Source organism: Dromiciops gliroides, chromosome 5, assembly GCF_019393635.1.
Source record: "Dromiciops gliroides isolate mDroGli1 chromosome 5, mDroGli1.pri, whole genome shotgun sequence".
Taxonomy (NCBI): Eukaryota; Metazoa; Chordata; class Mammalia; order Microbiotheria; family Microbiotheriidae; genus Dromiciops; species Dromiciops gliroides.
Genome location: NC_057865.1, coordinates 61,280,637 through 61,568,994, shown reverse-complemented (window position 1 = coordinate 61,568,994; position 288,358 = coordinate 61,280,637). Strand labels below are relative to the sequence as shown.

Here is a 288,358-nt window from a genome sequence, read left to right as displayed (position 1 = left end):
GTGATGATCTCATGAGCTCCCATGGATTCAACTAGCATCTCTGTACAACGTTCTCAAATTTATTTATCCCCCGACCTCTCTCAGGACCAATCACACATCTCCAGCTGCCTGTTGCACAGCTCAAACCATCCTGTTACCCCCCTGAACCCCCATTAAGTTGTGAGCTACTCAAGATCAGTAACTCATTTGTCTTGTTTGGTTTTCCTTTCTTTCTATCCCTGGCACTTAGCATGGTGCCTGACACAGTAGGTGCTTAATAAATGCTTGTTGACATGACATGTAGGAGGTGGCAGATGGTCTGTCAATGGCTTGGGTTATGAGAATCCATACAAACATGAGAGCTTCTAGAATTTGGTCCTACAGGCTCTACCATCTGCCCCACTTCTATCCACTGGCATCTGGCCTGCTGATACAACCTAAGGATCCTGGGACCTTGCCATCCACCCCTCTGAAGAACCCTTTGGATTTCTGGACCCTTCCATTTGCTCTGCACCTGAGTTTTATGTTTTGTCTCCCCTGATTCTATCTAGTGTGAGCTCCTTGGAAACAGGAACTGGCTCCCTTTTTCTATTTGTATTCCCAGTGCTTGGAACAGAACACACACTTCATAAAAGCTTTTCCATTCATCCATTCTCTTCTTCTCCACCTTTCCTTAGTGTCATCTTTTATTCCTTTTAGTTCTCTGGGCTAACACACAAGGGAGGTTATGCCCAAGTAAAGGCATTCCCTCTCCTTCCTGCTTTCTCTTGTTGGGGAACATTACCTTGACTTGGCACCAAACAATCATTTCCTCCTCCTATCCCTATCACAAGCTTATTCCAAGTTCTCTAGGTGGGGAGAAACAAAGGAAGCTGAAGGTCAGAGGACAAAAATTACTGGTTATGGGAAAAATTCTGAAACAGAGTATAAGCTAAGAGACTCCTGTTCATGGAAAAGTAAGAATCATATCATCAGAAAAAGAGAAACTGACTCTAGATAAGAAGGTTCTAACCTTTAAAGAATATTTGTCAAGGAATTTATAGGATAAGCCATAAACATGCTTGTGGAAGACTAAAGTGTCATTTAAATTTGAAGCCAGATTTAAGGGAAAATATCTAAACAAATTCAAAAAGTATGAATTGTCCTTTTCCTCCTTAAAAGATTTATGTAGACAACAAAGGCAGGACACTTTAAGATAATCCTTTTAGCCTTGTTCTATGATCTCATGATCAGAATTAAAGAGGAAAATCACTGTCTAATAAAATCTATCACTTGAAACTGTTTATTTTCTTATTTTGCTTCTAAGAGCACACAAATGTCATTTTATTGTACTTATCATCTAATTTAGCTTCTATTTATTAACGTTACTAGTCAACCAAATGTTTTCTCAAAGACAGATGAAAGATGGACTGCAGTCTTGTTTGCTAAAGGTCTTTACCCTTGGCTGGAGTGGACCAAAGTGCTTGACATTTACAAATATTTTAACATAATTAGAAAAAGTTCATTTCATTTCTTACAAAGTTAACTTTACAATACAATCAAACAACTTCTTCTTTTATAAAATCTGAATCAGGTGACCACTCATGCATTACCAAAAAAAAGAGAAAGCATCATAATAAGACAAATTTGCATTAATACTTTTTATTGAATCAACTGAGAGTCACAAGACTTTGAGATCCCAAGAAAACTAGTGTAGGCAGCCAATTCAGAGAACAAATTCAAAGGAGATTTTAGATGTCAGAGTTAGTTCATAGATGTCTTTGCAGATGGCTCATTTTCAAAACTTGTTTTAACTGACCAAAAATAATGTTATACTCTAAAGAGAATTTTTAAAAGTGATCACTACCATATGGTGAGTAAAGCATTAATGCAAGATATTAAAATATGAATCAAATAGAGAAAGTGCATTGACTGGTATTCTAAGATATAGCCTAGGGAGTCAGGAGATGAGTTATAGGCACAGGAATACAGTTATTAACTGGATCAGATACATGCCAATATCGTCTTGTAATGAGGTCCTGGATTCAAGGTTTACTTCTGACTCTATCCATGTGGTCTTGAACGATTCATTTAATATCTTTCCTTTTCAGTTTCCTCACCTGTAAAATGAGAAATTAGGACTAAATTCTGTCTGGGGTCCATTCTAGCTATAAATTTATGATCTTATTAACTGTACCAAATTAATCTAATATAAAATCAAATGCTAAATGTTTTTGCAACTTAACCACAAATGAAGGATCACCTGAAAGATACTTCTCCCTCAAATAATACTCTCATTGAATCAAAAGGTCCATCATTACATAGCTTTAGTAGTAGGGAGACTATTCACTTGTTAATTATAATATCCCAATGTCTGCTTCTTCCATTGTTGTCCTTAAACTATAAACAATGATAAGTTTTAGAGGAAAATCTATCAGGAAATAAAGTGATTTGCAAGAAAAAAGTACCACCAACTCCCACTCATTTAAAGCGAATATATATTTTTTTAAATCCAGGACAAAATTATTTGCCATGTTAACAGATACCTTAGACAAAACTATTTTTACTTGAATCAAGATCCATAATGGAACCCTTTATTTTTAATAAGCATAAGTGGTTTTGTTTGTTTGTTTGTTTTGTTTTTTGGGGTTTTTTTTGTTTTTTGTGGGGCAATGGGGGTTAAGTGACTTGCCCAGGGTCACACGGCTAGTAAGTGTCAAGTGTCCGAGGCCCCTCAGAGATTTTTTAAAATACTTATGGGGGCAGCTAGGTGGCACAGTGGATAGAGTACTGGCCCTAGGGTCAGGAGGACCTGAGTTCAAATCTGGCCTCAGACACTTAACACTAACTAGCTGTGTGACCTTGGACAAGTCACTTAACCCCAACTGCCTCACTAACAAAATAAAAAGTCTCTGAGTATTAAATTCTAGACAGTGGAACTCCAAGGACTCATTAAAATCACACGAGAGTAGCTGCAGCAAAATAAATATCTACACTATAGCCTCTTATCCATTATCAATCTAGTTATTATTTCTTTAGCCCCTCCAACTTTTGCTGTACTTATATAGCACGACCAGTATATGAAGCTCACTCAGATATATAGACATTCTCTACTTCCCCTGGGGAACCTTAGAGAAGTTTGTTCACTTGCAGATATCCTCAGTTGGCTTTTCTATGTGACTTATCATGAACTGAAATACCACCACCATCACCACCCCTGCCCTGACCATTGATTACTGAGCTGGCAGAGCTGATGACACAAAACACTAAACATGATAGAAAAAAAAGTGAAGATTCTGGATGGTGGGTCTCTTGGAGGCAGTTCTCAAACAGAAATGATGTGACCTCATTGGAGATTAGAGGGATAGAGAGGAAGGAAGAGCCTTTTCCTATCCCAACATAATGATGAGGCTGGGCCCTCTGAGCCATGATCTCCATGGTGAAATACAAATTCAACTAGCTGGACTTGCATCTGAGGCTCCTAACCCCAATGTTTCTCTTTTTGTATTTCCTTTTCTTGTAAACATTGAAAGGTGGGGGTAGTAGCAAGAGCATTAGCTACTAAAGTAGTTGTAATTACAGCAATGGCAACAGGATTGGGGTTGTGACAAGGAAAGTTGTTTGTCCTTCATTCTTGAAGAGGACCATGACTACAGGGTGATGTCATGACTTTCACTGAATTGGATTTAAGTGAGGGAGGGCTGTGCAAGATCACCAACCTCACTCTCTCCTCCAGGGCCATCTGGGTCCAGTGGTGAGATATATATCAGAACAACTGGAGATGGTCCTGGATGTTTGAGGCAATTGGGGTTAAATGACCTTCCCAGGGTCACACAGCTAGTAAGTGTCTGAGACCATATTTGACTCGAGGACCAGTGTCCTATCCACATTTCTATCATTAGCAAGTCTATAAACAACATTTTTTTGCAGCATAACTGGAGTAAGGATGTGAGAACTGGGATCCTTATTTCCCCTATTGAGAAATAAGAAAACCACAATGCACTGAACCTGGAGTAAACCTCAATGACAAGTAAAGTATAGGGATTAGCACAGGTTCCCAGTTCCTGTGGCCTATTTGATTATGTTATTAAGATAGAAGCTAGGGGGTAGCTAGGTGGTGCAGTGGATGAAGCACTGGCCCTGGATTCAGGAGGACCTGAGTTCAAGTCCAGCCTCAGACACTTGACACTTACTAGCTGTGTGACCCTGGGCAAGTCACTTAACCCTCATTGCCCAGCCAAAAACAAAAAGATAGAAGCTATTGGATAATAAACTCTCTCTCTCTTTCTCTCTCACTCACTCACTCACACACACACACACCCCTTTTTCCCTATAATGCAGCATCACCAACATTGGTCTTCTGTAGCCACTGTTTCCATTCTACTAGGTGTTCCATCCCAAACCACAACTGGGGCAACAATTCATGTAGCTTGCCTCTATCACAAAAATTCCTAGTTATTGTTCTGACATTGATTTAGGGGTGAAGGCAGAAGTTAGTATCCTGGGTGGAACACATGAATTAAAAAAAAAAATCCTGGGTGGGGTCCTTGAACTTAAAACTTTTTTTTATAACTATCATTCAATATAATTAGTTTCCTTTATAATCCTCTGTACTTTATTTTATACATTTAAAAAAATTATTCTGAGAAGGGGTCCATGACACCAAAAGGTTACCAACACCTGTGTTTAAAGCAAAAGACAAGATCTAAGATGCATTGTGCTCATGGTCAATAGGATGATAACTGACCATAGAAGGGTGAGCATTCTAAAATATAATTGTGAACAAAATTCAATGCATGTATTCCTCAATTAATGCCATCGTGGCTCTTGCAAATGCTTTAATTTTCCCTCAATATTTTAAGGATTATCATTTGTTCCTTCTTATGAGAAAACTAGGTTATCCATACTAAATCCTTCCTGAATAATGCATGCTTGTGGAGATCTAGCCACACTACAATGATATTTTTGTTCCTTCATTTCAGAGATGGAGCACTGATACTCAATTTAATGGTCTTTAGTAAATTAGTTAAAGCACAGACCTAGACACCAATCTTAAATATTATTAATTTTTAATCTTTTTTAAACTTCAAACTATAATTAGCCCTCATTTCTCAACTCTTGGAGCACTCACATTGTAATATACTTAAAATAACAAGTACAACAACAGGGTTCAACATTAGGCTATTCTAATTGTTTCATGTGCTAACCCTAGATTTGACTAACAATACAGAATATAAATTCCTTCTGGGCAAGAGTCCATATCTTATATTTCTCTTGTATTTTTGTATCGCTCACTATTAGTTTTTTTGTTTGGTTTTTTTTTTTTTCGTTTTTTTGCGGGGCAGTGGGGGTTAAGTGACTTGGCCAGGGTCACACAGCTAGTAAGTGTCAAGTGTCTGAGGCCGGATTTGAACTCAGGTACTCCTGAATCCAGGGCAGGTGCTTTATCCACTGCGCCACCTAGCTGCCCCTCACCATTAGTTTTTAAAAATAAATTTATTAATTAAATTGACCAATTAAAACAAATTTGCAAAGTTAAAACTATTTACTAAGTCTAGGTTCCAATGACTTGTTTCCAAAGTCTTGTAATCTTAGAAAAGTGATAACTGCTCAAACTACAACACTGGAAAATGACATAAAATATCAGTTGCACTGATGCTTAACCATTTTTAGGCTCTATGCTTTGCAGGGAGTTTTCCAAAATGCATAACTGCTCAAAATTATTATGCATCCAATAAAACAAAAACTATGCCAACTTTTCTGTTGCAAAATTTACTGGAACAATTTCAGTATAGGGAGATCAAGCTATGTATCTTTTTTTAATGTAATCTGTTAAGGAAGAAAAAAGAGAGGAAATAGATCACCTCATACTCATTTACAAGGAATCATAGATTCACAAAGTGAAGATGAAGGAACAAATGTGTAAGTTTAAAGTATTTCTTTCTGATCTGTTCACTCCAATAAAAAGAAATGTAATCTCAAATGCTGTTTTCTACCAGGAAAACATGGAACACACTCTATGTTGTGCAAAACCATACTAAAAGACAAACCTGAGCCATTCATGGAGCTGAAAGAATGATTTTTTTTAATGAAGTAGAAGCTGGTTCTGCAGTACAGTGTGTACTATCTTATTTCCTTTTCCTATTTTTCCTCTCCTTTTCAGTCTTTCCTTCCATACACTCTCTAACTAGACAAACAATAAAGGTCGAATTGCTTCAAGCACAGCAGTAGTAATACATGGAACAAAATCTACAGAGAAAAAAGGTAAAACAGAGCACATACATGAGAAGCCAAGGCAATTCAAAGGAATGAACAGGAAAAGATGTAAGGAATACAACAGTTGGTGTCTAAAAAGAAGAGAGACTTTTTATTAACTTAAGAACTGTTCGTGTTTAGTGTTTTTTTTTTATTAAATTGGAACAAAATGACATTTTCATTGGAGGCTAGTATGAAGAGTCACATGCTTTCATAAAGGTATTGGACTATATTGACCTTTTCAAAGAATAGGGAGGATTAAAAGGAGACAAAAGCTGCTTGACAGATCTGTAAAAAATAACTTTCTTTGCAAGTACGTTTATTGTATGTGATTCCATGATCTATGAGCCACCCTTTCATCACTGGAGATCTTATTCATATATCAAAGCAACGGAATCCATATGCATTCTCATTTACTTTTTTCAAAAGATTTCACTGCTTAAAAGTAATTTCTACACAGACATTACAGATCATTTGTGATCTAGTCACATTTTTTTTTTCATTGCTGGTATATTCAATGGTACCGATTGCCCCTGATGCTGGTCACAATCATACAGATTCTACAATAATGAGAAACCTGGCAGAGAAGTTCTCTGCATAGAAATGTCCCACATCCAAGAGAATTCTTTGCATTTTCCCTACTACAGTAAACCCATTTACTGGAACTCGTTCTATAAGGAATCTGCAGGGATCAGCTCTTGAGCCACAAGCCTTGTTTCTTTTCTTTAAAAAGTTAACTGCTATTTCCTCTGTTAGGCTTTTTTCTCTATGGTGGCAAAAGCTATGAATTGACAGCTAACGCCAAACTGCCTGCCTGTATTCTTCCATTTAACCGGTGGCATTTCCTTCTTTTTTTATTCCTGTTACATCATCAGCATAGCTCATATTTCACTGTAAGAGCTAGCTGAAACAAATAGCATGAATGTTTCCTGTTTGTCATTAGAACTGAAAGCCTCATTTGAGTTTATTTTACAAACTGGCAGTCCTGGTGTTATGTGACACATTGGTATAAATTCCCTTCACGATTGTTTGTTTTCGGCACCACCTTTTCTGTCCCCCTGATAAGAGAAGAAACACAACTGCCCTGTCAATCTCTGAAATTACTCAAACTGAGAACTAACTGAAACAGAGGGGTGGTTTTGAATCAGTTGTTACTCCCCAACAATGTCATCATGGTTACACCTTTATAAACACACTTGGCATCAGCAGGTGCTTAAATCTGGTGTGGCAAGAGGCAGGTCTTAGTTCAGTTTCAACTGACTTAAGATGCTTGAGTATGAGAAAATTGATTATTAATAACCAATATCTTGGGGAGATTCAAAGCTCTCCCCTTCTTCCAAACTCCTTTTTAAAAGTTCAGTTTCTTGAAGGACATGACTGAGAATGAGACTGCATGAACTCTCCACCATCTTGTTCAGAATCCACACAACCTTACAAGGATTTTAATCTAAGGTGGGGAAGTCCATTGTGTTCTACTCAAGCTTGGAGGGGGGGAGGAGGGGAAAGAGACAGATCCTTTAGTCTAGATGGCCCAAGGGTGGGGATGGTCTGAGTGGAGATAATTCTCTGTCCAAGGGTCACTCTCAGCCCCATCACTGATCACCTACTCTTTCGAAGGATATTTAAACTGTGAGTCCTCTGCCATGATTGTCTTTGGTCTAAGAGAGATGGCCAAATGATCATCCTTTTATTAATAATCTGCTGGCCTTATTAATAAAATTATTAAATTACCCAGAAACTATGTCTCTCAAACCTTTTTAAATGCCACAAGTGTTAGCCATTGAACTTAGTATATTTTTCCTCAAATGTTTAACTTAAGCTCTATATAAAAGTAAATCAATGTATCAGTGCCTCTTTTGGGTCCCATGCCATCAAACTAGGCAGTATCAAAAGAGAACCTGGGGCAGCTAGGTGGCGCAACGGATAAAGCACCGGCCCTGGATTCAGGATGACCTAAGTTCAAATCCTGCCTCAGACACTTGACACTTACTAGATGTGTGATCCTGGGCAAGTCACTTAACCCTCATTGCCCCACCAAAAAAACAAACAACAACAACAAAAACAAAAAGGAGGAGAACCTGGAAAGTCCATATGGTTTTAAGGCATAAGAAAGGAAGAGATGTTAACAAGTAGGAAAGTATATATTACCAGAAAAAGAAAGGCAACTATAAAAAGAGAGAAAATTCACATGACCATCAATCTTATATCTTATCAAAGCATTTTCACTTGAATTTGAAAAGGTTTCTTGCAAGAAATTGGAATAGACTAATAACAGGCATTCTAATTAATCTAATGGTGAAAAAGAAACATGTAGGATATTCTAGTGCAAAAACTAATAGGCTAAAGGAGCCTAGGTGGGAATAGAAAGCAAGTTGGCACAATGCTGAAAGAACATGCTCATAGAAAAGGGGAGCAGAAAGGTAGTGACTGGACAATGGCAGATGCACCTAAACTTTGAAGGGAAATGATCATGAAGAGCTGGAAGGAACCTTGGAATCCATCTAATCCAATCCCCCTCCTTTTACAGCTGAGAAAACAGAGTCCCAGAGAAGTTGTGACTTGTCCAAGGTCCCACAGGTACAAAGTGACAAGCAGGACAAGAATCCAGATCCCTTAACCTCAACATCAGTGCTCTTTCCACCACACCATGAACTTAAAGGATTATAGGAAGTAGCTATACATTTGTATCTTAAGGGAAACACTATCTTTAAAACTTTGAATACCTCACTTAACAACTTCAACTACTTAAAACAGTAAAGAACATGGAAGTTACAAAGGCCTCTGAGGAGCAAAAACAAAATGCTAGACACCACAGAATACATGTACTAAACTCCAGCTGCTTTGTTCATTGAAAAGTCCCTCAAGCCCTCACTTTGAGACGACTCTTTCTTCATTATAACAAGCTTGGTTTTCCAATTATTGGCAGACTAGAAGCAGTGATTTATTTATAATGTGGAGAGGGAAGATACCCTAAGAATAGATGTGTGGAGAGCTGCAAAAAAGTGATATCTATCCCCATGAGAATAAAAGGAAAACACAGAAAGGGGGCACAACTCAAAAAAGTAGCCAGAGGTCATAAAGTCCAAGGGTAAATAGGCCATCATACCTCAATAAACCCTGAAGACAGCAACCTATTACAGCAAAGCATAAAAATGTTCATAATAACACCCCTGAGAGGGAAAAAAAAAGCTGTTAAGTATAGAGAAGCCTGTAATATGATCAGAAAGATCTCCATCAAAATGGTTAGATTTTCCTGCATTCTGAAATTTAAAGAGAGCTCATGTTCATCCCCAATGATACTAGATCAATCAATAAAAATTTATTAAGCACTTTCTACGTGTTAGACACTGGGCTAAGCACTAGAGACAAAAATAAACAAAAGGAGACAAAAGTAAAATAATGCCTGCCATTAGGAACCTTAAATATAACCACAAATGAGTGAGTAGCTATTCTAATGTTGATGATGACTAAGGACAAGCTATATGCTCTCATATTTGTTAAATAATATTGTGCCTTTTACATGTGGAAATGCCACTGTATTAGTTGTTCCATTAGTGGGGACAGCTTAGCATTAATTTGTTTTTGCATGCCTTCCCATCCGATCATGATCCGTGACATATTTACAGTAAGACTGGCCAGGTTTAAGGAGTTGGTATTGAACACAGTAAGCCCACAATAAGACTCACAATTTCATTGGTGTATCTATCACCTGTGGATCACAACCTTCTATGCCTTCTAATTCTGTGATTTTTACCCAGATTTCCGCATAGATGACATAGTAGAGGTTCTTCTTTGGTATTTCAGGAATTACCAAAGTGCCACCTGAGTTGACCATATGTGGGTTTTTCCCCTCTTTTTTTTCGGGGGAGGGGGGGAGGGTGGTGGGGGGGAGGAGGAGAGGAAGTGGGGGTAGGCTGGCAATGCAGCAGCCGCTCATAGTTGGATCCCACTGGTGATAATAAAACAAAAAGAAACCTGATATAAATCATCATTGAAGCTTTGACCTGGTCCATTTTTGATCTGGGTCATTTTAGCCCTTCTTAGCTAACCTGACGCACCCTGACCCACAACCATAGCAGGGCTTTTCATACTAGAGTCAGATTTAATGCATTTTCCTGTTAGGCTTTAGGTCCACTGCGGTTCTGAAGTCCCAAGTCCAATTAATGCACCAGCTTTGGCCTCCTCCCCACCCCAGCAGGGATTACAAGCTTTTGCCACCACACCCAGACAAATCTCTCTTTTTTTTTAACATGCCTGTTTCACCCCTTTGTCCACTTATATGCAACCTTTTCAATCATCTACTTTATAGAACACAAGAAATTGGTCCATAAACAGAGTTCGACTTATAACCTAAGCATACCACCAGGCCCCGAACAACTAAGTAAAGAAAATGTACAAAAGCATGCTTGAAAATACAAACAATTCCTTCCCAACTAGGCCATGGGGAAGAGAATAAATGAACTTGGGATGGGTGTAGTTTTCCCAACAAGTCACAGCAAGTCCTTGTGACCTAGACAAAGTACTTTCAAAATCACTTTAAGTTACTGGAAGAGTCACTTTAAAATAAATTGCCTTAATTCTGAAAAGTGATTCACCCCAACTAATCAAGATCACCCCTTTAGATGATAACACGAGGGTAAAATACACGGCAAGAGGAGATTCCTAACCATCCCCGACTTGAAAAAGGCCCTACGACATTTTCGAAAGAGCATTCTTCCATTTATAATCTCCAGGATTATTCTGCCAGAAGTTTCCAACATTCTTGAGGTTACAACACCCTCTCATATGTTTGATTTCACAACATTCTCCACCTAAAAGTCCTATATGTCTTAATGCTCTGAAAAATAGAGTTGCTTTTTTTTTTTTTTGGAGAATTCCAAATATTTTATTTTTAGCAAACTGGAAGCACCCAGAAGTAGCAGAAAACCAAGGCTGGGAATCATGGCTTAACATAATAGGGGAAAAAAGTTCCTTTAAAAGGTGATCTACGGTCGTTCTCAGCCAGTTCACTTATCTACATTACTGAATAGCTTAAAAAAATAATTCAATAATCTGTGAGCAGATCAGCATACTCTAGAAGAGCTTTCAGGGTTCGGCAATGAATTAACACTTAAATTTAAGTATAGTAACAGGATTATTTGAAGAGCCATTTTTCAATGCAACAATCATTAAGAAAACACTTCAATATTGCAATATTCCCAAAATGAAGAGGTTAACTAGTTCTAGGTGTTTATCAAGAGCATAGGTCCCCTTTATATAATGCCTTACATTTGCCAAAGCACTTGTCTCACAACGATCATGTTAGGCAGGCTCAGAGAGGCTTGTCTACTGCTTGCACTACACAATACAGACATACCTCCTTCCGTTGCACTTCATTTTATTGCACTTTGCAGATATTGTTTTTGTTTTTCTATAAATTAAAGGCTTGTGACAACCCTGTGTCAAGCAAGTCGATCAGAGCCATTTTTAAAACAGTATTGTAGGTGGTGCAGTGGATAAAGCACCAGCCCTGGATTCAGGAGTACCTGAGTTCAAATCTGGTCTCATATACTTACTTGACACTTACTAGCTGTGTGACCCTGGGCAAGTCACTTAACTCCAATTGCCTTACCAAAAAAAAAACCCCAAAAAACCAGTATCATGTCTCTCTGTCACATTTTGCTAACTCTGGCAATATTTCTAACTTTTTAATTATTGTTATATCATCTGTTACAGTGATTTGTGATGAGTGATCTTGGACTTTACTACTGTAATTGTTTTGGGGTGCCATGAAGCAGGCCCATATAAGACAGTAAACTTAATTGATAAATGTGTGTGTTCTGTCTACTCCACAGACTCCCCATCTCTCTCCCTCTCCTTGGGACTCCCTATTCCCTAATACACAACAATATTGAAAATAGTCCAATTAATAACCCTACAATGGTCTCTAAATGCTCCACTGAAAGGAAGTCAATCAATACTCAAACTTAAGAAACTGCCACAGCTACCCCAACCTTCACCAACCAACACCCTGATCAGTCAGCACCCATCAACATCAAGGCAAGAACCCTAAACCAGAAAAAATATTAGGACTCACTGAAGGCTGAAATGATGGTTAACATTTTTTAGCAATAAAGTATTTTTAAATTAAGGTATATACATTGGGGAGGGGTTTTTTGGACATAATACTATTGTCCACTTACTAGACTGCAGTATAGTGTAAACGTAACTTTTATATACATTGGGAAACCAAAAAATTCATGTGACTCATTTTATTGCAATATTTGCCTTTATTAAGGTGATCTAGAACTGAAACCACAGTATCTCAGAGGTATGTTTGTATTGTCTACTGGTTTTCCCCTCATGGCTTGTCATTGTGCATATACTTATTGCAATTCACAAAAATATAATTCATATTTTGAAATTTTTTAGTTAAAAGCATGGACGTTCACAGAAGATAGCCAAAGGAAGGAAACAAAGCATTTTATTAAGTTCCTATCTCATTGGATCTTCACAACAATCCTGGGAGGTAGGGCTATTATTATCCCCTCTACAGTTAAGGAAACTGAGGCAGAGATTAAATGATTTGCCCAGGGTCACAGAGCTAAAATGTCCTGGTCTACATTTGAACTCATCTCCTTGAGTCCAATTAGTGCTCCAGCCACTGTGCCAACTAGCTGGCATTTAATTTAAAAAAAAATTTGGCAGAACCAGGGCAGGTAGGTGGCACAGTAGAAAAAGCATTGGCCTTGGATTCAGGAGGACCTGAGTTCAAGTGCAGGAGACCCTGGGCAAGTCACTTAACCCTCATTGCCCCACAAAAAAAAAAATTTAAAAAGGTTGGCAGAAACAAGAGAACGTTGAATACAGTAACAGTGATATTATTTAAAGAATAACTGTGAACTACTAAACTATTCTGAGCATTATAAATATTCAAATGAACTACAAAGGACCTACAAAGGAAGATAATATCTACCTCCAGAGAAAGAAATGATCAACAGAAGTATACACAGTATGATTTTTACATACACACATATATATAGTTTTACATTTTACATATATATTAGTAGCAGTCTGATTTGAATTAATTTTTGTTTTTTACATTTATATTTTTACATATATGACTATATATACATATATATGTGCACACACGTCAAATGGTGGCCTTCTCTAACGTAGGGTGAGGAGGGAAACAGTTTGAAACTTAAACTGTAACAAAAAATAAATTAAATTTTTAAAAAATCAATTTTTTTAAAAAGGAAAAAACAAATAGGATAATACATGTTCCTTTGTTCCATATCACTAGTTTCTCTTATCCATGAGACTACATTAAAGACAAAATGTTAATTCCCTGCTGGAAGAGAAAACACAACCAGGTCATGTTTTTATGCTATCGATGTAATTTTTGGTCACTACACAATACCAAAAATTGGAAAATAAAAAAGATTGTGGGTAATGTATTACTCTTTATTATCTCCATCATACTTTTTGAAAAGCATTGTGACATAGTGGATAAAAGAAGTATCCTCTGAGCTAGGAAGGCTGGATTCAAGACCAGCCTGTTATGTTACATGGTGGCTGTAGCCATCAGCAAGTGATGTTAAGTTGCAGAAGGTGCTGATATTCTCTGCTAGCGGGAGTTTACTCTTCTTTCTACAAACGCTGTCAATTTCAAAATAGAGAAAGATCACTGCAGGAGAAAACCACAAATCAGCATTATATCGTATTGTCTTTTTACTAAACGTTTCCCAGTTACATTTTAATAAGGCTCTAGTACACTGGGAGCAGCCTGCTGACCCTGAATTTGACATTTCTGCATACAAATGAAATGACAGGTCCTATCCCGATCATACTTTTTATGAGAACAGATTTCCAAACAATTCAAATTTAGGGCTGAAAAGGATGTTAAAGGACATCTAGTCCCACACCCTCACTTTACAGATTTGAAACCGAGGGTCAGAGGTTACTGATTTGTCCAAGGTCAAACTGGTAAGTACTCAGAGCTGGCACTTGAACCTAGCTGGCTCAATTATTCATCAAGCCTTCAGAAGTTCAGGATTTCTACCACAGGTAACTGTTAACTAACCGATGCAGATTTTTTTTAAAGCTTAATTTCCTCCTTAGAGTTGTCTCCCATATCCTATTGCTGTGCAAACACCTATCCCTCCAGTAGAACTTAAGGTGCCAGTCTTTTTTTTTTTTTATTTGTACCCCTAGTGCATGCCTCTCTTAGCAGATACTTAATGTTTGTTGTTTGACAGAACAGGGAAGGGGCTTTTATTTTAAGGAGAGTGAAGGAAAGATATAGGTAAATGACTAAGATTCAAATCAGACAACTACAAGGGATCAATCTAGTGTGCTACTATACCATATCGTAAAATGTGTTGGTCTTGGAGTCCCATTACATGATTTTAAATCCTGTTTTAACTTGAAGCATGGATAAGACACTTAACCTGCACTAAGGCTTAGTTTCCTCTTCTGTAAAATGGCTAAGTAATTAACTTACAGAATTGTGAGTCTCAGATGAGATAATCTTCACTTTAAGGTACAAAGTTCCATAAATGTCAGCATAGATTCCACTTGTAGAAAGTCAGTAATGAGAAAAAGGTAAGCAACTTCCCTAAAACTTGTTGGAAGGAGGTAGAAATAGGGATATTAATATTAGATTACAACTTCTCAGACTCCATGTAGAATTTAACAAGAAATGATCTGGGAGAATAAGACACAAATCTAGCTTTCAATATCCAAGTGATCTATGCAAAAGCCACCAGTGCATACTACATGCATCCTTTTTTCCTCCCAAATTACCTGAGTAAATTATTCTTGACCTACTTCTTGAGGTAAAAGACCAGAGACCTAATTCTAAAACCAAAGAGAAATAAAATCTTTACTTGACAATAATTACCAATTCATGAAGGAATTTACTCAAATTCCAGTCTGTGACTATGTACACTGCAAAAACAAGTAAAAAAATATAGATTGCTTTGTCTGTGAAAACTAGGTTTGATTTCTTTAAAAGGAAGTGAGGGCTAGGGGTTAAAGAGATGTGAGGAAAAACTAATAACCAGTTATTTCTGCAAAGCATTGTTTTTATGTGTAGGTCAACCATGAATGAAACATTTCTAAACTCTTAAGATTAAAGGGCTTGATTATGAGAGCCTGAAATGAATCAAAACCAGAAATTCCTTTAACTAAAATTTAGAAAGTGAAAAATTTGCACTGAAAACCAAACCATGACACCAATTAACCCAATGCTTCTGTACTTTCTCCATTGCTCTGCAGTGCCAAAGAATTAATGTTCATATCTAGAATTTGCTAGGTAAAAACTTCTATGTAAATAATGGCAGCAATTTATTAGTCTACTTTTAAATCATTTCCTCGAAAAAAACTTGAGTAATGTCTTAATAGTTGCTCAATCTAGGTTACTATTAAGGAATGCAGTATTATTACCAAAGCTGAGAAAAATGTGATTTCTAAAAGAGAAATATGTCCACCTACAAGAAGTCATTTCAGAGGAGAGCAGGCCCAGAGTGGTGGATCCGAAGTCAGCCACAGAATCTGGCTGACTTGAATTAAAGCCCCTCCTCTAACATACAAAGGCTTTGTCCCATGATGTGGACAAGTAACTTAACCTCAGTGCCCCAAAGCAACTAACTCCAAAGGCTATAAATTGCAGAGCAGATGTGAACTGCATTGGTGGAAGGCTTTTCTTCAAAGAGAACTTATACCAATTAAATCACATACCAGTCCAAAAGAAAGAAACCATTTTGAAATTTGCTACTAGGAGACAATAAAATTAAAAGTATGCATTTATTCATTCCATTAGCTGAGAATAGTCCTATTATACAAATACAGTAAAAAGTCAAAAAAATCACAAAATATTACAAAATAAAAAAGTACAAACTGCATTACTTAATAAATATGACTAAAAGTAGTTAAAATTGGAAACAAGATAGCTTTTAAGTTGGAAACGTTTGACCCAGCAAACCATACAAGCTCTTTTCAAATAGCTTTACATAATACAGGACAATTCCGTTTTACCCTTGAAAGTACTTCAAAGGAACAAAGTACAAAGATAATATTCTCCTGCCACAATTTAATTGCTGTCAGGGACATTTATACTGTTAATTTTAAAATCCCCAAGGTGAATCAAAGACACTTATTACAAAAGCAGAAGACTATTATCTTGTTACCACATTTTATCCTATGTTAAAATCCTATTGTAACAAATGAAAAATAAATAAAACCGAGAGCACCAGACAATCAAGAGGCCACTTTACACAGGAACCAAAATACAGGAATCACACCACCAATGAATATGAGAACTCAGTCAGTCAGAACAAACTTGTTCTGTCCTTCAGACAAAATGTTTTTCCTCTACCTCATTTCCTTCCCCAAAATTTTTTAAAGCTTTTCCTTTTTTTTTTTTTTTTTGGAAAGAATCCAACGGTTTCCAATCAAGAAATGCTTTTCATCAAGATGGAATGGATCAATTATCTGGTAACATCAATGACATCAATTTCATTTGAAAGAATAAATGTAAAGTTCAAACCCCAAAGAGCATAAAAGAACACAAACTCTGTACAAAATAAGCTTTATACAAAGTACTTCTCTGGGTCTATGCCCAAAAGCCATTTGCCAAAATGAGACATCATAAATGGAGGTACACCAATCTTAAAAAATATTGTGCAAAAATACATTTTTATAGAAAATAGATTACCGGGAATAAACAAATATACACTATGAGAAAATCAGCTTGCAAATAAAGTGGTGCTAACTTTATACAACACATTATAAATAGCATTCAGACTACTCCAGGCTGTCGTAAAACATCATTCAGGTGCGCTGCAACCTTCAGCTTGGGGGGGGTGGGGGCTCCAACAAGATGATTAAGGCATCGCCATTACAGTCAGTCTAGCGAGGGTCCGAGCTCGGGGCCCGGGCCGGGCCCTCAGGAGCAGGCGTTCTGCTCGATGTACATCTTGGACAGGGAGACGGCCATGGAGCGGGCCAGCTCCTCGTCCCGCCGGCGCTGCACCTGGGTCTGCTGGCACCAGCTGTCGTACTCCGGGTTGGGGTACGAGTGGTCGAACACGGCGTCGTAGTGGCCGTTGCTGAGCCAGCTCAGCCAGATGCTGGGCCGGCGCGCGTCCTCGGGGCCCAGGTAGTGGACCATGGTGGCCACGGTGGGGCTCTCGAGCCGCCCGCCCGTGGTGAGGTGGACGTTGACGTTGAGCATCCGCCCCATGGCCAGCAGCTCGGGGTAGCCGGCCCAGGCGCCGTCCTGCGCGGCGGCGATGAGGAACTCGCCCACGTCGCCCTCGATGAGCGGCCCGAAGTGGTCCAGGTGGTCGGCGATGTAGTGCACGGTCTGCTCGCGCAGCTCGCGGTGCTGGCTCTGGTCTCCGGACACGGCCTTGCTCACGGCCCGGTAGAGGCAGTTGCCGTCGGGAATGATGTGGAAGCGGAACTTGCTCCGCTGCCGCAGGTACTTGTCCTGCCGCTCCACCTCGGCCAGGTACAGGGCCAGCTTCTCGTCCTTGGGGCCGGCGGCGGCGGCGGCGGCAGCGGGGGGTTCGGGGGTTCCGGGGGCCGGCTCGCCGCGGGCGCGGGGCACGGGCGCGGCCGCCTCCCAGCGCCGGGGGCTGGGCTCGCGGGGCCGGCGGGCGCGGGGCGCGGCGGCGGCGGCCGGGGCCTGCGGGGGCTCGCTCGAGCGGAAGCCGCGCTCGGGCCCGTCCTCGGGGCCGGCCTGCAGCAGCTCCTCCAACAGCCAGGCGGACGAGGAGCAGCGGCGGGGCGGTTCAGGCGGCCGGGCGCGGGGCTCGGGGCCCGGGCCGCGCGCGCTCGGCGGCGCCGCGGGCGCGTAGTGCGGCGGCGGCGGCGGCGGCGGCGGCGGGGGCAGCGGCGGCTTGCACGGCCCGGCGGCCGCGGCGGCTGCGGGGGCGCCCGGCGCCGCCCTCTCGAAGCACGAGGAGAAGGCGGGCATCGCGGCTGCGGCTTCGCGGGACTCGGCGGCCGGGGCGGCGGCGGCGGGGAGGCAGTCAGCGCCGGCGGCCTCGGCGGCGTCCGGAGCCTGCAGGGAGACCTTGAAGGGGGCGGCGGCCGCCGAGGGCGGGGAAGAGGCGGCGGGGCCCCCCGAGGGGTAGTGGCTGAAGCCGGGGCTGTAGAGCTGCATGTCCGCCCCGCGGCCGCTCCGGCCCCTTATAGGCGCGCCGAGCCCCCGGCGGGGGGACACGCCCTCCGGGCTCCAGGGGGCCGCGGCCCGGGCGGGTGAGCCGCCGCCACTAGAATAGAAATGACCCCACCACCATCCCGGGCCGCCCGCCCGCCGCTCGTCAGCGGCCGCAAATAGCGCCCGGGCCGGGCCCGCCAATTCCTACTGCGCCACAGGGCGGGGGGCGGGGGCGGGGGCGCGCGCGCCGGGGGGCGCGGGTCACGGGCGCCGCGGCGGCGGCGGCTGCTGCCGCCGCAGCCTCTCACCCTTCCCCTGGATGCGCCGGCCGCTGCTCCGGGAGCCGGAGGACTCCCCGAGGAAGCCGCCCGCCCCGCTGGACTGAGTCCCGGAGGCCGGAGAGAGTGTGTGAAGGCACCGGGGAGGCGGGCTCCCCGCCCCCTCCCTCCGCCCAGAGCTTGTTTACCTCAGGCCGCGAGGCCCGGTCACGTGGGCACGCTGGAATGTGCGGATCGTTGCCGCGTCTCATTCACCCGCCCCGGAGGTGGCCCCGCCCACCGCCTCCTCCCGGATCCCGGCGCTAGGCGCGCGTCAGCTGAGCTCGTTCCCACTTCTCCCCTCACCCGCCTCTCCCAGTCTCCAGCGGGAGGGGAGGTGGGGGGGGGGAAGGGGGGAGAGAACGTGTGTGTCGGCTTCGTTCTTAATGGACTCTCGGGTCCCGGGATTCCAGGCGGCCACCCACGTGACTTGTACTCATCCTCCCCTCCCCCTCCACAGTCCCTAGGCTCTCTGTGGAGGTGCAGGCACCTGCGGCTGCTGCGGGGCGGCTCTGAAAGCGCCGAGTAAATGCTCGCTGCCACAATGTCTATTGCAACCTTCCTAAATTGTATTAAAGCGGCGGAGATTTTAAAATTATCATTAAAAAATCATCCTTGAAGCCTTCCGTTATTTTAAAATTTTAAGTTACTAAGTGTTGTTACTAAATTATTTAAATGCATGTCACTGTTAATTTAAATTATTGCATATTAAATTTTGAAAAGCTTACTTTATTATTTTTAAAGCTTCATTAAAGACTTCCGTTATTATCTGTAGTAGTATTAAAGGCTTTCCTCCAGTCTTTCAGTGGCTTTCAGAAAGGAGAGTGCCTGATAGGACCCCTTATAATTTGTGCCCATACACTAATTTCTTTTGTATTCTCCTTCCAAAGATGCATTTTCCCAAGCGCACGTTTGGCTAACCAGTTCTAACTCCTGGGCCAAAAGCTTGCTGTCCTAAATTAAGAATGGCAACGAGCTTCGATCCTCATCCAGTTCTATTGGTCTGTGAGACCCAGCACTCACTTTGCATCGTGTACTCCATCTACACGGTGTTTGCATTTTCAGGGTCAGTCTACCTTATAAAGCCAGCCTCCTTGACTGTTACTGTTGCTCTGTAGAAGGCCTCAAAGGTTGTATGAAAAGATCTGCTAAACTTCTTAAGGGCAGGAGCTGTCTTTTGCCTCATTTGTTATCCCCAGCACTTAGCACTGCGCCTGGTCCACAACAGACACTTAGGAAATTTTTATTGGCTGATTAATAAAGATGCACCAGAAATCTAATTGCTTGGTGAGCAGAGGAGAGCTTCCTCTTTCCTCTCATGATTCTCAGAGCTGGTAATGATTGAGGACCTTTGTTTGGAAAGATGCAAATGGTTATGGAGTCAGGTTTAAAACCGGTTTTCTACCACAGGTCATTTCAACTCTCTGGACTTCAGTTTTCTCATCTGTAAAATGAGGCAGCTAGGTGGCTTGATGGATAGAGCAGTGGGCCTGGAATCAGGAAGACCTGAGTTCAAATCAGACACTTACTAGCTAGATGTATGACCCTGCAAGTAACTTAACCTCTTTTCACCTTCATCCACTAGAAAAGGAAATGGCAAACCACTTCAGTAATCTTTGCCAAGAAAACCCATGGACTGTATGGCTCACAGGGTCCCAAAGAGTCAGACACAACTGAACAAAAACAAAATGAGGGAGTTAGCCTACAAAGCTTCCTTACCCACTACAAATCTGTGATCCATAAATTGTACCCTACGCTCAGCCCATCTCCTCAATCGTTTTTGATAAAGGGAGATAAATTGCTATATTAAACCCCAAGCAGCTTATACCACTCTTTCAATTCAGCTCAAAAACATTAGGCCTCCTTGGGCAAAATCTGCCTCTTCAGTACTTACTAAGAAGTGCTTGCTGGGGGGCAGCTAGGTGGCACAGTGGATAAAGGACTGGCCCTGGATTCAGGAGTTCCTGAGTTCAAATCCGGCCTCAGACACTTGATACTTACTGGCTGTGTGACCTTGGGCAAGTCACTTAACCCCCATTGCCCGACAAAAAAAAAAAAAAAAAAGAAGAAGTGCTTGCTATTTAGATCCCACCTGCTCATTTATGCATTGTTTTTATGCCCCCATCCCAGGTTTAAAGGCCTTCACAGTTTGGCTCCAGCCTACCTTTGCAGGCTGACTACTCTTTACTCCCATTCATGCACAGATTTCAGCAGAGCTGGCCCACTTGGATGTTTTACAAGCCAGTACTTTATCTGTGTCCTTTGTGTCTTTTCTCAGTCTTATCCAAACCCTCTGACACCCAATTCATATAAATGTGAATTATAGATTTGGTAGCAACTATATATTATAGCAGGTAACTCGATATATATTCCTTGAGTAGCCCAAACCTTAACTTGGCCCCAAACTGCAGAGAAGACACCAAGTTAAAAGGTCTTTGTGGGTAAATTATGGGTTTTAAGCTTAAAAAAAATTTTTAAAAAGACAAATTGGGAGGGGCGGCTAGGTGGCGCAGTAGATAAAGCGGTGGCCCTGGATTCAGGAGGACCCGAGTTCAAATATGGCTTCAGACACTTGACACTTACTAGCTGTGTGACCCTGGGCAAGTCACTTAACCCCCATTGCCCCACAAAAAACAAAACAAAACAAAAAGACACATTGGGCCTCAACTGTAGTCCTTAGGGATTGTTTTAGGAGGTTGAGACCAACTGTTTTCATAACCCATGGGTCTGCAAAATTTTCTCCAGATATCTAATGTAGTAATATATGCAGTCTTTAAGAATATGAAGAGAATCGACTTAAGATTCCTTCCACATCAAAAATGAAAAGTTTTATTAAATACCCTTTGCTATTATTTATTTCTGCTTTGGAATGCAGCTGCCCAAAGCCTGCAATGGAACTCAGTATAAGCTTTTCAAGGCCACTGACACTACCACATAGCAAATAATCCTAGCTAAGAGACCCAGGAGACAAAAGCAATCCCCTGCCCTCAAGGAGGACCTATTCTAATGGCAAAGACGATGTGAAAACCACTAGCCAGACATATGCAGGACACACCGAAGGTCATCTGATAGAAGACAGCAGCTGAAGGAATGGGGAAGGCCTCCTGTGGGACATAAGTGGAGCTTTGATAGAAGGCAAAGGACCCAAGTGGTGAACGAGAGGGGAAGCTGCATTCCAGGCATAGGGAACAGTGAGTCCAAAGGTACAGTGACAGGTCTTGCACTGTCACATAGGAAGAACAGCAGCCTGGCTGTGTAGTGGAAGAGAGGAAGCATTTCTACAGCACCTGCCACGGGCCAGGCCCTGTGCTAATGTTTCAGAGAGATTCTCTCATCTAATCTCACAACAACCCTTCCAAGTAGGTGCTGCTGTTTTCCCCATCTTACAGTGGGAAAACTGAGGCAAGCAAAGGTTAAGTGACTTGCTCAGGGTCCCATAGCTAAAAAGTGTTTGAGGCCAGTTTTGAACTGTGCCACCAGCTGCCTGCATAAGGTGTGGAGTTTGAGATGGAAGGCTGGAAACATAAGTGATGAAGAATTGTAAATGACAGACTTACTTGATCCTATAAGTAACAGGGAGCTACTGAAACTCACTTTGCTGGGATGGGGAGGCAGGGGTGACTTGGTCAAACTTCTATTTTAGAAAATTCTCTTCAGCTATTGTGCTATAAGAAATGACTAGCAGGATGTTTTTAGAAAAACCTTGAGGGGGGCAGCTAGTAAATAGAGCACTAGCCCTAGAGTCTGGAGGACCTGAGCTCAAATGTGACCTTAGACATTTGACACTTATTAGCTGTGTGACCCTGGGCAAGTCACTTAACCCCAATTGCCTTGCCACAAAAAAAAAAAAAAAAAAAACCCTTGGAAGACACGTGAATTGATGCAGAATGAGGTGAACAGAACTAGGAGAACACTGTACACAGTTAACAGTGATCAACTGTGGAAGACTTAGGTACTCTGATCAATACAATGATCCAAAACAATTTCAAAGAACCTGAGGAAAAATGCTATACACCTCCAGAGAGAGAACTAATGAACTCTGAGTGCATATTGAAGCATGCACTTTTAAATTTTATTTTTCTTGCCTTTTTTTTTTAACAACATGGCTAATGTGTAAATGTTCTCCATGACTTCGCATATGTAATGAGTTGATATTGTGTTACTTATATTGCTTGCCTTCTCAATGGGTAGGGGAAGGACAGTAGGGAGGGAGAAAGGTAATTAAAAAATTAAAATAACTTTTACATTTAAGAAATAAATGTTAAAAATAATCTTTTTTTAAAGAAAGAAAGAAAAAAAAACACTCAACAGTACCTATGGCAAGGCAATCTGGAGTTACTAAGACAAAAATGAACCAGTCCCTGCCCTCAAGGAATTCCTGTTTCCAAAGGAGGAATTATTAGGTCTAACTTAATCCTATTGAAGTAGAATTTGTGTTATAGTGTTATTAACCATTTTGTAACGTGGATCAACATTATCTGTGGAAAAAGTATTACTGTGTTGCTGAGAAATAGATAAAATCTCAAGTTAGGTCAAAAGCACAGGATACACATTAAGTGTATATAACCCCCACTCTCTCCTTTTCGCTCCCCTAGAGTACTGATGGTATATTTATGAACTATGTCAAGTCAACAAGCATTGATTAAGCACCCACTATGTGGCAGGCACTGAACTAAGTGCCGGGGATACAAAGAATAGGAAAAAACTATTCCTGCTCCCAGGGAACTTACAGTCTACTATGGGTACCTGGCCTGGCCCTTCTAAGCACGCACATACATGAGGACATGTAATAGAATAATCTGGAGAGACTTTAAAGCATTCATGAACATGCCTCAAGGAGGCCCTGCTTCTCTTTGTTTGAGTCAATTGAAAAATATTCTTACCTAACGAAGATAATTACTGTTAAGTTGGGTGAGATAATCAATGGAGCCTCACCCTCATGGTGGCTGAGACCCATTGCTCTAGGATCACACAAGCCCACGTCAGTATTGGGGGCTGAAAGGGGAGGGAGTAAGGGGTGAGAATCATGGATTCAGGGCTGTAAAGGACCTTAAAAGTCATGTGGTCTAACCCCCTCAAATAGATGAAGAAACTGAGGCTCAGAAAAATTAAATGACTTGCAAGTGAAATGGCCAAAATTTTTACCCAAGTCCTTTGACCTCAAATCCAGTGTGCACTATACAGTGCCTGACATTCCCCATATTAAGAGCCATCCCCCCACTCAGAGCTTCTGGTGCCCCCTCTTTTACAACTTCTCTCTGTTCCTCTATTTCACTTCCTTTGACTCCATGACAGCAGCTCATGATGCTCTTTGTGGGACACACTGGAGCACACAACACATAATGACTGAGGTACGTGTACATATATGACCAGTTTGGTCAGTTAGCATTCATTAAGAACCTACTAATATATACCACCTACCCTGTGCCAAGCACAGGGAGGTAGGTGTTATTATTATCCCCATTTTACAGATGAGGAAACTGAGGCAGGCAGAGGTTAAATGACTTGCCCAAAGTCATACTGTAGTGTCACAAATCTATTAAGTGTCTAGATAGGGATAGGAACTCAGGTTTTCCTGACTCCAGGCCCAGGGCTTCATCCACTGCACCACCCAGCTGCCCGGCAGTCTGCCAAGTGAATGAGGAAAAAGTCTGCTGTCTGAAAGGTCCTGGTCTAATAGGGGAGACAAGATTCAAACAACTGTATAAATAGATACACTGATATATAGATATATAAACTGGGAGTCATTTCAAAGGGAAGGCAAGAAGATCAAAGAAGACTGGGAGGGGCAGCTAGGTGGTGAAGTGGATAGAGCACCAGCCCTGGAGTCAGGAGTACCTGAGTTCAAATCCGGCCTCAGACAATTAACACTTACTAGCTGTGTGACCCTGGGCAACTCACTTAACCCCAATTGCCTCACTAAAAAAAAAAAAAAAAAAGAAAGGATTCTTACAGAAAGTATATATCTTACATATGTCTATGTCTATAGTATATGCATGTATATGCATAAATACACATATATTATGTATATATATATACACACACATCCTACATACATATGTATATCTTACACACATGCACATATATATCCTATATACATATATATCCTAAAGCATATGTGTGTATATGTTAGAATTAATGAATTATCTAAGATTATTGCTCGGATAATCTTTGAAAAATCAGTTTGTACTAATCACTTCATCCTCTGATCTCTGGTATGTTTGGTAACATTGCCCAAATGGAAGTGAGATAAGATATCTCAGAGAAGCCAAGTGATTTGACCCAGTTCACCCAGGTTTTAATGGCAGAACTGACATTCAAAACCCAGTCCTCTGATGCCAATTCCAACCAGCTGCTCTATTAACTTTACGTAGAACGAAACTGCATGAATAAGTCATTCTGTCTCTGTGAGGAATATGCCTCATTTTCTCATCTATAAAATAGAATTAGAGAAGCTGGCTTGTCTCACAAGACATTAATAATCACATCATTTCTATCCATTATTTACAAAAGGAATTTTGAAGCATCTTTCTGTGCCTGAACTTAAGGTGCCGTACTTTCTAGTCCTTACTCTTTCCTTGCAGCATTTTTTTTTGTAGGGAGTTTATGTATATTGTATGTGTGTTGCCCATATAGGTTACATGTATGTCCACAAACGTTTATCTAAATGCAGCTCGAAGGGAAGCTTGAATAGGTATTTCAGGTATTTGTCCAACACTCTCCAAGAGAGTCTTTGATTCCTGCCCTGTGGGAAGCAAGAGAAGAAGCTACTGGGCTAGGTACTCCATTCTTGTCAGAGAAGGCCATACTTGTCTAGTATGAAATGATGATAGATAGATAAATAGATAGATGATAAACTATAACCTCTACACATTTAATATTACTCATCTAGGGGAATGATTTTTTCTTAAATTCAAGTCTTAAGTCTTAAGTTTCTTAAGTTCTTGGTCACTGGCCCTTAAAGAGGAAAAGGGCACCCCAAGCTTATATCCAAAGGCCTGACCCATTCTTTTTTTTTTTGGTGGGACAATGAGGGTTAAGTGACTTGCCCAGGGTCACACAGCTAGTATGTGTCAAGTGTCTGAGGCTGGATTTGAACTCAGGTCCTCCTGAATGCAGGGCCGGTGCTTTATCTACTATGCCACCTAGCTGCCCCTGGCCTGACCCATTCTTACCAAATACCAGTTTCATGAAAGATCATCACAAAACAGAGTAGCAAATAAAATAATTTATTCAAGCAACTAGCAAATGGAAATCTAAGAAGTTCCATAGATAGAATATGTTGTATTGGACAATACATAGATTGCATTAGGTCTCCATTTTGAGCAAGAGATCTCAGCTCGAACAAAAGAAAGGCCTCCATCTCACCCAAGGGGATATCCTCTGAAGGCTCTAGAGAGAGATGAGCTCAAAATCAGAGACCTATTAGGTAGGATACAGATTTTCCCAGGTGTCTGCCTTCTCTCTTCCCATCAATCCTCCCCTGAAGAAAAGTCTGGAACCACCTGTGACCTCTCTTAAAGCAGAAGGTCTTCTCTCCAAAGCTCTCAAGCCAACTCTGCCCTTCACCTAGGTGCGAAGTCTCAAGTTATCATTCTCTCGGCCAATGAAAAGAGTCTTCCACGAATGATCCAAACTTGAGGCCTGGGTTACATCTTACACCAAAACCACTAATTATTATAACATTTTACACAAGCAAGCTATCTGCTGACTATTTAGTTAGTACATATGTTGATTGAGGCTTCACATCACAGTAAACTTCCACTCAAGTCTTACCCCCAATCCCAGGTGACCCTTTGCTCTCAAAGGCAATGAGGGTAGAATACAAACTCTGACAGGTTCTAACAAGATGGGAAGAAGACTTTGAATACAAATCTAGAAATAAGCTTAGCTTCTGCCATCTGAGGATAAGCCTACTTAATTTTAGAGACTTCTTAGTGCAACTAAAAATGTTAAGGAAGAAATATTCCTGACATCTAAAGCTTTTTCCAGACCTTTGCCCCTTCTCTTAGACCTAACTCTTTTCTTTTAGGAAAGTATATTTTAAAAATGAGCCAGGCATGGTGTCAAAGTCTACACTTAATCCTACAGTTCACATAGGGAGCCATGAGAATCTTGTGAGCTGGGGAATGACATGGACAGGCCTGTGTTGTAAAAATCTCATTTTAACAGCTATGTGGAATACCAATAGGAGGTGGGAAATACTGGAAGCAGAGCAGCCAATTAGGGACTGCTGAGACCATGGGAGTGGAGAGGCCTGAATTTGGATTTTGGCTTGAAAAGACTGTTGAGAGAGCAGATGGACACTTAGCAAAGACAGTGTGTTACAGTAGAAAGAGTACTGACTTTGGAGTCTGTTATGACCTAGCACACCCCAGAAGTTCTCTGGGGTAAATCAAAGAACCTTCTCCTTGAGAAACTAAACCAAAGGACAGACACACCTAACCAGTCTCCCCTACCCCTCGAGGAGATAAGATTAGGTGTGGCTGCTGCTTTTGTGGCATGAGGGGGAGAGAGATGGCTTGAGAGATCCAAAGCTGCCCCTCACCCAACTTCCCCCAGCCACCACCAGTAGGGGATGGTCCTCCCCCAATAAGGGAACTTTCCACAGTCAGATGATCACCTCACCAAACCACTTTGCTCCTCTATAAAAGGATTTCCCTGTCTCCTGCTCAGGGGGATAGGTATCTCAGAGCCACGCCTCTGTGCCATGCCTTCTCCCCATGAGAAGTCCGAGGATTTCTCTCTTGGTTTCCTTTCCCTAGCACCTAAATAAACTCTTATTTTATTCTAATTGGATTTGTGTGCAAGAGGGTGTAATTCTTTAAAGAACAAGGCTTTTCCCCATCTCTAAAATGGGATTGAGAATCCTTACATTACCTTACCTAATTGTGAGGGAGGAGAGGGGCTTTTGCAAACCGTAAAATGTGATATAAAGAAAAGACAGAAATTTTCTTTTTTCTCTTTATAAATCTTAGCCCTGGTAAATGAGTTATTGTATACGGGCCCCCTCTAGTTTATCAGGACAAGGGAATCTGTCCCAGCCTGAGCCTATTGGATTACCCATTGAGCCCAAAGGAAATGTGTACAGTTGTGTAGGCCCTGGAGATAGAAGAATGAATGAAGCAGAGAAGAGGCAATGCTAGCTCATACTACTGTATTGTTCCTGTGAGTAAGCATAGTCTAATAAGTCTGGAACCAAAATAACAGCTTAGTTACTCATGGTGCATGTAAGGATTTCCTGCCCTTCCAGAGGATAATTCAAATGTCTACATATTTAGATCCATATCTGATCTAAAAATCTGTTCTTTCCAGTGGACACTCTACCAAAGTGTCACTTCCTCTGAATGGATCTCCCTGAAAGTTAATAAAACTAAGGTCTTTAATTGGGGCAGAGGAGTTCTAACTCAAGATACCTTCATAGCAAGTGTCAGGAGTACCCAAAGATGGGAACTAGGGGTGGGGTTTATAAGGGGTACTGGAACCTAGTGAGGGAACAGATTGCCTCTGGGAAGAGTAACTTTCCCCATAGGTTCTTTTGCGTTAGATAGTTTCTTTTGCATAATAAGCTAAAGTCCAGGAGGAAAGCTGGGGAACCTTTGAAAGGGAGAACTTGGGAGATCTACAAAATAATCAGGAGGTGAAATTGACAAAGTCTGACCAGCCCCAGGCAATTCATTGGCCTGAGAACAAAACTAGAAGTATAGTCAGTTCTCAGTCGATTGTGTTTGTATGCTGATAAGCAATACCAGGGTCTGCAAGATATGTAGGATATGTATGGATGCTGCATATCCTACTGTTACCCCATTATTCAAAGATCCCCTCACCTTATCTCGCCCCTCCCTCCCCTTTGTTTTGTAAACATACAAAAGACTAGGTTTTCTCTCACTCAAGTGGGACAGTTTTCCAGGTGATCTGTTCCCCAGCCATGTATTCTTCTAACCTAATATTTCTTTTTTTTTTTTTTTAATTTTGCAGGATTCGTGATGAGCCTCCAATACTTTGGGTGAGCTAGCCCTCCCCCCATCCCCATGTCATGGCCCTCTTCAGGAACGAAGGACAAACAATAATATATCCAACCTTTCATGACCCTTTCTTGGAAAAGATACTTGGAGTGGTTTGCCATTTCCTTCTCCTGCTCATTTTACAGATGAAGAAACTGAGGCAAACAGGGTTAAGTGACTTACCTAGGGTCACACAGCTAGTAAGTAACTGAGGCCAGATTTGAACTCATGAAAGTGAGTCTTCTTGACTACTGGCCTGGCACTCTATCCACTTTATCAGCTGGCTTCCCTGAGCCCTCCTACTTCCAGTCTGTCTGGGCTAAAAGTCTGACACTGAAATGTAAAAGAAAAGTCTTCATATACAAAATAGACATTCCCCACCCTGGAAAAGGTAGGAGACTTGAATACCTTAATTACACATGAAGAGGGGGCAGCTAGGTGGTACAGTAGATAGAACACTGGCCTTTAAATCAAGAGGACCTGAGTTAAAATCTCACCTCAGACACTTACTAGCTGTGTGACTCTGGGTAAGTCACCTAAACCCCAATTGCATTAAACATCCCGGGCCATCTCCAATCATTCTGATGTATATCTTGCCACTGGACCCACATGGCTCTGGAGGAGAGAGTGAGGCTGGTGACCTTGCACAGCCCTCTCACTTAAATCCAATTCAGTGCAAGTCATGACATCACCCCGATGTCATGGTTCTCTTCTAGAAGGAAGGACAAACAACAACATATGAAGAAGCCAGATAGTCAATGAACTTGTCTCCAGGGTCCTGGCCTCATTACTGTCCCTAGCTACTTATCTACAAAGGATTATGGGAGGGGAAAAGGATTGCATTTTTACTAACCACAGAAAGGCAACCTGGATTGGCCTACTGAGGGAAGGGGCTTTCAAGTCCCAAAGAATTACTTTAATGAGAGAGGTAAGCCTTTTTCCAGCTTCTGACAGTAAGCCACAAACAACTTTAGAGCTGAGGCTAAGACAGAGTCCAAGGAAAGAAACTTCCCTGCCCTAATATTATATGATTTAGAATATTGGTTTTTCTAGATTCATTATACATACTTTCCTTTAAAAAAAAATCTCACTGAATGCCCTCCTTTACATTAGTTTATGTAGTGAGTTCCTTCTGACAGTTTTATGCCTTGATTATGTTAGTAGCCAAAACCTCGACACTGAAGCCAAGCTGTATCCACTTTGAGGTAAATGGAAAACTTTGAAAGTTGTTCTGCATCCTGGCACCGTTCTTGGGTGCTGACTCATTTTCTTCAGCTCATGAATCTATTTTGAGGGAGATGAATTGCTGAATTAATTAAAGAGCTTTCAAGCAGAGCACTCTCTAATGACATTTTTCCTGTAGCTTTATACATATGCCCACCACCTTGCCATTTTTAACCACCCCTTTCCTGTTGGCATTCAAAATGGAAGCCTGGAGAAATTTAAAGGCATCAAATCATAGCGTGTGATTTGCAAAAGTGAGTTTTATGACTATTTCCACAGCAAACCCTTTTCAACTCTATCTTTCTTGGAGACTGTCAGATAATATGTTTGCCCTACTTTGGACATCATCCAAGTTTCTATGAAGATACCCACGTTTTCACCAGTGATGCAGGCTGTCATCTCCATGAAGACATGCATTAGCTGAACAGCTTCTGTTTCTATTCATTTTAGCAATTAATATAACTGAGCTAACTTGAATACTCACAGAAACATGAGGCAGGAAAGAAAATTTAACATTTAGCAACTGTAATTTGCTGCCTAATATTTTTCTTTTCTTTTTTGTTTTTTGTTTTTTGTGAGGCAATTAGGGTTAAGTGACTTGCCCAGGGTCACACAGCTAGTAAGTGTTAAGTGTCTGAGGCCAGATTTGAACTCAGGTACTCCTGACTCCAGGGCTGGTGCTCTATCTACTGCACCACCTAGCTGCCCCCTAATATTTTTCTAACAACCTAGCCAAATACTTTGGGCTCCTAGGGCAGGGAGTGGATGCCTACTCATTTGCACTTGAGTATGACTTGAACTCCAGATGCAACATTTTCAGCTGATTAAAAGCAGCTTGAAAGTGGAAGCCTTGCTTAAGAGAGCCTAGACATCTTTTTATTGTTCATTTTTACTAAATGTTAAAGTGATGGCTTTAAATTAGTGTTTTATCACTGAAGTGAAAAAAAAAAAAGCCCCTCAGTTTGAAGTCTTGGGACCTTGGTTCAAACTCCAGATTTGTCATTTACTTCCTGTGTGACCTTAGGCAAGTCAGTTAACCTCTTGGGTTTCCGTGATCTCATCTGCAAAATGAAAAGGTTGGAATCAATGACCTCTAAGTTGACTTCCATCTTTAAATCTAAGATCTTATGAAAAAAGACGATAAAGAAGCTACAAACAGAGAAGTGACAAGTGTTTTCCTTATAAGAACAATGATTTGGGGGAGAGCTGTACATATCTATTTTTGTCAAAACCAAAATGGAAATGTATCCATATTTAATAACTGTGTATAAATCTGTGCATGCAGTCCCTAATTTTAGGATGTTTGTGATTAGGTTTTACAGTCTTAAGACCGGGAATAAAAATATTTGTTAATTTGTATTGGCCTCTGAGGTCCTTGGATCAAAGGAATATATAAATATAAGACATTATAATTAATGTTTTACTTATAAGCCAGCAGGTTATAGTTAGGTGACTTCATTATCCTTTCTCTATGTAGAACTCATTGGGCACAGATAAAGGCAATTAGTACAAATTGACTGGACCACACGGTATATGGAGAACAGATGGTACACAGCTCAGGTATAACCAGATTGGTCCAGGTATGATCATGCCCTACCAAGCTAGTCAGGTACCCCCGATTTGAAATCTGAACAAAATGAGACAAAATTAACAAAAAGAGGTTTACTAGGTGTACAAGGGAAAGGAAATTTAGAAGAGTTATGGGATATTAATCCAGAATATAGTTCAATTCATCCAAGCAAAACTTTCCTTTGCCAGAATTGGTTAAACCACTGGTCTGTGGTTAGAAACCTCATGTTGAAGCCATTTTTAAACTTATGTAATCAGGAAGCTACATCAAAGGCTAGAACCTTAATCTAGCAAGGCAATTAAATCTAAAGGACAGCATCATTTTTTTTTAAGGAAAAACTAGCCTAATCTGAACATAGTGGGGCCTTAGGATGTTGTTCCCACCACAGGATTGGCAGGCATTAACTGAAAAGATGGGGTAATGCCAGATTGTAGAGAGCCTTAATTGTCAGGCTAAGAGGTCTAAACTCAGTAGGCAGTGGAGCTTCATTGGATGCCTTTGAATGGAGGAATGAAGTGACTACACCCATGTCCAGGGAAGATGAGTCTGACATCTGTGGGAAGAAATGACTTTAAAAGGTAAAGAGCTGTTGGGCATGTTATAGAGGGGATCCCTTTTCAATATAGCTTGGACCAGATGGCTGCTGGGATCCTTCCAACTCTCAAATCCTTTGATTCTACAGATATCTTGAGGGTTTTGTTTTTTTTTTAATAGACAGAATGTGACTAAATTGCTTCGATATAAAAAAAATTAATATATAGTTTAAATATATTGTTTAAATGGCTTAAATGTCTTGGTCATGCTGTCCTTGATTAATTTTGGCGTGTGTATCAACCAACAGATTTTGAGAAATAGTCACTGAATATGATGTTATTGAACTTTGCAAATGTTCTTGTGTATATTTAGATCAAATACTGACAAGCACATATTAATTTCTAAAACAACTGACATGTATTAATAGCTCTGAATAAATAGTTGAGTCTACTTATAATGAAGTTAAATATGCCTAATTATACTTGAGCTTTTCACTTGTGATTAGTTTATCATATCCTGGAGAAATATTATATATAAACAAAAATAGTTTTATATTAGTGATTTATTGCAAAATCAGTGTCACCAAAGGTCTAACTCAGAAGGGAAACTCCAACCCATACCACAGCTTCATTGCATCTGTTCTTTAGCACATTTTCTAAAAATCAAATGCTTGTCTGGTACCCTGATAAAAAATCAACAAATTAAACTATAAATATAAATATAAACTATAAATACATGAAAAAAATTGTCGTTCAGTCATTTTCCGTCGTGTCCAATTCTTCGTGACCCCATCTGGGGTTTTCTTGGCAAGGATACTGGAGTGGTTTGCCCTTTCCTTCTCCAGCTCATTTTACAAATGAGGAACTGAGGCAAACAGGGTGAAGTGACTTGCCCAGGGTCACACAGCTAGCAAGTATCTGAGGCCAGATTTGAAAGCAGAAAGATGAGTTTTCTTAATGTCAGGCCCGGCTCTGGATCCACTGTTTTACCCAGCTGCCCTTCACAGAAGCATACCATCCCCTAATTGCTAAGAACCTTAAAGATCATCTAGTCCAACCTCTACTTAAAGAATGAATCTCTGCTGTAGCATCCCCAACAAGTACTCAACCAGCTATGGTGTAATTGCTGAATTCTAAGGCATTGAATTTCATTTCTAGATAGCTATAATCATTACTAAGTTCTTCCTTATATTTTTTCTTTTTTTTTTTTTGTGGGGCAATTGGGGTTAAGTGACTTGCCCAGGGTCACACAGCTAGTAAGTGTTAAGTGTCTGAGACCATATGTGAACTCAGGTCCTCCTGAATCCAGGCTGAATCCAGGGCGGGTGCTCTATCCACTGTGCACCTAGCTGCCCCAGTTCTTCCTTATATTGATCTGAAATCTGCCTAATTTTCACCCACTGGTTCTTGTTCTACCTCTGTGGCCAAGCATAACAAGTCTAGTCACTCTTTCACATGACAACCCTTCAAATATTTCAGGACTGCAATTGTCTCCCCTGAGTGTTTGCTGAGTTGTTGAATTGAGTGTGTGCAGAAGTACTTACTGACCATTATTACACCAAACATACTTTTCTTCTTAAACAAATAATGCCAGTTTCCTTAGGGCCTGTACCAATGGTATCAAACTGAAATAGAAACAAGGGCCATTAATCTAGACACGAGGAGCTGTATATTGCTGGACGTATGTTGTTTTGTTTTTAAAATGTGGCATCATCTGGTTTTTATTGTATTTTAATTTATTTTGTTAAGTATTTCCCAATTACATTTTTTCTGGTTCTGCCACACTCAAGAGTGTTGCAGCCCATGGGGTGCATGCATATTGACACCTCTGGTCTCACAGCATTAGTATTCTTCAGAGGCAACAGAGGAAGCCTACATATGTGTCTGGTGTGGAGAAGGAGTCATTCATCGTATACATGCCATTGCTTATCAAAAAAACAAAAACAAAACAAAACAAAATCACAAAGGAGAAACCACATAAATAAGAAAAATTCACAAAATTCTTTTCTCACAGCTTCAGTCTTTTATATTCCTCAGTGAATCAGCACAAAGGAGAAACTCTTTAAATATGAAATTTGTAAGAAAAACTTCAGCCAAAGCCCACAACTAGTACTCTAGGTGTGAAATCCTCTAAATACCCTGCTTGACAATAAGCAATCCACAAGCATTAACTGAGTACCGACTGTGTGCCAGGTACTCTTGTTAGTTTCTGAGGTTACAAATACAAAAGTGAGATTGTCCACACTCTCATTCAGCTTACATATTTATAGCAAGCATCTACTCAGAGGTGGAAATTTCACTTTGTTTTCCATAATTGTTTTAGAAACTCCATTTTTGAAGTTTCCCTCCTGTAAACTCTTTGGAAAACATCTTGTTTTTCCCAATGCTTGAATCTTCTGCTTCCTCTAATTTCGACCGCATACATCATCTCTAGTTGGAGGGTACAGAAATTAATGTAATAATGTGATAATAGTTTTAATAATATAAGAAAACCAAGATTTCCTACTTTGGGCACTTTTTAATGTCTAGTACCGTGCTGCTTAAAAAAAAATTACTGTTACAATGAATGAAAGGAGTATTTTTGATACACACAGAAAAAGCAAGATAGTCCTTCCTTGTTCTCAAGGAGGTCACACTATATTTGGAGGAGCTTGCACAGATAAGAAAGTTCAGTAATATGTCAGTTAGCAAGGTTCAGGGCCTTTAGTTTATGTGTCAGTAATTCAAATGACAGCGCCTACTGTCTGGAAGGTATAGAGGCAATACAGAGGGTAAGGAGCTGAGGGCCTTAGGAAACAGGGCAGGGCAGATGTTAAGGTTGGATGGTCCTCCAACTCACTAGCAGAAGTTGGGTTGGTGCCTCCTTTCTCATTCAAGCAATCCGAGGAGTCAAATGGTGGAAGGGGCAAACAGGGAAAGCAAGGGGGAAAAGGAAGTCCCCTGGTGGTGGTGGTGAGTCTTCTCATAGTCCAGCCATCCCGGAGGGCTTCTACAAAAACAAGGGACTAGAGAGGGGGAAGGGGAGAAGAGAAGGGAAGTGCTTCTTGTGATGATGGCAGAGATTGTTATCCACTAAGACTCCAAGCTCTTCTTCTGTTTAATTGATACACAGTCTTCTTACATTTGTTCAGTTTGTGTATTCTCCCACAATTTTTTAAAAACCAAGTTCCATTCTATTTCTTTTTGACCATGCCTATAAATACCTGGTATTGACTTTTAATCCTTGTGTCATTTCTAAGATGCCTGTTATCCCCATGTTGTCATCTGCTAACAATGAATATACTTGCTATTCAACTATTCCATAATCTAGAACATTATTTAAAATATAAAAAACTATGGACCTAGGACTCACCCTTTCTGATACTAATTGTTATGCCCTTCCCAGGTCTAGAGATAGAGGCTCTCTAGCCAACTGTGCATACTCCCTATGGTCAAGTGATTTTTTTACTACCTCATATGGGAACGATTTATTTGCAACAATTAAAAAAAAAAAGCTATGCTTGACAAACTAGAACATAATTTCCACAATTGCATCCTCAGTTTAAACAACCTATCCCTATCGTATGAGATTATAATCCAATATAAACAGAAACAAAAACACATGATAGCTAGCAACTTGCACTTGCATGCCCTCATCTTGATCCTATGATCTCCTATATCATATATGCCTCTTCTTCCTAGGCCTGAACTGACATTCCCAGAAAAGGAAGAGTAGATATTATAGAACCGGAGATTTAGAGCCAGAAAGGAGTGGGTGAGATTTTCTGGTTCAGTTGCCTCATTTTACTTGAAGAGGAAACTGAGGCACAGAAAAGAAACATGCTTTGACTAAGTTCATGCTCTTCCCAGTGTCAGAATGAATTCTGGCTCTTGGGAAATTTGAAGGAGTTGAGAGTGGACTGAGTGTCAGAGAAGGTGACCAAAAGATGGGATCTCAGGCAGTACCATATATAAAGGGGGTTGCCTTTTAGCACCCTAAAATCACTCTGCCTGGGCATCTCAAGGCCAGCTCTGTTGACCATTTATCTCCCTCTTCCTATGTTTTCATCTCTTTCTCTTTGATGGTTTCCTTGCTTTCTACACATTTTTGTCTCCATGTATCCTTACCTTTTCCCTGAAACACACAAACATGCCTATCACATGGCATTTATTAAGTACAGCAGTGGGTCTTAATCTGGTATCTGTGATTTTTAAAAAAAAATTAAGATAACTATTTCAATATAATTGGCTTCCTTTGTAATCCTATGTATTTTGTTTTGTTTTGTTTTTATATTTTTATTTTAAAATTTATTTATTTTAATTATTTTTCCAATTACATGTAAAGATATTTTTTTGAGTTCCAGATTTTTCTCCCACCCTCTCTTCCCTCCCCCCTCCTCAGGACAACAAGCAATTTGATATAGGTTATACATTACAATCACGTTCAACATATTTTCATATTAGTCATGTTGTAAGAGAAAAATCAGAACAAAAGGGAAAAAACTCAAGAAAGTATAAACAGGGACAATAACAAAAGTGAAAATAGTATGCTTTGGTCTGCATTCAGATTTCATAGTTCTTTTTCTGGATGTGAAGAGCATTTCCCACCATAAGTCTTTTGGAATAGTCTTGGATCATTGCATTGCTGAGAAGAGTCAAGTCTATCACAGTTGATCATCAATATGTATTTTATTTTCATAGGTGTGTACATATTTGTGTATGCATGTGTATTGTATGTGTAACACTGGAAATGGACAATAAGCTGGGCCTGAAAGAGGGCTTTGGGTTAGAATGCTATTGGGAAATTGTAGGGTTCTTTTAATGACACCAAACTTCTCCCTGAAATTGAATGCAATCCAAAAAATATTCTGCTAGACACTGAAAATACATAGACAAGGGGAAAAAATGCCAGCCTTCAATAAGCTTATATTCTCCTGGAGATACGCATATAGAAATAAATAAATACCAAGTATATACCATGTTATTTCAGAGCCAGAGAAGAGCACTTACCAAAGGCCCATCCATTTAATGCTAATATTCTTCCAGTGCTGTTGGATAGCTGGGATCCATTAAATAGCACAGACTCTGAAGAAGCGAATTGACAAATCACCCAAAGAATGAACAATGGAGAGGGACAGGTAGGTCTAAACCAACCACATACAGTATCTTACAAATAAGGAATTATGTGGGAGAAGCATCATAAAGGTTTTATCAGAGGAAGGTATTATGGGGGGAAAAATAGTTTGGTCACATAGCAAGAAGAAAGGAAAGCCAGGAGATTGCCTGGTATCCACACACTGTCAAAAGACAATGGAGGGGGGCGGCTAGGTGGCGCAGTGGATAAAGAACCGGCCTTGGATTCAGGAGTACCTGAGTTCAAATCCGGCCTCAGACACTTGACTTACTAGCTGTGTGACCCTGGGCAAGTCACTTAACCCCCATTGCCCAGCAAAAAAAAAAAAAAAAAAGACAATGGAGGAGGCAGCTAGGTGGCGCAATGGATAAAGTACTGGTCCTGGATTCAGGAGGACCAGAGTTCAAATCCGGCCTCAGACACTTGACACTTACTAGCTATGTGACCCTGGGCAAGTCACTTAACCCCCATTGCCCCTCAAAAAACAAAAAAAAAAGAAAAGAAAGATAATGGAGGGCAGCTAGGTGGCGTAGTGAATAAAGCACCAGCCCTGGATTTAGGAGGACCTAAGTTCAAATCCAGCCTCAGACACTTGACACTTACTAGCTGTGTGACCCTGGGCAAGTCACTTAACCCAAATTGCCACATACACACACACACACACACACACAAAGATAATGAAACACTTCAGTGAAACCTTGGCTGTGATTTTTATTTTATTTTACTTTTTGAAAGTTTATTTTATCAATAACACTCATTGATTTTTAAAAAGATTTTAAATTTTGTTGACATATTTTGTCTGTGTATCACCTTCATTTCCAAATCTATTCCTCTTCCCTACCTTATCCAATATACCATCTCTTGTAGCAAAGGGGCGGGGGAGAAGAGTAGGTGGGCAAAAGTAATCTAAAGATCAGCTGTATCTAACAGTATATGCAATGTCCACACCCACAGTCCTCCACCTCTGCAAAGTAAAGGAATAAGTGCATCTTTCCATCTCCTTATTGGGGATGAGTACAGTTATTATAATGATGCAGCATTCATTTTGAGGTTGTATTTGTTCTTTCCATTGGACAAGTGTCACACAGGATAGGGCACCTGAAAAACAGGCTCTCTTACCTCAGGAACCTTCTGGAAAAGTCATCCCCACCCCAGCATCCCTGACAGGTGGCCATTCAGCCTCTGCTTGAAGGCCTCCAATGAAGAGAATGCACTACCCCATTCTACTTTGGGACAGCTCTAATTGTTAGGAAGGTTCCCTGAAATCAAGTCTAAATGGGTCTCTGCAGCATCCTCCCACCCACCAACACTGGGCCTGCCCATCAGGCCAAGCAGAACAGAGCTAATCTCTTTTCCACACAAGCCTTTCAAACACTATAGAGGCAACTCTCATGCCCCTCCCTAATAACACACACACACACACACACACACACACACACACACCCCTCTCAATCAGTCTTCTCTTCTCCAGGTTAAACATGAACTGGTCTCCATATGACACCAACTGGAGGATCTTCACGATCTCATGGTTGTTGTCTATCTGGAGGATCACCAGCTTATCCAAGTCCTTTCTGAATAGTGGCAGCTAGAACTGAACACAAGACCCCAGGTGGGGTTTGACCAGGACACAGTACAGAGGGACTATCACCTCCTTATTCCAGGAGATGATGGCTCCCTTCATACAGCCCAAGATCACGTGGGTCTGTCATGATCAGCAGCGTTAAAGGGAGTGCCCATGTCCTTGAGATAGATTTCAGACCCATCAAAGAAGAAACAGTTGCTATGCTGTAAGTCTTAGTAATGTAAACATTTATCATTAATTAAGATATCTCTGGATGACTTGATTCTACCTTTAAAGTCTATTCCTAGAACATTAGAGCTGAAAGAGAATTTAGAAAGTATCTAATCTAAGACTGAGGTTGAGACTTACCCAAGGTCACCCATACTAGTAATCGCTGGTGTCAGAACTAAAACACAGATAATGCGACCTCCCTAGAACAGCGCTCTCTTTTCTAGCTGGTCATGCTGCTTCCTTAAGCCTAACAGAAGGGCTCGTCTTCCTCTTTCAGCCATTAACATTCCACTAGAGCTAAGAAAATGAAAGAACGCACCACCAGGGAAAAGGAACAACCTCAAAATAGTTTGTGGAAAACAGCAACTTCTCTTTTTCTATTGGGGATTTGAATGCTTTTCTACAGAGAAGTTTCCTTTATCTCCAGCTTCTTCAAGTGAAGTCAGAGGCTCAGAAATAGCATAGTGAGTGCACCATTTACTTGGGCAGTTCTACCGCAGGGGATTAAGTCTGGAAACAGATCATGTTGTTACACATGACTCACAGAAAGATAAAAAGATGAGTCAGAGAGCCCCACTGAAAACTGGAATACCTTAGAATCAGTAGTTGGAGACTTTGAGTGATATCATTCTGCTTTTCAACCTGGAAATCATTAATGTGTGCTGATTAATTTAATGGACTATTGAGATAAGTGATTTTGATTCAGTATGTACTTGGCATAATCATATGCTTCACCGGTCATTCTTTGATGTTTGAATATACTCTTCAGAAGTATGGTTATACTTTTGACTGCTTTGAGCATCCCTGACTTGCTAAGCGGCCCCATGAAAGAAGGAAATCTTTTTCCATTGCATATGTCTAGTTTGCTATTCACACAGTCAAATGGGCCTTTTCTAAGACTTATGAATGTAGGTAAGGGCTAATATTTACATTAATACTCAGAGGACTTATTAGATTAATATGTTGACACTGGTAAATACACTTTTTTGGTGGGGCACCTTGGGGAAATGAAAACAGGGATTCTTGTTTAAAATGTTTTATTGATGGTCTTGTTGTTTTTTTAAACATCATGGTGATTTCCACATGAAAACAGTGCTTCTTGAATGCATTATGAGGTCCTTGAAATTTACCAGGGTAAATCACAACATTTACTTCCAATTCCTTCAGTATCTTTGAATACACTATTTTTTAAATCCAATAACTTTGAATATAACTAACAACAACTAACATGTTCTATTAGTAGCAGTAGGAGTAGTAGCAAAAGTAGTAGCAGTAGTAATAGTACTAGCAACAGTAGTAGTAGCAATAGTGATAGTAGCAATAGTGATAGTAGTGTTAAGGGTTAAAATTCTAGCTAGTCTGTCTAAAATATTTAATGAGTGGTCGCCAATAAATTATAAGCTTTAGCAAGAGTTAGACTTTTAAGCATTTATTAAGGAGAATAAGAATTTGATAAAGAGAGAGAGAAAGGTCTAGATTCCTATCTATTAAAGGGAGAGCGCATTTCTAGCTCCCTTCTCCGCCAGAGTCCAGAGGAAAGACCCCGAGCCTGAGCGCCAGTCTCTTCCTTCCTCCTCCCACTAGCCCGCGTCACTTCCTGAAGCCTGGTCTTGCCCTCAAAGACCTTTGCTTCATGGGCAGAACTCTTCTACAGTAAGTATCCAGCAGGTGGCGTCATTCCAATCGTTACAGTCCCCCCTGTTGTTCCTCAAGAAACAAAATGTTTCCTTGACGGAACAGTAAAAACAATATAATAACTATTGCTAACTAATAATATGTGAACAACAATATAGAAAAGGAAGAGAGGAAAGTTTTGTCCAGAGGGGCGATTTTTTTTTTGTCCTCATGAACCGACGCTTTGACATTAGTCTTGCAAAGGGAGGGCCTCTGCAGAGAATACATGTTACAGATGGTGTATATTATAACAGAAAGAGAAAAAAAAACAACAAAAACAACAAATCAAAACTGTTCATTTAAAGTCTCTGAAAGTCTTTTCTCAGATGTCCTCTAGGTGTAGTCGTGGAATGGAAGTCTTTTCAGGGGTTGATGTGTGGATGCTGGTAATTAGCCAGGAAATTTCCTACAAAATTGAGCTTAACACAACTTTAAAATAGCTTTGTCAATAATCAAATCAAACAATGAAAGTTTTCAAAAACATGTCTAAGGGAATTCAGAATCTTAGTTGTTACACATGAAACATATAATAAAACAAAAATTGAACCATTCTTTAAAATTATAATATTACTATAGTCCCCCCCCTTATGGAGGGTAATTGAGAAGACAATTGCTGCGATATTAATTATTAAAAATAATTTTTTTATCTTTGTTTCATCACTTTTTGCATCATCTGCCTAATTATCCTCATGCCATTATGAGAAATTAAAAAATCTAATATAATTGGTAACAGGTGTCAAGGCCAAATTCAACACTGTATTTATCATGACACCTGAGATAATTATGGGGGTTACCATAAAAGAACAGAGAAATGATGGGATATGAGCATTCCCACACTTGAGCAATATGTACTGCTCATACAGTATGCCAGGCTTAAAATAGGTGGATGGAATATATGTCCAAGCCACCGAACATATTGGAGGAAACTGAGTCAGACTTAATCAGATGCATGGGATTGACATGGTCCATGGCATCAGGCATATAGGAGGGAGCATAGAAGCCAGGTGTAGAAGTGAGATGGGTGGGATCAATACTTCCAGCCATCTGTACAATATTGTGGGGAAAAATAAAATAAAATATTAAACCAAGAGAATCCAACCTCAACATTTGTCAAAAGCCGTTCCCTTGGCCATACCTTGACTTCATGCATGTCTCCCCTCATGTGACAGTTCAGTGTCTGCTCTTGCATGTATTCCTCTTGTGATTGGATGGCATCTTGGCCAACTGGCATCTGATAACTCAGAATAAAGGCAATTAATGTCTTAAATGATAAGTTCCCATAATCCAAGTCTCATATGGATTTAAAAATTGAGGATAATAAATGATTGCAAAAAATGTGAATACATCTTGACTCAGAACACAATATATAATTATGCAACAATTTCAAATAATACCCCTTTTTTTGCACTTAGTATACAATTACTTTTGTGAAAAATCAGAACATATTTAAATACAAGTTAAAGTACAACAGAATATCAAAGAAAACTTTTTTCTGAAAAAAGAAAACTTTTACAAATGTTCCCCTCTTTTTTTTTTTTGGAATATGCTTATCAAAAATAATACTTCTAGAATCAATTTACACTTGCCATGGCAACCAATTTGCCAAGGAAATGCTTTAAAGAGTTTGATCAAATAATCAGTTGAGAAAAAATAACAAAAACAAACAACTCAGAATATGGGAGCACAATACTCCTAGAATTAACATTGTATTATGAAATCAAAACCATCTTGCAATGTTTCAAAATTAGAGATGAATAAATAGAAAAAAATACACATGGAACAATAAAAGACAATGAAATTCAAACTAGGGAAATCTAAATGAATATGAACTTAATATTAATAAGAGTATTATAAAATATAAACTTGATCACATGACTATAAAAAAGCTTTTACAAATATTCTCCTTGTTTTAGAAACTAAGTATAAGACACAATCTCAAAAGCATTAAAATCTCTATGAAAATAAACCCATACCATTAATTTCAAAATGTATATGTAATAGCATAGAAATCCTATGTAACCTCTGAACTGATACTATTAATAATCTGAGTGAATTTAGAACACTTTTGATTCCGATATCTAAAATCCCCAATACTCATATCAATACCTTGCTGCTTACTTCTACATTTCTGTAAAATATATACCCTTCCATGGCAAAAGAAGCGGAGTCTTGAACTATGTTGATGATTGTCATTCTTATTCAGCTTAAGTTTTTCTTCTTTAACCCCTCTATATTGTCTGTCAGTCTTTTCACCATACAAATGCTTTATAAGATTACTAATTAAAGACAAAAGCAGGTTAGCAAAATTATGAGCAAAACGAGCATATCTGGAATTTAAAGAGTTTTCTAAGATTGTCTCAAAAGCACAGCCAGGCTGGGGAAGGGCTGAGCCTGAAACTGCAAATGTAGTTAGAGAAAGTTGCGCATGAGCATTAGATCTCTGGACTTCCCAGGCAGGGGAAGCAATGGGCTTGGCCATGGGAGGAGTAGAGGGTGGGGTCTGGAGAGGAGGGGAGGGACCAGAGCAATTTGAATCAGACTTGATTTTGAACTCAGGCCTGGATTCCTCTTCCCCCACTTTGCCTCCAGGTGCTAGGGGATTAAAAGCTTCTAGAGGGTGGGTCATTGCCTCCAGGCATGCAAAATTAGAGCAACAATTAGTGTTAGAACTGGGAAAAGCTGCGGGAATCTCTTCAGGTTTCTCTGAAAAAGCATGGTTGGGAGAGGGAGAGATATTTCCTTGTGTGAGTAAGTTGCTGGCTCTTTTAACAAAAATAAAAAGAAAAATAGAAAATCCACAAAAACAAAGCATTAACATGATCTTATCTCCCATTTGTCTGGTTAAACAGACCAAAATCAAAAATAGGATAATTAGGGAGTTTAAAAGGTCCATTCGAAAAAATTCAAAGGAAAAACACAGCCAGTACACCAGTACTTAGCAGTTAAAGGGAGAGGGAGGGGAAATTTCTTACCCAACCAGCAGATCAGAAGAAGACTGAGGGTTAGCTTATCCCTTCGTGGTCGCCATCTGTTAAGGGTTAAAATTCTAGCTAGTCTGTCTAAAATATTTAATGAGTGGTCGCCAATAAATTATAAGCTTTAGCAAGAGTTAGACTTTTAAGCATTTATTAAGGAGAATAAGAATTTGGTAAAGAGAGAGAGAAAGGTCTAGATTCCTATCTATTAAAGGGAGAGCGCATTTCTAGCTCCCTTCTCCGCCAGAGTCCAGAGGAAAGACCCCGAGCCTGAGCGCCAGTCTCTTCCTTCCTCCTCCCACTAGCCCGCGTCACTTCCTGAAGCCTGGTCTTGCCCTCAAAGACCTTTGCTTCATGGGCAGAACTCTTCTACAGTAAGTATCCAGCAGGTGGCGTCATTCCAATCGTTACAGTAGCAATAGTGATAGTAGCAATAGTGATAGTAGCAATAGTGATAGTAGCAATAGTGATAGTAGCAATAGTGATAGTAGCAATAGTGATAGTAGCAATAGTGATAGTAGCAATAGTGATAGTAGCAATAGTGATAGTAGCAATAGTGATAGTAGCAATAGTGATAGTAGCCGTAGTATTACTAGCAGTAATTATAGCAGTAGTAGCAGCAGTAGTAATAGTACTAGCAGTAGTAGTAGCACTTTAAAGTTTGCAAAGTGTTTTACTTATCTCATTTGATCCAGACAAAAACCCTGTGAAGTAGGTGCTATTATTATCTCCATTTTGCAGGTGAGAAAACTGAGGCAGAGAGAAGTTAAATGGCTTGCCTAGGGTCACATAGCTAAGGAAATGTCTGAGATGAGATTTGAACTACTCAGGTCGTCCTGACTCCAAGTCTAACAGAGTATCATCTACTATGCCACTTATTATTGCCTAAATGCCTAAATTAGATCCATTCAGTCAGCTGGACTACAGGACAGAGACAAACTACATGTTATTTAATCTCTTGGATAAAGTTTTATACTAAAAAAGAGTCTATTAATAGGGCCACAAAAATCCTCATTTTTTGTAATGGGGGGGAATATGTGCGTATATGTATACATACACACATATACATACTTATAGACATACAAACTTTAAACTGCACTAAGACTTTTGGGACACCTCTATATACTGAGCCCATTTTTTTCCAAGAATTCTATGAAAACTATGTGCAAATGCAAATATGTTTTTCCTTACTTGAATCAGAACCACCAGGAATAGAAACCTCAGTGGATGGATATGTGTCATAAATAGAAAATGAGCTAAAGTTCTTAGATGTTCTCTTCAGTTACTTTAGACTTCACCATGTGACGTATGAATGCATATCACAGACAGAAAAAGAAAAAAGAAAAACACATGCTAACGTTTTCCTTAGTCATAAATTGAACATGGTACTGATTTAAAGAATCTTAGAATCGGACAAATTGGGATATACATGTTTGTGACCACAATGGAAACTGCTACATAGTAAGCGATGATGAAAACAAGGCACAGGAGAAGACTTAAATGAATGAATATAAAGTGAAAGTAACCTCTATTCAAGGAGGGACCTTGGCTCAGGACCTCTCATTTCTCATTGGGACTTCCCTGACTTTTCCAACACATCCCTGCCCTCCCTTACCTTCACTCCTACCCTCCAACTCCTGCTTTTCAGCCTTCTTTTCCCTCTTGTGTGTTGCCCCCCCCCATTAGACTGTAAGCTCCTTGAGGACATGCACTGTCTTTTGCCTCTTTTTGTATCCCCAGGACTTAGCACATAGTAGGCTCCTAATAAATGTTTACTGACTGACTAAGCAGAACTAGAAAATAGAGAGTAAATACAAAGAATTATAGCCAATAATGAAACTAGACTGATTCTAATGACCAAGTTTAGCCCTGAAAAAGAGGTGAGAAAATGTACCCTCCTTCAATGGAAAGGTAGGGGACTATAGTAATCAATCAACCAGCAAGCATTTATGAAACACCTACTATGTATCATGAATTGTGGTAGGTGCTGATTAACTTGATGCTAAAACATGAAATAGTTCTTTCTGGAATAGAAGAGGCTCTCTTCCTTCCTACCACCACCACCACCCCAGCCTCCAGGTAGGTTAGACTAATTCTTTCCCTAAAACCCATAAAAGTTTATCCTTGTTCCAAGACTTTTATGGCTTGGGGAACTAAGCCTGGTAGCCTCAAACCTTCTATGATTTCTTGTTCAACTAAGAGCATCTTAAAAGGTCTTCCATGGAGGCATCAGCTCTTTAGACCCTAGCTTCTTTTTTGTTTTGTTTTGTTTTGTTTTTTGCGAGGTGAGGCAATTTGGGATTAAGTGACTTGCCTAGGGTCACACAGCTAGTACATGTCAAGTGTCTGAGGCTGGATTTGAACTCAGGTCTTCCTGACTCCAGGGCCAGTGCTTTATCCACTGTGCCACCTAGCTGTCCCTAGACCCCAGCTTCTTAAACTGTGGGTTGCCGCCCCATATGGGATCATGTAACTAAATGTGGGGGTTGTGAAAAATCTGGCAACAGTAAATGGTTATGTTATACCTATTAATATACCTATATACCTGGAATTGAGTAATAATATCTCAGGGGAAAAGGGGTCATGAGTGGAAAAACTTTAAGCGCTACTTTAGACCAACGCAAGAGTTCAGGACACAAAAAAGATTAAGAACTGCTCTATACTTTCACTTGGTGATGTGGTTATCTCTCATGGACTCAATTCTTATCCCTCTGTAAATGATTCCCAGATTTTTCCAGCCCTAACCTCTTTGCTGACCTCCAGCTTCTCATCACCAATACCTCTTAGACTTCTCAAACTGAATGTCCTACAAACATCTCAACATCAGCATGTCCAAAACAGAACTCATCACCTTTCCCCACACCCAGCTCCTCTTCTTGACTGGTCCAGGGCACCACTGTCTTCCCAAGTCACCCAGGCTTACAATCTAAGGCTCAGTTTTGACTTAGCATTTCTACCCACAACACATATCCAATCTTTTGCCAAGTCTTGCCATTTCTACCTCCCTAATATTTCTCATATATGTCCCCTTCTCTCCACTCATACAACTGACACTTTGGTTCACTAAGCCTGCCCTGCTGACCACACTGACCATGCAGAGGCAAGGAGGCCTGTATCTAACCAAACCAATGGAATAGGGGATTTTCAAAAACATTTTTATGAAAAGACCAAAACTGGATAGGAACTTTGAAATACAGACACAACAGTCAAGAGCAACTGGAAGGGGGTATATGATGATTAAAGCCTAGAATTCTAATGGGGGAGGAGAAACAAGTGTCCCTTTGGAACCATTATGTCTTAAAAGGGTATTGTAGAAATTAATTAAGAAAAATTGAGGACCTCAGGTAAATTGGTTTTGTTCTAAAGCTATTAATAAGAGAAAGAGAAGGAAGAGCATAAGGAATATACTAATGTAGAAAAGAGGAAGAAGAGTGGATCTGTGTGAGAAGAGTATACCAACATGGTGAAAGGGATTGTTTAAGTGGGCATCAAGTGAAGCCCACTCATTCCTATGTGAACACCTTTAAATACAAATAGTTATGTACAGAAATATACCAATATTTTTCAGTAAGGAAATAGGCATGGGGATGGGGGTAGGGAAGAGGTGTTAAGAGAGAGAATAATACCAGGGAGGGAATAGTTGTAAACAAAACAAACTTAATGATCCTGAGAGGGGAAAGAAAGGAAGGAAGCAAGGAAATATATAAAAGCTACAAAGTACCCATCAAATTTCAGTGCATGAATGTTACGAAATATTATTACACTATAAGAAATGATGGAAAAGACATTTCAAGAGAATTCCTCAATATGTCTCTCTGGCTCCACTTTTTTAGTGCCAAGGAAGGCTACAATTCTCCTCAGGGTGCTTAGATAACTTGAGGATGTGGATTATCTTTTCTCTACTGCTATAGATAGGCTCAAGCTCCCACTGACTGTGTTCCATCACTACCATCACCGTTTCCCCCCCCCCCCCCCGCGTTGTTAGGGGCCTGACACTAGCTCTTCAGTTCCATTTAGCAACTTAACATCCATTAGTTTTCACATGGGAATATTTACCTGAAAGATATAGCAAGAACAAACATGCAATTATTGTCCTCCATCCAACACGAAGGAGGCATATTCTCTCCTAGCATGCCTTTGTCTCTGGGGGAAGAGGTTGGAAACAGCTCAGTTCTTACACAGCATTACTCCCACCAATGTTCACGTACAGAGACAGCATGACTGCTGATGAGCCTACATCTCAGGTATGGCTGGTCTGCATCCCCAAAGGTAACTCCCAAAAGTCACTCTTTGATCCTCAGTGTATGGGTGCTGAGCTGGCAGTGAGAATGCTGGGGTGCTGAGTGTGACTTCCTATCACATCTCAGGAGCGTTGATGCTGCTATGGTTACAAGCCTCAGCTCCACTGAGGAGCCTTCTGAACCTTTTGCACTTGTAAAGTGCTGGGTTTCATTTCCTTCACTGGTTCCTGAGTTCTCTCTCAAGAGCACTGAAACAGAGAGACATTGAAGCTGCTGGGCCTTTTTTGGTTGCTTCCACAGCCAATCAAAGAGTCTTCTCTTCACCATGTGATTAATCAACCAGAAACAGTTGCTGAATGCTTGCACGTGCTGCAGTCTCTCCATTCCATTTCATCACACCTCACCTGGAAGTAGGAAACAAGCTCCCCAGCATCTCCACAGGGGTGACATCATTAGAGGCATTTTGAGCATGTGCCACACCTTCATTGTACAGTGAACTGATGAAGAGGAAATTGAGCAGAAGCAAGAGAATCATCTATATAATGGCAATGTTGTAAAGAAAAAGAACTCTGAAAGCCATAAGAATTCTCATCAAAGCCATGAGCATCTACGAGAGAACAGGTTAACCCACTTCCTGACAGAGATGATGGACTCAAAATATGGATGGCGACATATTTTTGCACTTGTTTGTTTTGTTACCAGGTGTTGGGTTTTTTTTTCCCATGGCTTTTAATTGGGGCAGGTGGGTTAGGGGGGATGAAGGGTAACAATGGTGGTACCAAAGGGAAAAAAAAAGAAAGTCATTGAAACATTTTTTAAAATGCACAGGGAGAAGAAGGAAGTTCAGAAGGAAAAAGAGATAAAAAGGATGGCTTTGAAAGTAACACATTCAATTTATTATATACTTTTTAAAAAGAAGCAGTCATCATGAAAAGAGATGAATGGCTTCATATATTCATGTTCAATCCTCTTTGTATGTTCTACTTTACATACAGAAATATTCTTTGGGGGTGGTTGTTAAATTCAGAATTTTAAAAATTAAATTAAAAAGAAAAAACCGGTTCCACAATTGGAGGACCCAAAACTATGTGCTAAGTGAGATCTGGTAGACAGAAGAACAGTTACATTATGTTCCTTTCCTTTCTAGGGCTTTTAAATATATACAACGGAATCTCTTTATACCACTGTGGTTATGGAGCGGGTCTAATACCCAGCACCATAGGCAAGCTGTTTGCTTCTAGGATTTTCATTTCGCATTTTCTAGGTTTTAAGAGTTGATTTGATCTATGCTAAATCTAATAGGCATAATAAGCTGTTTATTCATGAAATGCTACTCTAACTCCTGAAAATGCTACTCTAACTCAGAAAGACCTTAAATCAGACCATGACAAGTCTATTTTCAACAAATATATGCTTACTAATCGTGTTGCTAAAATACATCCTACATAGTACTGGACATGTCAATTCAGGTATCTTTATCTAACTAAGCTCTAGGATATGGTGTGGGAATTCATGGTAGCATTCTCCACTACATGTCCTTCATTACTATATCATGTATTTTAAAGCCAGGTCATCAGCAATAAATAGAAAACGTGTCATGCCACCCCTGGTTAAAATTAGCTCCAATCACTGATTACCCTGCACATTCTTGAAGGTTTTCAGATAGTCATAGAAATAGCTGGGGGACTTATGTGGTATGCAGTGATGTGGGTAATGCTGGCATAGGAGCTATTATTAGACAAAGCAAGTCCTAGATGTATGACTGTTGTGTAAACAAATCATTAAATAATCAACTTGGAAAAGGAGGAGAGGTAGGGAAAGCTGACAGGAGGAACTGCACTTTGAATACCAGTGCAAATGACCACATCCCTATTCTTGTTTTTTGTTTGTTTGTTTGTTTTTTGTGAGGCAGTTGGGGTTAAGTGACTTGCCCAGGGTCACACAGCTAGTAAGTGTCAAGTGTTTGAAGCCAGATTTGAACTCAGGTTCTCCTGAATCCAGGGCTGGTTCTCCACTGTGCCACCTAGCTGCTCCTTACATCCATATTCCTAATATAATGCCCATCCAAAATTTTAACCATTATTCACCCAGGGCTAGATTCTCCTGTTATGACTTCCGATGCATGTATAGAATTTAAACTGAAGTTACTGAGCTAGTTGTTTAGTTTCTCTGACCCCTTTGAACTCACTCAGGTGCATCTCCTCTCCCCAACATGTTTCACTTGCAATTTGCAATCTGTGTGTTCATCAAAGAAAACCTGAATTGACTCCAGTGCCATAAGGAAGTTTTCCTGGAAAATCTGACTTGAAAATCTCCATTTCATAGAACTGTCCATTTTTATTATCTCTCAGATATAAGTAAAGTCAACTGGACTCCAAAGTATAACAGCATCCACAAAGTAATTACAACATTTTGTTTGGGTAAATATTTAACATTCTAAACTGATTTGACCCGCTGACAAAAGATGACTATCTGTCGGTTGCAGAAATCCAAAGAAAACTTGTGGCAACCACAGGAAAACAGCCGCTCATACACCTATCCAAGCAATTCAGAATCAACCTCACAAGTCAGTAATAATAAAAGCAACCAGCATTTATATAACATTTTAAGTTTTGAAAGGAGCTGTACATGTTATCTCATTTAATGCAACCCTGTGAGGTAGATGCTATTACTATGTCTATGTTATAAATGAGAAAACTAAGGCTGAAGAGGTTATCAATAATAATAATAATAATAATAATAGCCAACATTTATATGGTGCTTACTTTGCCAGGCATCGTGCTAAGAGCTTTACAATTATCATAGTATGTGATCCTCATGACAACCCTAAGAGGTAAATGCTATTATTTTCTCTATTTTGTAACTGAGAAAACTGAGGCAAACAGAGTTAGTATCTATGTGAAGCTGGATTTGAATTTAGGCCTTTCTGATTCCAAACCTAGTGTTTATACCCAATAGCATAAAAGGAGATTTTGTTTATTTTTTTTGGCAGGAATTCCAAAGCTCACTGAATAATTGCCTTACTTATTAGATGCCCTGGACACCCTAAAATATTTGGATAAATTAGATAAGTAGCTGGAGTCATAGTGAAGTTTCCTAGGGGCCAGTTTGGAGTAATTTATTTGGGGAAGAATATATAACAAGTGCTTTAAACTAGTGTCCACTGTGTGCTGCAGAATACATAATGTTGATTTAAGCACAGTCCCTGTTGTCACGGAGTTTGCAGTTTAGTGAGAGATAAAACACGAACCCAAACGACTAGAATGCAGGAGATGTAGGTGATAATCCATTAAACAGGCGTGTAACAGGAGGCTCTGCTGAAGCACCAAGCAAGGCACATTCATTCCTCTGGATCAGTCTCCATGGGGAAGCTACAGTAACCTAACTCACTAATTCACTCTCCACACGTACCAGGCCCTCTTTACGGAGGAAGAAACACTGTTGTGATTGAGGCCTAAGGGCTGGAATCAGAGACCAAGGGAGGAAAGAAAGGAGGACATCCCAGTCATAGGTAACTGTGTGACCTTGAGGACTGATTCCACATCTCTGAGCCTCAGTGTCTCATCTGTTAAACAAGACAATAGGGCAAAGTGACCTTCAAGGGCCCTTTCAGTCCCAGATCTATGATCTCTCACATCCTTTCCAGCTTCCACGATTCTGTGGTCTATGATAGAGAACGGCTAGCTAAGTGCAAATACAATAGAAAAAGGGACAAGGTTACAGATAGAGCAAACAAATCAGTAGGACAGAGATCTAATTGGGAGGAAATTTTCTTAAAAGCAAATGTAATTCAGGAATGGATAAACAGGAATAGAATAGCTGTAGGAAAGAATATTGACCACCCCCCCCCACCCACAAACACCACCTTGACTGGGACCTAAAATAAAGCAAATGCTTCTAAGAGAGGCAGACATACCTCAAGCAAAGGAATCATTAAATTCTCTACATACAAAAAAGTCTAGAAATTGAAGTTCAGAATTAAATAATTTATGAAATTAAGTACCTATCTAACGAATCATTTTTACAGTAGTATACACCAAAGTGGGCATGTAATAGATGGGTTTTTTTTGTTGTTGTTGTTGTTGTTTTTTTTAAGTGAGGCAATTGGGGTTAAGTGAGTTGCCCAGGGTCACACAGCTAGTAAGTGTTAAGTGTCTGAGGCCGGATTTGAACTCAGGTACTACTGACTCCAGGGCGAGTGCTCTATCCACTGCACCACCTAGCTGCCCCAATAGATGTTTATTGATAGAATTAACTGTTAGGACTTTGAAGTGATGACCTGGTGTAGTGGAGACTGCTAGACTAGGAATCAAGAGAGAGAGACAAAGGCTTGAATCCTGCCTCTAACGTTTAATTGGCCAGTGTGTCCATATGCAAGTCACTTAATAATAGTTAATTAAAGAGAGGCAGAATGGTGTAGTGGATAATCCGGATCCAGTTCCTGGGCCAGGAAAACCTGGGTTCAAACCCCATCTCTGACACATATGGGCTGTGTGACCCTAGGAATCTCTCAGTGGCCCAAGAAACAATTTGAAACTATAAATTGCAGAGTAAGTGCTGCCCATCCACACCAGTAGAGAGCTTCTTCAATGAGTCCTCTCTGCCTATGATTTCACAGATCCAGTCCAAAATACAACAAAATACAACAAAAATCACAAAGAACATAAGCCTACTGAGAGAGCTAGAACCCATGTTTGCTTTAGCAGTGATAGTGGGAGGGGTGCACAAAAGAGTAAACTACCCATCAGCATTTATTTAACTGTTTCTACTCTAAAATATGAAATCATTGGCTAACAACCAAGGAGTTGATACACTATTAGAGGAACTAAAGCACATTAACATTGACATTCTCACTATAAATGAACCCAAGAGACAAAAGGAAGTTGGAGCTAAGTGGAAGGACGGCTCACCTTCTTAACAGAGGTCAATAAAGGAATGGGTAGAATTGGTGTGACCTAGTGAAAACCAATAGCAGCAAGACACATCATTTCATGGTTTACTTGATTATCTTGCCTTGTGGCCCTCAGAATGAGCATAAAGCAAAAAGATCATCATAAATGTACTGGCAGCTTATGCCACAATGATCAGTTACAGAGGGTAAAAAATAAAGAAATTCTACAAAGGACATAATAAACCAAACTAACCTTGTTACTCAGTAACTTTAATGGGATGGGGAGGGGGGAAGAGGGTAGGTGGAGAACAGGAAAGAATGACCAAAAAGTAATTGGAAAACAGATTAAGAGAGAGCTGAGGATTGTAGACTTCCCAGAAGTCTCATGTCTGTCATGAAAACTCTCTTTAAAATCAGTCAGGAAGGGCAGCTAGGTGAAACAGCAGATAGAGCACTGGCCCTGGATTCAGGAGGACCTGAGTTCAAATCCGGCCTCAGACACTTGACACTTACTAGTTGTGTGACCCTGGGCAAGTCACTTAGCCCTCATTGCCCTGAAAAAAAAAATCAGTCAGAAGGCAATGGGCATGATAAGCACTGAGCAACTTTGCAAAAAGTGAAACTGAATCTATTTTTACAGGAAATGATTAATAACTAAGGTGGGAATACTTATGGGGAATAGGTCTATTTAGATCAAAGGTCAAAATGAACACAAGTTTAGAAGAAAGGATAAAAATGAAAAAAGATACTGTGAGTAACTTACAATAGTTCTAACCTAACCTATTTAAATAAACTCTGAAAAATAGGAAATGGATTAAGGGGGAAAAACACTGACTCAGTGTAATTTCTCAAAGAAGCTTATCTGAGGTAAAAGTTGCCACAGTGAAGAGGCCAAAAGAACCCCGAACTTTATTAAATTTTCTAATAAAATGCTGATTTTCTCCTGGTGATTCTACATAACTAGGATTCATGGCACATCATAATCTATGGAGAATAAAAATGATAGGTGATACAATAGAGAATGGAAAGATCCAGTGGGTTTCATTTGGCCTCAGCATAATGCCCACAATGATTTTGGGTACAAAAAGTATGGCAAAAATATCATCAAGGGAATCTTTGATTGGAAAAGAATTTGGGCCATTCAGATAGCACAAGTGAGGCACAGAAGGTAGGCACACCTAGAACTGCCCTAACATCCATGAGATGTCAACCCCTTGAGTAGATCTGCTCTGAGTATGTATGGTAGGACATGAATGAGAGGTCACACCTAGAACTGCCCTAACATCCATGAGATGTCAACCCCTTGAGTAGATCTGCTCTGAGTATGTATGGTAGGACATGAATGAGAGGTCCAGGAGATGAGAAAGGCTGTAATCTGCACCAGGGAGGGAAAGTGTACCCACACATCAATTGAAGCTCATTTGAAGCGTAAGTAAAAGAATAAGCCTGGGTACCTTACATCATTACTTTGTATATTTGTTAGTATTAATACTTAATCTGAAAACTATAATTTTCCTCCATGTAATTTTTAAAAGTCTATTGCATTGGGGCGGCTAGGTGGCGCAGTGGATAAAGCACCGGCCCTGGATTCAGGAGTTACCTGAGTTCAAATCCTGCCTCAGACACTTGACACTTACTAGCTGTGTGACCCTGGGCAAGTCACTTAACCCCCATTGCCCTGCAAAAAAAACAAAACCAAAACCAAAACCAAAACCAAAACAAAAGTCTATTGCATTCATTAAGGGTGTTTTGTCATTTTGTGATACCATTACTCCACCCCAGAGAGCCTCCCTGATTTTATTTTGAAAGTAAATGTAAAAATAGGATTAACAAATAGATTTCTATTGATAGCTCCCTTCTCCATACTTTTGGACTAGTCATCCCATATGCCTGGAATGTACTTCCTCCTCACCTCCACCTGAGTTCTCTTCCTTTAAGATGTAGCACAGGTACCATATTCTGAATGAAGGTTTTCCTATTCTCCCAATGGCTAGTGCTCTCCCTACCAAAGCGCATTGTAAGCTATATATTTTTATGTTTATTCATTTTATCTTTATATGTATCGTGCACCAATACCAGGCAGGTAGGGTGGTTCCCTGGAGGACAGTCCTGTGACATTCACGATATGTTATGTACATAGAGGGAGACATAGATTCTTCATTGGCTTAGAGACCTCTGAGCCTATTGTGCTACAATTGTGTGGACAGACTTCAGAGAAAGGAGGAAAAGTGAAATTGAAGAAGGGAGACTTATGTGGAGTTACAGACATGCAGAGAAGCTAGCTCCCCAACATATCCCTTGATTCCAAACCCTTAGAACATATACTGCTAAGAGCAGACTTCTTTGATAATAAGGTTGTTTTTCTTCGTAGTTGAGCTGAGATTTTATCTTTCTCTTGAGTTGAGGAACTCATTTACTCCTTTTTTTTTCATTTACTCTTACCAGAGAAAGTGACTTTTATTTCTGGACCTCCTAAAAGAGCACAGCACTCCTAGACTGGACAGGTAGGTGAGAAGTGGATAGAGGACCTGGACTGGAGGCAGAAAGACTCATTTTCCTGAGTTCAAATCTGGCCTCAGACACTTACCAGCTGTGTGACCCTGGGTGAATCGCTTAATCTTGATTGCCTCAGTCTCTTCATTTGTAAAATGAGCTAGAGAAGGAAATGACAAACTACTCCAGTATCTTTGCCAAGAAAACACCAAATGGGGCCACAAAGAGTCTCACAAAACTCAACAACAATAAATCTATCTATCCATCTATCTATCTATCATCTATCTATCTATCTATCTATCTATCTATCTATCTATCTATCTATCTATCCATCTATCTATCTATCATCTATCTATCTATCTATCTATCTATCCATCTATCTATCTATCATCTATCTATCTATCTATCTATCTATCTATCTATCTATCTATCTATCTATCTATCTATCCATCTATCTATCTATCTATCATCTATCTGTACTTATTGCCTTCCTCATTAGAATATAAGCAGGCATTGTTTCATTCTTTGTACTTGGATTCTCAATGCCTCTAACAATTCCTGGCACATAGTAGGTGCTTATTAAATGCTTGAAGATAAATACCTTGTTAATTTTTCTATTTCTCTATTTCCCCCTGAATTATTGCTCTTCTCCTTTTTAGAGAGCTATGTCTCATAACAAAGAATTTCTGAAAGATGAAGAAGGAAAACATTTAGCAAAATCAATCAACACATTAAGAAAAAAAACACCTCATGTTTTTAGATGCAGTGTTCCACACCTCTGCAGAACAGGAATGAAGAAATGTTTCTTTTCCTATTTCCTGAATGGGGCCAAGTCTGGTTATTATAATTTCACAACATTCAACTGTAATTGTTTTGAAGGTGTTTTTCTTTCCGTTTTCATTGTTGTGGTCTTTGTTTATGTTGTTTTCCTGGCTCTACTTACTTAACTTTACCTCAATTTATACAAGTCTTTCCAAGCTCTTCCATATTCATCATATTCATCACTTCCTACAGCATAGTATTATTTACATTATGCCATTATATTTGTGTACCACAGTTTGTTTAGCCATTTCCCTTAATGGACAAGTCCTTTGTTTCCAGTTCTTTGCTACCACATAAAATGCTGCTATAAAATTTTGGATTAGAGGGAACCTTTTCTCTTTTTTTCTCAGTGACCCCTTGAGGTCTAGCAGTGCAATCTCTGAGTCAAAGGGTATGGACACTTTTCATCACTTTAGGTGCATAATTCTCAATTGCTTTTCAGAACATTTGTACCAATTCACACCTACACCAACAATGCCTTAATGTGACTGTCTTCCCACAATCTCTCCAGAGAGGAAAATAGGATTTTATAATCAAGAATCTGTTTTATAGACACTATTTTTTAATGAGAAAATTCTTAGTATTTATGGGAATCTGTGTTTGGGGGATGTAAGGTATTTTGGTCTTGTGTTCTTTGAGCTTGTTGATATGGGATAGGAAGGGGAGGAATTTGCACTGGTCAAGGTGGAAAGGAACACATACAAAAATTTTTAAGCCTAATCCTTAAGCATTTAAAAATGAAAAATTAGAAAACCTACTTGTTAACTACTTGAGGGCAGGAGCTGTTTTTGTGTTCGTAAAATATCTTCTAGATGAGATGATCTTCCTTTAAAATGTAGCAGCAGAGGGGCAGCTAGGTGGCGCAGTGGATAGAGCACCGGCCCTGGAGTCAGGAGGACCTGAGTTCAAATCTGGCCTCAGACACTTAACACTTACTAGCTGTGTGACCCTGGGCAAGTCACTTAACCCCAATTGCCTCACTAAAAATAAATAAACAAACAAACAAACAAACAAACAAACAAACAAACAAACAAATAAATAAATAAATAAATAAATAAATAAATAAATAAATAAAGAGGGGCAGCTAGGTGGCGCAGTGGATAGAGCACCGGCCCTGGAGTCAGGAGGACCTGAGTTCAAATCCGGCCTCAGACACTTAACAATTACTAGCTGTGTGACCCTGGGCAAGTCACTTAACCCCCATTGCCTCACCCCCCAGTAATAAAATCCTCACAAAATACCGGCTGACCTTTAGGTAGGTGATGAGCTTGGGTGACTTGGGAGGATGGATAGTGCCCTTGACAGTAATAATAGGAGAGTTGTGAAGAGGAAGAGTTGTGAAAATGATGAGCTCTGCTTTGAACATATTGAGTTTGTCTAATGAGATGTCTAATAAGCAGTTGGTGATGAGCGAATGGAGATTAGGAAAGTAGTTGGGGTGGTAAAAATCTGAGAAGCATCTACACAAGAGACAATAATTGAGACCTCAGGAAGTGATGACATCACCAAGTGAAATAGGATAGAGCAGGGTTCGTTAACCTTTTTTGAGTCAGTGACCCCTTTGGCGATCTGGTGAAACCTACATACTCCTCGAAATGTTTTTAAATGCATAAAATACATAGGATTACAAAGGAAATCCATTCTATTGAAACGTGGTTACTGGAATAGATTTTTAAAAAAGAAACTCAAGTGCACAGAGTTCAGGTTAAGAACTTTTCCTTAGAGGAGAATAGGACCAAAGACAGGCCCTTAGGGCACATACCCAAAGTGCTTCACTTGGAGGAAGATCCAGCAAAGGAGACCAAGGAGTGGTCAGACAGGTAGGAGGAGCAATGTCTCACAAAAACCTAGAGGGACAAAAGGGAAGAGGGTGATTCTTACTGTCTAAGGCTCTAGGTGAAGAGGATGAGGACTGAGAACCACATGTAAAAGCTGAAAATTAAGAAATCATTGCTAGGGGCAGCTAGATGGCACAATGGATAAAGCACTGGCCCTGGATTCAGGAGGACCTGAGTTCAAATCCGGCCTCAGACACTTGACACTAGCTGTGTGACCCTGGGCAAGTCACTTAACCCTCATTGCCCCACAAAAAAAAAAAAACCACAACAAAAAAAGAAATCACTGCTAACTCTGAAGAGAGCAATTTTAGTCCAATGATGAGGTCAGAAGCCTGGCTATAGAGGGTCATTTGGATAAACATAACTGTAATTATATACATGTATAATACATACCCACACCTATGTACACATGCACACACATATGTAGACATGTGTGTGCATAGATGTACATGATCACACGTGCGCGAATATTTAGACATGTGTATGTGTGCACGCACATATATGTACACACACATATATAGACATGTATATACATATATAGATGGATTTAAAAGAAGTGAAAAGTACTATGCACTCAGTAGTAATCCCATAAAGTTTTGCTGCTTGTTTGCTGTTACTGGTAAGGAAGAACTGGGTCTAGCCCTTTGGTACTCAGATCAGTACACTAATTACTACAGCATAGCTCCTCTCAGATTCTGCCTTGATTCATCTGAGCAACCAGAGACAGAGCCTTTTGACCTCTCATGGGTCAATCTTACTTCAGAGGTAGAAGTGCAAGAAAACCTTTTCATTCAAGCATACCTCAAAGCCGTATGAATATCTCAGATAAAAGGTTGAGTAAATATGTAATGCTATGAACAGGCATGTCCTTTCATCTAAATGTTCCCATCTATGATATTTTTTTTTTACAAGATCCACTCCTTTCCTTCATCTCCTTGAAGTACAAAGAGAGCTTAGCCTGCTTGGACAGCAAAGGCAAGTAGAGAGTCTATTTTGTCTTCATAGTATGAAGGAATTCCAAAGAATTAAAAGGCAAGGTCCCTCCCCTTGAGGGGTTTATAGTTTAGCTCTGGGGAAACAAACAAACAAACCCAAACCCCACAAGTAAGGACTTGAATGCATTTAACCAAGCTGCCTATGAATAAGAACTCTATAATGTTTATTTTTTGGTAGTCTTTTTTCTGAGAGAGAGAGAGAGAGAGAGAGAGAGAGAGAGAGAGAGAGAGAGAGTCAGTCTAACTTTTCTGTGCAGCAGCATACCTGAAAGACTTTTTTCATGAGACTAACTGCTTAGCTTTATATCATGTATTTAGAATTGGTCTTTGAGGTCATCTGGTCCATCCAGTTCCTGCATTTTACACATGAGGAAACTAAGGGCAAGAGAGAGAGAAAGATGCTTGCCCAACATCACAGATAGCAAGTGGGAGACCACTTTAAACCAGGCCCTTTTAAAAATTATGGTAGGGGCAGCTAGGTGGCGCAGTGGATAGAGCACCAGCCCTGAATTCAGAAGTACCTGAGTTCAAATCCGGCCTCAGACACTTAACACTTACTAGCTGTGTGACCCTGGGCAAGTCACTTAACCCCAATTGCCTCACTAAAAAAAACAAACAAAAAAAATTATGGTAAAAAATGACTAATATGACAATGTTTTACATAATTGCACATGTATAACAGATATCAGATTGCTCACCACCTCAGGGAAGGGTCAGAGGAGGGAGAGGAGGAGGGATAAAATTTGGAACTCAAAACTTTAAATTAAAATGTTTGTTATTATCATTTTTTAAATTTACAGTAAAATTTGAAGGTAGAAGGACCCAGTGAACATTATGGAAATACTATACTTTGAAATAACAAGATCTTAGCAGCACATGATTGTATCATAGTATCACAGGATTTCAAGCTGGAAGTGGACCTCCTTTATTTTGGGGGGGGCAGGGCAATGAGGGTTAAGGGACTTGCCCAGGGTCACACAGCTAGTAAGTGTCAAGTATCTGAGGCCGAATTTGAACTCAGGTCCTCCTGAATCCAGGGCCAGTGCTTTATCCACTGCGCCACCTAGCTGCCCCCTATTGGACCCCCTTTATTTTACAGATAATGAAACCGAGGCCCCAGAGAGGTCAGTGATCTTCCCTGAGGCCACACAGCTAATAGGTGGCAAAGCAGCAGTGAAGACCTTCCTTTCCTGGGCATTATTTCCCTATATCGACTAGGTACTCTTCTCCCCAGATTTAATTTGTTTTAACAAGGTATTTAAGAAAAATCAAGTATGAAAATGACATGGGAATAAGGACATATTAAGGAGTCAAGGGGCTATTAAAGCTAAGCTTAGCCAAGTAGATAGCAGGACAAACATACCTAAGAAGTAATGGAAGATAAAATTCTATAGTAGGAAGATCAGTTGGTTGTGAGCAGAGATAACTCCAGAGGTGAGGACTATCATTCCAAAAGAAAAATCCCCCAGACTCTCAGGAATCTTTGCCCACCCCACCCCCAAAAGGAACTTTCCATTGTTAGGTGAATACCCCATCTATCCTTTATAAAAGCTTTGGCCTTTCTTCTGTTCTCAGAGGAGAAAGAAGTCCCTAAGCCATCTCTTCCCCTTGAGGCTAAATCTTTGACTTTCCTCTCTGTCACTTTTCTAATAAAGCCCAGTAAAGGACCATTTTAGTTCTAAATGGACAGTGAGAGTGTAATTCTTTACAGAGGAATACCTAAGGACCCCCACCACCCATTTCCCTCATGACAAAAATCCAAATTCATAATTATTAAAATGAGGGTGGAAACTTTGCCCATTTATTATCTCTTAGAATCCTTAACCTTCCTTCAAGCCTTGGTTCAAATGCCACCTTCCCCATGAAACCTTTTCTAATCCTGTCAGTGATTAGTGCCTGCTCTATCCCTTTCAAACAACTCATATCTATCTTGTACATATTTCCCCCTAATTGGCTTCCCAGCCTTAAGCTGCACCCTGCTCCAAGTCATCTTCCACCTAGCTGCCCACATATTTTTACTCAAGTACAAACCTGATCATCTATCTCCCTTTCCCAATAAACTCCTGTGGTGCCCTATTGCCTCTGGAACAAATATAAATGCTTTTTATTTGGTATTTAAAGCCCTTTGCACCTGAACTCAACCTACCTTTCCTTACTGGTAAAACATGATTCTTCTTCATGTACTCTATGGTCTAGTCAAACTAGCCTATTTCTCACTATCTGTGCCTTTGCACCCCATGGCTCCCATGAATGGGATGTACTCCCTCCTCACCTCTTCCTCTTATGATTCCTAGTATCCTTCAAGATTCAGCTCCTGATATCCCTAGCTTCTAGTACTATTTCCCCCAGATCACCTATCTATTTTGTATGTAGCTAAAAATGTACATGTTATTTCTTTGAATAAAATGGAAGCTCCTTGGGTTGAAGGACTACTCATTGACTTTTTTTTTCAGGGTAATAGGGGTTAAGTGACTTGCCCAGGGTCACACAGCTAGTAAGTGTCAAGTGTCTGAGGCCGGATTTGAACTCAGATACTCCTGAATCCAGGGCCAATGCTCTATCCACTGCACCACCTAGCTGCCCCCTACTCATTGACTTTTAATATCCTTAGGGCTGAATACAGTCTTCAAAATAGAGTAGGAACTCAATAAATATTTACTGAATAATAATTCTGCAAGGTACTTGTTTTAAGAACATTGGGTCATAGATCCAGACTAATGTTGTGATTTATTCTTTTCAGTCATGTCCAACTCTTTGTGACCCCATTTGGGGTTTTTGTGGTATGCCATTTCCTTCTCTAGCTAGCTCATTTTACACATAAGGAAACAGTAAGTGACTTGCCCCCGGGGTCATACAGCTAGTAAATGTCTGAGGCCAGATTTGAACTCAGGAAGAGGAGTCTCCCTGACTCCAGGCCCAGCGCTCAATGCGCTATGGTGCATTATAGTACCAAAGGATCTAAAACTAAAAGGTATTCTTCTAAGAGTTCATTTAAGCCAATACACTCTTTTTACAAATAAGGAAACAGACCCTAAAGGATGAAGTTATTATGCCCATGGTCATCTAGCTAGTAAATAACAGAGCCAATATTTAAACTCAGGTTCTCTGATTCTAAATTCAGTGCTGTTTATACCATTCCATGCTGCCTCTCTATCTATCTAAAACTTCAGTTTCCTAATTTGTATATAAGCCTGTCCTTTTTTTAAACTCTAAGGAGAGAATTTTAATATGGACATGTGGGTTAATGTAGTTCTAGTGTAGTTAATGTAGTTCTATAGGTCCATGGGTTCTTCCCCCGTGTTTTCTCTCTCTCTCTTTTTTTCTTTCCTCTCTCTTTTTCTCTTTCCTCTCTCTTTCTCTCTTTCCTCTCTTTCTTTCTTTCTTTCTTTCTTTCTTTTTTCTTATTTTCCTCTCTCTCTTTCCCTCTCCCTCTTTCTTCTTCTCTCCCTCTCCCCCCACCCCAAATGCAAAAAGAAATTTGTCTTTACAAAGACAAAACCCATCATAAAAGTATATACATTGCGGGGCAGCTAGATGGCGCAGTGGATAGAGCACCGGCCCTGGAGTCAGGAGTACCTGAGTTCAAATCTGGCCTCAGACACTTAACACTTACTAGTTGTGTGACCCTAGGCAAGTCACTTAACCCCAATTGCCTCACTAAAAAAAAAAAAAAAGTATATACATTGTTAAAGCTAAAATTCTAGCTATTCTGTCTAAAATATCTAATGAGTGGTCGCCAATAAATTATAAGCTTTAGCAAGAGTTAGACTTTTAAGCATTTATTAAGGAGAATAAGAATTTGGTAAAGAGAGAAGGAAAGGCCTACATTCATCTATCTATTAAAGGGAGAGAGCATTCCTAGCTCCGCTCTCCTCCAGAGTCCCCAGGCAAAGAGCCCCAGTCAGAGCGCCAGGATCTTCCTTCTTCCTCCCACTAGCCAACCTCACTTCCTCACGCCAAAGAAAAGAGGCATGTTCTTGCTCTCAAAGACCTTCGCCTCATGGGTGGAGCTCTTCTACAGTAAGTCTCCAGCAGGTGGCGTCATTCCAATCGTTACAACATCAAATTAATAAAGTTTAAAGAGGGCAAGGAATTACTAGAGGAAGTGATGACAGTTTGCCAGAAGGAGACAAGGTAGGGGAAGGGAGGAAGTGGAGAGGGGATAAATTCCCCAGGTCCCAGTAGCAGCAACAGTAAGGGGAATCATAAAATTCTATCTGGGCAGATCATTACTTAAGTGATTCAGTGAACTAGATATGGTTCCATGTTGCTATGACTATATTTAGTTTGGGATGGCAATGCCCTTTATTTGCAATCATGTGACCAGTGGAAAATGAGGTTCAAAAGTTCCTGGGCTTTCCCTATCCCTGGTAGATTCTGCCTCACATGTCTTTTCAGTTCCTTCTTTCAGCTGGAAAAAACTACACTTCCCATCAGCTCCCTGGCCAAGAAAAAGGTACATCTATAAAAACCCATGACCTAGGAAACAGGTACTCATCTTCCCAGCAAAGGGTTAAGTCCTGAGGGAACTTGATGCCAAATAGAGGAGAGGAGGCTTTTGGTGCACTCTATGGCTATCCCCATCCCAGAGGAGAATGCTTCAGAAAAGCTCTAAAATAAAATTTAGGGATGGCTCACGTCCAAAAGAGATAACAGAGCAGAATATCTTCTTAAAAAGGTAATCATTGGGGAAGCTAGATGGCACAGTGGATAAAGCACTGGCCCTGAATTTAGGAGGACCTGAGTTCAAATCTGGCCTCAGACACTTGACACTAGCTGTGTGACCTTGGGCAAGTCACTTAACCCCAACTGCCTCAAAAAAAAAGGTAATCATACAAAACGATTGAGCTCAAAGACAGCTACTATTTCTTCCATCATAAAAGAAAGACTAAAATGACGAAAATCTCATAAATACACATTGACAAATGTTTGAAAGCCAATAGAGCAACCCATCATACAGTTATCCTCTCCTCAGGAAACTGATACTTAAAACATGAGGACATAAAAGTTGGTGGGACTGCTGAACACGTAATTCACTTCTGCCTCAAAGATCTACTATCTGAAGATCTCAGATATGCACATTCCATGAGCATGCATGGGGACAGCACTGTGCCCTGGCCACTTCCACTGATGCGTTCTGGCCTCTTGTTGAAGGATAGTGCATCCAGAGTCTCCTTTAGGGACTTTTGGTCCTTGTGATGGGGACAAAGGAAGAGAGCTGTGACAAGATAGGCTACTGAGCAAGAAAAGACCACTCATTCAATAATCTTGGAAAGAAGTGACTCTGCCTTCTCATATTCTCCGTCTCTTCCCATACGTTGAACATGTATGAACTCTTCGAGGGGATCTCCTTCCACTTTCAGCAGCAATGGTGGCTCCTCACACAAGGCAGCAAACTTATATACTTGCCTAAGTGACTCTGAGTTTGGATCAAATGATAACATACACGAAGAAACTTCTATATAAATGTTAGCTCATTATTATCATCTCAAGTCCACAACTGCCTCTTCTGCTTGGTGTTTCTATCCCTAAGTGCAAGTGACTAAATAGCAATCCTGAGATAGATGTTCCCAGCCCTGGTTCCCTGCCTCATGCATTTGAAAAGTACAGAGTTCCTGGGTATTGAATAATAGTACAGGTACTTTCACCAACTACGGACTACTAGAGGAGATGACCACTACCAAGAGGATGAGTCATGCCACCCAAAAGATTTGAATCTTGAGTGATTTGCTTAGGCAGTACAGACCCAAGCAAAATATCTGTTTAACAGTCCTGCAAAGCATTTCTTGTTTTGATATTTTAAGTATCAACCTCCTGAGAAGAATATAATGTATAATAGGTTTCTATATCATGTTTTAAGTATGTAATCTCTTGACATTGCATGAGCACCATTGGAGAACACATACCATCTATCCATTATTCAGTTATGGCAACTCATAAAATTATCAGGCTGATACCTTATAAAAATGCCTTGTGTGCCTATCATCAGCGCAGTGGACTAAAGATTGTGTTTTACAACATATTTATTTTTATTTAGGCAGATTTCTCCATGAGATTATCACATCTAATTAATCATAGTTTAAACATCTGTCTTGCTTTGGCTTTATCCTGAAAGTTACTGATATAATCACATTGAATTCAATCTAATTTTAGTTTGCCAGGATTCTACTGAATTTTGGTTTGGTCTCATCAAACAACCTTGATTGTGGGCATAATCATTTGAGAAGTGCCAGATTGGTTATAACTTGCATATTCTATACATTGATTAGGAAATCCACCTGGAACGTTACAGACTTGTTTTGCTTTGTTGACTATGAATTCTTTGTTACGTGTTTTGCAGAAAGGATTCATTTGGATTGTAGAAGGGCTACACCCAGCAAATGCTTCAGAAATGTAGGTTAGAAAGAACGTTTGTGCTTTTCTCCTCGGCAACTGCATGACTCACGAAAGTGACTTGTTTAGTCTTGAGAGCTGTCTCTAGGAGAACAGACTAGCACCCCCATATCAAAGCAACAGTCTATGCTGTAATATACACATTTAAATAATACAGAATTGAATTCATTTTTCAGGAAACTTCCCCTTTAGCTTTTTTTTTTTTTCCAGGGGAGGGGGGTGTCTGTTCTATACTTTTATTTGTTGCATAGTTATCAGGTCCTATTTGTTAAGCTTTCACTATTAAAACCTAATTTGGAGACTTTACCATTGACTAGATATAAAAAAATCATTTGGGAAAGTTGGTGACATTTAGACTATTTCGGGAAACATTCAACACATTCTACAACAAGAGGCATGACAAATATGTCATGGCATGGGAATATTCCTCTAAGTTTTATGGAAGGAAAATCTATGAATGCTAGGAGAACCATGACTAGAGAGGCCCATGGATTTAGAACTGGAAGATATCTTAGAGTCCATCAAGTATGCCCCCCACCCCTCTTTTTACAGATAGGGAAACTGAGACCCAGAGAAGTTACTTGCTTATTTTCAAACCCAGGTGCTCTGATTCCAAACCCAAAGCTTTTTTCCTTTCATCCTTCCCCTCCTGCACATGGCACTCATGGAGACTTCAGTCTAGAAGCCCATTAAATCAATCAGTCTTTTCCTTTGGGAGTCAAAATGACCCTAATTCCTTTTTGCCAGGCCCTGTGAATGAGAGAGAGACTGAATTCTAAAGAGAAGGGAATTAAAATACTCTCAGTGGTTCTCAAACTTTTTGGTCTTGGGATCCCTTTGCACACTTAAAAATCATTGGTGGGGGGCGGCTAGGTGGCGCTAGGTGGATAGAGCACTGGCCCTGGATTCAGGAGTACCTGAGTTCAAATCCGGCCTCAGACACTTGACACTTACTAGCTGTGTGACCTTGGGCAAGTCAATTAACCCCCACTGCCCCGCAAAACAAAAACAAACAAACAAACAAAAAATCATTGGTGGACCCTTCAAAGAGCTTCTTTTTATGTGAGCTATGTCTATTGATATTTAACATATTAGAAATTAAAACATCAGTATTACTATGAAAATAGTTTTGACCTTGTAGACCCTTTGAAAGAGTCTCAGGGTCCCTGGATCACTCTTTGGAAACTGAGGCTCTAAAGAATTGATTCAGTAGCTTAGGAAGAGGTGAGAAAACAACTAGGGTGAGCTGAGAAAGTTGCAGGCAAATCTTAAATCATGAGCTCTTTTTAAGTCACTCTTTATATACCATAAGAGATAGATTACATTTCTCTCTATAAAGGAGGGGGTGTGGGTGTGGGTGTGGGTGTGGGTGTGGGTGTGGGTGTGTATGTGTGAAATTAAGGTTAAAATAACATAATCCTAAAAATTTTTTTTAAAAATAACATAGTCCTAAAATATGCATCAAAAACAAGATTCTTTGGGCAGTTAGGTGGCATTGTGGACAGAGCACTGGCCCTGAAGTTTGGAGGACCTGAGTTCAAATCTCACTTCAGACACTTACTAGCTATGTGACCCTGGGCAAGTCACTTAACCCCAATTGCCTTAAACATCCGGGGGTCGTCTCCAGTTGTCCTGATATATATCTTGTCAATGGACCCAGATGGCTCTGGAGAAGAGAGTGAAGTTGATGACCTTTCCCAGTCCTTCCTCATTTAAACCCAATTCACTGCCAGTGTTGACATCACCTCCCAATGTCATGGTCCTCTTTGAGAACAAAGGACAGACAACAACAATAATCTTTACAATGTTTTGTTATTTAAAAAGGACTTCTATTTTTATAAAGAGAAAAAAAAGTCAACATTGAATTTTAAAAATTCAAATAATTGACTGTAACTCAGGTCTCAAGTCGATTTGCATAAGGCTTTCCTCTTTGGTAGAGCATGATTATTTAATGTTTAACATCTACATGAGTGTTGGAGCTGGTGAGAACTGGGTAAAAGGGAAAGGAGGGGAATAAGCATTTATATAGTATCTGCTATATGAGAGGCACTGTGTGAAGCACTTGCACAAATATTATCTCATTTGATTCTCAAAATGACCCTGGGAGGTAGGTGGTATTATTATCCCCATTTTACAGTTGAAGAAACTGAGACAAACAGAAGTCAAGTGACTTGCTCAGCGTAACACAGTATCTGAGGCTGGATTTGAACTCAGATCTTTCTGACCAGGCCCAGTGCTCTATCTCTCCTACCACTGTCTACCTCTAAAGGAGAGATCCAAGCCTTTATGGTTTTTAGCTTAAAGAGAGGACGCACATGGTTCTAGCTCCTTTTCAAGGAGAAGTTTCTGGTGAGAGAGAAAAACTCTAGAAAGAAACTAACATGTGTCTAATCCCTTGGTTACCATACTGGGAACTTCAGGGGATTTCTCCTTATGGGAAATTGGAATCTCTTTTTCCCTTGGTTGAGTTATCTAGATGCCAGTGGGAGAGCTCATTCACTCTTCATATTGTCTGGCATATTCTCATCTGGATAACTTCTCTGATTCCTGTTTAGTCTCAACTTGGATAAACATCTACATTGGCTATGTACTATGTGTCTTTGTTTAATTGGTCTTTTGTGGGAAGGGATTCAAACTTTTAGCTATATAGATTAGGGAGCACCTTCTCCATTAAGGCCTAACAATCAGGAAAGTGAGTTGAACTTTAAAAATTATTTCTCCTAGACTAGCAATATTTGGAGAAGCAGATAGATATAATTCTATCCTGTGGTAAAATATGAAAGTTTTTAACAGTCGGTTAGGATAACTGAAAGACGCCAGTTTTTCAAGGACCACCCTTTTGGGGAGGAGATGAACAGTCCGCCTGCTGCGCATGTCAGACTGCCTGCCGGGTACAGTCCGCCTGCTGCGCATGTCAGACTGCCTGCCAGGTACAGTGCGCCTGCTGCGCATGTCAGACTGCCTGCCGGGTTTTTTTTTTGACTTCCGGGGTGGAGAAAAGGAGAGAGGCCTTTTTGCCTGCTTGGCGGGACTCCTGACGGCGCGGCACGGACTCTCTCTCTCCAAAGGTGGCCTTGTCGGTTGGTGGCCTTGTCGGTTGGTGGCCTTGTCGGTTTGGTGAGTTGTTATAAGGAATATAGACTAAGCTTAGACTTAAGACGATTTGTATTGTGTTTCTACTTTCCTATCCTTCTAACCAACATCACCTTGTGACTATCATAACTATAAATAAAAAGGTCTATCTAGAAAACCAAAACCTGCTTCCATTTACTAGTTTGGGAGATAAATTAAGGGAAAGGTTAAGTAGGGGAGATTTATGATCTAATATCCAATTTTAAATCTCACAGTTTTGGCGACCACGAAGGGACCTTAAGGACCCTCCCACCCTCCCTAGTTTGGCCATAAGCCGGCCAATTCGGTGGATTTTCCAAATTACCCCCCCCCCACGGACTTTCCCTTTGTCTAATCTCCCTTAAAGACTTTAAGCCTCTAAGAGTCTTGCTTTAAACAGAAAAGCCAGCCCAGTTTAAAGGGCAAGATGCTCGAATATTCTACTATCCCTTTGATTTTTCTCATCGGAATGTATTGGGACAGCATAACATCCCGACTTAGAGGAATAGTTTACTCAATGGTCCTTCATAACATTATTGGTTTTTTCCTCATTCAGGCAGCAAAAAGTTTTTTGTATAATAGTATACGTGAGAATCTTTGGGAAAATACGTTTAATATAAGTAGAAATTTTATGCCTGCAATTGAAATACCTTTTAATACCACATCCATAGTTCATACGACTAAGGATTTTATTTTTTTTTGGTTTTTTTTTGTTTTTGTTATTATCATTGTTTTTGTTATTATCATTGTTATGATATGGGGGAAATTCTCACATATGGAGAGAGACCTCGAAATGAAATTCTCACATATGGAGAGAGACCTCAAAATGGCTGTTTCTACTAGAGATGATCCAAGTTCAGAATCAGATCAGCAGAAACTACTCCCTCTGCAGGAAGCTATAGAACATAGTAAGAAGGGAGTGCCAATTCAAGTCAGAAAATATAGCCCCTTTAGACCAAGTGACTTGAGCGCATGGAAATCAATCATCCCTAGTTTTGAGAAAAATCCTAACACTGTAATTTCACAGTTAAGGACTATATTTAATGCATATCAACCCAGTTGGGCTGATGTTACTTGCCTTTTGGAAACTTTACTGTCCCCAACTGAGATTACAGATGTTATCTCAGCAGGAAATGCCCTTGTTGCGAAAGGTAAGGCCGATGTGGAATGGCCTCTAAAGGATCCAGAGTGGAATTATAATGATGATAGGGATTTCCAAAGATTAAAAGATGCTAGAGAAACACTTCTGAAGGGAATGGAATCTTGCTCTAGAAAACCAGAAAACTGGCAGAAATTTTTAAGCCTACCTCAGGAGGCTAATGAAAGACCAAACAGATTTTATGATAGACTTTGTGAGGCCGCTAGACAGTACACCAGATTGGATCCAGTAGATTTAAGAGATTCCTGTATCATTCTGAACACATTTGTTTATAATTCACTGCCAGAAATACGCAGATACTTTCTGAAACAATGTCCAGACTGGAGAAATCTCTCAGTAGATAGAATTAAGGAACTTGCAAATTATGTCTTTGACTCACGTGAGGAAGATCCAGATCACCCTAAACAGAGCATTCTGGCACCAGCGATTACTAGTCAGCCATGTGGATACCGGAGCAAGGACACTAAGGTGTGTTGTTACTGTCGTAAGGAGGGGCATGAATTGAGAGAATGTAGGACTTGGAGAAGAAATTCTAATTCTAATTACAGGCGAAATCAAAATAGAAATAGATCTTTTTGGAGGAATACAGAAAGGCAGTACCAGAATAATGGTAACCAAGACCCCCCTCAGAAGAGGACACAGGAATGATGGTGTCTTGGGGAGGAATGGAACATAGATAATGAAAGCCATATATTCCCAGATCCGGATTTTTTGAATGCACTTGTGCCAGTCCATTCACCTCCCCAGAGTAATGAACCACATGTCACCTTAAAAGTGGGGGAGACTTATTATGATTGTCTGCTAGACACAGGAGCCTCTAAATCAGTATTAGTAAGCAAACCAGATGCTGGGTGTAGACCTGTAGGATATTTGAATGTAGTGGGAGTCTCAGGAAAGAGCCAGAGAGTGGCAAAATTGAATCCTCGCATGGTATCTATGGGGCCCTTAACAGTAGAACATTCATTTTTACTCATGCCTGATGCCCCTGTAAATTTATTAGGTCGTGATCTCCTTTGCAAGCTTAGAGCAACCATATCTTGTGCTCCAGATGGGGCTGTCTCCTTACAATTGCCAGAGGATACTGTTCATTTATTACCAATTTTACTTACAGAAGCTCAAGGAACAGCAGGGGAGGTATCCAAAATCCCCTCTGACATTCCTGAGTCTTTATGGGCCTCATCCCCTAATGAGGTGGGGCTCCTTAAGTCTGCCATGCCTGTTACCTTTAAAGTTAAGGGGGGACCACCCCCCTCCATTCCACAGTATCCATTGTCTAGGGAAGCAATAGAAGGGATCACCCCTATAATTGAGGCTTTGAAAAACCAGGGTATTATTATTCCATGTCATCACTCTCCATGCAATACTCCCATTTTGCCAGTTAAAAAACCCAAGCCTGGGCCAGATGGTAAACCTGTTTATCGCTTTGTGCAAGATCTTAGAGCGATTAATAATTATGTTATTCCTAGACATTCTATAGTCGCAAATCCGGCTATGATAATTTCCTCAATTCCCTATGAATCTACATGTTTCACAGTGGTAGACCTTTGCTCTGCCTTTTTCTCCATACCAGTACATGAGGACTTCCAATATTTATTTGCTTTTACCTGGAAAAATAGACAGTGGACCTGGACTAGACTCCCACAGGGATTTGTAGACAGTCCCACATTATTTTCCCAAATTTTACAGCAGGATCTGGCCTCTATTACCTTTAAAGCCTCCACACTAGTACAATATGTTGATGACTTACTTTTGGCCTCTCCTAATGCTGAAATTTGTCAGGAAGATAGCCGTCACTTACTGCTGGAGCTGCACAAGAGAGGACACAAGGTTTCTAAGACAAAGGTACAATGGTGTTTGCCCCAGGTAGAATATTTAGGATTTATTTTGGCTGCTGGAACTCGCTCTGTCTCTTCTAAGCGAGTCCAGGCCATTCAACAACTCTCTGCCCCCACTACTAAGAGGCAGTTGAGAGCCATTCTGGGAGCAGCTGGGTACTGTAGACAATGGATACCCTCTTTTGGTGAAATTACTAAACCCCTCATAGCTCTTACAAAAAGTTCTGTTCCAGACATTTTACAGTTGGATCCCCAGCATCTCTCAGCCATAAAAGAATTAAAACGGGCCTTGTTATCAGCACCTGCCCTAGGACTGCCAGATTATAGTAAGCCTTTCACTCTCTTTGTGCATGAACAAAGGGGGGTGGCTTCTGGAGTCCTGACTCAGTCACTGGGGCCTAACCAGCGTCCTATAGCCTACTATTCAATTCAGCTGGACCCTGTAGCGGCTGGAGTGCCACCTTGCCTTAGAGCAGTGGCGGCCACAGCGCTTTTGGTAGAAAAAGCCTCTGATTTGGTCCTAGGTAACCCTCTAACTGTGCAATGCCCTCACGAAGTGGAGGCTCTCTTACTACGTCACAGGACACAAGCCTTTTCAGATCAAAGGCTGGCTAAGTATGAAATAACCCTGTTAGGTAATGAGAATATCACTTTAAAACGCTGCACAGTTCTTAATCCAGCAACACTACTCCCTAATTTACCATTCTCGGGGGAACCGTTGCATGACTGTGCTTCTTTAGTTGATATGGCTGAAAAACCCCGTGATGATCTTTTTGATACACCTTTAGAAAATCCTGATCTTGTCCTCTATACAGATGGTTCCTCATTTATGAGAGAGGGAACCCGTTTTACTGGAGCTGCTGTAGTTTCTGATTATGACACCCTCTGGGCAGCTTCTCTGCCTTCCCATTTTAGTGCACAGGCTGCTGAACTTGTGGCTCTTACACAGGCCTGTAATATAGCTAAAGATAAGAGTGCCACCATTTTTACTGACTCGAAATATGGCTTTGGCATATGCCACTTTATTGGTATGATTTGGCGTCAACGAGGCTTTCTAACATCCTCGGGCAAGGCTATTGCCAATGGGGACCTTATCAAGGACCTCTTAGATGCCCTAAAACTGCCTTCTTCCCTAGCCGTTGTACATTGCCCTGCCCACACAGGGAATAGTGACCCTGTTTCAAAGGGAAATGCACGAGCCGATTCTGCAGCCAAGCTTGCTGCATTAGAAGCTCCTGAACATGTATTTAACCTTTCACCTTCTGAGGATATTCCTTCCAACCTAACCTATGACGATTCTGAAGTAGAAAAGTGGAAAAAGAAATTTAAGGCGAAACAGATCAATGGCATCTGGGTGTCTCCGGAAGGTAAGCCATTTCTTCCCCGGAAATTCTACCACCAGGTATGCCTCTCTGTTCACAGAAAAGGCCATTTTGGTACACAAGGCATTGTAGACTCTATTAAGAGAACCTGGATAGCACCAGGTGTGACTAATACAGCATCTCGAATCTGCTCGGGCTGCTCCACATGTCAGTCTTATAATCAGTATGCTTTTAAGGCCAAAGCTTATGGAGGGCGTCCTCTAGCATATACACCTTTTGAGCACTTACAAATTGATTATATTACTATGCCAAAAGCAGGACATTATAAATTTTGCCTTGTTATAGTTGATCAGCTCACTCGGTGGGTGGAGGCCTTTCCCAGCCCCCGAGCCACAGCTGCCTTTGTTGCCAAAATTCTTCTTAAAGAGATAGTACCTCGTTTTGGCCCACCAGCCCGCATCGATTCTGACAAAGGCACACATTTCACTGATTCGATTTTATCCCAAATCTACTCTTTCTTGGGAGTGACTCCAAAATTCCACACGCCCTACCATCCACAAAGTTCAGGCCAAGTCGAACGTATGAATAAAGAGCTTAAGAGTATGATTGGCAAATTATGTACTGAAACCCATTTGAAATGGCCTGATGTTCTACCATTGGCATTATTCTATCTACGAAGTAGACCAAGAGGAGAACTTCATATATCTCCTTATGAAATGCTTTTTGGTCACCCTCCTATCCAAGCTAAAACTTTTTCCCCAGTTTATACATCACTGGTGGGAGGTGATACTTCTGTTGCTTCCTATATACAGGAATTACAGACCAGGCTACGTGAACTCCATGAGGCAGGAGCTGTGGTCCAGGCAGGACCATTAGACTTTTCATTGCATAACTTCAACCCAGGAGATAAAATATATGTAAAGAATTTTCAGAGAACCAGTGGAACTCAACCTGCCTGGGAAGGACCTTTTCAGGTATTATTGACAACTCCTACCGCCATTAAAATTGGTGAAAAAGACTCATGGATTCATTGCTCTCATATAAAGCCTGCACCATTCATAGGTGAAGAGATTTCAGATAGACCTGAGGTAGACACTAAAGAGGTAAAAACCCTAACGATAGCAACTGTTAAAGAGCAAAGAAAGTTCAGAGGAAACAGGAAGTTCCCATTTAAGAATCCCACTGATCAGTTAAATGCTTTGGGACTCAGTCTTCGTAAAGTATCAGGAGACGGAAATTGCCTTTTTAGGGCTTTAGCAGACCAGCTAGAAGGTCACTGTAGAAATCATCTCAGACACAGACAAGAAGCTGCTTCTTATATGATTAACCATAGACAAGAGTTTGAGTCTTTTATAGTAAATGACTCCCCTTTTGAAGAATATGTTGATGAATTAAAGAAATTTGGAAAGTGGGGAGGAAATGATACAATTGTAGCATTTGCTAAGCAGCATCAGCTGAATGTTGTGGTTCATCAATTAAATCAGCCTTTATTGAAAATCAGTGGCACAGACAAAACTGATGCTACAGAACTCCACATTTTCTACCATAAAGAACATTATGACAGCATTAGAAAGATCAATGACAATTCAGAAACCCCTGCCACTTTGGCATGCAGAGAATTGGGGAACCAGTTAAAACAATGTGGCATACCCCAAACTCTAGCAGCTTAAATACCTTATAATTTAACAAGCATTTCCTTCTACAGGCAAAAGCACTGAAGTACATGGCCTAGTTTTCTGGCCTACCTCAACTATTTTTTTTTTTTTTATTAATTTTTGGGTTTTTTTGTTTTTGTTTTGACTTTTGAAAGGCACTGAAAAGACCTGGAATTGACTGCACCTTTAAGTTCTTTAAGAGCACAAAAGGGTGCTTAGCGAATCTTTTGCTTTTTATTTTTTATTTTTGGTTTTGCTTTGGTTTTTTTTTTACTTTTGTTTCTTTTGCTTTTCTTTAAAACTAAATTTTGTAAACTAAGTGATTATTCAAAGACATTTTAAGTATATGCTGTGGGTGAGGCTATCGGGCCTCAGAAGCTACCAGAATTCTTCTTTTTTTTTATTTACTCTTTCTTTTTGAGAGAACCATGAGTTCTAATGAGTTTTGTTTTATTTATTTATTTTTCTCCTTTCTCTTGTATGTTGTTCTGTTTAACTAAAAAGTACCAGAAATTGCTTGATACCTCACTGAAAACATTGAATATTGAATCTTGCTAATTGAAGTCTTATTTCTTTTTGATGAATTAATCACCACTTTAAGTATCTGCTACTGTTATACCAGAGAATTCATGTATAAGATGATGTGGTCTACTTGCTAAAAGAAGATTATGTAATAATGTCTAAAAGAAGATTATGTAACAATGTCTAATATAATCAGCTATTTACATTCGTTTATTATTTATATGTCATTATACTCTGGGTATGGTTTGGAATTATTGTATATATCACTAATATATTCTCAGTTATGCAGCATAGCACACATTTTTACCATCATATTGTCTTTGGTGAAATTAATGAGATTTCAGAAATATGGAAACTTATCATTTCAGAGACTAACTTGCTGTGAACTCTGACGCAGGCCCTGGAGAGAATATATGTGCAACAAAAGGAGAGACAGGTATACGTAAGTCCATGGTTTGCTTATGATGGTGACTATGTAGAGCACAATTACTAGGCACAGTCCAGTATTCATCCTCTCTCCCTCCTAATTTAACCTAATTTAACTGAACTTATTTATCTTTTTATCTCACTCAGTTGAATTCACCTGTGGCCTAGCACAATCACTGGCTGTCTCAGAACCATGAGATATGGTATGATAACCTTTCCATAACATTTTCAGGTGTCATGAACACATACTAAATTTGGCTTTGATCCAGACACATGGTGGTAAAAAGTGTTACACATTGCATAACTACCTCAACCCTCTATTACAAGTCTAACCATATAAAGGAGGGAATGTAATGGAATTTATTAATTTGATCATTGACAATGCTATGCTAAGGTTTTAAAAATACAGCAATTCAAACAGTTAAAGAAGATAATCCAGCTTTCCAGACCAGAGTCCAGAATCCAGTTTTCCAGACCAGAATCCAGTTTCCTCCTGATGACATCTTACCACTTCAAGAAGACAAGAGAACTCAGAGACTTTATATGAACTGTTTTGCTTTATTAGCTTTTACTATCTCCTTTCTGTTATATACTATCTGTAACATGTACTCTCTGCAGAGGCTCTCCCTTTGCAAGACTAATGTCAAAGCGTCGGTTCATGAGGAAAAAAAAAAAATCGCCCCTCTGGACAAAACTTTCCTCTCTTCCTTTTCTGTATTGTTGTTCGCATATTATTAGTCAGCAAAAGTTATTATATTCTTTTTACTGTTCCATCAAGGAAACATTCCGTTTCTTGAGGAAGCAAAGGGGGGAAATGTGGTAAAATATGAAAGTTTTTAACAGTCGGTTAGGATAACTGAAAGACGCCAGTTTTTCAAGGACCACCCTTTTGGGGAGGAGATGAACAGTCCGCCTGCTGCGCATGTCAGACTGCCTGCCGGGTACAGTCCGCCTGCTGCGCATGTCAGACTGCCTGCCAGGTACAGTGCGCCTGCTGCGCATGTCAGACTGCCTGCCGGGTTTTTTTTTGACTTCCGGGGTGGAGAAAAGGAGAGAGGCCTTTTTGCCTGCTTGGCGGGACTCCTGACGGCGCGGCACGGACTCTCTCTCTCCAAAGGTGGCCTTGTCGGTTGGTGGCCTTGTCGGTTGGTGGCCTTGTCGGTTTGGTGAGTTGTTATAAGGAATATAGACTAAGCTTAGACTTAAGACGATTTGTATTGTGTTTCTACTTTCCTATCCTTCTAACCAACATCACCTTGTGACTATCATAACTATAAATAAAAAGGTCTATCTAGAAAACCAAAACCTGCTTCCATTTACTAGTTTGGGAGATAAATTAAGGGAAAGGTTAAGTAGGGGAGATTTATGATCTAATATCCAATTTTAAATCTCACAATCCCAATAGCCCTTTCTGAGAACAGCAGAATGGCAGGCCTCCTACTTCCCCTCCTAGAAGGGACAAAGTATCCCTTAAAGAAGGGTAGGCAGAGAAGACTCTAGAGAGATCCATTCATGCCTCCCTGTGAGCCACAACTAGACAGAGCCATGTGGACACATGTAACATACTTCAAGAAGCCAGGCTATTTGAACTTCAAGGCAATCACCTAGATACCATCATTCACCTGGTGATAACATAGCTATATTTCAGGCATAATAATAACTATCATTTTTAGAATACTATGAAATTTACAAAGCACTTTACCTCACTTGGCCTTTGCATCAGCCCTGCAAAGTAGGTAATACAGGTATTATTATCCTCATTTTGCAGGTTAAGTAACTGAGGCTCAGCAAAGCTTAAGTGATTTACCCATGGTCACATAGCTAGTATTAGGGTCCTAATTCAAACACGAGTCCTGACTCCAGAGAGGCCCAGAGATATAAGGAAGTTTGTGGATACTAGGCCTTGTGCCAAACGTTAATAGTGATGACAGTAACTTGTCTGGTTGAAGGTGAGGTCAATGCTAGGGATGGCTCTCAGGTTTGTCATGTGGCAGACCTAGCTCCCACCTTCCACCATAAACTTCCAATGAAGACTAATTCTTGAATGCTCTCATTAGCGCCTTCTGATTCTTTTTATCTTATGGAAAAATACAAGTGTATTGCCCAAAGCAGCTGATTTATTGACATAGATCAAAAGATGATAAAACAGTGTTTGATTGGTCTACATGGAAAACAAATGGAAGAAATAAACATCCCTCCAGCACTGACCTAGAGTTGAAAGGACACTCACAAGTCATTCAAAACAACCCTTTATTTCACATGTAAGGAAATTTAGGTCTAGTGAGAGCAAATCAATTCTCTTTAAGGTAGGCTTAAAACCTGTCTTCTTGTTCCAGAGATGAGTTTTTTCTCTACTATGCTACATTGCTTCCTGCAACCCAATCGTTTAAGTGTGTCTTCATAAAGAAGTCCACGCAGTTGTTTTTCACTGTCTTTTTTTTTTTTTTTGCAGGGCAATGGGGGTTAAGTGACTTGCCCAGGGTCACACAGCTAGTAAGTGTCAAGTGTCTGAGGCTGGATTTGAACTCAGGTACTCCTGAATCCAGGGCCTGTGCTTTATCCTCTGTGCCACCTAGCTGCCCCTCAATAAGTCATTTTGGTTGCACTTGGAAGGAACTACCCAACACCATTTTGTTTTTCTCCGGATTTTTCAGGTAGCCAGGATAGTAGATAATTTTTGGCAAACATACATACATACATGCATGCATACATATATACACACATACATACATGTTTTTTGACAATAAAAGATAAATGTGTTCAAGAACTGTTATGGATTGGTTTTTTTAGTGAGGCGATTGGGGTTAAGTGACTTGCCCAAAGTCACACAACTAGTCAGTGTCAAGTGTCTGAGGCTGGATTTGAACTCAGGTCCTCCTGAATCCAGGGCTGGTGCTTTATCCACTGTGCCACCTAGCTGCCCTGTTATTGATTGTTAGAACTATTTGCCCAAGCACTTCCTGCCTGTTCCTTTTAATGGACAAGGTGAAGAATTTTCCCTTTTCATTCCTGAGTTTGCCTTTTAGACTGTGATCATCAAAAGTTCCTCCTCATTCTTCACTTGGTTTCCTACTTCTGACATATTTAAGAACTTCCGAGAGTCAGCTTCAGAGATGGGAAGACCCAGGTTCAAGACCCACCCGTGACCCATCCTTGGTTGTGTGACCCTGGGTTAGACACAGAACCCCTCCGTGCCCCAGGCAACTCTCTTAAGAGCCTAAATCGAAGTCTACTTACTAGTCCGCATTAATAGAAGATCATTCAGGAGGGAATTCCCCAAACCAATGACATCATAGATCAACAAATCAAACAAATAAATAGAAGACTCTCCTTTGTCCTGGAATTCTTTATGAAGTGCTCTTCCAAGGCCCTTTTTTGCCGTCTAATTTATAATTTAAACTAAATCTGTTGCCTATTATGGGTTCCCTGTTCTTGCTTGGTTAATCTTTGCATTAAAAAAAAAGGTGCCTTTTGCCCTACAATAATAGTCTCTTTTATTCTACTAGGGTCAAAGTCCCCATGCAGGCCAATTAGTTTCTCTCTTCTGTGACCTGCTGTTCTGGAAATATGAGCTGGTCAAATGGGGAGAGACATGAGATAAATCAGTACAGACATATACCACCACTACCACCCCCAAAAGCTCATACCTCATTGGTCAGTACCATCCTCTGCCTGGAGGAAAGACATCTTTCCTGTATCTGTGCTGGGAAGTTAATGAACAAGCAGTGAGTGATCAGATGCATTGTAGCTTTTCTTATATGGTGGGATAGATGTTTTTTACAAATTGTTTTTGGTATCAGGAAATAAAACAAGGCGATAACTGCTTGATTTCCCTTGAAGTTACGCAAGATATAAATTATAAAGCACAACTAGGAAATGTTAGGGAGAAGCCAATTCCTCTTGGATGATGGTCATAGCCAAGGAAGCTTGGTCGTTCACTGGAGCTCAGATATATATATGGTAACATATTAGTGTCTGGTTACTAGTGATAGGAGGGAGGGAAGGAGGAAGGGAGAAGAAAGGGAGAGAGGGAAAGAGAGAGAAGAGAGAGGGACACAGGGAGAGAAAGTTATCTTAGAAGCATTTGAGAAAGGGGGATTCATGTTAGTGAGTTCAGCAAGTGTTCTGAAGACTTAGCACTTCTGAGGAGGGGGTGGACGCAGGGTTGTTTGCAGGTGTAAGCTTTCATTAGCATAGGGGAATCCTGAAGTTTCCAAATACTGTTGCACATGTCTTTGAGAACTCTGTGAGAAGTTAAGTGATTTGCCCATGATTACTCAGCTAGTAAGCATCTAAGGTAGGATCTGAACCCAGGTCTCCTTACTCCTTACTCTTTCCACTATACCATGGAGTTGTAGATTTAACGTTATATTTAGGGTTATTTTATTACCACAAAACAAACTAAAACTTCATAATGTCTGGACAAAACATTCAAGGGTAACAACTCTACTAGTCATTATTCCATGCAGGGAGAATTTGAAAAGTAGAAATCACTACAATGAGTAAATGTCTAATTTTTTTCTAAGTTGGTCAAATCTAAATCCTACCAGTATCGATGATGAAAGATAACATTCATAAATCACTTTATGGTTTGCAAAGCTCTTTACATTTATTATCTTAGTAGATCTTCCTAACAATCCTGAGAAGTAGGGACAGTATATTATTATTTTTTTTTTTTTAGTGAGGCAATTGGGGTTAAGTGACTTGCCCAGGGTCACACAGCTAGTAAGTGTTAAGTGGCTGAGGCCGGATTTGAACTTAGGTCCTCCTTTATCCACTGCACCACCTAGCTGCCCTATTATCTCTATTTTACAGATAAGGAAACTGAGGTATTGAGCTGTTAAGTGACTTTTCCCTAGGTCACACAGCCATTAAGGGTCTGAGGCTAGATTTGAATTCAGGATTTTCTGACTTTGGGATTCCTGACGGGCTTTCCCATTCACAGGTGTCTACCCATTGTGACACCTAGCTGCTTCTAATTATAGTTAGGGTTTGTTTCATTCTTTATATTTGTATTCCCATCACCCAGCACAATGTGCCCAGCACATTGTAGAACCTGAATAAATGCTATTTGACCAACTGTTTGTTTGTATAATCTTGAACACCGCATAGAACACTTTAAAAAAAATGGGGTGGGGGAGGGGAGAGGATCAGACTTGTGATTTGGCATTTCCTGGGGACACTGGGAAGCTAAATGACTTAGCCACAGTCACAGAGCTATATTCCAGCTTGGACCCAAGTCTTCCTGACTTCAGGGCCAGCCTCTATCATTTTTTCCAAATATTTAATATGAAGCTCCCTCATCTGATGTATCAATGGAAAAATGAGCCTAATGAAAGTAGCATCACTGCCCTGCAGCACCTAGGAACTAACCTTCATGGTGAGATAACAGCTGGGCTTCTCTGCAAAGGTAGCTTAGCTCCTACAAGTGCCATTGTGAGTTATGGGCAAGAGGAAAACTGATAAGATCTAATGCAAACTCTCATTGTACAGATAAGAAACCTAAAGCAAATTCATTTGCTCAAGGTAACATAAATAGTAAACAGCAGGGGCAGCTAGGTAGCACAGTGGATAGAGCACCGGCCCTGGAGTCAGGAGGACCTGAGTTCAAATTCGGCCTCAGACACTTAACACTTACTAGCTGTGTGATCCTGGGCAAGTCACTTAACCCCAATTGCCTCACCAAAAAAAAAAAAAAAATAGTAGACAGCAGAGTTGCAATTGAACTCCAGGTCCTCAGACACAAAATTAATTTCTTTCTACATACCCATGGAAGTTTGGGACCAGTTGCAGTTTCTTTGGTAGAGAGAGTGGCCCTAGTAAAGAAACACCATCAACCAATGAAAACTACACCTGTTCTGCAATTCAAGTACTAAATGATTTGTTCCGGGTTGCACAGCCCGGATTTGTCAAAGGCAGGATTTGAACTCAGATCTTCCTGTTTCAGAGACCAACTCTCCATTATCTCTTAAACCTGTTCCATGAAATAAGAATCTCTTTAACAAGCTGATCTGTGATGCAGATGACAGGTCATACCATCATGCTACCAATCACATCCAGCTAAACTCAATGACACTAATTTGAAACAAACTGATCATAGTATTTAATAAAAAATGAGCAGAAGCCAACCAAATTAATATATAAACATAGAATACAAATGAATATGACACTAATGGAATTTTAATGGAAAAACCATAGCTGGGGATGTGTCAATTACTTGGGAGAAAGCAATAAATTTGACCGGGGTTTCATTGGGTAACAATAATGATCATGCATGGATGCTTCCAGGGCTTCTAGTTTGACTCAGAATGCATATCCCTTGAGGTCTGCTCTGTCTAGCAGGACTAAGTTTTTCTTCAGTAATCTTACTTCCCCGTTCTATACCTTCCACTCTTCTTCACCCCTACTTTTGATCCCTTTTACAATCTCTCAATTTGCCCTCAGTCATTTTACTACCTCAATCATGCCTATCAAAAAGAGGCCTGATTAAGAAAATTTCCACCATGATGTTAGTAACTTAATGTGTTTCCCTCCCCTCCCCCTTAAGAATATCTGCATTTTTTTTTAGTGAGGCAATTGGGGTTAAGTGACTTGCCCAGGGTCACGGGGCTAGTAAGTGTCACGTGCCTGAGGCTACATTTGAACTCAGGTTCTTCTGACTCCAGGGCCGGTGCTCTATCCACTTCGCCACCTAGCCACCCCCTTCCCCACTCCTTTCTAATCAAACATGCTAGTGATTGAATGTCATGCTGTTTTTGGTCTCTGCATACCGCACTATGGTCAACATTCAGTGTCACTAATTTTAAATGAGTGGTTCTCTAAATATTTGAGAGTATGGTACCAGAACAGACAGAACCAAAGTCTGAGCTCTGATTAAGTGGATGGTCTTTAAAGAATTTTATGATTTTTGACACTATTGTTATTCAGTTGCTTTCAGTCATGTCCAACTCTTTGTGGCCCATTTGGGGTTTTCTTGGCAAAGATATCGGAGTGGTTTGACATTTCTTTCTCCAGCTCATTTTACAAATGAGGAAACTGAGATAAACAGGATTAAATAATTTGTCCAGGGTTATACAACTAGTAAGTGTCTAAGGTAATTTCTAAACTCAGGTCTTCCTGACATCCGCTGTGCCACCTTGCTGCCTAATAACTTTTAGAAACTATCGGGTTATTATTTTAGTAGAGTTCTTTCTGCATGCTTTAAAAAAAAATCCTGATTATGAACTTAATCACCAAGAAACACAAACATTTCTATATACAAACAAGAATAAAAAAGATTTATGTGAAACTTTGAACTTTATTAAATACAGTATAGAAATTTAGTATGTGTGTAGATAGATATGTACACACATACACACTATATATAGGCATACACATGTGTATATATTTGTATGCAAAACACACATATATGTATATATGTACATATATTTGCGTGCATCAAATTTAAAATGGTAGTTACAAAACCACTATGTTTGTATTCTTTTCTTTGGTTCTCTTCTGAATACTTTTTTTGTACCTATACAAGCTTATTTTATTGGTGTTCTTTTTGTTTTGTTTTGGGTCTCTCCATCACTCTTCCCCTTGCCTTCCACTTCCAAATAAAAGCTGCCTCATCTCTTCTAACAAATATGTATAGCCGACCAAACTCCATTGGCCGCGTTTGAAAACCTGCGTCTTATCGTACACCTTTTGTCCATCGCTTCCCTGCCAAGGTCTATGGCTGTATTTTTCCTCAGAGGCATAATCCGTATTTTGATAGTCTGGCCAGATCGGATGTGTGTGGGATGAATGGAAAATTTATACTCCTGTGAATAAATGAGTTTCTTTAAGAAAAAAAAAAATGTATGCACAATCCAACCCACTGCACTCTGGCTTGTCATTGCTTCCTCCCGTTCAGAACAAAGGAAAGGCTGGCTTTGTCTTCTAAAACCTTAAGGCGAATCAGTTAGCCAGCTGTTCTGGATGTGGTTGTGCTGGTTTGTTTAGGACTCAGGAATGAACTAAGACTTTCTTTTTTAACGTACGGGGAGGGGATATGATTTTACTTAATGGCTACAAAAACATCAAATGAATTTAATTCATACTTAGCAACTCTGGATGGTAGTAGATCTTGCCAGGTGATGTACCCTGCTCTCTCTTTTTTCACATTAAGAAAGAAAGAAAGAAAGAAAGAAAGAAAGAAAGAAAGAAAGAAAGAAAGAAAGAAAGGAAGGAAGGAAGGAAGGAAGGAAGGAAGGAAGGAAGGAAGGAAGGAAGGAAGGAAGAAAGAAAGAAAGAAAGAAAGAAAGAAAGAAAGAAAGAAAGAAAGAAAGAAAGAAAGAAAGAAAGAGAAAGAAGAAGAAAGAAAGGAAGGAAGGAAGGAAGGAAGGAAGAAAGAAAGAAAGAAAGAAAGAAAGAAAGAAAGAAAGAAAGAAAGAAAGAAAGAAAGAAAGAAAGAAAGAAAGAAAGGAAGGAAGGAAGGAAGGAAGAAAGAAAGAAAGAAAGAAAGAAAGAAAGAAAGAAAGAAAGAAAGAAAGAAAGAAAGAAAGAAAAAGAAGAAGAAAGAAAGGAAGGAAGAAAGGAAGGAAGGAAGGAAGGAAGAAAGAAAGAAAGAAAGAAAGAAAGAAAGAAAGAAAGAAAGAAAGAAAGAAAGAGAAAGAAGAAAGAAAGGAAGGAAGAAAGGAAGGAAGGAAGGAAGGAAGGAAAGAAGGAAGAAAGAAAGAAAGAAAGAAAGAAAGAAAGAAAGAAAGAAAGAAAGAAAGAAAATATTTTTCTAAGTTTTTTTTACTTCAAGAATCAAAACATCTAATCACAGCTTACCCCCTACCTAACAAGCTGTTCTGTAGATTGTACTCAGCCCATTTTCTCACATAGATTTAATAACAAAAGCTGTATTCATGTATCCTGTTGCAAGGCCTTTCCCTCTTGTAAAAGAGGAACCAGGGGATTATCCCAGAGCTTAACCTACTGCTTGAGAGAAAATTAAACATTTTTAGAAAATGTGTGAATTCTTTTAGGCCACTAGGATGTTGGAGAGTAGAGCAAAATAAAAATTTGCTAAATATCCTGCATTCTACTATATACAATAACTTCTGGAACCATTCACTTCTCTGATTACTCTTTGTGTGGTTTGTTCATGCAAGAATTAAAGACTTTTTAGATCCATTGGTAGCATTCAGAGGCTTATGATACAGTAGGCGCTTGGACTAGTTAGTGCCTTCTGCTAGCAAAGCAATGCTGGGGTGTATCGAACTTTGGAACCTGCTGGGGAAATCTCAGGGATAACTATCTTCTGACCAATTTTCCCAGAAACAGATCAAGAAGTTATAAGCGTTAAGGCCTCTAGCCAGTCAACAAAAGATTACTTCGTTATAGACTATATAGTATGCTTCAGTGAAATCCTTAAAACTGTAGCTTTTGACTACAGCTTGAAAAATGCTGGTGTTGTGAAATGCAAGGAGCTCTCTTCAAAAGACAGAGGCATTTTGCTGTGGTGGAAAAATCACTGGTTTTGGAGTTGGTGGACCTGGGTTCAAATCTTGTTTTTGAGGCTTGGTAGCCCTGAGATCTTGGGAATTTAATCTCCCTGGCTCCTAGTTTTCTCATATCTAAAATCAAAGGATTAGACTAGATGGTTTCTGACATCTCTTCCAAATCTGTGATGTTTGTGGTTGTAATGGTGATTGTTTTCCTTCAGGGGTCTAGGCATAGCTGAGGTTTCAATACTAACTGATTTCTTTCCTTTACCACTGAATCTGCAATTCATAGAATTAGTTCACTATTTTCCAAATCTGCTGGAGTTACAATCCTCATTTACGGAGCAACTGCAGTAAGTGGTAGGCTCTAGAGATGTAAAGATGCTATTCCCAACCTGGAGATATATAGCAATCTTGTTAGTGAGAAAGAACTTTGACAAGAAGCTGATAAATAGCAATGCAAGATTGCACATTCTTAATAATTGCACATTCAAATAAGTAGGGGCAGCTAGGTGGCACAGTGGATAAAGCACCATCCCTGGATTCAGGAGGACCAGACTTCAAATCCAGCTTCAGACCCTTGACACTTTCTAGCTGTGTGACCCTGGGCAAGTCACTTAACCCTCATTGCCCTGCAAAAAAAAAAAAAAAGTATTACAAGTAATTCAAAGGAAGGGATATTTTCTTTTCTTTCTTTCTTTTTTTTTTTTTTTAGTGAGGCAATTGGGGCTAAGTGACTTGCCCAGGGTCACAGAGCTAGTAAGTGTTAAGTGTCTGAGGCTGGATTTGAACTCAGGTACTCCTGACTCCAGGGCCAGTGCTCTATCCACTGCGCCACCTAGCTGCCCCAAGGGATATTTTCAATATGAGAAAAGTCTGCTCTCTGTGGCATGAAGATAAGCAACTTACATGCTTTACTGTAAAAATTCAAAGCTTCCAGTGGACAAAGGGGGCAAATGATGTTACCCAGTCTAATTTTAGGTCAAGTGTTTTAGGCCAAGTAACCCCTGGTCCCAATTTTAGGGTCAAGATCTAAAGAAACTAAGTCTATGAAACACGATAGTGGTGGTGGTGGTTGTAGAGGTGATGTTGATGCTGATGAAAATGATGATAATGATGACTTTTTTTTTTTACTAAATATATACAACAAGGGTTTATGTCGATACGAGCAGATCATCAGGTTATCTCCCCCAGATTCTCACAACAACAACCCATGGGGAAATAAAAAGCAAACCAACAAGCAGATAGAAAGAACTAAGCCTCCTTCTTGATGGTAGTTCAATAGGATTCTCCACAAAGAAGACCTTTAGTGCATTTAATCAATCCCCATTCTTCTTCTTCATGATTAAAGGCTACCCATGCATTGTCAATCATTAATGCAATGTGGTCTGGTTAGTCTTTGGGGCCCAACACCTGGAAAGAACAAACAAGTAACATCCAAATCACAAACATTTTAGAATTGGGAAAAACCTAGGCAGCCATCTTATCCAACCCATACTTGAAAAAGGAATTTCCACTACAATAGAAAAGAGATCACTTTTCCTAACTATGGCGAGCATTCCCAGAAGATGGGGTTAAAAATGAGATGGTATAGGGCAACTAGGTGGCACAGTGGATAAAGCACTGGCCTTGGATTCAGGAGGACCTGAGTTCAAATCTGGCCTCAGACATTTGACACTCACTAACTGTGTGACCCTGGGCAAGTCACTTAACCCCCATTGCCCCGCAAAAAAAAAACCAACCCAAAAAACAAAAAAAAATGAGATGGTATAGAGATTTTACTGACTCATATTTTTGATAACTTTCCAAAATCAGAGAAAATTCCAGTGAATCCAGACCAAAAGAAACCTAGGCACATCTGAATTTATAGTAAGTCCTGTTGGGGATAAGGGCTGGAATTAGATCTGTTGAGGCAAGTGCTTCAAGCACTTTTGGTCGATTTTTGGAAAAGAAACAACCCATCCTTTGAGGTTAGGGAAATGAAGTTATGATGAAAAAGAAAGGGAGCAGGGTGGAGCCAAGATGGTGGAGGAAAGGCAGTGACTTGCCTGAGCTCTCCCCAAGATCCCTCCAAATAATGCCATAAGACAATTTCTGGAGCAGCAGAACCCACAAAAGGACAGGGTGAAATAATTTTTCAGTCAAAGATAACTCAGAAGGTGAACAGGAAAGTGAAGCACAGGACAGGCCATGCCAGCACAGACCCAGCCCTGGCAAGCCAGGCCTAGCCAGCCAGGCCTAGGGAGCCTCTGAAGTTGAGGCAGTAGCTGCTTCTGGAACTCAGCCCATAGATGGTGAGGGGGTAGAGCGGTTGGCCAGGGGGAGATGACAGGGATCTCTTTGCTGGTGCTGAGGTGGGACTCTGTTGTTTTGCCTGTGCTTGGATCCAGGTCGCAGTCTTTGGTGGTTGTTCCAGGCAGGGGAGGAGCACAAGCACACCAGAGGTTGCATTCACAGTGGAGCAGGACTCTGTTCTGCGTTCCAAGGCAGAGAAGCTGACCTGTGGTTGCTTGCAGACCAGAGCACAGGCCAGGAGAGTGGTGAACATTACTCTCCTTAAATCATACCACCTTGGAAGAACTAAGGACTTACAAATTCCTAAAAGTATCATGGAGAACAGCTGCTCAAACCCCCTGAAATTTGGGACAGTGTGCCTTCCACCCTGGAAGCAGCACCCTACTTTAACAAAGACTTAAAAGTCAAGAAATAGGGTGGGAAAATGAGCAAACAGAAAAAAAAATGCTGACCCTAGAAAGTTTCTATGATGACAAGGAAGATCAAAATACACCCTCAGAAGAAGATAACAAAGTCAAAGCTCCTACATCCAAAGTTTCCAAGAAAAATGTGAATTGGTCTCAGACCACAGAAGGGCTCAAAAAGGACTTTGAAAATAAAGTAAAAGAGGTAGAGGAAAAATGGAAAGAGAAATGAGAGTGATGCAAGAAAATCATGGAAAAAAGTCAACAGCTTGAAAAGCCGAATTGGCCAAATGGAAAATGAGGTACAAAAGTTCTCTGAAGAAAATAATTCCTTAAAAATTAGGATTGGGCAAATGGAAGCTAATGAGTTTATGAGAAATCAAGAAACAATTAATAAAACCAAAAGAATGAAAAAATAGAAGGCAGTGTGAAATATTTCATTGGAAAAACAACTGACCTGGAAAATAGATCCAGGAAAGATCATTTGAAAATTATTGGACTACCTGAAAGCCATGAGGAAAAAAAGAGCCTAGACATAATCTTCTAAGTAATTGTCAGGGAAAATTGTCCTGATATTCTAGAACTAGAAGGTAAAATAGAAATCGGAAGAATCCACCCATCACCTCCTAAAAGAGATCCAAAAATGAAAAAGAAAGGGAGGAATTGGGTCATAAGTGACCCTGACATTTTGGAGGGAGTAACCAGTTCTTCTACTTATAATCCATTTGCCTTCTGCCCGCCCCCCTACCCAGTTTGAAACACATATACCCACTATTAAGATGTTTTAGGTTAGCATGTAGTTTCATTTTTATTAGATGCTTCACAAAACTCTAATAATTATGGTATACCAGAGGTAGCAGAGGTGTCAAACTCAAAGGCAGAAGGGCAAAAGAGAACTACCACCCTCTTTCTTCCCCACTTTGAAACAGATTAAAAATGTAATTGGGAAATGTTTGACAAAATTTAAAAAATACAATGCAATATAGATAATGTTAATTTGTGGTTTTCTAAGTCAATATTCAGCATTTCAATTATATCAAAGAGACAGAGAAATATTTTTTGATCAAACAGAAATCTCATGCATCTTGTTAGGCCATAAAAGTCAAACATATTTATTAAATAGTATCATAATCTTATGTATCCTCTAAGAAAATAGACTTAGTTTTAGAGTCTACATGTAAACTAAGGCAAATTTCATATTAAAGCCAATTTTGTAAAATGTAGAGTCTACAATGAGCTAATTGAAAGGGGGGGATTTTAACCACAGGGTTGGAGCCAGTTGGGATCCTTCCACAAATAAAGCAAGTTAAATTACTGTGGGAAGACTTGATTTCCTTTTGGCTTCTTATTTCAGAAATGTCTGAGGCCTTCACTAAATTTTAACCTCCCAGGGGACAGATTTCAGCCAGCTCACTTAGTATTAACATCCCATGAGATGAGACAGACTTTTAGCCAGCCAAATAACCTCCTAAGAGAAATGGCCCTGAATTCCAAACAATAAAGGCTAATGAAAGGAAATTAAAAATTCTTATGATTCTGTAAGGGGCTAAAATTCTAGCTATACTATCTAAAATCTAATGAGTGGTCGCCAATAAATTATAAGCTTTAGCAAGAGTATTTAAATGTTTAAGTATTTATTAACGAGCATTAGGATCAGAGAGAAAGGTAAAAATCTATTTCTAAGAGACCCTATCATTTGACCCACCATGGCGAGGTCAGGAACCAAAAAGAGCCAGAACCCCTTCACCCTCGTCCACTTTGACTTCGTGTCCTCCTCCCAGAAATGGGAGGCTCCTCAAGTTGTTTGGCTGGTAGCCTTGATAGACAGTATCCACGAGTAAACGTCACTTCCTGACGCTAAGGACCTTGCCCTCAGAAACCTTCTCCTCCTGGCAGAGCTTTCTTACAGTAAGTCTCCAGCAGGTGGTGTCATTCCAATCATTCCAATCATTCCAATTCTTAATCTCATTTTATTTATCTGTAAAATGAGGTAGCTGGATTCAATGATTTTGATTCTTCTTTGTAGCTAATTTCTTTCCATGGTCTGTTTCCAAGGTCTAAGTCAATATCTTGTCTCTGGCCATTTCTAATAATCTGTACTTGTTCTCCTAATATGCGGAGGCAGCTGGTGAGGAGACGGTTGAGGGCTGGACCTAGAGTCTGAAAGAGCTGAGTGCAAATATAGTCTCGGACACTAGCTGTGTGCATGCTGAACTTCATCTGTTTGTCTCAGTTTCCTCAACTGTAAAATAGGAATAATGGTAGCACCCATCTCACAAAGCACTTAGCACAGTGCCTGGCACATGGTAGTCACTATACAAATTCTTATTCTCTCCTTCCCTCCTAAATAACTAGACTGGTCAGCTGAATCTTGCCTCTGGCTTCCAGATCTCTGAGTGTTCTGCTGTGGACTTCTGTCCTGCCCAATACAGGCTCTGTGACCCCCACACATTGAGGGCCCTTAGCCTGAGCAATACCAGGCTAATTGTTCCCCAGTCCCAGAGAAAAACAGGACAGAAAGTCAACTTTCTGTCTTCTGTTCCACTGGGATTCTGGAGGAAGAGGAAGTCCAGTACAGGCAATTAAGTGTTAGAAATACCTCATGGAGGCAATTAGGTGGTACAGTGGATAAAGCACTGGCCCTGGATTCAGGAGGACCTGAGTTTAAATCCAGCCTCAGACACTTGTCACTTAACCCTCATTGCCCTGCAAAAAATAAAACAATTTTTAAAATTAAAAAAAAGAAATAAATAAAAAAAGAAATACCTCCTTCCCCACCTCTTCAACAGGGCGACTAAGCATTCCATCAATTAGCGAGTGATTTAAATAAACAGTGCCTATTTCAAAAGGTAAATACTTCCTAGGAAAGTTGAGCCCATGAGTTTTTTTTGTTTTGTTTTTTTAAACCAGACCTATGATTTTATCAGTGTGAGGAATATCCTAGGCCAAAAATCTGCACCTTCCCTTCAATTTAATTGCTTATGGGCATTTCCTGAGGGGTTTAAGTGATTTGCAAAAGGTCACATGGATGATACAATCTGCCCTTGGCAGCAGATCAGGAGATAACTCAATTATGCTTCCACATTCCAAATAATGAGTCCAGTAATAAGTCACAGTAGATAGAGCCCAGCCCTGGGGTCAGGAGGACCTGAGTTCAAATAGGGCCTCAGACACTAGCTGTGTGACCCTGGGCAGGCTGCTTAACCTTGTTTGCCTCAGTTTCCTCATCTGTCAAATGAGCTGGGGAAAGAAATGGCAAATCCCTCAAGTATCTTTGCCAAGAACACCCCAAATGGGGGCCATGGAGAGTTGGACACTACTGAACAACAATGACAATACTCATATTAACACCCCCATTGCCACCCCCAGCAAAGAAGGGTTGGGACTTTCTTTTATTTCTTCTTTGGATGGGAGCCAAGCATGGCATTATAATTGCATGGAATTGGGGCAGCTAGGTGGCGCAGTGGATAGAGCACCGCTCTGGAGTCAGGAGGACCCGAGTTCAAATCCAGCCTCAGACACTTAACACTTAACTAGCTGTGTGACCCTAGGCAAGTCACTTAACCCCAATTGCCTCACCAAAAAAAAAAAAAAAGAAAAAGAAAAAAAAGAATTGCATGGAATTACATTTCAAATATTTAATTCTTATTGTTCTTTCCCTTTACATTATTGTTTACATTATGCATGCTGTGCTGCTGGTTCTGGTTTCTTCACTTTCTATTAGTTCATAAAAAGTCTTCTCATACTTCTTTGTATTCATGATACTGTTTCTTATATCAAAGGGATATTCCATTATAGTCATGTGCCACAGTTTGTTTAGCCCTTTCACATTCTAGGGAATCCACTTTGTTTCCAATTCTTTTAAACTTCCACAAATATTTTGGTGTACTTGCCTTTATTTCTGTAACTGAGCTTCTTGGGTGCATATGCCCAGCACTGGAATCTCTGAGTCAAATGGTATTTAAATCGCCCTTTCCTCTCATAATTCCAAGTTACTTTCCAGAATGGTTGGACCCATTTATAGATCCACCAGTAAGGCATCAGTGTGTTTATTTGGGGGTTCACTTTGAAGATTGGTGAAAGAACAAACAAAAGCTTTTCTTTTCTTTTCTTTCCTTTTCTTTCTTTCTTTCTTTCTTTCTTTCTTTCTTTCTTTCTTTCTTTCTTTCTTTCTTTCTTTCTTTCTTTTTATAGAGAGCTCATGGACTACTTAACAAATCCAGCATCCTGTCAAGGTCCATTACTCATCTCCCTTGTCAGAGATTCAGAAGAAAGTAGGTGCTGACCTAAGTGTTTGTGAACTAGTGTCCTAGTTCAGAAGCCACACGTATGAAGAGCCCTTGTTATAGGGAAAGCAGAGATAATATGGAGTTCATTTGGTCAGGGCTTCAGGTCCTTGCTCCCAAGGCACCACCAGTTAGGACTACCAGTGTGCCTTGGATGGATGGGGCTAATAATGGGAGAAATATACCTGTGATGTTTTGGTGAGCTGGCTGCAAGAGCTCAGACAGAGACCTCCAATCTCAAAGCAGTAGTACTAGGTTATGTTTCCTTGGGGGTATTTTTAATGTAGGATCCTGAAGCACTGGGCCTATGAGAGCTAGCAAGACTGAACCTACCTACGTGAGAACTCCAAGCATGTTCCTCACCCAGACAAAACTCAAAGCGGGAGAATTAGGGAATCCCCTGTGATTCTTCAGCAACAATAATGCATTTCAGTGGCTCCCTATAACTTTCAGGACCTAATTAAAATCCTCTTTTTGGAGTTCAAAGCCTTTTATAACCTGGTCCAATCTTCTTACAGGCTCCTCCTTTACTCTTCAATCTAATGACAAAGGCCTCCATGCTGTAATTCATACATGCCTCTCCCATCTCCCGAGTCAGGGCATTTTTACTGGCTGTTCCCAATGCCTAGAACCTTCTACAGACAGTAAGTGGACCATTCTGTAGACCTTCACGGAAAGAACTATGTAATGCGAATTTGCCAGCAGAAGGAGAAAGGAGGGATGGAGGCTGAAAGGGGCCGAACAGCGGTGAAGGGAGGGGACTGGCACACAGAGAACTGGGGACAGAGAATGGAAAGGAGGAACACACAGGGGCCTGTCACATGGGGGCGGGGAGACACATGAGGGCCTGACACAAATAAAGACAAGAGAGGAGGGGCAAAGATGAGAGAGGATTGGAGAAATACAAGGCCTGGACACATAAGAGGATGGGCAGAGTGGGCAAAGGTCTCCTCTCTAAGCACTGGAGGTCTCAAGCTAAGTCCCCATCAGGCAGCAGTGATAGTGGTCTCTCCCAGACTCTGTTCTGCTTTCACTTGGAGGGGTCTTTTTCAGTTTAGTTTAGGGGCTTTTGTTGTTGTTGTTGTTGTTTGGGTTTTTTTTTGGGGGGGGGCTGAGAGGCAGAAGACGAGAGAGAGTATAATACCATACAGTAACTTTAACAGATTGTTTTTTTTTTTTGGAATGCAACTTTTGTGTAACCATAAAGCAAGAATTGTCTGTATTTCCTTATTTCTTCTTCTTGGCTTCCCTGGCTTTCTTCAAGTCTCAGCTAGAGTCCCACCTTCTGCAAAAAGCATTCCCAGTCCTCCTTCATCTTAATGCCTCTTAGGTTTTCTCCAATTTCTCCTATTTTTATCTGCTTTTTACATTGTTATTTGCATGCTGTCTGTCCCATTTGACTGAGAGCTCTTTCAGGGCAGGGGCTGGTTTTTGTCTTCCTTTGTATCCCTTGCACCGCACATAGTAAGTACATAATAAATGCTTGTTCCCTTGACGCGGAGGTCACTGGAGAGGAGATAATGGTAACAACTGGCATTTATGTGGGGATTTAAAGTTGGCAGATTGATTTTCAAATGTTACTTCATTTTATCTTCACAGCAGAGTAAGAAAATCCCCTCAAAAATCTAGAGCGTACTGTCTCACATGCCATGAGTAGGAGGGGTGAACATACATTGGGATTGCACAGGAGAGGTACATGTGTGTGGGTCAGGGTACTCATGGGGAGGGATAATTTGCACACCTTACACTGCAGAGCCACCAGTGTCTTCTGGTAATGACATCATGATGCCTTGGCTAGGTCCGCTCCCCACTGACCCACCCAACAGTCTCTGCAGGCTTCTGGGGACAGCTCTTGAGGGCTACCCAAGACATTTCAGCTCCAGCCTAAGAGGGTTTAAGTAGCTCAAACCTCTGCTTGAAAAGGGAAGGATAACAGTTTTGTTTGTTTGTTTTTATCATAACCACCACACTTAGCTCACAAAGCCTAGAGGACTGTCTGAATGCTCAGATCAAGAGGTTCCGACCTGAGGTCTGGGTGAAAATCAAAGTCCTCTATTACAGATGATTATCTAAGATAGGGTTAGATGTTCCAAATCCTCTCTGGGTTGCCATGCAAATGAATTTAAGCCACCACCACAACAAAATAATAGCTGGCATCTACTAAATGCTATGTATTGATCTAAGAGCTTGACAAATATTATCTCATTTAAGCTGCACAACAACCCTGGGAATTGGTTGTTGTTCAGTCTTGTCCCATGGACAAAGAGGGTGTTCTTTGGCAAAGATACTGGAGTGGTTTGCCATTTCCATCTCCAGTGTGTCCCCAGTTTACAGATGAGAAGCTGAGGCAATCAGGGGCTACCTAGGAGGTAGGTGTTAAAATTATCACCAATTTACAGTTGAAGAAACTTAGGCAAACAGAAGTTAAGTGACTTGCCCAAGATCATATAGCTAGCAAAGGTCTGAAACCTGGTTAAAACTCTGGTCTTGTTCACTGCAGTTCACTTAAGTAAAGGAAGGAGGCAAGTCATTACTCAAGACCTACCAAACCAGCATTCTTTTCTTTGTTATGCATATCTGTCAGCAGTTAAGCCTGATTGCTTTGTGGCTCGGCAGTGAAAGATCAGTTTGCCGGCCTAAGAAATCTTAGGAATGAGTCAGTCTTTTATGGTAAACAATGAATCAAGGAAATAGCAGATTGAAATGAAGTGGGGGGGGGGGGGTAGGAAATGCCCCGGGAGGAATGTAAAGGGAATTGGAGGGGAAGGGAGAGAAGCTAAGGTCCTAGAAAAAGGGGAGGGAGGCCAGAGTTTTAGCCTGAAGGGGAAGAACGGAGGCACAGGGAACAGCTAGGGAAAGGCAGCAGGTGGCTGAAGCCCTGGAAAAAGAATATGCTGTAAGGAAGAAATCTTCTAGTGAGAAAACGATACTGTGTCAGAGGCAGCTACTTGGCTCAGTGGATAGAGTGCCTGGCCTGAAGTTAGGAAGACCTGAGGTCAAATCCTACCCATGGTGCTTATTACTTCCACTATCATGCCTCCTTTCTCCATAGTACAGAAATTCTCAAGGGCTGTTTTAATTTTTCCTCCTCATGCCCAGGGCCTAGCACAGTGCTTTGCAATTACTAGATGCTTATTGGGTTGGACTGGGCAAAATGAGAAGAAAAGAAGGAATGTGACAAAAATCTAAAGGTGATGGCAAATCGAGAGCAGCTGTCCATCTGAGACTGGGGGTGTGGGGGTGGCTGCACACGGGTGTTCACAGATGTCAGTCTGTCCAAGGTTCATGCAGGGCTGGTAAATGTTTAACAACCAGCTCTGCAGGGAAGAGGGGACAGGGGAAACACACACAGATTAATCTGCATTATTATCATTTTCCTATCACTCTCAAGCCCTGATTTGTAGCATTTGCCAATCCAAGGTGCTCATACTGAATATTTAACCATCTGATCCAGTAGGGCCATTCTAGTCACTCTCAGGCATACCTGGAGAAACTAATCCCTAGGTGTGTGGAATAATGGAGCAGGGAGTCTGCAATGAAAGTGACTGAAGAGGGGGGAGAACAGAAGGAAGCCAGTTTACTGTGGGTTAATACCATGTCTTAACCATGAGGTTAGGCTCTCAAGCAACAGAACTGGAATCACTGATTCTGTCCCTGGTACTAACCAGAATAATGGTGAAAAAGAGGGGGAAAAATTGTAGTAACAAATGAGGTAATACTGATGTTAGGGTAGTGAATGATGCAACTAAAATGCACTGAGCTGGCTTAAGAAATCTGCGTCTGGGCTTGTCGAGGTGCAAAGGGTTTGCCAATGAATTATTGGGTGAGGAACGAGCCAGATGAGGGCATCCTGTTCTGGTTTGGCAATGGCTGCAACTTTCCTAGTAAATATTCTCCATGGATAATAAATACCATAAAAGTAAGCAACAAGAGAAGCGTGTTTGTTTACTACGGATGTCACAGAAGGTACAAAGTTATCAGTATGACCCTTCCTCTTTAACCCGACTGTGTAGTTTGAACTCACGAAGGGAAAATGTTGCTTATGAATGGAGGTTTCTACCATGTATTCTTCAACTCTAATAGATCATTAGCAAGACATACACTCTTCCTTAATTGGGTAACCTAGATGAAGTCTGTTTTAGCCCTGGAGTAGTGGTATATGTGCTTGTAACTTCTGTTACTGTGGAAACTGAGGCTGGTGGGTTGCTCAGACTCAGGATCTCTGATCTGCAGGAGGGTTAAAACTGATCAGGTGACTACATTACATCCAGCACCAATATGGCGAGCCCCTGGTTGCTGGGGGAGAGAGGGGCTTAGATATACCAGACTACCAAAGTAGTGGGATTCAGCCCATGAAGAGCTGCTGCTCTTCTAAGTAGATGGCTTGCATTTAGAGGCTGAACAGTGCGAAACATATGTAATTGGGCACTGGCCAATAGAGGACCAGCTCTTCAAGCATGCTCAGCATGTTCCATCTGCTGCCAAACCACCCTGGGTCTTGCTGAACCCGCCTCTGGGTATATGTAATAGAGGTTCCAGCCTCTACTTCAGACTATGCACAGGTCTGTATTCTGGGACTACTTCCTGTCTGCTTGCTGTGTGGTCATTGGCAGATGAGCGAGAGCTGATTCTGCTTACAAAAAGCCCCAACATGGATCCTCTGCTTGGCTGTGACTGTCTGGCTCAGGGGATGATGCAGAATGTTCTAAGGACTCCAGTGCCTGAACCTCTCTTGGCTCTTCCAACCTTTCAGAGCTTACAAGGTCATAGCCTAATCCAAATTGTCTCCTATACTAGTTCACCTAATAACAGGAAAGACTGAAACATAAAACAGACAGAAATATCCGTGCCAAGCACCGGTGCCCTGAGGCCCTCACCCCATGAGGCAGCCCAGAGCAATTGTCTTCCTCACTTGAGAGCTGCCAGGGAGAGATCAAGGTCAAATTCCTTGTTGGAGCCTTTTCTATGGACATTCAGTTCCAACTTAGCAGTCAATTAAAATGTTTTCTTTTTTTTCTTTACCACTCAGTAAGCAGACAGGAAAGAATCACATTAAATACCTGTCCATGCTTGGAAGTAGAAGCAAAGCCCTCCATTATACATGCCTAGAAAAAGGCTCCCAAGCCCCTACATAGGATGACAGCAGGCACATCACACCATGTATGTTTGAAGGGATCAAGTTCCTACTGACCAGTCCTGTTATACACACTAATATCAAAATACCTATATTCTGAGAGACAAGCAAAAACTGGCACTGACTCAGAGATCAGCAGATTCATGTTTCACCCAGGAGAAAACGCAGAGTGGCTTCATTGTCCCCTCTTGCTGGCCCCTCTTCCAGCCCCTTGTGAAGGAAGAGTAGCTGCAGGCTGAAGCTGACCCAAACCTAGCAGCCTTTGCCAGCTGGGATGCAGCACTGCCCACCCCCACTGCCCCACGTGATGAGCAGGTTAAGTTGACCATGGAGCTATATAGGTCTCTAGTTCCTGCCCAGCCAAAACACCCCATAGAGATTAAGAGCCTTATTTTTCATCTGCCACCCACTACTGCTCCCATGGCTAACAATCTCATGCCATCTGTTTCTCTTCCCATCCCTTTATTACTGAATCATTGGCCATGTAGGAGCAAACTATCACTCTCCACCTCTTTTTTTCTCATTGCTCAGCTCCTCAACCCTACCCCATTCATGTCTCATTCAGAATCTACCAACCCTTTTCGCTGTGTCCTCTGAAATTCCTGTTCCAAGTGAAGAAACTTCTTCATCTGGGATCTCACACTCCATCTACTTGGCCCTCACTGAGACCTTTCCTCGTGATATTACATCTCTGTTCTTCCTTTCTACCATGGATTGTGTCTTCTCTTCCTACCCTCTTTCCCACACACACTTCCTGGAGGAGGAGTTAGATACCACAGCCTCCCCCTGCTACTTTCAGACTCTTAGCATCATCACTTAGCAATCTCTTCTCCCTTGAAATTTGCAGTATTAAACACTTCCACACAACCGAGATTATGGTGCCCTCCTTCTAAGATTACCTATCTATTTATTTATTTATTTATTTATTTATTCCCCCCCCCCCCCATCTAATATATACATAGCTGTTTACATGCTGTCTCCGCCATTAGAATATAAATTCCTTGAAGGCAGAGACTATTTTTGCTTCTCCTTAGAGCCCGGTGCTTGGCACAATGCCTGGCACATAGTAAGTACCTACTAAATGTTTGCTGATTTGACTGGATGATTACTATTGTATACCAGCCTCTAGGCCATTCTCTCTGCTTTCTCAAGGAGTTCAGCACCTAGCTCACAATTTTCTCCTCCTCCCTAATTCCTGCCCTTGTACTAGGAGCCTTCAACTTCCATGTTGATGTTACTTCCAACTTTCTCTATCCTTCTGATTTCTTTCTTTTTTTTAGTGAGGCAGTTGGGGTTAAGTGACTTGCTCAGGGTCACACAGCTAGTAAGTGGCAAGTGTCTGAGGCTGGATTTGAACTCAGGTCCTCCTGAATCCAGGGCCGGTGTTTTATCCACTGTGCCATCTAGCCGCCCCCTTCTGATTTCTTAATCTCTTCAAATTCCATGACCTAACTTCTTCCTTTACTCCAGTTTAGCCATGTATAGGAATGAACCCACACCGGAGCTCACCCACAGGTGTTTTACTTCTCTAACTCAAAACTGAGATATTCCACTCTCTATAACCTTTATTTCACCTCTTCCTTTGCCTCAGTCCTAAACTCACCTCATGGAGACCTCCATTCCCTCCTCATTTTAGTACTTCTTCCAGGTCCTTATGATCCAGAGGAAGGTCTTTACTTCTCCTCCCTCTCTAATTTAAACCCTATATTTTGCCATCTTAAGTCTACACCATCCCATTCTCTTGAATGCCTTGCCTCCTTGTCATTCTGTTGCTTGTCTTTGACTAAACCTCAGCAATGGATGACTGCCAACACTGATTTCCTCTGGTCCTCCTCACATGCTATTGAATGGAGTTGGAGGAAGTCATACAACTGTGATAACTAGGTATAATATAAATCCATGTTGTCCATCTTCAATTGGGCCCACATGACTGCAAGGCAATCTTTTTGCTCTGCCCTAATTGATTTACTATTATACTTCCCATAAAAAACTTTTCCAAACATTCTCTTCTCTCTTAAAGCTTCCTACTTCTCACTCTTCCCCACCTGCCCCATCTTTTCTCTCAACTTAGGACCTAGTTTCTTATTTTATAGGGGGAAAAATGAAGTCATTCAAAGCAAGCTCCCTCTTTCTATATCATCTTTGAGATACAGATCTAGTAGTGGTATTGCTGGGTCAAGGGGTATGCATACTTTTATAGCCCTTTGGTAATAGTTCCAAATTGCTCTCTAGAATTGTTGGATGAAGAAGTCATTATTTTCCTCCCAAAACTACTCTTGCAAATATTCCTATTACTGTTGAAAACGCCACCATTCTTTCAGGCTCTCAGGTTTGGAACCTTGTTGTTATCCTTGACCCCTCACTCCCACTCATTCCACATATCCAATCTATTCCCAAATATTGTCATTTCTACATGCACCTTCACATCTCTCTTCTCTGTAGCACTGTACATGTCTTGTGAGTATATAGTTGTTTGAATGTTGTTCCTCTCCCTCATATTAGAATGGGAGCTCTGTTAGCAGAGACCATCTTTATATCCCTGGTGCTCAGCACTGAAATGCTTGCTGGAATGAATAAACTATTCATGCAGTTGGCACCTTAGTTCATACCATCATCATGTCTCACCTAAAATATTCCAATGGCCTCCTAAAAGGTCTCCCTGACTCAACAATCTCCCTACTTCATTGGATCTTCCATACTGTTGCCCAAGTGATTTTCTTTAAGTGCAGATGTGGCTATATCACTCACCTGCTCAATAAACTACAGTGGTTCCCTATTGCCTACAGGATCAAAAATTAACTTCTGGGGCAGCTAGGTGGTGCAGTGGATAGAGCACTGGCCCTGGATTCAGGAGGACCTGAGTTCAAATCTGGCCTCAGACACTTGATACTTACTAGCTGTGTGACCCTAGGCAAGTCACTTAACCCCAATTGCATTACATAAATAAATGAATGAATGAATGAATGAATGAATGAATGAATAATTTCTGTTTCTTTAATAGCCCTTCATTACTTTCCCTAACATATTTTTCCAGCTTAATTATACATTTTTCCCCTTCTCACAACTTGGAATCCAGTCAAACAGGCTCTCTCCCCCCGCCCCTGCCCATCTCCGTTGCTTTTATACAATACTCCATCTTCTGTCTTCATGAATTTGCACTGGCCATTCCCACATACTGCTTCTTCACCTCCACCTAAGGGAATTCCTCTCTTCCTTCAAGATGAAATTGAAGAGTCACTTTCTGTGTGAAGCCTTTCCTGAGTCCCCCAATGGCTACTTTCCTTTGTTATTGTTGAGTCATTTTTCAGTTGTGTCTGGCTCTTTATCTGGGGTTTTCTTGGAAAAGGTACTGGAGTGGTTTGCCATTTCCTTCTCCAGATCATTTTAATATGAGGAAACCGAAGCAAGCAGGGTCAAGTGTCTTGCCCAGGGTCACATAGCTACTAAGTATGTGAGGCCAGATTTGAATTTAGGAAAGTGAGTCTTCCTGACGAATTTAGTATCTTTATATCTGTTCTCTATGTGTGTGGGTGGGGGTTAGAATGTGGACTCTGAAAGTAGGGATTATTTAAGTCCTTAAGTTTATACCCCCAATGCCTAGCACAGTGCCTGGTGCATAGTAGATACTTCAAAATGCTTGTTGAGTAATTGATGTTCCTCATTTTACCCTCTCTGTTCACCCTGGGGGCATATTCCAAGTGTGTGAAATGATGGATATTATCACCTTCATTTCTCTCTCTCTCTCTCTCTCTCTCTCACACACACACACACACACACACACACACACTATGACAATAATCTAGTCCAAAGGTAACAATGGCTTGAACTACGATGGTCGCTATGTGACTGGAGATGTGGAGAGAGAATCATAGTCTCAAGCTAGGATGGAATTAAAAAACCACCTGATTCAATTTCATTTTGTGATGGAAACTTCCTGGCAAAGAGGTGCCTTGTTCAGGGTCACATGGAGGGTGAGTGTTGGAGCTAGGATTGGAACCCAAGTCCCCTGCCTCTAAGCCAATGCTCTTTCCACTGCACCATTCGACCAGGAGGACTAGGTGGGTATGGGAAAAATCTCAGGATGACACTGAAGTTTCAAACTTGCTTAACTGAAATCTTACTCCAATGCCTCTTGTGGTATGGAAGTGATCCTAAAAAGCTTTAGCAGTTCTGCCAAGCCGGAAGGGTGTCAGATACAACCCAACAACAGGCCCCCTGACTATCATTCAGGAACCAGTCTGGCTAAATTTGGTGGTGCTCATTGCCTGATTGGCTGAAGGATGATGGATTTCCCAGCCAATTTGCATGAATTTTTCAGACAATTCTCAAATGTCACCTACTAAGTTGGGACTGCATGTTCTATATGTGGAGAGATTAATCTCCATGATGAAATCTGAGACCTTTGAAGTGGTGTTTTGCTTCCTTTATACCTTCTCTTTCCATTTGTTTCCATCATTGACCAAACTTTCCCTTTTATTTTATTTTTTTTATTTTTGGTGAGGCAGTTGGGGTTAAGTGACTTGCCTAGGGTCACACAGCTAGTAAGTGTTAACTTTCTGAGGGCAGATTTGAACTCAGGTCCTCCTGACTCCAGGGCCAGTGCTTTATCCACTGTGCCACCTAGCTGCCCCCCAAACTTTCCTAAACCCAACCTCACTTTACCTGTCTAAACTGATTTTCTCTTGCTGCTCAATAAGCATCCTCTGTTTTAGTGAGGCCAGTGTCCTTGTTGTCCTAGGGATGTGCCATGACTTAGTCTCATCTCTCTATTCTTTCTCTGTCCTAAAATAATACACTCCCTACCCTTCTCAAGCAATAAAAGTTGTGCCCATTCTTCATGGTCTAACTCAAGTACAGTGCTCTTATGGATCTCCATTTCCTGAAGTTTGGCAGCATTCATGGTCCATCCCATACCATCTCAGAAGCTGCATATCATGGAGAGAGTACTGGCCCTGGGTTCAAATTCAGTCTCTGCCATTTATTCTCTGTGTAATTTGGGCAAGCCAATTAATCTCTCTGAGACTCAGACAGCTCTAATATGATCTACTAAGGTTGACACTTTGCTATATGAGAAGAAATTTCCTGCCCTGACAGATGCTTCCTTGACCTATCCCATTATATAAATTAGCACCAAATCCTACACTGTGATAGTGTACTTTAGTCTTATCTCCCCAACTCCTTGTGGGCAGGTCCCCAAACTTCTCTACATGTCCCTGGGCAAGTTGCCTAACCTCTCTCAGCCTCAGCTTCTTATCTGTAAAATGGGGTTAACCATACCTGTAGTACTTAGCACATGGAGTATTTATGAAGTTCAAATGAGATATTGTACACAAAGTGTTTTGCAAACCTTAAAGTGCTTTACATACATCAGCTCTTATTATTAGTCCCTAGAATGTGGAAATACCAGCAAGAGACTGTGATTTCCATCTTACATGTTCACCCCCAGCAATATCTAATGTAGTGATGAACACACAGTAGGTACTCAGCTGCTGATTGATTTGTCCATCAAAACCTGGCTGCCTTTGCCTTTTTTTTTCTTTTTTTTTTTTTTAGTGAGGCAATTGGGGTTAAGTGACTTGCCCAGGGTCACACGGCTAGTAAGTGTTAAGTGTCTGAGGCTGGATTTGAACTCAGGTACTCCTGACTCCAGGGCTGGTGCTCTATCCACTGTGCCACCTAGCTACCCCTTGCCTTTGCCTTTCAAAAGTCTAGTTTCTGTTCAACCAATTTTTCATAGAAACCCCAACAGCTGATCAATTTTGCAATCGGGATCTCTGTGTAAAGACTAAGATTCCTTTTCTTGTTGCCTTTACCTCGCTTTACATTTAAAGACCAGCCATGATCTTTCTAAACTAAGACTTCAGCTGTTTTACATTTATAGTAGCCTGCTAACAAGGGCCTGTGACATTAAAATAAACATCAGAAATTCATATATTTTTTTTTTGATGTGCAGCGTTGTGGGTGGCAGTGACAACCTGAGAATTCGTTCCACCCTATTTTTTCTCTTTATTCCCATCTTTGTTTTAGATCATTTGTTGCTGCCATTTGGAGAGAAATTCTATTCAGAGTCTTATGAATCATAGTCATAGAATGTTACAATTAGAGAGACCTTCAGAGAAGTGAGCCCAATCGCTGACTCTACACATGATGGAGCTGAGACCCACAGTGGTAAAATGATTTGCTGACGGCTCCACAAGCTGGCAGGGCAGAGACCTAATCCTGGTCTCCTGACTCCCAGTCTGGTGCTTTTTCTACTGTAACATGTTGGTTCCTATGACTGGACTGAGATCTCCCACTACTTTGTCTTTACTCATTTTCTTTAGTTCTTTATGGATGGTTTATAAAAAGAGAAGGGAAAAAAATATTTGACCAAATAATAACTGTTTCCTCATAAGCCAAGAAAACCCCAAATGGGGTCACAAAGAGGCAGGCATGACTGAAATGACTAAACAACAAAGAAATAGGGAAAATAATGGCACCTACTTCCCAGGATTGTTGTGAGGATCAAATGATACAATATTTGTAAAGTGCCTGGCACATAGTAGGTGCTATATAAATGTTTATTATTTTCCTTTCCCTACCCCCTTTATGTTTTCTACATTAAGTCTAGGTTCATTATGAGATGGTAAAGATGCAATCTAATGTTGAACAGTACTTGAGAGAACTTGCTTCTTCTTGACTAAGACTCTTGTTAAGTATATGCTTGTTAAGTGTATAGATTTTTAAAGAGTTTATATAGGTAGGTAATTATTGATATTCTCTAGGTTACCTATTCATATATATACTTTTCTTTCCTTTGCTCTCTTTAGCTCCCTGGAGTACCATTTTTACCTCTTTTCTAAGTGTCTGGGGGGCTGTAAATGTTAAGGTCTGAAAGTGGGGGTTCCACTACTATTGACTGTAAAAAGTTTGCTAAAATGGCTTTAGTAAATACTTTTCATTTTCTTCTGTTTGCAGGCCTCCTTCCATTTTCCTCTTTGAATGCACCCAGAATGACTGTTTCGTTGGCTACTTTGCCACGCTTTCTTTAAGCTGCTTTTATCTTCCACTGCTTCTCTCTACTGTATGAAATAATGCTGCTTATTATCATCTATCATCCTTCTTCATATGATTTTACAAATGAATTTATAGTATAAGGCAGAATTGACTTTAGCATCCATCTCTCTCCCTTTAGGTAAATGTCACACGTTTGTTGAGTAATGTACTTTCTGGCCTCCTTTGGCCTCCTTGATGTGGAAATTATTTTACATGGCTTAAACTTCTGGTTGACATCATTACAGTATATATCAGTTTTAGTTCTGTTGTCCCTTTCCCATTTTTAAATCATCGATTTCTTATTGAAATAAGTCAGAGTTCAATAATTTTAATTTCTCTTTATATCTTTTTATTATCATTCTTTTAAATCTTTTTTTTTAAATTCTGAATTTATCTTTGATGGTCTGAAAAGTCAAACAGATACACAGATATCTAACTCAGGGACTGGGTGACTTCCAAATTAACAACAAATGTTTTCCTGTCAAAATAGAATTTATTTCATTCCTTACGTTGTTATTTGGTGCTCACCATGTCCCCACTCTATTAGTTTAGTTTTGTTTTTTTTTAAGAAAACATTCAAGATATACAGGCATGCGGCTTCTGTGAAAACTACAAGTCTTAAACTTCTCTCATTTCTTCTTTCCACATATTTCCTTACCTCCTCCCACCTTTGCACTGAAGTCATCAAATATGCTGATTTCATTTGGAAGTTCTTTTAAGTTCTTTGTAGAAGTTTTCTTCCACTTTGTCCCCCGCATGTATTATTGATACATTTGCCGCAACTATGTCACTAGTGGTCTTTCTGCAAATACTTATCATTAGTACTGGGATATATGATGACCAAGGACCTCAGTTCAAATCTCATCTTAAATACTTACTAGCTGGGTGACCCTGGGCAAGTCACTTAACCCCAATTGCCTTCATCAGGGGTCATCTTCAGTCATGCTGATGTATATCTTGCCAATGGACCCAGATGGCTTTAGAGGAGAAAATGAGGTTGGTAACCTTGCACAGCCCTCCCTCACTTAAATCCAATTCATTGCAAGTCGTGACATGTCATGATCCTCTTCAAGACCGAAGGACAAAATACGGTAAAGCCCAGCCCACCAACTCCTTTCTCTGACATAGCAGGAAATTATCCTTTCCTTTAGCTTCCTCTTCCTTTTTATTTTTTCTTCTGGTTTCATTTATAGCCAGAATATAAAGGTTGGTATGATTCAGCTCCTCTAGCAATATGTTCCCTCAGTCACTGCACAAGGATCTCATATCTAGGGTACTGAAGTTTGCTGATGGTCTAAATTTTGTGTGATTCTTGGAACTCCCTGCTCTGTTTTCTGCTCCTCTGCCATCATGACTGCAGAGAAGCAGAGGAGAGTCACACAGGACTGGGCACCATCTTTTATTTATCCCTTGTTTCATGTGTTGCCAGGGACAACAACAAATGGGCAAACCTGTCTAAGGTTCTGCCACCTCTGGTCTAGCTTTTTCTTCTTTTTCTTTTGCCTCTTTTTCTTTATCTCCTAATATAGTGATGTTGTTTTTTTTGAAGGGCAATGAGGATTAAGTGACTTGCCCAGGGTCACACAGCTAGTAAGTGTCAAGTGTCTGAGGCCGGCTTTGAACTCAGGTACTCCTGAATCCAGGGCCAGTGCTTTATCCACTGCACTCTCCTAATATAGTTTTAGTCATTATGGTCATTCATTTATCCAGTGTGTGTGTGTGTGTATGTACATGTATATTGTAGTGTATGTATATGTGTATATGTATTCATATATATATATATACACATATATATATGTATATATATACATACACTACAATATACATGTACATACACACACATATATATATACATACACACACATATATATATATATATATACATAGAGAGAGACAGAGAGAGAGAGAGAAAATTGGGCTTAAGGGACTTATCCAGGGTCACACAGCCAATCAGTACATATCTGAGACTGCACTTGAACTCAGGTCCTCCTGACTCTAGGGTCAGTGATCTATACATTGTACCACCTAGCTGACCCCCACATATATTCATATATATTTTGTTCTTTGGATTTCCTTCTGCACCATCTCATATATGTCTTTCCACATCTCCTGCTGTGTTTCGTGTTTACCATTTTTAATAGCACTATAATATCAATTTATATTAATGTGCCACAATTTACAAATTCAATTGTTGAAGAGGTTGTCATTATTAAGAAGAGAACGGGGGGGGGGGGGGAGGGGCAGCGAGGTGGCTCAGTGGATAAAGCACTAGCCTTGGATTCAGCAGTACCTGAGTTCAAATCCAGCCTCAGACACTTGACACTTAACCCTCATTACCCCTCCAAAAACAAAACAAAACAACAATAACAACAAAAAGAGAACACTGGATATATTTAATTCTTTTTGATGACTTGAGGACATTTTGAATATCAATTACCATGCTGTAAACAGAGGCCTCATGGCCTATTTAGGCACATAGGTTTTTTCGTCCCTACAATAACTGACCCCCAAACTAATTTTTTAAAAAGTATTTTTGGCTATTTTTTCCCTTCTCTTCTTTTGTTAGCGATAACTGTGTTTTTTGAAAAACCTATTGAATCTCGGTTTCCTCATCTGGAAAGTGGTAATAATAATGCTTGCACAGCTACCTTTTAGTATTTATTTTGAAGATCAAATAAGATGTTTGTAAGAATGTCATTTAAAGTCGTGTTATATAAATAAGATTTGTCACAATTTAACCACCAGGTGGCACTGATGGCCACTTGCTTAGGGGTCCCACATTAACTTAGGTTCAAATCAGTTCATGTGTAAAGTGTCTTGCAAACTATAAAGTGCTATATAAAGCTAGCTCTCATTATTATTTGCACCAGCCTTTCAAGGTAGAGATGCTGAGTGAGGTCCCTGCTCTCTGGGGTTTCCAGAGAGCCCCAGACCCTCTATTCATTAGTTCTTCCTCTCACTACGGGAAGTTGCTGTCTAATCTAGGGGTGTGTGGGTTGGTTCATGCATCTAACCAAGTCAGAACTGAACTCTGAGCTTCCACCCACTGGCTAATCCCATCTTCTTTGGAACATGCTGTCTTTCAGAGTGCCAGTCACATGACTTTGGCCTAATGGTGCTGGTTCCCCATGGAACTTGCTGTACCCCAAGGTCCATGCTAGGACCCTATATGTAGAAAGTTTACTCTTAGTGTAGAATCAATAAGTAAATAAAAACTACTTGATAACAAGGAGACAATGAATTATAATAAACAAAAAACTCTACTGAGCTATTTAAGTCCATTATTTTCCTAGGCCCTGAAAGTTCTTCCATTTAAAGAACAGAGCTAGACTTAGGAGTTCTTGGGAATGTATAAACTTAAATCCTCTCTTGGACAAGCAAGAGGGTGAAACAATACAGTTCCCACAGGACATATGACTCACACTTCCCACAGAATTGGTCATTAGGTGCAGCTCAGAAATTAAAGTCTTGGCTCACTCATGGCACAAGAGAATGGAATGTGGGAGTCAATGTGAACTGGGACTCAGGATGGTGGCTGCTATGTCTGCTTGGTGGCAGAGGTCCGGGATGGGTTGACCTCACCTGGTAGGAGCTAACAGAGGGCAGAGTGAGTAGTCTACAGAATGGCTGCAGCCAATGGAGGATGGATTGACCTCACCTGGTAGGAGCTAACAGAGATTAGAGTGAAGAGTCTACAGATTGGCTGCAGCAAATCTGGGCAAGTGGTGGTGCTGACATTATCCTTATTTTCCTTCCCTTTCAACAAGGCCTCACCTGTCTTTGATACTACATTAATCACTTCATTCCTTGATTCCTATGGCTTTCATCCCAGTACTCTGAGCTCAGGGAGAGAAGGTGACAGTAAGAAGGGCACAATTATCATTATTTAACAAAGCTGTCAGTACATTTACATTGAGACCCCTTCCTTCCAACTTATTACTTCAAATCTTCTGTGGGCAAGTCAAATTTACTAAAATATTGTAGAATGCAGGCATCAACTGGACCTGAGCCTAGGACCAAGAGTTTCTTTAGTGAGAGGAATGGACACAGACTCTCAAGCATGGGCTTTTTTGGTTGCTCAGAGGTCAGCCTGTTTTATTTACTTCTGAAGTGCTCCACATAGTTAAGGTTGTCTGACATCTGAATTCCAGGTTTCTTAGGTCATATTTTGCATTGATCCTTGGCTGCAGTTCCAGCAATAGACATTACCTACTATATAAGATGTTAATAAGTGCCTTCTACTTTAGAGATGTTTCCTGGGCTGGTGCCTAAGCTAACAGTGAGGAGGGAGTATAATAATAAGTCCTTTAATTAAGTTCTCTTGGTTGCCTGGGATAAATAAGTGGGTAATGATCACTTTACTCACTACTTGAAATGCAATTTGCTACAGCTGATGAAAAAGCACAATAATATTGCAGTTCATTTGTCAGTTTTCTGCTATTTGTAACATCCTCCCTGCACCCTTTTTCCTATTTGAAAGATAGTGCCTTTAAGCAAGGTACATGGAATTCTATATGTAGAAGGTTTACTCTTGGTGTAGCATCAATAAGTAAATAATAAATACTTGATAACAAGGAGATAATGAATTATAATCAACAAAAACAGAAAAACTCTACTGAGCTACTGTAAGCCCATCATTCTCCTAGACACTCAAAGGACTGAGCTAGACCTAAGAGTTATTGGCAATGTACAAACTGAACGGGAGGAAGGGAGGGAGGAGTTTTAAACAATACAGTTCCCACAGGCAATGTGGAAAGACCCATATGAGATGGTGCAGAATGAAGACAGAAGCACCGAAAATATATGTTAATGGATAAATGAATGAATGACCATATTGAATAAAACTATATTGGAAGATGAATGAAAAAAGTCTTATAAGAGTTATTAGTTATAACGTTATTAGTGCTATTCAAGGTTTAAACAGAATGAAGGTTTTCAGAATACCCTGTAAAGTAATTGGCAGTGCCCGAATCTTACATCAGACCTGACACCTATTTAAGGAGCAAAGACCAGAATCCCTTGTGGACTCTCTGTTCCTTCCCTTTTCTGCCATGTGGCAAACCATCACCGCTGTGCTTTTTAGGAAGGTGAGGGCGTTCTCTTCGTGGCAGCATGAACAATGATCTCATTCTGGATACTTTTCATAAAGGATTTAGTGACATTTATGCAATACAGGCATTTATACCTCCCTGGTTTCTGAGCCTCACTATTTCCATCCCAAACCCCTTATTTTGAGAAAATTGGCATATGGATGGAGCATGACATAACACAGATTCACGTAACTCAGCCAACCCCACATAACCAAAGATTATAGCTGGAGATAAAAGAAAAACAAACACTTTTCATGTAATGACTATCCTGAAGGAATTTAAATGATAAACCTAGCCTGAATTCTCAGGGCTTTTATTAGGCCACAGAACTGATCATACCCAAATAAAATATTTAAATGACGGGTTTTTAGAGTCAGCACTTAAATTTTAATCAAATCCTCATGCTACTTAATTTCTTTCTATTAATAATCATCGCACGATATTCCCATGCAAGTATGCATAATACATTATGAAGAGTTGCTTCAGAGAAGTAGATGCAAGTTTTTTTTAAACTATGTCCTATGGATTTGAAATATAAAGGTCATTTAGCCTCCTGTGATTTTTATTATTTAGAGAATTAAAGACTGATAAAGTTGTTTTTTAATGGAGTAGGTCACTAACTTTAATACGGGATTGGATATTCAGATTTAATAGCAACACTTGCTGTTTCAATCAAAACGATGCCCTTTAAAAAAAGTTTCCAATTTGTTGCATTTTATACTTATTCTTGTAATGATTGGAATGACGCTACCTGCTGGAGACTTACTGTAGAAGAGTTCCGCCCATGAAGCGAAGGTCTTTGAGGGCAAGACCAGGAGTCTTTTCTTTGGCATCAGGAAATGACTCGGGCTAGTGGGAGGAGGAAGGAAGAGACTGGCGCTCAGTCTCATGCTCTTTTCTGAGGACGCTGGTGGAGAGGGGAGCTAGAAATGTGCTCTCCCTTTAATAGATAGGAATCTAGGGCTTTCTCTCTCTCTTTACCAAATTCTTATTCTCCTTAATAAATGCTTAAAAGTCTAACTCTTGATAAAGCTTATAATTTATTGGCGACCACTCATTAGATATTTTGAACAGTTTAGCTAGCATTTTAGCCCTTAACATTCTACAACAAGTAGAGCACAGTGTATAGAATACTGGACCTAGAATCAGGAAGACTCATCTTCCTGAGTTCAAATCTGACCTTGCACACTTATTTGTATGATACTGGGTAAGTCATTTAACCCTGTTGGCCTCAGTTTCCTCATCTGTAAGTCTTCAAAGAAAACCCCAAATGGGGACACGAAGAGTAGGACACTGTTGAAAAGATTGAACAGCAACAATACTTGTTCCAACTAGACAACAAGCCAACTCACTCGCCAAGTCTGGTTCTTTACAAACACGAAAACTAGTCTGATGGGAATACCTTTAACAATCTTAGGATCAGAAAACTGGACATGGCCTTCAAAGTCATCTATCAATCAAGTCTTAAAAACAAACAATGTTGCAGGCACTGTGTCTAACCTCCTCCTTTTATAAAGAAACTGAGGCCCATTAAGGTTGAGTGACTTGTCCCAGCTCTTGAAGGTATGAACAGCATGTGTATGAACTCAGTTCCTGATTTTTATAAGAGCTTAACATGCATATGTGTCTGTGAAAATTAAGAATTTTTATGAGGAAAACCATCTTTCATCTTTACTGATGACAACTAATTGTAGTTTGGGTTTAAGTTCTGTCTTTACTCTTACTTCAAAGAAATGGCAGCTATCATGTTAGTAGGAATTACAATAACACTTTTATTTGTGCACTGATATTTTTCTAAAGTACTTCCAGTTTACACAATTAGAATCATTAGCCCTGGAAGTGACCTCATAAATCATCTAATCCAACCCTCCGATTTTATAAATGAAGAAAAGGAGACCTAGAGAGAGAAAGTCCAAGATCACCCAAGGAGAAATTGGTAGAATTAGGATCCCAATGTAGGTTCTCAGACTCCAAATCCAGTGCTTTTCTTAAGACACAAAACAAAACAAAATGCAGGTGGGACTCAGGTCCTACAGCTAAGTAAATTTCTGAGGCTGAATTTGAACCCAGTTCTTCCTGATTCCAGGTCCATCCACTGCTAGCTGCCTCTAGTAGGAGAGAGTGAGGCTGGTGACTTTGCCCAGCCCTGCCTCACTTAAATCCAATTCACTGCAGCTCATGACATCACTTCCCAATGTCATGGTCCCCTTCTAGAACAAACATTCTGTAAAGGAGGTCATTCTTTGCCTCATTTCTCACCTAGCCTTAATCACTGAATGGATGTTGCCTCAGGCAAACTGAGACCTGGAAAGACCTTAGCTTCAAAAGGCCAAAGTCTCTCACTGTATCCAGGACCATCTGCAGTTGTCCTGATCTGGTCGCAAATGGCTCTGGAGAGAAGAGTGAGGTTGGTGACCTTGCACAACCCTCCCTCACTTAAATCAAATTCATGCAAGTCACATCACCTCCCGATGTTACTGTCCTCTTCCAGAAAGAAGGACAAACAATAACAGGGAGTGATAATTAATATGTAAATTCTACTTTCAAAGTTATCTGCAGATCCGAGGCTTAAGTACAACTCTATTCTATTCTGCAAAGGTGATGTGGTGAAACATTACTCCCAAGTCTTCTGAACATCTCAGTTACACAGGTGTAAGTCTCATCAATCACTGCATAGAAAACATTCCCCAAACACCCACTAATTTGGAAATTCTTCAGGCGGTGTGTGGTTTGTGGCCTCTTATTTTAACACTGTCAGGTCAAGCCCAAACCCTAATAAGGGATGAGAAACACTACGGAATGGGTACAATGGATTTCTTCATCTGCTCCATAAGGGTTACGTTTAGTGTGAGACATGCTAGGAATGTACCTGAGGAGGTGATTGTGGGAAGAGAGTAGGTTGAAGCTGGATTGGTTGGGCAGGGCAGGGATGTGCTTTGAGAGTCGGAAAGCTGAGTTCTGTTTTGTTCCTGGAAATGGGAATATTTTTAAGAGGGGAGGCTGAATCTGGGAGGGAGGCTGGGCTTAGGAAAAGGACATTTTGATCAGTGGGGCATATTTTTATGCCACAAAATCTAAGGGGAGTAGAATTCATGAGGCATCTTGGGGTAGTAGAAGATCCATAGCTTTTGGAGTCCCGAGAACCAGGGTTCAAATTCTACTTCTTGGGACACGCCATTATTTTCTGTGGCTCAGTTTCCCCATCTGTAAAAATAAGAGTATGAGAGTAGATACTCACTAAAGTACCTTGGAGCTGGTGAGATGGGGGAAGAAGGTTGCATAGGGCATACCCTGTAGGATAGGAGGAACAAGGGCCTGTGGAGTGTCATGGGCGTGCTAGGCTAAGCCCATTCTTCAGTTTTCAATGTGAGCATTTTCACCTCAGAAATCTACAAGCAATCCCTACAGATCAGGGTTTAATGTCCCTTTTTGTTGATTGTGTTGGTGACACAGGGGATAGAGCATGGGACAAGGTTCAGAAAGACCCAAGTTCAAATATAGCCTCTGACACTAGCTGTGCAGCCCTCTTCGAGGCACTTAACCTTAATTTGCCTCAGTTTCTTCAACTGTTAAACAGGGATAATAATAGCACCTCCCTTTCCCAGGGTTGTTGTGAAGATCCAATGAGATAATCATTGTAAAGCCCTTGGAATAGCGTCTGGAACATAAATGGTGCTATATTATTATTATTATTATGAAAGTACTAATAATGTGGATTAAATTTAAATTTAATTTTAAATATAAATTTAAATTTAAAAGTGTATATACTTTTCTCATACCAGTCCACCTCTGTATTGCTATAAATTGTTTCGGAAAAAGGTGTTCCACCTTCAGAGAGAACTGATAAACAGTGCATATTGAAGCATACTTTTTTTTACTGTATTTACCTTGCCCCCCCTTTTTTTTTTGCAATATGACAAATATGGAAATGTTTTGCATGACTTTACATGTATAACTGATATATTGCTTGCCTTCTCAAGGAGTCTGGAGGGAAGGGAGAGAGGGGGAGAATTAGGAATTCAAAAAAATTTAAATGAATGTTAAAAATAAATCATTTTTTATTATTATTAATTATTATTTTAAAAACCATTGTTTGAGCTCAGCAGGAGTGCATTAGAAGACTCAGGAATAAAGTCACCGACTGGGTGACTGAAGACTAACAAGGAAAATCACAAACATAAATTAATAACAACAATAACAATAAGTGGCATTTATGCAGTGTTTCCAAAAAGTGCTTTGCTTCCATTATTGCACTTGGGTCCCAGGGCACACCAGAGGGTGGGTGCCCAACCCCTAATAATAGCTTTGATGGATGGAGTGCTCTGGGTATGCAAAGGGTGTGATCTCATTTGAGTTTCAGAACAACCCGGAAGTAGGCTGCATTTCTTTTTTCATTTTTTTTTGGGGGGTGGGGGAGAACTGAAGCAATTGGGATTAAGTGACTTGCTCCAGGGTCACATAGCTATTAAGTATCAAGTGTCTGAGAACACAGCTGAACTCGGGTCTTCCAGGCTCCAGGGTCGGTGCTCTAGCCACTGCGCCACCGAGCTGCCCCTAGGTGGTATTTCTCTTGCCCTTTTTGCAGATATGGAAACTGAACCCCAGAGAAGGTCAGTGCCTGGCACAGAATCACAGCTGTCAAGTGGCAATGGCAGAATTCGAACTCTGCTCTGCGCGGTGCGCGACAGAGTAAGGAATCCCGGGCTGCTTTGGGGCTCGGGGCTGGGAAGCTCCCACGTGAACGAACGGAGAGGCGCGGCGGGAGGGAGAGGAGGGGGAGGATGCACGCCCCACCCCGCCCCCCTTGGTAATGTTTACGAAAACGACGAGGATTTGCTCCTCTTCCCTCCCGCCCTCCTCTCCCTCTCCTCCAATCAGAACACAGCCTCGCTTCCGGGCCCTGGAGCGGTCGCTATGACAACGGATGCCTGGCTCGGCGTCCCTGCTACACCCGGGCAGAGGGCTGCCCGGTGAAGACGCAAATGGCCGAGTCGGAAATGGTCCGGTCCGAGAGCGTCGAGCTATTCAGGGCGCAAATGGAGGCGTCCAAGAGAGCCGAGCCACCCAGGAAGGAGACGTGGGGCCCGCCGCCCGTGGTGGAGCGATGGAAGAAGTTCCACTCCCAGCCCCTGGAGGACCAGTTGGAATACTGCGGTCTCGACCCTCGGTAACTAGGGGCTCCCGAGCGCCCCGCGGCGTACGCCTTTCCTGTAAACTCATCTTCGGCCTCTGGGCAGCGCCCCCAGTCTGGGCTTTGACCTTCACCCGAAAAGCACCCCAGGAACACCTTAGACCTCCCAGCTCCCAGCCCAGACTGTGCCTTCCATCCTCCGTCCTCCATCCCTGCCCCTCCCAGATGCCATCGGCTAGTACACCTGCTAGGGACCTTCCGAGGTCATCGGGTCCGACCCTCTCCTCTTACAGATGAGAAAGCTGAGTCCAGAGTCACACAATGTCAGAATCCGGACTAGAACTGAGGGTTCCCTGACTGCAAAGCCCGATCTTGATTTCTACCATCCCACGTTCTATAACCCTTGATGTTCTCCACTCCCTCAATTTCATGACCAAGAACAGACAGCTCCAGCTGGAGCTAGAACAGGAGAATCAGCTGAGTTCTTGTTGTCCAGGTGCTCTAGGCAGGGGTTCGTAAATCTTGCTTGTCTCATGGAACATTTTAGCTGTCAGGTGAACCTTATGGGACCCCTTCTCGGAATAATGTTTTTTAAACGAATAAAACAAAATCCGTAGGAGTACAAAGGAAGCGAATTATGTTTAAATAGTTACCCAAATATTTAAAAAGACAAGTTCACTGGCAGATTGAGAACCCCTGCTCTAGAGAAGGGTTATCAGTCCATAACTGCTCATTAATGACCGTTTTCTGAAGCTGGAGCCCCTTGATTCTATTTCAGGGGCAATTATTCAATGATGGGAAGAGGAAAGTTGATAAAAAACCCTTTTTTTTACATCATCTTCACTTCTAACTATATCTCTTCCTTCTTCCCTTCCCAGCAAAACCTTGTAGCTAAGATTAAAAAAGAAAAATTTAAAAAGTGATTTAGCACACACCAACTCAATATATACAATAAGGAGAAAACACTCTTGATGCAAGGTACTAGAAGACAGAGTGGTGTAGTAGGGGAAACAAAAAAATCCCCAAACTGTTAGCCCTGGAGTCACACTTGGAAATTTAGAGTTGGAAGGGTCCTTGGATTATCATTTTACAGAAAATGAAACAGTCTCAGAAAGGTTGTGATTTGCCCAAGTGGGCAGTGGAGAAAAGTAGCAGAGTATTTGGACCTAGGTCCTCTGACTTTAAATCCATTGTTCTTACAACAGAACCAGGAGGTCCCTAATCTGGGTTCCAAATTCCAGTTCTGTTATTTATATCACTGTAAGCTTAAACAAGTGGTTTTACCTCTTTGGGACTCACTTTCCTCATCTATTTAAAAGGAGAGGATGATATCAGATGGTATCTATAAATCTATTCCAGCTTTGTTTGTTATCTTAACAGGCAAAAGAACAAGCGTGCTTGAAATGGCCCTGAACCAATGATCTCTCACTTTCTTATGAGACACAAGACCAGTTTGAAATATCCTAAAAAGAGATAGATTAATTCACTGTGAACAAATGCCCTTTTTGTCCAAATCTACTTTTTCCACACTTAGAAAAACACCGCAGACAGATAAAACTTGGGTCTTCACTAGTTGTAATCGTTGACGATTCTGGTAACATTAAAAAATATGTCTACAATGTGTACATTGGCCAAAATACAAGTTTGGTCAAATTTCATAATGTTAAACATGTTAGAAAAATCTTATCAACACCCCTCATTAAAAAAAAAAAAACAACCCCCCCCTACACACACAGCTTCCTATAGTCATTAAACCTAAATGTCTCTGTAAATCATATTTGATCTATATAGGACCATATCCTTATTGGTGGAGTGAATTGTGTTTGCCACAACTTTAAAAAATAATGAGGCTCCCGCCCTTTATTGTGAGGCAATTGGGGTTAAGTGACTTGCCCAGGGTCACACAGCTAGTAAGTGTCAAGTGTCTGAGGCTGGATTTGAACTCAGGCACTCCTGCATCCAGGGCTGGTGCTTTAATCCACTAAGCTACCTAACTGCCCCCTCCCCCTCTTTTAAAAGGCAGGACAAATACTCAGGAACTTTCTCATCCCTTGCCCACCTTTCCATGCATCTCACTTCCATTTAGCCTCCTGAGAAATGATAGATCCAATGGAAGAGCTATGGCTAGGTGTCCATTGTTCGTTCTTTCTTTCTTTCTTTCTTTCTTTCTTTCTTTCTTTCTTTCTTTCTTTCTTTCTTTCTTTCTTTCTTTCTTTCTTTCTTTCTCTCTCTCTCTCTCTCTCTCTCTCTCTCTCTCTCTCTCTTTCTTTTTTTTTTTTGCAGGACAATGAAGGTTAAGTGATGTGCCCAGGGTCACACAGCTAGTAAGTGTCAAGTGTTTGAGGCCAGATTTGAACTCAGGTCCTCCTGAATCCAGGGCTGGTGCTTTATCCACTGTGCCACCTAGCTGCCCCAGTCCATTGTTTTTTGGCTCCAGGATGTGTTTTTTTTTTTTTTAATGTATGAGGTATTTTATTTTTTCCGTTACATGTAAAGATAGTTCTCAACTTTTGTTTATACATGCTTTACAATTTCAGATTTTTCTCCCTCCCTCCCTCCCCTCCCTCCCCCCTCCCCTAGACAGCAGGCAATCTGATATAGGTTATATCTATATATCTCTATACATATACATATAGATATATATATATACACACACATATATACACATAATAACATTAATCCTATTTCTGCATTAATCCTGTTACAAGAGAAAGAATCAGAGCAGTGATGCAAAACCTCAAAATAGAAAAAAAAACAACAGCACCCAAAACAAAAGAAATAATATGGTTCAATCAGCATCTATACTCCACAGTTCTTTCTTTCTTTTTTTTCTTGGATTTGGAGATCCTCTTCTATCATGAGTTCCCTGGAACTCTTCTGTACCATTGCATTGGTGAGAAGAATATAGTCCATCACAGTAGGTCAACACTCAATGTTGATGATACTGTGTACAATGTTCTTCTGGTTCTGCTCATCTCACTCATCATCAGCTCACGTAAGACCCTCCAGGTTTCTCTGAACTCTTCCTGCTCATCATTTCTTACAGCACAATAGTATTCCATTGTATTCATATACCACAACTTGTCCAGCCATTCCCCAATTGATGGACACCCCCTCAACTTCCAATTCCTTGCTACCACGTAAAGAGCAGCTATAAATATTTTTGTACATGTGGGTCCCTTTCCCCCTTCCATGATTTCTTTGGGCAAAAGACCTAATAGTGGTATTGCTGGGTCAAAGGGTATGCACAGCTTTATTGCCCTTTGGGCATAATTCCAAATTGCTCTCCAGAATGGTTGGATCAGCTCACAGCTCCACCAACAATGCATTAGTGTTCCAATTTTCCCACAGCCTCTCCAACATTTATTATCTTCCTTTTTTGTCATTTTAGCCAATCTGATAGGTGTCAGGTGGTACCTCAGAGTTGTTTTAATTTGCATCTCTCTAATCATTATCCAGGATGTGTTTATTGTCTCTAGCTACAAGCCAGGAATCCCAGAGTCTAAGAATTGTGCCTTCAGAGGTGTAGGTTTGAACAGAAAACAACAGCTCAGTGTTGAATAAAAGATCTAGACTGAAATCATGGTAGGCTATGAGGGCTCAGAGTTTAGGCGGCATAGTCTTGGGGCTGCAGCTCCTCCAGGGAGAAAGGGGTATAAAATGCCAGTTCTGATCAAGAGGGTTGAAAATCCACTTTTATCGATAAAGGAAGAATCAGTCATTCAGGGCAGCTGGGTGGTGTAGTGGATAGATTACTAGGCCTGCAGTCAGGAAGACCTGAGTTCAAATATGGTCTCAGTTACTTACTAGCTGTGTGACTCTGGGCAAGTCACTTCACCCTGTTTGCCACAGTTTTCTCATCTATAAAATGAGCTGGAGAAGGAAATGGCAAATTACTCCGGTAACTTTGCCAAGAAAGCCCCAAATGGGTTCAACAAAGTCAGAGACAACTGAACTACAATAGCTATTTGAACTGCCTGATAAATTTTCTTCTAACAAACTGTGGCAGTGGATGGGGGAGGAGGGGAAAATAGGAAAGGGCACTGCATTTTTCCCTTCTTGACACAAGCAATACCATTTTAGAGTAAGTCTCAGTTTCAGTGTAAAAGTACAAGCACATCTAATCCCTACATTTTGTCTTCCTATATTGTAATTTTTGTGCAAGGCCGACCAAAAAACTGCCCCCATCTTAGCCCCTCCCCTTGAAAATAACAAAATTGAATTCTCTATAACCTTCCCACCCCCAAGAGCAAACAGCCAACTAAGAAGTCTCTGGCTCTTTCTTTAAACATAACAAACTACTCCCAAGCCTAATGATTGACAAATTGTGAACCCAGCGTGAGTATTTGTTTTTTCTGTAAACTATAAGTATCTATAGGAAATGGTTATTATTTGGAGGCCCGCAGAGACACCCTTCTCTATGTGCCAATGGATGTATATGTTACTTTACAATGTCACTTGCATTGTAAATGGAAATACTGTGGGTTTTCTTTCTGTGACAACAGTAATAAACACCGAAGTCAAAAGCAGGAAGATGTTTCAAAAATCTGAGCCTTTGAAATTATCTTTGAATTAGTCAATCTCTCTTTTTTTTTGGTGGGTCACACAGCTAGTAAGTGTCAAATGTCTGAGGCCAGATTTGAACTCAGGTCGTCCTGAATCCTGGGCCGGTGCTTTATCCACTGTGCTACCTGTTGCTCCTAGTCAACCTCTCTTTAGGATGTTTTCAGTTGGCCTTGTTTCTCAGAAGAATGTGAGAGATTATTGGTCCAGTGCCACTAGTGAGTGTTTTTGTCCTTTTGCCTGTTAGGATCACATAGGGCTAGAATAGACCATAGATATCATCTAGTGCCATCCACTTCCCCTTCCCTCCACCTTTTTTTAATAGATGAGGAAACCAGACCCAGAGAGGTTAAAAAAGGGTAACTTTTTTTCTCAGTTTACTTTTTGTTTTTTGGAAAAAAACTATGTAATAAACACTACATATCATTTTCAAAACTACCCTGCTTTTCTGTGCTTTCTTCTTCTTTTGTTCCCTGCTGTGCACTATTTTTATTTTTTCTCTCCCTCTTCACCCCACTCTAGAGAAGGCCACCAATTGCCACATTTGTGTACATACATATAAAACCATACTATACATACTTCTATTTATTCGTTTTTCTCTGGAGGTGGATGGAATCTTTCTTCGTAAGTCCTTTGTAGCTGATTTGAGTGTTTATGATACCCCAAATCACTTAGTTGTTCACATTTGTTCTTCAAATAATATCGCTGTTAACTGAATACATTATTTTCTTGGTACTGCCCATTTCACTCTTCATTATTTTATAGTAGTCTTTCTAATCAACAAGCTCCTCATTTCTTAAAGCACAGTAGTATTCTGTCATAATCATAGGCATCCCTTCAGTTTCCAGTTCTTTGCCACCACAAAGAGAGCTGCTATAAATATTTTGGAATATGGGTTCTTTTCCTTTTTCCCTAAACATCTTGAGAAACAGACCTAACAGTGGTACTGCTCAGTCAAAGTGTTTTATAACTCTTTGGGCATAATTCTAGATTGCTCTCCAAAATGGTTGGATTGGTTCACAGTTCCACCAACAGTCAATTTCCTTTTCTGTCACTTTAGCCAATCTGATAAGTGTGAGATGACATCTCAAAGCTGTTTTAATTTGCATTTCTCTAATCAATAATGCGCATTTTCATGACTATATGTAGTTTTCATTTCTTCACTGAAAAATTTCCTGTTCATATCCTTTAACCTTTTATCAATTGGGGAATTACTCATGTTCTTATAAATTTGACAAAATTCTCTATATATTTGGGAAAGAGACCTTTATCTGAGAAACTGTCTATCAAATTTCACTCGACTGGACTCCCCCCCCCCCCCAAGTTACCTGCTTTCCTTCTAATTTTGGCTACAGTGGTTTTGTTTGTACAAAACCTTTTTAATTTAATGCAATCAAAATGACCTATTTTACATGTCATAATGTTCTATATTTCTTGTTTATTCCAAATTCTTCTCCTATCTACTTGTTTGATAGGTAATATGTTCCATGTTCTTCTAATTTTCTTATGATATCTCCCTAGGTCATGTATCCATTTTGACTTTATCTTGGTAAATGGTATAAGATATTGGTCTATACCCAATTTTCTGTCAGACTGTTTTCAAGTTTTTCCAACAATTTTAACCAAATTGTGAATTCTTATCCCAAAAGCTTAGATCTTTATATTTATCGAACACAAGGTTACTGTAATAATTTACTACTGAGTATTGTATGTCTACTCTGTTCCACTGAACTACTTTCTATTTTTTAGCCAGTACTAGATAGTTTTGATAATTACTGCCATATAGTTTAAGATCTTTTTCCTTTCTCCTTTACATTTAAAAAATGAATTCCTTTGATATTCTTGACCTTTTGTCTTCAAAATTAATTTTATCATTATTTTTCTAGCCCAGTAAATATTTTTTTGGTAATTTAATTGGGATGGCATTGAATAAGTAGATTAATATAGGTAGAACTATCATTTTTATTGTATTGGCTCTGCTCACCCATGAACAATGAATCTGACTTTATCTGTATAAAAAGTATTTTATAATTATGTTTATACAGTTCCTGGATTTGTTTTGGCAGGTATACTCCCAGGTATTTTCTATTGTCTACAGTCTTGTAGGGCATTGTTAGTGATATGCTGATGATTTATGTTGGTTTATTTTAGATCCTGATAGTTTGCTAAAATTAATTGTTTTAACTAACTTTTTATTTGAATCTCTAGGATTTTACAAGTATATCATCTGCAAAAAGAGATAGTTGTACTAGTTCATTGTTTATTCTGATTCCTTCAATTTCTTTTTTCTTCTCTTATTGATATTGCTAGTATTTCTACTACAATATTGAATGATATTGGTGATAATGGGCATCCTTATTTCACTACTGATCTTAGTGGGAATGCTTCTAGCTTATCTCCATTACAAATAATGCTAACTGATGGTTTTAGGCAAATGCTTCTTATCATTTTAAGGAAAAATCCATTTTTACCTATGCTTTCAAGTGTTTTAAATAGGAATGAGTGTTGTATTTTGTCAAAAGCTTTTTCTGCATCTATTTGTATAATCATGTGATTTTTGTTACTTTTGTTATTGATATAATCAGTTATGTTAATAGTTTTCCATATGTTTAGCCATCTCTACCATGTATAATCTTTGTGATATATTTTTGTAGTTTCCTAGCTAGTATTTTACTTAGAATTTTTGCATCCCTATTCATCAATGAAATTGGTCTATAATATTCCTTCTCTGTTTTTGCTCTTCTTGATTTAGGTATCAGCAACATATTTGTTTCATGAGTTTGGTAGTACTCCTTTGCCTATTAATCCAAATAATTTAATATTGAAAATTGATCATTAAATGTTTGGTAGAATTCACTTGTAAATCCATTTTGCCCTGATGCTTTTTTTCCTTAGGAAACTCATTTATGGCCTGTTCAATTTATTTATTTATTTTTAGTGAGGCAATTGGGGTTAAGTGACTTGCCTAGGGTCACACAGCTAGTAAGTGTGTGTTAAGTGTCTGAGGCTGGATTTGAACTCAGGTACTCCTGACTCCAGGGCCCATGCTCTATCCACTGCCCCACCTAGCTGCCCCTAGTTTTTTTAAAAATAGATTTATATAGATATTCTATTTCCTTTTCTGTTGATCTAGACAGTTTATATTTTTATAAGTATTCTTCCATCTCACTTAAATTGTTAAATTTATTGGCAGATAATTGGGCAAAACAATGCCTTATAATTGCTTTTATTTCATCTTCATTAGTGGTATATTCACCCTTTTTATTTTTGACACTAATGATTTGGTTTTCTTTTTTAAAATCATATTAACCAACAGTTTATCTATTTAATTGTTTTTTCCCAGAAAAACCAACTCTTAGTTTTATTTACTAATTCAATGGTTTTCTTACTCTCAAATTTATTAATCTCACCATTAATTTTAAGGATTTCTAATTTGGTGTTTAATTGGGGGATTTAAAATTTGTTCTTTTTCTAGTTTTTTTAATTGCATGCTTAATTCTTTGATCTGCTTTTTCTCTATTTTATTGATATAAGCATTTAGAGATATAAATTTTCCTCTGATTACTACTTGTGCTGAATCCGATAGGTTTTGGTATATTGTCTCATTATCATCATACACATTAATGAAATTATTGATTGTTCATATGATTTATTCTTTAACCCACTCATTCTTTCATTGTTTAGTCTCCAATTAATTTTAATTCATACTTTTATGACCCTTTATTAAATATAATTGTTATTGCATTGTGACCTGAAAAGGATGCATTTAATATTTATGCTTTTCTTCACTTAACTGTAAAGTTTTTATGCCAAAATATATAGCCAGTTTTTATAAAGGTACCATATACCACTGAAGAAAAGGTATATTCCTTTCTATTCCTATTAAATTCTCTCCAGTTATCTATCATATCTAGCTTATATAAGATGTTATTCATCTCCTTGAGTTATTTCTTATTTATTTACTTGGTTAGATTTATTTAGTTCTGTGAGGGGGAGATTGAATCGCCCAGTATTAAAGTTTTGTTATCTATGTCCACCTACAATTAAATAATTGATTAATAATTAAATAATTAATAATTTATCATGAGCAATTTCATAATGATAATTCAAGATTCTTAAAAAATGAGGATGCTATAGCATTCGGTGCATATAGGTTTAGTATTGATATTATTTCATTATCTATGATACCTTTTATCTTAGTTTCTCTGTTTATCCCTTTAACTTAAATCTGTTTTAGCTTTAGCTTTGTCTGAGATCATGCTTGCTACCCCTGCTTTTTTTCCCCATCAACTAAAGCATAATACACTTTACTCTAGTCCTTTTTTTTTACTTGATAAATATCTCTCACTTTAAAAGGTATTTCTTATAAACACTGTCAGATTCTGGTTTTTAATCTGTTCTGCTATCTACTTCCATTTTATGCGTAAGTTCATCCCATAGTGTTGTGTATTTTCCTCTATCCTATTTCTCATCACTGTTTATCCTTCTCTCCCTCTCTTTTTTACCCTATCCCTCCTCAAATGTCTACTTTACTTTTTTTTGGTGAGGCAATTGGGGTTATATGGCTTGCCTAGGGTCACACAGCTAGTAAATGTCAAGTGTCTGAGGCCAGATTTGAACTCAGGTCCTCCTGAATCCAGGGCCGGTGCTCTAATTACTTAGTCACCCAGCTGCCCCAGTCTAATTTACTTTGAACCACTGCCTCCTTACTCCACATCCCTTCTAAGAATTCCTCCCTTATCCCATCCCCTTGCCCTCCTATTTCTTCATAAGTTAAGAAGACTTTTATACCCTTCTAGATGTATATGTTATTTCATCTTTAACCCAGTTCTGATGAGAATAAGGTTCTAGTACTACCAGCCCTCTGCCTCTTCCAGTGTCAATAGTTCTTCTGTTCACACTTAATTTGTATGAGACAGTTGCTCCATTTCACCTATCCCTGCCCAAATTTTATTTTTTAGGATTATTCCATCATCTTCAACTCAACCCCAAGCTTTCTAGTTATGTGTACTCTTTCAAGCTACCTAAGAAATAATACAATTCTTAAGAGTTACAGATATTTTCTCATAGAAGTAAACAGTTTGACCTCATTAAATTCCTTATAATTGTCTTTTTTTTTTTTTTTTTTTTTTTTTGCGGGGCAATGGGGGTTAAGTGACTTGCCCAGGGTCACATAGCTAGTAAGTGTTAAGTGTCTGAGGCTGGATTTGAACTCAGGTACTCCTGAATCCAGGGCCAGCGCTTTAACCACTGCGCCATCTAGCTGCCCCATAATTGTCCTTTAATGTTTACCTTATGTTTCTCCTGAATTTTATAGGTCAAATTTTCCATTCAGTTTTGGTCTTTTCCACCCACCTATCTGAAAGTTCTTTAATTCATTGATTATTCATTTTTCCCCATGCAGGGTTACACTCAGCTTTGCTGTTTAAGTTATTCTTGGTTGCAAACCCAGCTCCTTTGCTCTTCAGAATAACATGTTTCATGACCTTTGGTCTTTTACTGTAGCAGTTGCTAAATCTTGTGTTATCTTGCATTACTCTTATTTTTCCCCCTATTTTTTCCTCGACTGCTCTTATTTAATTTTTAAAGTTCTTTTTAGGCTCTTGCAAGAACTCTTTTTGGGCTTGTGACCATTTGTCATTTTTCTTTGAAGTAGAAGTAGCTATTTTAACTTCACTATCTTCTTCTGAGTTTGAACCCAGATCTTCTCTATCACTATAGTAGCCATCTATGGTTGGATTCTTTCTCTTTTGTTTACTAAAAACATTTTTAGTGGCTTACTTCTTGCTTAATTTTATGTTAAGAGTTGGGCTCTGGAGCAGAGGTGTGGGGAATAATGTCTCAGGCTTCTGGTTTTTTGTGCTGTTGTTTTCTAAGCTTTATTGGGGGGTGGAGGAGGGTGGGCTCATATCAGGTGTTCCTCTCTGTCCCTGACCCTCTTCTCTGCCCCAGAACCAAAACCGGGGACTGCTCTCCTGCCAGTTCCTACAACCAGTGGGGCTCACTGGCTCATTCCGCAACCACAGCTGAATCCTGGGACCAATCAGGTCAGCACACCTGGGCCTTGTGGAGCACACCTGGGCTCTTCCCTGCAATTTTTTCTGAAGCAGCCTCCGGACTCCCACACTATCTTGGATGAAAGTTCTGGAAGGGGAGGCTGCCCCCAACACAGTTGCCCCCAGGGTTTCTTGTTGTTGATTCTGTTGCTTCTGCCTGGGCGGGGGAAGAGGCCTGGGGTTCAGGTTTTTCCCAACATCCTCCCAAATTGCCTTAAGCTGGACAACTGTTTTACCCAGGCTTTTCATTCTTTCTGCTGTTATTTTAAATTGTGGGGGAATGTGGGAGAGTAAGGTAGTTTCTGGCCCGATTCCACCATCTTCCCAGAATCCTATCTCCAGAAGGGTAACTTCTAAGATGTAGGGAAGATCTAGGGAGTCAGAGTAAGCAAGAAGAGGATTTCTGCAGTCCTCCTCATCCCTACCTCTCATGCCCAAAGCTGCCTATACCATTGAATCTAGTATGAGAAAAGTGTCCTTGCAGGTCAAAAGCCTAAGGGAACACTAGTCTAGAGTGAGAATGGGATGATATTAGGATTGTAGAAGGGCTGAGATCTAACAGTTATCTACTTGGATATATTATAATCTTTTTTTTTTCAGGTTGATTTCGAGGGTTTTCTAGGGGTGCTTGTATTGAAGTAAAATAGCTGTTGATGTCTCACATTGAAAATTTTCCCATCTCAGTCACAGAGGAAATTGAACTTTCTAAACTTATACATTTTCTAATACATTCACTTTACATTTCTTATCTTTTCTTTTTTTTTTTTTTTGCAGTGCAATGAGGGTTAAGTGACTTGCCCAAGGTCACACAGCTAGTATCAAGTGTCTGAGGGAACATTTGAACTCAGGTCCTCCTGAATCCAGGACCGGTGCTTTATCCACTGTGCCACCTAGCTACTCCCATAATACATTCACTTTAAAAAACAAACATCGTTTTCAAGTTTTTCTGTGGCAATACATATATATATATATATATATATACACACACACACACACACACATATATACATATATATGTGTGTATGTATATGTGTGTATATATATATGTGTGTGTTATATGTAATTCTTTTTTTTTTTTTTTGGTGAGGCAATTGGGGTTAAGTGACTTGCCCAGGGTCACACAGCTAGTAAGTGTTAAGTATCTGAGGCCAGATTTGAACTCAAGTACTCCTGACTTCAGGGCCTGTGCTCTATCCACTGCACCACCTAGCTGCCCCTTAAGAGTTGCAATTCTTTTTTTTTTTTTATGATATATGTGTGTTATATGTATATGTGTGTATATATGTAAGAAAATATGCATATATTTATATATTTGTGTGTATCATAAAGTTTTTTTAAACACACTTTTCCTAACATTAGAAAGACACTTGTTTATTCTGATTCCCATGTCACAATCTTCTTTTAAAAATATATCGATTTTCGGGCGGCTAGGTGGCGCAGTGGATAGAGCACCGGCCCTGGAATCGGGAGTACCTGAGTTCAAATCCGGCCTCAGATACTGAACACTTACTAGCTGTGTGACCCTGGGCAAGTCACTTAACCCCGATTGCCTCAGTAAAAAAAAAAAAATTAATTAAAAAAAATATTGATTTTTACCATTAGATAGGTTCTTAAAAACATTCCTCTTTCAAAGAATTACTTGCCCACATGATCCAATCAAAATTGAAGTAAAAGTTTTTATTATTTGGCATACAGAGGTATGGCCAGAAGAAGCCTAGACTTCAACTCCCAGGAAGGTACAGTTTTATGGCATGCTCCTTAATCAGACAGCCATAAAGGTATGGCTGGGAGAAGTCTAACTTCAAACTCCCTGAACAAAAGAGAAGGTGACAATTTTATAGAGGCGAGGAGGTAGAGACCTAAGACTGAAAAGTTACAGCAGTTTGAAAACGATGATGTTAGTTACTTGGATATATGAATAATAATAATTCCACATTTCTAAATTGAGATTATTGTCACTACCTGGTCTTAATCACATAGCAAACACGACTGGCTCCAAACTAAGCTCATGTTGTAAATTCAAGGAGCCCAGCTTTCTGGGTGTCCTTGACATGACTGCGTTATTATCTGTTTGACCAACCACTGCCTGGTTAATCAAATACTTGCCTTCTCCAAGGAAAGAGTCATCTCTAACTGACCCCAGCAAACTGATCGACCATATTTTCCATGGTCATAGTGTTCCCTTCAGGTCCAGATCATCCCTAACTGGACCCAGGCCTATCAAGCTGCTACTACATCAATAATAGCATTTTTTGTTTGTTTTAAAGTAAGTTTTTATTCTGAAGGAAGGGATAGGCCAAGAGCAGGGAGGGGAGAGAGAGGAGAGACAGAGACAGAGACTTGTAATGAGCAGCCAGACAAACTAAATCCACGCAATGGCCATTTACAAAAATACTGGTACTGTCTCTTTCTGCACCTTGTTTCCATCACTCCCTTGGAATCATGGCTGGTCGTCGCCTTGATCCGTGTTGGCAAGACTGTCAAAGCTGTTTTTCCATACAATGTTACTGTGAGAATACAGTTTCACAGAGGAGACTGAGATGGCACAGTGCAAAGAGAACTGGGTTTGGACTCAGGACTTCTGCTACTAACTCTTTTGTGCTCTAGAATAAACTGTTTCCCCTCTTTAGGCCTTGATTTCATCATCTCCCCACTGAAGTGTTGGACAAGAGGATCTTTTAAAGCCTCTTCAAACAGCACTTTGTAAAGAGCATTTTATCAAATGAGATAAACTAGACGAGCTGTGTAAAGCCTTTAATGGCCATAGAGAAGTAGATGATAATCGCTCTTATTACCATGGATGGCTGGGGTCATCAGGAAGAAGAGTGTAGCCTCAAACTGTCAGTCATTTTTAGGATAAATAGAAATTGGGTTTTTTTGATCATTAATCTCTGGAGTTTTATTTAATGACTCCTTGAGTCATTTTTTGCTCAGCCATGTACATGAGCTTAGAGGTGCCCAAGCTTAGGATACAAAATTAATTAGTTTAGGACTCTACAAAATCATGCTCTGGAAAGCAGAAAATTTCACTTGTATTAAGATTTGCCCAATACCACTATTTCCTGCTACTACCAAAAGAGGACTGCCATTATGAACATATTTGCAGATATTTTTTCAATTTCTGCTTTCAGACATATCTTCTTTCTGTTATTTTTAATCATGGTTAAAGCTAATGAGATATTTGGATAGGCTTCTGAGTTAAGAGGCAGCAAGGCAACATTACAGTACACAGAGTACTGGGCCTGGGATTCAGGAAGACCTGAGTTCAAATCCCACCTCAGACACTCACTAGCTGTGTGACCCTCAAATGTGCCCTCTGCTACTCAATCCCTGTGAGAGTGTAGGCAATTCACTTAAACTCACCAGAATTCAATATCCTTAGTGGTAAAGCAAGGAAGTTGGAATCGATGATTTTATTATATCCATTGCAGCCTTAAATCTTGTGGCCTCCAACCTATGATCTATGACTAACTTCAGGGTTCCTTTAGTAAGCCCCCCGATGAATGGATAATGGATCTATGAACTTATGATTCTCCCTCTCCAAGTGGATATTGCCACCTTTTCTCATCCTATGTGATCACTTAACTACTATCTGCCTCAGTTTCCTTATCTATTAAACAGGGATAATGATAGCACCTACCTTCCAGGGTTGTTGTGAGGATCAAATGAGATAATTGTAAAACTTAGCATAGTGCCTGGCAAATAGTAGGTACTATGTGTTAGTTATTATTATTGTTGTTGTTGTTATTATTATTATTACATTATTCTTTTTTTTTTTTGGTGAGGCATTTGGGGTTAAGTGACTTGCCCAGGGTCACACAGCTAGTAAGTGTTAAGTGTCTGAGGCCAGATTTGAACTCAGGTCCTCCTGACTCCAGGGCCAGTGCTCTATCCACTGAGCCATCTAGCTGCCCCTACATTATTCTTAATAATATTATTATCATTGTATTGTGAAAGGTTTTTGGATTTAGCTTTCCTGTCTTAGTTGTATGTGCATGTATATTAACACTTTCCCAAATTTCTCCAAAATTCTATTTACATGGCCCATTCTTCAAAAAACTTAAAATATGGAAATTCCCAATTTATAAAACAGATAGATTTGGGGGTGTTTTTATTTCAGTGCAAGGAACCCTGAATTTGGATTCAGAAGTCCCAGGTTCAAATGTGTCCTCTGCTACTCAATCCCAATGAGAGTGTAGGCAATTCACTTAAACTCACCAGAATTCAATATCCTTAGTGGTAAAGCAAGGAAGTTGGAATCGATGATTTTATTATATCCATTGCAGCCTTAAATCTTGTGGCCTCCAACCTATGATCTATGACTAACTTCAGGGTTCCTTTAGTAAGCCCCCCCGATGAATGGATAATGGATCTATGAACTTATGATTCTCCCTCTCCAAGTGGATATTGCCACCTTTTCTCATCCTATGTGATCATCAGTTGATCCATCCATCAGCTAGATGGTGCAGTGGATAGAATGCCAGGCCTGTAGTCATTGATAATAAGAAGAGATTACTATAAAAATTGGCAGCGCATGTCCATTTCATACCTAGTTGTTGTCTGCTTACTTTTATTTATAAATGCCTTTGGAATGCTTTAGTTTGGTTAGTTTCCCACCATGGTTTCTAGAGACAGATTCTTCCTCACCTTCTTGCCGCCCCCCCCCCCCCAACGACTTTTCCCACATCTTCAACAAACATGTTTTGTAAGTTTCTTGTGTCTGCTCATTCATTTATTTATCTCTGAGTCAGCCATCCATCTATGAAGAATAACTGCGGCTACAGGCTTTTTTACATTTTTGAGTCTCGTTTATAGCAGGAAATGTCAGGGTAGATGTGGTCCCATTTCTCTCAGTGATGCAGATCTCTCATTTCAGAACTAACAGTTAAATTAATATTTATAGTCAGTCTAAAACCGTATGAGGACATACTGCTCACTTTTCTCCCACTCTGCAATCGTCACTGTGAAAGCAGAAAAAGAGCCCACACACCATCAAGAACCATTTAAAAAAATATATATTTATTTTGTTTTTTGGTTACATTTTGAGTTCCAAGCTGTCTCCTTCCTTCCCTCCCCACTCTGTACTAGAAAAGACCAACATTTGACACATATATCTGTGAAACCACACAATACATTCTTCCATAGATCAGTTCTTTCTCTGGAGGTGGATAACATATTCCTTCATAAGTCCTTTGTAGTTGATTTGAATATTCATATTACTCAGCCTAGGTTTGTCATTCACAGTTATTCTTCAAAGAGTATTGATGTTACTGTATACAATATTCTATTGGTTCTGCTCACTTCATTCTTCATTATTTCATGCAATTCTTTGTGTTTTCCTAAGATCAACCTCCTTGTCATTTCTTATAGTATTCCATTACATTCATGGGTCATAGCTTATTCAGCCATTCCCCAGTTGATGGGTATCCCCTCAATTTCCAGTTCTTTGCTACCACAAAGAGAGCTTCTCTAACTATTTAAGAACATATAGGTTCTATATTGTGTAGGTTTTTCCCCCGATCACCTTGGGAAACAGACCTAATAGCAGTATTGCTGGGTCAAAGGGTAGACACAGTTTTATAACTCTTTGGGCATCATTCCAGATTGTTCTCCCAAATGACTGGCTCAGTTCACAGTTCACCAACAGTATATTACTGTCCCAGTTTTTCCCACAGACCTTCCAACACGTCATTTTCCCCTTCTATCATTTTAGTCAATCTGATAGATGTGAGATGGATCAAGGACCATTTTCTATTTGTTCTTTTCCAGGATTGCTGCTGTAGCCAGTTTATTACCTCCCTACTCAATAAACTCTGGGGGTTTATTATTGCCTCCAAGAGCAGATATGAAATGCTCTGTTTGGCATTCAAAGCCCTTCATAACCTAGCCCCTCCCAACTTTTCTGGTCTTCTTACACCTTCCTCGCCAAAACATTCTCTTTGATCCAGTGACACTGGCCTCCTGCCTGTTCCAGGAACAAGACTCAGCACCTCTCAGTGCCCGGTGTTCTCTCTGGCTATCCCTCATGCCTGGAATGTTCTCTCTCCTCCACTCCAACTACTGACTTCCCCTCCTTTAAGTCCCAACTAAAATCCCAGCTCCTACAGGAAGCCTTCTCTAGCCCCTCTTAACTCCAGTGCCTTTTCTCCATTATTTACTGTTTATGCTGTATGTAGTTTTCTTTGTATGTATTGGCGTGCATATTGTCTTCCCCATTAGATTATAAGCCCCATGAGGGAAACGATTGTTTTTAGCCTCTTTTTGCATCCTGAGTGCATGGCATATTGCCCAGTGTGTAGTGACCACTAAAGCAATGTTTATTGAATTGACTTGAACCTATTGAAGCCTCTTTCTACTCACCTAGTGTGGTCCTTGGACAGCAGATGCAGTCTTTTCCGAAGTTCTTTCCAGCCTGGCCTTCCAGAGCCTGTGCTTCAGGGAGATAAGGCCTTGAGAACACACACCCCCATGCAATGGTGAGACATTTATCGGCATAGGACTCTTGTCTTGGAGAATGTCCCTCTTCCTGGAACATTTAAAATCTGATTTGGCTTACAAAAAATCATATACACAATGCTTTTCAGCAGGCTACATTTTATGTAAAGCAATGGTTACTGTACTGATGACCCATTTGTCCTCCCTCCAGGGTGTCCCTTTCAGATGATTTAAAAGTAGGCTATTTCACAACAGATCGAGCTACTCAAACAGATGTCACGGAAGTCTTGGAAATAAGAGAGCTGAGTAATACAACACAAAAACTACTCAAGGTAATGTCTTGACTTTCTTTTAAATTATTCCAGTACTTTCAGATCCTTATCACCTTAGTTTGTATAGCCTCCACTGACTTTTTTTGGTGTTTCTTGAAATATACTGTTTTATTTTTTCCTTTTAATGACATTCAGCAGGTCTTGGCAGCATGATTTAAACCATGGTGATGGTTATTTCATCAGTGAATATACTTAACATCCATTAATATTAATGTATGTTAACTCGTGCGATGAAGTGCTGGTCTTGTCTTTCTCCCTGGAATTTGTTATACATCTGTGGAAATGTAGTCAATTATGTGTAGGGAGAAAAAGACTGAAACTGAAACACTCCCAGGTGTATGTGTATATCTAATGCATTATGGCTGCAGAGCTGGAAGTTAACACAGAGACCATAGATACTCTTTCCCCTTCATTTTAAAGATCAGGAAACTGAGACTGGAGGAAGTGAAATCCCTCCCCAACTACCTTAATTTTTTCTGTTTGTATTTATTTGTATTTATTCTTTTTATGTTTTTTCTTTGTATGATTGTATATGTACTTGTTGCCTTCCCCTTTAGAAGAGACTGAGATTAAGAATTGTTTTATTTGGGGCAGCTAGGTGGCACAATAGATAGAGCATCAGCCCTGGAGTCAGGAGGACCTGAGTTCAAATCCAGCCTCAGACACTTGACACTTACTAGCTGTTAACCCCAATTGCCTCACCAAAAGAAAAATTGTTTTATTCTTTGTCCTTATATCAGTAGCGCTTCACATAGTACCTACCACACTGTAGGTGCTTAATGAATGCTTGTTGATTGATTCATTGCCCAAGATATACCTATATATCTCTATCTTTGCATCAAAATACTTACTTGCACATATATTATTTGGAGAAGAGTGACGAGCACATTTATAAAGGGAACCCACATGTATAACTAAAACCCATAAAGGTCATTTGAAAACACATTGCTGAAATCATGAATCCATTGAAGCGATGGAGTTCTTACTTCCTTGTTGACCAAATGCCTTATAAAGGGTTGCCAGCAATAAGCAAGCATACTGAATTAAATTCCGTTTCTCCTTAATGGAAAGATCATTGGATATAAAGTCAGGAGACACAATCCTATGCCTGCTATTTGCCAACTCTATGACCTTGAGCAATTCACTTAACTTCCCTGGGCTTCAGTTTCCCTGTCTGCAAAATAAAAGAACTTTATGATCTCTGAGGTTCCTTTCAGCTCTTTCTCCTATGTGATCGCTTCCAATGGGAAGAATTACTACAATTTTGCCCATTATTGTCAAAATTCCACGAAACATGTTTAACTGAGACACATTCCAGATCCTTCACTCTAGGCACAACCCTTTAAACCCATAGGTCAACACACTGAGACTTAATCCCTGAAACTAATCCAGTGGGTCCCAAACTTACTCATTTATCGTTTCTCCCTTTTTACTGGTATCCCCATGGGAAAGGGTAGAGCAAGGTAAAACAATTATTTATGCTCATCAAATCAAGCCCCTGTGGAAGGCTGTTGGGTGAATTCTGTCCTTTAAACCAAAGACCATTTTATCTCTTTAGTTGTAGTGGTAAGAGTAAAGCGAGAATTAGGTAGAGATGATATAAATGTAATCAGGCCTGAATCCTTCCTCTCTCTCCCTCCCTCTCTCTCTGTCTCTCTGTCTCTTTTTCACATACACACACACACACACACACACACACACACACACACACGCCCCCATGCCTATACAGGAGTATTAGGAAGTTCAAGCCCATTTTGTCCCCAGAAAAAAGCACTTCAAGTAGATAGAGTAGTTGTTTGTCTATACACTGTGATTTTATTACTTCAGCAGGAACCCACTTGACTTCAAATATCTTCCCACTGGCCTGCCATGACAGTCTTCCCTGCTTTTGTGGCCTCAAATTCATACCATGAAAACCATTCCTTTGGGATAGACAACAAAGGAAAGAGCAATATTAAATGGCTGTTGTTCAGATGATATTTTAAATAAGCAAGGCAAAATAATAAAAAGGTATTTTAAATAAGCAAGGTGGGGTGGTTGGGGAGCAATGAGAATCACTTCAGCTTTTTGACATTGGTATTAGTTTATCAAATGAATTAATTGTGTTCTTGGAAGACAGCCTGCTTGACCCTAAGGGGAATGGGATAAAAAACAGTTAAGGGTTTTTTAAATTTTTTTTTTTTTGTGGGGGCAATGAGGGTTAAGTGGCTTGCCCAGGGTCACATAGCTAGTAAGTGTCAAGTGTCCGAGGCCAGATTTGAACTCAGGTCCTCCTGAATCCAGGGCTGGTGCCTTATCCACTGCACCACCTAGCTGCCCCAAGAACAGTAAAGAAATTTGTAATAGTCAAGTGCTATATTAATGTGAAGTGCTATGCAATTATGTCCTGGGTTCATATTCCACTGACATTTATTTGTCTTTGTAACCAAGAGAGAGTCACATAAACTCTCTGGGGCTCGGTTTCCTTATCTGTAACATGAAAGAGTTGACCTAGTTGACCTCTAAGATCCAGGTCTAAATCTGTAATTTATTTATTTGTTTATTTGTTTGTTTATCTATCTATCTATCTATTTATTTATTTATTTTTGGTGAGGCAATTGGGGTTAAGTGACTTGCCTAGGGTTACACAGCTAGTAAGTGTTAAGTGTCTGAGGCCAGATTTGAACTCAGATCCTCCTGACTTCAGAGCCGGTGCTCTATGCACTATGCCACCTAGCTGCCCCTAAATATGTAATTTTATGATTAAATAATCACATCATCATGAGACACAGGGAGGGAGGGGGGATATAGCTCTTAGGACAGGGAAGGTCACTTAACCTGTGTCTGACTCAGTCTCCTCACCTGTAAAACAGGAATGGTGATAGTACCTCTGCTTATTGTGAGGATAGAATAAGACAATATTTGTAAGGTGTACCATATAAATGCTAGTTATTATTATTGCAATTACTATTATTATAATATTATAATATAATAATTATAATTATTATTGCTTAGCTTAGGAACCTGGCATGAGGGAATTGTGTGGCAAATACCTAGTTGGTCTACTTTAAAATCTTTTCTAGAGATATTTCTATCAGCATCTAATAGTACATATTTTAATTTTTTAAAGCTTATTGGTCTCCTTCAAAGAGATTTTAAATACCTGAAAACATACCTTGAGATGCAGTTTGAGGACCGCCTGAAAGAAGAATCCATGAAACTCTTTAAAAAACTACAAATGATTATTCAAGAAATAGTAGCTCTTCATGAAAAGGTATAATTCTGATTAGATAAGTTGGTCTTGTTTTTTACTTATTTATTTATTATGCATTAATCAAATAAAGGTAACAGATTGATTTGCAAAAACAAGGTCCCCACCCTGCGTGTTGAGGTACCCTCCCATGACTGGGCTACAGCCAGAGAGATTAATTGTTACTATTCTTCTTTGAGGAGCTTTCCAAGACCTTGGCTTCCCAAGAGCCTCCCATCTAGATCAGAGCAGCCAGAACTTGAAACTAGCAGCCATCTTGAATTGGAATAAGATTCTTGATCATTTTATTTTTAATGCAATTGTAACTAGGATAAAAAGCAGATATAATCTCACTTTTGATTATTCAGGGGATGCTTATCCAGTCTATGAGTCATTCAGAGCTCTGTCTTTCTCCAATTACTCTTGCTGAAGGTTTTACCATATATGGCGCCTCTACCGGAAAGGACAGGGGCAAGGAGATGATATGAAATTTAGATGGATCTTTGTTACATTTCCAGTAGCTCTATCAAGAGCTTTAGGGAAGATCTATTGCTTCAGTGAAATTTGAGAATTTCCTGTGGATTTTCTTTACCCATGTAGTCCCTATCTACTTTGACTATATATAATCAAGAATTAGATATATTAGAAATAGGCGTGTTATAGAGAATAGGATAAAGAGAAGTGGTTTCAGTTAGAAGCTTCCGTGGGTTGGAATAATGTGAGTAGCGGTTGTATATTATGAAAATTATCCTAGTAGGTGTGGTTAGGATGTGCCGATGATAATTCCATTTGCATTTGAATTGCAGAATGAGAACACAATGAGGAAAAGTTTCTACAAGCAGCTCTGCGACGCCATTGCTTCTATCAGAGGAGCCTATTCGGTAGGTTTTGTAGTAAGGGAATATTTCCACTGGGACATATTTCAGTTAGGTTACCTGAATTCCAGGGCCTGGTCTTTTACTTTCAGCAATCAGACCTTACGATAATTAACTTAATCAATTTACTGATTTATAATGGCAGATACATCTGCCAGTGGTCATGGAAAGGCACGTCTGCTATCCAAATTGCCCCTTTTCTCATATAAGGATTCATGGGAATCAGTAATTATAATTATAATAGTTAACATTTACATAGCACTTACTACATGCCAGGTACTGTGCTAAGCATTTTAACAGTTATTATCTCATTTAATCCTCACAACAACCCTGGGAGGTAGGTGCTATTATTATTCCACTTGACAGATGAGGAAACTGAGGCAAGTTAAGTGACTTGCCCAGGGTCACATAGATAGTAAGTGACCAAAGAGGAATTTGAACTTAGTCCTTCCTGATTTCTAGACCCAGTGTCCTATCCATTGTGCCCCCTCGCTGGCCCTGATCAGAAGGTTCTTTGTTGAACATGTCATAAAGTCAAAGAAAGCAAATGATGCTAAGGGATATTGAATAGTTAACATTTACACTTTAAAGTTTATGAAGCACTTTGCATATGTGATCTTATCTGATCCTCACAACAGCCCTATAATGTGGGTGATATTATTATCCCCATTTATTACGTCATCCCCAAATGAAGAAACTGAGGCTGAGATAAATTAGTGACTTGTCCAGGGTCTCACAGAGACAGGATTTGAACCCAGCTCTTCCTGCCTCTAAGTGCAGGACACTATTGACTCGGTCATCCAGACGCATCTAGGTATTTCATCTGGATCACAATATAATAGGAGAGGCAGTGTGGCACCGTGAATGGAGAGCCAGGCTCAGAGTAGACTTGGCTTTAAGCCCTGCCTCAGATATGTGCTTGACATATGTTTATGTGTCCAGGAGGCCTCCTTGGCAAGTCACATCTCTCAGTGATCCGATCAGCTCTCAGAGAAGGTGCTAGCCCACTTTGGTGGGAGGGGTTTTTTGAGAGCTCCCTTTGCCAGTGAAACCCCAGGCCCCATCTCTATTTCTATGCTAGAGCCTATTCCACAGCCCTCCCTCACTTCAGTCCAATTCACTGCAAGTCATGACATCACCCCAGTGTCATGGTCTTCTTCAAGAACAAAGGACAAATAACAACAACAAGGACAACACCACCTATCCCTGCCCTCCTCCCTTCTGTTAGACACGCTATCTGTCTCCCTTGGGCAGTACTGGTCAATTCTTATTCTCTAGCTCCTTTTGTTCTACGGGGACTATTGCATTTCCATTTGTGCTCACCCTTATGACATTTTCTTTTGCCATTTCAACCTTCTTTTACATCACAGTCCCCCAAGATGACAGATTCATTTTTTATATGTTAGCTTGTCTGCTTTCTTCAACATCAGGTAGTCAGTCACCTCAATCTCAAATAGGAAGCTGTTTTTGTTTTTTTGACTGGATTACTCCTAAGAGGTTTGGGTTTTTATTTTTGCCAGTAGCTAATGTTGCTCTTTTTTTTGTGTGTGTGCAGGGCAATGAGGGTTAAGTGACTTGCTCAGGGTCACACAGCTAGTAAGTCTCAAGTGTCTGATTCTGGATTTGAACTCAGGTCCTCTTGACTCCAGGGCCAGTGCTTTATCCACTGTGCCACCTAGCTGCCCTGTTAATGTTACTCTTGATGTGTGGCTCCTTAATTTTAGAAACAGAAAACTTTGTATTTTTCCCATACTCTATTCCATCTCTTTGGGTCAGTAGCCTTCTGTGCACTTATGTATCGTGACCCAGTACCTTTAAGGTGATTAGTTATTATCAGCATGGCAACATTTCATCTTACATATAGTAGGTGCTAAATTAATAAATATTTGTGCAACTGAATTGAATTGAATTGACATAGTGGAAAGAATTGGATTTGGAATGGAAGGACCTGGGGTTCAAGTCTTATTATCTGGCTGGCAATGGGTGAGTGGCTTAACCTCTTTAAACCTCTCTTGTCTCACCTGTAAAGAGAGAGGGTTGGACTAGATGAATCTCTAAAACCTTATCCAGTCTCATTTCAGTTCTTATGAATTGGAACTTTGATCCTGAGGTAGACCTGCACTTCGTTAAACGGAAATGTTTAATATAAATTAGGGCACCATGTCTAAGGCTACTTTATCATGATATTGATTTGAAATGATTAATATAAGAACAGCATCCCCTCTGGAGCCACTCGCCAACTTCCACTCCTGCTGGTAGGTTGGGTCCCCATAGGAGGGCTAATTGATTCAGTCCTTAGGGGTTAAGGGTTATTTTTTTTTAGTAATGGTACTCTTGAGTCCTCATCAAGTGTGCTCCCCATTGATAATCATTTATTCAGCCAGACATAATTACCTTTACAAAGGGGGGGGTACTTACTAAGCAGGACATCTATTACAGAAATATCCCTCCTGAAGCCTGGGGCATACCTCCAAAAGGTATACACAGAGCCCAGCAGAAAGTGGGCTCAACCTCACAGAGGAGAGCACAAGTTGGAAGAGAAGAACTCGCAGCTCTTTGTTAGTGGAAATTCTTCCATTCCTCCATGGAGTCCTTTGACAGTCCCTTTAAGTGTAGCTTTCTGCTAGGTTCTGACAATGGAGAGTTAGTGCCCTTGAGGGGTCCTGAAGCTACTTCTTTTGGGGGTTGGTTTGTCTTCAGTGTGTCTCAGAACTCTCAATGCGGACCCTGGCTTTTGCTACTACTCTTCAGAGACATTGCTACAAACTCTGATGGAAACTCAAAATCCTTCATTAACTGGTCAAAGCAGCATTTCTTTGTGGGGGTGGGGTACAGGGAGGAGGAGACTCTTAACAGTCCCGCTGAGCTCACTCCTTTTTCTCTGATACCCTCTTATATGAACACAGGGGTCTACCCCCTCTGTTCACTCCTGAAATTTACCTGACTTCCTGTTGGGATGCCTTCTTGGAAATCTATTGTCCCAGAAGTGGGTCTCATTCTTTCAGCTAGAGCTAATGGCTCAAAAGCACTTTATTCCTCCTATATTAAGTACTCCCCCCCAACTTAGTTTATACTTTTGATTGATTAGTTGGTTCTTAAAAGCATTTAAGATTTGTTCTTACTTAGTTTATAGCTTTGATAGCAATTGTTTTCTGTTCTGTTTCTGGCCAGAAATTCTGAGGGTCTTCCCTTTCCAGATGGCTACTTTTGTCTCAGTTCTTTTGTCTCCATTCTTCCCTAGCCCTTAGTCATTGAATGGGTGTTGCCTCAGACAAGTTGAAACCTGGGAAAGACTTTAATTTAGAAAGGCCAGGGTCAAAACTACTGCATGCTAAGCTTTTGCCAGTGGTCCTGACTTTTGTGTTGGTACTGGACTACAATGATTCTGGAGAAGAGCAAGTGAGTTGGGTGACTTTGCACATCTCTGTCTCACTTAAATCCAATTCACTTGAAAGTCAAGACATCCCCCTCATGATACCATTGGTCCTCTTCAAGAACAAAGGATGAACAACAACAACAACAATAGCTTTGATTGAGTCATTGATTCAACAGAGGTTTCTAAGACAACTAGGTGGCAACAGTGACTAGAGGCTTTGACTAGAGTTAAGGAAGACCTGAATTCAAATTCTGACTCGGATACTTGCTAGCTGTGGGACCCTTTGCAAATCTCTTACCCTATATCTGTCTCAGTGTCATCAGTTATACAGTGGGAATAATAATAGCACCTACTAGCCTCAGACACTAGCTGTGTGACCCTGGGAAAGTCACTTCACCCTGTTTGCCTCAATTTTCCCATCTGTAAAATGAGCTAGAAAAGGAAATGGCAAACCACTCCAGTCTCTTTACCAAAAGATTTCCAAACAGGGTCACAAAGAGCCAGATGTGACCAAAATGACCCAACAACAAAAATTATGAAATGGAACTAGATAAAGATGTCTTTTTAGAATTGACTGCTATACTCTAGGACCTTAAAACTGAAGACCAACATACTTCAATATTTTAATGGATCTGTGATCTCATATATATGGGTACTCACTCCAATAATGCAGATGCCAATCTATCCATGCCTTTTCATGCCATGTAGCTCTTGTCTGTGTCCTTCCATAAATCTTTAATAAGGGGGTACCTTCGATGGATAGAAGCCCTTCTTCGAGGCGTTCTAACATACCTGTGTGACATTCAGGGCTGCTAGCTTTCTCCTTTGCGTTGTTCAGCCAGGGATGCTTCTTTCTCAAAAGGAGGGTCATGACTGTTGTGTTAGATTAGCCAGCCTAAATCTAATCATCACTTTAAAAAACTCTTTTGTCAATCAGGCCCACCATGGCATCCAGTTAGCACAAGAAAGTTCTTTTTTTTTTTTAAGTGCTCTCATACCCTCTCTTCTGAATAGGAAGGAAGTCACCCAGGCTTTCCTTATATTTAGGATGGGACAGGAAATCCTTTTCAACTCCCATCATCCATCCCAAGCCACCAGGGCAAAGAGCACCAGTGTAAATTGTTTTGAATTTATAATAAAACTCTAAGAGACATTTTGGGGGTAGGGCTTAGCGGGTGGCCTTTTCCCTGACCATGGACAATGTCTCTTCACCGCTCTGGACATCAGTTTCTTTGTCTGTAAAATAAGGGTGGAGTAGTTGGCCTGTGAGATTGCTTCCAGCTTTAAATCCATGACCCTCTAACCTCCTGCTGCTAACCCAGGTACACTTATTATTTGGCAGCAATGATATGGTCAATTGTGTTTTACAGTATAGAGATTAGAGTTTTATATTGTGGAAACCATGTCACCAAAGCAGCATCCAAGAGAACACATTTTGTGCTATTAACTTCCGAATTGTTCTTTCTTGGCTAATTTCTAGCTGCCCATTTCTCCTGATATTCTGGACTCAAATGGGTTTTCCATGATTGTTTCTTAATCTTGATTTAACTTCGTTTTCAAAATTGTTTTAAAATAAAAGCTGATGGTTTCATTATACTGAAGGATCATATTATATTCCTCATAATATTTGGGCTACAGGTTAAATCTTAGGATTCCACTTTCCTTTATTCTGGGAGTCAGGAAGTCTGGGATTGTTCAGAGGTAAGTGCATCCTTAAGGTCTGTTTGATCATGCTAGGCATGGCCTTTCTGTAATGTCACTAGCATATTAAAATACTGCTTTAAAGCAACAACCACCTTGTGGCAATGTTAGGATAGTGAAGGTATTAAGTTTTCTGCCTCATTAACTAGTTAATTCTATTTTAATCTAAGGTTATCCTTCTCAGTTTACTGAGATTAAATATGCACAATAAGTATTCTTTGGGATTAATATATGGATCTGATTTTTTTTTCAAGTTTAATATCTGGCAAATTAGCAAACGTCATGAATTGAAGGAGAGGGACTGGATTTCCCCTGGGAAATTCCAAAATACTTTTGGTATCCTTAGCTACCCATCTTTTAAAAAATATTTTCTTTTTTATAATTATGAACTTGACAAATATCAACAAGTAAGAATGTCTCCCTATACAGAGAAGAGCAGAGGAGGATTGCATATGCTATCTCGAATCTGTAGATTGTAGAGAACATGTATTAGGTAGGAATTCTTAAAAGCTTATATTAAAGTTAATCTGACTGGCCACCTTTTTAGCATCCATCTCCTCCTGGTGAAGCTGTAAGGCTACCACGATCTCTAAAAAAAAATCAGGCTGGATCCCAAAACACGGAGGGCACTTCTGGCGGGTGTAAACAAGCTGCAGCATATTACCAGGGATGTTGTTAAAATGAAATGCGTGTGCTACAGTAGATAGAGGGTGAGGTCAGATTCCCGTCCTGCTACCTAATACCTGTGTGATCCAGGGGAAATTACTTAACCTCTCTGGGCTTCGCTTTCCTCATCTATAAAATGAGATGATTAGACTTCATTTCTAAGGTTCCTTTCAGGTTTGCATCTGTGATCTCACAATAGTAAAGCAAAGCACCTGAGATACATTGTGTTTCATTTGAGCCACAGAATAGTTTTCTAAGGAAGGTGGTACTTGCAGTATTATCCCCATTTTACAAAGGAGGAAACTGAGGCAGAGAAAAGTCAAGTCAGTTGGTCACACAACTGCTAAGGGTTAGAGCTGTATTTTGAACACAGTTCTTCCTGACTCCAGGTTTGGCAGTCTATCTACTATTCCCCAATGCCCCCCTCCAGTCCTGTGATTCTCAAAGAAATTTATGATCAGAGAATGAAGTAGAGACTGGCATGTGTTGAGATAAAGGGTTAACAAAATCGACAGCAGGAGGAAGGCGCTGGTACCCACATATGGTAAAGAGGAAAGGAAGGTAGAGCTTCAATTCAAGTCAAGCATTTATTGAGTACCTACTAGTTGCAAGAAGTTGTACAAAGATAAGAACAAACCAGTTCCTACCCTCAAGTTGCTTACATTCTAGTAGATGCAAAACGTATGTGAAGTAAATACAAAGTGACATCTGAGAGGAAGAGAATGGGAGACGGAGAACCAATAGCTAAGGAGGATGTACCTGAGCAGTATTTTGGAGGAAAGAATTTTGTGAGTTAGAGATAAGGAGGGAGAGCATTCCAAGCATTGGATGACCCAGGCAAAGGTCTAGAGAACAGGAAGTTAGGCCAGTGTATCTGGAGCATAGAGTGAGTGAGGGGGACATGGTGTGACATCATCCCTGCAAGATCTACGTGAGGACATGAAGAAAAAAAAGAAATGCATAGGATAAGAAAGTATGGGTGGGTTATGTTCCACACAGGAGTACACACACATTAAGGGGATGATGGACCTGTAGAGGCATCAACATCATTAGATTTCACTGTCTTACATTTGGATTTTTATATACATAGCAAGAGTATTATAATGAAAGAACAGGAAAATAATAAAAATAACTCACAGAAGGACATAGCATCTTAGAAGTCATCTAATCAGTCAAGCCAGCCAGCCAGAAATTACGAAGTATATCCTGTATGCCAGGTACTGCACTAGATACTCCCTCCTTTTCTTTCCAGAATTCGCCATTCCCAGTCATATACACAGATACATAGTCTGCAGTCTTCCCCAGACACCCCTTACTATGCACCCTTGCTATGCCTTGTGAGGACAATTATTTAAAGAAAGTGGCATAAATAGCTAGAGCTGTTGGTACACTTGGACAACTATATTGTCTCTGGGATGACTTTGAAAAGGCTCTTGTCCTGAGTTGTTACTCTCCTGATGGATGAGTTCCCCGTATCTAGCCAGCCCATGCCCCATCACCCAGTATTCCAGCCATCTCAGATAAAACACATCTTCCTGGATTGCATGCCTATATGAGTTATTTTCTCCATTAGATTGTAAAGTTCTTGAGGGGCAGGAACTGTGTTTATATTAGCAGTGCTTAGTGAGTGGTTCTCTCTCTCTCTCTCTCTCTCTCTCTCTCTCTCTCGCTCTCTCGCTCTCTCTCGCTCTCTCTCGCTCTCTCTCGCTCTCGCTCTCTCTTTCTCTTTCTCTCCTTCTCTTTCCCCTTTTCCTCTTTTTTCTTTCTCTTTCCCCTGCTTTACTTCCTCTTCCTCTTTATTTTTCCCTCCTTCCTTTCTTTTATTTCTTTCTCTCCCTCCCCTTCCCTTCCTCTCTCTTTCTCCTTCCTCTTTCTCTTCTTCCTCCTTCCCTCCCATCCATCCATCCATCCATCCATCCATCCATCCATCCATCCATCCATCCATCCATCCATCCATCCCAAAAGACTAATGAAAGCACCAGATTGGTTGGTCTGAAGGTTTCAATTGACAAGTGCCATCTTGAGCTCTTGAGCCATCTACTAGTTTGTAAACCTCATGAGGGCAGGGACTGTGTCTTATCTAAACTTTCTATCTCTTCTGACAGGTATCCTGCTGCAGTACTTAATAAATGTTGTCTCATCCTCTATTGTATACACTTTCAAAAGCTGTCTCTTCCTTCCCTACTGCTTGCTCCTAACGCATTCCTTTTTTTCTGCTAAGCCTCTGAGTTAACTTACCTGAGACTGAGGGTGATGTAACAAGCTACAGTAGAAAATTTAGACATTTTAGCTATCCGCATGCATGTGGTCTGGGAAAATGATATTGTCCAGTTCATACCTGAAGCCTTAGAATGTTTAAATGAAAATGTCTCTATTTAAAATGCAAACCTTAAACTTCAACAGCGAATGCTGTTCCTTTACAAGGCAGTATCTACATTCAGTCTTCATTTGCTGAAAGCTACTGCATTTGTGTTATTTTTCAGCACTTAACATATGTGTGCTACAAATCATTATGAGCACCTGAGCAGCTGATGCCAAGTAAGTGGAATCTTTTTTTTCCTTCCCAAACCCACAGACCTCATATCACCATTGCAAACCTAAGGAGAAATAATTAAACTGTTGAAGTTTGGAGGCATCTTTTTATTGCCTCAAATCCTGACACCCCCCTCAGTGGAGAAAATGAGACAAAAAACTCTTAGATATAATGAATAGGTAGCTTTAAAAATATTTTTTTATGACCCATGCAAGCAAAAAGGCAAACTATGCTATGTATGTGTATCATTCTATAAATGTTTTATGGTATAATTTCTTTTTTTGTGTGTGAGGCATTTGGGGTTAAGCGACTTGCCCAGGGTCACACAGCTAGTAAGTGTCAATTGTCTGAGGCTGGATTTGAACTCAGGTCTTCCTGACTCCAGGGCTGGTGCTCTATCCACTGCACCACCCAGCTGCCCCTGTATAATTTCTTAATGTCTTTCAGTATAGGAAGTACTATGCTCAACACGACTGACTTTGGAAGACTTAACATCCAATATTTGGTAGTACAAGTTATAGAAACTTGTACTTAGGGGTGCTAAGTCATTTAGAAAAAGAACATAGATGTAAAGGATGATATTGTCACTTAATTTTGTCTAATTTTTATTTATGATTCTGAATGTTGTTTTTTTCTATAGCAATTCTTTGAAATAGATGAAGATATTGCAAAATTGCCCACAGTGAATGCAAACATTTTCAGAAAAAGGATTAAGGAGAAAAATGATTTAATAAGAGAGTTACAAGAACAATTAACATCCTATAAAGAAAATGAATTGTTCAAATTGGTAAGTTGCAAGGGAAAGTATGGACTAATTGTGAAAATAGCTTTAGCAAATATCAAAGAGGTTGGATTTCAGAGAGAGTAATGTTTGTATGGTGAAATTATTATCCCTCTTGAGCGAGCCCCTAGGCCATAGAAAGAATTAAATATAAAATAGTATTAAACATAGTACTTTTCTAAAACTTGGGGGTGCCTTGTAATTTCTTTTTTTTCTTTTCTTTTTCTTTTTTCTTTTTTTTTTGGTGAGGCATTTGGGGTTAAGTGACTTGTCCAGGGTCACACAGCTAGTAAGTGTTAAGTGTCTGAGGTCAGATTTGAACTCAGCTCCTCCTGACTCCAGAGCCGGTGCTCTATCCCTGCGCCACCTAGCTGCCCCTGAGGGGGGGGTACCTTGTAGAAGATCTAATTTAGAAACAACAGCAGCAATTTCATAATCATCTAGGGAATAGTGTACATTTATAGTGCTTTAAGGTTTGCAGATAGCTTCCCTCTGGTCTCCTTTGAGGTTTCCAACAATCCTGGGAGGTAGGAACTAACAGCATTATTGTCCCCATCTTACAGATGCAGAAACTGAACAATTTTCTATTTATAATGAAAACAAAGTGCCCCACTTTTTTTTCCTTGGAGGAAAACCATCCCAAACTGGAAAACTATGAAAGAAGAAAACATGGAGGGAAAACACTATTTTTTTTGGGGGGGGGGATCTGATCCTACTGCATTGTTTTAAATTTTAAGTTGACTTAAATCAGAAGAGTCTGAAGCTGCCTACTTTATTTTAGAAATTCTCAAAGATGTAATGAATGTGGACTCCTTGAAGGCAGGAACCAAGTGACTGCCTAGTGAATAGTAAGCCCTTACTAAATGTTTTTTTTGACTGACTAGCGGACGCCCTGCCAAGAGCCTTAAGAATAGTCCCGGTTGGGGGCAGCTAGGTGCCCCAGTGGATAAAGCACCAGCCCTGGAGTCAGGAGGACCTGAGTTCAAATTTGACCTCAGACACTTGACACTTACTAGCTGTGTGACCCTGGGCAAGTCACTTAATCTTCATTGCCCCACAAAAAAATAAAATAAAATATACATGTGCAAAAGAAAGCTTAAGGGAAAATGCTTTCTGTCCTTTGGGAGCAATCCATGCCTTCATAGTTAAGTGCATTCTAGTAAATTTTGTTCTCTCTTAAATGAAGGCTAAGTGAAGACTTCGCCTTATGCAATTGCGCCCCCTTGTGGTGAAAAAAATGTGAGGCGTTCAGTGTCTGAAGTTTGGTTGAGAAACTGATGGACTTTGGGGAGCATTGCTTCACATAGAAGTTGCTGTAAAACCAAAGGTATCCATGCTGTTTTATTGATGTTGGCAGTGAAATGTTAAAAGCCAGTATCAATCAACTTCATTATCTTTTCTGTATACTTTTTTTGGGCAATTTGTATTTAAGAACAATACTTCCGAAGCTGTTTTGGGAAATTAAAAGTTATTCAATAACTCTTTTTTTTGGGGGGGGGGTGAGGCAATTGGGGTTAAGTGACTTGCCCAGGGTCACACAGATAGTAAGTGTCAAGTGTCTGAGGCCGGATTTGAACTCAGGTCCTCCTGAATCCAGGGCCGGTGCTCTATCCACTGTGCCACCTAGCTGCCCCTCAATAACTCCTTTAAATGGTTCATTATGACAAAAGGAGTGGAAGAAGTAACATCTTCAAGTAACAGATGATCGATTCCATCATCAGTTAGCACATATTCCACATCTTTGTTTTGATTTGGAAAAGTCTTTGTGTTTGAGGTTTATTTTTGTTGTTGTTTTGTTTTGTTTTTAATGGGAGGAAGGGGAAAAATGCAGTAGGAGTGAACGGGTGGGAATAGCTAGGTGCAGCGGATAGAGAATCAGCCTTGGAATCAGGAAGACCTGAGTTCAGATTTGACCTCAGAAACTTACCAGCTGTATGACCGTGGGCAAGTCACTTAATCCTGATTGTCTCCCCTGCAAAAGTGAATGGGTACAAGGAGTTGTCGGTGGTCTAGAAGAATTTATTGTTCTTGTGCAGGAAGCAAGTTTATATCCATTTTTTTTAACCTTTCCTGTTATGATGTATTGGAGTTAGAGGGCTTGAGTTTAAATCCTTTCTATACTATTTGCTATCTGTGTCCTTTGAAGAGGTAACTTAACTTCTGTGGGCCTCAGTTTCCCCAAATGGAAAACAAAGGAGTTAGGACTTAAATGATTTTGAATGAGCACATGGGCAAGGGCAGAAAAGAGAAAAGTTATATTATGAATGAAATAACCTCTTCTCTTGGGGCACCTTAATTCGTAGCCCTCTCAAGGGACACTTTTGTTTGGGAGTGGCTTTTCTTTTAGTCTTCCTCACCCCCTCCTTGGCCAACATGCCTCTGCCTCTTGCTGACAGCTCTGAAATGGAGCTGTCACTCAGGAGAGAGATAGCAGCCCTGGGGTACGCTGCCTCAGTGTGCAACTTGTCTGGCTGCTCCACAGCCGGGAAAGCACCTGCTCTTCTCGGAGGTTGTCAGGAGACAGTGGGCAAGCGTCAGGCATTCCCCCTCCCCTGCCGGCCCATAGCACTTCGAGAAGCCTAAATACCAGGCGTGGTCCTGGCAGAGATGAGAGACTTGCTCTGATGGAGACCCTTTGATGAAGGCTGCTGAGAAGATGCAGAAGGGCCCTCGGTGGCCCTTGTGCTTTCTAAAAATCATTCCTACTCTCCCAGGGATGTTTTGGGGCCTCAAGGGCTGAGGACCAGGGAGACTACACAGGCAGCAAGGACTCATCAGAGAAATGGCGTGTATTCTAACTAGGCCAGATGTTCAAGTCATGGTTATGGGGTAACAGAAAACTATTACCAAAATTTTGTAAATTTCTCCGAAGAACTCAGACACATAAGATAGAAAACCTTCATTTCAGTCACACAAATGCATTTTAAAAAATCCAGACTGATATAAACAGATACACATTTACTGTAAAACATGGCATTAAATGGCTATATTTTATGAACTTCCATTTCATGATCACCTTCCTCCTAACTTTGCTTTGCTTACACTATTTAATTTTAAAGTCTCTTGGTTGTAGCAAGCCAAAAACTACTGCTGTGGGCAGATGGTAGAAAAAACACTCCCACAAAACCTGCCACTCAAAGTGTAACAGATGACTGTAGCTGCAGAGAACTATTCCTTTGTTCATTTTGCTAATGAGTGTCCTCATTGCTGCAGGACACTGAATAGTTAATTACTTGCAGTTCTTCTTTATAACAGATGGTGGAGCCAGAGCTAAAGATTATCTGAGCAAAGCATGGGTTATAAATTGACAAATGAGGAAATTAACCAGTTCTATTTTCCCAAATTATTCCTCTAAGACAATAAAAAAAAATGAGGTGGGGGTAGTATTTAGGTCTTAAATCATGTTACATTTTACACATCACTTCACCTGATTAATTCAAATTAGGTTGTTTAGTTTATGATAATAGGCCCTCATGTAATCAGCTGTTGATGTTCAAATTCTGCCACTGGTAAGGAACTAATTCTTAAGCCTATTAAGGTCTGGACTAGTTATTTTAAAAGCCTTTTGTGTCTATAAATATATTCTGAAACGATTTAGGACTGAATAATGCCAGACAAGAAATGTATGAGGCCCAATATGTCTTTCTTTATTAAGAAGACAACTCTGTTGATATTTATGAGATTTAGGCAAGTTTTCTAGTTGACAATAACTAGTTATACCTTATTAATTAAAAGGGAACAAAAATTCTAAAAAATAAAAATAACTAAATAACTGTTTAAAGTTTCTCTAAGCTTAGAAAACTTCAGATTAATTTTCTTATACAGTAGTTAAGAGGCAAGATTCAAACAACTCTATCATGATAGCGCTATTTTAAAATGTTCCAGTTAATAAAAAATATAGTTTCTTCTCAAACAAAAGTATAACTCAAAATAATAACTGAACTTTATCAGTAATTTATTGTTTCAGTTGCCTTTTTAAAAATCTAAAATAAAATTTAAACATGCATATTTGAGAATGAATCACAACTTTATATAATACATTTCAGCTACCTTTTTTCTTTTAAATCTTGTGGGCAAACAAGTAATTTACCTTCATACATCTTTCAAATTAATCAAAAGGACGGAGTTCTATTAATTAGGACACAATATGTTGGGGCTCGGAGTGAGTTTCATTACTTTTATTAGTAGCTGTTCAGCATTTGTAGCAATGAGATTTTTTTTTTCATTTTTCATTTTGGCTGAAGATGGCTTTCAAACTTATTTTTAATATTCTAGGTAGTGTGCTTTGAGAATCTCTCTTCATCTCCGTAACCTTTTTTTATAGCTATATGCGCCTTTCTTTTAGAGTAGAATAAGTGATACATAGAAATGTCCTGATTCGCCCCCGAATTATTTAATATCTTTATAGACACAAGACTTAGAAATATTACAGTTCAAAGAAAAGTTTGACTCTAGCTCCTAAAAATCTGTCACATCTTCATTTTAAAGAAGAGTGTGGCAGTCACATCCAGGGCGCCATCAGAGAGGATATTCAGATGTTTTCAATAGCTTTGAAACAGACAAGGAAAAAAAAAGACTAGCTGCCCAATAAGCTTCAATTGCGTAAGAAAAAGATTTAAACAAAAGCCACACATAATAAAAATGTAAATGAGTTTGCTTTCCTAAAACTATAACTTTAAAGTCTTTTGTTGTAAGTTATCCTGAAACCTTCTTACAAGGTAATCACTGTTTGCATAGAGATTTAAACCGAAGTCTTCAATAGCATGAACCGCCTGCACAGTCCAAGTGTGACAGGCATGCAAAGCCACGTTAATGTTCAGAATATGAATTGCCTCTGGGTGGCTCCTGCACCAAGCAGAAAGCCCACTGTGTGGCTATCGGCAGGCCTGATGGATTCCATGCGGCTCCCAGCCTGGAAACGTCACCAGCTTGACATGTGATGTGCTCTTCTTGACACTGGCAGCAGTGACACTGAGCGATAGCACAAAGGCAACAAGCCCCCCTCCTTAGCCATGCACTTTGCAACCCCCTGGTGCTGCCCATCCACAGTCGCCCCAGCTTGCCTAGTTACGGACGGCACGTCAGAAACACACAGAGGGAAGTGTGGGTGGAGAGGCCCCAGCTGCCTCCCCGGACACAGCCCCCATAAGAAATTGACCTGAATGATGAGGGGCGCACAAACAGTATGATATGCATTATTCCTGTCAATAAAATGTCCCCATGTGTTATGGTCTTTGTACATAATGTACTGCGGTCTTTCTTCCAGCGAGCTCTTTCATTTTTTTCTATTCATAGGATAAATAAATGTGTAATAGAATTCAGAAAATGATATCATAGAGCTGCTGTATCTTTATGCCTCCTGTGTGTTGCATATTTAAATCCTGGCTTAGAAATATGAAATTTCCGGTCTTTTAGGAATCTGTAAAGGAAGAAAGCAATGAGAAAATAATACATCTAGAAAGGGAGATGATCGAACTCAGAAGGGAAAATGACAGACTGGTGAAGTTCATTACAGGACTTGAAGAGGACCTTCAACTCTGTGAAAAGGCAAATACACTCTTAGGTAACATTTGGAAGCAGGCTGGGAGCCGGTTGATTAGTTCGAATCAGTCTGAGCCCCGCTAAGATTTCAATTACAGGCTTACCATGTATGAATCGTGTGCGTTTCTCTAGCCCTGTTGCTTGGTCTACTTGGAATTTTGATCATTCCTATGAATGATCTACTTCAGGGGAAAAGACTTTATTTTTCTAAGCATTCTTTTCTGGGATTTCAGGCATTTGCTGCCCATTTCTGAACCTAAGCGTTTTAACATGGCCTTATCATGATAGAATTGTCTGAATCTTGCCTCTTGACTACTGTTTAAGAAACCTAATTCATCTGAAGTTTTCTATGCTTAGAGAAACTTTCAACAGTGAAGGCCTTTCAGTAATTTATAAGGCAAAAGTTATATTGCAAATACAATGCCAAAGTTATGTTATAGACCTGTAAAAGTTTAGATAATTATGCATCCAAATTTGAATATCATTTGTGCAGAGACAGAAAATGTCTTAGGAAACATGCTTCTAAACTCCATTTTCTGGGGATTATTCTCAAGCATAAATGGGGATTTGTATCACAGACCATGGTGTCATACCTCTCATGACTAAGTTCTTAAACATGTGCATTTATCAGTATATTTTGGTTATTTGCAGATATGAATGATCTTGTGCTGTCATTAGGGCCGATTGGTGAAAAGCTGTGAACTGCATGAAGATAAAGTCAGGCCACTTAACAGTTCCAAGTCAGCAGTGTGACAGCAGCACTCAAATATACCACCATCCAAAATGCTGGGATTGCACACTTTCACTTCTCATTTGCTCTCTAGCTTAGCAGGTGTAATCCAGAATGATCTGCTAATGCACTTCTTATTGGCTGTGACTAACAACAGAGATGTCCGCAGCTCGTCCTGAGGAGAAGTGGTGGGCTCCGTGCCACACTTGGCTCTTGAACTTACTTCTTAATCTCCATCTGACCAGCAGGCTGAACAGCAGGAAGGAGGTTGGGAAGGTCAAGGGCGGTTGTGAAGGTCACAGTCCTGCTAGGACTCTGGTCCACTGTGCATTCCATTGGCTTACAGACTGACCTATTGCACACAGTTGGAATGCATGGACAGAAGCATGTAATTTCATGGTCTGCCTTTCTCTTCTTTTGTTTTCAGAAGGTGAACTTTTGGCTATGAAACAAAAAATGGAGAAGGATCAGAAACTTATTCAAAAGGTACTGTAACTTTTTGACATTGATGAATGACCCTTTTTAATGGAAATATCTGCATGCTCGGGGGACCAGCAGAATTTCCAAATGGTTATGCAAAGCAAAAGAAAATGGACATAATACAAGCAATGATCCCATTGCTTATTGTTGGGTAACTAAGAATGAGAAGGGATTTTCCCCTTAAGTTGCACTTCTTCTTTGAAAAGTGGTTAATTGTTGGAAACCTTTTCTTATTTTGTATAGTTGATAATGTGATTAATTGGGAGGCACTTAAAAAGTGTCAGAAAGATCCAATGAATTTTTTATGGGAATATTTGAGTTATGGGGAGAAAAATGATAGAAATCTGCATTTTATGTCTGTTGTACCCATCATGATGTTGGTTCACAGTTGGTTTTTTTTTCTTTACTTTGATCCTTTAAAGGATTCACAATTTTTTCAGGATGGGTATCCTTTAAATTTATCCAGATTGCGATCTCTCCATGTTGAGATTCTAATCATTGTGTTTCCATAGGTGTTCCATAGTGGATTTACCTTCTTCCTGGAGCCCCTCCACATTTTTGGATGTCTTTTTTTTTGGGGGGGGGTAGGGGCAATGAGGGTTAAGTGACTTGCCCAGGGTCAAACACTAGTAAGTGTCAAGTGTCTGAGGCCAGATATGAACTCAGGTCCTCCTGAATCCAGGGCCAGTACTTTATCCACTGTGCCACCTAGCTGTCCCCAACATTCATTTTCTTTTGCTTTTAAATTATAAAAGTATTTTATTATTTTCCAGTTATATGTAGAGATAGTTTTCAACATTTGTTTTTTTTGTTTTTTTGTTTTTTTGTTTTGCTGGCCAATGGGGGTTAAGTGACTTGCCAGGGTCACACACCTAGTAAATGTCAAGTGTCTGAGGCCAGATTTGAACTCAGGTACTCCTGAATCCAGGGCCGGTGCTTTATCCACTGCGCCACCTAGCTGCCCCTCAACATTTGTTTTTATAAGATTTCTAGTTTCAAATTTTTCTCCCTCCCTCCCCTCCCTTCCCCCTCCACAAGACAGCAAGTAATCTGATATAGGTTATATATGTACAATCACGGGCAGCTAGGTGGCACAGTGGATAGAGCACTGGCCCTGGATTCAGGAGGTCCTGAGTTCAAATCCAGCCTCAGACACTTGACCCTTACTAGCTGTGTGACCCTGGGCAAGTCACAACCCCAACTGCCCCCCCCCCAAAGAAAACTACATATGTACAATCACATTAAAACATATTTCTGCTTTAGTCGTGCTGTGAAAGAAGACAACATTAATTTTCTATAAGACTTTGATTTCTAAATTTTTCTCCCGCCTTACCCTCTCTCCTGCCCAAGATGGCAAGCAATGCGATACATGCATAATCACGTTAAACATTTCCACATTGAGGCCCATTCTTTTTTCCACAGAACAACTCTTTGAATACTGTGAGCCAGTTAATCATGTCCCGGTTAGAGCTCCCAAATTACTTTAACTGAGATTCAGTGCCCTCGACCATAAGGTTATTCTCCTCTAGAGACTCAGTTTATTGAACACAATTCTTCAGAAGAGAATTTAGACCAGTTTAGAATACAGCATGACTGTCCTTTCCAGTTCTCAACAATGCTCCTCTTTTAACGCATCTTCAATTTGTCTTCACTTTCTTGGTTACCACATCTCACTGTTGACATATCAATCCTGCAAGTCTATTTAAACCCTAAGATCTTTTTAAAAATAAATTCGCTATTTTTATTGCTATATTTTCTTTTTCTTTTCTTTCTTTCTTTCTTTTTTTTTTTTTTGGTGAGATAATTGGGGTTAAGTGACTTGCCCAGGGTCACACAAATAGTCAAGTATCTGAGGCCCAATTTGAACTCAGGTCCTCCTGACTCTTATTGTTATATTTTCAAAACTCCAAGGAACCCTCCTTTCCTCATAGAACCCCTCAATTTGACAAATGTAAGCAAAAACAGTTCAGCATAACCAGTTGACATTGTGGCAGTGACTGACAAAACATACACCATTCTGTTGCCATAGTCCCCCACCTGTATTCCTTTTTTTTTTCCCCACCTGTATTTCAAGAGGACGACTTTCTTTCATCATTTATTCATGAACAGGCTGAGATCCACTACCCTTTAGTGTAATTTTCCTTAAGATTACTGTAGTCATTGTGTTTATTTTTCTCCTTGTCCTGCTTTCTTTACTTTGTATCAGTTCATCCAAGTCTTCCTATTTTTTTTTTTTTTTTGGTGAGGCAATTGGGGTTAAGTGACTTGCTCAGGGTCACACAGCTAGTAAATGTCAAGTGTCTGAGGTTGGATCTGAACTCAGGTCCTCCTGAATCCAGGGCCAGTGCCCTATCCCCTATGTTTCTTTGAATTCATATTTGTTGTTTCTTCAGGTACTCTGGTACATGAAGATTCTATTACATCCATATCCCACAATTTGTTTAACTGACTTTGTTCCCAACTTTTTGCTATCACAAAAGTGCTGCTATGAATATAATGGTACCATGATATACATATGTCAAAATGTATTCAGCCATTCCCTAATTGATGGGCTTCTCCTTAGTTTCTAGTTCTTTGTCACCATAAAAAGACCTGCTATGAATATTTGGTACATTTGAGTCCTTTTGCTTTTTACTTAACCTCTTTGGAGTGTGGGTCTAGTAGTGGAATCACTAAGCCAAAGGATTTGCACAATTTAGCGACTTTCTGGGAATAGTTCCAAATTACTTCCCGATATAGCTGGACCAATTTACAGTTCCACCAACGGTGCATTAATGGACCTGTTTTCTTGTAGGCCTTCCAATATTTATCATTCCCCTGTTTTTTTAGCTTTGCTAATCTGATGGGCATCAGGTGAAACCTTGGAGTTGATGTAACTTGAATTTAGCTGATTATCAGATATTTAGAGCATTTTTTTCTATGTCATTGTTAATGGTTTTCATGTCTTCTTTTGGTCACCATTTATATCACTTGACCTCTTACCCTCAGATCTTTGTCAAATGAATTGCTTGACATCTGGTAGCCAGTTCTCTGGAGATGAAGGACCAGATTTTCAAGAAGAATTGTAAATAAACTGGGTTTTCTTAAAATATTTTGAATGTACACATGATAGCAATATGCTGTAATAATAACTAGTAAATTATCACATTTGATTCTCACAAGAACTGGAGGTAGATAGTTGCAGCTAGGTGGCACAATGGATAGAGTACTGGACCTGGAGTCGGGAAGCTCTAAGTTCAAACCTGCCTCTTTATGTGGCCCTGGGCAAGTCACTTAAAAAAACCCAAAAAACAAAAACCTCTGTTTGCCTCAGTTTCCTCATCTGTCAAGTGGGGATACAGGGTTATTGTGGGGATGGAATAGTAAGTGCTATGTAAATGGCATGTCATTTTTCTTGAATTCAAATGATTTGAAAAGTTCTCTCCTCTCATGTTATTTAGAGTAAAATTAATTTCAGTGAAGCCTATTGAACAGAAAGAATTTTAAACAAATTCTTATCTTTAATTCAAATTTAATATTCTTTTTCATTTCAGTTGACTGCAATGAAAGAAAAATTAAGTGAGGAGCTTGATCAAGAGAAGAAAGCAGTTCTAGACATGGTAAGGGTCTTTCCCTTTGTTTCCTTTCTCCTCTCTCCTCCAACTCTATCCTATTACACTGAAAATCATCATGTTCATGTTTTGAATTTTCTTTGCATATTTATTGATTAAGAAATATTCATTCTTGCTATTCCAACTACTCAAGTGTCCACAATTTGGTAAACTATGGAAATATTTTAAAAAGTATAATTGTAAAGAAACCAATCTGTGCTATTATAATATTTTACCTTTATAAGAACCTTACTCAGAACCTTGTATTACATATTTAAAATATGACTCACTAGATTTTTTTTTTTTGGTGTACGTTTTGTTAAAGGTATTCAAGAAAATTAAGCATGAGACCACAGTAATATAAGTGCTTTGCTAGTCTTGGTTACTAGTTTCCAGAAATGACAGCCACAGAAGGGCCCTCGCTAGATATTTTGGCATCCTGTGGTAGTCTCATAAGAACACTGCCCTTTTTATTCTCTTTTTATAGAGCTTTCCAGACGGCTGGGCCTTTATTTTATCAGTTGACTTTTTTTTTTTTTGCGCCTCCCCCCCACCCCCCAGCTGATGGTGTATTTTGGCTTTCAACCGATCAGCACTAATATGTCTTTGTTATAATCAACTGACTGTGTTTATTATAATAAAAAATAAAACACAGCTTGACTTGCGTCCTAAATGTGCCGGAAAAGAATATGATACTGTTGGGAAGAGAAAAGGTTGTTCATAGAAAATCAACCCCACTTCAGATATTGAAACATTTGCTTTTTTCTAGGTTGTCACACTTTGTGCCAAGTCATGACTGCTTTCCTTATTTTGTTTTGTGACTCTTAGCTCCATGTGCTTTGGGCTCCTTGTCATAGAAATTAATGAAAGACAATGCTCTAGGACCACAATGAAGGCCTTCTATGGGACCGACTTGGAAAGGCAGAAAACAAAGACAATTTCAGTTTTCTTTTCAACCAAAACCTTCCTTTTAGAATGCATACATATGTATATATAATTCTGAGAACTCTAGCTACTTGAGATAGCTATATCTATATTTTTATTTGTATGTCTGAGAGAAGAGGGTTTGGTTTCTTTTATATACCTATACCTATCTACTATCTATCCATCTATCTCTATTGATACACACATATGGATGTGTTTTATATACATATTATATATGTATTTTGTGTGTATATTTATACATGTATATATATACATATGTACAAAAAAATAAAGAAAGCAGTCATGAGGTGGTACAAAGTGTAACAACTTAGGAAAAAACAAATGTTTCAATATTGAAGTAGGGTTGATTGTCTATGAACAAACTTTTCTCTTACCAACAATATCATACTCTTTTCCAGCATATTTAGGACACATATATCTGTCTATGTAAGTGTATGGATAGCTAGCTAGACAAACAGAATAGAGATGCTAAATATTTTTTTAAATATAAAAATGATAGATGATAGATCTGTCTATCTATCTATGTATATATGGGCATGTGTGTAGATATAGATATAGAAAAGAAATCATACCTTCATATCTGAGGTTCAGCCCCAGGATTGATCTCTTTCACCCTCCTTTGCCCCCATTGCCCCTCATTTCTCTCTCATTCCTTCAAAGTCCAGACTTTTTCGTTTGCAAACACTAAAACTTCTAGATGTTTGTATATTAAGGCCTTGATTTGGTACATATCAGAAATAATTATTTTTTATAGATAATAAACTCAGCTTTATGTTATTGCTTGGAAAACAAAAGTATGTAAGATCTATAGGACAACCTAAAATGCTTTTATTTCTTGTCTCTACTATAGCAGTCCAGACCAGCATACTTCATGAAATTCTTTGTTTCCTATTTTTACTGAGTTTTACTGAGTGTTAATGTAATTATTCCCCAAAGGGGTAGGAGAGCACATGGGATTTCCTCCTGACTGGAGATATTTCTTAGTCCCAGGCTGCACTTATTCTGATCTACTACCAACACTTGCTCTCCCATTTGGGATCTTTTCAAGTCTACCCATGCAATGGATGTTAGTTTTCCCTTCTTCCTCTCCCTCCTCACTTCTACAGTGAATCATTAGAAGGACCCTAGGAAGTGGGCCAAGAAAATGGTCATCAGTCCCTGGACTCAGGAGAGAGATCATGGGGCAGCTAGGTGGTGCAGTAGATAGAGCACTGGCCCTGGATTCAGGAGGACCTGAGTTCAAATCCGGCCTCAAACACTTAACACTTACTAGCTGTGTGACCCTGGGCAAGTCACTTAACCCTAATTGCCCTACAAAAAAAGGAGAGAGATCATGGCTCCACAAGTGAGCTGAGAAATGTGGGGTCCTCTAATAGCAAAAGAGAGTTTGCTTGGATGCAGAGATATAGCTGCTGTAGGTTGATGGAGGACACTAGAAGCTGCTGGTGGTACTGGTGTGTGTGTGTGTGTGTGTGTGTGTGTGTGTGTGTGTGTGTGTGTATATGTATGCACACACTTGCATGTGCATGCTTCCTCCCTATGGGGACTGTAGTCCTATCACTTTCCTCATGATCCTGGGGAGGCAGGCAGCATCACTGCGGCTGGCTGCCATGCTTAGGGTCCTTTCACCATCATACCCCACTTTTCAAGCCCATCTTCCCCCCATTCCTCACATGGGCTAAGGTCTGGGCTTTCTTTCTAGTGTGGTTGCACCCCTGGTGGCATTGTCCTCTGTGCCTTCTCCTTTCCCCTAATCTCAGTTTTGGCTTGGTCATAGCCTTGGAGGGAAGTCCAGGGGAGGTCTGCAAGTTTGGAAAAAGAAAGAAATGCGAAAATGTTTCTGGCTGTTTTAAGGAGATGACAGTGCAAGGAGACTCCATGGGATGATAGTGCCTTCTAACGAGGCCAATGTGAAACTCACTTCAGATCATAGTTTAAATTCATAGGTGAAGAAACTAAGTTGTACCAGGTGGAGGCAATTTTTGCAAATGGATAATGAATATGCTTTGGGGAACTAAACAGATGAGGGGAGAGAGACCAGGACTTCCAGAGGTCCAAAGCCAGTTAGATGTCCAAGAGGTGCTAAAGAAACAGCTGTGAGTTCACGAAATTCCAATCACCTCTGAGCACAGTACACCTTTAACTTTTATTCTACTTGACCTGGTCGAAAACCTGACTTGACCCCTCTAACTCTTTTCTTCATCCACTTGGTCTTTTTTTTTTGTATCAATGCACTGGCCAAACTCCCTTGAGGGATGTGTATCAAGAGGCTTTGTAGCATTCTAGATCTTGATGCAATCGGCACAATGTCATCCATAAACAAGAGACTCTGGAGGACGCCACCATCCTCCATAGGGAGTCTTTCTTCAGCCCGGATCGTAGACTGTATTTCTCTCATCAAAGTGGTGAATATCTTTGGCAACACGACATCTCTCTCCTTGGTCTATGCCTTACCTGATGTTAATGATCAGAGAGTCCTCCAACTGTTATTTCTGCCAAGTAATCTTGAATGATTTCGAGATTTCTTGTTGTAAAAGAATCTACCGAATCAAATGTTTTTTTTTTTTGTAATCAACAAATAATAAGCACAAGATCCTATATTCTCTGCATCTTCCAATTAATTATGAAATATTAAGGACATGGTCCTTAACTAACTGCTGAATTTTGGTTGAGAAAGCCAATTTTTCTCTTTTCAATGAGGATGCCCTCAATTCATTTGTAGCTGATTGTACTGAAGTTTAATAAAAAGTGTTTAGTATGCAAAACTGGTCAGCAATCTTATTAGGAAAGTGGTGAAGTTCAATATACCTACTAACCTAATATCCACCCAGTTTCCAATCAGAAAAGTTGCAAATATTAAAATATCTTAACTTTGAATTCATTTTTGCTTGGTATATTTTATATAAATTATTAGAGGATAGGTCTGTTGATTTTTGATAATTTTTACCCATATTTTAGATCTAGCAACAATTTTTGTTTTAGTTTTATCTTTTTATTAGTTATTAGTAATAGCTTCTACTTTTAAGAATATACAAGTTAGGATAGAATCATATTTCTGTTGAAAAAGAATTCTCAAATCAACAATTTTCTTTTTTGATCACTGAAATTCCTACAGAATTGAAGCATCAGAAATTTTTATGGCTAAATATACACTATTGTCATTAAGCGTTGTTAGCCTTGAAAAAATATAAATATTAGTGCTTTAAGATTTTTAAACCTAGGACTTTTGGTGAAATAAAATTGAATACTTTTATGTCCTTGAAATATTTTCATATTATCTCTGAAGGAAATATTTTTTTTCCTCCCCAGTGTTTTGATTTTAAAAATTGCATCTTTTGTAAAAACATTTTTTTGAAGGATAAACCAAAAGCTCAAGCAAAACTCTAAGTGGCATTGTTAATATCTATTATTCTTTTGCTTTTGTCCAAATAGAAAATCTGAAATAAGAGTTTTGTTCTGACTTTATTTGTACTACATGTGATTTCATCAGTAAACAAAGCTCCCAGTGGCAGACTTAATCAATGCAAATTGGTACCTTCTTTGCAACTATTTTAGAGAATCATCTGAGTACAGGAGTGGTTAAGTGATTTGCTCAAGGTCAGAACTGAGTCTTTGTCTTTCAGCCTCCCCAAATAAAATATTTTATTATGTTTTTATTTGAATATAAAAATAAAAAGGTCATAATAATAGCAAAAAAAGGAAAACAAAAGTCATTTCCTATAGTTTTGTGGGGTTTTTTTGTTGGTAATGGGGGATAAGTGACTTGACCAGGGTCACACAGCTAGTAAGTGTCAAATGTCTGAGGCCAGATTTGAACTCAGGTACTCCTGAATCCAGGGCTGGTGCTTTATCCACTGCAACACCTAGCTGCCCCCCATCTCCTGTAGTTTTGATAGGCTAATGCTACCTTTTAACTAATTACATAATAATGTTTAGTAAATATCAACTGAAACATTCATTATCAGATTTGTATTAAGGATGCAAACTAAAAATAGAAACTTTGGTTCTAAACTCTATGATTTACCTTAAAGTTCTTACAATTAATTAAATCTGTCTCCCTGATATAAATTCAAGAGAATATTCTTTTGATATTTTATCAATTACTAGTCAAGGGTGAAAATAATAGTAAAAGAAGAACTTTTTAGCACCACACCAAACTTTCTACATCATCAGTTTTTCAAATACTGATAAATTTGGCACCAAGGAACTGTCTCCACTTTAAGGTCTTTGACTACCAGTTTTTTAAAGGTAATTTTAAAATACATTTTCATTGATATATTTGGTTTTTTACTTCACCAGAATTTTTCTTATTATCCCATACAACAAATAACTCTTCTCCCTCTCAGAGAACCATCCCAAATAATAAATCATATTTCTTAAAGAAAAAAGAAAGAGGCAGAAAAAATTAAGCAAAACCGATAAGTATATTTAAAAAGTCTGAATGTATATGCAATGTTCCACACCCTGTAAAGGAGTGAGGCGGGAGTTTTTTTCATATTTCTTTTTTGGAACCATTCTTTGTAATCTTGCAGTATTCACCTTTTTTTTTTGTAGTTGTTCTTTCCATTTACATAATTGTCATTAGTTTGTTGTTTTTGTTTTTTTGACTCAGATTACTTCATTCTGAATTAGATAATGTATGCCTTCTTTCTGGACTTTTCTGTATTCATCATATTCATCATTTCTTACAACATAGTAATATTCTTTTTTTAATTTTTTAAATATTTTTATTTTTTAGTGAGGCATTTGGGGTTAAGTGACTTGCCCAGAGTCACACAGCTAGTAAGCGTTAAGTGTCTGAAGCCGGATTTGAACTCAGGTACTCCTGACTCCAGGGCTGGTGCTCTATCCACTGTGCCACCTAGCTGCCCCACATAGTAATATTCTTTAACACTCATGTACCACAATTTGCTCAGCCATCTTCCAACTAAGTGACATCTACTTTGTTTCCATTCTTTGCTACTATAAAACTATGTTGTTATAAATATTTTGGTGTATATGGGGACTTCCTATTAGTGACCTCTTTGGGGTATATGTCTAATGGTACCTCTGGGTCAAAGGTCATGGTCACTTTAGGTTATGGTTACTTTATTTGCATAACTCTAAATTGTTTTCCAAAATGGTTATATTGTTTCACAGCTCCACCAACAATGCACCAGTATGCCTATCTTCCTTCTAGCATTGACTCTTCTCATCTTTTGTCAACTTTGCCAATTTGATGGATATGACATGAAACCTCAAGGTTATTTTAATTTGCATTTTTCTTATTCTTAGTAATTTGGAGAATTCTTTCATATGGTTAATAGTTTAGAATTCTTCTTTTGAGGACTGTGTGCATATTCCTTGGCCATTTATCTATTGGGTTTTGGCTTTGGCCACAGATTCAGCAAAGGATGGAGCTAGTCAGAAGGGAATTTTGAAAGGCATGTGCAAAGATCGCCTCATTCTTAAGCCCTTAAAGACACATTTCAAAATGGTGACATAATTTTACATTTAAATCTTTGCTTCATGGTTTTAAATTGTACTATAAATGGCTCTTTTTTTAGAGCTTAGGCTAATTAAGATCATATTGTAGTCAGCTATACATCAATATCATTTGAATATGCAAGCCCTTGTGTCAAACCGAGCATGAAATTCTATGAGGCATGGACACCAATATTGTTACCCATTATTCTGCTGAAATGAAAGTGAGAATAGAAAGCAATCTTTTATTTAATTTAAGTTGCATGAAATAGCTTTTGCAACTAGACATTTCTTATGTTTTTCAATTTGGACGTTAGTATGTACTGTACTCAGCAGTTCCAGCTTAGCAAATTGCATGTCACACTCAGCATTTCTAACTTAATAATTTGTGTTTAACTTGTATTAGAGAAGTCTGTGGTGAACAGACTTTTATCACGTTGTTCAAGATGTTGGTTTTATTTAGTCATCTGCAACTGCATTTTCTAATAACTACAGAACTCATGCTGGTCATTGAAACACATTGTTTACTTTGCTGAATTAGGGATAAGGATGGGGAATGGACCCGTGGTTTCATTGATGTAGGGATCTCCTGGATGAGGAAATTCCCTCTATAAATGCAAGTCTGTACCTCCTCTGCAGGTTACAGTCTTAGAGAGCTGTCTTGAATTACTAAGAGATTAAAGTGATTTACCCAAGGTCTCACAGGCAGTATGTGTCAGAAGAAGGACCAGCATTCAAGTCTTTTTATCTTCAAGGCTGGTACTGTATTCACTACTCCCCCTACTTTGAGTGTGCTGTGTAAGAAAAGAGGCATCAAAGATCCTCCAGGTTTGAGAGAAGTAAGAAGAAATTGTGATGAGTGACTAGAAATTGGAAAGGGATCCAGTTGAATTCAGCTGGATTTTTAAAAGTGCCTGCTGCTGCAGGCTTAACAGTATGCTAGATGCTAAGGGAACGAAGACAAAAACGTAGCAATTCCTCCTTTCAAAAGGTTTACATTCTACTGGGGTGTGGGGTGTGTGTGAATCAGTAAAGATGGCTTTAGTGTTGCCAGGCCTGCTGATTCTGCTAGTTGCAGGGTTATGGAATTTGTAGTTAAGTGAAAGAGATTTTTTTCAACTGCTAAAGGAAAAATTTGAAAATGAACAAGATAATGGTAGCTGTCTTTCAGTGACTGGAAAATATAGCCCTTTATTTGCTTCTTTTATTATTGGTGTTTCCTTCCATTCTTGTATATAACATCTGATATTCTTCCATACTACCTAACTAAAGACATCCTTAGAAGGAAAAAGTTACACCAGAGAGAAAGGACACTGATTGACTTAGTAGAATGTTCCTTGCATGTATTCCATTTTACTTTAGTGTTTTCTTTGTGATCTCCCAAGAAATCACATACGTGTGTGTGTGTGTGTGTGTGTGTGTGTGTGTGTGTGTGTTTTGAGGTCTTTGCCTTTGGATATGGGAGAAGGATGAAATGTATATAGAGCCACTGTAGAGATTTTAAGTTTCAGATGTTCTGATACAGTGGGGATTATTGTCCCTGAAATTTGAAAATTTTCAGAAACTTTCAATGAATTTGTTAATTTGGCCATACCTGGTCACTGGCTCTGTTAAACACACATGCACATATGCCTATATGCTTGGTGCTATACTTAATGGGGTACATAGAGCCCATTTCTAACATGGTAAATTACATTGTCCTGCTGGTCATTGGACTGTTGAGTGGAGTTAAAAGTTGAAAGTCAGAAAATTAATGAGACAAAAAAGGTGATACTGTAGAAACGCCATTAGGTCAAGACTCAGAAGTTGTGTGTTTGAATCCCAACTTTGTCATTCTCTACATGAATGGCCCTAGCCATTTTACCTCTGAGGGTTTCAGTTTTGTCTATTAACTGTAAGTAAGGGGGTTAGAATAAAGAATTGCTAAGGTACCTTCCAGTTCTATATCTTATAATCTGTGATTTTTGTGACCATGTTGCAAGGATTTACGTGCTTTCTTCAATTGGTTTGAAAAATAAAAATATCATGACTTCTCAAATCTCTTCAAAGCAGAAATTATTCACTAAAGGTAAAGCATACTTAGTTGTCTTCATCATCTAAGACACAATGAATCCAAAAGAAGGCTAAAAAAAATAAGCTGTGAGCTCACTGACTATGAGCTTGCTTAGCACCTATCCCCCAACTTCCACACTATATCAATGAGTCTGTACTAGCAGACCCAAGGACCTGACAGATGCTTACAACAAAACCCCCATATCCAGGCCCACCTCCTCTCTTTCCAGTGCCATGGCCACAACAGACAGCTAGATGGTTGCAGCCTCTCAAAAGCAAAAGCCTGTCAGGGGCACTGCCAGTGACAGGGGAGGACAGTCTTATAACAGCAACAGAGCCAGAACCAAACCAACAACCCTGTGGCACCAGTGCTGCACAGCTATTGTTGCTACCAAGACAAAGAATTAAGCAACTGAAGGGGCACTATAGGACACTAGGATAGGATGCAATTTGGGGGAATGGAGTGGGGTGGAGAGAAAGGCTATCCAACACTCCACGAAGCCTGAGGGAAAGAACACAACATCCATCTGGGACTAGTTCTGGCCACCCAAAAGTCACTTGGGGCAGAGACCTAGGCTGGTGAATGGTGTGTTACCCAACATAGGAGAAGGGTGAGATGTATTGAGACCCAGCCCCCAAGGAAACCACATTCAGAGGAAAAGAAATCAGAAGGTGACTGATAGGGAAAATAGGGGGGATTGAAATTAATAAAGATTTCAAGAAGAAAACCCAAAGATTTTGAATGTAGACAGATAAACCAACAGGAAAAACAGGAAAAATAGGACTATAGAGTTTGAGAAGAACATGGAACCACAACATGTTGCTCTAAGTGGTTCAAAAGGAAAAAATAAGAATTAGGAAAGGAGAATTTTTGGCCTATACAGCAAAAATAATGGTCATAATAGTAAAACTGGAATTTGCAATGGCAAGTGGCAAAAAATAGAAAAGAGAAAAATAGGTTGGGAATGCAAATACACAGGACTGAAGGACAATCTAGAAGAATAGAAGCGAAGAACAATAATATTAAATGAAAGTATACTTACTATGTAAGCAAAACATACCCATCTTAGAGACAGACTATGTAGAGACAACCTGAGCAGCACAGGTCTCCCAGAGAACATGACAGAACAAATAACCCTTAACACCATAATAAAGGATATAATTGAAGAGAACTGTCCAGAAGTTCTGAACATAGAAAATGAAATTCCAGTCAAAAGGATTCACAGATCACCTCCAGAAAAGATACAACCAAGGCTTTAGACTCCAAGACACATAATGGTTAAATTTGAAAGTTCAATTCAGAAGCAACAAGATCTGCAAGTTATTGAAGACCTTCAAATACAAAGAAAAGTCCATATAATACAAAGCTATTCTTCATCCACTAGAAATGCAGGAGGGAATGGAATAATGTATTTTAAAGAGCATTTGAATTCAGAATGCAACCCAAGATGACCTACCCTGCAAATCTGAGCTTAATCACATGTGAAAAAAGTTGAATGTTCAGTGACAAAAAAGAGTGGAAACATTTTAAAGAAGAAAACTATGATGGAAGAGATTGTTTGCCTCTTGAAAACCCCAAACAAGGAGTAAATAAGGGAAGCAGGCAAGAACAGCAATAGCAACAAAGTGATAGGAGAGAAACTGGTAAGATTCTCATACACAAGGAGACAGGGATGAAGGCAGAAATCTGAAAAGTCAGATAGGACAGTTTGGACACTAACTGGTGACATCCTGCCTACTGGATGATCAACGTATTTTTTTAGATTCTATTGTTTTTTGTTTTTTTTGGTGAGGCAATTGGGGTTAAGTGACTTGCCCAGGATCACATAGCTAGGATCAATGTATTTCTGTTTGTTGGTTGGACTGCATTACAACATGGAAGAATACATGAAAGGAAAAGGGAGAAAGGGAAGATTTTGTGATGTCCTGTGGTCAAATCAAGGACTAGCAATGAGTAGACAGAAAGAGAGGATGGATAAAAGTGAGAAAGGGGAAGAAAAGTAAAGAATTGTATAACCAGATAAAAGCAGAAGAGAAAAAGGAACTAAAACCCTAAAAGGAAGGGAGTAACAAAAAAGAGGAGGACATCAGAGGTGAGGGGAAGAGAGCTGGCAGGAATAGCACCACTTTTTTAAAAAGATTAAAGTAACTGAAGGAATATAATATTGTGTTTACAGCAGAAGAGGGGATCATAATTTGGAAAGACAACAATATTAGAGATGGATGGAGGAAAATAGAAACCTCTTATAACTTTAAATGTGAATGGATTAAATAATCCAATAAAAAGAAAAAGAGTGACATTGACTAAGAAGACAAAACTCTATAATTGGTTACTTATAAGAAACACATTTAAAAACAAAGACATACACAAAATAAAACAGGGTATGAAAAATATTTTACTATTCAGCAAGTAAAATCATGTTATCTGATAAAGCAAAAACAAACATTCAAAAAATAAAAAAGGATAAATAAGGAAACTATAGTATGTTGAAAGGAGCCATATATCACAAACCAATATCAGTAATAAACTTATATGCTTCAAATGCCTTAGTATCTCACTTCATAAAGGACAGATATTTTGAGCTTCAGGAAGACCTGGGGGTAGTCTAGAGATCCAGTCCCAACCATGTGGGTGTGCTTCCTCCCCTAGCTAACCAGGAAGGTCAATCTGCATTCTTTTTGTTAAGATGAAGGCCCGTCCCAGCTTGGTTTCCGGTAAGGGAAGAGAGCAGCCAACACTAACAAGATACCTACACTTTTTGTTTGTTTAGACTTGATTTGAGGCTGATCAGGACATGTTTGGCTTCATTATTTGTTTTTCTTAAGTTTTCACTGATTTTAATTTACATTATCTTTTCTCAATGCTTCCCCCACCTCGATAATACCCTTGTATTGTTGTAAAACAACTGCCAAATTGGCCAAAAGTATCCAAGTTCTAATGACTGATGTTAATAGAGCATTTTCAAATCTGCAAAGGACTGGATCTACATCATTTCATTTGATCCTCATAACTACTCTATAATGTATATTGGTACTTGAGGGATCACATCCTCATTTTTGAAGCTGAGACCCAAGGAACTTGGATGACCTGTCATGGTGACATAATTAATAAGTGGTCAGAGGTGGGATTCGATCCCAAATGTCCCCTAACTCCAGTGCATTTTCAGTGACCTCATTCTGCCTCCTTATATGACCACTTAGAATACAGATGTTATAGTTATGTATAATGTATGGTATAGTAGGAAGGGCAGCCAACTGCGCAGTGGGTGGAGCACCTGGCCTGGAGTCAGGAAGACCTGAGTTCAAATACAACCACAGACACTAGCCGTGTGATCCTGAGCAATTCACTTAGCCCTGTTTGCCTCAGTTTCCTCATCTGTAAAATGGTAAATCACATCAGTATCTTTGCCAAGAAAACCCCAAATGGGGTCATGAAGACCCCACAACTGAACAATAACAAAAACAGTGGAAGGAGGGCTGAATTTAGAGTCAAGGGACCTTGGTTCAAATACTAGCTTTATTTCTTCTTGCTTGTAGGTGCTTGAGTGAATTACTCTAAATTTCTGAGCCTAAGTTTCTTCATCCATAAAATAGGTGGGGTGGGGGGAGGTTGGACAAGATGGCTTCTAAGTACCTTCTGGACCTTAAATCTGTGATCTCATGATTCCATGAAAACATGATATTGTAAGCAAATATTCATATAAATTATCTACTGAGATATTAAAACAGCAAACCCCCAAATACCAGAGTCATGATGGTCCATGGGAATTATATTATCTATTCCTGGCACAGTTATCATTTTTGCCATCAGTTTTCTTGAAATCAGAGCCAGATTGGGGGGGGGCAGGGCAATGAGGGTTAAGTGATTTGCCCAGGGTCACACAGCTAGGAAGTGTCAAGTGTCTGAGGCTGGATTTGAACTCAGGTCTTCCTGAACCCAGGGCTGGCACTTTATCCACTGTGTCACCTACCTGCCCCCTCAGAGCTAGATTTTTAATACTTCTCATCCTAGCAGGCATAAGAGAAGGGAAGAATAACAGTCTTTCAACTAGCTGAGGCAGTCTTGCAGGAGCTGATCAGAAACCCCGCCGAATTCTTACCAAGGTCACCACAACCACTGCGTACAGGGAAGGCAGATTTCCCAGCAATGTGAATTTCTTGGGTGCTACCTTGCCCAACTCCAGGCACAGGGGGCTGACAACCTTCTGGGACAAGTCCTAGTGGGGTCTGCCACTGAAGAACTTGATGGTTATCATCTCCACTTGACTTTCTTCAAGAACTCTGTCAACTCTGCCGTGCTCAACCCAGTTCCATATTTCGGGGATCCATGGTTTGGTCAGCATGCATACCTCTGCCAATGAATATCATAATTCCTCTTTTCCCTAGTAGACTCTTCTTCTTCTTCTTCTTCTTCTTCTTCTTCTTCTTCTTCTTCTTCTTCTTCTTCTTCTTCTTCTTCTTCTTCTTCTTCTTCTTCTTCTTCTTCTCCTCTTCTTCTCCTCCTTCTCCTTCTCCTTCTCCTTCTCCTTCTCCTTCTCCTCCTCCTCCTCCTCCTTCTCCTTCTCCTCCTCCTCCTCCTCCTCCTCCTCCTCCTCCTCCTCCTGCTTCTCCTTCTTCTCCTTCTCCTTCTCCTTTTCCTTCTCCTTCTCCTCCTCCTCCTCCTCCTTCTTCTTCTTCATGGCTCAAAATATATTTTTAAGGTTTGCAAAGCATATTATATACACCATATATCTAATCATGCATTGTTGTGACTGGAAAAAAATCAAGACCTGGCGGCCAACCATCTGGTAAGGAACCTCTATGAACCTATGAGCTGGGCAAGCCTTCTGGTTTCAGCCTTTTAGGCTGTCACTGGTCTCATACTTGAAGGCTTTCTGCTTGGTAGGACCTACTTAAACTTCTAGGTGGGGTAGCCCTAAAAACTTAGTAGGCTATGATGAGACCTTGAGGTATTATTTTAGTGAAGTAGTAGAGGGGAAGAGGAATACGCATTTATAAAGGACCTACTATGTGCCAGGAGTTGTGAGTGCTTTTTACAATGATCTCTTTTGATCCTCTTATTATCTCTTTTGATCCTCACAAAAATCCTGTAAGGGAGGTGCTGTTATTATCCCCACTTTAGAGTTGAGGAAACAAAAACAAAAACAGGCTAAGTGACTTGCTCAGGTCACACAGCTAGTAAGTATCTGAAGCCTGATTTGAATTCAGGTCTTGCTGACTACAGACCCACTTCTCTACTCCCCCTTTTCCTCTTAGAATGATGACATTCACAGTCCCAACTCCTTTGCTGTCATTCTTACCTCAGATTTCTATCTTCTCTATGATGCCTCCCCCTCAAATTACTTAGTATCTGTCCTGTATATACCCAAGGATTGTACAGGTCATCTTCTCTAGTAGAATATAAACTCCCTGAGGACAAGGAATATATTCTACTTTTGTTCTTGTGTCCCCAGCATCAAGCACAGCGTGTGACACATAGTAGGCCCTTTGTAAGTGCTTGCCAGGCAGTTTGCTGTTCAATGACTCTGGATGCCCCGAGGAGATTGACCCCCTTGTTTCCCCAAAGAGCCTCTAAATGTCATTTATAACATTGACCTTAAAAAAGAGACTCTAAATGTCGATTTGTAACATTGACCTTTCTCTTGATAGTATGACCGACAAAAGGAAGATATGGAAGAAACAAGAAGGTTCTTGGAAGGTCCAAGTGTTTCTGGTGTCAAGGTAGGTGATTGAGTCTGATCTGTCCGTTGCCTTTCACATCCCAGCCAAAACCTCACACCCCATCCTTCTCATGGGCCAGGTACATGTACATAACACGAGGCCACAGGGAATATGGATGAGCCAGGATACTCTATTCTAAACATACCTGCCCACAGCGCCTGGCTATTGGGTAGGGCCAACAGTAGACAAATCCTTGGTGAAGATGGATAAGGCAGGATGCTTTACTCCACTCATACATGTCCATAGCACCTGGGATAGAGCTACCAGGTGGACAAAGCCCTTGGGGAATATGAATGAGGCAAGATGTTCGCCTCCACTCATGAATATCCATAATTCCAGGCCATGGGATAGGACTGTGCGGCCGACAGACCTTCAGGTAATACGAACTAGCCAGGATTTTCTATTCTACTAAGCTGCTCCTTCTCCCTCCTTCAGATTCATAAACCTCACAGTTGCTTCCTAATCTTCTGTACCTTTATTCTCTGCCTTACATTGGTACTTTCCACCCCCCCTTCCTTCTTCTCAGCCAGGTTTTGTCTTCATCAATCCAATCAATCACTCCATAAACATTAAATGCCTGCTATGTGCCAGGCAGTGTGCTATGTTCTTGGGATACAAGAAGTTACAAGGCAAAAAAAAGTCCCTGCCCTCAGGGAGCTCACAATCTAAAGGGAGAAAGAATGTGCTAGAGAACATGCCCAGAGCCCAAAGAGAGAGTGTGTTGTTTGTGGAATACCCACAAGGCCAGTGTCACTGGATGGAGGAGAATGTGGAAAGGAGGAAGGTGTAAGACTGGAAAAGGAGGGGTCCCTGTTAGCGAGTGAGAAAATGAGCCCATCACACAAAGGAAATAGGCGGGCAGCTTGGCCATCATGCATTTAGATGCTTTAACACTGACCTTTGCTGTTTGGGCTCCTGTTTGTTTCTATCTCTCCTCTCACTACTATTCACACTTGTTCTTTCCTAGATTCTCCAGGAAACCTTCTCTATTTATATCCAAATCTCCTTTTCTCTTTTCCCCAGTCCCTCAGGGGAACTCGAAGGGTATCCTATGACGAAAAGCAACATGGGCAAATTCCCCGCAGGACCCCCACGGTGAGTCAGGGAGGGAGTCAGCATCACCAGGTAAAGCATCTGGAGCTTGACTTGCAAGGGCACTGACTTGTATACTTAATAAATGTTTGCTGGATTGTCAGATTGAATAGTGTTAGCTATGGGTCTGGTCTGGATGGGGTCTGGGTTTGAGGAAGACCATGCACTGGACGATGGTGCGCATTTGGCCAGGACTCTGGAGGAAGGCAACTGACTTACTGAGTATGAGTTGGGGAAAGCATGGCTGTTTGACATTTGCCTGAGAAAAATTTAGTGGGATTTGGTCCAATATGAACCAAGGGTGGAGCAAGGCTTCCCCAAATTAAATGCACATTTAGGCTGCTTTAAGAGAGTTTGGGACATAGGAAGCAATCATTTTGCTATTCTCTTTCCTGATCATATCACACCTGGAGTAGTATGTTCCATTTGAGGGGAGAACACTGACAAGTTCAAACAAATTCAGAGAAGGAATAATAGGATGAGAAAGGATAGCCTGGTACATGTGTATCACTTGAAGTGGGAAAGGGAAACTAGAATAACGATTTCTATAGCACCCGCTGTGTGTCAGGCAGTGTGGCAAGTGCTGTAAAAATGACTCAGTTGATCCTTACAACAACCCTTCAAGGTAAGTGCTATTATATGCATCTCCATTTTATAGTTGGGTGTTTGAGGCATGATTTGAGTCTTCCTGACTCCAGGTCCAGTCCTCTATGCAATGTGTCACATAGCTTCCTATAGCTACCATTGGAAGAAATGGGAGATGTCTGGCCTGGAAAAGAGAAGTCTTAGACTGGACCTTATGACTGTGAAGGAAGAATTTGATTTATTCAGTTTGGCTCCAGAAGGAAGAACTGGGGCAATAAGTGGAGATCGAAAAGAACCGAATTTCGACTTGAGGTATTGGAGGGGCCAGAGAAACTTCCTCCCAATTGGAGGTATCCAAAAGTAGAATGGATGGCCCAAGTTGGGGATGGTTTTTTTTTCCTCTCTGGAGATCTTCAGATGAAGGTGGGGTTACCACCTGGGGGCGTTGTAGCAGGGATACTTTGTCCAGGAATGGGTTGTGCCGGATGGATTTCGAGGTCCCGGTTCACACTGGGAATCAGTGATTCTGTATGCCATAGTTGCTCAGGTCCTGGCAGTTGGTTGGAAGAAGTGGTTTTTGCAAGTCAGGAGATGGGACAAAGCTGAGTGAGGAAGAGATGAGGAAAAACAGGTCAGTGTGCATACCGCTGAAAGAGGCAGACTATAGAGTGTGCATTTTAGGAACTGGAGATGGGGTTAGGAAAGGCACTGATGCAGGAACAGGCAAGATGTTTGTTTTATAAATGATGAGTAGTCCAGTTTGCCAGGATTATGTGAAGAGAAGTATCATCAAGATTGGAGTGGTGGTTTGGTGCCATATTGTTGAGGACTTTAAATGCCAGGATAAAGAAGAGTCTATTGGGTGGGCACTAAGGAGCTATTGAAGAATTTTGAGAAGGGGAGTAACATTTTCAGAACTACAGATTAGGTAAACTACTTTGGTAACTATATATATATGATAGAGTAGAGCAAGAAGAAACTAGAAGATTGGAAATGAGTTAGAAGACTGTGGCAGTAAACCCAGAGAAGAAGAAGGAACAAACATTTCTTAAGCACCTACTGTATGTGCCAGGCACTCTGCTAAGCACCTTCTGAGTAATTATCTCATTTGATCCTCTCAACAATCCTGGGAGGTAAGTGCTATTATTATTCCCATTATTGAAGAATTTGAGACAAACAGAGGTTAACTCACTTGCCAAGGAGTCACATAGCAAGTAAGTGTCTGAGGACAAATTTGAACTCAGGTCTTTCTGATTCTAGGACAAGTGCTCTTATCTACTAAGTCTCCTAGCTTCAAGAGGTAATAAGGACCTGAACTCACTCAGAGGTATATAATGCCTCTGGGCAGCAAAGTGGTGAAGAGCATTGAGCCTGAAGTCAAATTTGGCCTCAGACTCATATTAGATGTGTGACCTCGGGCAAGTCACTTAACCCTGTTTGCCTCAGTTTCCTCATCTGTAAAATGAGCTGGAGAAGGAAATGGCAAACCACTCCAGCGTCTTTGCCAAGAAATTCCCATAAAGAGTTGGACACAACTGAAGAGCAACAGGTGGTTTACAAAGCACTTGACTCACACCAACCCAATGAAGTAGATAGTCAAATATCATTAACTCCATTTTATGGATGAGGAGAATGAGGTTCAAAGGAAGTTAAGTGACTTGCTCACAGTCACATAACCTTGAATTGTCAGAACTAGAACTTGACTTCATTGACTTCCAGTCCAGTATTCCTCTTCCTATGACCACCCACAATGCCACAATGCCACTAGGATGGTGGTAGCAGGAATGGAAAGGCAGGACAAACATGAAAGAGAGTTCAGGGGTAGAAGTAACAGGACCCAGCCGTTGACTGCACTTGGGATGGGGCGGTGGGATAGGAAGAAAAGCCAGAGGCAACCCTGAGTTTTTGAGCAAGATGGCACCATTAACGGACGTAAGGAGCCAGGATGGAGCACTGACACCGATGGAAAAGGCACCCACTCTTGACTGTGGGGTGCTTGGGGTTCCAAGAAGACACACAGGTACAACTGTCTGGAAGGCTGCTAGACTTGTGGAGCTGGCGCTAAGTAAGGGGAGAGGTCAGGAGAGAAAGGGGAAATTTAGAGAATATGAGGCTCTGGGAATAGATCAGATTGCCCAAGAGCTTGAGAGATTTAAGAGGAAGAAAAGCCGGGGAAGGAGCCAAACTTTGAGTCCATTGTTTGTTCATTATTCTCCATTTATTGAACATTCACTTTTTAATTTTAAACTTGATTTCCTCCAAATGTCATGGAAAGGTCTCATTTTGGTCCAGTGAGAAATGATTTTTTTTCCCTTTAATTGGCAGAAAACACATTTTCATGACTATTGGGAAAGTGGTAAAACAGGGCTTTCAGTGTCAAATTTTTTTATAAAGAAAAAATCATGAAAGTGAAAATAATTTCTATTACGGGACTTTTGAAAATTGTTGTTATATACAAATGACATTTTTCCTGTATCTTTTAATTATTTCATATCAGAATTTTGTGGAGGGGGAGGGGGAGTAGGGAACCCCTGGTGAGGAAAGTCCCTCTACCAATGCAGGTTGTCTGCTGCTCTGCAATTTAAGAGCCTTAGAGAATTGACCAGGGCACAGAGCCAGTGTATATCAGAATCGGGATTTGAACCCAAAGCTTTCTGACCCCAAGGCCAGCTCTCTATCCACTATACTATATTGTCTCTCATATGAGAAAAACAGTACTTTATATACTCTCTAGCAGATCGTGTCAACTGGGCACATGGGGATCCAACCCCTCCAGTGTGCTGTCGTAGGCAGATCACCTCCTCTCCCCACTCTGCCCTGGAGTACCCCACCAGCCCAAGCATTAACTTCCATTGAATCCACAAACTGCTTTGGGCTTATTTGTAGCAGAAGCCACAGGATATGATCATGAACGGGGAATTTCCACTGAAAGAGTATTATCGAGTCACATATGGAAAAAGTTCACCATTGTTGGCACTAAGGATAGTAATTGGAATAGTGTATCATTGTTAGAGGCAGCTAGGTGGCACAGGGGATAGAGTACAGGGCCTGTGGTCATGAAGACCTGAGTTCAAATCCAGCCTCAGACAGTTACTAGTTATGTGACCCTGGGCAAGTCCCTTAACCCTGTTTGCCTCAGTTTCCTTATCTGTAAAATGAGTCAGAGAAGGACATGACAAACCACTTCAGTATCTTTGCCAAGAAAACTGATATAACTGAACAACAAACACAATAAATCATTGGCAGGAATTAAGAGAATAATAGTAATTCACATTTATACATCACTTTGTAATTTAAAAAGCACTTTCCTCTCAGTTCTATGACGCCAATATCATAGCCATTATTACTCTCAAGGAAACTGAGGCTCAAAGACACAAAGTATTTTTCTCCAGGTCACACAGCTAGTAAATGTAGAGATGAACAGACCCAAATTTAAGTCTCCTGATTCTAAGAAAACTGTTCTTTCTGCCATATTACACGACACATGCTGTACTTAGCTTATTAAAGAATGCCTTTGTTTGAGTTCAACTATTAGTCTTCAGGTGAGATTGAAAAGCTTTACAACCTAATTTTTAGAAATGACTAAATTCCATTTGGAAGTCTTTGAACTCCTTCTTAGAATGATGTTTTTAAATGTCTCAAGTAGAATCCATAGGCATATAGGACAGACTGCAATTCTATCAAAATGCAGTTATCAAAACATATTTTTATATTTTTTTGTTTCCTAATATATATATATATTGGGGGGCAGGGTGATGGGGGTTAAGCGACTTGCCCAGGGTCACACAGCTAGTAAGTGTTAAGTGTCTGAGGCCAGATTTGAACTCAGGTACTCCTGAATCCAGGGCTGGTGCTTTATTCACTGTGCCACCTAGCTGCCCCTCAAAATATATTTTTAAAAAGGTTCATGGAACCCAGATTCAGAGCTCCTGTGAGACCAAGAGGCAGTATGGTATAGTGAGCCTATGGCTGGCCTTGGAATCAAGAAGGTCTGTGTCCAAAGCCTACCTCTTGGACACAGCTTTGTGGATATAGACAGGCCATTTAACTCCTAATTGAACCCAGGCTGTTCTTTAAGACCACAGGTTAAAAATGACTCCTCCCTAAGAAAAACATTGGAGAATTTACCTGAGAAAGTATATTTATATATAAGATGAGGGTGGTTTTTTGTTTTCTGTTTTTCCTATTTCTTTGTTTTTGTCTTATTTTGTTTTCGGTGAGGCAATTGGAGTTAAGTGACTTGGCCAGGGTCACACAGCTAGTAAGTGTCAAGTGTCTGAGGCCGGATTTGAACTCAGGTCTTCCTGACTCCAAAGCCAGTGCTCTATCCACTGCGCCAACTAGCTGCCCCTAAGATGAGGTTTTAAAAGTGTTTCTTGTTGGATTTCTTACTACTCTAAGGAAAAGGACTAACAGGCTACTGCTAAAAATTCAGAGACTTTGCACATTTTAGTTCTTTTATTCGTAATTTTCGGCATTACTGTTTCTGATGTTTTAAAACTCTAGTAACATTTCCATATAGCAATAAATATTGAGGATTTAATATGTGCAACTATATATTAATCACATTAGTCCTGAAGAGCTAAATACTTATTTACTAAAAAAGATGATATTTTATTATGCTCTGTTAAATTATCCCCTAAAATATAGTATAATATCTTAACCCTTATTAAAAAATTACCTACCCTACACACTCTGACGTTCAAATTTTATTTGGTTTTTATACCTCTAGTTTTCTTTTTATGCATCTATGAATGTTTGTTATTTATAGGTAGCTGGTCCAGTAAAAAAAAATCTTAATGGGCTTTTAGAATATTAAACATTTGTTGAGTACCAACTAGTGAACTTGGTTCAGGGACTTTTTACATCAGTCATTAACTTACCTACTTAATCATACTTATTTTTGGAAACCTGTGTCATTTGGTGGGAACAGAGCACATGCTGAGAGATAAACTGAATGTTTAGTTAGTCTGAAAAAAAATGTTATAAACATTACTGTCTTATTTAAATTTACAAAATGGCTCACAAAGCAAAAACTGTATTTGTACATTGTGTTTTTGTTTAAAGTTTGTTTTTTGATATCCTTCAAATATCAATATTACAGAGGTTTTGTATGACACAGATTAAGTTCTCAGAAGATATGTATTTTTCCCCTGAAGAAGTGTGCTAACTAGTTAGTGTAGGTTCTAGCAGCTACCAAGCTGGAAAGACTTGGATTATGATTCCAGTGTTAGATTGTATCTCCTGTCTAAGTTGTCATTTGGAGAGGCACACTACCCAAAGACTGGCTGCCAGGTTCCAAGCTGTTCAGGCCTGGTCACCCACAAAACAGATAAAAATGTGAAACAGCTCTCAGCCTTGTGCAATCCCTTAACTCTTCGACCATATTAGAATATGGTGCATTGACTTTTCATATTTTTAACGTACTTTGTCCATTGACCAAGGAATTATACACTATTAGAGGAATGTTAATTCTTCTTGTTGTTCAGTCAATTTTCAGTCATGTCTGACTCTTTGTGACCCCATTTGGGGTTTTCTTGGCAAAGATACTGCAGTAGTTTGCCATTTCCTTCTCCAGCTCCTTTTACAAATGGGGAAACCGAGGCATATAGGGTTAAGTGACTTGCCCAAGGTCACACAGGTAGTAAATATCTGAGGCCAGATTTGAACTCAGGAAGATGAGTACTCTATCTCCTGTGCCTAGGCTAACTCTCAGTAACATCAGAAGATTTAAAGAAACTTAGGTAATTGGAAGAATAGCTGTCAGATTCACCTCCAAAAAGAGAAAAGAAGAGTTGGCAGAGTTGATTTCATTGTTCAAAAGTAAAATGGTCATCTTGGTCTTCTCATCTTGCCCTACTCAGGATGAACACAAAGAAATAGAACACCATGAAGATATTTGTAGATTACATACCAACAATGATTTCAGAGAATGAAGAAAGTTTTTGAATAGTATTTTATTTTTTCTAACTACATGTAAAGACATTTTTAACATTCATTTCTAAAAATTGAGTTCCTAGGTTTCTCCCTCCCTCATATCTGCCCTCACTAAAACAGTAAGCAAATTGATATGTCATATATGTGCAATTGTGTAAAACATATGAGAATGAAAAAATTGAGAAATTCTCTGAAAACTTGACAAAGTCCCCCCTGAGTTAAGTCAATATACGCTTTGATTCTCAGTAGTTTCAGAGAGAGAATGGGCACAGGAAAAATATAGGGGAAAACATCTAGGAAAAATGTCATAGAATCAAGAAAAGCCTGTATACAACTGAGAAACTGTGCCAATGCAACATGAGTACTAGAATCAGGAATATATAACATGTCAGCCATATGCCAAGTACTTGACAGCATCATAAGCATGAAAATGACATCATGAAATAACTGGTTACTTGTATTAATTGTCACTTCAAAATCAGATGTCTCTGTGCAGTCACAACATCGATTAGATAGAGCAGATACCAAATCAGATAAAAAGATAAAGCTGAAAAGTTACCCTTGCATGCCCCCCTCTCAGTGTAATGAAAAAAAAAGCCTAGAATTCAGAATCAGACATCTTTCTTGTGGAATGAGAAGGCTCCACTACTGATTCCTTGTGATAAGTCAATTAACTTTTCCGGGCCTCAGTTTCCTCATCTGAAAAATGAAAGGGTTGGATTTTATTGTATTTACAATCCCTTCCAACTGTGATTTCTTCGATCCCGTGATTACTGTGTTCCAACCTGGTTTGTTCCAACAAGCATTTGACTGGAATAAATGGGAAAATGCACAAAAAGTAAAGGCATTTACTTCATCACCATTGTTGAAAGGGATTTAACAGATTCAAAAGTGGACACAGCAAGGCGACCAAAAGAACCCAGAAAAGATATTATCCATCAAGTACTTAATATTCTCACCAGGCAGAGAGGCATGCCAGCGAGGGCTGATGTCTTTTTTTAAGGAAAAGCTTATTTTCAAAGCATTAGGAAAGGGACTGCTTAGTTTTACAAGTGATGACTTATCTGCTAGAAGTGCCATAAAATGCATCATCCAGGTTGTATATGACTAGAAAAAAGAGATAGATTAGTCGTGTAGTATTAACCAGAGGCAACAGATGGGCAGCCTTAGAAAGGGCAACCTTAGTGTCCTTGAGATATTAGAAGCACCAGAAAATCTTTAGCCCATTGTGTGGCTCCTCTATTGAAGATGTGTGAGAAAACATGGATAAGAATTGCATGGGATGAGAAGACTTCAGAAGGGTTATAGTCCACATTGATCGAGAGATGCCTGCATCTCTGGGGTATTTGTTTGCTTTTTGTGCAGGGCAATGAGGGTTAAGTGACTTTCCCAGGGTCACACAGCTAGTAAGTGTCAAGTGTCTGAGGCTGGATTTGAACTCAGGTCCTCCTGAATCCAGGGCTGGTCCTTTATCCACTGTGCCACCTACCTGCCCCTATGCCTACATCTCTGAAATCATCTTTCCAGCAAAATAATTAGCTAATAGTTATGGGACCCAATGTATTTTTCAGTGGGAGACCTCTAATTAAAAATTTAGTTCATAGGTCCTACTCTATAGATCAGGATTTCTTTACTTAGTGTAAGTAAACTTGTTTTTAAAATATTTTGATAACTAGAGTAATAGGAGTTCAGTCATGTCTCTTTGTGACCTCATTTGGGGCTTTCTTGGCAAGATACTGGAACGGTTTGCCATTTCTTTCTTCAGGTCATTTTACAGTTGAAACAGGCAAAGAGGATTAAGTGACCTTCCTAGGGTCATAAAACTAGTAAGTGTCTGAGGCCAAATTTGAACTCAGGAAGAGTAGTAGTCTTCCTGATTCCAGGCTGGCTCTCTGTCCACTGAGTTACCTAGCTACCCCTTTTGATAACTATTTCAATATAATTGGTTTCCTTTGAAATCCTACATATTTTTATTTTATGCATTTAAAAACACTATTCTGAGATTGGGTTCGTTGGTTTTCCCAGGCTGCCAAAAGAGTCCATGATAGAGATAAGGCTAAAAATCCATTCCATGGTTGGAGTGATACAGATGCAGGTGCAGAATGTGGAAAGACTTACATTTCTATACTTATGAAGTCTTTCTAGGTTAGTGGAATTACAGAAGTAATTCTGTAGTTCTTATTTTTTTCTTAGCACAAGATCAGTTGCTTAATATGATGGACATTAATAAATACACAAGATATTTTAAAAAATTATATATTTTTTCAATCAGCAAAAATCTACCTTCTCTACTCTCTATTCTCCCCTTCTCCCAAATGAGAACAAAAGAAAACCAAATCCCTGTTACAAAGGTATATAGTCAAGCAAAACTAATTTCCACATTGGTCATTTTTTTAAAGAAGAGTATCTATATCTGCATATCTCTCTATCAACCTATCTCTCTATCTCTCTATATCTCTATCTATCTATCTGTCTGTCTGTCTATCTATCGATCTATCTGTCTATCTATCTATCATCTATCTAAATATCTATCTTTCTATCATCTACCTATCATCTATCTATCTTTCTATGTACCTACCTACCTATCATCTATGTATCAATCTATCATCTATCTATCTATCTATCTATCTATCTATCTATCTATCTATCTATCTATCTATCTATCTATCTATCATCTATCTAAATATCTATCTTTCTATCATCTACCTATCATCTATCTATCTTTCTATGTACCTACCTACCTATCATCTATCTATCTATCTATCTATCTATCTATCTATCTATCTATCTATCTATCCATCCATCCATCCATATATCTCATTTTGTGCTTTGAATCCTTCATCCCTCTATCAGGAGATGAATAGCACATTTTATCATTAATCTTCTGGAACGGTGCTTGGTCATTAATGTTGATTAGAATCTCTAATTCTTTTATGTTATTTGCCTTGTTCTTGTTCTGTTCACTCCCTGTGCCAGTTCAAGCTCGTCTTCCCAGGTTTCTCTGAAACCTTTGTCATTTCGTACAGTTCAATAGTATCCCAACACATTTATGCCCTAACTTTTCAACTAGATCCCAGTTCATGAGATCATGATTTCAGATTCCCAATCTTTGCCAATTCTAAAAAGAGCAATAAGTATTTTTGTACATACTTGGAGGGTGGGGTTTTCTTTGATATTTTTGTATTTGTTTTGTTTTTTGCTTAGTACGAATCCCTTCCTTAATCCATTCTCCAAGGAATTACCTCCTTTTGCTTCTATTTTCCCTGTTCAGTGAAATGTATTTCTGTACCAAACTGTGTGGGTATTCTTTCCTCCTTTTCCAAGTTCAAGTGTCAGCCACTCTCCTCAGTCCTAGTTTGTATAGATGTTTACTTGCTCACACTAACTATAATTTTCTTCCTTTCCCTTCCAATCCCTCGCTCCCCAGGATATTCCTCTTACCCCCTTTTTTCCATTCTTCTCTTAAGATCAAGACATAGCAAAACCACTCCCAGACCTTACCTAATTAGATTCCTTCTATGACTTTTGATGGTGACCAGAGGGGACATATATATTATCTTTCCATATTTGAATGTCAACACATTATCTTTGTTTAGTCCCTTATGATTGATTATTCATGCTTACCTTTTTTGTTCCTCCTAACTCTTGCATTTGAAACTTAAAGTTCCTTTTTTATTCTTTGATATTTTTTGGTTGCACTTCTTTGTTGTTTTAATATTTTTTATTGTTTCTAGGAATCATCAGTTTCTGTTTGGTCTATTTTAATTTTGAGAAAGTTTGATGTTTGGGCAAATTTCTTTACCTCTTGTGCCAAGCTGCTGATGCCCATTTCAATTCTTTCTAATACAGGTCTCATTTCTTTTCCAGTTTTTTTTTTCCTCTAGTACTCTCATTTCATTTATAAAAATATTCTCAGACTTGCTTTTAACTCTTGCTCCATCTCTTCAGGAATTCTAGTTGAATTTGTATCTAAGGTGTGTTTTTATTTGGGACTTTTCTTGTTGACATTTTGGAGTCATTCTCTCCCGTGCTTTTATCTTGAACATCTCTGTCAACATACTATCTTTTTAGGGTGGGATTCTCGTCTGTTGGTTTGTTTGCTCATTCTTCCAATCTTCTTCCTGGGCTAGGGGCAGCCTCTGCACACTTCTGGAAGAAAGGTCTGGGCTAGATCACATGCTATTTTCTTGGGGGAATAGAATGTTGTCTTATTCCAGGATCTCAGGGGCAGTCCAGGCTTAGGACCTACAAGTTTTCAGCATTCTCAGAGCAGGTTAGTGCAGGGCAAAGTCTTATTGTTGCCCCCTGGTATGAACTCAGCAACAGTAAACTACCAGTCAGCTGGGAAGCACTGCTGGTTCAGGGTGACAGAACTGTAGATTTCCTTTTTTTTTTTTTTTTTGGTGAGGCAGTTGGGGTTAAGTGACTTGCCTAGGGTCACACAGCTAGTAAATGTGTCTGAGGCCGAATTTGAACTCAGGTCCTTCTGACTCTGGGCCGGTGCTCTATCCACTGCGCCACCTAGATTTCCTTTTGATCTGGAATTCCTATCCTGGTTATTCTTCTGTATGCTTCAGACTGAAATAGAAGCTAAAACTGTGACTCTGCTCCCCTGCACCACTGCTCCCCTGTCTGAACTGCACCACTCCTGCCTGTTTCTGGACCTGCCCCCACTCCTTATCCCAGAATGCCACCCCTGAGCACAGGTCCCCTCCTCATTCTTCCCTGGATCTGTGGCCCAGAACTGGAGAGTGGGTGACAAAGCTGCCAGATGACACCCATTCCTATTGTGGTGCCCAAATATGGGTCTGGAACCTCCTTGTCCTGGTGCATAACCTCTTCCTGGACACTGGAGTGCTGTGTACCTTGGCTTCTGCACAGGCCCCATATCCAGAGTCCATGGGACTCTTGTACCTGTCTTGCAATGCTGACCTGGGCTGGAAAAATGACTCACTTAGGATTTTTTTTTCTTGATTTTTCCCCATCAGCCTTTGGTCTGATGCATACATCTACACAAAGTCTCGAGCTGTTTGAAGGAGGATTTTTTTTTTGGTGGTTGGTGGGCAGAAGCTCACTACTGATTCCTGCTAGTTTGCCATCATGTTTCTGTTTCCTAGGTGGTATTTTTCTTTATGCTATCAGCTCAACCCCCAATTCATTGTGTCCTCCCCTCTCTTCCCCTCCCCCAATTGTTAGCAACTAGTTAACATCCCTGTTCTATGTAACTAATTCACATCAATTAACTTTTTATCCCCCCTTCAGGGCAATGAGGGTTAAGTGATTTGCCCAGGGTCACACAGCTAGTAAGTGTCAAGTGTCTGAGGTTGGATTTGAACTCAGGTCCTCCTGAATTGAAGGCCAGTGCTTTATCCACTGCACCACCTAGCTGCCCCATCAATTAGCTTTAAAATATTTTTTCAACCCAGTATTCTTTTTTAGTTCTTTTAAAAAATATTTTATTTAGCATTTTATTTTTCCAATTAATTACATGTAAAACAATTTTTGATAATTAGCTTTTTAAAGGGCTATTTATTTTAAAGATACGGCAAGAACAGAAACAAAAACATTTTCCTTCAATACCCGAGGAACATACTTTTTTTCCTATGCCACCATGCCACTCTGATCCCTGGGGAGACTCTCCAGGTTGAATGTAGTTTCTATATAGCATGAGTCCCATGTGGTTCTCATCCAAATATAGCAACATTTGTGGATAAGTCAGTTTCTCAGCCATCACCGATTGGAACCCTGAAGCTTTCTCCTGGCTTTTCTGAGCCTCAGTGTTGAACAGACTGGCCACAGAACCTTGCATGGACTCACTCTCCAGACGTCTTGGAGCTCCCATGGTCATAACCATAGAACATATAGCTAGTGCGAGGCAGATCCAGAATTAGAACCCAGATCTCCTGACTCCCAGGGCCGTGCCATCCTTCCACCTCTCCTTTTCCAGTTTTGATTTGTTGCTTTGTCAGTACAATAGGACCTGTGATTTAATTGTTAGGAGAACACCCACCTGCAGATTGTAGCTCATCCCCAACTTAGAGTCTTAAAGGGTTGCCTGAGGTTAAATGACTTGCCCAGCGTCATGCAGCTAGTAAATGTCAGAGAGACGATTCACTCCCAGGTCCTGCTGACTTCAAGCCTGGCACTTTATCCACTGGGCCAAGCTATTTCTCTCATCGTAAATAGAGGTCATCTTGTCATCTTATATTGTAGCGAAAAGGAAATTGTATTATGGGACAAACAGACAGAGGAAAAAAATGCTTTGGAAATTTTAATGTACTGTCCTTTTCATTCACAGCTTTCTTATATTGTTAGAATGCTAATGAAGTGGAAGATTAGCTCCTTCAGAAAATAAAATAACACAAATTAGGCTGTATTATTTCTTTCTGATTGCTTTTTTTTCCCTCTTGGCTTCACAGGAGAAAGCAAACTATCACTGTTAACACACGGTTGTGATGTTAGCTGTCATTTTGTTCAGTGTTTATATTGCAACACTGATTAGTTTGAATAATATAGAGATAGAAGAGTACCAAACACCTGCACCAATTCCAAAGACTTTCTGAAGGGCTTTTACCTTGTACAGATTGTGTTTACACAGGAAGATTTGCTTTGTTGCAGCCAAGCGAACTGGATTTTTGTTGTATGGCAAAAATGCTAACTTTCAAGTCTATGTGCAGATTTTTATATATATATATATATATATATATATATATATATATATATATATATATATATATATGTGTGTGTGTGTATACACACATATATGCATATATGTGCACATATAGCCCAGCATACACATATGTGTTTATACATGTACATATGTTCCCATGTACATATATACACATATATGCATTTATGTCTATGTTCAGCTTGTATCTCAGTTATTAAAGATTAACAATAAGAATCTAAGAAATACTTTCTTCAGAAGCTCATTAGGCTCCTAGGACCATCCATTCAAATCTAGAAAGGACCTTAGAAGTCATCTAGGCCCACCTCCTCATTTCACAGATGAGAAATTTGAAAGGTATCTTTCTACTTTATTTAGAATTATAGTTGGATAGTTCAGTGGTAGATTAAGTTAATATTTTCAATTGGGTTGAAAAAATAGTAATGAAATACCCAAATCTCCAAATACAGCATACCAATTTAAAACAATAAAACAGTATCAAATTCCTTCTCTCCCTTTTTAATTTAGCTGGGAACTATGAGAAAAAAGAATTTAGCAGGTTTTCTTTATCTGATATCAAGCATTTTATGGACTACAATTACAAGTTGAATTCTTGCAATCTTGTTTTGGAATTTTGGGAAAAGTCCATTTAAAAAAAATTCCAACTGCTCTAGATTTCTTATTTGGTCAGATGTGACATTTCTTTGGGGTGTGTGTGCATGTGTGTGTGTGTATGTGTGTGTGTGTGTGTGTACATGCAAGGGAACAAAAAGAGTGTCACTCATTTTGCCTTGGATATATGATTTCACGTAAGCCCCAGATCTTTTTATTTTTAATCAGAACCATAGAGTCTCAGAGACTACATATTCCAAACTGTACCTAAGAATCATACCTCCGAGGACAGGGAATTCATGACATCCCCACTCTACTTGTACAGAAGTTCCATTTGTTAGGAAGTTTTTCCTCATGTTGATCCTCAGTCTGTCTTTTTCCATCTTCTACCTATTGATTCTTGTTCTGATCCATAGGCTAACCTGGGTTGTTCTAATTGCTCTTACACATGATGGATCTTCAAATAGACAAAGAAGGTTTGTCTTCTGAGTCTCCAGGTACCAGGTGACCTACCTCCTCCCACCTAAGGTCGCTTCCCTAAGTTACTGCCCAATTGCCAAGTACCTATTTTCTCTATTGCCATTCCCCCCCACCAAAAAAAAAGCGTGAGACCCAGGGCAATTGCTCCTACAACTTAGGGACCAATGAAACTACTTTCCTCTATTTACTGTCTCTATTAGTTACTCTGAATCTGTTAAAGAATCAACTCATAGGGGCAGCTAGGTGGCACAGTTGATAGAGCACCAGCCATGGAGTCAGGAGGACCTGAGTTCAGATCTGACCTCAGACACTTGACACTTACTAGCTGTGTGACACTGGGCAAGTCACTTAACCCTAATTGGCTTATCAAAAAAAAAAAAAAAGGAATCCACTCATTCCACCTTTTTGAGGGATTCATTATACATCTCCCTCTTTGTATGAGTAAGAGTGTGAAGTGGAGAATTCCTCTCGCTTTCCCACAACTGATATAACAATTCTCTCATAATCAGTTTAATTAAGTTTTTGTTGTTGTTGTTGCTGTTTTAGTGATTGCAAAATGACTTTATTAACTTGGACCTTAGACACTTTAAAACAGAGGTTCTTGCCCTTTTTTATGTCATAGGTCCCTCTATTGACCCCTTCTAAGAATCATGTTTTTTGTTTTTGTTTGTTTGTGGTTGTTGTTGTTGGTTTTTTTGTTTATTTGTTTTTTTCAGGGCATTGGGGGTTAAGTGACTTGCCCAGGGTCACACAACTATTAAGTGTCAAGTGTCTGAGGCTGGATTTGAACTCAGGTCCTCCTGAATCCAGGGCTGGTGTTTTATCCACTGCACCACCAAGTTGCCCCAAGAATCATGTTTTTAAATGCATGAAACAAAATTCAAAGGAAACCAGTTATATTGAGTTATAAAAATGGTGATTCCCAAAATTCCAAACATCATTCACAGAGCCCAGGTTAAGAACCCCTGCTTTAAAATTCTATTATGGGACAGCTAGGTGGCGCACTGGATAAAACACCGTCCCTGGATTCAGGAGGACCTGAGTTCAAATCCGGCCTTAGACACTGACACTTACTAGCTGTGTGACCCTGGGCAAGTCAATTAGCCTTCATTGCTCTGCCCAAAAAAATTCTATTAGATGTGTCTGGTTCAGGAGGAACCATATGTCTCATTGTAATATGTGAGCTTAAGATGCAGTCACTTCAATTCTTCCAGAAGTATCATTAGTAGAAGTAGTGATAACTGCATTTATTGAAATCCTTCTCTTCCATTAAGACTCAGGTGCCACCTCTGCGATGAGGCTTCCCATGAGGCTCCTTTCCTGTCCCCAGCCAAAATCAATCTTTCCCTCCTCAAATTTCCTTTCAGCATTTTGCTCAGATCTCTCCTTTATAATTATCATGGTATACTTGTTATTTTAATTTTTTAATCATATTTAATTTTTTTTCCAATCAGCAAAAACCTGCCTCTCCACTCCAATTGAGAATGAAAGAAAAACAAAACCTTTATTACAAACATGTCATATTTATTTGGATACATCCATTCTTTTCTTCCCGACCCTACCAGTTATACGTCTTAGAGACAGGGAGACATGTCATTTTTTATCTTCATATCCCCAGAGTCCAGTACCTGGAACATAGTTGCTACTTTATAAATGGTTGTTGAATTTCTCTACATTCTGTTTCAACTCCCTCAAAGCCTAAGATAAGCTCCCTTGGAATTTGGAATGCATGGAAGTAGACAGGCATGGATGAGAGGCTGTCTGCATTGTTGGAGGGAGTACCCCCATAGATAGAGCACAGATCTATCAAAAATCAAAATATGAGTACAATATCTCCCTTTTCTCTAGATGTTTTATAACATTCACACAGAGACATCTGCAGTTCATCTTCATTACTGAAGGGGAGGAAAGCCTCATCTTCTTATCAGTGATAGCACATGCTATGACATGCCTTCTTGCATATGACATTGTACTGGGTGCCACCCCAAGCAAGCAGAGGCAAGACAGAAATTGGTCTGTATTATGCAATACTTGATTGCAAATCACCTCATGTATTATTCTTTGATTGTTCCTTATTTATAAGTCTTTCTTCACCAAACAGATTGCAAGCTGGATGAGGACAATTTGTCACACCTTTTAGTTCTTTTGTATTCTGCTTAGCATTTAACTTGGTAGTGGGAAGTAATTGGCTCTCTAAAATAGTCATTTACTAACTGGAAGTTAAATAGAAAATATTTGTCTAGAGTTTGGGAGAAAAGAAGCGATCTTAGTGAAAAAGCAGAAAGATATTCTGATAGTGTTATTTTTCAAGAACTAAAGGGGAACCAATTGAAACATCGACAACAATGGTAAGTTCTATTATATGTTACTTTTATCAATTCATGGCTGGGCACAATGTGGACAAAGGGGCTGTTTGCAGAAATATTTTTTTAAAAATCCTAATTTGGTGACCACACTGATGGTCAGGAGGAGAAAGAAGAGATAGTTAGGACATAAAATGTTCCCCTTTACCATGTCAACATCATTCCCATTAATACAGATCACTGTTTGTCATCATAATAGATTCCCAATCTTAGAGGATAATCTCTCATAAACTGATTTCAAGGCAATCTAAGCATTTATGTGTTTTTGGTTTGGGTTTTTTTTTTTGTTTGCTTTTTGGGTTTTTTTGTGGAGCAATGAGGGTTAAGTGACTTGCCCAGGGTCACACAGCTAGTAAGTGTCAAGTGTCTGAGGCAGGATTTGAACTCAGGTTCTCCTGAATCCAGGACCAGTGCTTTATCTACTGCACCACCTAGCTGCTCCTGCATTTATGTTTTTTAAATATTTTTCTTAGATATAAAAATATCAAAAATACCTTTTAAAAATATTATGTCTGATTTGGGGTCAGTTAGTAAGACAGAGACAAAATGGCATAGTGACTACTGGGCTGGGTTTGGCATCAGGAAAACCTAGGTTCAAATATCACCTCTGATACTGACTAAACAAGCCACTTAACCCACCAATGTTAATGTAACTTCTCAGGACTTTCCTACTAAGTCATATATAAGTTGCTATCTGCATAGGTGTAAGGAAGTTCTCCTACCAGGGTTTCCTCAAACTAAAGAAATCACAGATCCTTCTTGAAAGGGTAAAGTAAAATATTTGGCCAAATTCTAAGGAAAAAAAAATTCAGTGATTGGACTAATTTTCAGGAAGAGAGGGAATAAAGGGATAAGAAGGGAGATGATACAATCTATGGCTCTCTTCTCAACAAAAATTATTCTGCTCTACCAAGTTTCACACAGTTTAAAAGCCATCATGTTCATTTTCCAAATGACTAAAGTTTCATGGATATAATTTATCTTAAGCACTTAAGGGACTTGAAAAAGCAGTTCATGGATGTTTAGGAAACATGTTGTTGAGTCATCATCCTGAATTCTTCCTCGCAGTTGATTTTATTTACCTTCCTTCTAGTTTATGAAGTCGTCTTTTGATATCAGCTAATATCACCATTTATTATCACCTCCACCTATTGTTTCATTGTCTGCTGTTTGCACCTGTCAGTGAACTGACCACATAGAGACCAGTGTGTGTATTCCAGAGAAAGTGGAATGTCAGCAGCTGACAAAACAAAATCATGGTTTAAAGGGGATGGGGGAAAGTACTCGATAGAATGATGTTGAAACTTTAGTTCCAACAGAAGAGCAAACAATATCGTTTGCCTGTGGGTTGGATCTTTTTTTTTTTTTTTAAGAAACCTTTTTGGTCTTTGTAGAAATATCAGTGCTTTAAGGGAGCTTGGATAATTATTTGCTGGAAGATAGATATTGATTTGCTGTAGACGCCACTAGCTATGGCTCAGATATGGTATTAGGCTGGATATGGGAAGAGGGAGAACAAACTTTGAGTTGGTCTACTGTATATCTGATCTGATACAAAGCCCTTTGTAGATGTGAAATCATCCATTTCCAAGCCAGAAAGAGGCATCTTAGAGATCATGTAGTCTAGCCTCATCATTTTATAGATGAGACTTCAGAAGACTGAATTATTTCCCCTGATTACCCTGGAGATCTGTTAGTGATAAAGTTGGGGTGAAGAATTGAGCCTTCTGACTGCTGTACCTTTCAGTTAAACCATGCTACCTCTTAGTAACTCTAAGGCAACTGAGCCTTTCCTGGGGTCTCCAGAACAGCATTTCAAATGTTGTGAGCTCTGCTTTTGAGTCAGGGCATCAACTACTGCTAGAGGGTCTAGGAGCAGGGGAAAAGGCAGGGGTTGGGGTCGAGGGAAGGGGCTTCCTCCTCTCTGGCAAACTCAATTGAGATAGGATCACATCCTTTTTGGTAACTCATGTTGAGATACAGTGATATCCCAAGTTTTTGTTGATCTAAGATGGATCAGATTATTTCCTTCTCAGGGTAGCTAGGTGGTGCAGTGGATAGAGCACCAGCCCTGGATTCAGGAGGATCTGAGTTCAAATCTAGCCTCAGACACTTGACACTTACTAGCTGTGTGACCCTGGGAAAGTCACTTAACCCCAATTGCCTCAAAAAAAGATTATTTTCTTCTCCTCACCCCAGCAAGGTAGGTAGGAATTATGAAAAAATATTTCTAAATTATTATTATTAAAACCCAGCCACTTTCCCTGTATTAACACAGAGAAAGGTGTTAGCCATAGCCTCTTCTGGATATGCAGGCTCAGTATACTGACAATAAATAATCCCACCTCTGTATTTCCTTGAAGCTATGGTGACTTGCTGGTAGTCAAGTGGTGACAAACCAACAACTCATTTACTCTCAATGACTTTATGAGTTTCGAGTCAACAATAGACTCATAGACTTTTAGAACTGGAAAGGATTTTATAGTTCATCTATTCCGATCCTTTCATTTGGCAGATGAAGAAACTAAGACCTAGGGAAATGTTAACTTTTTTTTTTTTGTGGGACAATGGGGGTTAAGTGACTTGCCCAGGGTCACACAGCTAGTAAGTGTCAAATGTCTGAGGCCAGATTTGAACTCAGGTACTCCTGAATCCAGGGTTGGTGCTTTATCCACTGTGCCACCTAGCCGCCCCCTGAAATGTTAACTCTTCCAATCCAATTAGTGGCAGAGCCTAGGCTGGAAATCTCCCGATTTCCAAGCTAGCGTTTTTCCCACTATGCTATAGTTGTTTCCCTTAAAACATAGCCAAGATCATGAGAAGATGCAGAGTAAAATATGCTGCTGAAAGTTGTTGGGTCAAGTCTCTTAACCTGCCATTTTTCTTGTAGCTGAGAGTAACTTCAGGAGATCAGAGCCAGTTCTGTATCTCATTTCTGTAGGAGAGTTGGGTCCTTTGGCGGGGTAGGGGGGGGGGTCACTAAAGTGCTATTTTGTAGGTCTTTAATGATCCTAGGAATCCTCAAATGAATACATTCCCTTAGACCTGCCAATCGAAGGACTGATATCAGAAGAGCCAAGGTGGCAATGTAGGGAGCAAAGAGTGTGCCAAGAAGACAGCTGTTAGGACATAAGAAGGGATAATAAGTCTAATCTGCAGGAGGTAGGAAATCAATCTCAGTGTTCAAGATAGAGCTAGGGGCATTATGACCACAGTCAGGGAGGAAGAGAGTGGTTGAGCTATGAAAGCAAGAAATTACTGCTACTACTGGTAGTTGTGATATAACCATCAGCCCCCTGCCACTCTAAGGCAGCCTAAAGCCTTGGCTGTTGGACTAGTCTTGGTAAATTTGCCTTTATATGTTGCTAGATTTGAGTGTTGATGGGAAGGGAATCTGGTAAGTCAAGTAAGACATTATCCTGGTAGAATTATACAGTTCTGGTATTGAGAAGTCTGGCTTCTTGGGTGGCGTTTACCATAGGTCTGTCTTTGTGTCCCCCTGGGTTGTGGATGTGCTTAGGAAAGCCTGGTTCATTGGGCCATGGGCTAGGTCATGTCACGAAGCAAATTGGTTATCAAGGAAATTCAGGCTAAAGTCTGTCTTGGGCCTGAATTATCAAGCTTTCTCTGCAACTTTGTTCTGTTCATTCAAAACCACAATATTTATCCCGGTTTATTTTTTCTTTTGTCAGTCAAAAATTTGGCAGAAAGATTCTGTGGCATCAGGTTTTATGAAAGAAGGAACACCAGCAGCCAGAGCTGAACAAAGAAGACTGGAGGTATGACTTTCATTGTCATTAGTAACATGGTTGTTTTTATTAGAGATTTCTAGGGAAAGGCAGGTCACTAACTGCACCAAGGGCTAACTTTATGAGTAGAACATTGACCCAAATAATATCCCCTCTCCTCTTTCCAGTTCATTCATAACTCAAATAGTGCCATTAGAGAGTCATTTCTTTGGCTTTTCTCCCCTTTAAAATGAAGATTACTCTAGGAGGAGATAACATAGATGTGAATGTTGAGACCAGATGACAGATGGATAGCCTGTAATTTCCCTGTGAAAAGACCCTAACCCTAACCTCGATATTCTTTACCCCTCTTGTTTCTGGGTAGCTCTTCAGCTTTGTCACTGTGGTTGAGTTAATTAGATTGATTCTTGGTTGGATTAGAAAGAAGATCTAGTATGGAAAGAAGGAGTAGATGGTAAACAAACATTGGAATATCAAGTCAAAAAGCTGAAGAGGATCTTGGAGATACAGAAGAAACACTTAAAATGGTATTGCCCATAATAATAAAAAAACAAAAACAAAAACTTCAATTTTGTTGAATAAGCTATTTAAGCCCTTTCATTTTTTTTTCAGCCTTCAAATTGAATCTGATCAGGAAAGCAAAATGTGGGAAAGGAAATGCTTAATTCTAAGGAACAGGTATAGTATCACATGATGTTGTAGAAACTTCATATTATAAAAATATCACGGGGGCAGCTAGGTGGCACAGTGGATAAAGTACCGGTCCTGGATTCAGGAGGACCTGAGTTCAAATCCGGCCTCAGAAACTTGACAGTTATTAGCTGTGTGACCCTGGGAAGGTCACTTAACCCTCATTGCTCTGAAAAAACAAAAACAAAACCAAATAAAAATAAAAATATTGCATGATCATCTCGTCATTGAATACCATTTGTCCATATAAACTAGTATTCTCTTCCTACAGGAGTGTCTATGGCTTTTGTGTTTGTGAGAGAGGGAATTCACTTTGGAGATCTGCTTGTCTGTATCTCTCTATTTGGGCTATGAAGGATTCAAAACTATTTCCTAAGCGGATCCATTTCCCAGAAGATGGTCCCTATAACATTGAATGAATGTATCCAGAACCCAGGCTCCTAATGTATCAGTATTGTTCTTCTGATACCCAATTTATATCAACAATTAGAAGCAAAACAAAATGCTTCACAATATTATTGAAAACTAGTCATCCTTAGACTTCTCTTCTCCCAAGAAAAGGACCTCATTGTAAGCCTGACTTTACAGATCCTATTTTATACTCATTACTTCCATTGCTGTTCTCTAAACCATCTCATTCTTTCTACCTTAAAATCAAAAGACTAAAACCGGACAAAATAGTCTAAAAAGTCTATACATGATTCCAAGTATAGGAAAAGCTTGGTTTCCCAGGCCTTGAACTATTGTGTTGCTTTTTTAAAAAAAGTGGTATTCACTTATTTTCTACTTCCATTGTACTATGAGCCCCCAATTTTTCTTCTCCATAGGATAGTCATAAAGCTTCATTGTAGAATGAAATATTAATAATAATCTATGCTCCTATACTTACAGAATATCCTACTAACTTGTTCAGTGAATAACAAATTGAATTAGGCTCTCATATGATAAGACCAACATATATTCCATATTCGACATCATGTAGGAAACCCCAGCTTCAAGCCCTACCTCTGACACTTACTTACTGTGTGACCCTGGGAAAATCTCTTAACATCTATCTCAGTGTTACAACAATTCATCGCAACTATGAATTGCAGAACAGATAACTGTCTACATTGGTAGAAGGAGTTCTGCCACTGAAGCTTCCTATTCCAATGAAGTTGCAGGTCTAGAACAAAATAAGGGGAGAAGCTGTTACTAATTGCAACTGATAGGCTAGCATTTTTCTAGTAGTTTTTCTATGGAAGCTACTTTATTAAAACATAGTATAGGGGCAGCTAGGTGGTGCAGTACATAAAGCACCCGCCCTGGATTCAGGAGTACCTGAGTTCAAATCCAGCCTCAGACACTTGACACTTACTAGCTGTGTGACCCTGGGCAAGTCACTTAACCCCTGTTTCCCTGCCCCCCCAAAAAAAGATATTTGGGGGCAGCTAGATGGTGCAGTGGATAGAGCACCGGCCCTGGAGTCAGGAGTACCTGAGTTCAAATCTGGCCTCAGACACTTAACACTTACTAGCTGTGTGACCCTGGGCAAGTCACTTAACCCCAATTGCCTCACTAAAAAACAACAACAACAACAAAAAAAAAACCCATAGTATAACAGTTGATGGTCCGGAATTCAATCTTGGGAGATCTCCTGTGAATCACTCTTTGGCTCAAGCATCCCTTAGACCATCATTCTTTCTTTCAGCTCAGCCCTCACAACCATCAGCTGCGGAAGCAGCTCTTGTGGAGAAGGGTTTGGCCACCCCCACTAACTGCCGTACAGAGGCTGGGCAAGACTGCTTAACTGAAAGAGCAAGCCACCCTGGAGGAGAGAAAGGAGGCAGCACACAGACAGTGAATCCCAGCTCTGTGCTTCCTTGAAGCTATTCAGACTTACTCTTAGACAAATAGTGACAAAAACATGTCCCATTCTGCAATGCTTTTATGAGTCAAAAATAGACCAGTGGAATGTGAGCTCTCTGCACACAGTAGGCATTTAATAAATGCTTTGTTCATTGATTTATTTTCCACTCCAACACACCAATACTCCAATGGATCTGTGACCTCATTAACACGAACACTCCCTTCAGTGAAACAGATCAAGGTGCATGCTGCATGCCTTTTATCCAGGTTTTCCCTGAAGTTTTGTAAATAGGTCCATCTGACATGCTGATGCTCTTCCTCATTCTTTTTCCATCCAGGGTATGACAGTAAAGCACACAGGCTGTCCATTGACTATTCCTTATTCTCAGCACATGAATAGCCCATGTTCTTTTTTTGATCATACATTTCTTTGATGATAGCTTTTTGTTTTTCTGCTTCTCAAGGTTTCTACAGAAGAAATAAAAGGTTCCTCAAATCATTGATAAAAAAAGTTGAAAAACATAGGATCAAGGACAGATCATTGGGCATTACACTAGGGACATTCCTCTATGCTAACTCTGATCTCTTCTTTATCATTATTACAATAAGTCTCTCATTCTCTCCCCCTCTCTTCCTTCCCCCATCCCATAAGGAGGTAACAAGTGACATTTTCAAATACAAGGCAGAAATCCAGATATGGTTTGTCTATGACATCCCCCCATATCTACTACTCCAGTCCTACCAGTGCCCTAAAATGAATTCTTCAGTACCTTTCCTTTTCATTGCTCTTCTTCCTTTCTCTAAGATCCTGAATGCTTTCATTCTGTGCATATAACAAGTTGGAGACACAGTCGTTGAAAGCATCTTTAGCTACTAACAATAGCTCCCCAAAGGGTAGAGAACAAAATTGATAATAATCATAATTCCATCTGCCATTTGGGGCTAGAGGGATGAGATGCATGATAGGCAAGAAACCATCATTATTTTTCTGAGGACAAAGGAGAGTTTTTTCGCCACCTTTGCTCTCATTCCTCTGTCCTCCCTTATTATCTTAGCGTGTCATGTATCTGACTTGACCAAACCACTTTCTTTTTCTATAAAATAGGCAGTTGGAATAAATGTGTTAAGGGGGCAGCTAGGTGGCACAGTGGATAAAACACTAGCTCTGGATTCAGGAGCACCTGAGTTCAAATCTGGCCTCAGATACTTGACACTTCTAGCTGTGTGACCCTGGGCAAGTCACTTAATCCTCATTGCCCTGCAAAAAAAGAAAAAAAAACTGGAATAAGTGTGTTTAGAAGTCCCTCCCAGTCCTGACATTCAGTGAGTCTTCATCCGTTCTGAGAATAATTTACAACTATGAAAAACATAGTTACTAATTCCGCACCTCATTAAGATGGGTATACTTAAAATGAAAGAAATTATCAAATAACATTCTAAATCAAACTCTTTCCTTCACTTTCAGCCTGCATGCCCTCAAGGATGAGATGTTTACCAGACAGTCATTTGTTCGCCAGTTTATAACGCTTTCTGACACATCCTTCAATTATTATGTATGTACATATCGTTTTAGATACTTTTTGTCCCTTTCGAATGCTGTTGTTGGTATCTTTCTGTCATGCTACTTCTCAAGTGGGTTCTTTCCATGGGCATTCATGGGATGCCTATGGATATAGAAAAACCTCAGTTGCAGTTAACCTGCTTGTCCTTCTCTCTGAAGGGAGAAAGGAGTGGAGGGATACCCTGATACCAAGACATTAGAAAGTAGGAAAACCAGAGGCAACTCAAAGAGGAAACACAATTAAGCATGTCTCCCTCATAATACATCCTAAATTTTTGAGATCATAAAGTTGAAAGCTTGAAAGTGTGGAAGTTTGCTCAGTCAATTTCTATTTTTTCCCTTTTTAAAAAAATTTTTTTTGTGGGGTGATAAGGGTTAAGTGATTTGTCCAGGGTCACACAGCTAGTAAGCATCAAATATCTGAGGTCAAATTTGAACTCAGGACCTCCTGAATCCAGGGCCAGTACTTTATCCACTGTGCCACCTAGCTGCCCCCTGCTCAGTCAATTTCAATCAAATAGTCAATCCAGAAACATTCAAGTCATGGGACATAGGATCATAGAAGGGACCTTTGAATTCATCTGGTCCAGCACCCACAGTTTACAGTTTAGAAAACTGAGGCCCATAGAGATTAAATGGCTTGCCCCAAATCACACAGGTCATAAGGAACAGAATTCGAACCTAGTACCCCTGACTCTGGTATTCTTGATACACCATACTGCCTCCTCTGTGTGAGGTGTGTTCCTATTCCTCACAAGAAAATGGAGGTGATGGAGTTTATCCCAGTGGAACAAAAGTTTTCCAAATTTTCACCATGCTAGAGAGGCTTTAATGGCAACCTTGCTTTATAAGAACCAGGGAATTATTTGCCACAGCAGTCCATTAAAATTCGCCTCTCTTTCTACAGTGACCATAGCAAAGTGGCAGAAAAAAGGGAGCAAGATGGCACTAAATAAAAATCACGCATTTGGCACAGTGCCTTGCACATACAACACACGTAATAATTAATCTCTGACTTGACTGTTGACAAACATTTCCTTGGCTGTTGGTTCTCTAAATGTGAGGTCTTTGTCCGGTGAATGGCATAGAGGAAGTGAGTCATATCAGTCTTGACAGCATTCTCACTGTAAATGAAATCACTAGACTGACAGGAACGTGTACCTACACACATAATAGACTCATAGAGTTAGAACTAGAAGAGATATTAGAGTTCGTCTAAAGAACATCTAGCTGAGACCTAGAGCGACTTGCTCTAGGTCACCCAGGTCACCTCATTGAAAGGAATTTCAAATCCAGGTCCTTTGACTCTAAATGGAACCCTCTCACAGATTCTCCATTGGAGAGGCAAATACAGGATTGGGTGGAACTGATTGGAAAAGACCCTGTTGTTGGGAAAGATTGAAGAAAAAAGAAAAAAGAGATGGCAGAGGATGAGATGGATAGATAATGTCATGGAAGCCATTCACGTGAGCTTGGACAGACTTTAGTAGGTGGTAGAGAATAGAAGGGCCTGGAGTGCCGCTGTCCATGAGGTCACAAAGAGTTGGACACAACTGAATGACTGAACAAGAGATCAGTGGTGTCGCACTTAAATAGAAATGGAGGCCACTGATCCTTACATCAGGATACCCGTGGACCACATATTGACTTAGTCTTAAAATGCATTAATATTGGGGCAGCTAGGTGGCGCAGTGGATAAAGCATGGGTCCTGGATTCAGGAGGACCTGAGTTCAAATTTGACCTCAGACACTTAACACTTACTAGCTGTGTGACCCTGAGCAAGTCAATTAACCCCCCATTGCCTCATCCCCCCCAAAAAAGAATGTTCAAAACTATCTTTACATGTAATTGGAAAAAATAAAATACTATTAAAAAAAATTCATCCCCTCTCAGCAGGTGGGTGGCGTGCTTCATCATCAGTCCACTGAAATGGTGGCTTTTCAGAGGCGTTTCTCTTTGTAATGTTGTTATTGTAGAACCTGTTCTTCTGATTCAGCTCCTTTATCTCTGCATCAGTTCATACAGGTCTTCCCATATTCTGAGCTTTTCCTGACTATGGGCACATAATCAAGGCTCTACTGTGTTCATTCATTTTCTGTTTCCCAAGTAAAGAGTTTCCTTAACTTCAGCTGCTGAAACTGCTTGGTAAATTAAAAATCAATCACTCCTATCTTAATATTCCCATATCTCATTTCCTTCAAGTAATAGGCTAGTTTTCGCTTTGGTCATTTTTCTTCACACACTCTTAGCTAAGTGTGAATGCCCAGGTAGGAGCTAAATTAGTAGGCTGCTGTTAAGAATTATAAAACATCACATGTTACAAGTTATTCCTATTATATCTTTCTCAAGAACGCTATAGTCAGTCAGTGGCATAACTTCAGAAATAGAAATACTAGATGCCTTGACCAAATCAGCCATAAAGTGTTTTGTATAGCCTGTCAGAAGACTAAGGTAAGCTTGAGGAGAGAGGAGAGGTCAAACAGTCAATTAGCAGGCATTTATGAAGCCCCTATTGTGAGGACCAGGTACTGTGTCTAGATTCAAGATCAATTGACCAGCTTAAAAGGGAAGTGAAAATCACCTGACTTATTGGGTGTAGGTTGGCTGTGTTCCCAGACCCAAGGAAAGCTGCTTCAGACTATGGGAAGCCACTTCCAGGTCCCACGTGACTGCTGCTCTTCAAGCTCCTGCTTGAGAAATCACCACCTCCAACCTAGAGTCCACTTTCCGGCCACAGGAATGCTGGGGGACCTAACTGCCCATGCAGAGGCATAGTGTTCTGTTCTGTTCTATAAGAGCATTTTTATGCCCAATGGAATTGGAAGTTTAAAGGATTACAAAGTAGGACAGATGTTATTTCTTTAAAAATTCCCGTTTCTTGGTTTCTTTTCATTTTATATGAATCACATACAATTTTTACAATTCAACGAATAGTAAGCATCTACTACATGCAATGGATGGAGCACCAAGCCTGGAGTCGGGAAGATCTGAGTTCATATCTGGTCTGAGACACTTAATAACTGCATGACCCTGGGCAAGTCACTTAAACCCTATTTGCCTCAGTTCCTCATCTGTAAAATTGGGACACACACTGGAGAACAAAATGGCAAATCACTCTAGTATCTTTTCCAAGAAAACCCCATGAGTTGGACACAAATCAATAATAACAACAACTATGTGCAAAATACACTATACTAAGAAATGTACAAAGACACTGCCCTGGACCCTCAGAGAGTTTGTGAACCACTAGAATAACAACACATACTGTACATAGCTAAAAGTGTGTCGTTATCACCAAGAACGGAGGAGGGGGAAGTAGGAATTTCCCAGTGATCCACCATGCTTATCTTTCAGCATGTGACGTTTGTTGCAATTTGAAACATGTGCTGCTGTTTCTGAATCACAGGAAGCCACAGTTCTCTTTTTTCCAGTAGGATCCCAGGGATATGGAATTAGCTTGGGTGCAACTTCTTGGGGCCCACATCTTACTCCACAATGAGCCTCGGTTCTGGAAGCTACAGCAGATTTCCTAAGGTTCCCAGAATGACCTGAAAACTGTTTCAAAGTAGAGGAAAAGCATGTGCGTATCTTTGTGTGTGCGTGCGTTTGTGTCTGTTTCGATAAGGCAATTCGTCTTATCTGAATTTTGTATGTTGTTCTGGTACAATGTACTTTCCACATAGTAGATACTTAATATTTGTTGAATTGTGAGTATGGTATATAGCCCATATAAAATGAAGACAAGAAGCTTATGTAGGATTTTGAAAGAAATAGAATCTGTCCATCTTGTAATCCTTCAAACTTCCAGTGGGTGTGAAAATACTCATAAAATTTTTTTCTTGTTTTTTTTTCTTTACTGAATGGTTGGCACAAGAAAGGAAATAACGGCACACTCAAGCCAGGTCATCAAACCAAGGGGAAGATATCTGCCAGTCCATATCAAGGCTGAACCAGTACTGTCCTAGCACTCATCTTGTTCTGCATAGATTGTTACTCTGTCATTCACAGTGCTGATCTGCTATGCTGATCCTCCTTGATAACTCAAAGTCTTCTTTCTATTTGTTTGTACATTCTAGAAAGCAAAGCCCTTATACATACAGCCAAAAGGCATCCAAACAGTGCAAGAGAAGTCATATCAACCTACAGTTTTGGTATGAATCTTTATCTTCCTTAGATGTCTTTACAAAACCAAAATAGTTCAATAATTATCATTCAACCTTAATAATGAAATTTTGCCCTTTAGCCCCATCTAGACAGCAGTTCTCATTCTCAAACCAGTGAAGACTTTTTCTTCTTTGCCATGCCCAGTACATCAAGAGGTAAGATTTTTTATGTGCCACATGATTTGTCACTTGGCTATTACTGTGCAATTAGAGTGCAGCTAGGTGGTGCTGTGGATAGAGCCTAGGACCTAGAATGAGATACATCTCAGTTCAACTCTGCCTTCAGACATCTACTAACTATGTGACCCTGGGCAAGTCATTTAACCCTGTGTCTGCCTCAGTTTCCTCATCTATAAGATAGGGATGATTATAACACCTACCTCCCAGGATTGTTGTGAAAATCAAATGAGACAACATATGTAAAGTGCAAGCCTTAAAGCCTTTTGGTAAAGATCACTATTGTTATTATTTCAGGGACAGGAATGTTGAAGAGAGCAATATAGAATGCTAGACATTTCTCTTTGCTCACTGAAAATAGAGTTAGCCCCTTTACAAAGTAAGATGTTGTCCCTTTTGGGGTTTACTCATTCCCCTTGAGTGGTTAAATATTTGTTGTTGTTGAGTCATTTCCAACGATTGGTGACCTTATCAGGATTTTCTTGGCAAAGATACTGGAGTGGTTTGTCATTTCCTTCTCCAGCTCATTTTACAGATGAGGGAACTGCAGCAACCAGGGTTAAGTGACTTGCCCAGGATGACACAAATTTTAAGTGTCTGAGGTAAGATTTGAACTTAGTTCTTCCTGACTTGGGGACCGGTGCTCTATCTACTACACCACCCACCTTCCCCTTTTTAATCTTACTTCTCTTGCTATTACTTTATCCTGGCTACTATTAAACTTACTATACATAGTAGAAGGAAAGCAGGGTTAGGGAGTGTTCAAGGGGAGCACAACCAGATGCCGTTTTAACACAGCAAGTTACTTCACTTTTCTTTGCCTAAGTTTCCTCATCCTTAAAATGAGGGGATGGGGCTAGATGAACTCTAAGACCCCTTCCAAGCTCCAAGGTTCTCATGCTATGATCTCTGATGGGCCCAGATGGTATCACACAAACCTCATGGTTTTCAAGCTGATGTTTTCATAGGTTCTGGCTGCCATATTAAAGGAAATAATCTTCTTAGTAAATGTCTTTTCCATTTGCTCCTAAAAAGCCTTTGGAGGGGGGCAGCTAGGTGGTGCAGTGGATAAAGCACTGGCCCTGGATTCAGGAGGACCTGAGTTCAAATCTTACCTTCTCTGACACTTAATAGTTGTATGACCATGGACAAGTCTCTTAGCCTTAGTTTTCATATGTATAAAATGTGGATAATTATAGTGTCTATATCCCCTGGTTTTTTGAGCAGCAAATGAGATAATATATGTAAAGCACTTTGTGAGCCTTTCAATGTTATATAAATGCTAGCTATTATTATCATTAACTTTGTTTTCCCTCTTCATTTCTGTGCCTGGCTCAGTATTCATGTGCAGCACCTATATTATCATTAACTAACCAATATATAGCACCTCAAGTTTTTCAAAGCACTTTACGTAAACTTTTTTTATTTGATAATCACAACAACCTCTTGAGGTAGATGATGTAATTACCTACATTTTATAGATGAAAAAACTGAAACATAGAGATTAAGCAACATAGTTAATAAGTATCTATAATAGGATGTGAACTCAGGTCTTTCTCACTGTAAATCCAGTGTTTTATCCATGATACCACCTAGCTGCTTTAAGATGCAAACATTTATGAACTAACTCAATGGATTGACTAAGGAGTCTCTGTCATGTTCTGGGATTAGATGCCCCAGTACATCATCATTCACAAAAAGGAACATCTCTTCACTCGGGGTCTTTGAACTTATTTTTAAATATTTTGATAACTCTTTCAATAGAATTGATTATGTTTGTAATCTGTGTGTTTTAGTTTATTCCTTCAAAAATATTATTGTGGAAAGTTATCCATAGGCTTCACCAGACTGCCCAAGAGGTCAATAATACAAAAAGATAGGAAAAATCCTTGGTCTATGATATAAAGAATTCCTGGTCCATGAGGACTGCACTAAGCACACTTCATGAATGTGACAAATGCCTTTGACAAGAACACAGCCTCCATCGCTGTTTTACGTTTCATCTGATTGTGATAACCCGAGGATAATTAAACAAACTGGCTCCGTGGTTGTAGCTATCAAAGAATCTTGTCTGATCCAAAGGTACAGGAAACAATTTGTAGAAGAAGACTCTTTGTTTTTCTAAGTCACATACTTTTTTTCAGCAACAAACAGAAAACATAATGGGATATTACATTCTCTGAGCCATTTAATCAGCTGTGACCTCCACTCTTCATGGCTTGGAGTTCCCAAAAGCCTTGCTAGTAGAAGGTAATGGCTGACAGTTTCGACCATTCCAGAAAGGCTTGGGGTAGTCTTTGGCCATGGCAACTCATGAACTGGATCACCACCAATACCATGGTCAGCAGGAAAGTGACCCTTACAGGAGTCTATTTTGTGGAAAGTTTGTGATCAGCACCTTTGGAGGAAGCGCCCACACTGATCAAACCCAAAGAAGTAGACTTTGGGGAGGGCAGCTAGGGGCACAGTGGATAAAGCACTGGCCCTGAATTCAGGGGGACCTGAGTTCAAATCCAGCCTCAGACACTTGACACTTACTAGCTGTGTGACCCTGGGCAAGTCACTTAACCCTCATTGCCCCTCCCCCGCAAAAGTAGACTTTGTTTAGTATGGCATGCAAATATAAAAAAAGAAATGGAAATTTAGTGATCACTTAAATTAGCAGAGCCAGACTCAAATAGGATCCTTGTGGCTGCATATCGATTTAGAAAGCCACATATTAACATTACATGTATATATTTTATTATATTTTTATTTATTTTGTTAAATATTTCCCAACTACATTTTAATTTGGAATGCCCCTGTAGCCCTGAAGAGAAGTGGATTTGATGTCTCTGTATTAAACCATAGGTTTCTCACCCTCTTCTAGCTGACTTGATTTTCTGATATTCCTCTCCTAAAGGCATAATATAGTATGGTACACATTTATTTTTACTTTGAGAGCCTTCCCCCCACACTGGATAATTTCCTAACTAAGCTTGGGATAATTGACACCATCTAAGAATATTACAGAACCAGACCTGAGCATCACTAACTTCAGTTTTCTGACCAAGTCAAGTCCAAGTACATTTCACCAATCAGTTTCCAATAGTTTCCAACAACAAAAAAAATTCAGACGGATAATATCATGTGTGTTTTGGTCAGGATAAACTGTGATGTCATGGAAAATGAACTGGCTTAGAAAGCCAAACACTTGGGCCTTTATTCTGGCTCTGAGTATCTGCCTGACCTTTGGCAAGTCAGTTAATCATCATCAAACATTTATGAATCCCCTCTCTTTTTGAGAGATAATGACTTCCCATTCTGCATTTAAATGGTGTGTGTTGGAGGGTAAAAAGATAAAACAAGAATAATATTGTACTGCTCAAAAATAAATTTGTTTTCTACATTCTAAGGAGAAACAAGAACATCTGCTTGGGGGCTTTGATTGTTTTATCACTTAAACCTTTGCTTAGATACTTTTTTGTATCTGAGATGGAAATTAAGAAGGTTGTGAATTTTAATAGTAATAATTCTTAGAATAGAAAAGGGAGGGATTAAATTTCCTTAATTCACAAATATCTTCTATTAAATAAATGCCCCTTCTTTGTTGCCATTCCATCACTTTCCAAAACATAACATTCTTGACTTTTAGCCCCAGGTTTTATTCACACACTGAACACATTCTTTCAGCAAAATATACAAGTAAAAGTTTTGTGGTAAGCAGTAGATACTTCAGAAAGAGAATTGACATATTGTGACCAGTAAGAATAGCTCACATAGGGGCAGCTAGGTAGCGCAGTGGATAGAGCACTGGCCCTGGAGTCAGGAGGACCTGGGTTCAAAGCCAGCCTCAGACACTTAACACTTACTAGCTGTGTGACCTTGGGCAAGTCACTTAACCCCAATTGCCTCACCAAAAAAAAAAAAAAAAGAATAGCTCACATTTATATAGTGCCCAGTATGTGTCAGGCACTGTGCTAGGCGCTTTACAAATATCATCTCATTATATCCTCACACCAACCCTGGGAGGTACTATTACTACCCCAATTTTACAGTTGAGGAAAATGAGACAAACAGAGGTTAAGTGACTTGCCCAGGACCACAAAACTAATAAGTATCTGAGGCCAGATTTCAATTCAGATGTGCCCATATCCACTGAACCATCTAGCTGTCTACTGATTGTATATGAGAAGTGGTGGAAACAAAGGCAGTATAAAAGTCTGTGTGCCTGGGAGAATAGTGATGGATTTGTGGAAGCTGAGAGATGAGGGGGGGTTTGGGGAGATGGATCAGGGTGCTGAGGGAGAGGGAGAGAAAGCAGGAGAGGGAGGGAGGAGGAGGGAGGGAGAGAGGGAGAGGGTAAGGGAGAGATTTAGGTGTGGAAGTCAGTCACCTACATAGAAATCACTGTTGAAACCATGGAAGTATATGAGATTATGCAATGGAAAGAGTATAGAGTGAAAACAGAAGTAGGCTAAGGACTTGCAGCCTTGGACTATGCCCAAACAGAGCCAGTGGAAGAGGCTGAGAAGAAATATTCAGAAAGATTAGGAAGAGAATCGAGAAAGAGTATAGTGTCTAGGAAGAAGGGGTGATCAACAGTCCTGAGAGATCATAAAAGGGGAATCTTGTCATTTACTTCCTTGGACAATAGTAGAGAAGTGTATATGTGAGGGGGCAGGCAAAGGGGGAGAAAGGATCAGAGATTTCCCACTTCCTTCTGTCTCCTAGTTAAATGCATTCTACAGGATCGAAATTTTACTATCAATAAACTTTTCATAGAATCAGAGAATGTCAGAGTTGGAAAGTACATCAGAGACCATCTGGTCCTACCCTGACCTCAACAGGATTATCTTCTGCTACATGCCCAACATGTGGTGTAAGACTTTACATTTGTCTGTGTTAAATTTAACCTTATTAGATTCTAATCATTCTAACCCATCGTAATCTTTTTGTATCCTGACTCCACCAGCCAGTGTGTTAGCTATCCCCTTTAGCTTCGTGTTGTCAGAAAACTGGATAAGCATGACCGGCATGACTATATCCAACTCACTGATAAAAAATGTTATAATACCATAACGTCAAGCACAGGTAGATCCCCTGGGTTACTCCACTCACCACCTCCTTTCAAGTTGACCCTGAATTATTAGTGACTATGCTTTGGACCCCACAGGCTCCAGATCTACTCACGATATTATTGTGTAAGCAAAATACATCAATAATAAGCAAGCATTTATTAAGTGTCTACTATGGACCAGCCACTATAATGGGCAGTTGGGATTCAGAGACAAAAGAAAAACAATTCTTGTCTTCAGGGAACTTTGTGTGTGTGTGTGTGTGTGTGTGTGTGTGTGTGTGTGTGTGTGTTTGTGAGAGAAAGAGAGAGAGAGAAAGGGAATGAATGAATGAATTCACATGTAGAGGCATATACAAAATAGACATGGTAACTTTTATGGGGGAAGACACTGGCTGCTGGAGGACCTCAGTAAAGCCTCATGTAGAACATGGTGTTTGAGGTGAGTCTTAAGTGAAATCAAGAAGTACAAGAAACAAAGGGACAGAGGGAGGGAGTATTTTTCAGGCAACCAGTAAAGGGGACAGAGAGGGCTGTGGAGTGTCCTATGTAAGGAATAGCAGGATGGCCAGTCCAAGTGGACCGTAGAATGTGGGAAGTAGAAATGTATGTAATAAGGCAGAAAAATGGAGATGAGACCAGGCTGTAAAGAGCTTTTGGTGCCCCAAAGAAGCATTAGTATTTTATCCTAGTATTTTATCCTCCATTAGCCATTGGGATTTATTAAGTAGGGGATGAGGTAACATGGTCAACCAGTTAGTCAGCAAGTATTTATTAAGTGTCTGCCATGTGCCAGGAACTGTGCTGGCGGCGAGGGGGGGGGCAAAGTACAAGGAATAAAACACTCCCTACTCTAAAGGAACCTACATTTTAGCAGATGAAATGAGAATACACACACTTTCTCTCTCTCTCTCTCTCTCTCTCTCTCTCTCTCTCTCTCTCTCTCTCTCTCACACACACACACACACACACACACACACACACAGCATAAACATAAAGTTAATAAACATACAGAGTCATTCAATACGAGGCAGTTTGGGAGGTAGAGCACTGAAGGTTAGGGGGATCAAGAGGAGGTGTGCAGATTGAACAGTACAAAGGCAGAGACAGGACATGGGATCTTGTATGTGAGACACAGAAAAAAAGCCAGTTTGGCTAGATCCCTGAGTAAGTGACGTCCAAAGACGTTGGGGGCAAGTTGGGTAGGACTTCAAAAGGCAAACAGAGGAGTTCACATTTTACCCTACAGGCAATAGGAAGCCACTGGATTTTGTTGAGTAGAGGAGTCAGATGATCAGGTTTTCACTTAAGAAAAAAATTATTTTGTTAGCACTGTGTTAATATGGATGGGAGCAGAGAGAGACTTAAGGCAGTGTGGCAATAATCCACCTGATGTGGAGTAATGAAGGCCTGAACTAAGATAGTAGCTATGTGAATGGAGGGAAGGGATCAGATTTGGGAGAGTTATGGAAATAGAAATAGCAAAATTTGGAAACTGATTGGACACGTGGGGTCAGGGAAATTATGGAGCCCAGAATAATGCCTAGATTACAAACCTAGGAGACTGGAAGGTGGTACCTTCAAAAGAAATTGTGAAGTTTGGAAGAAGGGAGGATTTAGATGGAAATATAATTAGTTGAGTTTGGGGCAATGTTGAATTTAAGATCTCTCTGGGACATTCAATTTCAATTGTCCAATAAGCAATTAGTGATGTGGGATTGAAGTTGAATGTCTGGTCAAATCTGATCTTTTTAGGTTATGTGGATAATGAATCAGAGCAGAGAGACTTAAGTGAGGGAAAACATTTAGGAGACAATTGCAATAGTCCAAAAGAGAGGTGATAAAAACTATGTTAGTAACTGTATGATTAGAGAGAAGGGGCAGATGTGAGAAAGGTTGTAGAGGTAGAAATAATAAGATTTGTTAACTGACTGGAGATGTGGGATGAATGAGACTACGGAGTTGAGGATGGTACAGAGGTTGAGAACCTTGGTGGAGAATGATGATGCCTTTGGAAGAGATATGGTTTGGAAGAGGTATGGGTTTGGGAGGAGGAGAAATAATCAGTTCCATTTTGGATGTGTTTAATAGCCTATGGGATATCTAGTTCAAAATGTCCAATAGATATTTGGTGATGTGGGGTTTAAGCTTGAGAGAGAAAGACTAAGGCCAAATATATAGATGTGGTAATCATGAAAAAGGAGGAGGGCCCAGTACAAGACCTTGGTCTATACCCACAATTAAGAGGCATAACAGGGATGATCATCCAGCAAAGAATATTGAGGAGAGATGGGTAGGAGAAAAACCAAGTGAGAATAATGTTACAAAAATCCAGAGAGGAGATCTCTCCAAGTTTGCCATGAAAGACTTTACCAAATACTTTGCTAAAATCTAAGTAAACAAAAATAGAATTAGACACAATAAACTGTATCTGAAGCATTCCCTTTATCTATTCATCTTTTCAGAAAGGAAATGGGGGGGGGCAGCTAGATGGCGCAGTGGATAGAGCACCGGCCCTGGATTCAGAAGGACCTGAGTTCAAATCCGGCCTCAGACACTTAACACTTACTAGCTGTGTGGCCCTGGGCAAGTCACTTAACCCCAATTGCCGCACACATGCAAAAGAAAGAAAGAAAGAAAGAAAGAAAGAAAGAAAGAAAGAAAGAAAGAAAGAAAGAAAGAAAGAAAGAAAGAAAGAAAGAGAAAGGAAATGGGGCTAATCTGGCATGACCTGTTCTTGGTGAAGCCATGCCTGATCTCTGCAATCACTGTTTCCCTTTCTAGGTATTCACCAACCATCCCTTTAGTAATACCTCCTGGAATTTTTTCAGGAATAGAACTCAAGCTCATTGGTACATAGTACACAGACTCCCTTCTCTTTCTTGGAAATTGGGATGACATTTGCTCTTCCCTAGTCCTGCTTGACCACTCCCTTTTGCCATAGTCTTTTGTATGGCTTCCGTAGTGTTTCTACAATTACATCTGCTGGTTCTTCTAGTTCCTTAGGATGAAGTTCATCTGGCTTGGCGATTTAAACTCATCCAAGGCAGCTAGGTACAGTCTGGTTATCTGTTTTCTTATCTGGAGTATCAACTTCTTGTTAGCCATTTTTGTCCTCTTATTTGCCCTCCAAAGAGCATATTCTCCTTGGTAGAGAAAACTGAAGTAAAATAAACATTGAGCAGCTAACGTTGAGCAGCTCTGCCTTCTTTCCTTTGTGGATCATCATCATCCCATCCGCACTAAGCAGCAGTTCTATTTTTTCATCCTTCTTTTTTTTCCAAATGTAAATTGTAAAAACCCCTTTTTGTTGTCATTGGCTTTACTTGCCAACATCAGCTTCTGTAGCACTTTCAGTATTGGGCTATGCTTTTATATTCATTTTGTTATTACCTGCCCTTACTTCCATCTTTTCCATGCCTTTCATTTTATCTAATTCTTTCATTGATCCATTCATCTATTTATTTATGTGTTTGTCTGTCTCTCTGTCTATTTACTCATTCATTCATTCATTCATTTGCTGGTTTGCTTATTTGGTGGGGCAATAAGGGTTAAGTGACTTGCCCAGGGTCACGCAGCTAGTAAGTGTCAAATGTCTGAGGTCGGATTTGAACTCAGTTCCTCCTGAATCCAGAGCCGGTACATTATCCACTGCACCACCTAGCTGCCCCACCTTCTCCATGCCTTTTAAAAATTTAAGTTGGATAATGATATATTATTCTCTGTATATTCACATTAGTCTCTTTAGGCAATTCCCCCTTTAGGGAAAGGCATTGGCATCATTTGTGTTTTCAGATTTCCATTCTTGAGAGCTTTCTATCCTTCCTAAAGTGACTTCCCGGGCAGGATTTTAAGCCATGGGATACTTCTCCTTTCTTAAATAAACTCTTTGAAATCTGCTTTCCTGAAATCTAGGTACATGTCAGACTAGGAATAATTATTCCTCTATTTTGCTATCACATTCTCAATTGGATTAGTCCTTTGAGGCTTCCTGTCAGTTTTTAGGTCATCAACATTTTCCTCCTTATTTGATCATTTAACTTTTGAAAGGGTGAGATTATCATTATGGAATGTCACAAAGTTGTTAGCTACTCTGTTTTTGTCAGAAAAGGGAACACCAGCTGATGTCAGAAAATTGGAGTTATATATTACTTATGTTATGCCTCCATGATAGGTTTGTGATCTATGTTCCAGTCTTCTATTTCCTCTTGAAAATATGTTCTCCTGAAAAAAAAGTGTTCCTTACATGGGCATGTTTGATTGGTATCTTCTCTAGGAGGCCATCCTTAATGCTATGCCAACAAGTGATGTTCATGAGCATGAAAAAGGTAGAGAGCCATTGCCTTAGCATCCTCAAAAATTTTAGAAAAATTGCAATAAACTAAGATTGTGAAGTAATATTGTGAAATAAGGTTGTGTCCAACACACACATATATTTATTTGTTCCATATTTTTTATCTTTGCCCTATCTTTCAATATGCCAGGATATATAATAAACCATCCTTTTAAAAACATATGTTCTTTTGGGGGCAGCTAGGTGGCGCAGTGGATAGAGCACCGTCCCTGGAGTCAGGAGGACCTGAGTTCAAATCCAGCCTCAGATACTTGACACTAGCAGTGTGACCCTGGGCAAGTCACTTAACCTCAATTGCCTCACTAAAAAAAAAAAAACAAGCAAAGAGTAATTTGGTGGGGGTGGTCAATTTTTGAATCTAGAGAGGATGTTGGAAAGGGAGTTGTCTCCTCCCCCACCCAAAAGAAATGTGTAGAGGCAGCTAGGTGGCGAAGTGGATGGAGCACTGGCCCTGGATTCAGGAGGACCTGAGTTCAAATCCAACCTCAGACACTTGACACTTGATACTTACTAGCTGTGTGAGCCTGGGGAAATCACTTAACCCTCATTGCCCCACAAAAACCAACCAACCAAACAAACAACAACCAAAAAACAAATCACCATAAGTTCCTTTGACCTAACTCTGATTGGATGTGTCTCCAAAAAGAAATCTGGTGGTTCTTTTCTCTGGATTGGAAAGGGCAGAATAAAAGTGTCAATAGAGAGATGATATCTAAGATATCTCTTTAACTTTTAATATTATATAACAGTAGTGCCCTAACCATCATTCTGATTTCTAAAAATAATTATTCTTCCTTCTTTAGTAGCTAATTTACTACCAGTAAGTGAAATAGGCATTAGGGAAAAGCGGATCTGATGGTATCAAAACATATTAGATATTAAAGATATTAAAATTATGAAATCAAATAATGATGCAGTTTAACAACTTTTTGTTGAGTGGTACCTGCTTCTTTAACAGAGTAAAAATTATTTTTTCTCATATTGTACATTTTAAACCTAAAACTCTAAGAAAATAATTATAGATATTAAAAACAGATAAAGATTGAAAGAGAGATATAGCCTGTGAGATGACTAGATGAAAGGAAGCAGTGTCTGCAAATTTTCAAAGCATTTTAGGGCAGAATTGCAAAGAAGTCCCAGCCTAAGGAAGACTTGTAACTTTATTAATTTTGTTTGCTATTTCACAGTGATAAAATTTGGCATCTAAGCCTCCCATTGTATAATGTGCACTGTGACTGATTTTATGTACTCAAGAAGACCTTTCTCACAGCCCAGTAATTGGGGGGTATTGACTTTGTAATCTTTGGAAGTCTTCTTAATGAGCAAAAAAGACACGAATCTCATAGATAAAACCTCAAAGTAACAGTGCCTCTTTACGGGGCTTGTCAGCAAGAGAAAGCTCAAACACAAATATCTGATGCACAAGGGTGACACAAATTAAGTAGACAGATTACATTGTTCTTTTAATCCAGAAAGAAAAATTACAAGGGGAATTTCAGAAAAACAAATAAACAACTTCTAAAAGGTAACTTCTGGACAGTTAATGGAACCTGAAAAATCTCACTCAGGAATTGAATTTGCCTTTCTTCCCAAGAGTATGTGGAACTCTTTATTAAGTATGAGAAGGGGTTGCAGAGAAAGACTTGAGCTACTATCATTGATACATATTTCTTGCAAAAATCACCATATAAGAATGGAAAAGTATACATCTAGTACAGAAATATTTAATTACCAGAAGTGATAAAGAGAAAGTCAGACAGATTCTAGGTCTAAGTGTCAGTGCAATTTTTTCGCATAGCCTTCCTGATCTAGCCCATTTATTAAGCACCTACTAAATGCCAGAAATTGTACTAAGCACTTTTAGAAATATCTCATTTGATCCTCACAACAACCTAGAAGGTAAGTGCTATTATTATCCCCATTTTACAGATGAAGAAACTGAGGCAGACAGAAGTTAAGTGACTTGTCCAAGGTCACACAGTTAATATCCGAGGTCATATTTGAACTCAGGTTTTGCTGACTCCAGGCCCAGTGCTCTATCCCTACCTGCCTCTATTCAGCGGTGCATAATGGGGATTTCCTCCTAAGTATCTGAAGTACTTTTTCTTTTTTAGTGAGGCAATTGGGGTTAAGTGACTTGCCCAGGGTCACACAGCTACTAAGTGTTAAGTGTCTGAGGCTGCATTTGAACTCAGGCCCTCCTGACTCCAGGGCCGGTGCTCTATCCACTGCACCACCTAGCTGCCCATCTGAAGTACTTTTAATGATCCCATACTGCCGACTGTCACAGAGATGCATCTTTGATAACACTGATATTGTGTGAGTGATGCTATTTAGTCACACATGCTTCTCCATCAGAAGAATCCGCAACGAAGGTGACCCAGAGGGAAGTGGGAAGACTCAGCACACCACATTGCAGTTGTCTGCTGCATCTGACCAGTGGTGACTTAAATGGAAGAAGGAGTATAAAGGGCATCATTGAGCACCCCAAAAGGAGGTGCATGCTGGTCATGCAGAGAGAGGGAGGTGGAACTAATGGACTTCCTGAAAGCTCTCCTACTCCCCACAAAATACTAAAATACCCAAAGAGAGCCTCCAGGGCATTGTCACAGGATGGAGAGTGGATGGGCTGTGTTCTAAAACAAGCAACCTGGCAAGTTAGATAGCCAGAAGAAGTGCACAGAGTGATGGACCTGGATTCAGGATAGACCTGAAATCAAATTCTGCCCCAAACTCTTACTAGCTGTGTGACCCTAGACAAATCACTCCATCTCTGTTATCCTGTTTCCTTATTTCTAAAATGGGGATGCTTATAGTACCTACATTCAAGAGTTGTTGTCAGGATAAAATGAGATAATATTTGTAAAGCACTTTGAAAGCATTAATTGAACTGACTAGACCATAATGTGAAATCACAGTCATGAGCTTGTCATCAGTGGGCTCTCCACATTCTCTGCATTCAGACCCCCAAAACTCTAGGTGTCTGTAAGAAAGCAACCTCACAAATGAATATCGTTGGTGACAAGGGAGACTTGTGGTAAGATACTGTGAATGAAAGTATCTACTCCAAACCTTGCACAACTGAAGGAACACTAACACTCCTCAGTCAGCAGGGTCACCTTGGGCACACATACAAAAGCGAATAGCTATTGGGCCTGTGCTGTAAGAAATTAGAATTCATTTGGACTGGGTAAACCACCAAATTTGGAATATGAAGGGTTTTTTTAGATGCATAAATTGATCATTAGCAAGATTCAGCTATGATCATTTCAATACTGAAGAAAATACAGATAAAACCATTTTTGTAGAGGGTTCATTTGTTTTTAAATAAGAAAATAATCCATGCATAGGCATGTATTAGTTTGTTTATGTAGAAAGTGGATTGCCATTTTTTTAAAAGCCCTAGAATTAAATTCAGCAAATATTCCTTGAGCACTATGCCAGGAATTGCAAGGGAATACAAAGAAGAATAAGACAACCCCTGCTCAAAAAGCATAGATTCTACTGTCTGCTTGCATCCTCCTCAATACCTTGGCTACCACTACCCTCACCTTCAACAAGTGATCTCACATTCAATACTACTGATATTGAGGTCACCCGAGTCTTAGCTCATGGCTTCCACCTCGTTAGTACCCACTCTCTCTGCAACCCCTGCAGTTTGCCTCTGGCCACTGAAATTGCTCTTTCAAAGGTCATGACTGACCTCATTGTCAAATCCAATGGACATTTTTTTCTTTTTTTTTTTTCTTTCTTCATTCTCCTTGATCTGTCTGTAGCATTTGACCCCGTCAACCATTTGGCATTCATTCAACAGCTGTTGTAAAAGAAGGCTGGAAAGATAGAGAAACAGGAGGCTGTGGAAAGCCAGTTTGAACAACTAGTGTTGACACTGTCAAGAGAATGCGAGGAAGGGCAAATCAGGTGTAGGAGAAAGATTTAAGGCTTTCTTTCATACTTTTTTTTTTTTGTGAGGCAGTTGGGGTTAAGTGACTTGCCCAGGGTCACACAGCTAGTAAGTGTTAAGTGTCTGAAGCTGGATTTTAACTCAGGTCCTCCTGAATCCAGGGCCAGTGCTCTATCCAATGTGCCACCTAGCTGCCCCTCTTTCATACTTTCTAAACCCTTGGCCTCCATATGATGCTTTCCTGGTTGTCCCATTTCTCTGTCAACCCCCCAGTGATTCCTCTTCATCAAAGCATGGAACTTTCTTCAAGGTGTGGATATTCTTCAAGACACTGTCCACAGGCCCTTTCTCTTCTTCACAAAACCAAGTTAACCCACTGTTTCCTGCTATTCCTTATACTCTGCCATCTCTATGAATTTATGTCTATTGCCCCCCTTGCCTAGAATGAAATACTTCACCTATTGAAATCTCGTCTGTCTTTTAAGGACCAGTCGGGTGCCACTTTGTCCATGAATATTTCACCACCCTCCTCAGCTCACAGTGACCATCTCTCCCTCCTAGAAACTCTCAGATCACCCTGTCTAACTTCTCCTCATCACCTGTCACATTCTAATTTGTGATATAGTTATTTGTGTACATGCCTTATCCCTTCTACTAGATTGTAAGCTCCTTGTTGGTAGAGACTGTATCATATCCCTAGTTGTATCCCCAGACTAACACAGTGGCCTCCATATAATAGGGACGGAGTTAACATTTGTTGGAATGGAAGGAAATATAGAGATAATAGCTGAAGACCTGGGAGGTGGTAAGATAGAAGTGGGTTGAGAACAAAACCTTGGGAAGTGGCTACACTTGAGGGTCATAAGACAAAGAGAGGTACTGTAGCATAGAATCAATGAAGACCTGAGGTTGAGACCTGCCTTGTGTGTGATCTTGGGCAAGTCACTTCCCTTCTCTGGTAGCCAGACTAGATTATCCCTAAGGTCTCTCCCAACTCTAAGTCAAGGGAAGTAGAATAAAGAGAAAAAAAGTGATGTGGTATTTTCCAGATCAGAGATTCAGGATTGAGTATCAATGGGCCACATTTATGGAAATCCTTATCTTGCCTCATCTTAACATACTTTCCAATGGAAGGGTGGCCATTGCTGCTGCCATGATTATCATCTAAAACATTTATTTAGTGCTTGTCATAAAGATGTAATCACTTTAAGAAATGTCATATTTTACAAGACAAAAAATTTGTCCAACTTAATGTTTCATTTCTGTCAGTGTCACTAAGAGATGTTTTGTGGGAGATAACAGGGATCAACCATAATATATACACGAAAGATGAAGAATGCCCCCTGAACATAATAACCCCATGGACCGATTAATCAATCAATAGCTTTCTCTTGTCAGACTCTCTGCTACCTTGAAGTCTCTCATAAGAAAAAGTATCTTCAGGGCATACATGAAAATGAATGAGCGAATGGAAAAGCATTAACTAAATATTTTTTGATATGCCAAATACTACAGTAAACACTGGGAATACAAACACAAGAGTGAGACAGCCTCTTCTTTCAAAGATCTTACGTTCACATGGTGGGTGGGAGAATACAGAGAGGACAGTGGTGGTCAGGGAGGGATGGTCAGTCAGGTCTGGGAAATCTCCAAGATGAGGACAGAGAACGTGAAGAAGAGAAAGATCATTTATTAAGTATCTGCTATGTGCTTTGTGCTAAGTGCTTTACAAATATCTCATATGATCCTCACAACCCCTTGAGGTAGACACTCAGTTTCCTCAACTATGGCGGACAGAGTTTAAGTGACTTGCCTGGGATCATACAATTAGTACATGTCTGAGGCTGGCTTTGAATTTAGGTCTTGCTGACTCTGGGGCCAGCTTTCTAATTCACTGTACGATGTAGTTGGCTCAAATGAGGACAGTCAATTAACATTCCCTTTGTAGAGGCAATGGTAGTACTGATTATAATTATCAGAGTAAGAGCTAAAACTACTGAGATAACTATAGTGCTCTGACAGATTTTATGTCGAGTAATAGGGAGTGTTCTCCAGTATCATGGAAAATGCAAAATCAAAAGAAGGATTCCCTACCTGCAGTAGAGTTCTACAGTTACTCCTGTACACTGATGACATTGTACTAATGCAGGGGATCATCACAGAACTATTTCAGTGTCATCCACAGCAACTCAAGAGATGGGTCAAACTATCAGTCTAGAACAAAGACAAAAGGGTCTCAAAATCAATGTGTAAAAAAAGAAATAAAAAAGAAAAATAAACTGCTTAAAAGAATCTCATTATCAACATTTTTAATACCCAAATTAAAACTATGACTTCCACTTTGCTAAATATTCAATTTCTACAAGTATGTTAAATCTTCAGTTTCTGCAAGTATGCAATTATGTGAAACGCAAGTTATCCATAAACGGTAGATAGCACAGAGAATGGTAGTGAATGGTAAATTGAGAATTTAAACTGAAAACCCCCAATTGCTTCTTACCTTCATAATCCTCCTCACTGAGCTCAACAGCTTAAAAAACAATGGTTTCTTCATTTTTATGCCTATATAGTTTATACACAAGTAAGAACAGAGAGAAATCCCTTTTAAAATATATCTTGATATCTTCCAAAATACATTTATTCTTCTGTCCTATTAGTAAGTATATGCCCTAGAATAGCACAGTTCATTGTATGAGTAGAGGGTCACCTCTTCCATTCATTCAAGAATGTATATAGTCAATCTGCTAAAATTGAGTAATTTCTTGTATTTTACAAAAAGTCTGGTTGGGTCTGAAAATGTATCAGAAGCTATTTAGTAACTTTCCCACTAATGATCTTTCCACTGGTCCAAAAAGGAAATTAATTTTAGAAGAGTCCAAAGAAAGTTACTTTTTTCAGATAAAATTAGGCACAGGTCATTACTTTAAATTACAAGAGAAATTTACAGAGTAATGGTGCACAGATGAGCTTTCCAAAGGATATCCAGTCCTTTATTAAGCACATGCTAACTGTGGTCAACTGTGACCAATTTGGTTTATTACTCTCCACAAGAGTTTGAACTGAGATTAAGCAGTTAATTTAATTGAGAAATGTTGGATGAACTTGAACTGTTTCTTAGACATGAAAGACTAGAGACTTTCTTTGCTAAAATATAAAGTATTCAATATGGTGAATTAATCTTTGACAATTTGGCCTTGTTATTTCTTTAGTTCATTTGTATATCAAAAAAGGAGAAAGAGGTTTGTCTTTCAGATTCATAATTACCACTCCTCTTTGCATGGATGTAGAGCCAAATGACAAAGGCCCTAAACAGTGTAATAATTCTATTACCAAAAAGTGTGTATTCCTATTTGGACTATAAAAATTGGCTACAGTTTTTCCCCATGTGACATTGGCTCTCATATGTATCATTAGCACACCTGGGTGGGGGGGAGATTGAAGACATTTAACTAGTGAGGGAAAAAATAACAAAAACAAAACCCCGGGAATGAATAAAATCACAGTAAATTTCAGTAGCAGACAAAACGACTCCAGAGTTAAGGAATTTTTATAACTTTTTCTCCTGCTTTCATTCATTAAAAAACAAAATGCAGAAGTTTACTTCTTTATTTACAAAATAATCTCCAAAACTGCTTCCTACATAAGCCATGGGAATGTGGAACAGCATGACAACATCTCATTGAAACATTAGTGATAACTTTATCAGTAGTGTGTGACACAAGGTAGCACAAGACTCTTAAAATGTGTCCTCATCATATGTGTCTGTAAACCCTTTAGATACTTTTTTTTTGTCTTTAAGAAGATCAAAACTCTCGGGGTAATTTTGCTACTTTTGCTCCCCCCCCAAAAAAAACCCTGAATTGTTTCATGGGCTCTAAATTGTTCTCAGCAATTCAGAGACAGAAAATCTTTGAATAAATTACAAAATCACCCTTAATGTTACTAGTGACTCTTTAAATGGAATTTTTCATTCAAACTTTGTCATTAAAATAGAAAGGCCTTTTGGTTGTGACCATACAAGCATACTAAATGGTATATGTTTGTGATACTGAATGAATCTGGCCCATATGCTGCACTGCAAAGCTACATGAATGAAGCATTTACCAAATCAGGCCCACCACATTAAACAGAAAAACAATCTTTATTCATGGTAACTTATCAGTTTCAATTAATCAACCCTAACAATGGAAATTCTGATGTGTTCAAGCAACTTGAAAGCAATAGGTCATCTCCAGGGCAGCCATGTTGTGTCTTTGTGCCTATGGCTTGGAACAAAGCTACATCTCCAATAAATATACATACATATACATACATACATGTGCATCTATATCCATACAAATGTACAGTTCTGTGGATGCCCCTTCATCCATATGAAGGCATGTTTGTTGCTTATGATTGGTTTTTTTGGGGGGGGTCATAACAAATTTCATTATTTTCCTCCAAGTATTAGTTTTGGAGCTGTGTAAGTTTAAACAAAAGAAAAGACATTCCCATTGGCTGACCATCCTTTCAGTTTCTGTGCCACTATGTGAATGGTATTGTGCAGAGGGTTCCAATGGTATTGAAAAGGGGTAACCATTGGTTTGATTTGGTTACACGGTTTCGTAAAGAGCTCCCTCCCACTGCCTTAGGGTCTGTGAAAGGTCCCTGACCTGTTTAGAACTGCCAAGTGAAATGTCATGTCGCCCCTCCCAAGTGGGAGTATCTGCATTCATTTGATCAGTATAAAAAATGGTTGGGGATGGTGAGATCAGTGCTTTTGAATTGCAATTTATAGCAGTTTACAAAAATGCACATTGTTGGAAAAGAAAACATGGAAGTGTTTCTTTCCAAATTGCATTACCTGTGAAATGTCATTAGTCTTCTAAGGATAGTTACATCCTATTTTTTTAATTATTTAAGAGAGTTATTTCAACTAAAGAAAATCAGAATCTTATTACATGATGACTTCATGTTGTTGCCTCGAACAAGACATTTTAGTTTTTGCCTCAGATTTGAGAAGGATGGGGTTTCTGGGTCCATTCTTAGAATTAACTTACCTAGGGATTGCTTCCATTTAATGATTCTGACAACCAATCGTATCAATAAATTGCTGTAACAGAATATTCTTTTCCCAGATTGTAGAACAAGCTTAATTTGTTCTACAAATTTGTTAATTAAGCACCTAATGTTCACTTGTTTGCAGTTATACATTGCATTTTTCTATGTGTCCCATACACCTTCCTTCTGGCAGTGCTTTCACTCAAATCTAAATACACAGCAGAGATCCTGGAAGTGTGTGTATGTGTGTGTGTGTAGAGTTTTGTGAAGTCCAAATTATAGAAACACTATCTGCTTCATGCTAAGCATTACCATGAGATTGAATTTTGACTTAGGTGTTTTCATTAAAAGAAATATTACCCATATTCATCAAACCTTTAAAAGTACATATGAATTTCATGTCAAAGTAGTTGAAATGGTCACAGAAGTTAAAAGAAACTTGAGAATCAAATATTGTCTTAGGGTTTTCTAAGTTCTACCCCATCCCCCCCCCCGAAAAAAATCCTTAATATTAGTTTTAAACAGCCAGTAATCTGGATGTCTCACTTTAGGAAGTGTTTACAGGTGGCTAGTGGGGACTGGGTGGGAATTGCTTCAAGGGAGATGGGGGCCTCTTCTTTTGACCAAAGAAAAGCTGAATTTTGGAAAATGCTCTAGTGGCTTGGGCTGGTATTGATATTTGACTTGAAGAAGGAAAGGCCCCTTTTCCCTTAGGATTGGCTCAGATGCATCCAATAGCCCTCGACTTTGAACATTCCGCCAGTGAAAACAGAGCTTGTCACTTTTTTATCTTTGTTCATGTTAAGCTTAGGAATGACAGCCAAGCTCTGTGTGTTTCCCTCTCCCATTGCCCTGGCTGTAGTGACCACATTGACACCTACCGGTGCCCAAAGGCTACAGTTCTTTGTTGCCTTCTCCACGCTCCTGGATTTCACTGGGATTAGTTAGTAGCTCCATTGTTCGTGTTCAAAGCTGTAACATCAGATTCCCATGTTTGGGCCTTCCCAGCTCAGACCCCCAACACTCCCCTCACAATCCATGAAACAGGTAAAATTCCCTTCCCACCAGGACAGAACAGGAGACAGCAGGACCCAGAATGGGGCCCTGGATATTCCCCTCATAACTGAATCCAAATAGAGAATATGTGGTAACCTGTAGGATCAGTACTTGCTGGGACTTGTTTTTATATCTTCCTCCATTATGTTTCAAAGGAGAAAAGAGTTAGAAATGTAAAATTTTAAATCTCTCATTTTTCAGAGATAAAAATTAGCCCTGAATCTTATAAAAGTCACTTTTCCTCCATGCCATGGCTCCCCACCCCCCACCCCCCCCCAACAGCTGCTCCAGCCCTGGGAAGGGGACACTGTTGAAGGTCACTCACTGACCCTACTGATTTGATCACAACCACCTATAAAGTCAATTTCAAAGGTTCTAGGACAGCAGGAATCCAGTGAAAAGCAGCTAAGGAGACCTAAAGTCTGGTTTTAGAAGAATTTGCACTATGAAACAGGGAAAAGGCCAATTTCCCAGGGAGGACATATTTTGTTTCTGAGAGTTGTTTGTTTTTTGTTTTTGTTTTACCATGCATAGAATCATAGGAGCTAGAGCTGAAAGGCATCTTAAAGAGCATTCATTGTGAGGCTCTCATTTGACAGAGGGGGAAACTAAGGTCCAATGACTATACATGACTTGCCCAAGTCCATACAAGGAGTAAGTAACAAAGGTTGGGAATTCCAACCCAAATCCCCTGGTTCCAAATTCAGTGTTCTTCCCACTAAACAAATCACAGACCAAGGTGGGTTGAAGGCCTGGACTCCCATATAAAGTTCATGATCACTACTAGAAAGCAGTAGTCAGTGCCTAGATTTGAGCTGCGTTCGCCTTGTTTGGATGGGGCCCCTCTTTGTAGGCGCGAGGTATACAAGTCTCATGTCTTCCATCTTTTGTTGCAGTGGTGATTTCGGAAGAAGATGAAGATGTTGATATTCAATATACATAATGATCAATGCCCCAAGAATAACAAAGGGGCAGAAAACAGAGTACCAGGAGAAGACAAATGCAGTGATAAGGTCTTGACTTTACCTTAGTTTCAGATAGCCAATTTATCAGTTTATAAATTAACTGTTTAACCTTTCCCCCCTCCCCACCCAGATTGTTCCTGGAATGAGCTCCTATAGTTGAAGAGGAAGCCCTGCAGGTTGCCCCATCAGCTCTCAAAGTATGCTTTCCTCAAGCCTTTTAAAATGCGCGTTCAGGTTAAACCCTGGGCCAGACAGATCCTCCAGGGGCTGCCTCAACCCTCAGCTCTGTGGCACTATCTCCCTGCCCACCCTAGGGCCTGGGTTGTGTGCAAAGGAGCATTCTTCAATAAAGACGTTTACCAAAACTAGGATTGTCCGGTGCCCGCTGTAATCCAGAAGACGTCAGTATTGGCTCCCACCTCCAGGCAGATCCAAGAAGCAGAAATAAAGTCCGACCAATGATGCCACCTCCCTACATAAATCAGACAGCTGGGCAGCTGCCTTTACTGAACTAATCTCCATTTTGGAAGCCAAAAAGGTTAGGGGTTGTTGGTGAGCTCTTCCTGCTTAACACACTAGCGTTGGCGCAGAGTTCCTTATTAAGGAAAGGAATGTTCTGATTTTAAATGTCCCCCCCCCCCAAAAAAAAATTAGTTTCCTGCTGGAAAGTCAAGAGACTCCATCGTTTACTTTTCTTGAAAACCAGGATTAAAGTGTGGGCTATTTATCACATTTGAAAAATGAAGGACCACTCTTTCTTCCTTTACATCCATTCATGCGTAATGTTCAGCTTCCACTTTCACCCTAACCAAAATTTTCAAGACTGTAGCGTCAGTAATACCCTTTTAAGAACTCCCCTCCGCTGATATGTTACTAGATCCTTATTAAGCCGCAGGAAATATAGTTCTGATAGTTACCTATAGCTGAAATTCCCTGGCGCAAACAGAAAACTCTGGGGACAGACAACTCCTCTGTGCGTAAAAAGGAAGCAAAAGATTTAACTGGAAAAGTGCCTCGCTATTCTCAACCCGAGTACTTGGGGTGGCACAGCGCAGCCCAGCATTATTCGAGCTTCATCTACTATGCACTATATACCACCGTCTCCAAAGGATTGTTGCCCTAGAAACTTGTTTTAAATCTCCTGCTATATATCAACACCTTGTTTTAGCAGTCTTTGGCTGAATTACAGTTACACAGTTTGGCGCTTCTTTCAAATTTCCTCCCATCAGTTTGGCCAAAGAAAGGAATTTTTCTCCTTTAGAAATGAATCGGCTTAATTAGTAAGTAGATTAATGGCAATTGCTGGTGAGTTGGTTTCCAGCAGAGTTTCACCAGAGAGGGTTAATCGGAGTCAGGTCTGGAATCTTTCCCAGAACTGGCTGCCAGCCATTTCCACCAACCAATCAACCCTACAAGAAACGGAACGAGTGAAACAGAGTTTATATTCTCACTGCCATTATGCCTGCCCTAAATTCCTAGGAAGCAGGCTAGCAGTTGGGGGTGCAACGTGTTGTTTCTTCATTCCCGAATGGCAACAGAAGCTTTAGAGGTTTCATCTTCGAAATGTATTAAAAACCAACAGAGAATTTCAAGCAACATGGAACATGTCTTCAAGGAAAAGCCCAGACGTTGTGGAAACTCCTGGGGGCCCCTTGACAATGTCCGAGCTAGAGAAGCTAGCAAACTTTCCCAAACTAATTCCTCTACCGACAAGGTCTTTCAAAAGTTTTCCCGAGTGTTTTGCAATCGTTTCCATTTACTTTTTTCCATAGTGATAAAAATGCTTTCATAGTTTAACCCGCAGCTGCATTAGTCTTGCAAAAAAAAAAATCCCTGCTGAGAAATGCATATAATAGGAAAAACAGATCGGCTGGACAGCAGTGTAATTAATGCCAGAAAGGGCTGAGGCCGGTTTCATAGTTTGTCTTTTGAGGATATCAAGACGAGACCTGGTGAAAAATGACGCATGCTTTAGCATTTCAGAAAAGCTGGCAACTGGCAGAGCCTTTACTTTTTTTTCTTCTTTGACTTCATGCCGCTGAACAAAGAGGTCGGCAGAACTAGCTAGGTTGTAATGAGTTCTATGTCCCTAGCACATTAAGTGCATCATGGAAACATATTGTATCGAAATAGTTTGGAGGAGAATACTGGGGATGAAAGAGAATGGGTGCTTTGATCAGCTCCCTGGGGTCCTGAGTGCGCACAGACCGACTTGCAAGGAGTTATTCAGCTCCAGCGAGACACACTTACAACACCATTCAAAGAAATTTGCATATCTGTAATTTATCACATTGGTCCTGAACATTTTTGCAAGGTAAATAAAAGTTGGCTGAATAAAAAATATCAATCATCACAGATATAGGGGAAACTGTGAAGCCAGTTTTTCCTTAAAAAAAAAAAGTCCATAAATGCAAAGTTTTATCGCTGGTTTTATTTTAAACAATCCCTGAAAGCAGTAGGTTATCCTCTGGGGAAGTTATTAGAGTGGCCTCAGACCCCTTCCAATGTTACTGTTCTGAAGTTAAAGGATTAAGTTTTGAAGTTTTTCTCAAAAGCTGAAACTTCACACCGACACTGGTGTCTATAAGCAGGACGCACGGTCCAGATGAAATCGTATAGACTTTGGAGAAGATGATTTAGCTTTCAGTCTTTCCTTACCGTCTGCAAACGTTAAGATTAAATCTCTCCCATCCTCTCGTTCATTTCACTTGTGTTTGTTAACGTGTCAAACTTGTTTGCAAAACTTAGCAGCTCTGGAGGATAAAATGTCCAGAGAACTGGTCAATAGGGAAATTTCCTTTCTAATTCTCCTAGAAGAGTTAACAGGCAGGCATTGTTTGGCTTTTTTTTTTTTTAAACAACTCCAGTTAACAGCAAACAAGACTCTTCAACTTGACCTTGGAAAAGGGCTATGTGCCTGTAGATAATCTATCAACCGACCCCGGATGACAATGATGTATTTCAAAGTATTGTCAGATGAAAAGATTGATAAATATGCTGCTGCAAAGAGTGAGAACTTTGAAAACAGGCAAGAAGTAAATGGTGTAGAGTGTGCCTCTTCCACCTCCTCCTCCTCCTCCTCCCTGGTCCTCTGAGAGTGAGCCTGCCTGGTAGAAGAGGGGCCAGTAAATCAGCCCCGTAATATTTCTTAAGGGGCACGGAAAAGCTGTGAACAGTACTTCTCATATTAAACGCAATATTTCTTTGCTTTCGCGGGGAACAAAAGTCATAGCAAGACGTCTTTATGGCTAATTCAGTCAAAGGCACATCTCTGGTTCCCCTGCAGAAAGGTCAGTGTCGTTGTGTTTGGTCCACCGAGGGGGTGTTTTCACACTGAAAACTAAGCCAGCTGTCCCTGTCATACACTCACCATTGGGGAGCGCGCACTGTGCATGGTTATTAGCCACATTCTACACCTGCAAAATATACCGATTTCCAAGACTTTTCAGGCTCCCCCCACTCTTCTTATTCCACACACACACCCCCTCCCGCCTTCTAAACTTTGACAACACAATTCAAGCCCAGGATGAAAGCGCTGGAGGCAAGAGAAACGTCGGGAAGGGGGAGACTTGACAAGCGTCTCGTGGGTGTCTATTGAGCTGCTATCAAAGAGACTTCAAGTATGTTGTTTTTTTTTAAGTATGAGAAACTTGCAAGTAATTGCGTCGAGGCGTCACACATTTGTTGCTGGCTCAAGTGCTATTTGCTGAACCCTAATATTTAATTATGCGCGCAGGCACTAGGTTTGGGGCTGTAGCCAAACGTCCTTCATTTAGAAGTGGCTCATTTTGTTTTTTGTTTTTAGCTTTATTTGCATTTAATATGCCAACGATCAAGGCCCTGTCAGCACTTCATCTTTCCATTGAATATATACATATATTTAAAACACCCCAAAACTCACATCCTCCAGCACCCAGTTGCTGTATTTTCATCATATTTTCCCAATTTGAATGTCTGGGGGGGGGGAAATCATCCGGGTGTCATAGAACTCTAAGACGATACAATCTAAGAGGCAGAGGGACTTTAAGGCCATTTAGGACAACCATTGCCTGAGAAGGAACCCCTGTATAACTTTCCCCAAAAGTCCTCTAGTCACTACTTGAAGACCTCCCGTGACAGGGAACTCACTACCTATTCAAGCAGCCCGTTTCACTTTTGGGCAGCTCTAATTATTAGGAAATTATAGATGACAGATGCCTCAGAAACCGATTTCGAGTTTGAATGAAGTTTGGGGTGCAACCCAAATAAGAGGCTAAAGGCGATACCATAGAGCGATCAAGGGGGGAAATTTTCCCCAAATGGGGGGGGGTGTCTTTCAGAAACGTGCACCTTAAAAGTGAAACTCCTCACACACCACTCAGTTGCTCAGGAACAAGGCCAGCGGGGAAGAGACCAGCTTCCTCCAGCAGCTTTTGTTTGGGGACGCGAAGGTGGAAGGGAGTAGGGGTGGGGCAGGTATAGAATTTTCCTTCTGCTCCCCCAGGAAGAAGTAAAGAACCCCTGACGTGTTTCTGCCCGTGATCCTTGCGCGATCCTTCACCCCAAACTTCGAGGAGCTTAATGAGCAAGCTCCTGAATGGAGAAAGTGACTGGACTCACTGGCCCCATGTGGGTTCTCAGGAAAAAAAAAAAAAAGACCGGGATGCGTAGAGGCTAGGCCTTGTCAGTGAACTTAGGGAGGGGCTGCGGAGGGTCCCCCGTCCAGGTGCAGAATCCGCAGATCCAGCCTAGGGGTGTGTGGAAGGGGATCCGGCCTCAAGCCTGGCAAAACCTCCCAGGCTCTCCAAGTGGTTTCAGAGCAACAAGTTGCCCGGAACAGGTGCATGCGCCTGGGGAGTTGGGGCGCCCAGCTGTTAGGGGGGCAGAGAGCCCGAGGCCTCTGGCGGGGCAAGGTCAGACCCCCCCAGAGGGAGAGAAAGGTGCCGAGATCAGCGGGAGGCTCGCGGCTCCCCCCGCCACCACAGATAACTTGGGCGTCCAGAGCCCGGGACAGCAAACAGCTCTATATAAGCTGGAGTGTTAGCAGACTTTGGGGGCTCAGCTCAGGCTTGGGGAGGAGGCCTCCCCAGGACTCCCAGTGGAGCCGGGGGGGTCGTGCCCTAGCGCCTCCTGCTGGCAGGCCCAGGTGCCAAACTCAGCACCTCCACTGGGCCCCTCATTCCCCGGCCCGAAGGCTGCTTCCCGGGGCCCCTCTTGGAGACCTCCATGCGCAAAGATAGCGGAGCTGTGGACGGTCCCGTCGGCGGCCCGCTCTTCCCAGGCTCCAGGGAACCCCGGTGGCGTCTGGGCCGGTACTGAGGTGGGAGCTGGGACTGGGCCGGACCCGGGGGCCGCCACCCCCGACTCCTCCCCGGGCTCCCTAGGGCCCTACGGCCGAGAAGCCGCGGGCGGGGCGCATGCGCGCCTCAGGCCCGGGTCCCTCCCCAGCTAGCCGACTGGGGGAAAGTTTGGCGAAGTTTGCAGGGGCTGCGGCGGGCCTCCAGGCGGCCCGGACCTCCCGGAAGGGGAGGCTCGGAGCCCCCCGGGCTCCCAGGGCTCGGCTCGGGAGGGGCCCCGAGGCCCGAGAGGCGCCAGAAGGTAGGGCGAGGGAGGCCTTTTGTGTGTGCCACAGGAGAGGCCCTTGCGCACAAACGCAGAGGCGCGCGCCGCCGCCACAGCCGCCGCAGCCGCCGCCACCGCCTCCCGGGCTGCACCTCGGCCACTGAGGCGTTTCATTACCGCCGGAGCCCTTCCCCCGCCGCCCCCCTGCACCCGCTTTTGTTCGCCCTGAAAGTAATGCTGTGAATTCAAAGAAATGACAATATTTTCTATCGGCTTGAAAGTCCAAGAGAAGAGCCCTTGAGCTTGGCAAAAATCAGGCAAATCATTCATCGTGCCACCCCGCACCTGTGGTCTTGGCATTGAAAACCCTCCAGACCTATTTCTATTAAACTTAATTATTCCCCCAAAGCACACAATGGTTGAAATGGAGCAGGTTGGAGTCTGTTTATTGGTGGTAAATGTTTTTCTGAAGATCTTCTGAATCTCATTGTTAGCTCGTTGTTTGAGGCTGCCCTCTTTCTTTCAGGCTAGAGTAGCCTTGGACTTTTCAATTTTCAATCGTAACATCTGCTTAATCGTACGGATCAAAATATGGAGACACAAAACATATGTAATGGTTGATTTGTTAAATCCTGGTAATGAGTTATTAACAAGGGAAAACAATAGGCCAGGATGGTGAGAGCCTTATGGTAACAGAGTCACTTTATGTAACGCCTGACGTTCCCCTTCTTGATAAATGGAACTAAGGTCTGAACGCCAGGTGATAGCAAGAAAATCAATGTCTTTAGGGGCCAGCACTGAGACTTTTTTTCTTCTATGTGAAAAATTAGGAGACATAAAATTTAATTGGCTGATCAGGGGGGGAGGGGGAAACAGTGGTCTTAAGTTTAATTGCCAGTAGGCTTAGCAAGGGAGACAAAACAAGATTTGGGCCTGTTTGTTTGCTTGCATCCCAGCTTCAAGTCCAAGTGTATCATTGAAAATGTGTTTTATTATAACACATGTCATGCTTTACAGTTCCCATATTGTGTAAAGACAATGGTTAATGGTACATTAAAGACAAGCAAACCATGCCAACACGTCTTGGAGACATTGTAAGGGCCTCTCTCTTTGCTTGTTTTAGGCAGCTGCAGTCCAGGACCTAGAAACACAAAAAAAGAAGTTTGAAATACCAGGTGCATCCTAGAGAACCACGACAGGGATTGATATGTTATAGCCCAGGACATGAACCTAGCAATAAAGATATCATTCCGATTGTTTGCCGCTTCCACGGCATGTCAAGCAAAGAGGCGCCTGAGCAGTCTCTTTTCTGGCAGCCCAGCTCTCCCTCCCTGGGTTTCCCTATCTCCCTCAGCCAAATCCGAACACCTGTTGGCCAGGCCTCACATCCCATCGTGGGAATCGTTTCCTACCAGTGATTCCAGATCTCTAAAATGCAATTTGTTGTGGAATTATTTAGGACCATTCCCACAGGCTGCAGAATGCTTTGGAAAGGCAGAGGGAGGGAGGGAGGGAGAGAGAGAGGGTAAGGGAGGGAGAGGGCTTTACCCAGGAGGGTTTACCAGGGAGCACTCAACTGGTGTTTGTTCAACCTCGCAGCTGGTACTCGGTGCCACCGCAAAGACACATTAATGGAAATGGGATGAGTTCACGGATTGAAGAGGTTTCACACCCTCTCCATGAAGGGGCATTAATCCTAATATTGGCAGATTAGCAACCCTGGGAATCACACGGAGAAGGATTCACAGTGGCCTGGACGAGGCCAGCTCTTTATGCGCAGTGCTCTGGGGCCTGGTCGGCTTACTCTCTTTCTCTTCTACCCCTTTCTTCCTCGCAGAACGCAGAGATTCGGGCTTTCAACCTTTTATGGGGCCTTTTTCATAACCCACATTGTCTCCTCCGTGGAAAGCGAGGGACTTCCCAAACGAAGCTGGGTGTCAGTGGTCACTTGCTTTGTACTTAGCAGTATCTCATCTCCTCCTCCCCCTCCACATTTCACCTCTCTTTGCCCACCCCAACCCCCAGTGGAAAAACTTTGTGATGGAAAAAAGAAAAAGCAGCAGGAGGAGGAGGAGGGGCGGGGGTGGAGCAGAGAGAAGAGGCGACAGTTTCCAAGTCTCTTCGAAAACGGGGAAAGCGACCTCTTTGCGATGTCTTTTTCTGTTTTGATAGAAATAAGACACCAAAACTCTGGGTTTCTGCCCGTCAAGGGGGTGGGGAAGGGGGAGACGGGTGGGGTTCGAGGAGAGGAGGGATAGGAGGGGCTGTCTGGGTTCCCTCTGCCTGGTCACTCCCACTCTGACATAGAGGCAGAGACAGACACCGGAACCCTGTGGGCTGGGGGTGGGGAGGGGCGGGGATGACCTACATGTGGGGGCAGAGGGGAGGGCGGAGAAATAAACTTCTGACTCCCATTCCTGTTTTTATGATTCTTCCTTAAACTGTTGCCCCCTCCTCATTCCTTCTGTCTCCAACACAGTGCAAGTCAAATTCCTAGTTGGATATAGGTTCCTTGGGAAGGGATCTCGCCAACTTTCCAGTAGAGAGATCATAAAATGCACCTTACACTGGATTTGCTGCTTCTTTATTATGCTAAATGGTCTCGGGCACTAAAGGCGGACTTTAGAATCTGCCTGTCCCGTGGCACTCGGCGGTGGTGCGGCGCTCAGAGCCTCAATGGGCACCATGGGTGTTCTAGGGTTGGAGGGTTTGGGTCAGTAAGACACAGGCTTTCCAGAAGTCGAATTTGGAAAAGTGCTTTTATAATCACTTATCCAAAAGGCCGGGGGGGGGGGGTGTGCAGGGGGGGAATTGGAAGGAAAAGAGGCAGGCGACTTAGAAGGTTGAATACCTGTCACTCAATCTGCCCACACGCTGGTCCTTACAGTGCCAAGCAATATTTACTGACCAGTAAAGCCTTCCAGCCGGAGCAAATCTCCCAGCCAGACTGTGCAACTAGAAGAGAGAGCCCCGGGAATCAGTTACACCAGGGCAGCTCTCCTCTCCTTCCCCCAAAGAGGGAGAGAGACCCTGAAATGATACTTTCGTTCTGCTTTTCCTGCAGCATTTTTTTTTTTAGGGACCGAGGCACTAGAATGAATGGATTATGAGTAAATAAAAAGAAACTGTCAGTCTCTTTGAAGGTTGTGTTTAAAGGGACTTGCCAAGTCAGGACAGGAGAGTGACAAGATAGAGACCCTGGTGTTTTACATGCGAAGCCCGGCTCTTCCGCTTGATCTGCACCATACTAAAGGATGTGTTGAAGCATTGAATCACCTCCCCCCCTAAAAAGGGGGGGGCGCGCCAAAAGAAAAGGTGCCACCTCACAATGATTGTAGTGTTTTGACTTCGTAGTGCCGAATTGCTATAGCCAATTGAAATGAAGGTCTACACACTCACAGAAAACGGGGCAACACTTCCATAACTTATAATTAAGTTGGAGTCCGAATAACATTTGACTTTCTAATGAGTGTAATGAGATTACATGCCTGATAGAAGCATTTGTGCAAAAGCGACTTTCTGTGTTTAATGAGGGCCTAATACCCAGGACAAAATCGAATTATTTTCTCTCCTCTCATTTTCCCTATTCTCTTTTCTTTCCTCTTCCTTCTTCTTCTCTCTCCCTCCCTCTTCTTTTCCTTCCCTCTCTCCCTCTCAGTATGCGTCTCAGTCTGTCTCTCTGTTCTCTCTACCTCTCTGTCGATCTCTGTCTCTCGTACCTTCCTGTTTTTGATTCTGTCTTCTGTCTCACTGTCTCTCCTTGTTTCTGTCTTTCTCTGACTATCTCTGTTTCTGTCAGTCTCTTTGTCTCTGTCTCTATCTGTGTCTCTCTTCCCCTCCCTCATAAAATTCAGCTTTAATTGTAAAAACTTTCCAGTTTTTCAGAAAAGATAAAATGCTCTAAGAATGGAAAAGATTGGTGGGATGTGATAAGGAAGAATTTAAGGGCGAAGGAAGGTTTGGGGATCATATATATCTGTGTGCCTCGGCAGCTTTCACTGCATGGGGATGGCTAGAGGGGATTTCCTCTTTAATTACTGTTGGATGAAGTCCATAGCATCCACGGGAGCATAGGGGAACACTCAATGTGTATGTAAGTAGGTTAAAGCGATTAGCACCCTGGCAACATATTGCTTCCGATTTGTCAGTTCTACAAGTAAGTGAGTATTGGGGGGAAATTAGGAATTATACCTTGGTTAGCCAGGCATCACTTCTCCTCTGCTCATCAGGTCAGCTCTGAAACATTGGAGCCCCGGGCCTGGAGCCTCGGGTACCACGGGAAAATCAGCACCTGTGGTGCTGGCCAGCAGCAGTAACAGTAGCAACATGCACTTCCAGGTCCACCACATGCTCCTCCTTTCTCCCTTTGCCGACCACTCTCCTCTACCCTCCCCACTCTTATCCCCAAGCGTAGACCAGACTGACCATTCTCCCTTATCTGCTCTAGCTTCAACTCACTTTGTCCCTTTTCCATTTGTCCCTGTGAGTAGTAGCAGTCTCTGGAACTAGGACCTATGGCCCTGAAGCCTGGGATGCTCAGAAGCAGATTGGAGGTGAGTTGGCAGGATTGTGGAGGGAGCTCATGCCAGAGTTGAGGCAGGCGGGCCTTCAGGACTGCCTTCGGGCAGCAGCTTCCTCTTGACCTCAATTCCAGCCACAAATCCTCCTCTCTCCACCCTCCCCTACCCCAGTCAGGGCAGGAGTTTGCCAGTTTTGTTAAAAACTCCATCATCTCATCTTCCTCTAAGCATCCTTTCCAGTCCCTCAGGTGGACCCCAAATTGCTGGCTTGCAAAAAAGATTCTATTGGAGTTTAAGATGAATTAAACACAGGGAAGAAACATTACAAAAATGGTTTGGCCTAACCTTCATCTTTTCCCACCTGCAACACACACTTTTTCTTATTTCTCCCTATCCCCGGTCTTCTATTTCCTAAACTGTTTGCATTTTTCTGGAAACTATGCTCAGACTTCCCCACTGTCAGTTTTTGTTCATTGCTGAGATTACCCTTTGTATCCTCCTGTGTTCTAGGCCAGCCTCTCCTCCAGTGTCTCCCCAGTGTGTGGCTGTCCATCCCCACTTCCACCCCTCCAATTGACCCAGGGCATTTGTGAATGCCTGTGCAGTTGGTGGGCTCCACTTGAATTAGCCGATGAAAACTTTGGAAATGTATGGTTGATTCTTCAACTTGATACAGGGGTGTGAGCTCTCGGAAATGAACCAAAATAACTATTGCTAAGATTCTAAATGGAGACTGAGAAAGTGAATGTCTTTTGAAAGCAGATTGATGGTGACCTGAGAAGAACTGTGGAGAGAATCCCTCTTTCAGTCATTCATGAAGGAGATACAAAAGGGCATTACTCCTTTGGGGAACATTTCATTTCTCAGGCAGAACCATAGATTTAGAGGTGATTCAAGACCCCTTCCATTCTACAAGTATGAGTGAGAGGGGTAAAGTGATTTGCTAATAGTTAATAAGTGTCTGAATTAGGATTTGAGGTCCTGTCTCCTTGACTCCAATGATAGAGCTCTAGCCACCACAACACCTCTGCCCCCAGAAGCTGCTGAAGTTGACACAGGTCAAGCAAGGGCCCAAGGTCACACAGGGAGTAAGTAGCCGAATCAGAACCCAGGTTCTCTACTCCACCTCTAGTACTCTTGCCAGTACACTAGGACAGCACCTCTACTCCTAAAATCATAGGGTTTAGAGCTAGAAGGGGCTTTATCTATTTAGGCCAACTCCAACATAGGATAATCTCTATCATCTTCTAGATAAGGAAAATGAAACCCAGGAGAGGTAAAGGAAGTGACTGTGCCAACATCTGTCCTACTTACCTCACAGGGTTTTTGTGATACCATATGTCAAAACATTGTAAATAGTAAAGTGCTTCATGGAAGTAAGGTTAGTTTTGACCTCTCTCTCTCCCTCCCATTCCTTCCTAAATGGATATACCAGATAGCATATAAATGCATACATACACTCACATTCGCATTTTTTTCTCCCCCTGAGTTGGTTTAACTTCCCAGAGTGGATTGCCCCCGCTTCCCCCCCCCCATTCCTCTTGATGGTAAGTAAATGATGTAGGTAAAGGGAAAGTGTAAATCATATTTATTAACAACACAATAAACCATATCCGGTAATAAATTATCATTCGTTCTGGCAAGAGTTTTTCCAGTCTTGTAGAGTTCTGCCAAAGGTGCTGTGAAGATTGTATACTATTGCATATATATTTTTTTTAAAAATCAGGATAAATTATATAAATTATGCATTTTTAAAAAGATAGTCTACTTCATTAACTTTTCTGAGTAATAAATAGATAAATAACAAACTGTTGATTGCCATTAGGGAAATGTGATTCTTAAATTAAATTTACAATAGAGATATTTACATCTGCAGTGTGCACGGAGGCACAATCAGTGGGAGGCTGGTGTCCTTAGGACACAAAATCAAAGGGAGGTTCATTCTCTATGTTGTTGAGGGAGGATTTGTTGTTTAGTTTCCTAGGGTCTTCTGGAGTCCACACTTTCGCTGTTCGAATAATGTTTTGCTCTTTGAGTTGCTTTTCATCTGTCCAGGAGAGAGAATGCCCTGCCAGGGGCGGAAGTCCGTAATCTGGGTCGCTGGGGGATGGGGATCCTAAGCAGATAAGGGGGGGAAAAAAGAAGATTGTAAATATCTAGTTAAACACTCAGTGTTCCCTTCTATTAGCATTCTCCTTATCTGTTCCAATGGAGCAGGTGTCTAACGGTTCCTCAGAGAAGACCCTCTCCCCAGTCTCCTTTACCCTTCCTTGGGTTTTTCCTTTTCTCTACCCCATTTCACTTGTCCTGTCTATGACTAGTCTGCCCATTCCCAATGCCTTCAGGGGCCGCCTGGCGCACGCCCTCTTTTAACTAAGGTCAGAGGGGAGAGAGTTTTTCTAGTTATTGAAAGGAGGGGAGGGGCGGGGGCGGGGGCACAAGCTCTGGTGAAAGCTGGCTCTGAGCTCTAGGGTTGCGCTTGTCTCCTGGGCTGACTCGTGTGTGTGTCTGTCTGTCTGCCTGTGTCCGTGTCCGTGTCCGTGTCCGTGTCCGTGTCTGTGTCTGTCTATCTGTCTGTGTCGGTGTCTCTCCCTGTGGACTGGCTAGTTGGGCTGCTGCGCCGGTCGTGGGATGCCTGTGTTTCTATGGGTTACTATCTGTGAGCCCTCTTCTAACTTGGGTCTTTCTCAGGACTGGGTCCACTCCCTCCCCGGACTGAGGGGGCCACTTACGGGTGCCCCTGTGGCAGATGATGACCTTCTTGGCCTGGCTCCCGAGACCGTCCCCTCCCAGGCCACCGCCGGCCCCAGCTCTGACGTAGCCTCCGCTTCCTCCTCCCCGCAGGGGCAGGTCGGACTGTACGAGCTCGCTCAGGAAGTTGATGTAGCCGATGGCAAGGCGCAGCGTGTCCACCTTGGAGAGCCGCTTCTCGTAGGGCAGCGTAGGGATGTGCGAGCGCAGCCCCTCGAAGGCGTCATTGATGGACTGCATCCGCCGCCTCTCCCGCACGTTGGCCGCCTGCCGCAACTGCTGCAGCTCTGCCTCGGAGCGCACCCGCCGCCGCCGCCGCGCCGCCGCCGCCGCCGCTGCTGCGGCCGCAGCGGCTGCGCTGCTCAGTCCCCGCAGCCGCCCCCCAGGGGAAAGCATCGAGGTGCTCCCGGGGCACGGATAGGCGAGGCAGGGCGCGGGAGACGCGGGGCCGGGGGAGTCTGGGAAGCCGCCGCCGCCTGGGGGCGCCCCGGCCTCGCAGCAGAAACCGCCTCCGTCGTCCGCCTCCTCGGGGACCCGCGGCGGCACCACCGGAGGGTGCTGGGCTGACTGGGCAGGAGGCAGAAGCAGCCGCGCTCCATCCCGGTAGTAGTACTCGTGTAGCTGGTGGCTGAGAAAGTCCACCTCCGCCTGCTCGTCGGGCAGCAGCTCGTCGCCGTCCTCCAGGGGGTCCCGGGAGGATTGGTCCGTAAAGAAGTCCTCCTCATCGAAATAGGGCGAGGGGAAGGCGTCCAGCCCCCCCGGGAAGTGCTCCAGAAGCACTGCGTCCATGCTCGCCGCCTCGGGGCTTAGGCTGTGCCACGCAGTGCCCCTCGCCCTCCTCCTTACTTTGCGCTACTTCCCCCCTGCTCGCCTCCCTTCTTCCTCTGAGACTTGGTGCACCGAAGGTAGGTGAGGACTGTCTTCTCCACTCCCACCCCTCCCACCCGCCCCCGCCCTCGGGAACTGTTGCAGACGCTCAGGTTACGAGGCTGCAGCCGTCGCGGCAGTGCTGCGCGCTCTGGAGGGCTATCGGGACTTGCTAGGGCTGAGGACCGGCACGCGAGGATTCTTATAACTACATCCACAGGCGCGTGCCATGGACCAGCCGTGCCAGCCAATCAGAGTGCGAGGGGTGCGTGCAGGGGTAAGGGGGGGGTTGTGGAGGAGGGAGGCACTGACTGATTTGGAGAGTGGGGTGGGTGGGGAGGACAGAGATGGAACCTAGAGAGCAGACGTGACGGCTTTCTAGTCCCCTCCCCTCCCCTTGCCTCCCCTTGCTTCCCCTTCATGTCTCAGAAAGCCTAGGGGTAAAGGAGGGGGCGGAGCCCACACGGGGAGGGAGGGGAGACAAGGGCGGGGGCCATAAAGTCCTCCCCTTCTCAAAGCTTTTGCACCTGCGCGCACTGCCCCACAAGGGCACCTGTGGCTTGGCTTGAGGGTTCCTGAGCTTGAGTGGAGGAGAGCGGGTCCCCTCGCCCCAGTGAGAAACACGGAACTCACGATGCTCTATTCCACGACATTCCTACGAGAAACTTCTCTGCACATCGGAGAAGAGCCAGAGGAGCGAGTACAGGATGCTCCACTAATAGAAGACTGGGTAGTCCAGGGGCCAGTCTCTCTGTCTCTGTCTTTGTTTCTCTGTTTATGTCTGTCTCTCGCTCGCTCGCTCCGTCTCTGTGTCTCTGTGTCTGTCTCTCTGTCTCTGTCTCTCTGTGTCTCTCTGTGTCTGTCTCTGTCTGTATGTCTGTCTGTCTATCTCTCTCTCTCTCACACACACACACACACAAACTTGGACTCCTCCTCCCCCCCCCCCCAGTCTCAGTAATTATATCTGGGGCTAGACTGTGATGCCTTCCCTGCACCGTGGGATCTTGACCCCTTGGATTGCTTTTTTTTTTTTAAGCGCAAAAAAGTTAAGACCAATGCCACCGTCGAGTTCGGAAATTCATCCTTTAGAGCTCCTGGGTGACCTCTCTGAGGTACTGGGCAAGCTGAGGATGGGTGGGGAGACGGGAAAATTGGGCCATCCTGCGCGTAGGATTTGTTCTCGTTTTCTCTGTATGTCTGGTTCTCTGGGACAAACTCCAGCTGCCAAAAGACACAGGAACAACGGCAGGAGAAAGAGAGACAGAGACAGGGAGACAGAAACAGAGAGAGACGGGAGCGGGGGTTGGGGGGGGGGTGCGCGTGGACAGAGACGGGAGAGACCGACCCAGACAGACAGGAGAAAGATAGGTGAGGGTTTGTCTCTTAGGATCGCTCAGCAGAGCACGTTTCTATCTGAGAGCAAATGGGGAACCGAGAGTTCGAAGCAATACATCCTGATTAAAAGGGGGATCCTTTGAAACTTCTGGGCTTGTGTTTACCCAGGGAAGGTATACAAGTTAAAAGGGGAAAGTCAAAGTCAAGGCGGCTCACCTTTCTGGCCTTTCTAGCCTCCTCTGCCGCCTCGATGTTAAAACACCAACGACTGCTCTTTGTGCCGAGGCTCCGACTTGGCCATTCTATGACCGATTTCGGTGGGCTACTCTTTTCCTTAGTTCAAGGGCAGTAAAGGAACCCTTTATAGTTCAAAACAATCGTTTGATTGTCTCTTCATCAAAACACTGTTGGAAATGAAGTTTCAGGCTCCCCTCAGGCACATTTATGAACTTCAGCCGGCAGGCACGTGTTCATTCAAAAGAGGCGAGAGATACAGTAGGAAACTCAGAAGGCGTCTTTCTACACTGGTGTTTTCTTTTCTTAGACATTTGCCCTCCCTGAAGTTTCTGGGGATGCACGTACTCCCTTTAGAAAACTAGAGCCCACCGACCTGAACTGTGGTTTGAAAATATTGGCTGGTGTTAGACATTTCATTGACTTTTGGAGGGAAACTTCTAAAGTTAGGAGAATTCATTTCTTCAAATATGCAAGGAGAAAACAATACCGATTTACTCTGGACCTGGGATTAAGATGTGAAGTAAATCTGTAAAGACATACAGCTAATTTGGACTCAGTGATGAGCTTTGGGGGAGGAGGACTACGTTTGAAGATTAGATCATATTCATCCATCCATTCGACAAATATCTATTAAACAGCCTCTTAATGTGCCAAGCACTGGGCATAAAAAGCCCAAAGTAAAAGTCAGCCCCCTAGAAGAGTTTCTCTTCTGTTGAAGGAAAAGAACGTGTACTCAAATAAGTAAATACACTATATATAGAAAGTACATAGAAAGTAAGTGTGTGTGTGTGTTCTTCATCTCTCCTGATCCTCAGAATTTCTTTCAAAGATCACTGACAGTGAGGCACTCAACAAACTTACGAGCCAGAAAGTGATGTAGTTCATGTGGTCCCATTAATTAAAATTTCCCTTCTTCCTCCACCTCTCCACTCCCACCATCTACTTAACCAGCACATGTATTTTTTTTCTTTCATGGCAATGAGGGTTGAGTGACTTGCCCAGGGTCATACAGCTAGCTACCCCCAATGTATTTTTTAAAATGATGAAAATGTGTAAGGCTCTTTCTTCCTCAGTTGACTATAGATGTGGTCCATTTATTTCAATGTCTTTGTGGCCCTGTGGCCTAGAAGTGGTCGGGGAGTAAGGCCTTGGAGTGCAGTGAGAGGGGCATGATGGACACTGGGAAAGACAGTCCTCTTAGACTTAATAGTGACTGACTTTTCTTGGACTAAAAAGTGGAAATGTACCTAGTGAATCTCTACATTCAGAAACTCTAGCAAGCAGCTTGACTTCAAAGCATTTCATAAAACACTAATAAGGGCAACCTAACATGAGTGAGCAATAGCCAACAAAAGAATCCCAGACAAGAACCTGGACGTCTTTCTTTGAGTAATCTGGTGCAACTGGATATTGGTGAGTCAAGCTTGTGTGAGGTGCTTGGGGAGTGGGGAGGAGCTAAGGAAAAGTCTATATGTGTACAAGTACATATTTCTTTTCTTTTTTCTTTCTTTCTTTCTTTCCTTCTTTCTTTCTTTCTTTCTTTCTTTCTTTCTTTCTTTCTTTCTTTCTTTCTTTCTTTCTTTCTTTCTTTCTTTCTTTCTTTCTTTCTTTCTTTCTTTTTGGTGAGGCAATTGGGGTTAAGTGACTCCCCCAGGGTCACACAGCTAGTAAGTGTCAAGTGTCTGAGGTCCTCCTGAATCCAGGGCCAGTGCTCCATCCACTTTGCCACCTAGCTGCCTCTACACATTTCTTTTGGGTGGGGGAGGAGACAACTCCCTTTCCAACATCCTCTCTAGATTCAAAAATTGACCACCCCCACCAAATTACTCTTTGCTTTTTTTTTTTTTAAGTGAGGCAATTGGGGTTAAGTGACTTGCCCAGGGTCACACTGCTAGTGTCAAGTGTCTGAGGCTGGATTTGAACTCAGGTCCTCCTGACTCCAGGGCCCGTGCTCTATCCACTGCGCCACCTAGCTGCCCCACCAAATTACTCTTTACTCATTTGAGAGTGAGTTATATTTGCATAGTGTGTACACATAAGAAATCTTCTAATATAGACCTCTCAGCCAATGATCTTTCCTGGGTTCATCACCTTTGAGTCTTCCCAACAGATCTGGGAGTGAAGAAGGAGATCTTAGACACTGAGTGAGTGAGATTTGAGGGAAGGAAAAGGAGAAGGCGGGACACTCAGTGCCTCCATTCACAAAGGGGTCAAGGTCTGAAAGGCCCTCCCACCAGGCAAGTGCTGAGAGGAGGAGGTACCACTGGGAAACAGGGAAGCATCTTAGAGACCCTGATCATTGATGTTGGTCTTTGGATGCACCGGGATACACAAGCAGGATTTAAGTAAGATGTGATCAGTCCTTTATCTGGTTTAATAAAAAAGAGGAGAAAGGATTCTCCTCCAATAAAAGGGGATTTTCTATGGGTCACTGGAGGTCACTACATTGTAGACAACCATCCTCTGTTCCACCAGACGGATTGCTTAGACAAAAATCTTGGCTAGGCCTGATCCTGCATCTTCTGCTTGAAGGTCCAGGCCTTGATTATTTCTCATCTTAGCACTCATCTTCTCTCCTTGTGCTCTAGCATTGCACTGCACATCTAGGCCTAGCACAATGGGCCCCATTCAGTTCTCAGCCCCACAACCTAGGCTTCAAGACCTCCAAATAAGGGCCTGGGATGTCCCAGCTCCTTTATGAAGCTAGGCATATGAGGTACCTAGTTAATCCAAACTAACTCCCAATTCCTAGGTCTGATTGGCTTCACACTTCAAATTGTCCCAGACTTGTACTAATCCTGTCTTCAGAATTCCCAGTTCTAGGTAGATTTGGGGGGAGATGAATTAGGGCATTTGGGAGTACAAAACAGGAGGGAAACCCAGATGGGGTCTCTCTGGTTTCTTCCCAACTATGTTTGTCCTTTGTACACCATCCTAAAGCTCTAATTTAGTTATTTTCTAGTAAAAGTCTTATATCTGGGAAATTCTTTCCTCAATTCTTGAATACCCTGGATACCAAATTATTCTCAGCCCCATCTCTCTTCTGCCCACCTGTAATCCCACTTAATAATCTCTACCCTGTACCTCCCATCTCTTTTTTTCTTGTTTTGTTTTTTGTTTTTTGTTTTCTTAGGCAATGAGGGTTAAGTGACTTGCCCATGGTCACACAGCTAGTAAGTGTCAAGTGTCTGAGTCCGGATTTGAACTCAGGTACTCCTGAATCCAGGGCCGGTGCTTTAACCACTGCGCCATCTAGCTGCCCTTCCCATCTCCTTTTAAGCAGAATTTATCCTAGGAACAGTCATAAAATGGTTTGCCCCATTCTAGCCTCTTTTTCTTCATTCTTTCCCTCTTTCAGATAGGTCTCTATGCTTTCTTGCTTTCCTCTTTCATCACCCATCAAAAACCAATACAAAAATACATAAACAAAAGGAAAACAAAACAGCATGGGAAAATCATTTCATACTAAGATGTAAATGATCTAGTTTAAACAGTGAGAAAGAAAGAAGGAAAGAAAGAAGTAAGGAAAGAGAACAAAAGAGAAAGAAAGAAAAAGGAAGGAAGGAAGAAAAAGAAAGAAAGAAGATAGAAAGAAAGAGTGAAGGATGGTCCTGCTCAGAAAAGATAAATAGAAAAGGGAAATTTTAGCACCTTCTCTGGAACAGTGAATGATTTCCAGTTTAGACACTTGTTTTCTTTCTATTTCCAAATTGTTAAATATTAATCTTTGTTAAAGAAAGACTTATGCTGATATAATACTTCAAATACTCATGCTCTGTCATTCCAAGGTTTATATGATAAAGTGAAAAAGCTTTCATAGTTTGTCCTTCAATCTCGTTATTAGGAAAGGTATTTGAACTCCTGTAATGTCAATACAATAAATTATGAATAACAGAGGAAGCTGATACACTAGACAGCTCTGTGGATGCTCAATAGGCAAACACTGGATGAGAAGGTGAGAATAGGGTATGATCCGGTTTGAGTAGGAGGACTAGCCACAAGTATAAGATATAAATTCTACTGAAGTATTAGAGAAAACAATCCAACCTCTGTTTCTTGGCCATGGTGATAATTTTAGTGAAGTGGCAAAAAAGGAAAACTTCATTTTCACTTTTAATAATAGTTCATATATTGATATACCATGCTAAGGCTTAGGAAACATTATCATCAATGCATCTCATTTGATTGTCACAACAACCCTTCAAAGCAAGTAACATAAGAAGGATTCTTATTCCCATTCTACAGAAGAAACGTAGGCTCAGAGAAATGAGTTCCCTAAAGTCAAATAGCTAATAATTAGTAAAACTAGAGTTTGCCTCCAGGTCACCTCCACCCAAATCCAATACAATCCAACAAGCATTTCTTAAGTATCTGCTGTGTTCAAGTGTTAGTATCTGGGAAGTATACAGCAACAGCAACAACAATAACAACAACAACACAGAGACAAATCCTTTCCCTCAAAGAGCTTAAGTTTTACCAAGGAGTTACAATATGTAAACAGATAAATATTTATTTTTTTTGGTGGGGAGGGGGAAAGAAAGAGAGAGAGAGAGAGAGAGAGAGAGAGAGAGAGAGAGAGAGAGAGAGAGAGAGAGAGAGAGAGAAAGAGAAGGAGGGAGGGAGGGGGAGAGGAAAAGGGAGGGAGAGAGAGATTTAAGCACTTAAGTTTATTTATTTATTTTTTGTGGGTGGGGTGACTTGCCCAGGGTCACACAGCTAGTAAGTGTTGGATTTGAACTCAGGTCCTCCTGAATCCAGGGCTGGTGCTTTATCCACTGTGCCACCTAGCTGCACCACATAAGTTTATTCTTTTTGTTTGTTTGTTTTGTGTGGGGTAATAGGGGTTAAGTGGCTTGGCCAAGGTCACACAGCTCACATAAGTTTATTCTTAAAGGGGTTCTAAGAGCTGAATGTTTAGGGCGCCTGAGACTTGGCTAGGAGATGGAATATTGAGTCAGAGTCAATCAACAGATATTAAAGTACCTAGTGTATGCCAACACTGTGCTAAGTGCTAGGGATACAAAAAGGATCTACCCTCAAGGAATTGACAATCTAATGGGGGAAGCAACACCTAAAAAGAAGCTGCCAGGGTGGGGTTGTAGGAAGGTTAACCAGTCAAATAATGAATTCTTACAGTCAGAATGAGAAATTATCTGAGGAGGTGTGAGTTTTTGAGTTTATTTTGTCTTGTAGAATTATGAGTTTCTGGACATGATGAAGTCCAGGAAAGCAGCCAGGTAGAAAATAAATACTGATTTGGGGGATTAGGTTAATTCGACTAGAATTGAGAGTGAACAAAGGGAAATAATGCTAACAGCTAAAATGGTAGGCTGAAACCAAACTGGCATTAATTATGCTTTGTTATATATTCAGACACCATCAGTTCTTTCTCTGGGGATGGATAGCATTTTTCATCATAAGTCCTTCAGAGTTCAAAAAGAGACATCTTGGGGGTGGCTAGGTAACGCAGTGGATAAAGCACTGGCCCTGGATTCAGGAGTACCTGAGTTCAAATCCAGCCTCAGACACTTGATACTAGCTGTGTGACCCTGGGCAAGTCACTTAACCCCCATTGCCCCACCAAAAAAACCCCCAAAAAACCAAAACCAAAAACCCCAAAAGAGACATTTTAGGATATATATGTACTGTTAGGGGGAAAGATAAAGATGATGATTCATCAAAGGAGGATTACAAGTGGTTACACAGGTAGGAGAAGAACCAGGAAAAAGTAAATGTTGTAAAAGTCAAGGAAGTAAGGGGGCGGCTAGGTGGCGCAGTGGATAAAGCACCGACCCTGGATTCAGGAGTACCTGAGTTCAAAATCCGGCCTCAGACACTTGACACTTACCAGCTGTGTGACCCTGGGCAAGTCACTTAACCCCCATTGCCCCGCAAAAAAAAAACACCAAACAAACAAACAAACAAAAAAAAAGTCAAGGAAGTAAATTCTATCTAGGAAGAGGGAGCAGTCAAAAGTGTCAAAAACTAAAGAAAGAAAGAATGGAAAGCAATCATAAGATTGTTGTTAACCTTGGAGGAGAGGAAATGAAAGCAATAACTATAGATGACTGTTTTTTCCCTAGGAGTTTGATTATGAAAGGGAGGAGAGATATATCTTGAGGGAATTCTAGGATCAAGGAAGAGTTTGTTTTTATTTTTGTTTTCTTAGCTTTTATAAAGAGATATTTGTTATTGTTCAGTTGAGAATGACTCTTTGTGACCCTGTTGACCCCATTGTACCCCATTCATGGGGTTTTCTTGGCTAAGATACTGGCGTGGTTTGCCATTTCCTTCTCCAGGAGATTAAGGCAAACAGAGGTTAAATGACTTGCCCAGGATCACACAGGTAGTAAGTATCTAAGGTTGAATTTGAACTTTGGTCTTCCTAAATCCAGGTCCAACACTCTATCCTCTGTCTCACCCACAGTGAGGGTGGAAAATCAATTTATTAGAAGTGAGATATAGGGAGAGATGGAAGGAAAGGAAGTTTTGGTTAAATCAGAAGGTTTTAACTGCTCTGTATTTCATTTTTCTCATCTCTAAAATGAACTAGTTGGACTTAAATGGTTCTAAGGTTGCATCCAACTCTAGATGTAGGATCCTATTATTCTTTGGGCCTGTAGCTCCAGTTTGAAAGAGTGATACGTTAGCATTGGGACTTGGGTCCTGTTTTTTAATTGGGCTTCTAGAGATGTATAAAACTCAGTCATCCAAATAGAGAGAGATCTGGCTGTTAACTCCACATTTTCCTATCCACATACATTGTTGTTAAGTATAGCAAAAATAAGAAGGCTTGATTGTCCTATTCTGTAGCACTGATTTCCACCTAAGTACTCTACCAAGATGCCAGTGGGAGATATAATTTCCATCATCTGTGCATGGATCTCTGATATATTTCTCCATACCTTTGCAAAGATTACAATTTAGCTCTAATCATTTCCTTAACTTTCAATATATTACCAGTCTTTCACTCTGGGATAGTTATTAAGCTTTCCTTCCCACTTTTTAAAATTTGTTGAGGGGGGAGATTATTTATTGCCTTCCATTTATTGTAGCTGGTTTTTACTATATTACAAATAATTGCTTTAAACATTCTTTTTACATCATCCAACTCTTAAAAATGGAAGTTGGAACTTTGGGAATGAATGTGCATTTTTTTTGGCAAAGTGACTTTTCCCCACCAAGTGACTTAAAAAAAAAACATTAAGTATTTATGACTTAAACTTTAGTCTTGGGATCAATGATAGAACTTTGATCAGTAGTTCTGTCAATACATTTAGATGGAGAAACATAATCTCTGTTGGGGAAAGAAGGTTGGAGTAAACTGATGGATGTCCATAGAACCAGTCCTATGCAAAACTGAAACAAATGAATTTTGTTTTCAGTGCCCCTTCACCTTCCATTTATTTATCCCTTTTTCTTGCTTTATCTTTGCCACTCCCCATCATCCCACAATAGATATGGAGACATATGAGAGAGTGCCCTGTGTCGTTGCAGTCACACAATGTATGTAATTGCTTCTTCTCTTTATACTCACTTCAGCTTTCCATCAAGGACTATCCTCTCTAGATAGTGCCTAAGCTGCAGAATTATCTCTGTCTGACAGCACCAATAAAGCTTCATTTCTCTAAGTCACTTATTTCAGTTGATGGTGAACAAATCAATAAATATACTAATTCTACCTAAGGTATGAATGCCTTTCAGTTCAATATGTTACCCCCTTCCTAGGTATTTGCATTTTAAACTAGAACATTTGGAAACACAATGTAATGGATTTAAATTATTGCTATTTCCTGGCATGTAATAAGTGCTTAATAAATGCCTGTTGAATGAATTTTATAATGAAGTTTCAAGCATCATGACAAGTGGAAAGTAATCTTTCCTGTGTCATTGGAATCCTGCCATGCAGGTGACTGTCTACTCTGATTATACCAGCTCTGAAAGGGCTGGCTTGTGGATTTTGTGTACATTTAAAAGATCAATTACATATACTTTCATGTTCTTCACCCCAGCTACGCTAGATGGCAACCAAGCTAGTCTGGTTTCACAGCTCCACCTAGGGGCCACAAGGAACTGTTTTACTTACCTTTCTGTTGGTTCCTCTCTTCCCTCTATCTTTCACTATTAAAGTTCAGTTAATGCTACCTCCAAAGCTTCCCCCCCCCCCCCGCCTCACATGTACAAACCCATCCTCTGACTCCCTTCTTTCATCTTTTCATACTTTCATCTCTGGTTCAGTTGTGTTTGGAAAAATCTGTCTCTGTCACATTTGTGAGCTAATGCACAGAATACTGTTAATGATATGCCTCTATCAAAGAAAAGAGAAAAATATGTAATCAAAATAAAACTATACATATAAACAGCTAAGACAATCTACATCCAAGCATTCAGAAGTACTCTTTAAAATCTCTGCATATGTCTCCATATACTTCATTATTTTTCTTTAACTATACCTGATATTCCTCAATTACATGCAAGTGACCATAGAACAGTCTCAACTATTCTGAAACTGAGGTTCCTTATCTATGTAGTGGATACCTAGTAGAATGTAGTTCGACTATACCAATAGCTTACAGCTGGAAAATTCTATAACTGTGATTCTAAAGTAAAGTAAGAACCCAGCTATTTCTTATTCACCTTTATTGTTTTTTAATTTTTTGTAATTGTAAGTATTGCAATGGTATTGTTTTCTACTATTTTAGTTACAAATGTACAGTGTTTCCATTATATTATGAGATTTTGTGATCTGGCCTAGGAAACTAACCACCATTTATAACCTTGTACCTTTGAGAAAATATATTTCAATTCCACCATCATGACCCTCCCCACTAGGATACTCTTATCACCAGGAAATTCATTTATCATGGAGATTGCTTCAGTTTTAGGACTCACAACTCATGAGTACCCTCCCATTGCTTCTGCCCCTCTGATTGGAGGACTGGAAATAAGAGCAAAACAGCTCTTTCCAAAGCCTCCCTTTATAGAGGGCTCAGAATCCCCATCATATCTTCATTTGTCACCAGCTATACCCTCTGCCCACCCCACCCCGCCCTACCTCATGGGCTTTTCAGTTTCCTCTTGTGTATTGTCTTCCTTCATTAGATTTTAAGCTCTTGGGGGCAGGGACTGTCTTTCTTTTTCTTAGTTGTACCCCCAGTTTAACATGGTGCCTGGTACATGGTAGTTGCTTAATAAATTTGTAACAGGTTTGTCAATTGGCCAAATTTATACAACAATAAATTTTTGAATTAGGAAATATATGGGAATTGGAACTCTCAGGGTCCTATCAGTTAGGGCTATAACTAAGGCAGGGAGCATCAAGCTTTGCTTTGAGTATCAAATTTAGAAAGCATTGACAACATTGGTAGTCCTTTAACAAACTAGAAACAGTAGAATTTGCAGCTGGTCAGCAAGAATAACCAAGGGTCAGATACAGGTTGTAGTCCTGGTGTGGTTTGCTTTGGGTTGCTTTGTTCTGAATGCTAAAATGCTGCTTCTGATCTAACATGCAATGGCTGTAAGTTGGGCATGGGAAGGCACTTGTACCCTGTCAGGGCATTCTAGGAAAACCAAGGCATCTTTGTAACTTTATGTTCAATAGTGAGATTCAGGAATTTCTCTGAATGTCCAAGGAACTGAGGAAGTGACTTCAGACACTGAAGTAACTGCCAGTGCTATGACCAGTGTGAAGAGGGACCCTTCTCTTTAGGATTACCAATGTGGGGGCTGCTTTAGGGAGATAGTAGGGTCCCTATTATTGAATGTCTTCAAGTACAAAGGGGCTGATGTGGGAATTCTTCTGCAGATTCAATAAGGTGGCCTCTGTTGTGTTTTTTTTTTTGGGGGGCAATGGGGGGTTAAGTGACTTGCCCAGGGTCACACAGCTAGTAAGTGTCAAGTGTCTGAGGCCGTATTTGAATTCAGGAACTCCTGAATCCAGGGCCAGTGCTCTATCCACTGTTCCACCTAGCTGCCCCCTCTGTTGTGTTTTTAACTCATGTTTCTGCAAGTCTGTGTAGCCCAAACCCCAACCAATGTTTTAGGAAGAATGAACAACATCATGAAAGAGAAGAGATGGGTTTAGAAGGGCAAGCTACAGTCCTGGAAGGCACCCCAGTCAGGTCTGCTCTAGTAGCTCCCTGCAACCTTAAGCAAACTCCCAGGAAAATTCCCCTTTGACAGTGCCTTGCCCCCTATGGAACAAGGAACGTTTCTAGGGCAGGCAAGTCTCCTGTGACCTCCTTCTTCCCTCAACTTTGCCCTCATAGCAGACAGGAGTCAGGGCCTTTCCCTCAGATTCCCCTCTTACATCACGTGAGTTCTATAAATAATGTCCTAATTATTCCGTCCCCCCCCCCCCGCTTCCCAGTACTCCCCCATCCCCACCCCTCAAGCCCCAGCCCGCAAGCCTTTCCTCCGGCAGCTTCCCTCACTCTCTGGTTGCTTAGTGAGGCAAGTCTAGAGGTAGCCAAGGGAGAATGGGGGAGAAATGAAGGGAATAAATCGCTGCAGGAGTGACTCAGGGGGGCTGCGATGGCTGCTTGGCTCCCTGGCCCCTCTTCCTCCCTCCTCTTTCTTTCCCCCTTCCTCCCCCCTCCCACCCCCGGGGGCACTTGTATGGAAGGCACCTGCAGCACGGGCAGCCGTGGAGGCTCCCCCGACACAAGGCGCTGGTACCTGAGCCCTTGACTGGTAATGCACCATAAACAGACTCCTTTCAGGCCCTTTCATATCGAGATCGCGGAGGTCACCGTGTGTACAAACCCCTCTGTGTCCGCCACGTCTCCCCGGGCCCCGGGTGCCCGGGCAGCAAGCTGCAGAGCACGCCAGTCCATGGGAATCCTACCACTTGTGCTCTGGCGAGGCGGGGGAAGAGGGAGGGGGCGAGGGCGAGGAGAGGGAGGAGGGATGAAGAAGCCCAGTCTGGGGATCGGGGACAAATGGGGGAGGGGGGGCGTACCACCCCATCCCTCCAACCTCTCCTCACCCCTCCTCACTCCCGCCTGCTCCACTCTCTTAGTCACCGTCTCGATGGTTCAGAGAAAGCTCGAGCAAGTGTAACAAATGAGGTGCCAACGCCTTTCAGATATTCAGGCAAATCAAATTATCTAGTAGTGGAGGTGCCGCCTTCCTAACTCCCCCCCACCATCGCCGCCCCCACTGCTACCTCAACCCCCTCTCCAAAAGGTATAATTTAGGCATATGGACCCAGACCAACTGCGTCTCCCAAACCTCGGCTCCTGGACAGGCCAGAGTCACGCCTTTCTTCCCCCTAGGACTGGCGTCTGTGTGCTTTTTCCGCGGGCCTGTGCCTAAGCTCCTACGCTTTCATCTCCATAGACAGGTTCATTTTGTCTGGGCTGGAGCTGAGCTAGTGAGGGTAAAGTGCACCTCACGGGCTGCGTTCACCCGATACCTTGGGTGGTGTACGCAGGCTGGGGCAGAACACAAGGGACAAAGCTCGGGTGCTTCCAGGCAGCCTGAGGTAGGCTTCACATGGTAGAGACCTACCAAACAGGTAGGTAAACCAAACACCAAAAAGGAGGCCGAGAGGTGGGAAAGGAAAGATGTTCAGGAGCTCACTGTGTGGCCATTCACCTGGGAAGAAAGTGTCAACGCTAAAGTAAGCGTTGTCTGAAGCAGTCCCTCCGAACTGGAGAAGCCTCATGACACAGTGCGCCGTGGCCTTGGGGAGTTTGAACAAATACGGTTTTCCTTTGTTTGAATTACTTCGCAGGAAGGGGGGAAGACAGACAGCCAGGTAAAAAGAGAGAGACAGAGACGGAGACAGACAGACAGACAGACACACACACACACACAAATACACACATCCCGAGACCAAGACCATCTATCTGTTTTTCTCGAGAATTCCATTTGTGGGTGCTGGCTCTGGGACTGCCTTGGGGAAAGTCAATAACTAATCTCCAAGTGGAGAAAGAGGAACATAAAGAGTCTGAGGTTGGGGGTAGGGATCAGTCAGAAGAGGGTCGCCCCCTTTCAGAGAGCAATTCCAGAGATGTTGAAAAATACAAGAGCGCAAGGTCAGTCTCTCACTTAGGATAATGAAACAACCGGTTTAAAAAGGGGGGCGCGTGCTAGCTTAGTTCGGACCTGTCTGAAGTTAAGTCCATCCAGACTCCCACTATTATTCGGTGTGAATATCAGAGTTAGAAGACACTTTAGGGACCATTTAATCCATCCCCACGCCCCACCCTCACCCCCGCAGCCTCGTTTTACAGATAACGAAACCAGTTTAGCTCGTTAACTTCTCCCAAATCCCTCAGGACTGTGGTATGAGAGTCAAGATTCGAACGCAAGGCCCTTGACTTCAGGGGTGGGAGATGTCTCGCTTTGGCACCACGCACCAGAAGCAGTCTTGGGGCTGAAGAAGAGAATGTGGGTCAATCCACTCACTGAGCACAGGGACTTGCGCAGAGTTTAGAGGGCTTGCAGACCTCTGGCTCTCTCCCCCGGCTCCACACACTGGGAGCGTTCTGCATCCGCGCGGAGCTGAAGCAGGAGAGGCCTTTGGGAAGAGAGGGAAGCGACCAGCCTGGGGATGGGCCCGTGGGGTGATCGCGCTAGACAGGCGGCTCGTGCGCTCCGCACTGGCTCCCTAGTCGCCAGTTCTCTAGCGGAGGGCTCCCCCTCTCGGCGTCTGCAGGGAGCTGAGTTACCTGGGAGAAATCTGGCTTTTGTAAGGGGGATCCCTGGGTCCCCTGACCATTGAATTGAACGCCTGCCTTTTTAAGAGACGAGAAGCCATCCATCCAAACAGGGGGTGTCGCCTGTGGTCCCGCGAAATAATGAGCCCCATTCTTGCGCCTTTTACAGACACCATAGCCCAGCAAGAAGTGAACAGCGTCGGCTGAATGGGGGGGAGAGGGGAGGGGATGGTGTTCAAAAGGCGACACCTGCACGAGCTGCCGGTTGTGAATTGAATAGCTTCAAGAGGCGAGCGTGCCAGTACCTGAGCGCTTTTCTCAGCCCGGAGACATTAGTGTCAGGATCTCTCAGGTCATCCTGCTTGGGAAAAGGAGGGGCGGGGGCATGCGGGGAGCAGGGGAACGGGGCGGGGGGAGGCCGCCCCACAGAACAAACCCGGCAGCTCGGCGTTTGTCTGAATGCTCCAAGCTGCAGTACGGGGCAATCCATGGGAATCTCACCACTTGTGCTCCTCCGAGTCAGGAGGGGGCTGTACTTCCCTTTCAGAAAGAGACACAATTAAGCAAAATGCTCAATGAACATTATAAATGATGTGCAATCGCTCTGAAGATTGCCTGGCAAATCAAATTATATGGTCACTCGCGGACGATTTCCATGTGCTTTAAAAAACTTAAACAGGTATTTGCAGATTCTTAAAAAAAAAAAAAGACCCGAGGGCGCCCAGAGATCCTGGAAAATGCAACTGAAAGAGGCGTGTTGAATATTCACATGTCTCCTTTTGTTAGCTACTGAATTTCACAATGGGCATCGAAGACACATTTTTTACTGTCTTATAAACTGCTGAAGAAGGCGCTGTGCTAACCACACCAGAAGTTTGCATCTATTACCATTCACAATTACTGAGGGACTCTCCTCTCTAAGGACCCCCCCCCCCCCAAGCTCGTCCTTCTGCCTCCCAGCAGTAAAGATGCTAAAATTCTTCTTATAATACATGGATTGAAATCTCCAGTCCTTCTGATCAGACCTGATCCTGAGCTAGGGCCAAAGTCCTAGCAGCCTGGAGTTGACTTTCTTAATGCTTGTTTTACGGGGTGTTTGGGAAAGGGCCAGGGACTCTATTGGGCTCCTTGCTTTGGCTGAGGTTGAAGCCAGAGAGACCTTCTTCTTCCTCCAGGCTGCTCCTGGTCTCCATTAAAGAGCTAGTTAAAGGGAGGTCGAATGCCAAGCAGAAGCGCCTTGTTTCTACTGCGTTGGGGCTGGAGCCAAGAGCTGGAGCCGCCTGGTCAACGGTTCAAGATTCTTGGAGAAGCAGAGGAAAGCAACTTATCAAACCTTCTCCCTAGGCAAGGATTCAGTGGTTGGGGGAGGAAAAGAAGGGCAGTTTTTTCCTCCACGAGGGGGCATTCTAGCGGCAGAGGCAGGGAGGCCAACAGGGCTGCGGACATGGACCGACACTTTGGGCTTCCAAGCGAATCATTCTAACGCTCTCGGGTTTGCGCTTCCTTCTGGAGAGATGTTGCAGCTGGAATCACTGGAGTCGCGCCGGCCCCTGCTGAGACCAGAAGCCGGGCAGGAGGCGAGAAGCTGCCACTAGAGAAACATACAAGCTGATTTGGGTTTTGTTTTGGTGTGTGTGTGTGTGTGTGTGTGTGTGTGTGTGTGTGTGTGTGTGTGTGTAAAGAAGTAAGTAACAAGCAAGCCAACAAACACCCAAGCTTCTGTATATAGCATCGAACATATTTGGGGGTGGGTGGGTGGGTGGAGAGCAATGGTTTGTGGTACTGGAAAGTGTAGGTTTAAGGGAAGAAACAATAGCCTAGGATTCGATAGACGTGGGTTTTAGTTGCTTTGCCTATAACTCTCAGTGTTACCGCGGGCAAGTCATTTAACCTTTCTATGATCTAAGTAAACAAATGAAAATCTTACTTGCCCTAACTACTACTATACAGGGTTACTGTGAGCAGTCAATGAGAATTCCTAACAATTGGATTGTCACCATTTCATATGCCATTACTATAGATAATGATATTTTTATAGTATTTCGAAGCCCTGAATCATCAAGTAGCACTATGGAAAAGATAGGTCTGTCCCTTTTCCTTGGAAGCCAACAACCCAGGCAACATGAGCTCCAGCAATTTGTCCCTTCTTGCCCATAGTTCCCTGTTACTTCATTGTTTTGATTCAGGTCCAGGAGAGAAAGATTCCCAGCATTGCAAGAATAAGGTCTCTTTAGAGGACAGGCAGCCAGAAGACAGAAACACAGAAAAACCAGATAGATTTTTAAAAATCTACCATCCTTTGTCCACTAGGACATCTATGGACATCTGTTGTAATGTGACTTTGCAGCTTCCCAAGGTTAATTAAGACCTTTTATGTAGGGACATTTTTTTTAAAAACAAAACACTGTTGACTGAGGAAGGGTTAAATATTAATAGGGGAAGGGGAAATGGAATATGCAATTATTACTTCTGATAATCAGCACCTTATTCTCTTTGGGTCTCTACAGGAGTTCAACTATAAAGAGATCTGTTCAGATTCTAAAACCAACTGAATCTTAAGGAAGTAAAATCTAGGATACTTAAAAAAATTGAGATACACATAGATCAAAAGACAAGTTAAATAAAGGAGACTGTCTGAATATGAAAGTATGGTATAGTAGAATGAGTTCTGGATTTGTAATCAAAAGAACTGGGTTGAAGTCCTGCTCTTTCACTTATAGCTGTGAACTTGGGCAAGCTATTAATTTCTCATGACCTCAGTTTCCTCATCTGTAAGATGAGAGGTTTGAACTAGGAGATCTCTGAGGTCTCTTTTATATTTATATCTAGAATCCTCTGTCAGACATAGCATTTGTTAACCTATCATGCAAGGGCTGCAAAACAATTTACTGCAAGCCTTTCTTGCAAAGTTCAGCGAATGTCTGAGGCCTGGGGCCCCAGGTATGATAACTGAGAATCAACATGAAGACATTTGATTCAAAGTCCTGCAGTTTCTTTGCTCTCATTATTTTATTTAGAAGCTTTTGTTAAGATAAATTAGATTTCTGACTGGGGCAGTCTCAATGAGACATTCACAACCTGAACAATATTAGGATACTAGAGTAAAAACTTTTAAAATACATTTCTATCTTAGACTCTGGGGTTGGGGACAAAGTATACATATGTGTGTATAGATATATAGATATAGATAGATAGATAGGTATATCTATATGTAAGTACCTGTTTGCTAAGTTGCTTTCCTCTGCTTCCCCCCCCTCCCCCACCTCTACTTTAGTTGTTAAACTTTTCTCTATGGGAAATCCAGCCTGTGTACTGAGTCCAGGTGCTCTGGCCATGGTGCTGAAGGTGAAAATGACTGAGGGTGAAGGATACCATGGAGGGCGCAGTCTTGAAATATTAAACTTTCTGAGATTATGGGAAGGGAATAAGATGACCTACCTCTATATCCTTGGCAGGTTGGTGCTTTTCTGGCCTTCTCATCATGAGGGTCCCTTTTCTTCAAATTCTTTCACATTTATCTAACTGTAAGTTGGATAAATGTCAGCAGTAGTTACATTGTCAAGGTGAACTTGTGGAGAAAGTATTGAACTATTTAGTTGGAAAACATGGCTTTTAACTTCCACCCTAACACTGGCTAGATCTGTGACCTTGGACAAACTTTGGTATGCTCATCTGTAAAATGGAGATACTAGGACTTGCTCTGTCTACCTCACAAGCTTGTTGGGAACTCAAGAGAAAGAATTATATGTGAAATCTTTTAAAAAATACTGATGTAAGACATTATCATCACCTTTGAGAAGCTCAATTATTTTCAGTTTTTGTTTCACAGTACTCACTGTTCTAGAAAACTCTAGACCAATTACAATTTATCAAGGCAGTGGAAAGAATGATAGATTTGAAAGCAGTAACCCAATTTCAGAACCTAGCTAGACTATTTACTAGATGTAATCTTGGATAAATCAAATGACTTCTATGGGCCTCATTTCATTTATCTGTATGATAAGGTGCTTTCACAGAAGATTTCTAAGGTCTTTTCAAGGCCCAAAGTCATTTGAACTGAGAACTGAATGTCTATAACAAAACCTGATGCTTGATAGTATTTATTTGTTTTGTTTGTTTGTTTGTTTTTTTTTTTTTTAGTGAGGCAATTGGGGTTAAGTGACTTGCCCAGGGTCACACAGCTAGTAAGTGTTAAGTGTCTGAGGCTGGATTTGAACTCAGGTACTCCTGACTCCAGGGCCGGTGCTCTATCCACTGCGCCACCTAGCCACCCCCTTGATAGTATTTAGATTGCAAGTGACTCTGTGTATGAATCTGAACTTTGGTAGATAACATTTTAGAGGGAGCAGGCCAAAGGAAGTCAATGATAACATCATTCCTAAAAGGAAAAATGACAAAGTAGGCAAAATATACTTTTACACCTTTGATAATATACATCCTTGTTTCACTTCTACTTTTTGTCTTAGGTTTATAATACTTTCTTCCTACATCCTGAAACACTTTTGCTGAACCTGTATTTTCTGAATCTCTGGAAAGTGCACTTTTTGTTTGACTATGTCACCCTAGCCCTTACTCATTAGACTCTGGTGGGTTCTATTACCTCCAGGATAAAATAAGAAATCCTCTGTTGGTATTTGAAGCCCTTCACAACCTAGTCCTACTTACCTTTTTAGTGTTTTTACATTGTACGCCCTTCCACAAATCTACAATCCATCAAGAGTGACACCACTTCTCCTGTCTCTGTGCTTTTTCATTGGCTGTCCCCCATACCTGTAATGCTCCCCCTCCTCACTTCTAATTCTTGGCTCCTCCATATTCCCTCAAGACTCAGTTAAGGGGGCCTTTCCTAGCCCTTCCCCCATGCTCTTTTACCCTGACAAACAATAATCTTTAAGTAATAGTAGCTGCTGCTGGGGACCCAACTGGCCATTTCCAGTTGGGTAATGTTTCTTCCCTTCCTTTCTTGTATCTTTCCTTCCTTCCTTCCTTCCTTCCTTCCTTCCTTCCTTCCTTCCTTCCTTCCTTCCTTCCTTCCTTCCTTCCTTCCTTCCTTCCTTCCTTCCTTCCTTCCTTCCTTCCTTCCTTCCTTCCTTCTTGCCTTCCTCCCCACCTCCCTCCTTCCTTTCTTTCTGTCCACATAGGGAATCATACTTTTACATCTAGGTGCTCTGCCCAAAGGAATATAAATTTTGATTTCTGAAGCCTCACAAGATATCTAGGTGTTTGGGAGTGTCACAGGGGAAATTGGTGGTGGTGCGGGGGTCCTTAGGTATTCCTCTTTAAAGAATTACACCCTCTTGCACACAAATCCAATTAGAGTAAAATAGTCTTTTATTTAGGAGCTAGAGAAAGGAGACCAAGAGAGAAGTCAAGGAGATGGTTCGGAGACATGATTCTCTGAGATATCTATCTCCTTGAACAGGAGAAAGACAAAAGCTTTTATAGATGGTAGTTGGGGTGATCACCACCTGACAATGGAAAGTTCCCTTTGGGGGTGGGGGAAATCTTGAATAAGAGGTTAAGATACTCCAGACTTCTGGAGTTATCTCTGTCCCCTGGCACCAATCAGGCAGCAGCCATGCCTAATAGGTTTCTCTCTCTTACTTATCAAGGTGTTTTTGTCCTTTAGCTAGTAGGCCAGTTTAAACTTTAATAATTCCAAATTCCTTAATATGCCTCAACCCCATATCAGGGAGCAAGATTTTAAAATTTTATTTCATTTTTCTTTTCCTCCCTACTTATTTATTCTATCATTTAAAAAAACTGGGACAACTAACTCGTTTGTCCCATTTACTTTCATTTATAATTTCTTGAAATTGAGGGGCAGCTAGGTGACACAGTAGCTAAAAGCACTGTCCCTGGATTCAGGAGGACCTGAGTTCAAATCCAGCCTCAGACACTTGACAATTACTAGCTGTGTGACCCTGGGCAAGTCACTTAACCCTCATTGCCTTAAAAAAAGCGGCTGCTATTCACCATGTAGTAAGAAGACTGGAACAAGTTATTCATTACAAAGTCTCTCCAAGACATTGCCTTTACATATAATGGGTTACCCAGAATCAGGTTTTATGACTCTGTCCCAGGAGTAGTGGGAAGATCTGGAGAACTTGACCTCATGGTGGGAATACAGATCTTCTATTCCTTTGTTTCCCTCCCTTGAGAGGAGCAATCTTCACTCACACAAATAGATAATTCTACAACCAGATCCAGGACCCAGAGGAATAAAAATTCCCATACTTTGATAGAGTTCTGATACTTCGATGTGATCTCATTGTTGTGGGCATTATTTCCAAAGTTAAAGATCACAACCTAGACATGCCTTTTCATCTTGAGAGTTTCCTTTTCTTGTCCTCCCATAATTCTCTTACTGAGGGTTCACCCATGGGTTGGTAACTTTCCTCTATTCCTCTTGGCATTGCAAGGGCATCAAATAGAGTATACAAGTTATGTTTTCACTGACGTGACTACTTCCTTTTCCAGTCATAATGTCACTCTCATGATACTCCTTATACACCTGTCTTTAAGGCAGCTAGGCAGCATAGTGGATAGATCCCTAGACTTGGAGCCAGGAAGACCTGATTTCAGAATTTTGCCTCAGACTCTATGACTTTGGGTAAGTCACTTAACCTTTCTCAACCTCATCTTCCTTATCTGTAAAATGGAAATCATAATAGCACCTGCTTCAAAAGGTCATGGAACAAATGAGACAATGTAAGTAAAGTGCCTTACAAACCTTCATGTGCTACATGTCAAATCTTATTATTTTTCTCTCCTGCAATTCTTCATTGATGATATTTTGTAGCTTTCTCATGCCCAGTTACTTGAATAATCAAAATTAAAGAGTAGTGACTAGTGATTTAGAATCAATTGGAAAAAAGTCTCTGGGGCCACAGGGAGTGGTACTAGGACTTGTACCATGAAACATTTTTACTAATGAGTTGGATAAAGTGTAGCTGTCATGCTTATCAAATGTGACAATGATATAAACATGGAAGGGAAATAGCATGTTACATGGCCAAAAATAGGATCTAAAATGATATCAGCAAGTTAGGGCAAATGTTTGTATATAAGAAAAGTAAATTTAATAGGGATACTATTTTATATTTAAGTTGAAAAAAATCTAACTTCACAAGCACACAATAGGAGGAGATATATGGCTAGATGGTAATTTATTTGAAAAAGATCCTAAGGTTGTAGTGTATTGCAAGCTCAAAATGAGTAGGCAGTGTGATTTGAAAGCCAAAAATGTCAATTCAGCTGGGGAGGTGATCATTCTGCTGTACCAGGCCCTGCTCAGACCACATCTGGAGCATTCTGTTCAGTTCTCTTAAGTTTTGAATCTTTGGGGAAGAAGTCATTAATACACTCTGAGAATACAGAGGGAGGTACCCAGGATGCAAAAGAGCCTGAAGATCATGCCATATGAGGTTCAGGTAAAGGAAATAAGAATATTTAGCCTGGGGAAGAGAACCCTTGAGGCTGAGGAAATAAACATGTCTGTTATTATTTTTGGATGACTGTCATACAGAAGAGAGATTAGATTTGTATTGCTTGGTTGAAGAGGGTCAAATCAGGAGCAATTGGGGGAAGTTGCAGAGGCAAATTCAAGTTTTACAAAAGGGAAAACTTCTTGACAATTAGAGCTGGCTTAATATGGAATGGTTTGCCTTGGGCCTTCATTGATTCCTCACTAGAGTTTTTTAAGAAAAGACTGGATAAGCACTTGTCAGATATTACTGAGGGAATACTTAGGTGTGGGTTGGACAACATGGCCTCTGTGGTCCCTTACAATGTTGAGATCCTGAGATTCCAGGAATCTTATAAAACAAAACCCACCTTTTGATATTCCTTTGGTACTTCAGTGATTAAACTCCCTTGAAGGGAAGTTAAGGTGAATCTTTCTTAGATCAAGCTCTGCTTCATAGTCAATAACATTAGCGCTGTGACTAGTGAATTTTTATTCCATTCTATTGTGGACACACTGACTCTGTAGTGGGAATGACCCAACAGTCTCTTTCCATTAAAAAAATACCAGCTCATCTCATTGCCTAAGATAAAGGTTGCTGCTGAATGCTCTTCCTGAGTGTTCTTTGGCAGCAATCCAAAGGGTCTTGGTTTCAGCTAGGGGCAGGGAAGATACCGGAAATTAACATATTAATTATAACAGAAAAAAGAGAGACTGAAAGGAGAGCGGGGTAGGTGATGACTTCTACTAGTACTTCACCTACATTTACAAGGGAGATTCACCCACATTTGCAATTTTGCCTCATCTCTATTAACCAAACAATGTAGGGGCATTGGTGGCTTTGTACACATTTGTCCTGTTCCCCAATTGTCAGTGCTGACCAGACGGAGTTGGGTTTTTAACTGAGTTGATTAAAAAATGGCAGTTCCCAGGAACTCCTGACAGAATTGCTCTGGGGGCCACCTGGCCCCATTCTTGGATTTAGTTCTTGTGGGTTGTTCTTTTGTCCCTGCGTACTGTTGTTTGGGTGGGGCTACACATGTTCATTGGGAATCCCTGAAACTGAAGCAGTTACAGTTTGATATCCTACCTGGCATGAGACTGAGGTGCCACAGAATCAGCACCTTTTTTTTTGTCCACATGGGTCAGCAAAAATACTTGTTGATGCTCTACCAGGAACTTTTTAATCTCTTTTTTTTGGGGGGGGGTCTTGACTCCTCAGGAAAAAATGTCTTTCCATGTGCAAAGGAAAATATGTAGGATTGAAAAATCCCATCTGAGTATATTGAAATACAGTTATCAAAAAATGAAAATAAAGTTCATAGACTAGGTTTAAGAATTCCTGCTCCAGACCCAGCATACCAAAGATTTCATATTTATTATTTCTATAATGGCTCCAGCCATCCATGACCTGTGCTCCCCACCTCACAACACAGCTGCTGAAACACTTAAAGTCCACAACACACAAACCCTTTTACACAAATATAACCTATATCAAATTGTTCTGTAATTGTTTGTTGTATTGAGCAGTAGGATGGTGACTAGACAGGTGGATTTGAGATATGGAAGATCTGAATTAAAATCTTACTTCAGTCACTTACTAGCTGTGTGATTCTGGGAAAGTCTTAGCTTCCCTAAACTCCAGTTTCCTCATTCACAAAATTGGGATAATAATTGCACCTGCCTCACAAAGTTGTGAGTTAACGTATTGTAAGGTTGTTCTGCTAAACCGAAAGAGCTATATAAAGACCATTAGAGCCATGTAATAGTGACTTCAGCTAGGCTGTATTTCCTGAGGGAAGAGATCATGTCTGAATTCTGCTTTCCTACTTAAATTCTGTAACTCTCAGAATAGTGTTGGACACACATAAAAGGTGCTAAGTAAGATGTTGTTGATTCATTAACTTACCTCAGCTGAATGTTAAGAGAAAATGTAGTGCTTGAAAACAACTACTATCGTATCAAGAATTCATTCCCTGAAGAAGCAGAGCTTCTGGACAACAGATATAGATTGAAAAGGAAAGAAATACTCCAATTGATGAATTTAAATATTGACCATCCATTGCCTGGAGTTGGCTATTTAACAAAGTCAACAGAGGTAACTGGTAATAATCTCTATCCCTTTCTACAGAACCCTTAGGGTAATTATTCATTTTTGTTTCAGACTCTCTAGTTGTGATTTTCATTGCTTGAATGGGAAGGGGGGGGGGAGTCAGTTGGCCTCCTAAAATATGGGCATGTCATAAGATGTGACTTGATCCCACGCAGCCTACTTTTCTTCATACTATTTATTACAAAACAAACCTTGTTTATTAAGATAGGGGTTCATGAATTTTCCTGTCTTTTATCCTGATGTTTTTACACTTGATTTTTGACTCCTTAGTTTTTGCCAGCTGGATTTCAGTTCTTACTTGTTTGTGTGGTTAAAATATTTGTGATTTTCATTACTTGAACTTTGAGATTGATTATGTCATCTTTGTGAAGCCTTCCCTCATTCCCCAAAATGGTGGTGCTCTTGCCCTCCTCTGAAGCCCATAGCATGTTATTTATACTTCACTGAAGGCACTCACCTATATACCCTGACTTGTTTACTGGTCTTATCTCTCCTTCCTAATCTATAAACATCTTGGGAATAGGACCCTCTAGTGTAGTGCCTTGCATATGACTAACAACAATAACTAGTGTTTACCCATTTTTTCTATGTTGTTAAGAATTAATTGTTATTTGAGGTTTTTATGCCTCGGAGCGCATAAAAACCTCTGGGGCTGGGCCTGGGGCTCCGCAAACCACATGGTGCTCTACCCACTGGTTGTAGCCGTTGCCATGGTGCTGGCATCTCAGGTCATCACCACTCGAAGACGCCTACATGGGCCTGGCAAAATTATAATGATTGGAAGCCTAGTGAGGGCAGTCATGTGACTGTCAGAGTGGCCATCCCATTGGCTGGGGCTGGTGTGGGGTTTTTCTGGGATTGGGGGAGGAGAATTGGGCATTGAAGCTGGATGCTGGAACGACAGGAGGTCTGCTGCGTATTCTCAGCTGATTCCTGGGCAGTGGTATCTTTTGAGCTTGTATAATTTCCCTTTCCCCATTTTATTTCCTTTCCCTTGTTCCTACTGATCCTGTTTGTGTTGGTTTTTTAAAGTTCGTTCTTGTTAAAATAAATCCTGTTCTGTTTTGAGGGAGGCTGCTGGTCTCCTTCCTTGTCCTAATATTGCAGCGAGCTGCTTCGCTAACACTCCCCAATTAAAAATTGGTCCCCACAATGTCTTTCTCTATATTTACATGAATCACCTTGGAGCAGCACAAGGCAGGTATAAGCAGGCTGCAGCACATTACAAATACGGAATTAGGAGAAACTGTGTAAAGGATACCAACAGAGAAATGTGTACTTGGAGAAAAAATGGACCAATCATGATAACCAATGGACAGCCTGTGTGAGCCATTGGTACCCATACAGCATCAAGAGAACTTGAGGAAGGATCCCAACTCATTGGGTGGACCTCTTCCAGTGAATTTATAAAAATATTGATGAGAATCTTACAGAAAAGATAGGCATGGATGGGTTATAATTTGCATTGTTGGAGGGAATAGCTATCAGTGAAATTACAAATGCACCAGAGTATTTAGGTTTAATGAGTGATTGAATTATTGGATACATATTGCTCTCAAGGGATGAACTTGGTTACTCTGGAATGAATTCTTTTTTACTGTGATGTGATATTCTTTATTTCATCCAGATTGGCCTTGTGTTGTAATAATCTATCTGATAGTTGCCCCTCAATTCCTCCTGCATCACCAATGATGCCTCTTTACCTTTCCAAAGGGCAGAAAGCTTCTCCCTTAGAGTTTTTGATGTGTGGCCATGCCAGAAGTAATGATGAGCTTTCATCAGGATAAAACAAACTCCAGAGTTGTTGGGGGCAGGGGAGAGGAAGGAGACAAAGACAACAAACTTAAGGTCTCCCTTTAAACTTATTAACACTGTTCCTGGACCTGTCTTTCATTAGCCTTTCATGACAGGTCCGGGTTATGCTTATTTCATTTCCAATTTATCTCATTCTCTTGACTTACTTACCTTAAGAGCAGTTTTCCCCCTGGAGAAAGTTCTGTCCTAAGGCCTTTCTCTCTTGATTGGTGATTCTCTAGCTTGGACTTCCAATATCTTTGCCAAGAAAACCCCAAATGAGGTAACAAAGAGTCAGACACCCCTGAAGTGACTGAACAGCAACAAAAAACTATTTCATGACTGTCCTCAACCATACTGACTTCACTCCCGGCTCAGCACTGGCTCTCTGGACTTTTCCACCTCCTCAGCAGCAGACTTGCTTTCCAAGAGGACTTGGTTCCTTGACCTTCAACTTTCTAGCTCCTCTTTATGTATTGACTTTCTTTATTTGAGTATAAATTCCTTCAGGATATAGACTGTCTTGTTTATTATATTTGTATGCCCAGTATTTAGTAGGGTACCTTGCATGTTAATAAGGACTTGAGAAATCCTTTATTTCTAGCTATATCTATATCATCTATCTATGTTAGGAGCAGCTATTTTGTGCAGTGGATAGAGCGCTGGGTTTGGAATCAGGAAGACTCCTCTTCCTGAGTTCAAGTCTGGCCTTAGACACTTACTAGTTGTGTGATACTGGGCAAGTCACTTAACCCTGTTTACCTAATTTTCCTCACCTGTAAAATGAGCTGGAGAGGGAAATAGTACACCACTTTAGTATCTTTGCTAAGAAAACCCCAAATGGGGTCATAAAGAGTTGGACAGGACTGAAGAGGATTGAACAACAACATGCACCTGTGAATTTTTTTCTTGTATTTACAGTTTAATTTGTTGATTGTAGTATCAGGGTGCCAAACAAGCATTTGACTTTAGAAAACTTGCTAAGGGACAGGTGAAATAAAGCTGCAACATGGGTTGGAGTTTCCCTTCTGAGTCATTAATGAGTCAATATCAAATAAAGAGGTGATTAAAGTGTGTGTGTGTGGGGATCAATCTCTATTAAAACACATCTTTTCTAGGTGGCACAGTGGATAAAGCACTGGCCTTGGATTCAGGAGGACCTGAGTTCAAAGCTGGCATCAAAAACTTGACATTTACTAGCTGTGTGACCCTGGGCAAGTCACTTAACCCTCATTGCCCCACAAAAAAAAAAAAATAGAAAAAACCCACATCTTTTTGGCATCTGTGCAGATTGCTAATAAACAATGTAAGATTCTTTTCTATTGAATATCTTTTCTTGGAAAGTAGCAGGGCAAATTTGGGGATCAGGTTTCTAGTATATAACATAGCCTTAACCCTTTCCAAATTTTCCATGGGTCTTTTTATATGTGGAGATCCCCAAATAGACCTCATGCTTTCTGGGTCCAGAACAGGAGAAGGTTATTTCCTAGTTCCTTTCAAGAGACCATTAGGAAATTCAGAAAATAAAAACTAACATTTTTAAAGCTACACTTATACCATGAGTCATAGCAGGCATGGACAAACTTAGGAGTCTGATATAAACCCAGGTGCTTTCACTCTAGGGTGATAATTTCAAACAGGTGACTGAAAAGTCTCCATTAGTGACTCTATTAGAGGAGTAGTACTACTACATTTAGTAGTAGTAGTAGTAGTAGTGATGGTGGTGGTGGTGGTAGTGGGGAAGGGAAGAGATCTGAATCCTTGATCACATTCATATTTCTTCCAACTCTTTGTTATTTCTCACAGTCAAGATGATGGAGAGCCAAACAGAAAATGAGGTTAGAATCTTCCTTCCTCTCTCAGGCTTGCTGTAACTAGATTGGGGGAGTTTTGCATAGCTAATTGCCCTGTGATATTTGTTCTGTGGCCTTTATTTCATGGTGTCGTTATCTAACAGGAAGTCCCACCGTGAGTCCAATACCAAATCCAAGGGAAAAAGGTTTTGTTTTTTTTTTTAAACTATGATTTAGATTTTCTCTACAAAGAGAATAGTGTAGGGACAAGAAGGAAGTTTGTAATAAGGGATGGAGAATAGAGATTGGGACTTCCCCGTTGAGTCTCTTGAAATGCCTTCTATAAACTAGTTTCTCCCTTCTTGCCTTTTCAATATATATTTAAAACCTTTTACCATCCTGCTCTGTTTTCATTTACAAGTGTGTTTATATTTCAAGCCAGTGTTGCCAAATGAAATGCTGACAAAAGGTGGATTTCAGGGTTATTTGGTCCTTTTTTTTCTTTAGGAACCAGAAATCTTCTCTCAGGGAAGATAATCATAATTTACACTAAACTGTGGTAAAGGAAGAAGAGCTCAGTCACTAAGGGAAATTCTGACTCTCACAGCATCTTGAAGGGTTGAATCTAAATGATTCAAAATCACTTTTTATAGTAAAACATTAGGAAGGAATGGGAAATGCATTTATTAGGTGCTTACTATGTGCCAGGGACTGTGCAAAGTGCTTTACAAATATCCTATTGGAACTTCACAACAGCTCTGGGAGGTAGGTGCTATTATTATTCCCATTTTAGAGTTGAGGAAACTGAGGGAGGCAGCAGTTAAGTGATTTGCTCAGGAACACATAACTAAGTAAGTATCTGAGGCTAAATTTGAACTCAGGTCTATTTGGCTCCAGGCTCAGCACCAGATGCCATCTAGATATTAATATTTTTGTTATTTTCTTTCTAAATACTGATTATTTATATCCTAAGAGTCTGACACTCAAAAAGAAACAATGAGAAAAGGGGGACAATGGAGGTCTTTATGAAGACATGTAATGGGATAATCAAAGCTAATCATCTTCAAGATTGCCTTTTTAAACCTAACAAAATCTACTGAATATTTCTATGTAAAGATGAATTAATGAACTCGAATCTAGTTCCCTTTGCCTTGAAAAGTAATGGAGATTAATGATGATATCAAATAGTAAGCTGAGAACTTTCCCTTCTTGATATCTTTGGTCTAGGAGATCTAGGTGACATATTTTCATGTTTCTGTGTCTGCATTCTGAGTAAAAGGAAAATGGTAAATTTCACTAGAGATGGAGTTACTATGAACTGTATTAAGATGAATAAGCACCTGTTTCTATGGCATTTCCCATGTTTCTAAGCCATCTTTTAGGGCACTTTGGAAAGAGACTTTAATATGTTACATGCTGGTAATTTTATTATATTTGATTTTTTATCTGGCTTCCTTTTGAGAGAATTCAATAAAAACGATCAAAGGGCTTGCCTTAACCAAAGGGACACTTGCCTTTAAGGGTCCTAAAGAAGTCCTTTGGCTCCCTCTGGTGTTGATTTAGAGAATTACAGTCATTTGCCTCTATATTCTTGTTCCTACACCTTTGCTAATAAAATCCTAGGCTCCAGAGCTGGAAGAAACCTTAAAGATCATCTAATCCAACTCCTCTCCCCCATCTTAATAGATAGACAGGGTCAGAATACAGGGTAATCAATTAATTAATAATCACTTATTAAGTTCTTAATATACATTAGGTATTGGGTATGCAAAAATAAAAATGGAAACAGTTCCTGGGCTGTAGAAACTTACTTTTTATCCATGGAGACAATATGTACAGAATCTATAGAAACCAAATACATAGTAATTTGACCAAGAGAAGCACTGGATATGGGGGCATGGGAGTGGATCAGAAAAGGCTTCATATAGAAGTGGTGCTTAAACAGAGTGTTGAGAGTACTAAGAATTTCTAAGAGGTGGAGAGGGTGAGGAAGGGGATTCTAGGCTTGGGTGATGGCCATGGACAGGACAGGGACAGGAGAGGGAGTGTGTAACAAACAGTAAGAAGATTATTTTGGCTGGATTGTGGAGTACATGAAGAGGAATAACGTTTAAAATGTAAGGACTTGGAAGAATATTGTTATATAATGATTTATTTCAGAATTTCTTGATTCATTTTATATATATACCTAATAATAGTAACACATGGTCATATGATCCTTTAAAATACATTTACATAATAATATACATAGATCACACATATATACATAATAATGTATGTCATTTAAAACCACCAAGCAAAATAAAATAATTTAAGAAACAGTTCTCTATAAAATAAAACTAGCAGTTGCTTCTTGATTTAGAGAATAATGAAACCATTCAAACTGCTTGCTTAGCTATGGTATTTACTATACACAGTCACAGAATGGTTATCTCAGAATTGGAAGAGAATTCAAAGGCCATCTCATCCAACTTATAGCCAAGTTGGATCCTTTCTACCACATCCTGTCAATGGGCTTCTCTTTGTTGTCGTCTAGGGAGAGGGAACCAACTACCTTCTGAGGCTGCTCACATCACTGTAGGACAACTCAAATAGGCAGGAAGTATTTTCTTACACTGACCCTGCATTTTCCTCTCTAGCTACCTAGGAAAAGATTCTTAGGCTTTCCTTCGTAGGACCAAGTTGATAACCCTTCAGATTCTTGAAGACAGCTGTCATGACCCCTCTAAATAGTCTCTTTCATCTAGGCTAAGCATTCTGAGTACCTTTAAAGATCAAATGATCATCATTTAGCAATTGTCTTCAGCCCCTGCATCAATTTCATTACCCTCCTCTGGAAGTACTCACAAAATGTCACCCCTGGACAGGAACACACTACTACAGATAGGGGTTTACCTGGGAAGAGTACATTGGTTCAGTCACCTGAGTTGTTTGCAGGGACACAGGATTTGGAGTCAGATCACCTGGGTTCAAATCCCAAATTTGTTTCTTAATACCTGTCTGACTGTAGCAAATTACTGGGCTTCAGTTTCTTTGTCTGCAAAATGAATGGGTTGCAACTCGGATTGTAAATCTACATTCTATAACCTCTCTCATTGTGGATTTTGTCAATGATTAGACAAGGAGTTAGGAGTTGGGATGACCATTTTCCTGGGGTTCAGCAATCTCAGAATGAGTCATCTACCTAAGCGTCACAGGATTTTAGAGTTGGAAGGGAATGAGTAATTATTAAGTGCCTACTATATACCAGGCACTGTGATAAGTGCTTTCCAAATATTATCTCATTTGATATCAAGCTGTCTTGGCAGATGGGCTAAACCAGGTTGAGAATGACAGGCCTCAAACTAGTTGGTGAGTTATGGGCATGTCCGCCTCAGACATGAGAAGACTTCCTTCAGAGGAATGAGTAGATGAGGACAATTTGTTCCAGTGGCCGTGAAGGTGGCCAAAGCAGGCATTGTAGAGTGCTTGGAGCTTGGTCAGACATGAAACACATGAAGGTCATCCACTGCATCTTAGGTCAGCAACAATCGTCTTGACTTTTGTCTTGCCAGTGGACTTTTGATGACTCCAGAAGGAGTAAGGCTGAAGAATTCGAGCAACTCTGCTTCAATTAAATCCAGTTCACTTTAAAGTGAAGATATCACCTCATGATGACATCGGTCCTCTTTGAAAACTAAGGATCAACAACAACAACAACTCATTAGAATGTCCATGCATTGCCCCTCATTCTGCTCTTTCAGGTCAAGCAGAATAAGAGAAGAGAAGTCCATGGCTTAAAACAGTGTAGTCATTAAGTGCCCACGTGGACTGGCACTAAGTCAAACTGAGACTGGTAAGAGGTAAAGAGGTTCCTTTCATCTAAAGAAAGAACTACTTTATGAAGTAGGCCTATGGTGGGCTGGCTTCTCCACCCCCAGGCAAGATCAGACAGGGTTAACTGAGGAAGATCTTTAGCACTTTGTATACTGGACAATCTTATTTTTTTATTATTATTAGAATGTAGAAGAGATAGTGGTGGTAGTAGTAGTAGTACTAATAGTAGCAGCAGCAGTAGTAATTAAAATTTCCCCCTTAATATCTTAGTAAAAGACAACATAATGTCCTAGAAACAACACTGGATTTGTTTGTCAGAGGAACCAGGTTTGAGACCTGGTTCTAGCCACTACAACCTATGTCACCTCAGGAGAAGGTACCTAGGGGGTGCAGTGGATAGAGTGCCAGGCCTGGAGTCAGAAAGACTCCTCTTTCTAAATTCATATCTGACCTCAGACATTTACTAGCTGTGTGACCCCGGACAAGTCACTTAACCCTGTCTGCCTCAGTTTCCTCATCTGTTAAATAAGCTGGAGAAGGAAATGGCAAACCATTCCAGTATCTTTGCCAAGAAAAGCCCAAATGGGATTGTGAATATTTGGACATGACTGAACAACGACAATGATAGAGGGCAGAAAGTGGACGTATCCATTCCACTCCATCTCTGCTCTGCTGGATTCCAACTCCACAGAACAAGACACCCCCTGCTCCTCCCCCTTCCTGTCTCCTTTTGTGTGTTGTCTCACCCCATTAGGTTGTAAGCTCCTTGAGCTCAGAGACAGTCTTTCTTTTTACTAATTGCATTCCCAGTACTTAGCACTATGCCTGACACGTGGTAGGCACTTAATAAATGTTTATTGGATTGGGTTGGGGGTTTGGCAAGGTTGATTGATGGACAGTTGGACAAAGGGTCAGGGGATTGGAGAGTAGAAGAGAGTATGGGATTGAAACTGTTCACGGAGGGGTCTCAGACAGGGAAGGGAGAAGAGTTTAGTCAGTATTTCCTGTCCACTTGATGGCCTGGGTTTGAATATGTATGTATGTGGGAACTGGAAGGAGAATGTGAAAGAATAAACTGAACGTTTTAAATTCAATTAGACTGGCGATAATAGGCAAATCTTATTTCTACTAATGTTAACCAATATATCTGCTCACTTTTCCCTAAATTTATTCAAAATGGCTTTGAGGCTTAGTGAAAAATCCCAATTTTTTGAGTATTTAAAAAGAAATGCAAGTTTTCAAGCATAGTGACTTATAAATGTAGCCACCAGGGGATGATGTCAGGCTTCTAAAGGGTTCCACCCCACAGTGTTAGGGTTCTGACATTTAGTTCAGTCTAGGCAAGTGTCCACCAATCATCAAACTCAGCTCATCCCTCCATCCATGAGCCACTACTTTTCTTCCCTTCAAGATGTCAATCAAATACCCATATACCAGCATCATTATCCTAGTAAGTAGTTTAATTAGGATAACATGTAATGAGAGCAGAAGCCTTGCTTGCAGGTAATGTGGACTGTGATTTCATTTGATCTCTTAACACCCTCCCCCAATACAAACATTTTCTCTTCTCTCCCCTTTTTTGACTTCTCTTCCCTTTTCTTTCTTCCCTTTCCTCTTCTCTTGCCTAAACCTTAATGATTCACCTGGTTTTCATGAGCTAACAGGACATCAGTTTCCTTGTTACCTCTACAGTTTCAGAAACACCACTGATGAGAAATTTCACCATACCTTCATCTGTGCAATGCTGGCATGGGAAAAAAGTGCTAATAAAATACACGAGCATGGGGAGCAGTCTATCGGGGACAGGCACAACCTCCAGGGTCACTGGGTTCCTCCAAAGCCTTCCTTTTCATCTTAAAAGACTCAGGGCAACTTGTCCAAAATCACTGTCACCCCACCAGGCTGTCAATTGAATCGAACTCTGTCCCCAAGGAGGCTTCACCAACTGTGTGGTTCTCTTGTGTATGGCTCTAGCTGGGGTGAAGCCGCTCTACCACTACTACTGTATAAATATATTTACTTAATAATATATAAAATAAATGTTATGATACAAATGGATATTCATAAATCAAGCAAAGTTGCATGATGAAAAGCAAACAAGCCTGTATTTCACAATAGACTTGGACTGGGGCAAAACATTTGTATGCCCTAGACAGGGTTTGAAAGCTGCAACGTAACGCCCTGTACTCCCTCCCCCATCCCCCTTTCCCTGGCATCACTGTCCTTTGGAGGATTTGAGCCTTAACAGCAGCACATGCGACTTGACAAAATAAATCCCTCTGTGCCAAGGAGAGTGAAATGTTCTGGCCGATGAAAGCTACTCTTTCTCCAGGTAAGTTCGGTCTGCTCTTTTTGGTGTCAACCCAGGGATGTGCTTAGAGAGGCTGCTTCTGGGCATGCCTATAAGATGACTCTGCCATTCAATTCAGAGCATCTATAGGTATTGTGGCTGTTTCCCAAACACTTAGTGGGTAGTGAGGAAAGCCTTTTATTTGCCTGTTGAGTTGGAACTGAGGGTGCCCACAAAAGTCACAAACAGACCAAATCTGTTCCTCTTCCTTCTTACTAGCCATAACGTATAAGAATGCCTCTAAAGGGCTTCTTATGGGGTGTCCTCCCACACAGGCTAAGCCCCATGGCTGCCTAGGCCGGGCTGTGTCCGGGATGAGGCTACCTCTTCAGTTCTCTTTTGTTTGGTACAGGACCTTGTGAGATCTCAAAAATGCAGAAGTCCAATGACCAAGCGTGGGAGGAGTCAAGAAGTGACTCACCTGGGGGCAGCTAGGTGGTACAGTGGATAAAGCACTGGCCCTGGATTCAGGAGGACCTGTGTTCAAATCCAGCCTCAGACACTTGACACTTACTAGCTGTGTGACCCTAGGCAAGTCATTTAACCCTCATTGCCCCTCAAAAAAAAGAAGTAACTCACCTGACAATGGATCAACTTAGAAGGGTAGATAGACTCTGTCCTTAAAAATTGAGCAACGTGTCCATCTGGAAGCTGTCCAGCTATGTAATATTTAGTCAACTTGGTGTTGGGAGGAATGCTTTTAATGGTCACTTTAAATATGTCCACTCTACCTAGTCTGAGGTGTAGAGGGGAGGGTATAACCCCAATGGGGAGATATTTTTGTCCTTTGGTTCTTGCTATATCTTCAATTCATCACTGGTAGTTGAAATTGGAAGGACCCACAATGGAAAATATGGGCCCAAGTTAATAACAGAACAATCATACCACTGCCCCTCAGGGGGTATCCCTAGAATTCTGAAGAGGAGATGTTGACAGCTGAGCTCAGATGCCCAACCTAGTACATTTGTGGGTTGGTAGAATAAGTCCAAAGTCTCACTCCACTGGCATTAAAATATTTGCATTTGAAAAAGTATCTCTAATTGTGCCCTTTCCTTTGACCAGTTATATATTCCAGACCAGTCGTCTCAAACCAATTCTTGGATTCAGGGATATGCAATAATACATAATTTTTAAAATTAGGTAACAAAATAAATAAAAGCACAGTAAAATACAGACAACACTTTCCATTTCAATTTTAATCTGGTTCTGCCTCACTGAGGAGTCATTCAGGAAATTTTGCAGGCAGTAAATGGCTTGCTGCCTGGGAGCCTGTCATCTTTTTCTTGGATGGCTGCCATTTCTTGCTTACTTCTTGGATTCAGGGCTATGCAATAGTGCATCATTAAAAAATTTTAGGTAACAGGACTTGCAATTTCATTGGTAGAGGGAAGTCACAAGAAGGAAATTCTCTCCTCCAAATAGAATAGCAGCTCTTCTGTGTAAAGAATTAATTGTTATTTGAAGTTTTTATGCCTCGGCGTGCACTGGCCGGGGACTCCGCAAACCGCACGGTGCTCCACCCACTGGTTGTAGCCATTGCCAGGGCTCTGGCACCTCACGTCATCACCACGCACCAATGCCTACGTGAGACTGGCAAAATTATAATGATTGGAAGCCTAGTGAGGGCAGTCATGTGACTGTCAGAGAGGCCATCCCATTGGCTTGGGCTGTGTGGGGTGTTTCTAGGTTTGGGGGAGGAGAATTGGGCATTCTAGGTGGAAGCTGGAAAGCGACAGGCGTTCTGCTGTGTATTTTCAGCTGATTCCTGGGCGGTGGTATTTTTTCAGGTATTATAATTTCCCTTTCCCCATTTTATTTCCTTTCCCTTGATCCCACTGATCCTCTTTGTGTGGTTTTTTAAAAGTTCGTTCTTGTTAAAATAAATCTTGTTCTGTTTTGAGGGAGGCTGCCGGTCTCCTTCCTTGCCCCAATATTTCGGCAAGCCGCTTAACTAGCACTCCCCAATTAAAAATTGGTCCCCACATCTGCAACTTAGAATCTTGGTTACCTGGAAGCACCAAGAGATGAAGTGGCATGTATAAAGTATACACAGCTTATATGTATCAGAAGCCACTTTTGAACCTAAGTCTATCTGGACTCTGAGCCTGGCTCTCTAACCACTAGACTCTGCTATGTCCCATCATAGATGTAAGTGTACTATATGGCAGAAGACTGAATTGGATGTTCCATTGATCTATGGAGCCATGACCTGTTGGGTTTTATCTATCACTGAAAGAACATATTATTGGGAGAGAAGAAAAGGAGCCCCCCAAAATATGCATAGGATCATTTAATTTTTTTATTCAGGGCTGCTATCTGTCTCTGGCCCAGATAATGTCACTTTTTCACATTTCCTCTTCCTTCCTTGTGGCTGGGAATGGTTGTATCAAACTTATGTCAAATTCTATAATCACAGGACGCTGCTTTATCAAGGATTCTTTTTTTTTAGTGAGGCAATTGGGGTTAAGTGACTTGCCCAGGGTCACACAGCTAGTAAGTGTTAAGTGTCTGAGGCCAGATTTGAACTCAGGTACTCCTGACTCCAGGGCTGGTGCTCTATCCACTTCACCACCTAGCTGCCCTCTTTATCAAGGATTATTAACTTTGTAATATGGCTTCCTTGGCATCTATAGGGAAGCCAATAGACCCCTTCTCAGAATAACATTTTTAAATGAATGAAATAAAATATAAGATTGCAAAGGAAACCAATTATGTTGAAATATTAGCATCAAATATCAAAACAACAACAAATTTATGGACTACAGGTTAAGAACTCCAGGATTAAAGGATCATGGATTTCTAGCTCTAAACAGCTTGGGCTAGGAGTTATGAGAACTGATTGTTAAATTTTCAGTGTGAGCATCCTCACCTTGGAAATCTGCAAATGCTACAAACCAGGCCTTGATTTATTGTTTTGTTGATTGTCTAAACTTAACAAAGTGATGGTGAAAATGTTAATAATGCAGATTAAAAGGACTAGATTTCACACCATATACTAAAATAAGGGCAAAATGGGTACAGGATTTACTCATAAAGGGTGATACCATATGCAAATTAAGAGAGCATGGAACAGTTTGTCAGATTTATGGCCAGGGAAAGAATTTAGGACAAAAGAAGATATAGAGAGCATTCCAAAATGTAAAACAGATAATTTTGATTATGTGAAATTAAAAAGCTTTTGCATAAACAAAATCAATGCAACCAAAATTATAAGGAAAGAATAAAACTGGGAAAGAAATTTTGCAAAAAGTATCTTTGTTTATAAAGGCCTCATTTCTCAAATATATAGAGAACTGAGTCAAATTTATAAAAATACAAGTCATTCCCCAATTGATAAATGGTTAAAGGATATAAACAGGCAGTTTTCAGACAAAGAAATCAAAGCTATCTATAGTCCAATAAAAAAAATGCTCTAAATCACTATTGATTAGAGGCAAATTAAAACAGCTCTGAGATACCACTCACACCTATCAAGGTAGCTAATAGAACAAAAAGGGAAAATTTTGGATGTTGGAGGGGATGTGGAAAAACTGGGATGCTAATCCACTGTTGGTGGCGTTGTGAAAAGATCCAACCATTCTGGAGAACAATTTGGAACTATACCCAAAGGGCTACAAAACTGTACATATCCTTTGATCCAGCAATACCTCTGCTAGGTTTATATCCCAAAGACATCCCCCAAAAGAGAAAACAACCTATTAGTATAAAAGAGCTGTTTATAATAGCAGCTCTTTTGGTGGCTAAGAATTGGAAATCAAAGGGATGCCCATCAATTGGGGAATGGCTAACCAAGCTGTGGTATATGATGATGATAGAATATTATTGTGCTATAAGAAAAGACAATCAGGATGATTTCAGGAAGGCCTGGAAAGACTTGCATGAACTGATGTTTAGTGAAGTGAGCACATTGAAGGAGAACATTGTGCACAGTGACAATAATATTATTTGATTGAAGAACTGAATGACAACTACTCTCAGCAATACAATAATCAAAGATAATCCCAAAGGACTAATGATGAAGCATACTATCCCCCTCCAGAGAAAGAACAGATATTGATTGACCACAGACTGAAGCAAACATGTATAACCTATGTCTGCTTACTGCATCAGGGAGGTAGGGAAGGAGGAATAGAATTTGTAACTCAAAACTTTAAATAAAAATATTTATTGGCAAAAGGACTATCTAGCTTCTTGTGGTTGCTTCCATAGCTTCCTACCTATGATCTTAGTTTTTCAAGGTAGCCAGATTGTGCTCATCTGCTACCAAGCCCCATAAAGCTTTGCTATAGTGGTTCCAGCTAGAAGCCAACAGCAATCTGATGGTTGTCAGTCTCACTCTCTGAAGTCAGTTCCTCATCCATCTCCCCATCATCCCCCAGCTGTCTTTACTATTTTACCAGCACACCTCTGACTTAGAGGTCATCTGGATGAATCTTTTCATTTTGTAGATGATGAGATGAAGAAACAGTGGCCCAGAGAAAAGGGTTAAGTGACTCACTTGTGGTCATAGTAACTGTCATGGTAAGGTTTCAAAGTCAGGTCCTCTGACTCCAGATCTGGGCTTCTTTCCACTGTGCCATGCTGATAGCCCAGAATGGAACATTAATTTGTCTTTACTCATGAGTAGACTCAAAGCAGAAGTTATTTTTCCATCTTATGGAGCTAATAAGACTTAATGTTTATTGATTGATTACTTATTGATTAATTGAGGAAACATGATGTAGAAAGAACACAACACAGTACAGTGCTTGGCCACATAGCAGGTGATTAATACATGTTTGCTGATTGACTATTGGCTGTAGTCAAAGGATAAAATATCAGTCAGTAGCTTTGAAAATTATTATGAGAGACCTTTGTCAAGTCTCCCGTTTTTTGACCTCTTTCAGTATAAAACAAGGTCTTTGTATGAGATGATTTTGGGGGTTCCTTCTCACTCTAAACCCTACAATCAGTCCTCTGAAGATGACACCTAGTGCCCTCTTCTCACTGACATTCTGCCAGATCCCATCTTGGAGGGGGTATAGGTGATAAAGGGGAGGTACAGATGTAAAATGGAATTCAATAAGTACTTATTAAGTAACTTTTATATCCTAGCTTCTTAAATTGTGGGTTGCCACCCTATATGGGTTCTGGAAACTGAATATGGGGGTCAAGAAAAAATTGACAACAGTAAAAGATTCTGTCTCCCTATTTTATATACCTATATACCCAGGTCAAATAAAAATTTCTTGGGAGAAAAGGGGTAGAGAGTGGAAAAAGTTTAAGAAGCCCTGTTTTATAAAACTGGCATTGTGTGGGAATGGGAAGAGGCAGGTGGAGTACAAAAAACCCCAACAAGGAACAGTTCCTAACCTCAGGGAGTTTTCAATTTATAAAAGATATTGAGGGCAATCAGATTGTTATTAGTTTTTATTTGGAAACACTAAATCATCTCTATGGAGCCTAGTAGGAGATAGCACATTCTGGCTACATTGAAATGCTCGGAATAAAGATGGAGAGCAATGGAAAGCACCTTGGAGTGCATCTACTCCAATCTCCTCATTTTATAGATGAGTGAACTGAAGCTAAGGAAGGGTGCGTGACTTTTTTTGATGAACAAAAATTGTATTTTCCCTTACATCTCCCCTTTCATTAAAAAAACTCAACTAAAAGCTTTGGAACAAGTATGTAGTGCTAAAACAAAACAACCAAATTCCCACATTGGCTATGCCCCAAAACTGTATGTCTCTTTTCTCTGAAGCAGTGGGTAACATAGCTCATTATGGGTCTTTTGGAATTATGGATGTTCAAGGCATTGATTAGAGTTCTAAAGTCTTCCTAAGCTGTCTATCTTTACAATGTTGTTATTGTATTTGTATTTTCGTTGTTTTCCTGGTTCTACTCGCTTCACTTTGCATCTGTTCAAAAGTGACAGGAACTGAATACATGGCTTCTCCATCACTCTCAGCAAGCTAATACTTGGATGTGCTGATGAAAATTTCCTTTTATCAAGTGGCCAGACCAAATTTCAGAAATGGTTCACTAGTAGGGAAGGAGAAATGGACATCCTCCATTTAGGACAGTAAGCTCTAGTTACAATTTGAAATGAAAAGCAGCTCTTGGCACCCAATTGGATCATCTCTGGATCCATCTTGTTTGCTGAGTGCCTGCTCTGTAGAGTCCTGCAGGATTCCTTTAACGTGCCAATTAGACCACTATCACCCATGCAGGCTGGAGGAGAATAGCAGGGCCCCCAGCGTGCAGGGAGGCAAGATAACAAATAATATGAACAGTGAAAAGATGTAAGGGGTCAGAAAGGGTTAAATGCTGTCAAGCGACTCACATCCTTGAAAAATGCCCACTCTCCCCTCCCCTCTACTAATCTCTGAAAGACAATTAGAGCTTTTGATTTATTAGCAACCCCAGACAGGAACCAAGTCTCTAAAGAAAAATGAAGCCTTCAGCTGCTTCTGTAGCAAAGGCTACCATTTCCTAAGAAGGAAGCAGGGAATGTGGCTTGCATTTTTTTTAACTCCATGACAATCATTTATTAAGCACCTACTATGTGCTAAGGACTGTGCTAGACCCTGGGGAATACGAAGACAAAATAAATGAAATAGACCTTTCCCTTAATGAGTCCCTGGGTAATGTTTGTCCTGGGGCTCCTGGAAACCAGCATCAGGTAATGATCAAGCTAAGGAAATATTGTTGCTTGGTGTTTGTGATTGTGTGGTCAACTGGAGAGAATAATGAATGCTTCCATTTGCATACATAGTGCTCAGGTCTGGAACTGGAAGGGACCTAGTATCTAGCATGACCCCTCGTTTTACCTGATGAGGGGCCCATGGAGGCTAAGTGACTTGTTCAAGGTCACATAGATGGTAAGTGCTTGTGATGGGATTGGAAACTAGGTCCTGTGACTGATATCAGAGCCAGAGGTTTTTTTCCCCTCTGTAACAGCCTCTGTCCTTATAGGAGGCTCACAGCAACCTAATCATTATTCCCATTTCATAGATGTGGAAACTGGGACTCCCAAAGGTCAGGGAAGTTCCTAGGAATCACCCAACTTATAAAATGTCTGAGGTCAGTTTCTATCTCATGTTTTCCTGACTCAGGTTGTGACACTGCCTGTCAGTTCTACAGAAGCATGGAAGTCAGGGAATTAGAGGTCGGAAGGGTCCTCTCCCCCGACTGTTGAACGCCTCCCCAGATCCAACGCTCTTTCGACCATGACTAGAAGGGAGGCCTGTGCTGGAAAGATCTAACCTCCAACCTCCCCTCACTCAGAGTAGCTGCCTGCCTGTTCCAGTGGCCAGAGTTGAGCTGAGCATGAAAACCAAATGCTTTTGAAAGCTAAGAAAGGAAAGGGGAACTTAACTCACTGAGGAAGTATCACTGAATGAGCACACCTGAAAAAAGGTCAGTCGATCTCCACGGAAGGTTGCTGGGTTTTACCTTCAAAAAGGGAGCAGACGGACCCTGCTGCTCCAACCAGACACTAATACTTTGAACTTCACAGTGGCATTTTTTTAAATAGAGACACAAAGTGCTATTTAAATAAATCTTTGGAGATTCCAGTGAGGCAGCTTTGAAAGTGGGGGTTATCTGCATCCATTAGAAACAGGAAAACCTTATGAAGTGACTTACTCAAGGTCACTCAGCAAATTCCTGAGTCCATAAAGGTTTGGAGTTGAGGGACTCAGAAAATCCCCCTGCCAGTCTGCCCAGCAAGGGAAAATCTGGGTCAGCACAAGGGAAAAAGTCTACTCCCTTTCTCTGCAATTTACCCCACTGAATGGTACTAGACCCAAATAATTCCATTGGGTAATTCAACAGCAGATCCTTTGACCAGATCAGATCTCCTCACCTGCCACCATCTTGTATCTTTCTATTTCATGTTGGCTGTTTCCCAGGCCCCCAGTGACATCGGACAGGAACATTATTGGCTCAACTTTGAAGTCATGTGAGCTCCCCTTTGTTGGGAGCACAAAAGGTCAAAAGGGGGAGTATGAAATGGGCAGGACCCACTGAGAGATTTCCATTATCCTATCCATCACACCAGCTGCTGGGTCTAGATGAACCTCTTTCATGGGTGGGGAGAAGAAGTAGCACCTTCTTGTTAGTATACCAACAATGCTTTTCATTGTCACCCATGCAGACTGGCCAGCAAAGCAGGGAGGCAGTGACACACTTATCCTGGCCAGGCCTCAACTTCCTGGCTTTTAATTCTATTCCTTCACACCCCCAACTCTCCCTAGCTCAACTCCTTGGAAAGCAGTGCTGATGCCTAAAAAAGAGAAATGGGGTCTGTCGGGAATGTTCACACCACCAGGTTCTTCAGCCTCTGACGTGTGGTGTAAGGAAAAAGGGTTCATTCTGGATTGTGTTGCAGTGGACAGCTTAGCAAAAGGGACCCACAGTTTCTTGCCAAACTTGAATAGTGTCATTCCTCCTTACAATGCTCAGAAGGACCAACACCTGGTTGACTATTTTGCAGCCAAAGCTTCATCTCGGTTTCATCGGGGAAGAGGTTCAGTAAGTTCTTTATGTTCCTTTGACTGTTCTCCTATCCTGGGAATCAAAAATGCAAGTGTGTGAATGTGTTCGTGCTTGTGTGTGTGTGTGTGTGTGAACTGGATGACCTATGAAGTCCCTTCCAGCTTTAGCTCCATGACACGATCCTACCACAAGGAAACATTAAGCATCTACAAATAGTGTGCTAGGCACTTGGAGGTGGGGGTGAGAGTAGGGTGAGATACAAAACTTGTTTCCACATAAAATACTGACACAGGTAGCCATAAACATACATGATTGATAGATTCAGTGGAGAGCTCCAGAATAAAGAAGTATGGGATGTCTGGGGTGAGGGAGTAGAATGGTAAGAAGGGCATTAAGCACAGAGGTGGGAGAGGAGGAGGATTTTTTGGGGGGGAGGGGAACTTTGAAGATTTGTACAGTTTGTCTAAATTTTATTACACAAGCTCTTTTTGTGGTGGCTAGGATTTAGAAACTGAAGGGATGCCTATCAATTGGGAATGGCTGAACAAGCTGTGGTGTATGATTATGATGAAATACTATTGTGCTATAAGAAATGACATTTTAGAAAAACCTCCTGGAAAGACTTGAATGAACTGATGCAAAGTGAAATGAGCAGAACCAAAAGAACATTGTACACAGTAACAGCAATATTGTATGATGAACTATGAGTGACTTAGCTATACTCAGCAATACAATGATCCAAGACAATCCCAAAGGACTAATGATAAAACATGCTATATGCTTCCAGAGAAAGAACTGATATTGTCTGAATATAGACTGAAACTTCCTTCCTTCCTTCCTTCCTTCCTTCCTTCCTTCCTTCCTTCCTTCCTTCCTTCCTTCCTTCCTTTCTTTTCTTCTTCTTCTTCTTCTTCTTCTTCTTCTTCTTCTTCTTCTTCTTCTTCTTCTTCTTCTTCTTCTTCTTCTTCTCCTTCTCCTTCTCCTTCTCCTTCTCCTTCTCCTTCTTCTTCTCCTTCCTTCCTTCCTCCCTCTCTCTTTCTTGTCTTCTTGTACAAAATGACTAATATAGAAATGTTTTGTATGTTTGTACATGTATAGTCTATGTTGGATTGTTTACATATCATGGAGCAGAGGGGAAAGGTAGAAATAGAATCTGGAACTCAAAACAAAAAAAATCTTAAAATTGTTTTAACAGGTAATTTGTAAAAATTAAAATATTAGTTAAAAATAAATTGTAGGGGGCAGCTAGATGGCACAGTGGTTAAAGTGTTGGCCCTTGATTCAGGAGTATCTGAGTTCAAATCCAGCCTTAGACACTGGACACTTACTAGCTGTGTGACCCTGGGCAAGTCACTTAACCCCCATTGCCCTGCCAAAAAAAAAATTGTATTACACAGAGGTAAGAGATAAGGCTAGAAAGGGTTTGGAAGGCCTTGCTTGCCAGGCAGAGGAGGTAAACAAATGCAATATTCCTGTTCCTATATCATGCTCTGCTATGAGTATTTTGGTTGGCGAGGAAAGGTGTCATGAAAATTTGAAAAAACAAAAGCAAAATTCTGAGGAAAATTTTTATGTAAAAGCATCAGAAAAAAAGTGGCAATGTGTGAGGGAGAAAACACCTACCCTGAAATATGTGCATGGAATGAAGATCAAGGTAGGAGGAAGGCATGATGAATACTTGCATGATCCACTCCTATTAAATCGTTATTAGGCTTTGACTATGAGTCAGTACATTCTGTTAAGTTACAGCCAAATCAGAGGCCTAATTGCAGTGCTCTGTCAGGGATCTACTGAGTATAGGTTTGCTATTCCCTACTCTCTCAGGTGCCTGTATACCTATTTTATCTTTTCAGTGGTCTAAAGGAGTAGTGGCCCAGGAGGTGGAAGAGCAAGCAGGGAAAGAAAAAATGGGATCAATGGACCAGTACCTCATGAGGAGGAACAGAGCAGGTGCAGGTAAAAGTAAAATTATCATCTTTCAAGGTCACTGTCTAAAGCAAGGATTTATTTCGTTCTGAATCTGGTTCTGTGAGTATTTGCTTATAACTTTGGGGTTGAGATCAATGTATAATTTTTTTAGAGCCACAGGAACAAAACAAAATATAAAATAGATCATTTTGATTATATAAAATTTAAAAGTTTTTGCACAATCAAAACTAATGCAACCCAGATTACAAGTAAAGCAGAAAACTGGGAAAGAATTTTTGAAACAAGTATCTCTGATAAAGGGCTGATTTCTCAATTATCTAGAGAACTGAATCAAATTTTTAAAAATACAAGTCATTACTCAGTTGATAAATGGTCAAAGGATAGGAACAGGCAGTTTTCAGACAAAGAAAACAATGCTACCATCTATAATCATATGAAAAAATGCTTTAGATCACTATTGATCAGAGAAATGCAAATTAAAACAACTCTGAGGTATCACCTCACACCTATCAGAGTGGCAAATATAACAAAAAAGGAAATTATTGGATGTTGAAGGGGATGTGGGGAAACTGGGATGCTAATCCACTGTTGGTGGAGTTGTGAAAAGATCCAACCATTCTGGAGAGCAATTTGGAACTATGCCCAAAGGGCTACAAAACTGTGCATACCCTTTGATCCAGCAATACCTCTGCTAGGTTTATATCCCAAAGACATCCCCCAAAAGAGAAAACAACCTATTTGTACAAAAGAGCTGTTTGTAGCAGCTCTTTTGGTGGTGACTAGGAATTGGTAATCAAAGGGACGCCCATCAATTGGGGAATGGCTAACCAAGCTGTGGTATATGATGATGATAGAATATTATTGTGCTATAAGAAAAGACAATCAGGATGATTTCAGAAAGGCCTGAAAAGATTTGTATGAACTGATGTATACCGAAGTGAGCAGAACCAAGAGAACATTGTGCACAGTCACAGCAATATTGTTTGATGAAGAACTATTCTAACTATTCTCAGCAATACAATGATCCAAGATAATCCCAAAGGACTCATGATGAAATATACTATCCACCTCTAAAGAAAGAACACATTGATGGAACACAGACTGAAGCATGCTGTTTTTCACTTTCTTTCATTTTTCCCCTTTTATTCAAGTTTTCTTGTACAAGAACCCTGTTGAGGTATCTATACATTTGGTGCATCATTGAAACATGAAAACCTGGTTTCAAATCCAGAAACCAAACATTTATTACCTGTCTGACTTTGAGTAAATCACTTGACCTTTATGGGCATCTGTTTTCTCATCTGCAAATTGAAACTGTTGGTCCAGATGACCTGACCTTATGATAACAGTGTTTAAGCTTAAATTTAGTCTCCTATGAATCTCACCTATTTAATATTTTTACTTAAGATATATGTGAAATAATAGCAGGAAGAGGAAGGGAGGGAGAAAGATGGGGGAGGGAGGGAGAGACAGAGGAGGGAGGTGGGGGGAGGGAGAGAGGGAAAGAGGAAGGGGAAAATAGAGACATAGAGAGGGGAAGGGAAGGGGGAGGAAAGGGGAGAGAGGAAGGGAGAAAGACAGAGACAGAGAGGGAAAGGGGGGAAGAAGAGAGAGACAGATATAGAGGAAAGATATAAAAGAGAGAGAGGGAAGGAGGAAGGGAGAGAAGAGGGAAGGGAGAAAAGGAAGGAAAATAAATAAGGAAGAAATGAATGAGATAAGAGAAGAAAGCTGAAGAAATTTAAAGGGAAAGGAAGAGATGAGGGAGAGAATAAAGATTTTAAAAGATCAGATAAAGGAGAAACATGAGATGTGAAAAAAATGAGAAAGGAGAGAGAGAAGGTGAGGAATGAGAAAGAACCTAGGAAGATAGAAAACAAAGAGAGAAGAAAAAAGAAGAAAGATGAGAGAGAAATGAACTAGGAGAGAAAGAAAGAAAGTCTAGTGAGGGGAAAGAATTTTCCTCAGAGCCAAAACCATAGTTTTGAATATCATCATCCATAGCCTTTACAAATAATTTTATTTTGGGGTCGATCCAATTTGTTCGATGTTATGATTAGATACAAATAACTTCTGATGATTCCCACACCAGAAACTAGTTGTTTACTGTCTCTTAAGCAATATTCTATTTCATGAAAGAAGCCTGGCTCTGACATCAGAAGACCTAGTTTTAGATCTTACACTTGACCCTTGTGTGACTTCGGTCATTTAACGTTCCTGGCTAGGCCTCAGTTTCCTCTTCTATAAAATTACAGGTCTATCTGTAAAATGGTGATAATGCTAGCATCTACTTTAAAAGGGTGACGGTGAGGAATTCAAATGAAATAACCTTTAAAGTCCTATATAAATGCTAGCGATTATTATTGATGGAACCAATTCTGTCCATGATATCACTAACTGATTAATTGAGCTCACATTTATAGAATCTATAGTTAAACTAATATTTATAAATAAGCTAAGAAGTCTAGGATTCTGAAGATCCTGCCCCCCTTCTGTCACTATCCCAGGGTCACTTTATAGGTGGAAAGGGTGGCAGGAGACTTAGGGTCCTTTTCAGGAGTCCGGGTAATAATCATCTTCTGGTGAAGATGACTAGTGGGCTCCTGATGGCCACCCCTTTCTGAGATGGAGTGCACTCAAAGCCTTTCCTGCATAGCAGGTCTCTCTCCATGGAATTAGTAGTATAAAAGTCCAGTGTATCTCTACACCAGGGCGAGGCATCGGGAGCAAGATACTATATAGATGGATCCAAAAGCTAACAGAACTCACTGGGGGTAGCACACACAACTGTCAAATCAATCCTGCCAACTGTTTTTGAAGCAGAAATGTAGGAAAATGGATTATTTTAATTGCTAATTGTTCTGAAGACCCCTAACGGGGAATGTTAGAAATTGTGGTGCAAATTTCCTTGTCTCCAGGCGTAGCATAGGAATTAAAGTTTATTCAGAAACTGACATGCTGCTGATTGAAGCACAAAGACGAGTAATCAGGGTCGCTTTATTTATTTTTTTCATCTGGCTTTTAACATTCGCATAGAAAATTATTTCAAGGGCCAAATGCTAGGAAGAAATAAGTCCGTCAACAGATTTCCTAATCAGTCATATGTACCGATTACTTAGAAAGATTCTCTCCACCCTCCCTTCTATTATCCCTTCCCATCAGTGCCTAATCAGGGCCCAAATATAACTTTAATTATTCTTTTGTTTATGACACTAAATGATGTAGTGAATTGGTGGGGGGTGGGAGCAATTAACATCAGCACTGTGCTATTCTGAATGACACAGAACCTTCTCTCTGGTTCTTAGATCATGGGATCAGTAGATTTAGGACTGGAAGTCACGTCAAGGGCTATTGTGCAACCCTCTCATTTTAAAGATGATGAAACTAAAGCCCCTCCTGCTCAGGGTCACGCAAGTAATGGGGGAGGGGGAGGATTGGAAACCAGGTCTTCTGCCTCCAGAGACAATTCACTTTCTACTCCGGGCTTCTTGCTTCACACAGTCAATTCCTTTCTCATAAGACACCTGCCACCAGAGGAACCAAGCAATAACAGCTGACACTACTTGGTATAGGGTTTGCAATGTTTTTTTTTTTTTGTTTGTTTGTTTGTTTTGTTTTGTTTTTTTGGTAAGTAGTTAGCTCATTTGAGCTTCACAGTGATCCTGTGAAGTGTGGATGCTATTATGCCCACCATTTTATAGATGAAGAAACTGAGGTCTAGAAGACAGATCAACTGGCTTAGCTTTGGGTGTCAGCTCTAGGAAATACCTATTAGGTGTCAGAGGCAGTATTTGAACCCAGATTCTCCTAATTCTAGGTCCAGTACTCTTCCTATTATTCCACTGAATGGAGAAACTAAAGATCACTCTTTAATATCCATAGCTAAGAATGCCTTCTCAGTCATGGCTCCTTTCAGAGACTCTTATAACAGCTCCAAGGAGACATAATTGACCTTTGTTGGAAGGGACATCAGGGAATTTAGGAAGAAGTAAAGTGTCTCCCTATGGGCCAATAGCAAATGGATTAATCAGTTGATGCCTTTCCTGTTGAATGATCTTTCCTTTTTACTAAAAGGCCACCTCTTATTTCCCCATGGGAGAGTTGATGATATAGTGGCAAAAACTTTATGCCATTCTGGATCCTTATTCATTTTATGACTTTCTCTTCAGTCAGAACACACCGTGCATCATATTGGATATGTTATTGCTGCTGACTTTCATGTGTGTGGTTGGCTATTCCTTTTTTAAACTTCTGGAAAAGAATGGTCTAAAACTGAACTCATAATCTCTCCCTCCTCCACGTCCAATCTGCACCTTTATTTATTCATTCATTCATTCATTCATTCATTCATTTATGTATTTATGTATTTATTTATTAGTGAGGCAAATTGGGGTTAAGTGACTTGCCCAGGGTCACACAGCTAGTAAGTGTTAAGTGTCTGAGGCCGGATTTGAACTCAGGTACTCCGGACTCCAGGGCCGGTGCTCTATCCACTGCGCCACCTAGCCGCCCCCCCTTTTATTTTTGTTAATGATATTTCCATTAACTCCTGTGTACACTCTCCCTCTTCTTCCTACATCCAAGTCATCACCAAATATGATTGTTTTTCTTGACTATCCTTTTCTTTTTTATTATAAGTGACAAAAAACCAAACATGAATAATTCCATATACAAAGAAAAATATAAAAAAGATGTATATGAACCAATGAAACTATTACATACAGTATACTTAAACTAGCACATATGTATATTATGTATGTACTAAGTACATACATATGTATATGATTTAAAATAATAGCTTCAAAGCTACCCTGCTTATGTGTCCCCTTCCTACTTTCTTTTTGGTCTTTTATTTTAAAAAAATTATTTGTATATTTTGTTTTTATATCACCTATGTTTCCCCCTGTATTTCCTCCTCTTCCTCTTTCAAAAATCTACCTTTTGTAACAAAGAATAAAAAAGGAAACAATTCAGCAAAACTAATCACACAATTAAAAAGTCCGACATTGTATGCAATGTTCCACATCAGCAAGATCCCCAATTTTTTTTTTCAGGGCAAAAAGAAAAGAAAAGTCACCATTAAGTGACTTGCCCAGGGTCACACAGCTAGTAAATGTCAAATGTCTGAGGCTGGATTTGAACTCAGGTCCTCCTGAATCCAGGGCTGGTGCTTTATCCACTGTGCCACCTAGCTGCCCCTCCAACTTTTTAAAGGAGTGAGTGGGGGGGTGTCTTTTCATAGCTCTTCTTTGGGGCTGGACTTGGTTATTATAATTACACAACAGTCAGTTTTGATTATTTTATTATTGTTCTTTTCAATTACATTCTTATCATTTTATATATTGGTCTTCACATACACACATATACACTTCATATATATGTTACCAATATATGTCAATATATAGCATCCACTTCACAGGATTATTATGAGGCTCTAATGAGCTAATGTATTTAAAAAACATTTTGCAAACTTTATACCAACCAGTGTGAGCTGTTGTTATTGCTGGACTCCTCTGGGTGCAGTTGTATATGATGATGGATTTGAATATATAAAAACCAATTGGTTCATAATAATTTTTCCATTCTCTATATCCAGAACATTAATAATTTCTTACAGCAAAATATTATTCCTTTACATTCATGTACCAAAATTTGTTTTGCATTTCCTCAATCAATTGGGTATCTTTGTTTCCAGTTCTTTGCTACCTTGAAAAGTGCTGCTCTAAATATTCTTATATACATGGTACCTTTCTTTTTGTTTTGATGTCTTTAGGGGGGGCATATGACTAGTAATGGAATCTGTAGGTCAAAGGATACAGATCTTTTAGCCACTTAAAATTGCCAGAGTACTTGTTATCATTTCAGTGCTATACCATTAATACTTTAGTTTGTCCATCTTTCCACAATCCCTTTACCAATAATTATTCCATTTTTGTTATATTTGCTAGTTTGATGGGTGTAAGGTTAAGAGTATTTTTGATTTGATGCTCTTATAGCATTAGAGATTTGAAATATTCTTTCATATAACTATTAATAGTTTGCAATTCTTTTTATTAAGGAATGACTTTTGGTGTGTATGCATGCATATATGCATGTATGCATGTACCAAAAGCCACATATATATTATATATGCTATATATTGTATTATATAGTATATATGCATATTTCTATTGCCTATATATTTAAGGTATCAGACCCTTATCAGAGGTAGTTGATACAAAGATATTTCCCAGTTGATTGCTTCCCCTTTTTTATCCTAGCTATATTAATTTTGTTCCTATAGCTTTTCACTTTTGTATAATCAAAATAATCTATTTTTTCTTGCTTGTTTATGAATTCACCTCCTTCCCATGGCTATGAAAGACACATGAATTTGCTTTTCTTCTTGGTATGATTTTTAATATTCAGACCATGTATCCATTTTGAATGTGTTGTGGAACATGGTATGGGATGTTGGTCTAAGTCTGATTTCTTCCAGACCATTATAGTTTTCCCAGAAGTTCTTATCAAATTGAGAATTCTTTCCAAGGTAATTTAAGTTTTTGTGTTCCCTGGAAAGCTTTGGGTGTTTGAATTCACTTATTTCTGATTCTTCCTTGTCTGGTTTGTTTCATTAATCCACTTTTCTCTTTTTAAATGGTTCTGATGATTTCTGCTTTATAATACAGTTTGAGGTCTGAACATTCTATTTTCTTAATACTGTTCTCTTTTGTTATTTTAAACATTTCATTAATGCTTTCTTTCCTTTCTCTCTTTGCCTTGTCTCTATCAGTCCTTTCTCCACTCAGCTGTCAAATTGATCTTCTTAAAGCCATAGGTCTGTCACTCCACCCTTTCGATAAACTCCAGTGGCTCCCTATTACCTATGGTATCAAATATAAATGAAGCCATAATTATCTGTCTTCTTCCTTTCTTGGGTCTTACTCTCCCCTCCACCCTGCAATATAGTGATAACAGTCTTTATGCTGTTCTCCATCTCCTGACTCTATGCATTTTCATTGGCTGTCTCACATTCCTGGAATTCTCTCCTTCCTCATGTGTCTCTTGGCTTCCCTGGTTTCCTTCAGGTACCAGATAAAAACCCAACTTCTACAATTCTTTATTGATTGCTCTTAATGCTAGCAATGCCTTCCTTCTGTTGATTATCTCCAATTTATCCAGCATGTATCTTGGTTGTACGTAGTTGTTTGCTTATGGTTTCTCCCACTAGACTGTGAGCTCCTTAAGAGTAGGGACTGTTGGGGCAGCTAGGTGGTGCAGTGGATAGAGCACCGGCCCTGGAGTCAGGAGTACCTGAGTTCAAATCCGGCCTCAGACACTTAACACTTACTAGCTGTGTCACCCTGGGCAAGTCACTTAACCCCAATTGCCTCACTAAAATAAATAAACAAACAAACAAACAAACAAACAAATAAATCGAGGGAATAAACATAGGCAAAGAGAAAATAAAATTGTAAAAAAAAAAAAAAGAATAGGGACTGTTTTGGATCTTTCTTTGTATCCCCAGTGCTTAGCAAAGTGTCTAGTAAATGGGTGCTTAATATATGCTTATTGTTGTTGTTTTTCTTGGTATTACTATAACTAACCCCCTCTCCTTTCCTTTTCATAATTTTTATCCTCCCCCCAAAGCTGTCCCTTTTAACAAGTAATAGTACTCAAGCAAAATAAACCTTCCATTGGTTTTGCCTGAAAAGGTATGTCTAATTTTACAGCTCTACTTCATCATCTCTCTGCCAAGAATTGGAAATTATGATTTATCTTTGATCTTCTGGAGTCATTGTGTTCATCATGTTCTTCAGATTTTCTTTTTTAAAATAATATTTTATTTTTGCCCAATTCCATTTTCTTCAGATGTTCAAAGTTGTTTTCCTTTATGGTGGTGTAATCTGACTCTCCTTTCCTTTTCTCTTTTTCTTTTTGCCACCACCATAAATCAAAATCCTCCCTGGTTCTAACCTGGCTGTTGTAGTGGCCACCTCATATCCTCAGCTCCAATATTTCCCTCTCCTTCTATTCATCTTGAGCATCAGTCTTGGTTCTTGGCATTTTTATGTATAATATAGGATAATAAATTTAAAACTGAAAAGTATGCTGTAGACTATGTAATCTCACTCATTTTATTTACAAGGAAACTGGCTTGAACAAATAAAGGTCAAACAAGCAGTCAGTGAGAGAACCAAGACTGGAACTCAGTTCCTCTGATTTTGAAGCCAGTCTCTTATTATATGTCTTATCTACTCTACTAGGATGTATGCTTTGAGGACCAAAATTTGATATACAGAGCATTAATTCAGTGACTCGCCTAAATATTGGGGTCCCAGAAATATGAAGGACTTTTTAGGTTCACCCTCCCCTCTGAACTGCCCTTTTTAGATATTTCTCCCAGGCCAATAAGAAAGGAGCCTTTAAGCTTTATTTCACAAAAGGATCAGATTTTATTACTTGGGAATTAATTAAACAACAAAGATAAAACTAATAAAAATCAAAGACAAGGAAATAGGAAAAATAAATACAGATAAATACTCTTTTTTTTTTTTTTAGTGAGGCAATTGGGGTTAAGTGACTTGCTCAGGGTCACACAGCTAGTAAGTATTAAGTGTCTTGAGGCTGGATGTGAACTCAGGTACTCCTGACTCCAGGGCCGGTGCTCTATCCACTGTGCCATCTAGCTGCCCCCAGATAAATACTCTTTTTTTTTTTTTAGTGAGGCAATTGGGGTTAAGTGACTTGCCCAGGGTCACACAGCTAGTAAGTGTTAAGTGTCTGAGGCTGGATTTGAACTCAGGTACTCCTGACTCCAGGGCCGGTGCTCTATCCACTGCGCCATCTAGCTGCCCCCAGATAAATACTCTTAACTCTAAACTTAGCCTATGAAATCCCCAGATCATTTCAATTAAGCTAATTCAAAGGAATTTAGGGTTCTCTGTGTTCACTCACCAACACCTGGAAAGTCTACAGTTGTTTGCACCACCGGAAGGGCAGAAGCCCAAGAGAGAGCTTGAGTTCCAGAAGAGCCTCCACTTTCCCACATGGAGCATTCAATCTTCCTCCCCCAAAAGGGGAGGTCCTTCAAAAACTGCCTATGGAGAGTTCTCCTTCTAAGTTCAGTAGCATATGTAACTTCAGGGTGGGCCAGGTGTGGCCCCTCCCAAATGAGTCAGCTAAAACACCAATAATTTTTACTACAAATAATTTTTACCACAAATAATTTTTACCACATTCCCCTCCCTTTGTTTCTTCAGAAAACGTATGGTTTGCTTGATGAAACAGCCAAAAATACCCTATGCTAGCAAACAATATGTTAATAACAATATAGAAAAGGGAGAAAGGAAAGTTTTGTCCAGAGGGGTGGTCCCTCATGAACCAGCACTTTGACACTGGCCTGCACAATGCTTAATGTTTATTATTATTTATCTGTTTACTCCAATGCCTAGCAGTTTTTTACTCCAGTGCCTACCCAGTCCCTTACCCATGGTAGGTAATGAATATTTGCTAAGGATAGATAAATTGAATGGCTTTAAAACAGACTCAATCTAATTTTTTCTTGTGAATTGTTTCTAGGTCATTCTATGGAAGAGATACAAGGACATGATTTTCTATTTTCTTCTCTCAAACCAATCCTTGGATACAATGGTGCTTATGGATACAGGAGGAATTGCCCAAATTTACGCAAAATCCCTGCTACTTTTGGGATATTAACTCACCTGCCAATTCATTAGCTTTACACCTGGGGGGGAGTTCCTTTTAAATTGGTCCTGGGTCTTGTTCAATTCTTGTTCAATTATTCACTGAATTTTTTAGGCCACACTGATAATCATATGTACATCCATGTAATATGATGATATACACTGAACCTATACACCCATTAAAGCAATAATTAACATCCTTTCCAGCGTGTTGGTATGTAATTTAAAATTCTAAATGTGGGTTCTAATCTGTCTTCCCAATTTTGGGGGGAAACTGAGTAAAATCACTGGTAAACGAGTTTAGGTTTTTTAAGGGTTTATTGAAAAATAGTAAAAGAAAGAGAAATATTGAGAATAGATTTCTTATAGCCTGAAATCCTCACCTTCCTAAACTCCCCTGTGAAGTTCTCTGCCACCAAGCTGATGTCTCGCAGCCAAAGAGGCTGAGCTCTCTCACCAGTGTCTGCTTCCTCCTTCCTCTTCCCTTTCCAGAAATGGGAGGTTCTTCAAGCTGATTGGCTAGTGTCATTCAAATTCATCGGTTCACTGGACCCAAAGGTGGTCAAAGTTCAAAGTTGTTAGCTTCTGAGAACAGTTACTTTCTTAAGTGCCCTTAAGTACCAGTCAGGGAGGTAAGCCAGTAATCCAGTCAGCAGTCAGTCCCCTTATCCAATTCAATCAGTTTAAACCAGTCTCCAGGTGGGCCCGTGAGCATCTGCTAAATCTCATCTATCACATTCCATTATCACAAATGTGGTTCAAAGGGAGAACAGAAGGCAATGATTTTCTATGCCAGATGATAGGACATCTACCAATAGCTGGGAAACCTCACGAAATGCTCCATCAAATCAACCACAGAAGACTTTAGGACACTCCATCCCACCACCTTCGGTGTGGATTCTGTTACAGAAATCTTTGGTATAGACTCTGAGGCGGGAGAGACCCTGAGATACTACGTGAAGGTTGAGAATCAGAATCTGGGGTATCTTGAGGCTTATGCTTAGGAAGTAGTTGCCTGGGGAGGAGCTCAATGGGTGTATGGGTAGCTGTGGGGGAGGGAAAGGAATGGGCAGAGAGCAGAGGGTAGAGGGTATCTAACAACCGGTAACTTCCTAGATTAATTATCCTTGTCACTCAGCTTCTATGCTGCTGAAGGAATAGGAAAGTACTGTTAAAATGTAACAAAATTTTAAATTGCATAGTCTCAAGTTATTTATAATTATTTTGTATCCTTTAAATTTCACTGCTCTGGAACAAAGCTCAGGTGACCTTACCCTAGTTACGGTTCTGAACTCTTACTTGCATTATGATAGTCCTTGAAGATTTCTGGGGCCAAGTTTTTGTTATTTTCCAAACTCTCCAAACCTCATTTTTGAATAACAATAACAATGATGACTGGTATGTATATAACACTTTAAGGTTTGCAAAATGCTTTATAAATATTTCATTTTATCCTCACAACAAATCTGGGAAGTACATAGTACTATTATTATATTACAGATAAGGAAATTGAAGCAGAATGATGTTAAAGTACCTTACCCACAGTCATT

The 288,358-nt window shown here is 40.5% G+C and overlaps 4 protein-coding genes across 4 annotated transcripts; 2 read left to right on the top strand and 2 right to left on the bottom strand.

Annotated features, from left to right (window-relative positions):
* Positions 1–15,988: 15,988 nt before the first annotated feature.
* OTUD1 (OTU deubiquitinase 1) lies at positions 15,989–18,533 on the bottom strand. Its single transcript, XM_043968618.1, has one exon. The coding sequence runs from the start codon at positions 18,365–18,367 to the stop codon at positions 17,144–17,146; it is 1,224 nt and encodes a 407-aa protein (XP_043824553.1). The 5' UTR covers positions 18,368–18,533; the 3' UTR covers positions 15,989–17,143.
* Positions 18,534–113,950: 95,417 nt separating this feature from the next.
* C5H10orf67 (chromosome 5 C10orf67 homolog) lies at positions 113,951–219,507 on the top strand. Its single transcript, XM_043967512.1, has 17 exons — positions 113,951–114,135; positions 131,365–131,485; positions 134,595–134,738; positions 135,521–135,595; positions 144,506–144,652; positions 150,062–150,209; positions 151,345–151,403; positions 154,931–154,996; positions 169,097–169,168; positions 170,192–170,263; positions 190,597–190,683; positions 191,074–191,180; positions 191,266–191,331; positions 194,657–194,744; positions 198,830–198,904; positions 198,997–199,072; positions 219,400–219,507. Exons 1-17 carry the CDS (start codon positions 113,951–113,953, stop codon positions 219,444–219,446), a joined length of 1,635 nt encoding a protein of 544 aa, XP_043823447.1. The 3' UTR covers positions 219,447–219,507.
* Positions 219,508–231,442: 11,935 nt separating this feature from the next.
* PTF1A (pancreas associated transcription factor 1a) lies at positions 231,443–233,069 on the bottom strand. The gene is made up of 2 exons (XM_043965340.1): positions 232,262–233,069; positions 231,443–231,645 (listed from the first exon to the last, which is right to left on the bottom strand). The coding sequence occupies exons 1-2, from the start codon at positions 233,067–233,069 to the stop codon at positions 231,443–231,445; spliced, it is 1,011 nt and encodes a 336-aa protein (XP_043821275.1).
* Positions 233,070–266,598: 33,529 nt separating this feature from the next.
* On the top strand, positions 266,599–287,128 carry LOC122729840 (uncharacterized protein C17orf98-like). The gene is made up of 5 exons (XM_043968932.1): positions 266,599–266,697; positions 273,810–274,113; positions 274,953–275,229; positions 277,047–277,149; positions 286,684–287,128. Exons 2-5 carry the CDS (start codon positions 274,094–274,096, stop codon positions 286,839–286,841), a joined length of 558 nt encoding a protein of 185 aa, XP_043824867.1. The 5' UTR covers positions 266,599–266,697; positions 273,810–274,093; the 3' UTR covers positions 286,842–287,128.
* The last annotated feature ends 1,230 nt before the right edge of the window (positions 287,129–288,358 follow it).

Coding starts and splice junctions, on each gene's coding strand:
- OTUD1 (XM_043968618.1), bottom strand. CDS start 18,367: ATGCAGCTCTACAGCCCCGGCTTCAGCCACTACCCCTCGGGGGGCCCC.
- C5H10orf67 (XM_043967512.1), top strand. CDS start 113,951: ATGGCCGAGTCGGAAATGGTCCGGTCCGAGAGCGTCGAGCTATTCAGG. Junction 114,136..131,364: donor TACTGCGGTCTCGACCCTCG/GTAACTAGGGGC, acceptor TCCTCCCTCCAG/GGTGTCCCTTTCAGATGATT. Junction 199,073..219,399: donor CATGCCCAGTACATCAAGAG/GTAAGATTTTTT, acceptor CTTTTGTTGCAG/TGGTGATTTCGGAAGAAGAT.
- LOC122729840 (XM_043968932.1), top strand. CDS start 274,094: ATGAGCACACCTGAAAAAAG. Junction 275,230..277,046: donor TTCATCGGGGAAGAGGTTCA/GTAAGTTCTTTA, acceptor TTATCTTTTCAG/TGGTCTAAAGGAGTAGTGGC. Junction 277,150..286,683: donor GAGGAACAGAGCAGGTGCAG/GTAAAAGTAAAA, acceptor AATTGTTTCTAG/GTCATTCTATGGAAGAGATA.
- PTF1A (XM_043965340.1), bottom strand. CDS start 233,069: ATGGACGCAGTGCTTCTGGAGCACTTCCCGGGGGGGCTGGACGCCTTC. Junction 231,646..232,261: donor CATCTGCCACAGGGGCACCC/GTAAGTGGCCCC, acceptor TTATCTGCTTAG/GATCCCCATCCCCCAGCGAC.